Source organism: Scyliorhinus torazame, chromosome 7, assembly GCF_047496885.1.
Source record: "Scyliorhinus torazame isolate Kashiwa2021f chromosome 7, sScyTor2.1, whole genome shotgun sequence".
Taxonomy (NCBI): Eukaryota; Metazoa; Chordata; class Chondrichthyes; order Carcharhiniformes; family Scyliorhinidae; genus Scyliorhinus; species Scyliorhinus torazame.
The window spans coordinates 209,379,884-209,668,241 of NC_092713.1; the positions used below are offsets into that span (position 1 = coordinate 209,379,884).

Sequence of the window (288,358 nt, forward strand, 5' to 3'; positions counted from 1 at the left end):
CACGAGGAGGAGGAATTAACCCTACCTAGGGCATCAGCCCACAGACCTTCCTCGATCTCCGGCAATATTCCTTTTAACGTTTTGTTGATGCATGCAGCTGGTTTTTAGAATGTTCAGTATTTACCATAGAGCAAGGCCTGCCTATAGACTGTTGTGCAACTGCACACACATGCCACTACTTATTGGGAACATCAGTTCCTGGTAAAAAATAATGGCCTTTCAACAATGCCCCCACAGATGCCTTCAGGTAGCACCTCAGTATTGTTGCCGCTATGTAATTACCATTACTTGTGTTTTCTGAACAGTCATGATCATACCTGATGTTTTTTATAAATATTTTTATTCACATTTTTCAATTTTCTACACAAACGGTAAAACAATAACAACCACCCCCCCCCCCCCCCCGAACCCCCTCCCATGAAAGAAATAACCCTCAACAGGGAATCCCACCCTTCTCCCTGCAACTCCTCCCCCCCCCCCCCCCCCCAACCCCCGCCCTCCCCCAGGTACCAAACAGCTAAAGCTTTAAAGTACAGTATAAATGGTTGCCATCTCCGGTATAACTCTTGAATCGACCCCCTCACGGTGTACTTCACTTTCTTGCGATATAAGAACGCCACAAGATCCCCCAGCTATTACATATGTTTTGGTCCTGCCCAAAGCTGGAAAGGTTTTGGAGAATGGTGTTCATTACCATCTCGGGGGTCATACATGTGGCCGTGGAGCCCGGACCCCTAGAAGCCATATTCGGGGTGTCGGGCTGGCGGATCTGCAAGCCTGTGCGGGGACGGATGGTTTCGCCTTCGCCACACTGATTGCTCACAGCTGGGTCTTGTTGGGGTGGAGGTCAGCCTCTCCACCCTGTGACTCGGCGTGGCGGTGGGGGGGGGGGGGGGGGGGGAGGTGCCTGCTGGAGCTTTTCATCCTACAAAAGGTGAAATTTGCTTTAAGAAGGGCGAGTGATGGGTTCTACAATTGTTGGAGTTTGTTTATCATGCACTTTTGGGAGTTGGTTACCGTTGACTGTTGAGAGGGGCGGGGGGGTTCGGTGAATTGGAGGGTTTTGTGAGGTTGTTGTGGATTGTAAAACTGTTGAAAATTTGTTGAATAAAAATACTTTAAAAAAAGGATCCCCCAGCCATACTGAGGCACTGGGTAGAGAAGCTGACCGCCACCCCAGCAGCACCGGCCTTCGAGCAATCAGCAAGGTGAAGGCCAGGAGATCAGCCCCTGCCCTAGCAATCATAGCTGATATTAACAGTGGACAAGCCAAATCCCAGTGTGAAACCTGGTGAGATAGATCCTGGACGGGATTCTCCCAATCCTGCGCTGGGCCGGAGAATCCCTGTGAACGGGCCACGCCGCTCCAACGCCGGCACGTGATTCTCCGCAGTGCGGAGAATCGGCGCCGTTGGCGCCGGCGTGGTTCGTGCGGCGCCAGTCGCGGGCCGCCGATTCTCAGGCCCGAATGGGCCGAGCGGCTGTAGGAAGAGAGCCGGGTCCCACCGACGGCGTTCTAACCGGCTGTGGGCTGGCGGGACCTCGGCATGTAAGGGTTGGGTGGCGGCCTGTGGGGGGGGGGGGGGGGGGGGGGTTCGACCCTGGAGGGGGGCTTCCGATGTGGCCTGGCCCGCGATCGGGTCCCACCGATCGGCGGGCCGGCCTCTGTGGCTGGGGGCCTCCTTTCCTTTGCGCTGGCTCCTGTAGCCCTGCGCCGGGGGCCAACGCGCTGAAGGAGGCCACTGCGCATGCGTGCATTGGTGCCGGCGCCACTGCGCATGTCTCGTTGGCGCAGGCGCAACTGCACATGCACGGATCTCGCGGCGCACAGTTCACGCCAGGATCTGCAGCTGGAGCGGCGCGAACCGCTCTAGTACGTGCTGGCCCCCTGTAGGGGCCAGAATTAGACGTGGGAGCTGTCCGCTCACGCCGTCGTAAAGCTCAACGGCGTTTACAACGACGTGGACACTCTGCCGCAGGATTGCAGAATCCCGCCCCCTGGCTTTTATTTTTTTTTAAGAAACTGTGGAGGTAAGCTACTGAACAAGTTCACAGGCATCTGCTTATGAACGTAACACAAAAAATAAAACAGTTTACAAACAAGCAAAATAAATGACATTACATGTGACAAAAAGTTTGCAAAGGTCTCAGTGCAAATGCAAGAAAAGCATTGACATATTCCCTATTCTTTCACCTCAGCTATATATTTATAGACATAAACAAATTTGAGAAATATAAAAAATTACCAGATCTCTCTTAAACTCTGATATTCAGGATAAGTATGTGGTACGTGTGAACAAACAGGCAAATTGTGCTCAGACAAACCACACTCCAAAATAAGAGACCAAAGCAGGTTCTATGGATTTCTCAACAACCCATTCAGACACTTGTCACACCGTGAGCCAACCAGACTCATTAAACCTCTGTCTTTCTCACGAGGATTTCCAATCTCCATATTCGAGGAACTCTCCTTGGAAATTTCTCCAAACATCAACTTCAACAAGAATCCACCTCCAGGGTTTCAATCTCGCCTTCTGAGATTCCTTTCCCTTGGGTGTTCAAGTTCACTCACGCTTCACCTTCCAAACATATTTTCAGATCTTCGGCTACGCCAAGCAGAATACTGCTGCTCCAGAAGGCAACTGTGAAGTCATCAATCTGCAGCTGCCCTCTCAGATCTTCTGGGCTTCCCTCGAGCCCACTGTGCGTCATGCTTGCTCCCCACAGCTCTTTCTTTCACTTGGGACCCTTTCTCTATTCCTGTCATTTACCTCTGTCCCTGCATGAAGCTTACTTCTAAGGATCTCTTTCTGTCCCAATCCATGGCTTTGAACCTTCTTCTTAATTTGGAACCTTTTCCCTGTCCCTCTTCCTGTGTGCTGCTCCTTGGGATATCTCCCGAATGGCAGTCCAGTTCCAAGTGATTTGCACTGCTGCCTCACAGCGATAGAGATCCGGGTTCAATTCTGGCCTTGGGTGACTGTCTGTGTGGAGCTTGCAATTTCTCCCCGTGGCTGCATGGGTTTCCTCACACAGTCCAAAGATGTGCAGGTTAGTTGGACTGACCTCGCTAAATTGTCCCTTAATGTCCCAAGATATGCAGGTTAGGTGGGGTTATGGGGATAGAGTAGGGGAGTGGGCCGAGGTAAGGTGCTTTTTCAGAGGGTCAGTGCAGACTCCTTGTGTAGGGATTCTATTTTTCTAAAACTTCTAAGTCACCTAACTTGCACAATTTTGCATTGTTTTATTTATTTTCCTTCTGCATGGCCTGAAGAAGTGAAAACAAACAAACTTTACATGTGAAGCCACTTCCCAGCCACGTATGTGCAGGGGACCTAACGATGATAAAAGACGCCAAACGCACATGTGTGGCCACTTCATGGTTGGTCTATGTGCAGAAGACCCATTGGGAACTGGTCGTTCCGGCTGAATTAGATAAGTATCACCAAAAATATCAATTAAAAACACATTTGTTATATGTGAAGTGAAGAAAGTTCAATTTCTTTGAACTCCCACATGTGCCAGAGTGAACAATATCTTTTCATTCCAGTTCCTGGATTTCTGGAAAAGCATTGAGCTTTCCTTCTCCAGTATGATACAAATAAAGTTTTACTGCAGCCTAGGTGTTAAAGCCCTTGATAGCTGTGGATGAGCATTTTGACCCCAATTTTGGTGGAAATACTGATCCATCTAAACTAAAAGGAAAAGTGCCTCTGCTAAATCAAAGTAACGCCTATGAACATTCCAGTTGTTTATCTGCTAATATTGTTTACTCCATCTGAATTAAAGCTTCAGGTCGAACATGGACAAATAAACCTCCTGTCACCCTGCACATACCACCCTCCCTCAACTGATTAATCTTTCAGGGAAGTGGTCGAAAGATTAGAGCCAGACCTTGCAGCAGTGGAGTTAGGAAATGCTTCCACACATGAAGGGTGGTAGAAGTGTGGAACTCGCTTTCCTAAAAGCCAGTTGAAGCTGGATCAGTTGTTAATTTTCTCTCTGAGATTGATAGATTTTGATTAATCAAAGGCATTAAAGCATATGGGAAAAATTGGGTATATGGAGTTCCATCACAGATAAGCCATTGAATGATGGAAAAGAGTCAAGGGCTAAATTGTCTAGCTTGTTTCTATGTTTCCATGTTCTAATATTTCTTCAGGTTGAACACTACTTGGAGTAATATTGTAATCAAAGGTAAGGGAAGAGAAGTTTATTTCCTACTCGTAGTGAGGAAGTGCAGCAGGCAAAGAGCACCTCTACTCCCAGCCAGGACCACCCGAAGATGCCAGCTCTTTTCTGGGCCGATATTTCTCTCAGGGATTTAACAAACCCCGCTGTTGGGCCTCTGCCCGTCAGCGGGAGAGCTCGTATTCCACAAGCCCCACAGGGAAATCAATTGGGTCGTCCCCGTGGATCTTGTGAAGATTTAAACGTGTGTCCCTCCCCCCCAAAGGTCCGCAAGCCCTTCTGCCATAGAGGGTGGAGGAGGCTGTCTTCTTCGCTTTGCCGACGGTTGTGCCTCTGGCTGTTGTGGGGCTGGATTGGGGGGCTTGTATCGTCAGTTTTGCACTGATCGTCTGGGGGGGGCACCGTCAGTGACTGTTCCCGAGTGAGGCTGTCTTCCGAAACCGTGGATGTCTGAGCCTCCATGTCGGATCCTAAGTCCTCCACCCCGTGCATCTCAGTGTCAGGGCACCGAGGGGGTCCTGCAGGCAGGACCAAAAAGCGGCTCATCCGGTGGGATCGATTCTGATGTCAGCTCCCTATTCCAGAGGCGGTCCACATGCTTTTGTACTATTCGCTCCTGTGTTTTTACCATGTAAGATACCAATCCCGTTCATTCCACCATGGTCCCTGGCATCCACTTCCGGAGTTCCAGAAGTATACCATGTACAGCAGTTGAAAACCTCAGTCCTGCGGCCATCTGCTTCAGTACTGCCTCTGGGGATCTTGTCTCCATTCCACTTTCCCGCTAATCTCGGGGAATGTTAGGTTAAGGCAGGTTCTGAGCCTCCGGCCCATCAACAGTTCCGCCAGTGCCTCTCCGGTCATAACATGTGGCGTGGTGCGGTAGCTGAACAAAATGCGCCAACATTGGCTCCACATATCCCATGGCCTGTTTCCTCATGCCCTTCGTGAACATCTGCACCGCTTGTTCAGCCAGACCGTTTGAGGAAGAATGGTATGGGGCGGTCTGGATGTGCTTCCCCATTTGACTTTGTGAAGTTCATGAACTCCTCGCTTGTAAACGGGGTACCATTGTCTGTGACCAACACTTCTGGGATGCCATGAGTACCAAATCAGAGGCGTAGCTTCTCGATAGTAACCTTCAAAGTAGTGGACGACAATCAATGGCATCTAACCATTTGGAATGGGTGTTCACAATCAATAAGAGCATCGAGCCTTGAAAGGGTCCGGCGAAGTCCGCATGCAGGCAGGCCCAAGGTCGGCCTTGCCATTCCCAAACGTGGAAGGGCGCCACTGGTGGGAGGTTCTGATGTTCCTGGCATGTGGTGCATTGCTGGGGCAACCGCTTGATGTCACCATTCAAGCCTGGCACCACATGTAGCTCCTGGCAAGCATTTTCCTCTTCAACACCCCCAGGTGTCCATTGTGTAGGTCTTGAAGTATAAACTTTCTTCCCGGACTTGGCATCAGAGCACAAGTTCCCCACAGGAGGATGCTGTCCTCCACGTTGAGCTCTTGCCCCTTAACCTCGAAATCTAGGGGTTCCGTAAGCAGTTTCCCTTGCCGACCACATGCAAGACAACATGGCATGTTGGATGGGGAGTTGGAGGCCGGGTTATGGGAGGAGGCCCTGAGAAGAGTCAATGCAACCTCGCCGTGTGCCAGGCTCAGCCTGATACAGTTTAAGGTGGTCTATCGGGCACACATGTGGCCCGGATGAGCAGGTTCTTTGAGGGGGTGGAAGATAGGTGTGGGCGGTGTGCAGGGGGTCCTGCTAACCATGTCCATATGTTTTGGGCGTGGCCGAGTATGAGGGTTTCTGGCAGGGGTTTTGTGACGTCATGTCAGAGGTCTTAAAAGTGAGGGTGGTTCCGATGTCCAGAGATGGCGATCTTCAGTGTGTCGGAAGACCCGGGAGCCCAGGGGGTGAGAGAGGCCGACGTCCTGGCCTTTGCCTCCCTGGAGGCCGGGAGAAGGATTTTACAAGGGTGGAAGGACTTGGAGTCCCGAAGTCAGAGGTGTGGGTTAGCGACATGGCGGGGTTTTGTTGTAGGGGTTTGCTCGGAGGTGGCAGCCATTCATCGACTTCTTCAAGGAAAATTAAGCCGTCAGATGGGTGGGGGGGCGGGAAAACGGAAGGTATGGGAGAGATGAGTAAGGATAGGAGAACCAACAGAGGGGTGGTTGGGGAAAATGGCAGTGTTTGTGCAAGCCATGCTGGCTGGGATTTGTGCCCGGGGGTTTATTGGTTATATTGGGTGGGATTCTCCCCTACCCGGCGGGGCGGGGGGGTCCGGGCGTAATGGAGTGGCGGGAACCACTCTGGCGTCGGGCCGCCCCAAAGGTGCAGATTTCTCCGCACCTTTAGGGGCCAAGCCCTCACCTTGAGGGACTAGGCCCGCACCGGAGTGGTTGGCACGCTGCCGGCCGGTGGGAAAGGCCTTTAGCGCAACGCCAGCCGGGGCCGAAAGGACTTCGCCGGCTGGCGGAAGTCCGCACATGGGCGGGAGCGTCAGCGGCTGCTGACGTCATCCCCGCGCATGCGCAGGGGGGGGGGTGTCTCTTATGCGTCAGCCATGGCGAAGGCTGTGGCCGAGGCGGAGGGAAAAGAGTGCCCCCACGGCACAGGCCCGCCCGCGGATCGGTGGGCCCCGATCGCGGGCCAGGCCACTGTGGGGGCACCCCCCGGGGCCAGATCGCCCCGCGCCCCCGCCAGGACCCTGGAGCCCGCCCGCACCGCCAGGTCCCGCCGGTAAGAGAGGTGGTTTGATTCTCGCTGGCGGGACAGGCATTCCAGCAGCGGTACTTCGGCCCATCGCGGCCGGAGAATCGCCGGGGGGGGGCCCGCGACCGGCGCGGCGCGATTCCCGTCCCCGCCGAAGATCCGGTGCTGGAGAATTCGGCAACCGGCGGGGGCGGGATTCACGCAAGCCCCCGCCAAATCTCCAACCTGGCCAGTGAATCCCGTCCATTATTGTGTTTTTGTTTCTGTTGAAATTGGGGCGCGATTCTCTCCCCCCCACGCCGGGTGGGAGAATCGGTGGGGCGCCATGCAAATCCCGCCACGCCGCCCCGACCCCCGCACGCAATTCGCCCACCCCCCCGAAACCAGCGGCGCGCGATTTGAGCCGGGCCGCTCGGAGAACCGCCGCAAACGGCGAGCGGCGATTCTCGAGCCCGGATGTCCCGAGCGGCCACTACGACACGACAGGTTCCCACCGGCGCCGTCCACCCCTGGTCGCTGCCGGTGTAAACTCTGCCGGACTGCTGGGGGGCCGGCCTGTTGGAAGGGGCTCCTTCACCGGGGGGGGCCTGCGCTGGGGTCATGCCCGCGATCGGGGCCCACCGATCGCCGGGCCGGCCTCTTCCCCCCCCCCGGGCCTACCTCCTTCCGCGGACGGCCCCAGAACACCGGCGCCATGTTGGTGAGGGGCCGTCGCGCGTAAGAAGTTCCCCATGCATGCGCAGGAATGAGCTGCCCCAACTGCGCATGCGCGGGTTGGAACGGCGCCCATTTGGCGCTGCGTAAGGACGCTGGAGTGACGTGAACCGCTCCAGCGCCGTGCTGGCCCCCTGTGGGCGCCAGAATAGGTTGTGCCCGGGCCCTATTCGCGCCGTCCTGAAACGCGACGGTGTTCACGACGTGCAAACACTTAGTCTCCATTTTGGAGAATCGCCCCCCTGATGTTTAAAATTGTTAAAATTATAAATGCCTCAATAAAATATTTTCTAAAAAAAAAGGAGTTTGGTTCAGAGTGATGTACCCTATATTGTTTCTTATGTTTGAATAATGCTCTTCGTCTTCCAGTTGAAGCAAATGCTTTATTGACTAAGTTCGTTCTCTCTCCAGAGCTTAAACTAGACATTACATGAACATGATTGATTAAGGAGTACTTACGATTATCTACACCTATGCTAAGTTGTGCGTCTGTGTCTGGTCACTAGCTACTGTGAAGAGGCTGATCCTGGCTTCCGGCTGTCTATTTATACATCTCTAGTGCTCCCTCTAGTGATTACTTAGTTGTAGTGTATTTACATTAACCCCTTGTGTACATACAGATATGCAGATTACTACATACCCGACAAGGCTCCGTGCCACATATGAGTCTATGGACTATTTCTTTAAAGCACCTGAAGAAGCAGACACCTTCATTAAAAAGCATGGACTTGGATCTTGTTGAATGTGTCGTATGAGATCTTTGATTTCTGTGGGACGGGAAGGGTGTTGGGCTATCCTGCATATAGTTGTTGATAAAATTTGTTTCTCCATTTGTGGGGTTGATGCACGGGGTATGGTTATTGGGGAGGGGGGGTTGCTGACAGCTAGGAGAGGTGTTGGGTTGATATAGGGCTCCTGTTGGAAAATTAATTGGGTAGGGGACTGTACTAGGAGGAATGTTTTATCCTCGAAGTGGGCAACGTCATTGGGCGGGATTCTCCGCTCCCGTGCCGAAGTGGCTGCGCCGTCGCGAACGCCGTCGAGGTTCACGACGGCGCGAAACGGGTCGGATCCCGACTGATTCAGGTCCTGACAATGGGCCAGGATCGGGGCCGCGTCATCTACACGCGCCAGGCCTTGTCGCCCACGTAAAGGCGGCGCCGCATAGATGACGCAGCCGGCGCCGCATAACGGGCGTCATCCGCGCATGCGTGGTTGCCGGCCTCTCTAAGTCCGCCCCGCAAGAAGATGTCTGACGGATCTTGCGGGGCCGCGGAAGGAAGGAGGTCCTCCTTCAGAGAGGACGGCCCGACGATCGGTGGCCACCGATCGCGGGCCACCCCACATTTGAGGTACCCCTCCGGTGCAGGATCCCCCCCTCGCCCCCCCCCCGCAGGCCGCCCCCCCCCAGCGTTCACGCACCGCTCACGACGGCAGCGACCAGGTGTGGACGGCGCCGGGGGGAATCCGCCGTTTTGGCCTGGCCGCTCGGTCCATCCGGGCCTGAGAATAGCGGGGGTGCCGGAGAATCGCCATTTTCGGTGTCTCCGGCGATTCTCTGGCGATTCTCCGGCCTGCGAAACTCGACCGGGTTGTTCCCGCCGCTTGGGAGAATCGCGGGAGGGCGTCGGACCGGCGTCCCGAGAAATTTTGGCGGCCCAGGCGATTCCCCCAACTGGCGCGGGAGTGGAGAATCGCGCCCATTGTCTTTTTCTTTATCCTGGAGGGGAGCGGGGGGAAGAGACTGCCCCACTAGCAATAAACAAGGCTCGCAAAAGCAGGGTGGCGCTGCAGCCATCGACCCAGTTTGGCCAAGTTTGACAAGCTTAGCGTCTGGGTTGGGGCTTAGGGGAGGGGGCTTGAATTTTGGATTTGGTTTCAGTTTGTGTATCTGGTTGGGGTGTTGGGTGGATGTGGGGAGAGAGGTTAGTTTGCTGATGGAGACGCTAGGACTTCCTTTGTTTTACTTTGACGATGGGTCTGGCGGCCATCCTGGGAGGGCTTTGGCCTGTACTTTTTGAACATTTACTCGGCAATCCCTGACGGTGAAAATAGCTGATTCTGGAATAATGGGGGTTGGGCGACCTCAAATTTGGTTGGTCACTTGGATCGTAAGGGGGTTATGTAGCTCAGTGGAGAGGTTGAGAGTTTTTGCTCGCCTGAGGAATCTAAATGCTGGTGTGGTGTTTTTTCAGGAGACTCACTTGCGAGTAAGAGATCAGACCAGGCTGTGGAGGGGGTGGGTGGGAAGGGCCCGAGATGTGGCAACTTTGGTTAATAAGTGGGCCCCTTTATCAGTTACTGGGATTGTGGCAGGTCCTTTTTTTTTAAGGATTGTGACGGTACGTGATGGTCAATGATCTCTGGTGGTGTTGGTAAATGTCTATGCTCCCAACTGCGACGATTTGCCACCTATCAAGAATCTGTTGGCTTCCATTTCCGATCTAGATATGCACCAGCTGGTTTTGGGAGGGTACTTCCTGGTGGGGCAACCCCTGCCAGGGGACAGTCAGCGACTGCAGCTGCAGCCATTGGCTATTACAGGTGCCAGGGTGGGGGGTTCTCGCATAAAAGATAGCAGCCCTCCCACCCAAGTACAACAGGCTGCCCATATTGTCGACTAGAAATCCCAGCCAGCGCAGGAACAGGATATTAATAGGTCTCTTAATTACACTGATCTAAATTGGCGCCCCGCGACTTGCCAGCGGGCAGCTGATCCTAACCTGACCTGGCCTCTTTGAAAATAGCTTTGGGTCAGGATCGTGGTGGGAAACCAGTATGATGGCCAGCGTGCCAAATTGCAGGCCCATCTATCCCCAATCCATTGTCTTTTACTCAATTGCCGACCTTCATTGAAATTCAATCCCATGTTTCCATATCGAGGAATGGCTCCAAAAGAAATGACACTACCAGACACTTGAGTTAACCAAGCAGAATAGGAGAAAAACAAAAAAAGCAAAATAAAATATTCACAAGCAATACTAAAATACTGCTACGTTAAATGCACTTTCATAAACAGCAAATCCAAACAACTCATGACACCTATTTTATACAGGCAGCTAAATAGACAATTGCAATCCTGACGTGAAAAATGGAAAATTGTATGGACATTTAAAAGATGTAATCATGCTGGGTCTAATTTCAATATAATTAAATTCAAGCTGGCAGATGCATCTGACAGCAGCTTAAAACCCAACTAAAAAATTGGATGGGGCTCTAAATGGTGTCATGGATCTTTGTCCATTTCGCTGATTAGTTCCACTCACTTTATGCCCGTTAATCGGGCATAACTGACTGACAAATTGAACCCAATACATTCATCTTTATATGATTAACTAGAACTCTCGTCACGATTTACTTAATAATCCAGGCCTTCAATATAATATAAGATAGGAGTGAACTGGGAGTCTTAATCATGCTGATTTCAGCTAAATTATACTTATCCGTACTAGGTCAGTCTAATTCTGATTTACTTTCATTTTTTTTCACTGCTGTATACGTTTGTGGAAAGATATACACTGAATCACATGCGATTCACGTTCTGCTAATTTTGACAATATACCTAAACCAGCACTCTTGTCATAAGAGGAAAGGTTAAACAGACTGGACTTGTTTCCATGGGACTTTAGAAGGGTGAGTGGTGATGTGATTCTAGTGCATAAGATCCTGAATGGTCTTCACAAGGTGGACGTGGAATGGATGTTTCCCCTTGTAGGTGAGTTCATAACCAGGGGGCATTGTTTTAAAATTAGGGGTCATCCCTTTAGGATGGAGATGAGGAGCATTCTTTTCTCTCCGCAGGGTGTACAACTTTGGAATTATCCACCTCGGAAGGCAGTGGAAGTGAAGCCACTGAGTATTTTTTAAGACGGAGGTAGATAGATTCTTGTTAGGCCAGAGAATCAAAAGTTATTGAGGTTAGATAAGAATGTAGAGCTTGAAACACAAACAGATTAGCCATGATCTTATCAAATGGTGGAGCAGGATTAAGGGGTTGAATGGCCTGCTCCTATTTCGTATGTTTGAATGATAATTCTGTTGAGCCTTTAGATAAGGTGATCTCTATCTCTTTATAAAATTAACTGGGCACAAATAATGTCCATTTCTATAGTGCGTATACTGTAGTAAATATCCTCAGACATTTCGCAATAATTTAACCAGACAGAATTTGGCACTAAGCTAAAGAACAAGGCATTTGGACAGCACCGCAGTTGACCAAAGAGGTAGATTTTAATGAGAGCTTTAAAGGAGAAGAGGGAGGTCAAAAGGCAGAAGTTTAAGGAGAGAATTTTACTCCAAGGTTAGGACTGAAGACAACTGAAGGTTCGGCTGTCAGTTGTGGAGTAAAGGAAGTGGGGAATGGATAAGTGATCAATGTTGGAGAAATGCAGAATTCTAGCAGGAGTATTAGGTTGGCAGAGGTTGCAGAGCTAGGGAGGATTTCAACACAAGAGAATTTTAAAAATGAGTCATTTGGGGATCGCAAGCCAATTCAGGTTTGGGAGCACAAGAGTATTGGTTGAAAAAGACTTGATTCAATTTAGGATAGGGGCAACAACATTTTGGATTGGCTTAAGTGTTTGAAGGATGGGAAAGGATAATTTATGTACTGTTGTGTAAAAAAGTTGTAGTGTTTGGTTTTCTTGTGTTTTCCACTGTACATTCTATTTTGCAAAGCTGTAATTTTAGGATTTTAAATTTAGCAGTGAAGAAATATTTCTGCACACAAATATTATGCATAAAATGCATTTATGTTTCCAGTGAAATCGAGAAAATCTCTATTCATATTTCAATATTTGCAGACTGTTGCAAATTCACATTGTTTTTGAATTTTCAAACTTAAAATGTGAATTTGAACTATTATCCCAAGCTGCAGATGCTTCTTAATTTTTTAGCAGTTTGAATTCAATGGGTCCTGAGACTGGAGAAATGATCTAAGCTGCTATTGGCAGATAAATCTTAAATAGCAGCATATGTTCCACGAGGAGAAGAAAATTCAAGCAGCTAAAACCATTGGAGCAAGAACTAAAAGGCGGCTATATCATGGAATGATGTTTTGGAGCAGCATCAAATTTCAGCCATCAGTGAAAAGAAGATTACAATAACTTCTATTTATGTAGCAATCTTAAAATGGTGAAAATCCAAAGGAACTTTACAAGAATATTATCAAATAAAATTTTACACCAAGTCACATCAGGAGATATTAGGACAGCAGTCCAGAACCGTGATTTTAAGGAGTGGTTTTAAGGATGGAGAGATGTAGGACCTCAATCCCGATGCCAGCGGGGGGCCGGAGCATCAGAAACAAATCAGTGTCTTCACGATGCTGAAATCTCCGTCTCATTCGTAACTCCATTACCAGCAGCGAGAGGTGGAAAATCGCTCAGTGTTAATAGTTTCACTGGAGGACCAAAATCAGCACTGTGCTCCTGTGAATGTATGCATAATTTAGGTAAAGGAGTCTTTATGATGATCTAAAGCAGGGTTTTGATTTGATTTGATTTATTGTCACATGTACTGAAGTACAGTGAAAAATATTTTTCTGTCCGAGGGAACGTACACCGTACATACATAGTAGACAAAGAGAATAATCAACAGAGAACATTGACAAATGGTACATCGACAAACAGTGATCGGTTACAGTGCGGAACAAGGGGCCAAACAAAGCAAATACATGAGCAAGAGCAGCACAGGGCGTCGTGAATAGTGTTCTTACAGGAACAGATCAGTCCTAGGGGGAGTTGTTGAGGAGTCTTGTAGCTGTGGGGAAGAAGCTGTACCTATGTCTGGATGTGCGGGTCTTCAGACTTCTGTACCTTTTGCCGAATTGAAGGGTCTGGAAGAAGGCAATGCCTGGGTGGGAGGGTCTCTGATAATGCTGTCTGCCTTCCTGAAGCAGTGGGAGGTGTGGACAGAATCAATGTGGGGGTGCAAGCTTGTGTGATGCGTTGGGCTGAGTTCACCACACTCTGCAGTTTCTTGCGATCTTGGACCGAGCAGTTGTCAGGCTCTGATGCAGCCGGATAGGATGCTCTCTATCGCACATCTGTAGAAGTTTGTGAGAGTTGATGCAGGCATGCCAAATTTCTTTAGCTTCCGTAGGAAGTAGAGGCGCTGTTGGGCTTTCTTAACTGTTGCATCAAGGTGAGTGAACCAGGACAGACTGTTGGTGATGGTGACCCCCAGGAACCTAAAGCTATCAACCATCTCCACTTCGGAGCCATTGATGCAGATGGGAGAGTGTGTCGTGCTACGCTTTCTGAAGCCGATGATCAGTTCCTTGGTCATTCAGACATTTAGAGAGAGGTACACCATGCAACCAAGTTATTTATCTCCCTCCTGTAGTCTGATTCATCATTGTTTAAGATACGGCCCACCACAGTCGTATCATCCACTAACTTATAGATTGAGTTGGAGTTAAATTTTGCCACATAGTCATGTGTGTATAGGGAGTACAGTAGATGACTGAGCACACATCCTTGCGGGGCCCCGGTGTTGAGGATTAATGTGGAGAAGGTGCTGTTTCCTATCCTGACAGATTGCGGTCTGTTGGTGAGGAAGTCAAGGATCCAGCTGCACAGGGAGGGGTCAAGTCCAAGATTGCATAGTTTGGTTATGAGCCTTGTCGGGATTATGGTGTTGAAGGCGGAGCTGTAGTCGATGAACAGCAATTTTACATAGGTGTCCTTGTTGTCGAGGTGTTCAAGTGTTGATTATAGAGTCAGGGAGATAGCATCTGCTGTGGACCGGTTGTGGTGATAGGCAAACTGCAGTGGATCGAGACCGTCTGGGAGGCTGGCAGTGATTTCATGATAACAGACGTCAGGGCCACCAGTCGGTAGTTGTTGAGGCAGGCTACCTTGTTCTTCTTTGGTACTGGTATCATGGTGGTCTTCTTGAAGGACGTGAGGACCCCAGAGCGGAGGAGTAAGGTGTTGAAGATATCTGGAAGATATCTGCGAATACACTCGGGTTTTCAAACTGCGAGTTGTGACTGCAGGTGAATCACGGACGGGTGTCGGGTGGATCATCGAGCGATCAGTCGCAGCGTTCCATTCATGGGAGAAGTGCGACTCACTTTTAGATTGAGAATGCCGGCCCAAGGGCAGCACGGTGGCACAGTGGTTAGCACTGCAGTCTCACGGCATCAAGGTCCCAGGTTCAATCCCTGGTCTGGGTCACTGTCCGCGTGGCGTTTGCACATTCTCCCCGTGTTTGCATGGGTTTCACCCCCACAACAGAAAGATGTACATGGAAGGTGGATTGGACACACTAGATTGTCCCTTCATTGGAAAAATGAATTGGGTACTCTAAATTTATTTTTAAAAAGTAAAAAATGAAAAAAAAGAGAATGCCGGCTGGAACTGGTCTTTAAATGGAACAATGACATCTTCCGGCTAGAAGCGGTGGCAGAAAACAAGTCACGCACTTGGCTCCCTGTAGGTCCGCGTTTTTGGCGCAAAATCACGGAGGAGAGATTCCTCCATTTTCTAGCTGCGAGCAAGCAAGGCAACAAGACCATGAAGAAGGATTGGTTTGTTATAAGGAAGAGAGGGCCAGAGGCACAAACAGGCCAGGTTCTCACAATTGAATCTGCTGGAGAGAGCTGCGCAGGAGAGTCCATGGCAGGGCAAAGCAGTACTAGTGTTATCTCTGTACAGAGCTCCAGTGCCTCTGGTGAACAGCCAACAAAAAAAACTGCAATCGGGAACAAAGCAATGTAAAAATGATTTCTTGTTAATTGAGCCAAAGCATCGCCGATTTGTTATATGCAGAGAAGTACCAGCGAATGAGAGTTTAAAATCCTCAAAAATTCAAAGAAATTGGAAAACTAAGCATGGTGAGTAAGAGGACAAAACTCTTGATGTTTTTCAAAGGATGCAGCAAGAACTTAAATCATCAGCTGAAGTCCTTTGCAGAAATGTAACATTGAATGACAAAGCACAATGAGCCGCTTACATGGTAGCTTCCACTGTAGCTAAAGAGAAAATGCCCCACACTGTAGCAGAGAGATTAATTCTCCCTGCTGCAATAGACCTCGGGCGGGATTCTCCTGCCCCGCGCTGGGTTGAAGAATCGCCGGGGGCGCGCGAACCACGCGACGCCGCTCCGATGCCAGTCCTCCGATTCTCTGGTCGGCAGAGAATCCCGGTCGGCGCTGGTCGGGGGCCGCTCAATGCGGTCCCCCCAGCGATTCTCTGGGGGGGCATTCATGGTGGCCAGTCCCGCGATTGGGGCCTACCGATCGGCGGGCAGGCTAATCCCGGGTGGGGGCCTATGTTCCTCCGCGCCGGGCCCCAGTAGGGCTCCACTATGTTGCCAGGGGCCCGACGCGGAGAAGGCAACCCACGCGCATGCGTGGATTCGCGCCGCCTGTGGTGCGCATGCGCGGACCCGCGCCTTCCATGCTGCCACCCGTATCGGCAGCTGGAACTACGTAAAGTGCTCCAGTGTCATGCTGGCCCCCTGCGTGGCGCAGGATCGCTGCTCCTAGTGGCCAGATGATGTCGTCGTAAAACGCTTTGGCGTTTATGACGGCGTCAAAACTCTGCCGCTAGAACAGAGGAATCCCGCCTATGGCTTGTACAGTCCTGGATGAGAGATCAGCTGAAAAGCGTCCCATTTACGGATAACAGTGACTTGCCAAATTTGTGATATTGCTGAGAATTTAGAAGCTAGTTTGAAGCCAGCTTGTTTGAAGTCAGCAGATGAGTTCTCTTTACAACTAGATAAAAATACAGACATTTCAGATTGTGCAAACTTGCTAGTTTATGATAGGTATGTTTGGCACAGTGAATTTGTTGAGGATTTGCTGTGCTGCCTGACATTATCAACCAGCACAACTGATGCATAGATTTTTGAAGCATTGAATAGTTACGTGGTTGTAAAGTGCGGGTAGACTGAGGAATCGCAGAGGAATCACAAGCGATGGAGCAGCCAACGTGACTGGGAAAAGGAGTGGAGTTATCATAAGGATTAAGGAGACAGCCGTTCAGGACATTGTTTGGAATTATTGTTTTATTCACCGTGAGGCATTGGCATCAAAAAGAATTCCATCTGATCTTGAAGTAGTGTTCAATATTTTCCGAGTTATCTTTCAAGTAAGGGGTGTTAAGAGATCCAATGTTTATTTCAGATGTTAAGTTGAGTTCATGAAATAAATAGTGTTTTGTGTTTAAAAACCCACGTGTCCATAATTGTAATCCCACACCTAGGGAAAAAGCCGTGTGCTAGGAAAAGCAACAAATCCATTAACGGGAGAGGTTGGTTGAACTCCATGATACCTTTTGGGGTTCTGAAAAGGCCTCGCCCATAACAATTGGGGGTTCATTCGGGATAAAAGTCTATCTATTGGATTGGCTTTTGTGAACTTAAAGACAGTGAAGGATTGTTGCTTTTCCGGTGTGGTATTTTAGTTTAAGTGGGGAGAGTGTTGTGAACAATGGCTCCTTCAGAGGCTCAGAAGTTTTTGGGGGTGGAGAATGTCACACGCAGTACCTTACGGACAGAAACGAAAAGCAGCCTGTTAGATTTGGCAAGAACATTGCAGTTAACATTACTTGACAAAATGCGAAAAGATGAGGTAATTATGGCGGTGGTTAAGCATTTAAAGTTGCCTGAGATACCGTTTGACTAATTGGAAATGGCAAAAATTCAGTTGCAAATTAAACAAATGGAACATAAGAAAGAATTAAAGTGGCTGGAATATGAGAGTGAGAGAGAGGAAAAAGAAAAAGAAAGAGAGAAAGAGGAAAAAGAAAAGGAGAGAGAAGAAAGGAGAAAAGAAAGAATAGACCTAGCAGAACAAAAAGAAAAAGAAAGGGAGATACAGATCAGGGAAAAAAGATAAAGAGAGGGAGTTTGAACTTCAGAAAATGGCCAAGAAACATGACAATCAGTTAAAATTGGCAGACGTAAAGGGAAAGGTACAGTTGGATGATAGTGATGAGAATAGTGAGAAAGAGCGTCATAGTCGAAGGCTTGGTGAGAATCTATTTAAATATGTCCAAGCATTGCCAAGGTTTGACGAGAAGGAAGTGGAAGCCTTTTTCATTTCATTTGAGAAGGTAGCTAAACAAATGAAATGGCCACAGGACAAGTGGGTGTTACTGATTCAAACTGGTAGGAAGTGTTTGCATCGCTACCGGAGGAGGTATCTGGAACGTATGAGGAGGTGAAGAAATCCATCTTAAGTGCATATCAGCTAGTGCCTGAAGCTTACAGACAAAGGTTTAGAAATTTAAGTACGAAGTCTTACAACACCAGGTTAAAGTCCAACAGGTTTGTTTCGATGTCACTAGCTTTCGGAGCGCTGCTCTTTCCTCAGGTGAATGCAGAGGTCTGTACCAGAAACACATATATAGACAAATTCAAAGATGCCAAACAATGCTAGGAATGCGAGCATTAACAGGTGATTAAATTTTTACAGATCCAGAGATGGGGTAATCCCAGGTTAAAGAGGTGTGAATTGTATCAAGCCAGGACAGTTGGTAGGATTTTGCAGACCAGATGGCGGGGGATGAATGTAATGCGACATGAATCCCAGGTCCCGGTTGAGGCCGCACTCATGTGTGCGGAAGTCCAACGCCGGCATCTCCACATCATGGCTACCATCGACACCGCAAACTGCCGGCTCAAAGTGGAGAGGATCTCCAGGAAGATCGCGCATATAGACACTGACATTAAGTTTCTACAAAGATGCAAAATCCAACGCCGGCATCTCCACATCATAGAAATTTAAGGAAAGCATTTGGTCAAACATAGATGGAGTTTGAAAGGCTCAAACAGAGTAATTTTGATAGGTGGATAAGGGCTTTGAAAATAGACCAAACGTATGAAGCTCTCAGAGAAATTATACTTTTGGAGGAGTTTAAAAATTCAATTCCTGATGTAGTGAGAACTCATGTGGAAGAACAGAGGGTTAAAACTGCGAGATTAGCAGTGGAAAGGGCAAATGATTATGAATTAGTTCATAAATCAAAGATTGGTTTCCGATAACAGTTTCAGCCGGTGAGGGATAGAAACTGGGGACATGAGAAATACTCAAGTGGTAAAGGTAAAGGTTATTTGATGGGAGACAATAAAGAGAGTGTACCTCAGATTAAAAAAGAAATCCAGGAGGGCGGTAAAGAAATGAAAAGTTTCAGATGTTTTCACTGTAATAAACTCGGCCATGTAAAGTCACAGTGTTGGTGGTTGAAGAAAAGCACTGGGAAGGCTGATGTGCTAAAACAGGATAAGACAGTGGGGTTTGTTAGAGTGGTAAAGGAAGGCTCAAGGGAAGCGAAGGAGGTGCAAATGATTGTACAGCCTGTTCAAGAAGTAATTGTTAAGAAGGTGCCAGATGTCTTTAAAGAATTTACTTGTGTGGGTAAAGTTTACTCGTGTGTATCAGGAGGAGCAGGTAAAGAAGTCACAATTTTAAGAGATACAGGGGCTAGTCAATCTTTAATGGTAAGAGATGAGGAATTATGTAGTTTGGGAAGAATGTTGCCAGAAAAGGTGGTGATATGTGGAATTCAGGGTGAGAGGAGTAGCATTCCATTATATAAGATAAGGTTGGAAAGTCCAGTGAAGAGTGGTGAAGTGGTAGTAGGAGTAATAGATAAACTATCTTGTCCAGGAATACAGTTTATCTTGTAGTTGGATTGCAGGTGGGAGTGATGCCTACTGTGGTTGATAAGCCAGTGGAAAATCAGTCAACTGAAGTGTTGAAGGACGAATATCCTGGGATTTGTCCGGATTGTGTAGTGATAAGGTCGCAAAGTCACAGGTTAAGACAAGAGGAGAAATCAAAGAGTGAAGATGAAGTTGAAGTGCAATTATCAGAAACTATTTTTGATCAGATGGTTGAAAAAGAACAAGAACAGGTGGAGGATGAGGCGGATATTTTTCGTTCAGGAAAATTGGCGGAGTTACAGCAGAAAGATGTAGAAATAAAATGGATATATCAGAAAGCATATACGGAAGAGAAATCTGAGAGTATACCAGAGTTTTATTATCGTAAAAATGATGTCTTGATGAGAAAATGGAGACCTGTACATATGCAGGTGGATGAAAAGTGGGTAGAAGTTCATCAAGTAGTATTGCTGGTAGGGTATAGAAAGGAGGTGTTGCATGTTTCACATGAGGTACCAGTGGGAGGTCATTTGTGAATAAGGAAAACTCAAGCTAAAATCCAGAAACATTTTTATTGGCCTGGTCTACATAAAGATGTAGTTACATTTTGTCAATCATGTCACACATGTCAAGTGATAGGGAAACCTCAAGCAGTGATAAAACCAGTGCCCTTAATACCCATTCCAGCATTTGAGGAACTTTTTACGAGGGTCATAATTGATTGTGTAGGACCGCTTCCTAAAACAAAAAGTGGGAATCAATATCTTTTGACTATAATGGATGTGCCTACTAGGTTTCCAGAGGCCATTCCAGTATGTAATACTACAACTAAAAGGATTGTGGAGGAGTTACTTAAATTCTTTCCTCGATATGGACTACCCACAGAAATTCAATTGGATCAAGGAACGAATTTTACTTCAAAGTTATTCAAAGAAGTTATGGATAGCTTAGGAATAAAACAATTTAGATCAACTGCGTACCATCCAGAATCGCAGGAAGTGTTAGAAAGGTGGCATCAGACATTAAAGACAATGTTGAGGGCGTATTGTCAAGATTATCCAGAGGATTTGGATAAAGGAATCCCATTCGTATTGTTTGCAAGTAGGGATGCACCTAATGAGTCTACCAAATTTAGTCCTTTTGAACGTAAAAATTTCAATGGACAGCGGACTTTCAACAGGCATTTGACTGCCTGAAAGCTGTGATCACCAATGCTCCTGTATTGGAGAATTGCAAGGGACTCTGTGGTCACATTGAACTAGATTATCTGATTCTGAAGAGAAATGCCGAGGAGTAGAGGAATGGATGGATCGTGCATCGTGCAGAGACTTTGTTCAAAGAGACTGTCAATTGAGAAGGATTTCGGTTGGAGGAAGAAGAACAAAGAAAAGTGTTTTTTTAAAACGAAAAGGTATATTTACTGTGTACATTTCTGAGTGGATGGTGCAAAAGTGAAAATGAAACCATCTTGAAGTTGATGGTTTATTTATTTTTCTTGGGGGGAGGGGTCATGCAAGAATGCCTTCAAGAAATGGATGTGTAAGTAATGTACCTTTAAGAAAACAGTGATGTCAGAGAGTGGGTGGCGCTCAGCTCAGTTCAGCCATTTTGCAGTTTGGTTTTGCAATTTAAAAAGTGCCTGGCTGGTTTTGCTGAGAGCAGTTTAAAAGTGCCTGGCTGTTTTGCTGTGGGCAGTTTAAAAGTAGAAAGCCAGTTTGAGACAGCAGCTTGAGAAGTTCTGGTTTGCTGTGAGTGCTTGAAGGGAGAAAGCCAGGTTTGAGAAAGCAGCTTGGGGTGTGTCTGTGTGTTTCCAGAGAGTTTGCAGGAAGAAAGCAAGGTGCTGGAGCTGAAGTCACCCAAGCTAATATATCTCTGCCATTCTACAGAAAATATATATATCCTTTAACCTGATGTGATACTGTTTAAAGATGTGAAGTCTCTTGGAAGTTTGAAGGAACATTTTAAGGAGTTATTTACTGTTGCATTATTTTCCGAGTTATCTTTGAAGTAAGGGGTGTTAAGAGATCCAATGTTTATTTAAGATGTTAAGTTGAGTTCATGGAATAAACAGTGTTTTGTGTTTAAAAACGCACGTGTCCATAATTGTAATCCCACACCTAGGGAAAAAGCCATGTGCTAGGAAAAGCAACAAATCCATTAAAGGGAGAGGTTGGTTGAACTCCATGATACCTTTTGGGGTTCTGAAAAGGCCTCGCCTCTAACAAAAGGAATTGTGGAAGTTTTTAATTTCATTAAATGCAGCGCACTCAATACCAGGCTTTTAGAGGCTCTGTGTTCCGATATGGGGGTCACGCACACACATTTATTGTTGCACACAGAGGTACGTTAGCTGTCAAGGGGTCAGGTGCTTGTTCGAGTTTATGAACTGAATTATGAAATCCACGCTTTCCTTCTTGAGAAATCATTCCCTCTGGCTGATTCGTTTGGTGATGAAACTTGGATGCTAACTATGCCTTCCCTTGCAGACGTCTTTTCTTTTTAAAAAAAATATGATTATTCAAATTTTTCCAACAAAATTTTTATAACAAACAAACCCCCCCCCCCATAACAAAAAGAAGAAAGAACACAAACATCACAATCAAAAATAATAAACTACTGATACACTGGGTTTCTCCCACATATATTAACCCCCCCATATAACATTCAAAAGTACCCTTGGGGACCCCCCCTCACCCACTCAGATACCCACCGAACAGAGACCCCCCCCCCCTCCCCTCCCCCGGGTTGCTGCTGCTGACCTCCTCCTAGCGCTCCGCAAGATAGTCTAGGAACGGTTGCCACCGCCTGAAGAACCCCTGCACAGACCCTCTCAAGGCAAATTTTATCCTCTCCAACTTAATGAACCCTGCCATGTCATTTATCCAGGCTTCCACACTGGGGGGCTTTGCGTCCTTCCATAATAGCAAGATCCTCCGCCGCGCTACCAGGGACGCGAGGGCCAGGATACCGGCCTCTTCCGCCTCCTGCACTCCCGGCTCGTCCGTTACCCCAAATAGTGCCAACCCCCAACTCGGCTTGACCTGGACTTTCACCACCTTGGACATAGTCCTCGCGAAACCCCTCCAAAACCCCTCCAGTGCCGGGCACGACCAGAACATGTGGACGTGATTCGCCGGGCTTCCCGAGCACCTCCCACATCTGTCCTCCACCCCAAAGAACCTACTCAACCTCGCCCCTGTCATATGCGCTCTGTGAGTAACCTTGAATTGTATTAGGCTGAGCCTGGCGCAAGAGGAAGAGGAGTTAACCCTACTCAGGGCATCAGCCCACAGACCCTCATCAATCTCCTCCCCAAGCTCCTCCTCCCACTTGCCCTTTAGCTCCTCTACCGAAACCTCCTCCTCTACTTTCATCTCTTGATAGATCGCCGAAACCTTGCCTTCTCCGACCCATACACCCAAAATCACCCTGTCCTGAATCCTCTGTGCCGGGAGCAACAGGAATTCCCTCACCTGCCGCCTCACAAATGCCCTCACTTGCATATACCTGAACGCATTTCCCGGGGGTAACCCAAACTTCTCCTCCAGCGCCCCTAGGCTCGCAAACGTCCCATTTATAAACAGGTCCCCCATTCTTCTGATCCCTGCCCGATGCCAGCTCCGAAACCCCCCATCCATCGTTCCCGGGACGAACCAATGGTTCTCCTGAATCGGGGACCAAACCGAGGCTCCCATCTCGCCCCTATGCCGTCCCCAATGCCCCCAGATCTTCAACGTTGCCGCCACCACCGGACGCGTGGTGTACCTTGTCAGCGAGAGCGGCAGCGGAGCCGTCACCAGCGCCCTCAGGCTCGTGCCCCTGCAGGACGCCATCTCCAACCTCTTCCATGCCGCCCCCTCTCCCTCTATTACCCACTTACGGATCATCGCCACGTTGGCTGCCCAGTAGTAGCCACCCAGATTCGGCAGCGCCAGCCCTCCCCTGTCCCTGCTATGCTTCAGAAACACCCTCTTTACCCTCGGGGTCTTATTTGCGAACACGAAATCCATGATGCTCCTACCTACCCGTTTAAAAAAGGCCTTGGTAATCATAATGGGAAGGTACTGGAACACAAAGAGAAACCTCGGGAGGGCCATCATTTTAACCGATTGTACCCTGCCCGCAAGCGAGAGTGACAGCACATCCCATCTTTTCAAATCCTCCTCCATCTGCTCCACCAACCGCGTCAAATTGAGCTTGTGCAGGGCCCCCCAGCTCCCAGCAACCTGGATCCCCAAGTACCGAAAGTTCCTTTCCGCCCTCTTCAATGGTAGGTCATCTATCCCCCTTCCCTGGTCCCCTGGATGCACCACAAAGAGCTCACTTTTCCCTACGTTGAGCTTATAGCCCGAGAAGTCCCCAAACTCTTTTAGGATCCGCATGACCTCCACCATCCCCTCCACTGGATCTGCCACTTACAGCAACAGGTCGTCCGCATACAGCGACACCCGATGTTCCTCTCCCCCTTGGACCAACCCCCTCCATTTCCTGGACTCCCTTAGTGCCATGGCCAAAGGCTCGATTGCCAATGCAAACAACAAGGGGGACAGGGGGCACCCCTGCCTCGTCCCTTGGTACAGCCGAAAGGACTCCGACCTCCGCCGATTCGTAGCCACACTCGCCACCGGGGCTCTATATAGGAGCCTGACCCAACTGATAAAACCCTCCCCGAACCCAAACCTCCGCAACACTTCCCAAAGATACTCCCACTCCACCCGGTCGAAGGCCTTCTCCGCGTCCATAGCTGCCACTACCTCCGCCTCTCCCTCCACCGATGGCATCATAATCATGTTGAGGAGCGTCCGCACATTAGTGTTTAGCTGCCTGATCTTTACAAATCCCGTCTGGTCCTCATGAATCACCCCAGGGGCACAGTCCTCAATTTTTGTAGCCAGCACTTTTGCCAGCAACTTAGCATCCACATTGAGAAGCGAGATCGGTCTATACGACCCACATTGCAGTGGGTTCTTCTCCCGCTTCAGAATCAGCGAGATCAGTCCCCCGGACATTGTCGGGGGCAGGGTCCCCCCCTCCCTTGCCTCATTGAAAGTCCTCACTAACAACGGGCCTAGTAGGTCCACATATTTCCTGTAAAACTCGACCGGAAACCCATCGGGCCCCGGGGCCTTCCCCACCTGCATGTTCCCCAATCCTTTAACCAGCTCCTCCAACCCAATTGGCGCCCCCAAACCAACCACCTCCTGCTCCTTCACCCTAACCTCAGTTGATCCAAAAATCGTCGCATCCCCTCTTCCCCCGCTGGGGGCTCAGATCTGTACAGCTCCTCATAGAAGTCCTTAAATATCTCATTTACTCTCTCCGCACTCCGCACCGTATTCCCCCCGCTATCCTTAACTCCACCTATCTCCCTCGCTGCCACCCTCTTACCGAGCTGGAGTGCCAGCATCCGGCTCGCCTTCTCCCCATACTCGTACGTCGCCCCCTCCACTGTGCCTCTGCTTTCCCTGTGGTCAACAGGTTAAACTCGTCTGGAGACTTCGCCGCTCCCTAAGTAGCCCCTCTTCGGTGGCCTCTGCATATCTCCTGTCCACCCTTCAGATCTCCCCCACCAACCTCTCCCTGCCCTCTCTCTTCTCCCTGTGGGCCCTAATGGAGATTAACTCTCCCCTGACCACCGCCTTCAGCGCCTCCCAGACTACCCCCACCTGCACCTCTCTGTTATCATTGGCCTCCAAGTATCTCTCAATGCACCCCCGCACCCTCCCGCACACCTCCTCATCCGCCAGTAATCCCACATCCAGACGCCACAGCGGGCGCTGGTCCCTCTCCTCTCCACCCAGCTCCACCCAGTGCGGGGCGTGGTCTGAGATGGCTATGGCCGAATACTCTGTTCCTTCCACTTTCGGGATTAGCGCCCTACTCAAAACAAAAAAATCTATCCGGGAGTAGGCTCTAGGTACATGGGAAAAGAATGCGAATTCCCTGGCCAGGGGCCTAGCAAACCTCCATGGATCCATTCCCCCCATCTGGTCCATAAACCCCCTAAGCACCTTGGCCACAGCCGGCCTTGTCTCCGTCTTGGATCTGGAGCGATCTAATGCTGGATCCAGCACCGTGTTGAAATCCCCATCCATTATCAAGCTTCCTGCCTCCAGGTCTGGAATCCAATCCAGCATGCGCTTCATAAATCCGCATTATCCCAGTTCGGGGCATATACGTTTACCAGTACCACCCACACCCCCTGCAACCTACCGCTCACCATCACATATCTACTTCCATTATCCACTACAATATTCTTGGCCTCAAACGACACCCGCTTCCCCACCAGTATTGCAACCCCTCTGTTCTTCGCATCCAGCCCCGAATGGAACACTTGTCCTACCCATCCCTTTCTCAACCTGACCTGGTCTGCCACCTTCAAATGTGTCTCCTGAAGCATGACCACGTCTGCCTTCAGTCCCCTTAAGTGCGCGAACACTCGAGCCCTCTTAACCAGCCCATTCAGGCCCCTCACATTCCAAGTTATCAGCCGGACTGGGGGGCTTCCCCCCCCCCCCACCTCTCCCCCCCCCCCCCCCCCCCTCTCCCCCCCCCCCCCCCCCCCCCCCGCCGACTAGCTATCTTCTTTTCTAGGCCAGTCACGTGCCTGCGCCTCCCGCACCCTCCAGTCCGGCACCACTAAGAGGCAATTTAGCAAGGCCAGTCTACTTAAACTGTACATCTTTAGACTGTGGGAGGAAACCGACCCCAGGTTACTGTCTGTGTGGAGTTTGTGTGGGTTTCACCCTCACAAACCAAAGATGTGCAGGGTAGGTGGATTAGCCACTCTAAATTTGTCCCTTAATTGGGAAAAAGAAAATTGCGTACTCTAAATTTTTCACCGCAACCCTTAACTTGGGATTATTCCAAGGCTCGAGCAGCGACCTGTGTGGCATCTTGCAGGCCACAGCCCACAGGTGCATCAGACAGGACACGGATGCCCTGTTTGCACGGGCGGAAAACTATATAAACCATGACATGGACCAAGCCCAACAAGATGCCCGGGCATCAGAATTCTCCGCCGTTGCTGGGATGCCCCAGGTCCAGGGGTGGATAGACTGCATGCATGTCGCCTTGCTTTCACCAGACCGTCTGTCAGTGTCCGACATTAACAGGAAGGGGTTCCACTCCCTGACCGTCCAGCTCGTGTGTGACCATCACATGCAGATCATGCACGTGTGTGCACACTTCCCAGGGAGTGCGCACGACAGTTACATCCTGGGGCAGTCACCTCGCCCCGACCTCTTTGAGGATCACCCCAGGATGGCCAGTTGGCTCTTGGGGGATAAGGCGTACCTGCTGAGGACCTGGCTAATGAAACCAGTACAGAGGCCTGAGAGTGAAGCAGAGACCCGATACAATGAGGCCCCTGTGGCCACCCGGGCTGTCATTGAATGCTGCGTCGGACTCCTCAAGGTGCGGTTCCAATGCCTTGACTGCTCCCTGCAGTACACCGATTCCCTGCAGTACACTGGCAAGAGGGTCGCCTGCTTTGAGGTGGTCTGCTGTGGCCTTCACAATTTGGCACAGCAGTGGGGCGACGTGCTGGAGGTGGGGGATAAGGAACTTGTGGCCACCGAGGAGGAGGAGGAGGATGACAATGAGGAGGCACTGGACCAGTGCCGCCCTGTCCCGTGTGCTGACTGCGAGATGCGGCCTCATCAGAGGGGTGTAAATCAGGGAGCTGGTGGCCATCATCCCCACTCTATGGGACGAGTCCGGGTAGGCACCCCATCCTGCTTGGTGACCAAAGGGATGGAGGGGCAGCTGGTTCGAGCCCTGGCTGCCCCTGCATCATCTGGCTCTGCCAGCTCTGTCTGGTCCCCGATGTCTGCACCATGGTGTTGACGCCCTTGGCGATGCTCCTCAATGACTGGGCCATGATCTTCAGTGCCTCAGCATGGTCCACCTGCGGCTGGGAGAAGCTCCTCAGCGCCTCAGCCATTCTCATCGGAGACCGGAGCATGTCCCGCAGCACTTCATCAAGATCAGCCTGGTACTAGGTCGCGTCCCCCAACGAGTCGGACATTCTGCCGAGGCCCTCAGCCATGGCCGGCACCTCACCTTGGACACCTTCACTAATGCTGCTGATGTTGCGCACCAGGCTCTCTCTGTGGTCGCCACCCTAGCAGTGTTGGCCTTGGTGCCATGCATTGCCGGCGACATCTCTTGCACCTGTACCCTCTGGGACTCCTCCAATCGGCTCTGGACCTGCTCACTCTGAATGTCCCAGCCGTTCCCTAATGTCTCCATCAGCTCCGGGATAGCCTGATCCATAGGCTCAGCATCTGGCTGGGATCCAGCTTGGTCCTGAGATGCAGCAGGCGTCCGACTGTTGTCTCGCCTGGGCATCACTACCTCCACCTGTTGTACATCAGCAACTGTGTGGTGCTCACCAGATTGTGTCCCAGAAGCTTGGCCACTAACGTTGCCCACCGAGGTGTGTGTCTCTGCGCTGGTGGATGGTGGGGATGAGACTGTTACGCGTCGATTGTGGCATCCTCAGAACTCTCACCCGAGGTGGTCTCATGGGAGGCAGGGCCAGTGACGTCAGCTGGAGGACCTGTGGGAGAATGGACATGTGATCAGTGGTATTGATGGGTCAGTGGCAATAACTCATGTTTTGAGCGGCACGTTGGCGCAATGAGTGGTTAGCATTGCTGCCTACGGCGCTGAGGCCGCGGGTTCGACCCCGGCCCCGGGTCACTGTCTGTGTGGAGTTTGCACATTCTCCCCTTGTCCGCGAGTGTGTCACCCCCATAACCCAAAGATGTGCAGGCTCGGTGGATTGGCCACGCTAAATTGCCCCTTAATTGGAAAATAGATTTGGGGACTCCAAATTTATTTTAAAAAGCAACTCATGTTTGACAGATCCTCTCCTCCGAGTGGGACCAGTGGATCCTCAACTCTGTGGCGTGTGCCAACCTCCGCATTGGTGACCTATCCTCAGCCTCTCCCATCACCTCCAGGGTCCGTCCCTCAAAAGTCGTGAGGATTCTTATTTCCAGCACCCCTCCACCAGTCTGGGTCCTCTCCTGGCAATTGTGAAAGGGCTTCTCCTGCAGAGACTCAGAGAGGGCATCATTAGCCGCATGTGCGGTTCACAGTGGTGGGGGCTGGTGAAGGAAGGGTTGGAGGGAGTTGAAGGGAGAGAGTGGTTGAAGGAAGGGTTGGGGGCCACATGGAGAGTTGGGGGGAGGCTTGTGGGGGGGGGGGTGGAAAGGTCTTGGGGAGAAGTGGGAGTGGAGGGTTGTGTCAACTCACCCACGCTCGAGCAGTACAGTGGCGCGGTGGTTAGCACTGCTGCCTCACGGCGCTGGGCACCCGCAGTCCTGTGAATCGGCTGGCGAGCCTTCATTTGCGGCGTGAAGCCCGTGGGGCCTCGTTAAGTCGACCAATTATACTTTTGATTTACCAGGCCGAGCACCGGGAAGCTCTCGGCAGTTCTTGCTCGTTTCCACACCCAGAAACCTTTCCGGAGAATCGCGCCCGTTGACTCTCTCTGTGTCACTCACCAGCAATTCAGCCAGTGACAGAATTTACAACTTCAATCACATTTTGCTTTTTAAGTCCATTTTTAAAACCTTATTTAACAGTTTAGTATGTCTGTATCTAATTCAGAATTTCCTTCCATCATCATGACAACTTCCAAAAGTTTCAGAAGTAAATAAGGGAATGTTTTTAAAAAATAAATTTAGAGTACCCAATTCATTTTTTCCAATTAAGGGTCAATTTAGCTTGGCCAATCCACCTACTTTGCACATCTTTTGGATTGTGGGGGCGAAACCCACGCAAACACGGGGACAATGTGCAAACTCCGTAATGACAGTCACCCAGAGCCGGGATCCAACCTGGGACCTCAGCGCTGTGAGACTACAGGGCTAACCCACTGCGCCACCGTGCTGCCCCAATAAGGGAATGTTAATCAATTAATTTTTTACCCAAAAGGGGAGACAATAGGAAAACATGAAAGATGCTTATATTTTGGAAAAGTTGAGTTCAAAGAGGTGCTAAGGACAATGGAATCAAAGATGAAAGGGAAAAATGGGGCGGGATTCTCCAATCCAGGGGGAAATTGTTGACGTCGTTGTAAACAGCGGAGCGTTTCACGACGACGTCATCTGGGCCCTAGGATCAGCGATCCTGCGCTGCATAGGGAGCCAGCACAGCACTGGAGAACCTCACACTGCTCCAGCTGCCAATACGGGCGTCAGCATGGGTGGCGCGGGTCCGTGCATGCGCGCCATGGCCAGCGCGAGTTTGCGCATGCGCGTGGGTTGCCTACCAGGATAAACCCTCCCACTGATCGGTAGGCCCCAATCGCGGGCCAGGCCACAGTAGAGGCCCCCTCCCCCGGGAGTCAGAACCCCCCTCTCCCCCACCAGGCCGCCCCCCCCCCCCCCCGCAGCCAGAACACCAAGGTCCTGCCGGGTAAGACCACACCAGAACGATGGCGATGGGTCTCAGCCGAACCCGGCGGGCACTCAGCCCATCGTGCGGGGAGAATCGCCGGGAGGGCCGCTCAAAGGCGGCGTGCCGACCGCACCAGTGCCATTGGCCGACGCTGAAATTGCGTCCGCCGCCAGAGCGGAGAATCCATTTCCGCGCACGGAATACGCCGTGCCGTGTATTCCCTACCTGCGGCCATTGCTGGAGACCCGCCACGCTATTCTCCACCCCTATCGGCCGAAGTCCTGACGGCGTGGATCTAATGTGGTTCTGCCGTTCAGGGTACACGCGTGGCGGCTGCGGACACATTCACGGCCGCGATGGTCAGGGGCGGGCCAATCGGAGGGCAGATGGAACCTCATACGGGACCGGGCAATTTTTGGATGGGCGGTCAGGGTCGGGCACCCGGCCGATTTGGGAGGTCCAGCTCCGCGGTCTGAGTCTGCCATGGAGCACGGTGTGGCCACTGGAGGCTGCCGGCATGCGCATGTGCGGTCTCTGACCCAGAGGTGCGGGGCCCCGTGTCTGCAGCTAAAGCTGCGAGCTCCCCGACGGGTCCCTGCTTGACCCCTGCAGGGCTGTGAAAAGCCACAGTTTTTATGATGGCGTGTGGACATAGTCCCAAAAATGGAGGATCCAGCCCATTGAGTCGAATTGTGTTGGCTCTATGGGGGAGATATCTTCGGGCAGCTCTGTCTGAGGGAGGCTGCAAAATCTTCAGCATCCATCCAGAAACCAGGAATTCTCCGATCATTGCGATTCACTTTTCCCCAACCGTGCATCCCCGCCCGCCTTTCCCGTTGATAATCAGATGCTAGATAGAATTACACCGCGCACCATCAAGAAACACAGAGCTGGGGAACCGGAGAATCCCGCCCTTTATTTCAGAAAGTTGTCCTGTTTGTGAATTTTCCTGGAGTTCCACTACAGAGTGGATGATGGTGAGAAGTCGTGTGGTATACCTTTACTAAAGTGACAGCAGTTTTTACTTTGGGTAATATTACTGGATTTTTATAGCTAAAAAACCTATCGGGAGTGTGACCAAGAAGGTGTTTACTTTGCGTTCTGACTATGTGGGTTTTTTTGCGGGATGGTTTGTACCATAGAAAGCATCCTATTTGGCTGCATCACAGCCTGGTATGGCAACTGCTCGGCCCAAGACCGCAAGAGACTTCAGAGAGTGGTGAACACAGCCCAATCAATCTCACGAACCTGCCTCCCATGCATTGACTCCATCTACACCTCTCGCTGCCTGGGGAAAGCGGGCAGCATAATCAAAGATCCCTCCCACCCGGCCTACTCACTTTTCCAACTTCTCCCATCGGGCAGGAGATACAAAAGTCTGAGAACACGCAGGAACAGACTCAAAAACAGCTTCTTCCCCGCTGTTACCAGACTCCTAAATGACCCACTTATGGACTGATCTGATTAATACTACAGTCCTGTATACTTCACCCGATGCCAATGTCTATGTATTTACGTTGTGGTCCTTGTGTTGCCCTACTACGTATTTTCTTTTCATGTACTAAATGATCTGTTTGAGCTTCGCGCAGAAAAATACTTTTCACTGTACCTCAGTACACGTGACAATAAACAATAAACAAACAAGTCTTTTTTTTAAACTACGTAACTTCAATCTTAAGTTTGCTGCTCTTCATTTTAAATAATCTTCCAATTTGTAAAAGCCCCAAATTTTTACTGGAATTCAATGCTCCTGGGATCAGCTGGGTTTTTTAACCTTGTTTTCGGTATACAAAAAAAGAGTTATGGTCAGTAAGACAGGTTTCCCTCTGCAAATAATATCTGCTGTGGCTGTAACAAACTTGGGGACTCTTTGTGGGATTTAAAATTCCTTGATCGAATTGGAGTTTTGTGAATCTGAAAGATAAAGGTACGGGGAGAATACTTAACTCAGAGAGTTTTGTGTTGGAGGATTTTTAAAGTGGTTGGACTGCAAAATGCTTTGCCAATTGCTAAGACTTTTCCAGGAGTGGAAGCTGTGACCGTGGAGTATTTGGAATCTTTGACTAAGGCTTAACTGTGACAGGTAGCGCAGATCAAGTAAAAGTAGGAGTTCCGGAAGGCTGATGTGGTTAAAAGTATTTACCCAACTTTTAAAGTTGGTAGAGACCCCTGAAACTAATGTGCGACAGGTAGAGATATTTGCAAATGAAAAAGAAATGGAACTGAAAAGACTTGAATTGAAAGAAAAAGAAATGAGAAAACAAGTGAAAGAAAGGGATAGATTAAAAGAAATAGAAATAAGAAACCTTATATAGGAAAAGAGTAGGAAAAGGAGAAGAAAAAGTTGACAGAGTTAGAAATGCGAAGGCTTGAACTTAAACTTCAAAGAGAGAAGTTCGCACTGAAGAAAGGAATAGGGTAAGAGATAGAGAGCTTCAGAGAAAGAAAGAAGCCGAACAGTGGGCCTTAACTTCCAACTAGTGTCAAAAAGCGATCGCCCGCTGGGATTATAAGACTTTAAAGCACTTACCTGCTCTTGAAAACTGCTGAAATCGCCAATGGCTGAAGCTGCATGGGGCCAGTAAATGCATCCCCACAGGCCCCTGCGTGGTCCAGCTGCATTGGACTCAGAGGTCACACCCCCTTTTTACTGCACTAGCTGTTGAAAATCAGCTACATTTAAAGGGCCAGTGAAATTGGCAGACCAGGGAGAAGGTAAATGGAAGGGATTTGGAGGGCTAGCGGTTCAAGGCCACGAGGCTGGTCAGGCCAGAGGTAGGGGTAGTGGTCAGAGGGTCAGAGGCCAGGGGCTTGGGAGTTCGAACATCGGTGGGGGGGGGGGGGGGGGGGGGCGGGGGGGTTGGTATGGGACATCGTGGGCCGATTGGAAGATAATTCAGCCAGTTTGGGGGTACGGTCAAGTCGGACCGGGAAGTGGAGAGTCCCGTGTGAATGGGTGTTCTGGGGGAATCCCATGTGAGGTCAGAGGTGGGGAGTGCTGTTGGGGGTGTGGTTAGTTTCGAAGGTGGAAAATTCTCCCGTGGAGTCTGGGGAGGGGTGGTGGTGGTGTGGGGGGAGTCCTGTATGAGGATTGGTCTGAGTCTTTAAAATAGTTACGCAGCAGTTAGAAGAGATTTTATTTCTTGCAACCTTTACTGAGTAACGATTCATGTAACCCTGACGGTACCATTTAAAGTTAGCAATTTAAATCGCTGTTTTGGATGTAATAACCTCCACAAGACCCACGGGAATGGCCTGGTTGATCACCCCATGGGACTGGTGGAATACGAGTTCCCCCGCTGAAGGGCGGAGGCCTAACGGCAGGGCTCGTTAAAATGGACCAATAAAAGCCGGCCAAGATGGGAACCAGCATCTTCAGATGTTCCCAGCTGGGACTGGATGCACTGCCCCTCGCCTTGTGGCCTTGCATTTATTTATCAATAAACCATTGAGTTTAAATCCTTCTCTAGACTCTTGTGATTATAGTACCAGTGCAGCACAATTGACCAGAGTAAGTTAGTAATTCTGGACAATTGCTGTGCAAGTGTTCACCTGGGAAGTTCAAAGAGGGATTCCCCCGCACACGTTTGGAGTACACCCCCCGCAAATCTGACTCCAGGGTGTCAGGATGATAAGGCCCAGTATGAACAAGTTAAAGCAAAACTTAAAATATACACAAAGAAAGGAGAAATGGTCTTTCAGATGGTGACTTTCAATCCTTTGAGGAATTTGACTTCACGAAGAATCTTCGGTTAGTGTCTACATTTATGGGGGATGGAGTTGAAAGATATTTCACCTTATTTGAAAAAATAGCTTTGAAATTGAATTTGCCAAGAGATGCTTGGGCTACACATCTTCTGTGGTCGTAACGCCAAACACATTGCGAGATTTCAATGTGAACGTGCAGAGGCAATGTCAAGGTGTCAGAGAGAACATCCAGAACTCTCACCTGCTGATCTTCCCGATCCTCTAAGCACCACCTGTTCCACATGTAAAAGAGTCTACAGATAATGCATTGGACTTACCAGCCACCTCCGAACCCATGAAATCATAGAACGGCACGGTGGTGCAGCGGTTAGCACTGCTGCCTCATGGCGCAAAGGACCCAGGTTCCATCCCGGGTCACTGTCCGTGTGGAGTTTGTACATTCTCCCCGTGCTTGCATGGGTCTCAGCCCCATAACCCAAAGATGTGCAGGGTAGATGGATTGGTCATCCTAAATTGCCCCTTAATTGGAAAAACTAGAAAAAATGGACCAATGATACCAGAGTAATGCAAGTCATCCTCGATCTTGAGGAACTGCTAGGAAGAATGAACTGCAGCTGTTCAAAGCGGTGACTCACCAGTACCTTCTCAGGGGCAATTAGAGATGGCCAACAAATATTAGCCTTGCCAGAAACACTCGCATTCCAAGAACAAATTTAAAAATGAATTGAACCTGTGGTCTTTGGGCCTAATAATATTTCATATTTTAATGATTGAGTGTACCTAATGTTACTTAAAATTTAATATTTATACTTTTTTGCTCATGATCAGCAGTATCATCTTAAGCAAGGTATTTGCCTCATGCGCAAGAGAATTTTAAAAAATCACCCTGTCATGGCATCCACACTTTAGCTGATATATCAACACTACTTCACCAGTCCTTGGTGATGTACTTTGTCAATACACAGGCAAACTGATAATAACAACTGAATAAGGAACTTTCATAGTACTACAGTGGTGCATCCACTGTGGTGGTAAAAATGGGCAAAATGTTGGAGTAGAAATATGAAGATAATCAGAGTTAAAGCTTCCATGCCATTTCTCAATTCTGAATTTAACACACCGATCATAACTCACTGAAACGTTATCAGTTAGCACCCACTTGTGGACATAAAGTGTAAACACACTCTGTAATTCTGCAGAAATGCATTTATCAATTGACAGGTTCAACTGCTCGAAGCAGGCATGTGAACAAGGAGCAGGAGTAGGCCCTTCAGCCTTTTGAACCTGCTCCGCCATTTAATAAACTCATGTCTGATCTGATGGTAACGTCAGATCTGCATCCCATCAACTCCCAATAACCTATCACCTCCTTGTTTACTAAGAATCTATCCACCTCTGCCTTACAAATATTCAGACTCTGCTTCCAGCACCTTTTATGGAAGAGAGAGCTAAAGACTCCTGACCCTGAGAGAAAAAAATTTCACCTCATCTTCGCTTTAAATGGGCGACCCCTTATTTTCAAATAGTGACACTTAGTTCTAGATTCTCACACAAGAGGAAACATCCTCTCCACATCCACCCTGTCAAGACCCCTCAGGATCTTCTTCCATGTTATAGGCCAATTAGCCTAACCTCGGTTGTTGGCAAGATTCTAGAATCCATTGTTAAGGATGAGATTTCTAAATTCTTGGACGTGCAGGGTCAGATTAGGACAAGTCAGCATGGATTTAGTAAGGGGAGGTCGTGCCTGACAAACCTGTTAGAGTTCTTTGAAGAGATAGCAAATAGGTTAGACCAAGGAGAGCCAATGGATGTTATCTATCTTGACTTCCAAAAGGCCTTTGATAAGGTGCCTCACGGGAGACTGCTGAGTAAAATAAGGGCCCATGGTATTCGAGGCAAGGTACTAACATGGATTGACGACTGGCTGTCAGGCAGAAGGCAGAGAGTTGGGATAAAAGGTTCTTTTTCGGAATGGCAACCGGTGACGAGTGGTGTCCCGCAGGGTTCAGTGTTGGGGCCACAGCTGTTCTCCTTATATATTAACGATCTAGATGACGGGACTGGGGGCATTCTGGCTAAGTTTGCCGATGATACAAAGATAGGTGGAGGGGCAGGTAGTATGGAGGAGGTGGGGAGGCTGCAGAAAGATTTAGACAGTTTAGGAGAGTGGTCCAAGAAATGGCTGATGAAATTCAACGTGGGCAAGTGCGAGGTCTTGCACTTTGGAAAAAAGAATAGAGGCATTGGACAATTTTCTAAACGGTGACAAAATTCATAATGCTGAAGTGCAAAGGGACTTGGGAGTCCTAGTCCAGGATTCTCTAAAGGTAAACTTGCAGGTTGAGTCCGTAATTAAGAAAGCAAATGCAATGTTGTCATTCATCTCAAGAGGCTTGGAATATAAAAGCAGGGATGTACTTCTGAAGCTTTATAAAGCATTAGTTAGGCCCCATTTAGAATACTGTGAGCAATTTTGGGCCCCACACCTCAGGAAGGACATACTGGCACTGGAGCGGGTCCAGCGGAGATTCACACGGATGATCCCAGGAATGGTAGGCCTAACATACGATGAACGTCTGAGGATCCTGGGATTATATTCATTGGAGTTTAGGAGGTTGAGGGGAGATCTAATAGAAACTTACAAGATAATGAATGGCTTAGATAGGGTGGATGTAGGGAAGTTGTTTCCATTAGCAGGGGAGACTAGGACCCGGGGGCACAGCCTTAGAATAAAAGGGAGTCACTTTAGAACAGAGATGAGGAGAAATTTATTCAGCCAGAGAGTGGAGGGTCTGTGGAATTCATTGCCACAGAGGGCGGTGGAGGCCGGGACGTTGAGTGTCTTTAAGACAGAAGTTGATAAATTCTTGATTTCTCGAGGAATTAAGGGCTATGGAGAGAGAGCGGGTAAATGGAGTTGAAATCAGCCATGATTGAATGGCGGAGTGGACTCGATGGGCCGAATGGCCTTACTTCCGCTCCTATGTCTTATGGTCTTATGTTTCAATCAGGTTACCTCTTTCTGTTTTAAACTCCAGCGATTCAAGCCTAGCCTGTCCACATTTCTTGTAAGGCAACCCAGCCATTCCAGGTGTTAATCTGGTAAACCTTCTCTCAGAGCCTAATGGGAAAGACAGTAGAACAGCAATGGCAGGAGTTTCTGGGAGTAATTGAGGACACAGTACAGAGGTTCATCCCAAAGAAAAGAAAGGTTATCAGAGGGGGGATTAGGCAGCCATGGCTGACAAAGGAAGTTAGGGAATGCATCAAAGCAAAAGAGAAAGCCTATAATGTGGCAAAGAGTAGTGGGAAGTCAGAAGATTGGGAAGGCTACAAAAACAAACAGAGGATAACAAAGAGAGAGTCTAAGGAAAGAGAGGATCAAATATGAAGGTAGGCTAGCCAGTAACATTAGGAATGATAGTAAAAGTTTCTTTAAATACATTAAAAACAAACGGGAGGCAAAAGTTGACATTGGGCCGCTCCAAAATGACGCTGGTAATTTTGTGATGGGAGACAAGGAAATAGCTGAGGAACTAAATAAGTACATTGCGTCAGTCTTCACAGTAGAAGACATGAGTAATATCCCAACAATTCCGGAGAGTCAGGGGGCAGAGTTGAATATGGTAGCCATCACAAAGGAGAAAGTGCTAGAGAAACTAAGAGGTCTAAAAATTGATAAATCTCCGGGCCCAGATGGACTACATCCTAGAGTTCTAAAGGAGATAGCTGAAGAAATAGTGGAGGCATTAGTTGTGATCTTTCAAAAGTCACTGGAGTCCGGGAAAGTCCCAGAGGATTGGAAAATCGCTGTTGTAACCCCCCTGTTCAAGAAGGGAACAAGGAAAAAGATGGAAAATTATAAGCCAATTAGCCTAACCTCGGTTGTTGGCAAGATTCTAGAATCCATTGTTAAGGATGAGATTTCTAAATTCTTGTAAGTGCAGGGTCAGATTAGGACAAGTCAGCATGGATTTAGTAAGGGGAGGTCGTGCCTGACAAACCTGTTAGAGTTCTTTGAAGAGATAACAAATAGGTTAGACCAAGGAGAACCAATGGATGTTATCTATCTTGACTTCCAAAAGGCCTTTGATAAGGTGCCTCACGGGAGACTGCTGAGTAAAATAAGGGCCCATGGTATTCGAGGCAAGGTACTAACATGGATTGACGATTGGCTGTCAGGCAGAAGGCAGAGAGTTGGGATAAAAGGTTCTTTTTCGGAATGGCAACCGGTGACGAGTGGTGTCCCGCAGGGTTCAGTGTTGGGGCCACAGCTGTTCTCTTTATATATTAACGATCTAGATGACGGGACTGGGGGCATTCTGGCTAAGTTTGCCGATGATACAAAGATAGGTGGAGGGGCAGGTAGTATGGAGGGGGTGGGGAGGCTGCAGAAAGATTTAGACAGTTTAGGAGAGTGGTCCAAGAAATGGCTGATGAAATTCAACGTGGGCAAGTGCGAGGTCTTGCACTTTGGAAAAAAGAATAGAGGCATGGACTATTTTCTAAACGGTGACAAAATTCATAATGCTGAAGTGCAAAGGGACTTGGGAGTCCTAGTCCAGGATTCTCTAAAGGTAAACTTGCAGGTTGAGTCCGTAATTAAGAAAGCAAATGCAATGTTGTCATTCATCTCAAGAGGCTTGGAATATAAAAGCAGGGATGTACTTCTGAAGCTTTATAAAGCATTAGTTAGGCCCCATTTAGAATACTGTGAGCAATTTTGGGCCCCACACCTCAGGAAGGACATACTGACATTGGAGCGGGTCCAGCGGAGATTCACACGGATGATCCCAGGAATGGTAGGCCTAACATACGAGGAACGTCTGAGGATCCTGGGATTATATTCATTGGAGTTTAGGAGGTTGAGGGGAGATCTAATAGAAACTTACAAGATAATGAATGGCTTAGATAGGGTGGATGTAGGGAAGTTGTTTCCATTAGCAGGGGAGACTAGGACCCGGGGGCACAGCCTTAGAATAAAAGGGAGTCACTTTAGAACAGAGATGAGGAGAAATTTCTTCAGCCAGAGAGTGGTGGGTCTGTGGAATTCATTGCCACAGAGGGCGGTGGAGGCCGGGACGTTGAGTGTCGTTAAGACAGAAGTTGATAAATTCTTGATTTCTCGAGGAATTAAGGGCTATGGAGAGAGAGCGGGTAAATGGAGTTGAAATCAGCCATGATTGAATGGTGGAGTGGACTCGATGGGCCGAATGGCCTTACTTCCGCTGCTATGTCTTATGGTCTTATGAACCACTACCAGCATATTTACATCCTTCTTTAAATATAATGAGCAATACTGTGCTAAAATGTGGTCTTAACTAGTTCCTTGTATTACTGAAGCATAACCTCCCTACTGTTTCTTTGGATTCTGGAATGGTTCATACAGACTGGAAGGTAGGGAATGTAACTCTACTATTCAAAAAGTGAGGTAGAGAGAAAACAGGGAACTATCGACCAGTGGGCCTAATGCCGGTAGTAGGAAATTGCTGGAGTCAATTATCAAGGATTTCATAGCACAGCATTTGGAAAGCAGTGGTGTAAACAGACAAAGTCAGCATGGATTTATGAAAGGAAAATCATGCTTGACATATCTATGAGAGTTTTTTGAAGACTGGGTAGCACAATGGCGCAGTGGTTAGCACTGCTGCCTCACAGCACCGAGGACCTGGGTTCGATCCTGGCTCTGGGTCACTGTCCGTGTGGAGTGAGCACATTCTCCCCATGTCTGCGTGGCTCTCACCCCCACAACCTAAGATGTGCAGGGTACGTGGATTGGCCACACTAAATTGCCCCTTACACCAAAAGCAGCTGACACAGTGCTATGCTAATATATTTATTTTATTTATTTCTAATCTTTATTGTCACAAGTAGGTTTACATTAACTCTGCAATGAAGTTACTGTGAAAATCCCCTAGTCGCCATATTCCGGCCCCTGTTCGGGTACACAGAGGGAGAATTCAGAATGTCCAAATTACCTAACAGCACCTCTTTCGGGACTTGTGGGAGGAAAGCGGAGCACCCGGAGAAAGCCCACGCAGACACGGGGAGAACGTGCGGACTCCACACAGACAGTGACCCAAGCCGGGAATCGAACCTTGGACCCTGGAGCTGTGAAGGAACAGTGCTACCAACTGTGCTACCGTACCTAATATGACATAGTCCTATTGCCTGATAGGACAGCCACGTCACTAGTTTGAACCACACAGGTCCACTCGATTACTTTGTACATCACTCAACAAAGATCAAGTATATTGCTGCAGGAGGGGCCCAGTAGAGGCATAAGTTAAAGTGCCTGGCACTTAACTGCAGATCAGGAGGAATTGAAGACATCCAAATCTAAATAAAGGGAACTATGAGGTTATGGGGTGTGATCTGGCAAGGATAAATTGGGGAACCTTCCTAAAGGGGTTGACAGTGGCTGGGCAGTGGTTCAGATTTAAGGAAGGTGGGACTGTCGCGAGCTTCCCAACACTCAGCCCAGCGAGGCCGGCAACGCTATTCAAAGTTAATTGGTCCACTTAACGAGGCCCCATGGGCTTCTCGATGCAAATTAAGGCTCGCCAGTCGATTTGCCAGTAGCACACTGGCCAACGCCCGTTAACAAGGTCAAGCAGCACTTAAGTAGCACTTGCTCAGCCAACCCCAGTCAGCTTGCAGCCATGGCATCGGGGAGACCGGATCCAAGGTTCGGGGATGCAGACCTGAGGAGGCTCCTAGACGCAGTGGTGGCCAGGAAACATATCCTGTTCCTCCGAGGGTCCTGGAGGGTCAGCCACAGGGCAGCCAGTGCTGCATGGCATGAAGTGGCGGTGGTTGTAAGCTTCGGGAGTGTGACCAGGAGGACTGGCCTCCAGTGCTTAAAAAAGGACAAAGACTGACACCGGGCAGCATGAGTGAGTAGAGACCCATACACGCCGCACCCCCCTCCCCCCGCCCCCCCCCCAACAAGACCTTACCGCCGCACACCAGCATCCACACCCAACTCCCCATGCGACCCCCAACCCTCCCTTCACTCCCCCTCCCTTCAACCCTCCCCAAACCCTCCTTCACAATGCCCCTCTACCACTGTGAACCACACATGTGCCGAATGATACCCTCTCTGTGTCTCCTCAGGAAAAGCTCTCCCACAATCACCGGGAGAGGGCCCAGACTGGCGGAGGGGTGCCGGACTTCCTCAACTCCTTCAAGGAGTGGGCCCAGGAGGTGACTGGGGTGGCCGAGGACAGGGGGTCCTCCACGCGGAGTTTGACAGATGCCGCAGAGGTGAGGAACCACCGGGCTCCACCCGGAGGATCTGTCAAATGTGAGTTGTTGTTGCCTTATTGACTGACCCATCCCTCCCACTAACCACATGTCCATTCTCCTGCAGGTCCTCCAACCGACGCACTGGCCCAGCTGGGTGGGATCCTCTCCAGCCTCCCAGGAGACCACCTTGGAGGGGAGCTCCGAGCAAGACATGATCGAGGCGTCACAGCTGTCACTCACACCCTCCACCAGCGCAGATACATGCACCTCGGTGGGAAACGTTAGTGGTCAGACTTCTGGACACAATCTGGTGTGCGCACAATCTGGTGAGCGCACAGCTGCTGATGCACATCTGGTGGAGGCAGTAACCCCCAGGCGAGATAGCAGTCAGAGGTCTGCTGGATCCCAGGACCCAGCTGGGTCCCAGCCTGATGCTGAGACTGTGGAAGAGGTATTCCTGGAGCTAATGGAGATGTCGGGGTGCAGTCAGGTCATTCAGAGGGAGATGTCAGCAACACTCCAGATGTGACCCAGTGTCGCTGCGGGACAAGTCCCGCTCTCAGATGGGAATGGCTGAGGCACGGCAGAGCATGGCCCAATCACTGAGGAGCATCGCTGAGGGCGTCGACACGATGGTGCAGGAATCGGAGAGCCGCCAGGGCTCATGCAGGGGCAGCCAGGGCTCAAACCAGCTGCCCCTCTATCCCAAGGTGAACCCAAGGGCCCTATTGGCACTGAGCTGGAGGAGGGGGTGCTGGGTTGCAACACAGAGCCATCCCATGGAGTTGCGACGGTGGCCAACAGCTCCTAAGTTCAACCCCTCTGACGAGGCCTTGATCCAGAGTCATCGCCCGGAACAGGGCAGCATGGCTGTGCATGTGCCACCAACAAGTACGCCAAGGCACTCCAGCCACAGAACACCCAGAGGACACCTGCCTGGGGTATGCACCCAGGCCATGGGACATGGTAAGCAGCAGGCTGCCTCCACCTCTGATGTGCATCTTGGGGACACAACTAGTTGTAGTGGTAGAGCGAGGAAGGCAAAGCACATCGTGGATCACTGAGGGCACCGGGGGAGGGAAGAGGTGGGTAGTTTGGGGGGGGGGGGGGGGTGTTGGGGCCGGCAGCACCCTCGGAAAAGTGGGGAATTTAAAACACATTAAATATCCTTGGCCACAACCAGTGTGACGCATCTGTCACTTTCTTCCACAATGCGGCCCGACCTCCGAACTCTTAGTCCATCTCTCCAGGCCTCTCCCCCGCCCTGTAACACTTGCCCACTCTCCGGCCATGGTCATGTCCCATCGCCTGGGTGTTTGGATTTTGGCTGCTACATCTGTTGTGCTACCTCCCGCAGTGTTCAAGCACTGTGTCCATGCATCAAGGTGTGATTGGGATGCTAGTCAATGACTCCCACATGTCACATGGCCCGCACATCCACGGGAATTCATTTGGGCTGTGTGAAGTGCTCACTTAACCACAATTGCCAATTCCCTATTAGCAATAGCCTTCATCCGCATGGCCTCGGTAGTCGGTGGGGGCTATTGGTGGTCGTTGGGGAAGATGGGCAGGGGCTAGGGTTGCCCCTGGAACTGGTACACACGATCCAGGGTTTGGCATGCTGATGCCGTGTGCCCCCCAGCGCCTACCCCAGCACCTCCCCCTCCTTCCCATGGGGCCACACCCCTCTGGAGAGTGCACCCCCCACCCAGACAAGGATCCCCCATCGCCATCGAGCAAAGAACAAAGAACAAAGAAATGTACAGCACAGGAACAGGCCCTTCGGCCCTCCACGCCCGTGCCGACCATACTGCCCGACTAAACTACAATCTTCTACACTTCCTGGGTCCGTATCCTTCTATTCCCATCCTATTCATATATTTGTCAAGATGCCCCTTAAATGTCCCTATCGTCCCTGCTTCCACTACCTCCTCCGGTAGTGAGTTCCAGGCACCCACTACCCTCTGCGTAAAAAACTTGCCTCGTACATCTACTCTAAACCTTGCCCCTCTCACCTTAAACCTATGCCCCCTAGTAATTGACCCCTCTACCCTGGGGAAAAGCCTCTGACTATCCACTCTGTCTATGCCCCTCATAATTTTGTATACCTCTATCAGGTCGCCCCTCAACCTCCTTCGTTCCAGTGAGAACAAACCGAGTTTATTCAATCGCTCCTCATAGCTTATGCCCTCCATACCAGGCAACATTCTGGTAAATTTCTTCTGCACCCTCTCTAAAGCCTCCACATCCTTCTGGTAGTGTGGCGACCAGAATTGAACACTATACTCCAAGTGTGGCCTAACTAAGGTTCTATACAGCTGCAACATGACTTGCCAATTCTTATACTCAATGCCCCGGCCAATGAAGGCAAGCATGCCGTATGCCTTCTTGACTACCTTCTCCACCTGTGTTGCCCCTTTCAATGACCTGTGGACCTGTACTCCTAGATCTCTTTGACTTTCAATACTCTTGAGGGTTCTACCATTCACTGTATATTCCCTACCTGCATTAGCCCTTCCAAAATGCATTACCTCACATTTGTCCGGATTAAACTCCATCTGCCATCTCTCCGCCCAAGTCTCCAGACAATCTAAATCCTGCTGTATCCTCAGACAGTCCTCATCGCTATCCGCAATTCCACCAACCTTTGTGTCGTCTGCAAACTTACTAATCAGACCAGTTACATTTTCCTCCAAATCATTTATATATACTACAAACAGCAAAGGTCCCAGCACTGATCCCTGTGGAACACCACTGGTCACAGCCCTCCACTTGCCACTCACCTTCTCGGTTCCCCACAGAAGCCCTTCCGCCAGATTCACGTTTTTCAAAAGGAGTACTAATTGGCGCCAGCATGACCACTTGTTGGGGAGGCTGATGAAGGACGGAACGCAATTGGATATGGGGTCGCTCCCGTTAATTGTATGGACATAGGGCTTAAGTGATGATAATTGGTTTGTCGCCAGGCTACGGCGAGATCACGAATTTGCCTACGGGAGTGGGCCTGCAAACTGTTTGGCGCCTGGTGCAGTTCTCGTTTTCGCCCTCTCCCGGTATACACTGGCCTCATTTCGCTCAAGATAGAGCAAAGAGGCCAGAGAATCGTGCCCTACGACTCTATGACATGCTTTCAGTTTGTCTTCACAAAAGAGGGCACAAATAGCCTCACATAAATGTTAGGGAACCAAGGGTCTGGGGAGAGGGCAGAAATTAAGGAAATCAGTTTTAGTAAGAAAATGGTGCTGGGTAAATTAATAGGGTTAAAGGCTGACAAATGACCAGGGCCTGGTAATCCACATCCCAGAGTATTACAGGAAGTTACCCTGGAAATATTGAATGCATTGGTGGTCAGCTTTCAGAATTCCATAGACTCTGGAGCAGTTCCTACAGATTGGAGGGTGGCAATGTAACTCCACTATTTAAAAAGGGAGGGAGAGAAAAAAAGGGAGCATTACAGACCAGTTAGCCTGACATTAGTAGTGGGAAGATGCTAGAGTCTATTATAAAAGAGGTGATAACAAAACATGTGAAAAGAATGAATGGGGTTGGACAAAATTAGCACAGGTTTATGAAAGGCAAATCATGCTTAACAAATCTACGAGAGTTTTTTGAGGATGTAACTAGTAGAATAGATAAGGGAGAACCAGTGGATCTGGTGTATTTGGACTTTCCTAAGCCTTTTTATACGTTCTCTCAGAAGAGGGTAGTGGGGAAAATTAAAGCACATTGGAAAAGGGATATACACATGGATCAAGAATTGGCTTACAAAAGGGAAACAGAGAGTGGGAATGAATGGGTCTTTTTCCAAGTGACAGCCAGAGACCGCAGAGATCACAGCTTGGGCCCCAACTGTTGAAATAAAAATGAAATGAAAATCGCTTATTGCCACAAGTAGGCATCACATGAAGTTACTGTGAAAAGCCCCTGTCATGTTGGGTGTTCCGCTATACAAACGAACCAACACGGTTGTAGATGGTACAACTCTGTTTTATTATTCTTGATAACAACAACTGTTAACTTCTGGCTGTGGTTCGTACTTTACCGTTAACCTGTGGACCCAGCCCTAGCACTATCTTAGAGAGGCACTCAGCACATGGTGTATGTCTGAGTGGCACACTGTGAACTCTGTCCTCTAAGCTATCTCCTGCTGGAATGAGCGGGAACTGTGGTGTTCCCTGTTTTATAGTGCGTGTGCTCTCACTGGTGATTGGCTGTGATGTTGCGTGTGTGTTGATTGGTCCGTTGATCTGTCCATCAGTGTGTGTATGTGTTTGCACCATGATATGTTTATATGAATATCATGACAGCCCCTAGTCACCACATTCCACTGCCTGTTCGGGAGACTGGTACAGGAATTGAACCGTGCTGCTGGCCTGCCTTGGTCTGCTTTCAAAGCCAGCGATTTAGCCACATGAAAGCAACCGACTGTTGGTCAGTGAGGAGAGTGAATCTCCTGCCGGCCAGGTAATGCCTCCAATGTCGCACAGCTTCTACTATGGCCTGGGCCTCCTTTTCGACTGAGAAGTGGCGGATTTCGGAAGCATGGAGGGTACGTGAGAAGAAGGCCACGGGCCTGCCCGCTTGGTTGAGGGTGGCCACCAGAGCTACGTCAGACGCGTCACTCTCGACCTGGAAGGGGAGGGACTCGTTGATGGCGTGCATCGTGGCCTTTGCAATGTCTGCTTTGATGCGGCTGAAGGCCTGGCAGGCCTCTATCGACAGGGGAAAAGGCTGTGGATTGGATCAGGGGACGGGCATTGTCCACATAGTTGGGGACCCACTGGGCGTAGTAACTGAAAAACCCTAGGCAGCGCTTCAGGGCCTTGGAGCAGTGAGGGAGGGGGAACTCCATAAGGGGGAGCATGCGTTCAGGGTCGGAGCCTATAACTCCATTTCGCACTACATGGCCGAGGATGGCTAGGCGGTCGGTGCTAAACACGCATTTATCCGTGTTGTAGGTAAGGTTAAGGATCTTTGCGGTCTGGAGGAATTTTCGGAGGTTGGTGTCGTGGTCCTGCTGGTCGTGGCCACAGATGGTGACATTATCGAGATACGGGAATGTTGCCCGTAAACCGTACCGGTCAACCATTCGGTCCATCTTGCGCTGGAAGACCGAGACCCCGTTGGTGACACCGAAGGGAACCCTTAAGAAGTGATAGAGCCGCCCATCTGCCTCGAAGGCAGTGTATTTGCAGTCACTAGTGCGGATGGGGAGCTGGTGGTAGGCGGACTTAAGGTCCACCGTGGAGAAGACCTTGTAATGCCGATCCTGTTTACCCGGTCGGATATGCGGGGGAGAGGGTACGCGTCCAGCTGCGTAAACCTGTTGATGGTCTGACTGTAGTCGATGACCATCCTCTGCTTCTCCCCGGTCTGTACCACCACTACTTGAGCTCTCCAGGGACTGTTGCTAGCTTCAATGACTCCTTCCCTCAGTAGCCTTTGGACCTCTGACCTAATAAAGATCCGGGCCTGGGCACTCAACCGTCTGCTCCTGGTGGCGACGGGTTTGCAATCTGGGGTGAGGTTCGCAAACAGGGAAGGCGGGTCGACCTTAAGGGTCACGAGACAGCGAGGGGGGGTATAGGGCCACCGAATTTGAAGGCTAGACTTTGCAGATTACAATGGAAGTCTAAACCTAGGCGTGTGGCCGCGCAGAGGTGGGGAAGGACGTAGAGACGGTAATTTTTGAATTACCGAGGGTTGCTACACAATTGTGAGGTTTGCTACACAAAACCCTTTATCTCTACTGAGCGGGAACCGGTGGCCAGGGAGATTTTTTGATTAACGGGGTGGACGAGGAGAGAACAGCGCCTTACCGTGTCAGGGTGTATGAAGCTCTCCGTGCTCCCAGAGTCGATTAGGCAGGACGTCTCGTGCCCGTTGATAAATACAGTCGTTGTAGCAGTTGAGAGTGTTCGAGGCTGGGACTGATCCAGAGTCACCGAGGCTAATCGCAGCAGTTGAGTGTTCTCTTCGGGCAGTGTGTGGTCAGCCGAGCTGGGGTCCTGGGGGTTCATCCAAGATGGTGGCTCCTGTTGGTCACACATGTCTGGGGGTACACAAAATGGCGGCGCCCATCCCTCTAACGTGGCGTCCGCGGGACAAGATGGTGGCACCTGGGGACCGCACGTGGCCCTGGAGTAGGAAGATGGCGGCGCCCGCTGGCCGCACAGGGACCGTGGAGAGGTTTGTGGTGGCAGTCCGCATTCGCCGCCGGAGACCGCGGCAACCGCATGGGCCTGGCATACCACCACGAAATGGCCCTTTTTACTGCATCCCTTGCAGGTGGATGTGCGGGCCGGGCAGCGCTGGCGGGGGTGCTTGGCCTGCCCTCAAAAGTAGCTGCGGGGCCTCCCGGGGTTGCCAGGCCACCTTGCTGCACAAGCTTGTGGGGAGATGGGGGATGTCTCGGGGTCGGCTGCGGAGGGGTTCCACGCTGCCTAGGGAGCTGCCGCGCGGTCGGGAACGTAAGCATGGGTGTTTCTGGAGGCCACATCCAGGGAGCCGGCAAGGGCCCGTGCCTCCTTGAGACCTAGAGTGCCTTTTTCTAGCAATCGCTGGCGGATTTGGGAGGTAAGCATACCTGCCACAAAAGCGTCCCGGGCCAAGGGTTCAGTGTGTTCGCTCGCCGAAACTTGCGGGCAGCTGCAGTTTCTCGCCAACACCAGGAGTGCACGGTAGAATTCTTCCAGCGATTCCCCAGGGATTTGTTGCCTCGTTGCTAGCACATGTCGGGTGTAGACCTGGTTTACCGGGCAAATATAATGTCCTTTCAGCAGCTCTATTGCTACATCGAAGTCTTCCGCTTCCTCGATGAGGGTGTAAATCTCCGGGCTCACCCTTGAGTGCAGGACTTACATTTTCTGTTCTCCTGTGGGTGTGTTTTTGGATGTCCCGAGATATCCTTTAAAGCACGCCAGCCAGTGCTTGAAGATTGCCGCTGAGTTCGCCGCGTGGGGGCTGAGTTGCAGACACTCCGGCTTGGTTCGGAGCTCCATCCTTTTTAAAACTAGCTTATTAAATTGATGCACGATCAATGACCACTAAAGCGAGGTTGTAGTCCAACTAATAAGCTAGATGTTTCCCCCAGCAGCTCAGGTACAGAATGAAGGCTGCTGGGGCGGCATGGGCTCTTATACCCTGCCTAGCAGGGCGGAGCTACCATACATCGTGACCAATAGGAAGCATACAATTTCTACCAATGGTGTTCCAGCATTACCAGGTACCGTAATACCTCTACTATCACAGTAACGTCCAAGGTGGATAAAGGATAACTGATAGATGTGGTGTACTTGTATTCTAAAAAGCGTTTGACAAGGTATTACATCAAAGATTACTACACAAGATAAGAGCACATGGTGCAGAGGACAGCATATAGCATAAATAGAAGGGTTGGTTAGCTAACAGGAAGGAGAGTACAGATAAACGGGTATGTTTTGGATTGGTAAACTGTAACTCCCTCACAACCCAAAGATGTGCAGGTTAGGTGTATTGGCCACACTAAATTGCTCGTTAAATGGAAAAAAATAATTGGGTACTCTAAACTGTAACTCGTGGCGAGCCATGGAAAGCGCAACTGCCAAGCAATGACGAGTTGCCTCTGCTGCCGGAAACCCCGACGCAGGGGTTGGGGAGAGGGGTTGGCGGCAGAGGTTATATCAATGATTTGGATGAAGGGGCCGAATGTATGGCAACTAAATTTTCCGATGTTACCAAGATAGGTAGAATAATAAGTTGTCAAGTGGAGATGGGAGAGTCTACAAAGGGATATAGACAGGTTAAGTGAGTGGGCAAAAATGTTTTACCAACTCGGGGATATAGTTTAAGAATAAGAGATAACCCTTTTAAGTCAGAAATGAGGAGTAAATCTTTCTCTCGGAATGTAATTAGAGTGTGGAATTCTCTTCCCCAGAAAGTAGTGGAGACTGGATCTTTAAATTTACTCAAGGCTTGGTGAGATAGGTTTTTGTTAGATAAGAGAGTTAAGGGTATGGAGTGCAGACAGGAAAGTGGAGCTGAGACCACAATCAAATCAGCCATGATCTTTTTGGATGGTGGAGCAGGCTTGAAGGGCCAGATAGCCAACACCCTAAGATCCTATTAAGTATGCATGTACCCAATAGGGTGCAGAACAAACTGTTACTGGTGTTGTAGGGTCTTGACCTGTGCATAATGGGTCTTGATCAGGGGGTCTCACTTACCAGCTCATGAGTCCCCCTCTCCGCACCACCTCTCCCCCATCACATCTTTTCAGGAAGTCCAATGGGAGGTCTTCCCCAGGATAATGAACCCTGGGGTAAGATATCCAATCAAGGGCAGCAGTTCCTCATTGCTCGGAGGCACCATTGGGGTGGCAGTGGCTGCTATTGCTGAGGGATCGAGACCACAGGTGAGTGGTGATGAGAGGGGGATTGCAGGATGGGGGCTCGTGGAGTATGGGAGGGGGCAGCAAAGGGCAGGGGGTGGCTCTCAGCAGATACTCAGGCACTGAGTGCCTTTGAATGAGCGCCACCCCCCCCCCGGGCTCCTTAGCACCCCACCCCCACCCAGCAAATTGCCCTCCCACCCACCTCTACACTCCGTCTCCACAAAACACAGAAACCTGAAAATTAAGAATTGAAATAAATTAGTATTTGCAAAAAAGTAATATTGGATAAATCAGTGGGACTGAAAGTTGATAAATCCGAAGGACTTGATGATCTACATCCCAGAGTGTTGAGGTAGCTGAGATAGTGGATGAATTAGTGGCCAGCTTTCAAAATGCTATCGATTCTGGAATGGTGCCTTTACATTGGAAGGCTGCGGATGTAACTGCACTCTTTAAAAAGGAGAGAGAGAGAAAATAGGGATCTATAGGCATGTCAGTCTGACATCGGTAATATATGAGAAACAATTATAAAGGATGTGATAACTGGACACTTTGAAAATAATTATCTGATGGGACAGAGTCAATATGGATTTATGAACGGGAAATCATACTTGACAAACCTTTTAGAGTTTTTTGAGGATGTTACCAGCAGAATAGATAAGATGGAACTAGTGGAAGTGGACAGAGGAACTTAAGAACATAGGAATTAGGAGCAGAAGTCGGCAATTCAGCCCCTTAAACCTGCTCTGCCATTCAATCAGATCGTGGCTGATCTCTTCCTGGTCTCAAAGCCACCTCCCACTTGTTCCCCTATCCGTTTAAACTTTTTTAAATCAAAAATATAACTATCGCCTTCTTGAACCCATTTAATGACTCAGATTCCACCGCACTATGGGGCAGCAAGTTCCACAGATTCACCACCCTCTGCGAGAAGTAGTTCCTCCTCATCTCAGTTCTAAATCTACCATCTCTCAACCTGTATATATGACCACACGTTCTAGACTGCCTTACAAGAGGGAACATTTGGTCTATGTTTACTTTATCATTCCCGTTTAGTATCTTATATACCTTGATCGGATCCCCTCTCATACTTCTAAACTCCAGTGAGTGTAAGCCCAAACTGTTTAATCTCTCCTCATATTGTGGTGATGTGCATCAATGTAAATGCATGTAGGCTAGCTAGACACTAGAGGGAGCACCAAAGACATCACACACACACATTCAACCAATAGATCAGTTAGATAGGACAGGACCAATGGACACTCACGATACACACGGAGGTGACACGACCACAGGGGGGCATTACACCAACCCATATATAAAGGACACCACACACATGATTTGCCTCTTTCCAGTGGAGACAGTCAGTGAGAACAGACACAGGGTTGATTCAATATTACACCCACCATTTCAGCAGCTGGTTAGTCAAATCTGGGTAGCTACAGTAGGATTAGCAGTAGTGTCGAACCCGAGTAATAGAAGTGTAAATAGTTTAATAAACGTGTTGAAGTTATCTCCACGTCTGAACCTTCCTTTGTCAAGTGCACCAAAGAACAAAGAACAAAGAACAAAGAAATGTACAGCACAGGAACAGGCCCTTCGGCCCTCCAAGCCCGTGCCGACCATGCTGCCCGACTAAACTACAGTCTTCTACACTTCCTGGGTCCGTATCCCTCTATTCCCATCCTATTCATGTATTTGTCAAGATGCCCCTTAAATGTCACTATCGTCCCTGCTTCCACCACCTCCTCCGGTAGCGGTTTCCAGGCATCCACTACCCTCTGAGTAAAAAACTTGCCTCGTACATCTACTCTAAACCTTGCCCCTCTCACCTTAAACCTATGCCCCCTAGTAATTGACCCCTCTACCCTGGGGAAAAGCCTCTGACTATCCACTCTGTCTATGCCCCTCATAATTTTGTATACCTCTATCAGGTCTCCCCTCAACCTCCTTCGTTCCAGTGAGAACAAACCGAGTTTATTCAACCGCTCCTCATAGCTAATGCCCTCCATACCAGGCAACATTCTGGTAAATCTCTTCTGCACCCTCTCTAAAGCTTCCACATCCTTCTGGTAGTGTGGCGACCAGAATTGAACACTATACTCCAAGTGTGGCCTAACTAAGGTTCTATACAGCTGCAACATGACTTGCCAATTCTTATACTCAATGCCCCGGCCAATGAAGGCAAGCATGCCGTATGCCTTCTTGACTACCTTCTCCACCTGTGTTGCCCCTTTCAATGACCTGTGGACCTGTACTCCTAGATCTCTTTGACTTTCAATACTCTTGAGGGTTCTACCATTCACTGTATATTCCCTACCTGCATTAGCCCTTCCAAAATGCATTACCTCACATTTGTCCGGATTAAACTCCATCTGCCATCTCTCCGCCCAAGTCTCCAGACAATCTAAATCCTGCTGTATCCTCAGACAGTCCTCATCGCTATCCGCAATTCCACCAACCTTTGTGTCGTCTGCAAACTTACTAATCAGACCAGTTACATTTTCCTCCAAATCATTTATATATACTACAAAGAGCAAAGGTCCCAGCACTGGTCCCTGTGGAACACCACTGGTCACAGCCCTCCAATGAGAAAAGCATCCTTCCATTGCTACTCTCTGCCTTCTATGGCCTAGCCAGTTCTGTATCCACCTTGCCAGCTCACCCCTGATCCCGTGTGACTTCACCTTTTGTACTAGTCTACCATGAGGGACCTTGTCAAAGGCCTTACTGAAGTCCATATAGACAACATCCACTGCCCTACCTGCATCAATCATCTTAGTGACCTCCTCGAAAAACTCTATCAAGTTAGTGAGACACGACCTCCCCTTCATAAAACCGTGCTGCCTCTCACTAATACGTCCATTTGCTTCCAAATGGGAGTAGATCCTTACTTGAAGAATTCTCTCCAGTAATTTCCCTACCACTGAAGTAAGGCTCACCGGCCTGTAGTTCCTGGGATTATCCTTGCTACCCTTCTTAAACAGAGGAACAACATTGGCTATTCTCCACTCCTCCGGGACATCCCCTGAAGACAGTGAGGATCCAAAGATTTCTGTCAAGGCCTCAGCAATTTCCTCTCCAGCCTCCTTCAGTATTCTGGGGTAGATCCCATCAGGCCCTGGGGACTTATCTACCTTAATATTTTTTAAGACACGCAACACCTCGTCTTTTTGGATCTCAATGCGACCCAGGCTATCTACACACCCTTCTCCAGACTCAACATCTACCAATTTCTTCTCTTTGGTGAATACTGATGCAAAGTATTCATTTAGTACCTCGCCCATTTCCTCTCGCTCCACACATAGATTCCCTTGCCTATCCTTCAGTGGGCCAACCCTTTCCCTGGCTACCCTCTTGCTTTTTCTGTATGTGTAAAAAGCCTTGGGATTTTCCTTAATCCTATTTGCCAATGACTTTTCGTGACCCCTTCTAGCCCTCCTGACTCCTTGCTTAAGTTCCTTCCTACTTTCCTTATATTCCACGCAGGCTTCGTCTGTTCCCAGCCTTTTAGCCCTGACAAATGCCTCCTTTTTCTTTTTGACGAGGCCTACAATATCTCTCGTCATCCGAAAATTGCCGTATTTATCCTTCTTCCTCACAGGAACATGCCGGTCCTGAATTCCTTTCAACTGCCACTTGAAAGCCTCCCACATGTCAGATGTTGATTTGCCCTCAAACATCCGCCCCCAATCTATGTTCTTCAGTTCCCGCCTAATATTGTTATCATTAGCCTTCCCCCAATTTAGCACATTCATCCTAGGACCACTCTTATCCTTGTCCACCAGTACTTTAAAACTTACTGAATTGTGGTCACTGTTACCGAAATGCTCCCCTACTGAAACATCTACCACCTGGCCGGGCTCATTCCCCAATACCAGGTCCAGTACCTCCCCTTCCCTAGTTGGACTGTCTACATATTGTTTTAAGAAGCCCTCCTGGATTCTCCTTACAAACTCCGCCCCATCTAAGCCCCTGGCACTAAGTGAGTCCCAGTCAATATTGGGGAAGTTGAAGTCTCCCATCACCACAACCCTGTTGTTTTTACTCTTTTCCAAAATCTGTCTACCTATCTGCTCCTCTATCCCCCGCTGGCTGTTGGGAGGCCTGTAGTAAACCCCCAACATTGTGACTGCACCCTTCTTATTCCTGATCTCTACCCATATAGCCTCACTGCCCTCTGAGGTGTCCTCTCGCAGTACAGCTGTGATATTCTCCCGAACCAGTAGCGCAACTCCGCCTCCCCTTTTACACCCCCTCTATCCCGCCTGAAACATCTAAATCCTGGAACGTTTAGCTGCCAATCCTGCCCTTCCCTCAACCAGGTCTCTGTAATGGCAACAACATCATAGTTCCAAGTACTAATCCAAGCTCTAAGTTCATCTGCCTTACCCGTAATACTTCTTGCATTAAAACATATGCACTTCAGGCCACCAGACCCGCTGTGTTCAGCAACTTCTCCCTGTCTGCTCTGCCTCAGAGCCACACTGTCCCTATTCCCTAGTTCTCCCTCAATGCTCTCACCTTCTGACCTATTGCTCCCGTGCCCACCCCCCTGCCATACTAGTTTAAACCCTCCCGTGTGACACTAGCAAACCTCGCGGCCAGGATATTTATGCCTCTCCGGTTTAGATGCAACCCGTCCTTCTTATACAGGTCACACCTGCCCCGAAAGAGTTCCCAGTGGTCCAGATAATGGAAACTCTCCCTCCTACACCAGCTGTTTAGCCACGTGTTTAGCTGCTCTATCTTCCTATTTCTAGCCTCACTGGCACGTGGCACAGGGAGTAATCCCGAGATTACAACCCTCGAGGTCCTGTCTTTTAACTTTCTGCCTAGCTGCCTGAACTCTTGCTGCAGGGCCTCATGCCCCTTCCTGCCTATGTCGTTAGTACCAATATGTACAACGACCTCTGCCTGTTTGCCCTCCCCCTTCAGGATGCCCTCTACCCGTTCGGAGACATCCTGGACCCTGGCACCAGGGAGGCAACATACCATCCTGGAGTCTCTTTCACGTCCACAGAAGCGCCTAGCTCTGCCCCTGACTATAGAGTCCCCTATTACTATTACTCTTCTGCGCTTTGACCCTCCCTTCTGAACATCAGAGCCAGCCGTGGTGCCACTGCTCTGGCTACTGCTGTTTTCCCCTGATAGGCTATTCCCCCCGACAGTATCCAAAGGGGTATATCTGTTCGAGAGGGGGACAACCACAGGGGATTCCTGCACTGACTGCCTGCCCTTTCTGGTGGTCACCCATTTCTCTGCCTGCACCTTGGGTGTGACCACATTTACATAACTGCGATCTATGATGCTTTCCGCCACCTGCATGCTCCTAAGTGCATCCAATTGCTGCTCTAACCGAACCATGCGGTCTGTGAGGAGCTCCAGTTGGGTGCACTTTCTGCAGATGAAGCCACCCGGGACGCTGGAAGCCTCCCGGACTTGCCACATCTCACAGTCAGAGCACAGCACCCATCTAACTGACATTGCATCAATTAATTAAAATTAAAATTAAAATTTTTTTTTTTTTGAATATTTTTTTAAAATTTCAAAGTTACTGTTAACTATCTGTTTCCTAGCACTAGATTTCTAATAGAAATGCGCAAGCTAAATATAGTACTCTCCGATTTCTGGCTGAGATATCCCTCTAAATTATAATTAAGTAATTATGTTTAATTAGTTACCAATGCTCAATTTTTTTAAATTTAGTGTAGAATCCCAACCAGCCACGCAGGCCACAGCTTTTCTGTGATGTCACTTCAGTTTCCCCCCGACACACACACAATTTGAAAAAGGTACAAAAGTAAAAATGAGTAAAAATCACTTACTTACCTTCTTAGTGTTAATAATAAAATATGGTACTTACCTCACACCAAAGGGTTTTATTATTAGGTTAGAGGAGGAGGGCGGGTGGGAGACACTACACGTGTAGTGTCTCGGGTTTCCTCTCCACCAGAATTTATTGGTGAGGGTCTTCCCAGAAGTCCGCGGGTCGAACTTCCTGTTCCCACCTTAAATACTAAAATATAAAAAAAAACAGAAAAGAGGGACCGAAAACGGGACCAGGTAAGTGTTTTTAAAGGACAATCTCCCAGCAATCACTTCCGCACTGCCCCCGCTGAAATTGACTCACCAGCTCTTCTCCCGCCGAAATCGACTGGCCTGCCCCTGCAAAGACAAGTGTTTTTAAAGGACAGACTTACCTCCCAGCAATCACTTCCGCACTGCCCCCGCTGAAATTGACTCACCAGCTCTTCTCCCGCCGAAATCGACTGGCCTGCCCCTGCAAAGACAAGTGTTTTTAAAGGACAGACTTACCTCCCAGCAATCACTTCCGCACTGCCCCCGCTGAAATTGACTCACCAGCTCTTCTCCCGCCGAAATCGACTGGCCTGCCCCTGCAAAGACAAGTGTTTTTAAAGGACAGACTTACCTCCCAGCAATCACTTCCGAACTGCCCTCTGCTGAAATTGACTCACCAGCTCTTCTCCCGCCGAAATCGACTGGCCTGCCCCTGCAAAGACAAGTGTTTTTAAAGGACAGACTTACCTCCCAGCAATCACTTCCGCACTGCCCCCGCTGAAATTGACTCACCAGCTCTTCTCCCACCACAAGGAAGCCGCTTATGTTACACCTACAACATAACAAATCACATATGTCAACCTTTTCGTCCCTGGAATCAATCTGGTGAACCTCCTCTGAACTGCCTCCATTGCCACCACATCCTTCCTCAAATAAGGAGGCCAAAACTGGACACAATACTCCAGATGTGATCTCACCAACACTTCTGGCAATTGCAACAACGCTTCTTTACTTTTAGTCTCTAGGCCATGAGCAATAAATGCTAAAATTCCATTTGCCTTTTTTATTAAAATACTGTACCTGCATACCGACTTTCTGCAGTTGATGAACAAAGACACCCAGATTCTTCTGCCCAGGCACATATTGAATATCCTTTCCATTAGATAATAATTTGCCTTTCTATTTTTTGGCCAAAATGGATAACCTCACACTTATCCACATTAAACTCCATCAGCCAAATTTTGGACCATTCTCCTAGCCTATCTATACCTGTCTGTAAAATCTTTATCTCCTCTTCACCGCCTGCTTTAGTATCATCCGCAAATTTTGATATGTTACACTCTGTCCCTGCTGGCAGATCATTTAAATAGACTGTGGACAGTTGAGGTCCGAGGATTGACCCCCGCGGTACCCTATTAGTTATAGTTTGCCAGCCAGAGAAGGACACATTTATCCCAATCCTCTACTTTCTGTCTGTCAGCCAATCCTCAAACCAATCTAGTGCTCTAACCCAACTACCTGTGATTTCACCTTCTGGATCAATCTTTTGTGCAGCACCTTGTCAAACACCATCTGGATGTCTAGCTATACCACATCCACAGGTTCCCCATTATTCAACTTGCTGGTTACATCCTCAAAGAACTCAAGCAGGTTTGTCAAGCATTACTTACTGTGGTGAATGTATTCACCATAATGCATGACACTGTAACCATTGTATCCACCTAATGTAACCTATGACCGGGAAGTGGTGATAGGAGTTGCTTCCAGGTACTGTACTGTAGCCCCGGTGGGCTCCTCCTCTGGCTCCGTCCTCACCGGAGCTATATATAACCCGGCCACCTGCGGGTGGCACTCATCTGCACAACCGACTCTGGCTAGGCAAGTTTACGACTAATAAAGCTTTATGTTCACTCGCTCTCTCGGCCTCTTGGTGAATTAAAGGTATATCAATTTATTAGTCATCTACAGCACCTTGGAAGCCGCTCTAAAGCCAGACAGGCTCGAACTCGACGCCCATGCGTCCGATGCCAAGGAAATATTTGAACATTGGCTTCGATGCTTCGAGGCCGACATCGACTCCTCCACAACGGCTCCCTCCGGAGACCCTCAAACTGCGACTCCTCCACGTTCGGGTGAACCATCGAATCTCGGTAATGTATGAGAAAGCGTCCACGTACGAGGAAGTGGTCGCAACCCTCAAGGTGCACTTCGTGAAGCCCGTAAACAAGGTGTTCGCTAGACACCTCCTCACTACTCACCGTCAAAGTACCGGAGAATTGCTGGACGAGTATCTGGAAATCCTAACTCTACTCGCGAGGAACTGCAGGTAGAGAGATGTGACGGTGGAGGAGCATATGAACTCACAGATCTGGGACACGTACGTGGTGGAGGTCCGCTCGAACTATATCAGGCAGGGTCTGCTGGAAAACGGGACCTCCGACCTGCGGGACACGGTAAAGCTAGCTACCTCGCTAGAGATGGCCTACCAGCACCTCAGCGTGTTCCCCGCGGGCCTGGCAAACCCCTCGTGGACACTAACGTCGCGGCCCTCGTCGGACCTGCCTACGTCGCAGGTCTGTGCCGCGCGTCTGCCAGCCCAGCACGGAGAACCGCAATGTTATTTCTGCGACCAGAGCCAACACCCCGGGCAGCGTTGCCCAGCCAGCTCAGCGATGTGCAGCGACTGCGGGAAAAAGAGGCACTACGCGAGAGTCTGGCTGGGCCGACCGAAGGCCCAGAAATCAAAAACGCACCAGGCCCGACGTATGGACCCGCAGCCCCACAGACCCCACAATGTGGCTGCGTGCCTGCCCGGAACGCCCCCACCAGATGCGTCATCAGCATCGTGCGAATCATGGGGGCCGCCATCTTGGCCGCCGGACCCAACACCGACCGACACGTGCGACCGATGGGGGCGGCCATCTTGGTCGCCATCTTTGATCCCGTCCGACACGTGCGACACATGGAGGCCACCATTTTGTGACTCCACCGACCACGCTGGCTACCCGCAGTTGGGCACGGTACCCCTCCACCAGTTTCAGCCAAAACCGTTGAATGGTTGTCCGGGTCAACGGGCACGAGACCTCCTGCCTCTTCGACTTCGGGAGCATGGAAGCTTTGTCCCCCCCCGACAAGTAAGGCGCTGCTCCCTCCACACCAACCCACCTCACAAACAATCGCCCTTGCCTCCGGGTCCCATTCGGTCCAGATCCAGGGGTACTGTATCGCCCATCTCGCAATGCAGGGCGCGGAGCATACCCGCTTTAAGTTCTACGTCCTCCCCCACCTATGCGCCCCCCTACTGCTCAGATTGGATTTTCAGTGTAATCACCGAAGCCTGACCCTACAGTTCGGGGGACCCTTGCCCCCCTCACAGTTTGCAGCCTTGTGACCCTCAAGGTCTCCCCCCCCTTCACGCTTTGCGAATCTCACTCCTGACTGTAAGCCCATTGCCACCAGGAGCAGGCGGTACAGCTCGCTAGACATGGTATTTATGAAGTCGGAGGTCCAGCGACTGTTGAGTGAAGGGATCATAGAGGCCAACAACAGCCCCTGGAGAGCGCAAGTGGTGGTCGTCAGGACCGGAGAAAAGAACCGGATGGTTGTGGACTACAGCCAGACAATTAACCGGTTCACGCAACTGGATGCATACCCCCTCCCCCGCATAGCGGAGATGGTCAACCAGATCGCGCAGTACCGTGTGTTCTTCACGGTCGATCTGAAGTTGGCCTACCACCAGCTCCCAATCCGCCCGGAGGAGCGCCACTTCATTGCCTTTGAAGCAGCCGGCTGACTCTTCCACTTCCTCAGAGTTCCCTTCGGCGTCACTAATGGGGTCTCGGTCTTTCAGAGAACGATGGACCAAATGGTGGACCAGTACGGTTTGCGGGCGACATACCCGTACCTGGACAACGTGACCATCTGCGTCCATGATCAGCAGGACCATTATGCCAACCTTCAGAGGTTCCTCCAGGCCGCCCAATCCCTCAATCTTACATACAACAAAGAAAAGTGTGTCTTCCGTACGACCTAACTGGCCATCCTCGGCTACGTCGTGGAGAACGGAGTCCTAGGGCCCGACCCCGACTGTATGCACCCCCTCACAGAACTCCCCCCTCCTCACAGCCTCAAGGCACTAAAACGATGCCTGGGGCTGTTCTCATACTACGCCCAGTGGCTCCCCAACTACGCGGACAAAACCCGCCCACTTATTCAAACCACCAGTTTCCCCCTGACGGATGAGGCCCGCTCGGCCTTCAGCCGCATCAATGCCGACATCACCAAGGCCGCAATGCACGCGGTGGACGAGTCCGTCCCCTTCCAAGTTGATGCACGATTAATTGAACAAAGACTAGAATTGGATACAACTGAAACTTTATTGCTCTAAGATGTGTGGCCTCCCACAGCAGCTGGCAAAATGCATGCTGAATGGAGGACACGCATATTTATACTCCGCCTACTGGGCGGAGCCAGCAGGCAGGGACTGCCGGCGAACCTGTAGTACAGGTCCTTCCTTACATCACTTAATACAGGTGCAACAGTGGTTTACCACATTCACCCCCTGTTAAATGTGAGTCCGGTGGGGGTGGTGGAGAACTATATACAGCAATGAATTTATATTTACAGTATTTGATCAGAAACAAAATGTCTTTTGAAGTCCGGTAGACCAGTTAGAGGTTTAACCAATCCGGTGCCTTGATGTTCCGCTGGGAGCGACGTCGCGGTGGTGGCGATGTCGATGCTGGCCTGATGTTCGGTGACTCAGGGAGCGTGCCAAAATCCTCTTCATCCTCGGGCGTGGCAGGGGAAGGGCGGGTGGGCCTGGTGGGGTTAATGCTGGGAGTGCTGGGGGAGGGGAGGGTGGCACCGGGCCGGAGCGGTTTGTGTGTGTAGAACCTGCTGGTGCCAGGACCCTGAGGGAGACAGTATCGTGGTGGCCGTCGGGGTACGCCACGTAGGCATACTGGGGGTTTGCATGGAGCAATTGCACCCTCTCCACCAACGGGTCCGCCTTGTGGAGTCAGACGTGGCTCTGGAGCAGGACTGTTCCTGGAGCGATGAGCTAAGTCGGGAGCGACACCCCGGATGTGGACTTCCTGGGGAAGGCCGAGACCCCGTTAGTGACGCCGAAGGGAACCCTGAGGAAGTGATAGAGACGACCGTCTGCCTTGAAAACCGTGTATGGACGGTCCGATTTACGAATTTGGAGCTGGTGGTAGGCGGATTTGAGGTCTACCATTGAGAAGACCCGGTACTGTGCAATCTGATTGACCAAATCAGATATGCGTGGGAGGGGCTATGCGTCGAGCTGCGTGTACCGATTGATGGTCTGGCTGTAGTCCACGACCATTCTGTGTTTCTCCCCAGTTTTAACGACTACCACTTGGGCTCTCCAGGGGCTGTTGCTGGCCTCGATGATGCCTTCCTGAAGCAATCGCTGGACCTCGGACCTGATGAAGGTCCTGACCTGGGTGCTGTACCGTCTGCTCCCGGTGGCGACGGGTTTGCAATCTGGGGTTAGATTGGCGAAGAAGGAAGGAGGATCAACCTTTATGGTCGCGAGGCTGCACACAGTGAGGGTGGTCGGGGCCCGCTGAATTTCAGGGTTAGGCTCTGGAGGTTGCACTGGAAGTCCAGGCCTAGTAGTAGGGCAGCGCAGAGGTTAGGGAGGATGTAGAGGCGTAAGCCGCTGAATTCTATGCCCTGGACCGTGAGTGTAACAGCATAGTACCCCCGGATCGCGACGGATTGGGATCCAGAGGCCAGGGAGAATCTTTGGTTTGCGGGATGTACCGCGAGGGAGCAACGCCTTACCGTATCCGGGTGTATGAAGCTTTCGGTGCTCCCAGTGTCCAGCAGGCTGAGACATGATCAATTTGACTGGAGACGAAGTTGAATCCAAACTGAGGCTTTATTAGTATCAGATGTGTGGCCTCTCACAGCAGCTGGCGAAATGGCTGTGAGCTGGAGGCCACGCATATTTATACCCCGCCTCCTGGGCAGAGCTAGCATGCAGGGGCCACAGGTGAGCCTGTAGTGCAGGTTCTACCATACAACCTCTAATATCAGAACACAGTGGTTTACCACATTCACCCCCCGTTAAAATTGAGTCCGGCGGGGATGGTGGATAACTATATATACAATTAGAAATTTTAATATTTACAGAGCAGCACAAAAAAATGTCTCTGGTCATCCGGCGGGCCGGTCAGAGGTTCAGCCGGTCCGGTGCCTTGATGGTTCTTTGAGATCGGCGAAGTGGTGACGGCGATGTGGGCGCTGTCGTGGTCGAAGTTGACTCCGGGAGCGTGCCAAAATCCTCTTCATCAACAGGCGTGGGCAGGGGGAGGATGGACGGTCCTAGGGGGGCTGATGGGAGCGGCGGGGGAGGGGAGGGTGGCGCCGGGGGCGACAGGGGTGGTGTGGGGGTGGAACCTGCTGCTGCCAGGTCCCTGAGGGAGATGGTATCCTGGCGGCCGTCGTGGAACGCCACGTAGGCGTACTGTGGGTTTGCGTGGAGTAGGTGCACCCACTCCACCAACGGATCCGCTTTGTGGAGCCGCACATGTTTATGGAGAAGCACGGTTCCCGGAGCTGTAAGCCAAGTTGGGAGTGATACCCTGGATGTGGACTTCCTGGGGAAGGCAAAAAGACGCTCATGTGGTGTACTGTTAGTGGCAGTGCAGAGTAATGAGCGAATGGAATGTAGTGCATCAGGGAGGACCTCTTGCCAGTGGGAGGCCGGGAGATTCCTGGACCGCAGGGCCAGCTGGACGGCCCTTCATACCGTCCCATTCTCCCTTTCTACCTGTCCCCGGGGGTTGTAGCTCGTCGTTCTGCTGGAGGCGATACCCCTGCTGAGCAGGAACTGACATAGCTCATCACTCATGAATGAGGATCCCCTGTCACTGTGGATGTGGGGAAGCTGAACAGAGTTAAGATAGAATTAAGGGCTTTAATGACGGTGACAGACATCATGTCGGGGCATGGGATGGCGAAGGGAAACCGGGGTATTCATCGATCACACTGAGGAAATATGTGTGTCGACCGGAGAAGGGGAGGGGGCCTTTGAAATCCACGCGGAGGCATTCAAAGGGGCGGGAGGCCTTCACCAGGTGCGCGCTGTCCGGCCGGTAGAAGTGCGGCTTGCACTCCGCACAGACCTGGCAGTCCTTGGTGATCGTCCTTACTTCCTCGACTGAGTAGGTCAAATTTTGTGCCTTAATAAAATGGTACAACTGACTGACCCCTGGGTGACAAAGGCTGTCGTGCAGGGTCTGGAGTTGGTCTACCTGTGCGCTGGCACATGTACCTCGGGATAGGGTGTCTGGGGGCTCGTTGAGTTTGCCAGGGCGAGGGCAGCTTGGTGGCGCAGTGGGTTAGCCCTGTTGCCTCACGGCACTGAGGTCCCAGGTTCGATCCCCGCTCTGGGTCACTGTCTGTGTGGAGTTTGCACATTCTCCCCGTGTTTGCGTGGGTTTCGCCCCCACAACCCAAAAGATGTGCAGGCTAGGTGGATTGGCCACGCTAAATTGCTCCTTAATTGGAAAAAAGAATTGGATACTCTAAAATTTAAAAAATAAAAATAAAAAATTTTAAACTCTTGCGGAGTTTGCCAGGGCAATAGTTAATCTCGTAATTATAGGTGGAGAGCTCGATACTCCACCTCAAGATTTTATAATTTTTGATCTTGCCCCGCTGTGTGTTGTTGAACATGAAGGCTACTGACCGTTGGTCAGTGAGGAGAGTGAATCTCCTGCCGGCCAGGTAATGCCTCCAATGTCGCACAGCCTCAACGAGAGCCTGGGCCTCTTTTTCGACGGTTGAGTGCCGAATTTCGGAGGCATGGAGGGTGCGGGAAAAGAATGCCACAGGCCTGCCTGCCTGATTGAGGGTGGTGGCATCCGATGCGTCGCTTTCTACTTGGAATGGAAGTGTTTCGTCTACAGCATGCATTACAGCTTTGGCAATATCAGCTCTGATCCGGGCGAAGACATGTTGGGCCTCGGCCGTCAGGGGGAAGTGAGTGGACTGTATGAATGGGCGGGCCTTGTCCGCATAGTTTGGGACCCACTGCGCGTAATATGAAAAGAACCCCAGGCAACGTTTGAGGGCCTTAGGGCAGTGGGGGAGGGGGAGCTCCATGAGGGGGCGCATGCGGTCGGGATCGGGCCCCAGAACTCCGTTCTGGACCACATAGCCGAGGATGGCACTTCTTGTTGGAAGTGAGGTTTAGGAGAGTAGCGGTGTGGGGAGATTTGGCGAGGTTGGCGTCGTGGTCCTGCTGATCATGGCCGCAGATGGTGACGTGTCTAGGTACGGAAAGGTGGCCTGCAACCTGTACCAGTCGACCATTCGGTCCATCTCCCTTTGGAAGACCGAGACCCCGTTTGTGACGCTGAATGGGACCCTAAGGAAGTGGTATTGGCGGCTGTCTGCCTCGAAGGTGGTGTATGGATGGTCCAATTTACGGATGGGGAGCTGGTGGTAGGCGGATTTCAGGTCCACCGTTGAGAAGACCCGGTACTGTGCAATCTGGTTAACCATGTCAGATATGCTTGGGAGGGGGTACGCATCAAGCTGCGTGTACCTGTTGATGGTCTGGCTGTAGTCCACGACCATTCGGTTTTTCTCCCCAGATTTAACCACTACCACTTGAGCTCTCCAGCGGCTGTTGCTGGCCTCAATGATGTCTTCCCGGAGCAACCGCTGGACCTCGGACCTGATAAAGGCCTTATCCTGGGTGCTGTACCGTCTGCTCCTGGTGGCGACGGGTTTGCAATCTGGAGTTAGATTGGCAAAGAGGGAAGGAGGGTCGACCTTTAGGGTCGCGAGGCCGCACACAGTGAGTGGTGGTAAGGGTCCGCCGAATTTAAGGGTCAGGCTCTGGAGGTTGCACTGGAAGTGCAGTGCAGAGGTTAGGGAGGACGTAGAGGCGAAAGCCGCTGAACTCTACGCCTTGGACTGTGAGCGTGACCGTGCAGTACCCCCGGACGGCTACGGGATGGGATTCGGAGGCCAGGAAGATTTTTTGATTGGTAGGGTGTACCTTAAGGGAGCAGCGCCTTACCGTATTTGGGTGTACAAAGTTCTCGGTGCTCCCGGAGTCCAGTAGGCAGGAGGTCACATGGCCGTTGATTTTCACGCTGGTGGATGCGTTGGTCAGGTTATGTGGTCGAGACTGGTCAATTGCCATGGAGGCGAGCCGTGGTTGATCGTCGGGTAGTGAGGCGGCCATTGAGTTGAGGTCCTGGAACGCCGTTGGTGTCCATGTGCTGCGAGATGGACAAGAAGGCGGCGCCCGGAGATCCTGGGGGTTACAAAATGGCGGTGCCCATGGAACGCACGTTGCGGGGGTGGAACAAGATGGCGGCGCCCATGAAACGCACGTGTTGTGCGGAGGCGAAGATGGCGGCGCCCATTGGTCGCACATGGCCTGGGGAGAAGAGGAGGGCGGCGGCGCCCATTGTCCGTGATCGGCGGAGGGCGACTGCGGCCGCTGAGCGGGCCTGGCACACCGCAGCGAAGTGGCCCTTCATCCCACAGGCCTTACAAAGGGCAGCGCGGGCCGGGCAGCGTTGGCGGGGGTGTTTTTGCTGGCCGCAAAAGTAGCATCGGGGCCCCCCGGGGATCGCTGGCTGGCATGTAGCGCAGGCGTATTGGGTGGGTAGCACCCCCGCTGGGGCGGCTGCATGTGAGGCCCATGAAGCATAGGAGGAGTGGGCTGCGCGGTTGGGGGCGTAGGACTGGACATTGCGCAGGGCGACCGTCATGGACAGCACTAGTGTTTTAGTCTCTGCGAGGTCGCGCGTGGCCCCTTCTAGGAGCCGCTGCCTGATATCAGACCCAATCCCAGTCACAAAAGCGTCCCGCATTAGGCGATCTGAGTGCTCCTTAGCTGTAATGTCCTGGCAGTCACAGTCCCGAACTAGTGGGATCAGGGCCCTCCAGAAGTCCTCGATTGACTCACCAGGTAGTTGAGTACGCGTTGCGAGCGCGTGCCTGGCGAAGAGCGTGTTCGTCTTCTGTCCATTATTTTCTTTGAGTCGAGTCATGGCATCAGCGTAATTGGGCGCATTCTGGATCAGCGGGAAGACTTTGGAGCTGAGTCTGGATTACAATATCTGGATCTTCTGAACCTCTGGAACAGGGGTCGGCGCCGCGTTGATATACGCTTCAAAACAAGCTAGCCAGTGCTAGAAGTCCTTTCTGGCATTGCTTGAGTGTGGATCCAGCTGCAGGCGATCTGGTTTAATACGGAGGTCCATCTTCTGAATCTGATACTAATAAACTGAGGCACGATCAATTTGACTGGAGACGAAGTTGAATCCAAATTGAGGCTTTATTAGTCTCAGATGTGTGGCCTCCCACAGCAGCTGGCGAAATGGCTGCGAGCTGGAGGCCACGCATCACGATCAACTTAACAAAGGCTAGAGTTGGATACAACTGAGGCTTTATTGCTTTAAGATATGTGGCCTCCCACAGCAGCTGGCGAAATGCATGCTGAATGGAGGACATACATATTTATACTCCGCCCACTGGGCTGAGCCAGCAGGAAGGGACTACCGGCGAACCTGTAATACAGGTCCTACCTTATGTCACCTAATAAAGGTGTAACAGTGGTTTACCACACAGGTAGAGAGCGATTCGTTAGACGTCACCCTGGCCGCCACCCTCAACCAGGCGGGCAGGCCAGTAGCATTCTTCTCTAGGACCCTCCACGCTTCTGAAATCCGCCACTCATCGGTCAAGAAGGAAGCACAAGCCATAGTGGAAGCCGTGCGGCACTGGAGGCACTACCTAGCCAGTAGGAGGTTCACCCTCGTCACAGACCAGCGGTCGGTCGCCTTCATGTTCGACAACGCACAACGGGGCAAAAAAAAAAAGACAAAATCCTGAGGTGGAGGATCGAACTCTCCACCTACAATTACGATATCACGTATCATCCTGGGAAGCTCAACGAGCCCCGAGATGCCCTGTCCCGCGGCACATGCGCCAGCGCGCAAGATGACTCACTTCGGGCTATCCACAATGACCTCTGTCACCCGGGGGTCACCCGGCTTACCCACTTCATTAAGGCCCGCAATCTGCCCTTCTCCACCGAGGAGGTCAAGGCAATGACCAGGGACTGCCAAGTCTGCGCGGAGTGCAAACTGCACTTCTGCCGGCCAGACAGGGCCGGCCTGGTAAAGGCCTCCCGGCCCTTTGAACGCCTAAGTATCGACTTCAAAGGGCCCCTCCCCTCCACCAACCATAATATATATTTTCTCACCATCATCGACGAATACTCCCGCTTCCCCTTTGCTGTCCCATGCCCCGACATGACCTCGGTCACTGTAATAAAGGCACTGCACAGCATCTTCACACAGTTCGGTTTCGCTGCCTACATCCATAACGACCGGGGTACATCATTCATGAGCGATGAGCTACGCTAGTACCTGCTCAGCAAAGGCATCGCATCGAGCAGGACTACAAGCTATAACCTGCAGGGAAACGGGCAGGTAGGGAGGGAGAACGCGACGGTATGGAAGGCAGTCCTTCTGACGCTCAGGTTGGGAAGTCTCCCAATCCCCCGCTGGCAGGAGGTCCTCCCTGACGCCCTCCACTCTATCACATCACTCCTCTGCACAGCCACGAACAAGACCCCTCACAATCGTTTGTTTATCTTCCCCAGGAAGTCCATCTCCGGGGTCTCGCTTCCATCTTGGCTGTCAACTCCGGGACCTGTCCTTCTCCGGAGGCATATGTTGAGCCATAAGACCGACCCGCTGGTCGAGAGGGTCCAGCTGCTCCACGCCATCCTCTAGTACGCCTACATCGCGCACCAGGATGGAAGGCAAGATACGGTCTCCCTACGAGACCTGGCACCAGCTGTTCCCCTGCCAACCCGCCCCCCCCCCCCGCTATCCACCCCCATCCCCAGCACCACCCCTGTACTGTCCCGTGCCGACACTGCCGCCACCCACCACCCCCCTGCCTACCCCCACACCCCAACCGTCTCTGACTCACTGGACTGAGGCTCAGGCTCCGGACGCAACGCCCCTGGAGTCACCACCTGCAACAACCGTGCCCGCCGCACCACCAGAGCTGAGGAGGTCGAAGAGAACGATCCAGCCTCCAGATAGACTGAATATGTAATGACCTCCACGTCACCCCCGCTGGACTTGATTTTTTAACAGGGGGTGAATGTGGTGAATGTATTCATCATAATGCATGACACTGTAACCATTATATCCACCTAATGTAACCTATGACCTGGAAGTGGTGATACGAGCTGCTTCCAGGTACTGTAACCCCGGTGGGCTCCGCCTCTGGCCCCGCCCTCACCTGGGCCATATATAACCCAGGTGGCCGTCATCTGCACGACCGACACTGGCTAGGCAAGTTCACGACTAATAAAGTTCACTCGCTCTCTCTGCCTCTTGGTGAATTGAAGGTATATCACTTACCCTTCATAAAGACATGCAGGCAATGGTGAATTGAGCTTTGTCTTTCCAAATGTTCAGTCATCTCCTCCTTAATGATTGACTCTAGAAACTTCCCCACCACAGGTTGAGCTAACAATCCATAGTTTCATACATTTTGCCTCTCCCCATTTTTGAATAGGGGTGTCACATTAGCGTGTTTCCAATCCACCCGGACCCTTCCAGAATCCAGGGAAATCTGAAATATAATAACCAATGCAACCACTATCTCTGTTGCCACCTCCCTTAATACCCTAGGGTGCAAGCTTTCAGGTCCCAGAGACGTATCTGCCTTTAAACCCATTAGTTTATTCAATACCGTCTCCCTAGTGATGGTTATTCCACCAAGTTCCTCTGCATTAACTGTAGTTTTTGGAAATTTTTTATTATCTTCTACCATGAAGACAGAGGCAAAATATTGATTCAGTGCCTCCGCCATCTCTGTTTTCCCGATTATTACCTCACCAATAACGTCCTCTAAAGGGCCAACATTTACTTTAGCTAGTCTCTTCCTCTTTATATACTTATGGAAGCTTTTGGTATCAGTGTTTATGTTTTCTGCTAGTTTTGTTTTGTAGTTCATCTTAGCTCTTTTTATTTTATTTTTAGTAGCCTTTTGCTGAACCTTAAAGTTCTCCCAATCCTCCAGCTTAGCACTAGCTTTTTAAGTATGTTATGCTCTAGTTTTTGCCTTTATGTCTTCCTTGACATCCTTGTTTAGCCATGGAACATTCTTCTCCCTTTTACAATTCCTCTGCTTCTCAGGAATATACTTTAATTGGACGTATTTAATATCTCTCTGAACATCCGCCATTGTTCTTCAACTGTCCTACCCTCAATTATTTGTACCAGTCTACTTAGGCCAACTCTTTCCTCAGGCCTGTATAATTACCACTGCCCAATGCTAAACTCAAGTATGGTACTCTGTTTTCTCTTGCTCAATCTGATTTTGATATTCTAGCATGTTGTGACCACTCCTTCCAAGAGGATCCTTAACGACAAGACTAATTATCAACTCTTCTTTGTTCCATAATACTAAATCTAAAATAGCCTGCTCCCTGGTTGGCTCCATAACATATTGCTCTGAGAAACAATCCCTCATACACTCTATAAAATCTTCCTCAAGGTTACCCGTGGCAACTTGATTACTCCAGTCAATGTACATATTAAAATTACCCATAATTACCATTGTGCCCTTCTTACAAACCCTCATTATTTCTTGTTTTTTTACTATGCACCATTTTGGAAGTATTGCTCGGGGATCTGTAAATTACTCCTACCAAGGAGTTTTTCCCCTTGTTTTTAATTTCCAGCCAGATTGATTCAACATTTTGGCCCTAATGCCAATATAATTTCTTAATACAGCCTTGATGTCATCTTTAATCAAGAAAACAACTTCACCTCCTGTTCCATCCTGTCTATCCTTGTGGAATACTGAGTACCCTTGGACATTCAACTCCCAGTCCCAGTCCTCCTGCAACCATGATTCAGTAATTCCCATAAAATCATATCCCTTTGTCTCTATTTGTGACGTCAGCTCATTGACCTTATTCAGAACACTGCATGCATTAAGGTACAAGGTTTTAAAATATGTCTTACTGATTTGTCTTCCCCATGCAGGATTTTCTTGTGCACTATGCTTTTCACGCATTCTGACTTTCTTTATTAATCTCTGATACCATTCAGCCTCATCCCCAAATTTCACAGTGGTGCATTTGGATTTCCAGAAGGCTTTCAATAAGGTCCCACACAGGAGGTTAGTAAACAAAATTAGAGCACATGGGATGGGGGTAATATACAAGCAGGGATTGAAGATTGATTAATGGACAGGAGCAGAGAGTAGGAATAAATAGGTAATTCTCAAGTTGGCAGGCTGTAACTAGTGGGGCATCACACAGATTAGTACTTGAGCCCCAGATGTTAACAATCTATACCAATGATTTGGATGTGCGGAACAAATACCAAATGTAATATTTCCAACTTTGCGAATGGCAAAAAACTAGATGAGAATGTGTGTTGTGAGGATGATGCAAAGAAGCTTCAAGGAATTTGGACAGGCTTAATGAACGGGCAAGAACATAGTAGATGGAATATAATGTGGACAGGTATGAGATAGAAGGAATGGAGGTGCAGAGTATTTCTTCAACGGTGAGAGTTTGGGAAGTTTGCTGTCCAAAAAAACCTGGGTGTCCTTATTCATAAAAGTAAAATAAGAAAAGTCGCCATAGCCCCAGATGACAATAGGCTGCTTTCCCCTTTGAATGAGAGAGTTGACTGATGATAATTTAACCTGAGGATCACCAGACCTCAAGCAAGGGGCAAGGTTGAGAAGGCAGGCCTTCATGAATAACCTTAGCCGGTATGGGAATTGAACTTGCGCTGTTGGCCTTGCTCTGCATCACAAACTAACTGTCCAGCTAACTGAACTAAACCGCATCCCCAGCCCTCCCCATCTTTGTTCATAAGTCACTGAAAGCTAACATACAGGTGCAGCAATCAATTAGGAAGGCAAATGGCACATTGGCCTCTTCTGCCAGAGGATTTGAGCGGATGAATAAAGATATCTTGTGTGATGGTGGATTTAAAAAATATATATTTTATATAATTTTAGGAATATGGTGGTGTTCTCTCAATATATGTGTCGAAGATTAATTAAATTGGGGACAGTTAATCTAAACAGCTTGTCTGTGAGAGCTGCGAGGTATAAAGGTAAGGTGCTAGGAGCACGGATTTGTAATGAGTGAGGTATAATGGTGAGGTTGGATTTACATGTAAATAGGCGGAGAGGAAAAAGCTACAAATGGACTTTGGCCTGCTCACCAGATGCACCAACTCTGCCAGGCTTGGGGGGCCCTATACAAACACGAGGACAAAGCCAGCCGCCTGTTGGTGCACCAGCTGAGAAAGCAGCCAGCCACCAGAGAGACTGTGCAAATTAGGAACAACAGTGGCACACTAGAAACAGACCCAGATAGGGTTAACAAAACCTTTGAGGACTTTTACCGGGGAGTGTACACCTCAGAGCCCCCATCAGGGGATTTTGACAATAACTTCATTGCAGTCTTAATGTATGCCTACTTGTGATACGAATAAAGCTTATTCTTATTATTATGTGCTCAGGTTTATTCTTCAGGTTAATAAATCTTTTAATTTTTAAAATCCTAAAGGTGTCACTGGATTTCTATGCTTCTGGTAGCTTTTTCTCCTCATTTTAATAATATAAAAAAGGTTATGATCAGTAAGATAGGTTTCCTTCTGGGATATGGCTTATTCAGCATCTGCCATGGCCATTACACTTGGTCAATTGTATGGAACCTTAGTTGGACCGCATTCGGAGTATTGTGTACTCTTTTGGTCCCCTTACCAAAGGAAGGATAATATTTTCCACAGAGGGACTCCAGCAGCGGATCACCAGACTAATTCCTTGGACGGCCTGATTCACCTATGAAGTGGGATTGAGGTGGCTGGGCACATATCCTCTAGGGTTTCGAAGAATGAGAAGCTGATCGCATTGAAACTTATAAAATTCTTAATCGGCGAGACACAGAAAAGATGTTTCCCCTGGCTGGGGTATCTATAACCAGGAGTCACAGTCTCAGAATAAGGGGCAAACCATTTTGGAAGAAGAGCAATTTCTTCACTAAACTGATAACGAGTCTTACAAATTCTCTCCCCAGAGTACTGCGGAACCTCAGTCATTGATGTTCAATACGAAGTCTTACAACACCAGGTTAAAGTCCAACAGGTTTGTTTTGATGTCACTAGCTTTCGAAGCGCTGCTCCTTCCTCACCTGAGGAAGGAACAGCGCTCCGAAAGCTGGTGACATCAAAACAAACCTATTGATGTTCAAGGCAGGCATCAATAGATTTATAGTTAATAATTATATCAAAGGATGTGGGGATAGCGTGGGAAAATTGTGTTGAGGTAGATGATCAGCCTTGAATGTTGAATGGAGGAGAAGACTTGAGAGGCTGAGTGGCCTACTCCTATATTCCTATGTTCATTCACCAAATCAACTGCCCCTCCGCCACCAAACTCACCATGGGATAGGGCATTACTTCCCCTTGCCTTTGGTTGCATCCCCACAAATTCTATTCCCTCGCCGTCAATTCCAGCCTCACTCTGGAAACTGTCTGTAACTTTGGTGCCATATTTGACCATGAAATGAGGTTCCAACCACAAATCAGGGCCAATAGGCATGTTGCCTAGTTCTACTTCCATTCTAGCTCTTCACTCCATCACTGGCTCAGCTCACCAGTTGCTGGAATCTTCATTTATATCTTTTGTTCTCTCTAGATTAGGCTAGTTAAATGCACTCCTGGCTGTTGGGTAGTTTTAAGGGATTTATATTTGTATTGGTAAGCATTAGAAATAAGGAATAGTTTTAAGTGTGTTCAATTTAAAGTTTCTGTGCCTGAAGGGTAAAACCTATAGTTAGATTCATGCTAGTCAAAGGTGTTTGTATATGTGGGGATTGGTTAAGTTTCAACTGTGCTTCTATTGTCCTTAGGGAGGGATAAGTGTGAAGAATAAATAGGCCAGCAGAAGTATGCGGGTGTTGCTTAGCAACTGGGGCCTTGTAAGGTAGAGAAGCTTTTACGTTTTTTTTAGCTGATTTGATACAGTTGGACATAGGCAATGAGAGTGAGAAGGCACCTCTCACAGCTCTGCTAGAGGCAGTTTGTTTTGAAGGCTAGAGAGGAAACATCTCGAGGCAGCACGGTGGCACAGTGGTTAGCAGTTTTGCCTCATGACGCTGAGGACCCAGGTTTGATCCTGGCCCCGGGTCACACCGTGTGAATTTGCACATTCTCCCTGTGTCTGTGTGGGAGAATGACAACCCAAAATGATGGACAGAGTGGGTGAATTGGCCACGCTAAATTGCCCCTTAATTGGAAAGAGATTTGGTACTCTAAATTTATTACAAAAAAAGAGGGAACATCTCTCTCAGCTTTGCTGGAAAACATCCATACCATGGAGTAATGATTAAGCAAATAAGTGCAGAGATCTGAAGAGCAGCTACTTAAGAAAATTAGAGAAACAAAGAGAAGTTTTCAAGACATCTGAGGTTAAGGTACAAGATGAGAGAGCTGTTCGGTACAGACAGACCAAGTTGAGAAGGAGACTGAGACGTCAGAAAGATAACTGAAATGACTTTTAGGTTTCTGAGATTTTACTACAGCCTGTGGAAAATGAATTTAAATAACTATGGAAATTGGTGGCTGGATCTTGGTGTTTGTGTAAAAGCAGTTAAGACAAATGAAACTTAAAAGGAGGTCATGTAAAATCCTGGAATGGATTCACTGTTAAAAGTGCCCGCTGAAGCTTGGGTTAAAAGAGTCATTTGTAAAACCTGTACTGGATTTTGAAATGCAACCCACTCAAGGAAAGCATTATCAGAAGAAAAGATTTTAATGGTGTTTCTGGAAGTAGAGTTTGGAAACTCACATATGATCACCATCTGGGATGTATCTGAGGATACATCCACAAACATTTACTTGGGGTTTGGAGTGGAAAGTGCATTTTCTCACAGTCATCTTGTGTGCTTAAAAGGGACTTTGTGTTAATGAGACCATTGTAGATTAAGTTGTACATTGTAATCCATCTTAATCCTAAAACCTGAGGGTAATTGTTAAATTAAGGGGGGAGGGGAGGGGAAAGAAAGGGGTATTGTGTCATAATCCAATTTTTTTCATGTTTAATCATTTTTTCTTGTTCAAACTAATTAACGGTCTTGTGACTCTGTTCCTCCACATTGAATTTAAAAAGACTAAAAGTTACGTTCTTTTGAGCCAGGGTTCCATTCTGGGAACTTCCCATTCAGTTATAACACCAACTGAATCGTAGTGTGGCTGACCTCCCACATCCCAATGCCTTTAAACCTGATATCATCCAAAACTCTCATTAAATTCCACTCACCCATCTCTATAATTTTTGCTGACCTGAATTTGTACCTGTTTAAATAATGCCTCGATTTAAACATTCTTGTCTGATTTTTAAAATCACTCCATGGTCTTGCCTCCCCCGATGTCTGGAATCGCCTCTTGCCCTACAACTCTTGAAGACATCTGCACTCCTCCAATTGTGGCCTCTTGTGCTTCTCTGATTTAAAGCGCACCACCATTGGGTGACCATGCCTTCAGCTGACTGGGCTGTAAGCTCTTGTAGGCTGTCCCTGAATCTGCCAGCCTCTAAAACTCTTTATCCTCTGTTAAAATTATGATTAAAACCTATCCCTTTGACTAAGTTGCCCTGATACACCTTTTGTGACTTGGTGCCAACTAATTTTGCTTTCTCATGGTGCTGAGGATCCAGGTTCAATACCGGCCCTGGGTCACTGTCTGTGTGAAGTATGCAGGTTCTCCCTGTGTCTGCGTGGGTCTCACCCCCATCACCCAGGATTGGCCACGCTAAATTACCCCTTAATTGGAAAAATAAAATTTTAAATAAAAAAATAATAATTTTGCTTTAGCTCCTGCAAAGTGCCTTGGGTTATTTTACAACATTAAGGATTCAATGGCAATGCAAGTGGTTACATACTAAAATAAAAACAGAACCTGCTGAAAAGCGCAGCTGATATGGCAGCATCTGTAGACAGAGAAACAGAATGAATGTTGCGAGTCCAATATAATTCTTCTTCAGAATTGTTCCAAGTTCATTATAATCTGAAATGTCTAGCAATTTAAGCTTCAATCGACATTTAGCTCCCCTCAGACGGCAAACAGATTACTATCCTACAACCCTGTGAAAAATACACATGGGGATGTATTGGGTAGGAATAAGATTCAACTCCATTGTTGTGTCCTCCTACACATTTCCAATTTTGTTACATTTGTTGAAAATAATTTTAATTTTCAACGAATTTTTCAATGATATTCCCACATATTAGAATATGCTCTAAGTGTAAAATGTTTGGAGTCAAAGGAGTTATAGAATGAATTTTGCCTGTGGATCCGCAAATTAAAGATTAATCCTGTTGATTGAGTAATGTGGTAAAAAAAAATCAGAGTTTATACAGATTAAAGCAATCTTAATTTGAATATATAGAATAGGAAAGCACTATACTGATATGAAACATTTAAAAACAAAGACATTGGACTATTTTTAGGTAAATCATAAAGGCATGTCTTAAAAAATCCTGATGGCTGTAAATTAGAACAAACTATTGCAAGCAAGGGGATGGAGTGGCATAGTGGTATTGTCACTGGACTAAAAATGCAGAAACTCAGGGTAATGCTCTGCAAACCCGGGTTCGAATCACATCATGACAAATGGTGAAATTTTAATGAAATAAAAATCTGGAATTAAAAATCTAACGACCATGAAGCCACTGTTGATTGACCTATCTGGTCCTTTAGGGAAGGAAATTTGTCATCCTCTGTGCTACATGTGAGTGCAGATCCCGAGCAATGTGGTTGACTCTTAAATTGCCCCCAGGATAATATATGCTGGGGCACATCCTATGAATGATTGTTTAAAAAATCTTGATGTGATTGAGGAATTGGCACGTTACTCAGAAAAGGACGATATTTGGATATAGTGTTTGGCATGTGAATAATACTAATATTAAATACCCTGTCACTATGATGTGACATGTGCATTAGTGATTCATCAGTAATTTTGTCAGTTGACCGAACATGGACTGTTTAAAATAAAATAAAAGATACTGACTAAAGGTGGCTGCCACAGGTCACCGAACTCTGGTATTGCAAGTTGATCAGCTTCTGGAAGGTTTCACAGTGAATTACAATTCAGCCATACCATGACATCCTTTCTGGAATGTCATGTCCTGAGGATGTCAAGAATCATTTTAAATGGATTTACTGAAATATACTGTGTTAAGTAAAGGGTTTAGAGACATTTATGTTAAGTATCCAATAATTGACACTGTTATGTAAAGCGGTTCAGGTGGTTTTTGTGTCAGGTGATGTGAAGATAGAGTTTTGTGCAGTCTATTGAAGTGAAATAAAGGTGTTTGTGAAAAGGAGAAGAACCTTTGACTCTTTATACAACAGCAGCAAAACGTCTAACAAATGGTAACAGAGGACGGTTGCTGTGCAAATGTGAAGGGTTGAAAGATATAACTTTTCCAGACCAAACCAAGGAGTGAGTGAGAAGAAAACAAAAAGGTATATGGCTGAACCTACGATAAAAATGGCTGGATATGACTACTCCCCCTTATTTTCTGAAAGGGGATCGTACGATCAATGGAGAAGTGCAGTAGTTATGTGGACATGGTATGGCATTGGCTTTTTCTGTACCTTATGACAGTAAAATCCGAAGCAAAGTGTTTTCGAGCTGGAATTGGAAGAGTTAGATTCAGAAGAAGGTCTGGAGACTCTATTACGTTATCTGGATAAGATTTATAAAAAGGATGACTTGTTAAGTGCATATGAAGCATGGTCGGATTTTGATAAGTTCCAGAAAATAGAGGAATTCTCCATGGAAGACTATATATTGGAATTTGGCAGATTATATAAAAGGCTGCAGAAATACAACCTGGAATTTCCACAGTCTGTGTTGGCATTTAAATGACTTGACTGTGGTAGAGTGAGCAACATGGATAGGCTCCTAGTTTTGACAGGAGTACAGTTTGTGGATAAGGATACCTTATTTGATCAGATGACAGAAGCTTCAAAAAGGTTTCTGGGGAAACATTCGATTCCGATGGCTCTGATGACCCAAATAGGTCAGTCTGCAATAAAGCAGAATATGGAAGACACACTACTAACAGGATGGCAAAATCGCACGGCAACAAACAGGTTCCAAGACTATAGAAGGAGATCGGGACCCGGAAATTATGAAGACAGAAACCCAGTTAGAACCTACAATCGGAAGATGAACGCCAGAAATGCACGGGATATGATAAATCGATGTTTTCGATGTGTCTCTCAATACCATTAAGCTTTCAACTGTCCAACACATTACAATAGAGTGTTTGAAGCGACACATGACATGGAAGGTTTCGAAAAGGAAAAAGATAGTGACCAGAAAGGAGGCATTGTCCTATTAACAAGCACTTTTACGACGGTAATGAGGGTGTTGGTTGCAGAATTCTTCAATTGTGCTGTATTGGACAGTGGCTGCACATCTACTATGTGTGGAATTGACTGGTTAAAATGTTATCTGGACTCCTTGAATACTGAAAATCGTAACAAGGTTAAGAAATTTGAAAGTTCCACAAGTTTCAGGTTTGGGGATGATAATACTCTGAAGTCGCTGAAAAAAGAGTGGTGATCCCTTGCAATATTGCCGGAGTGAATCATTTAGCACGGATGTTGTATCAAGTGAGATACCTTTGCTTCTGAGCAGACCGTCGATTTTAAAACACACATGAAACTGGATATGGAACAGGATAAGGTAACAGCTTTTGGAAAGACGGTGGACTTACAATTTACAGTCGGGACACTATTGTATTCCATTACTGACAAATAATATTTCAAGTACAGTTGTTAAGGATATGTTAATGGCAGTTGAAAATGGGATAAAAAGCTTGTTGTATTAAAACTGCATAGGCAATTTGTGCATCCGTTTCCTCAGAGGCTGAAAAATTTATTAAAGGATGCAGGGGTAAGGGATGAAGATTATACAAAACTAATAGAACAGGTTAGTGATTGCTGTGAAGTTTGTAGGAAGTACAGTAGGATGCCAGCATGACCGATTGTAACCCTACCTTTGGCCAGGGATTTTAACAACATTGTGGCTATGGACCTTAAGATCTGGGATAAAGCCAATAAGATATTTATTTTGCATTTTGTACATTTAGCAACCAGATTTGGTCAATCAACGATTGTACGAAGTAAAGAAAAGAGAGTATCCTGGATCAAATCGTGGAAAAATGGATAGGGACAGGATTGGGCCCACCGGCAAAATGCCTTATGGACAATGGGGGAGAATTTGCTAAAGATGAGTTTTGGGATATATGTGAAACCGTGAATATCACAGTTATGAATACGGCTGCGGAAAGCCCATTTAGTAATGGTGTGTGTGTGAAAGAAACCATGCAGTAATAGATGAAATGCTCTGCAAGATTTTGGCAGATAGACCAAACTGCAAGCTAAATTCAGCTTTAGCATGGGCGGTACATGCAAATAATTCATTGCAGATGGTTGGGGGCTACAGTCTCTCTCAATTAGTGTTTGGTAGAAATCCTAAAATTCCATCCATTTTAGATGACCAGCCTCCAGCTTGGGAAGTGACTACAATTAGCTCTGCATTTGCTGAGCATTTAAATGCATTACATAGTGACGAATGTGATATAAAATAGTTATTTTAGAGATATTAGTTACTGTAATGTAGAGATAGGCCAGTCTCATTCTGGTGAGTTCGCAGACAAAGGATTTCAGACCGCATGGCAAAGCAAGAAGGAGATGTGTCCAGCAAAGGAGGAGAAAAGGATGCTGGGTAATAAGGGGGCCAGAGGGAGGGATGAGAAGTGAGCCAATCAGGATGTCTGGCCAGGTCAGGAGGGGTATAGGATGACCTATGGGAATCGTGTATGTGAAACTTGATACCATTTGAATGTATTTGCAGAAATCCCTTTGTCTCCTTGTTCATTCACTTTCCCGGGGTGTAGGAGACTAGTCCTGTGTCCTGTGCCTCTGTGAAATGAATCAGGCTTGCAAGTCAAATAAAATAACTAATGCTGTACCTGCAAATCCATCTCGACTTTTATTGAGGCCAGACTGTCGGGTAAAGAAATTTATATTTGTCAATAGCAGTGGAAACGCTTTGTTGGAAGCAGAAGTCTCTGAAAGAGTTCGCAGAGCTTTAAGACACAATGTATGGCCATCAGATACCATTTTTCAGCAAGGAGACATAGTATACTATAAGAGAGACAATTTTAATGAATGGAACGGCCCAGGGAAGTTCATAGGCATAGATGGCAAAACAAATATTTTGCAACATGGCAATCAAACTGTTAGGGTACATTCATCAAGGATAATGGGTTACTGATTACAAATTTTCAAATTTAGACAGAGCAGACAAACATGACGAGGAACCAGACTCATCTGGTATGCACGTGTTACAGAACTATGAGAACCAGTTAACTAATATAGACAGGGTTTCTGTAGAGGAACACAACACTTCTGATGAATTAGAACAGGCCATTGTTCTGAAGGGACAACTGCCAAAAGTTGGTACAAAAGTGACATACTTGCTTGAAGGGTCTAGTCAATTGAAGGATGCAACTGTTATTAGTAGAACAGGGAAGGCCACTGGAAAGTATAAACATTGGTTGAATGTACAGTATTCAGGGGAGGGAGTCAAGACAATGGATTGGGAACACAAACTTCAAAAACGGAGGGCACAGAACTGCAGTGCTGGTGCAGATAGTACATCGGATAGTGAACAGGCCACAGGAAAAGTTCAAGAACTATTCAAAGGACATCCCACAGCAGAAGGGAAAGATCAAGCAGTAGGAGTACAGAACGAGATACCAGGCGGGAGAGGGGATGTAGTTTATCAAGATCTTGGAACATGAGTAAGACTACAAATACTAATAGGAGGAGAAGCCAACATGCACGTGAGATTTTGGTGGCTTTCAATAAATTAGATGAAAAAGTTATCAAAGATGCCAAGCATGCAAGAAACAATACTTTTCACAGTATACTAATACATGTGACAATAATAAATCAAATCAAATCAAATCAAACAGCAAGGACTGCATAGTTTGGGGTATACACGGAAGTACTGGATAGGGGACAAAGAGCTCTATCCCACAGATGGATTTGCATGGAAAAGATTCTTCCGGGTGGAACTTATAAGGCAAAGGCCAGGCTTGTGGCAAGGGGATTTGAAGAAAACTTAGAAGATCAGGATTTAAGGGTAGATTCACCAACGGCAGGAAAGGTTACTTTAAAGATTTTCTTGGCTCTATTAGCCGCAAAGGCATGGAAATGCAAATCTTTAGATACAAAAGCTGCCTTTTTGCAGGGGCATCAGCTCCAGAGAGACATTTTTCTCCCTCCTCCTAAAGAGGCAGCTAACACAGAAGGAGTACTCTGGAAGTTGAACAAATGTTTATATGGATTGAATGATGCGTCTAGAGTCTGGTACTTTTCGGTAAGGTCAGTTTTGTTAAAGTTCGGCTGTTGCCAGTTGAAAGCAGATCCAGCAATGTTCGACTGCCACTATAAAGGAAATCTTTCTGACATCTTTATGATGCATGTCGATGATTTTTTGTGAGGTGGGACTAGTGATTTTGAAGCTATTGTAATCTCTGGTTTGAGGAAAGAATTCAGGGTTGGAAGTCAGGCTTCCGGTGCATTTAAATATATTCAACTGGAAATTGGACAGAGTAAGTTAGGGGCAACTTTACGTCAGCAATCTTATTTGGAAAGCATCAGCCCAATAGCAATTAGTTGTGGCCGGGTTTCAGAAAAAGACGTAATGGTTTCAAAGATGGAAAAAGAGCAACTTTAATTGGGCAACTGAATTGGTTAGGTAGACAGACTAGGCTGGACGTGAGTTTTGATGTCTTAGAGTTGAGTACAAAAATGAATTATCCCAAAGTGGAAGACATAATAAGAGCAAATAAAGCGTTGGTCAAACTATAAATGCAGGACTGTGTTTTGAGGTTCCCGGTTTTAAGTGACCTTAGGCACTTGAAACTCATAGTTTATAGTGATGCGTCCTGTGCAAATTTATGTGATGGGGTTTCAAGCGCAGGAGGTTTTATAATTTTCCTTTTGGGGAATAATGGTAAATGTTGCCCTCTTGTGTGGGAAACAAAGAAAATAAGGAAAGTGATCAAAAGCACTTTGGCTTCTGAGACGTTAAGCCTTGTAGAGGCAGTGGATATGGCCTTTTATATATCGCAGATATTGACAGAAATTTTGGGATTAGGGGATTTGGGTAATATACCTATTGAATGTCACATTGACAATAAACCCTGTGGGAAGATGTGCACTCTACAAAAAGTGTCAATGAATAAAGGTTAAGGATGGACATCGCAAGTTGAAGCAGATGTTGGACAGAGAGGAAATAGCAAAAATTAAATGGGTCGACAGTAGCTATCGATTGTCAGACTGTTTTACAAAAAGAGGGGCTAGTTCACAAAAACTTTTGGATATTGTTAATGAAGGGCGCGTGTTTCTGTGACTGTTTTTCTTTCTTCCCAAAAAAATGGGGAAAAAAAGAGAAGGGGGGAAATTGCGTGTGTGTTTTTGAGTTTTTTGTAATTTTGTTTTCACCAAGGAAGGGGAGACTTAAGTAATGGGTTAAGAGACGTTCCAATTAGTTGTCTCATTTATGTTAAGTATCCAATAATTGACACTGATATGTAAAGAGGCTTCAGGTGGTCTTTGTGTCAGGTGATGTGAAGATAGAATTTTGTGCAGTCTGTTGAAGTGAAATAAAGGTGTTTGTGAAAAGGAGAAGAACCTTTGATTCTTTATACAACAGCAGCTAAACGTCTAACATACTGGACAGAGTATAAGGCTGCCTCTTCAGCAAAGACAGAATGTCTGCTAAAACAATTTTATGGAGATCTATCTGTCTCATCAAGATGGATAACGAGTGATTCAAGGGGGAACATTATGGAATCTATTCACTTGATGCTGGATGGAAATTGGATCATTGGGGATGGGTGGAGATGCAGGTCAACATTCTAGATAACCTTTGAAATGGAGCAGTCAAATACACTCCCTTTCCTTAATGTACTGGTTAGTATATCTGCCAGGGTTCACTACCACTGTCTACCGTAAGCCTACTTTCACTGGTCAATATATGTGTTGGGATTCTATATGCCTTTTACAATTGGCATTATCACTAACCTCATAAATAGGGCCTGAACCATTTGCTCACCATTCAAGCTTGATGCCGAAACGGGGGCATCAAAGGCATCCTGTGAGACAATGACAACCCTGATCCGATCAATTGGTGCTATATAATGTGCAAACATGCCGAACGTTGTCACTTTCGGCCCTGAAAAGCACCTCAAAGAAATGTACAGCACAGGAACAGGCCCTTCGGCCCTCCAAGCCCGTGCCGACCATACTGCCCGACTAAACTACAATCTTCTACACTTCCTGGGTCCGTATCCTTCTATTCCCATCCTATTCATATATTTGTCAAGATGCCCCTTAAATGTCCCTATCGTCCCTGCTTCCACTACCTCCTCCGGTAGCGAGTTCCAGGTATCCACTACCCTCTGCGTAAAAAACTTACCTCGTACATCTACTTTAAACCTTGCCCCTCTCACCTTAAACCTATGCCCCCTAGTAATTGACCCCTCTACCCTGGGGAAAAGCCTCTGACTATCCACTCTGTCTATGCCCCTCATAATTTTGTATACCTCTATCAGGTCGCCCCTCAACCTCCTTCGTTCCAGTGAGAACAAACCGAGTTTATTCAACCGCTCCTCATAGCTTATGCCCTCCATACCAGGCAACATTCTGGTAAATCTCTTCTGCACCCTCTCTAAAGCCTCCACATCCTTCTGGTAGTGTGGCGACCAGAATTGAACACTATACTCCAAGTGTGGCCTAACTAAGGTTCTATACAGCTGCAACATGACTTGCCAATTCTTATACTCAATGCCCCGGCCAATAAAGGCAAGCATGCCGTATGCCTTCTTGACTACCTTCTCCACCTGTGTTGCCCCTTTCAATGACCTGTGGACCTGTACTCCTAGATCTCTTTGACTTTCAATACTCTTGAGGGTTCTACCATTCACTGTATATTCCCTACCTGCATTAGACCTTCCAAAATGCATTACCTCACATTTGTCCGGATTAAACTCCATCTGCCATCTCTCCTCCCAAGTCTCCAGACAATCTAAATCCTGCTGTATCCTCAGACAGTCCTCATCGCTATCCGCAATTCCACCAACCTTTGTGTCGTCTGCAAACTTACTAATCAGACCAGTTACATTTTCCTCCAAATCATTTATATATACTACAAAGAGCAAAGGTCCCAGCACTGATCCCTGTGGAACACCACTGGTCACAGCCCTCCAATTAGAAAAGCATCCCTCCATTGCTACCCTCTGCCTTCTATGGCCTAGCCAGTTCTGTATCCACCTTGCCAGTTCACCCCTGATCCCGTGTGACTTCACCTTTTGTACTAGTCTACCATGAGGGACCTTGTCAAAGGCCTTACTGAAGTCCATATAGACAACATCTACTGCCCTACCTGCATCAATCATCTTAGTGACCTCCTCGAAAAACTCTATCAAGTTAGTGAGACACGACCTCCCTTTCACAAAACCGTGCTGCCTCTCACTAATACGTCCATTTGCTTCCAAATGGGAGTAGATCCTGTCTCTAAGAATTCTCTCCAGTAATTTCCCTACCACTGACGTAAGGCTCACCGGCCTGTAGTTCCCGGGATTATCCTTGCTACCCTTCTTAAACAGAGGAACAACATTGGCTATTCTCCAGTCCTCCGGGACATCCCCTGAAGACAGCGAGGATCCAAAGATCTCTGTCAAGGCCTCAGCAATTTCCTCTCCAGCCTCCTTCAGTATTCTGGGGTAGATCCCATCAGGCCCTGGGGACTTATCTACCTTAATATTTTTTAAGACACCCAACACCTCGTCTTTTTGGATCACAATGTGACCCAGGCTATCTACACCCCCTTCTCCAGACTCAACATCTACCAGTTCCTTCTCTTTGGTGAATACTGATGCAAAGAGAACATCGGAAGGGGAAGATATCTTAAATATATGAGCAACAGGTGAAACTAGCTATTTCAGCACCTACTAGGACGTAGCAACACAAGTGATATTCACCACTAAAGGATGCTGCCAGCAAGTCAAAAAGAAGTTCTGCCTGTCACAAAGCTGAGAATGTGGTATGTGAATTTCAGTGCTAGTATGATTTTAGGTATGTAAGTTGTATGTCCCAAAGACTGGTGGGTCGCATCAAACAGCATGTTCCTTTCACTGTTCGCAACGGACAAAGTACAGACTCTACCCAACCAGCCAGTGCTTGCAAACCCAAAACACAGTGTCCAACATTAGATGTGATTCTTTATTGGATGACATTTGGTGAATAATTCTCAGAATGCTAGGAATTACGCTGACAACAAATTTTAGATTGTCAGTTGGGCTCACAGTGTGGTGCATTTGCCTGTACTGGAAGCTACATATATTAATCCACAGGGCCCTGTTATTAACAGACAGAAAGACCATGTACACACATTGCAACTGTTTCAGCTGAACAAACTAAGTGACAGCCATTCACTGGTTCATCCCTCAGGGCAATGCCTTGACCAATCAGAGTCAAACTGCCTGGTTTAAATTTCAAACAATGCTCAGCAGTTAACTGTCAGTCACCATCAACCAGTGCATTCTTCATGGCAACACCTCTACCAATCAGAAGCCACTTATCAACCAATTAACATTCTCTTCTTACATAATATAAATTGTTGTTTCCTTTACATATGGTATTCTTGCAATTGTCCTGATGAGTGCAAGATGAAAAGCTTTGTCAAAAATGCCACTTCTTTCAGCAATATGATATTAATAATCTTTATTGTCACAAGTAGGTTTACATTAACACTGCAATGAAGTTACTGTGAAGTTTAGTCCTACCAAACGATTTAAGACATTTTCTTCACCTTTCTAGATGGTGTTCGAGTACATTGTTTGCTTGAGGTTCTTGAGACATTTTATGTTAAAGGTGCTATATAAATAGAATTTGTTGTTGTTATTAATGACCAATGCTAATAACCAATGCGAATACAAGCAGTAGGCTGCACTGCTCGAATTATTCAATATATTGGGACGATCAAACCCATTGACTTTGATTCCCTCCCCCACAAATTTTGTTCCCTCGTCACCCGCTTCATCCCTCTCCCTGGTTATTATCTGAGACAGCCTGAGTAATCTTGGTGTAATATGTGATTCCAAAATGAACTTCCAACCACATATCAGTGCCATCACCAAGCCTGTTTTACTCCACTTTTGTAAGTTTGCCCAACTACACCCTGTGTCGGTTTGATGTTGTTGAAACTCTTATCTATAGTTTTTTTTAACGTCTAGATTTGACATTTCAGCACTGTCCTAAGCTTCCATCGTCTATCCTTCACTGACATAAGAGCATTCTAAAACTGCTGCTCATGTCCTAACTCACGCTAAATGCCATTCACCCATCATTCTTGTGTTCACTGCCCTACATTGGCACATTAACCATAGAATTCCTACAGTGCAGAAGGAGGCCATTCGGCCCACCGAGTCTGCACTGACCCTCTGAAAAAGCACCCTACCTAGGCCCACACCCCCGTTTTATCCCTGTAACCGCATAACCTCACCTAACCTACACGGTCTTGGATGTTAAGGGCCAATCCACCTAGCCTGTACATCTTTGGACTGTGCGAGGAAACCAGAGCACCTGGAAGAAACCCACGCAAACATTGGGAGAAAGTGCAAACTCCAGTCACCCAAGGTCAGAATTAAACCCCGGTCCCTGGCACTGTGAGGCAACAGTGCTAGCCACTGTGCCACCGAAGCATTGCCTTGAAAATTTGTTTCCTTGCTTTCAATCTTTCTCTGGCTTTGCCTACCCCTATCTCTGCAATTTCCTGCAGCCCCAAGTCTATGAAATCCCTGTGTTCCTCTGCCTCTAGTCTCCAGAAAATCCCCAATTTTTATTGCTACTCCTGTGGCAAGCATGTTTTTAGCTAACAAAGCACCAAGCTCTGAAATTCGCTACCTGAACCTTTCTGTCTCAAGCCTCTCTTTGTTCCTTCAGGGCACTGCTAAAACTTAACTTTCAACAAGCTTTTAGTAATCTGCCTTTTTTTAAAAACTTGTTGAGGGGGTTGTTGGCGGGGCTAGTATTTATTGCTCATGTCTAATTGCTCAAGCAACCTTCTTAAGCCAGTCTTGTCTTGTGTAGTTAGATTATTACGCAATACAAATCATGGGGATGTAGTCTCACTGTGTGGTTCAGGCAAATTTTGTTTGTTGAGATTATGAAACATTTTTGGATGTTTTACTCCATTAAACAAATTATATAAATGCAAGTTGTATAAAACAAAAAGCTCAACTTTGTCCTTGGAGAAGAATTTGGTCCAGCCTCATTGCGTTCAATTAGCCCATGGAATGAAAACCAACCCGAGAGGATAAAAGTCAACATTTACAGCAAGATGCCGACTCTTAATTTGAGTGTGAACTGTAAAAAAAAAGAGAGCTGGACTATTCCTTGGTTAGGTAGAGATAAGAACAGGGGTAGGCTATTCAGCCCCTTGAGCTTGCCCCACCATTTAATGAGCACAGTAAGAAGTCTTACAACACCAGGTTAAAATCCAACAGGTTTGTTTCAAATCACTAGCTTTCGGAGCACTGCTCCTTCCACAGGTGAATGTTCACCTGAGGAAGGAGCAATGCTCCAAAAGCTAGTGATTTGAAACAAACCTGTTGGATTTCAACCTGGTGTTGTAAGTCTTCTTACTGTGCTCACTCCAGTCCAACACCGGCATCTCCACATCATGGCTACCATTTAATGAGATCATGGCTGATCTGTGGCCTAACTCCATATGGCCCATATCCCTTAATAAAAATCTATCAATCTCAGATTTAAAATTAACAACTATTCTAGCTTCAACAGCTGTTGTGGGAGAGTTCCAAACCTCTACCACCATTTGAGTGAGGAAGTGATTCCTAACAAGTCTCTTGAACGGTCTCACCCTAACCTTTAGACTATGCCTCCCTAGTTTTCGAATCTCCAACCAGTGGAAAAAGTTTATCTAAATTGTCTTTCCCTCTTAATATCGTAGTTTGATCAGATCACCCCATAACCTTATAAATTCTAACAGACAGGCCTAATTTGACTAACTTCTTGTAGCGTAACCCCTGTAATCCAAATATAATTTTGTAAACCTTTGTTGGAATCCATCCAAAGCCAAAATATCCTTCCTACAGTATGGCGCCCAGAACTGCTCGCAGTACTCCAGGTGGGGTCTAACCGTGGTTTTGTATAGCTGCAGCATAATTTCTGTGTCTTTATACTCCAATCCTCTAGATAGAACGGCTAACTTTCATTCGCCTTTTTGATTATTTTCTGCACTTGTTCGTGGCATTTTAAGCAGCGATACACCTGAACCCCCAAGTCTCTTTGGACATCCACTGCAACGAGGAGACATGGGGGTTAATAGCATATACAATGTAGGTGGACGGTTAAGTGCTGTGAAGAGCATTTGCTGGACCTTTAAACAGCAGAGAGGAATTTTCCAGATGCTTTCCTGTCATGTGTCGACCTCGGGCTATTTTTATTTGGTCTCTGGGCCGCAGACACGAGGGCCACATACCCTCCTTCTGCACGGTTAATGTGTGTGAAAATCGCATGGCTGCTCCAGGAGGTGGCAATGGGGGCAGGACGTTGACAGCAGCTGTCAAAGACATCTGTGCGTTGGGTGAACACAGTAAGAGGCCTGACAACGCCTGGTTCAAGTCCACCAACAGGTTTGTTTCGAATCACTAGCTTTCGGAGCGCAGCTCCTTCCTCGGGTGAATCCCGAGTGTTGTCCGACACTGGTGTTGTCAGACTTCTTACTGTGCCCATCCCAGTCCAACGCCGGCATCTCCACATTCGGGGAAGACGTTCTCACCTGGTCGGCGCCGGGGCGGGCACGGCCGGTTCCCATGACAACCCCCACCTGACGTCGCGGGTGCGAACCTTCTGGAAGCGGAGGGCGAGATCTGACGCCTCCCGACTGTGTCCGCGCGAGATCTCGCAGCTCTCTGCCGTCCGAGTGGGGGACGGGTGTTGGGACTTGGAGCAATGGCGGCGGAGCGACAGCTTATTCAGCTGACTGGAAACATCAAACGGCCCGGCGCCGCGAACAGCTCGGCCGTGAAGGAGGCTGGTAAGCGCGGCCCAAGCGCATCCAGGGTAGAACGCAGCGCACGGCGGGGTCTCCGATCAGTGATGGGGACGGTCGCGCATTCAGTTTATTGAGACGGAGGTGGGTAACGGCGAGGGCTAATTCCCCACCCCGGCTCCAAGCTCTTGCATTCGGCCCTCACTCGCAGTGATCGAGATCTGCGAAGTGGCGCATCAATACCGGACCGCCTGCTGGAGATCTCCCCATCCTCCTTGCCTTGCAAAGTTTTATTTTCCGGGGGTGAGGGGGATGCTGAATGAAGAAGCTCAAGGTCTCGGTGCTCCACGTTCGGGAGCAGCTTCTATTTAAAAAACATCTGCAACATCTGTGCACATTTCAGATCTGAAACACCAAACCGGCCGGTGCCCGGGACAGCTCCGTTTCAGATCGATGGTCTTTGGGGGGGGGGGGGGGGGCGAGTAATATTTTATAATCAGCACAAAATCAGTGAATTAGAAAGAAATAAAAACTCTGTAAAACACTCATGCAGGATCTGAATATTTCCAGCATTTACAAAAGCTACAGATGCTGAGAGTCTCAGTTTAAAAAAAATGCTGCAAATGCTCATGAGGCCAGGCAGCGTCTGGGGAGAAATGTCAGGTTGATGACCCTTCATCAGAACTGAAAAAAAAACTCATGTAATGGATTTTGAGCAAGTGCAAGGGGAGAAGAACACACGGGAAGGTCTGTTTTATGTTAGGGTGGACGGCAGGAGAAATTCAAACGTTGTGAGCAGCAAATGCAATACAGTAAGTGAAAACAAAGTAAATTTTGAATTTATTTGGAAGGAGTGTTTGGCCCTGTGGGTAGTGAGAAGCGAGGAGATACAATGGCAGATGTTGCACATGCATCGAAAGGTGTTGAAGGAATGGGTGGGCGTGACAGAGCAATAGACGAGGGTTTGCAGAGAGAATAGTTCCTTTGGTGTTGAGAGGGGCGAGCAGGGGAAGATGTGTTTGGTGGTAGCATCACAGTGGATGTCAGAAGTGGTGGAAGATGATTCATTGAATACAGAAGCTGGTGGGGTAAGGACTATGCGATCTATCATGATTCTGGGAAGAAAGTTAAGTGGTGAAGTCCGAAGTGTGTGCCAGCATTTTCTGTTTTCAGATCTCCAGTCGCTGCAATATGTTCTTTTTGTATTAGGGAAGAGTGTATTAGGGAAGAAAGGTGAGAGGGGAAAAGGAAAGAACAAAATGTAAGGTTTATGATATCATAGAATTTATAATGCAGAAGGAGGCCTTTCGGCCCATCGAGTCTGCATGGGCCTTTGAAAGAGTACCATGCTTAAGCTTCCAACCTATCCCTGTAATCCAGTAACTCCACCAACCCCAGGATTGTGCCTTTGTTACTTTTAGACCCGATTATTCCAATTGTCATGTGAGAGCACCTTTAAGAAATGTACCTTTAAGAAATGGGTGTTTATCAGTGATGTTGGAGTGTGAATGGAGCTGGGCTGTCTGTCAGCTTTTAATTTTGTTTTAGGCTGTTTGCTTCAGGGTGTGTTTTAGTTTCAGTTTCAGAGCTGGATAGCTGCAGTCACAGCCAGAAGGGGTATTAGTCTCTGTAATCTAAAAACTGTAAATCGATCCGTTGGTGATTTAAAACTAATAACTGCTCTCCTTAGTGACTTTAACCTGATGTGCTTCTGTTTAAAGTTTTTTTTAAAGTCTTATGGATGTTAAAAGGTCAGCTTAAGGATTACTTGGTGTTGTATTCTTTTGGGGGTTGTATTTTAATTAATGGTTGGTAAGATGTTCACTATGTTTTAAAATGTTTAACTTGAGTTCATAGAATAAACGTTTTGCTTTAAAAAAATAGCTTTCCAGTTCTGCTATACCACACCTGTAGAGTGAGCCGTGTGCTCCCCATACCAGAATCTATTAAAAGTTGTGGATCCGGTGAACTCCATGATACACTTTGGGGTTCTCTAAACCCTGGCCCATGACAAATTGGGCACTCGTCTGGGATTGGCTTAATGAACTTAAAGACAGTGAGGGGTGAGCATATTGAGGGTGTTTTTCAGGTGTGGTAGTTCAGTTTAAGTAGGGAGTGTGTTGTGGACAATGGCTCTTTCAGAGGCTCTGAAGTTTTTGGGGGTGCAGGCGGTCACACGCAGTACCTTACGGACAGACTAAAAGCAGACTGTTAGATTTGGCAAAAACATTGCAGTTAACATTACCTGACTAAATGCGAAAAGATGAGGTAATTATGGTGGTGGCTAAGCAGTTAAAGTTGCCCGAGATACAGTTTGACTCATTGGAAATGGCAAATATTCAGTTACATATTAAACAAATGGGACATAAGAAAGAATTAAAGCAGCTTGAATATGAAAGAGAGGAAAAAGAAAGAGAGAGGGGGGCAAAAAGAAAAGGAGAGAGAAGAAAGGAGAAAAGAAAGAATAGCCCCAGCCGAACAAAAAGAAAGAGAAAGGGAGATACAGATCAAGGAAAAAGATAGAGAGAGATTTTGAACTTCTGAAAATAGCCATGAAACAGGACAATCAGTTAAAATTGGCAGACGTAAAGGGAAATGTACAGTTGGATGATAGTGATGAGGATAGTGAGAAAGAGCGTCACAGTCAAAGGCGTGGTGGGAATATGTCCAAGCATTGCCAAGGTTTGATGAGAAGGGGGTAGAAGACTTTTCCATTTCATTTGAGAAAGTGGCTAAACAAATGAAATGGTCACAGGACATGTGGGTATTACTGATGAGGAATTGAACAAATGAATGTGATGTTAAATAGTTCAAATATTAGTTACAATAATGTAGAAGTGAGCAGTCTGATAGTAGTGAGTTCACAAACAAAGGACAAAGAGATTCAGAAAGCATGGCAAGGAGGGGGGAAAGGATGCTGGGTAACAAGAGGCCCAGGATTAAGGAATGCGAAGTGAGCCAATCAGGATATATGGCCAGGTCAGGAGGTGTATAGGATGACCTATGAGAATCTTATATGTGAAACTTGATGCCATATGAATGAGGTTTGCAAAGATTTCTTTGTCTCCGATCTCACTCGGTTCTGGAGCTCCAGGAGACCGCTTGTGTGTTCTGAATCTCTGTGGAGCGGGTCAGCCTTGCAAGTTGGTTAAAAGTAAATAAGACTATACCTACAAATCCATCTCGAGTTTTATTGAGGCCGGACTGACGGGTAAAGAACTCAATATTGTCATTTGGTGCCGAAACCCGGGATTTCTCCAGACGGTCACCGGCCAGCTGCGAAATCAGAATTAGACTGATGTTGGACAAGGAAAGTGGAAATGGGCCCACAATGTGTGTAGCTGGAAAATGACCACATTGATTTTCCCCTTTTCTCGTGATCTGATTGGTCTGGCCACTTGCGGTTGGTATGGAAAGATCGTCTCGACGAAATCAAAGGTCAGTCTGGGGAAGAAAATTTAAAAATTCAGTCGATGGAGGTATGACTTGAGGGTTTAAAATAACCAAAACTGATGGGACGTTGGTACGACGGTTCAGTTCCACGTATGTTTTGTGCAATGAGGGTTAGAAAAAACTGATGGGATATCATAATATTGATAGTTCGGTTACGGGTTGATTGTGGAATTGATGGGACGTCGGATGAACGGTTCAGTTCCACGTGTGTTTTGGAAACTATAGTTGATTAAGCTTAAATTGTATCCTTGGACTGTAATGGCGAACAACGCAGTCTTGAGGACTAGTTCAAGATTATGGGGAATTGCTTGGATAAGACGAGTGATCCAAACAGTTCATTGCAAATATTATGTGATATTTATCCAGATAAAGCAAGGGATTTTAGGAAAATGTCAGAACCTTTAAGGAAGAAATTGGGTGACGAATGGCCACTAGGGAAAAACTAAAGATCTGGACATCATTAAGAAAATTCTGGGTGAAATCTGGAAAAAGAGCCAAAGTATGAAAGCCAAAGAGTTAATTGGATTATGGAGACCATATTGTCAAGAGGAGAGGGATAAGATCATGTTATCAAGTAGGCAAGAAAATACCCTTAAAATGGGGATTCCAATTAGGGAAGGGGGGGACCAGAAAACTCTGGAGATCTTGAAAAAAGTGTGTGCATTCAAAAAACGTGCAAGTAAAGAGAGGGAGACACCTAGCGGGGCAGACTCACGTAAAAAAAATGGGCTACGTAGTTCAATGGCTGGCCTTGCATTGACAGAGGCAGATGATGACCTAGAGAATTGGACCATGTCGGGTAGAGTCCCGACTGCACCAGTAGCATTGTCTGCACTAATTCCAGAACCACCAGAGTATAATAATTTATATCCAGTCACCTCCCCAGATTCAAATCATGCCAGCCTCTCCAGTCCCTACGGTTGATAGTATGAGTCCTATTTCTGCACCTTCACCATCTGTTAGAGAAGGGGTGCCCTGTTCCACAAGCCCAGTTAGCTCTAGGATCCGATCTCAGACAATGAGAGAGGGGCCTGATCCTATCCAGAAACAATTACGCCTACCACCTAGGTCCCTTAAGACCGATATGGTAGGGCAGAAAAGTATGAGAACAAAGAAAGAGGACAGGAATAGATCTGAGGAGCCGGAGCTCCCCCAATCGAAAGAGAAGGACGTCAAAGTCTTTGAAGAGCCAGAGGAATCCGCTAAAGCGCCCCCTAGTGAGACTCGTGAGACAGTTGCCGATTAGGAAAATACCCAACCCAGATGCTGCAACAGCAGCAGCCCAGCCCACGGTAGTTGTTTATCTCCCATGGAGACCCAGTGAGATGATGGGTATTCTGGCTGCAATCCCAGGAAGAAATCTCCTGCTGCTTTTGTGGACTATTTGAGAACTGCCATCTCAGTTTATCAAGCTGATTCAAGGGACCTCTGGCCCTAGTCCAGCAGGTTTTAACCTCGGCAGAGCACCGCAATCACCTCAACCACTTGAATTATGCTAGCCACGCCGCACTTCAGCAAGCCCATGCCTTGGACGACGATAGACGGGCACAAATCCTGAATGCGTTGAATGGCACATTTCAAAAGCCCATGAACATCTCTGCTATCTTAGATCTCAAACCTAAAAAGACTGAGGAGCCAGAGGAATTTCTGGAACGTTTTAATGAAATATACCGTGGGCAGTCAGGCGACTTGCCGTACCAAAATGGTCAGAATTCCCCATAATATTGTGTTATGTTAGTGCATTGCCTACCGTCTTCTGTGGCTACTGCCATGAAATGTAATAACATGAATTGGACAGAGAACGACCTTTCCCAGATGGCCTGGGCAGTCAGATTTTATTGGAATTAGGGTGAAGGCCAGGAAGGAGGCTCAGGTACAAAGACTAAGACTTGAGTATGTAATGAAAAAGGATGATCTGAGACCCCCAACCAGCGGCAGATACAGTGGCGTACCAGGTGGAACCCCAATATTGTGACCTTGGGTGGGGTGGATCAACAAGGGGGAGGATATCAAAGCCACTCAAATGGACCCTCAGCCCCTCTTTATGGCCCACCGTATGCACCAACAGCTTTACAACTGCCGCCCCTTCTGAGGGGCCATTGGTCTACTGGGAAAAGAGGACGGGGCAGATATAGAGGGAACAATACATGTTTTAATTGTGGCCGTACAGATCACTGGCATCAGGAATGCCCCTTTAAAAGACGGGCAGCAGAAGGAGACTACTCGACCCAAAGGAGTGGGTATCCACCAAGGGGAGGACAGACCAGGTACACCGACTTCTCCCAGGCAAATACTTGCCCAACACAAGATTGACTAGCTAATTTCGTCATAAGGACTCTCCAATCGGACAGGAAACCTATTATCTCTCTACAGATCGATCAACATTACCCATTTGTAATCAACACTGGAGCAGCCATGTCTTCGGTGCAATCAGAACTTTGACTACCACTATCTGACCACACCCAGCATTTGTCGGGGTTCCAAGGACAGGTGTGTGAGTATCCTATTATTGAACCTGTGACAGTCACTTACGAGAATAAGTCTGCGGATCATCAGTTTGTGGTGACTACTGGATTGGACTGTAACTTGTTGGCCCGAGATTTACTGTGTATCTTACAGCTACAGCTAGAGCGCGGATACGAAGGGGTAACGGTTCAATCATGGAGGATGAGTCAACAGTGCTAAATTTCTATCACACCCCAGTGGTGGACGTTAGACATTGGACATTCACTGCACCACGTTACCCTGGCCTATGACAGAACAGGGAGTTGGAGGACAAATACCGGCCATTAATTGGGACCGAATGGCCAGTCATGATTACAGCCACAGTCACGGGAAAAGAAGGTACAGCTGATTTTGTAACAATACCACCACATTTATGGCCACAGTCAGCTTCTGTAGGGCCTCATATTACACGTCAGATCCACGACCAGTACCATGCCAAGGATCTGGGGCCTATGGTAAGGAGGGCAGTGGATCATTCAGATCCGACACAGTACGCACTTCAAGTCATGCCAGACGGCACTTCCATAAAATATTTTGAGGTCCCTGAAACGATTAACACTCGACTTCAACATCACCTGGGACGTGACGTTTTGGAATATGTCAACCCACAGGTCTGGGCAGAATACCCATCACAAGTGGGACAGGCAAATGTTACACCAATTAAGGTAACGATTAAGGACCATGTAACACTGCCTTCCATTCAGCAATACCCCCTGAAACCCCAAGCTGCCCCGTCTATAGACAAATTAATCTGAGAACTGTTGCAACAGGGTATTCTGGTCCCTTGCCAAGCAGAATGTAACACCCCCATACTTGCGGTGCTCAAACCAGGCAAACCAGACCAGTACCGATCAGTACAGGATTTACGTTCAATCAATGCCATCGCACAGCCGTTACATGCTCTCGTCCCTAATCCCGCCCACATACTGGCTCAAATTCCAGCTCGAGCCCAGGTCTTCGCCATAGTTGACCTCCAGCACGCTTTCTTTGCCTTTCCACTCGCATCTGAAAGCCAATATTTGTTTGCCTTCACTTACAATGGACAGCAGTATACCTGGACCCGACTGCCTCAGGGGTTCGTCAACTCACCTACGCTCTTCTCCAGATGTCTGCAGATCCAACTCCAGGCCTTGACATCGGAGCATGGTTCCACTCTAGTGCAGTATGTAGATGATCTATTGGTAGCGAGTCCCGACGAGCCCAGTAACAGGTATGATGTGATAGTTAGTAAACCACCTATCCTCGTCGGGTTACGTTGTTTCACAATCAAAGGTCCTGGTGGCTCAGACAAAGGTCATGTTCTTAGGAGTTTTACTGACAGCCACAGAAAGAAGTCTCGAACCCAGTAGGATTGAACCCATATGCCAATTCCCCGGCCCTACCACAGCCAAGGAGTTGCGTCATTGGCTGGGTAATATGCATTATTCCGTTGCCTGAAGCAGGCCTTGTTACAAGCACCAGCCCTCAGTAGGCCCCTGTATGACCGACCGTTCCAGATATACTGTTCTGGAAGGGTGTTCAACAGCGGTACTCACCCAGCAACAAGAGGATAAGCACCGACCAGTGGCATATTACTCTTCCAAACTTGATCCAGTGGCGTTGGGCCACCCTGTTTGCACCCAGATCCTGGCAGCGATATACAATAGTTTGCAGGCTGTTGCCAATATAACTCTCCAACAGGACATTCCGGTGTATAGCTCCCACTCGGTCATCGCACTACTGGGGCAACTGCAGACTCAGCATCTTACCGCAACTCTTCAGACTAGGTATGAAATATACTTTTTAAACAATCCACATCTGACATTTAAATACTGTACCACTATCAACCCAGCCTGTTTTCATGGCGGCCCCCTGACCATGAAGAGGCACCTGGCCACGACTGTCTAGCCATGATTCAGGAAACTACCACAATAAGGGAAGATCTGAGCGATGTTCCGTTAGATCAACCTGATATGATTATGTATGTTGATGGCAGTGCATTAATAAGCCCCACTGGCCGGAGTCTGTCCGGTTACACAATCGTGGATCAGGATGGCCTGACCCTAGAAGCGGCCGCTTTTCAGACCCCTTATTCAGCCCAACAAGCCAAACTTTTTGCCCTTACCTGTGCATGTATACTTGGGGCAGATCGCTGGGTAAATATTTATACTGACTCACGATACGCCTTCTGGGTAGTTCATGACTTCGGACAGCTCTGGAAGAATAGGGGATTCCTTATCTCGGCCGGCACGGAAATATCCCACCGGGGTTTAGTTAATGACCTACTGCAGGCCCTCCTTATGCCCGCGCAGATTTCCATCATTAAATGCGCTCTCCATACAAACGGTAAGACCCCAGTTGACGTTGGTAACGAACGAGCAGATTGTGCAGCGCGGACAGCCGCGCAAATTCAGCAAGTGATGGTGCCTAAAATGTTAAGTCAGACTAAACGTTCTGCAATAATTAGGTCCGCCTCTGACAAGCCAATGCCAACCATCCAAGATGTCATAAGGTTACAGGAGGATGCTCCTGAGAGTGATAAACAAATGTTAAAACGGTTAGGTTATACATATGATTCTGTTTCTTCTTTATGGACACGCCAGCACATCAGATTTGTCTGATGTACTGGCTTTATGTGTCATCGAATGTGTATACTTTGCAACTCATTGTGGGGCTCGGGGGACTAGTGATTTGTTGCTGGACACTTGGTGGCACCCTAAAATGCAGGGGCTGGCCCAGAGTATCAGTAATCGGTGTTTGATTTGTCAGCAATATAACACTGGCAAAGGTATCCCTTGTGGCATGGGGCAAACCCCGTTGCCCAGTTGTCCCTTTGAGACGCTCCAAATGGATTACATTGAGTTGGAAAGGTGTCGATGTTAAATATGTTTTCGTCATTGTGGATGTGTTCAGCAGATGGGTCGAGGCGTATCCGACTACCGATAATAAAGCTGCTACTGTGGTTAAAGTTCTGATGCGGGAAATCATTCCCCGGTACGGTTTCCCAGCTCAGTTAAGTTCTGATAACGAGCCTCATTTTATTGGACAGATTAATAGAGAGTTCTGCTCCCAGTCGGGCATACGCCAGCAGTTACACTGTGCGTACAGACCGCAGGCGGCCGGGTTGTTTGAGAGACACAATCAGACCCTTAAAACTAAATTGGCTAAATTAAGAGCAGACACGGGACTGGCATGGTTAAGTTGCGCCCCGTTGCCCTCTTCCAGCTGCGGGTTACACATGCGGGACCGGCCCGGCTCTCTCTTGCCGAGATCCTTTATGGCAGGCCCCTTAGAACACCATGGAACCTGCATGTTTCCAGACTGGTTCAGTTTCACCATATGACTGAAGAAATTACTACCTATGTTCTAGCCCTCACTAAGGTCCTCAAGGAGCTCCATGGCCAGGTCCGCGCGGCTCACCCGTCACCGTCCCCAATACATAGCTCGCTTTCAGTGCAGCCTGGTCGTTACGTCATGGTCAAAAATTGGACTCGGAAGGGTCAGAGCCATGATGGGAGGGGCCCTTCCAAGTTCTCCTTACCACCCCCACTACAGTTAAAGTGGAGGGGCGGAGTGCTCGGGTCCACCTCCACCACTGTATAAAGGTCGGTCACTAACCTGCCTCCCTTCCCCAGCGCTGTTTTAGAGGTGTGGCGCATGATGGGGTGGCTACGCACTGCCTGTGTAATCTTCGGCCTTGCCTCGCTTGGAGTGACATCGGCGACGGAAATGGAAAAGGGAAATATCACCTACATCTGTAACCCCAACCAAAGTACAAGGACATTTCACTTATGCAGAGGTGACGTTCTTCGCTGCCCCCATTTACAAGGACATGGTATCGACTCATGGAAGGTCATCAGGTTAACGGACAATGCGGGACTCATGAAACAATTGCACCGGTCCCGGCGATGGGAAGGGAACATAGCATGGACATTGCCTTGTTTTTGGAGTACATGTAAATTTGATTTTGGATGTGTTAAGATTGGTGCCATAAATGTAAAGTCAGACCGTACGGAGAGGGTAGGAAGAGGTTGTGTGAGAGAGAGAGGGGGACTAGAGAGAAGACGGAGCGTGTGAGAAGCGGAGTACAACTAGAACGTAGGTTATCAGGAGATATGCTTAATTCACTTAGGACCCAGAATGAGGGAAACCCGGGCAGTATGAATCTCTTCTACCAGATCTAACACCGCTTGTATGGCCAGGGACAGGTTGTCTGCTACCCGAACCCCGCATCAGTGTCTAGGTTATTTTCTGTTTCACCGCTTTGGGGCACTCCCCAAACGGTGGTTCATTGTCAGTGTTCCGAGCCACCGCACGAGCAAGTCACTCTTCCTTACAATCCGGGTTCAGCACCACCAGCTATTTGCCTTCCCCTTCCTCGGGATAATTCCCACTCACAGTATGATAAACTGCAACGGTGGAGGGCGTACATACCTAGCCACTTCACTCCCAATAGAGACTCCCGGTCGTACGAGAATTGTTTCAGCAGTGATGGGTATGGCTGTTTGCTGGTAGAGGTGGAAACGAATATAACATGTCTGTTCCCCACCTGTACAGACAGGAGGTGTCATATCACCCAGCGTCCGGCCAATGCATCTGTCAAAGCACCACCTGCGATCCATTGAACTCCGGCCTCCAGCTCCTTTGTGGCTGGGCGAATGTCTCTAATATCACTGTTGGGGCTAGGGCTTTCCGCATTGCTAGGAGGCCCGAATGGGCGTTCCAAAGCTGGATGAACTGGGCTTCTGGGGGATCCCTACTCAACCGATATACTGATTGTGTTGCTAGCCTGTACACGGAGCAAGGATACTACTTTTTTTTCAATGGCACAGCGACCAATGTTTTGTCACCCCATTTCCCTGCCAAATTGCTATTGGGACTCTAGTCCCTACCACAGTCCCCTGCCCCTCTGCGTGGATACTGCACAATCAGTTGGCACGCCGGGCAGTCTCAGCCGATTTCTGCGAGAACTGGAAAGAACCTCCGGTTCTAGCACCCAATTGGGGCCACTCAGCAGGATGGGGAATTCTGAGCGTCTTGACACTGGGAGGTGTGGGGGGTTCCTTGGCGGTCAGCGATAGGAATTATTTTATTTGTGGCCTTACCATCCTGTGAAACGAAACCTTGGGAGCCCTCGGGGAAATAACCAAGGAATTGTCTCAGCTGCGGTTGTTTGTCATGCAGAACCGGTATGCTCTTGACTATCTTCTGGCCCGTGAGGGTGGGGTATGCGCCATAGTGCAGGGCAAGTGTATCATGGGAGTTCAAGACCTAGCCGCTAACATCACTAAATTTATGGATCGCATACGGGATCACCTGGACGGTATGCAGGACCCTGGCTCTTGGGGTAACTGGGGATTTGGAGGTTGGAAGGACTGGTTGATAAATATGGCCATGTATTTAGCAGTAGCACTCGGCTGCATCTTCGTGGGCCTGGCCATCCTCAAATGCGTGATGGGTAAAATGCAGGGTGCACTGGAACAGATAGACGCCCCTAGAATCTTAGCTGTTAGGATCCACGAGGGTGCAGCGGATGACGGGGTGCTGCAACAGAAATTGAAAATGCAGCGACGGATCTTCTTAGAAGAGGGGCCGTAGCTACAGATTGGACCGATAGATCATCATGAAATGATAAAAGGAGGGAATGAGGAATTGAACAAACGAATGTGATAAAAAATAGTTAGTTCAAATATTAGTTACAATAATGTAGATGTGAGCCAGTCTGATAGTAGTGAGTTCACAAACAAATAACAAAGGGATCAGAAAGCATGGCAAGGAGGGGGGTAAGGATGCTGGGTAACAAGAGGCCCAGGGTTAAGGAATGCAAAGTGAACCAATCAGGATATATGGCCAGGTCAGGAGGTGTATAGGATGACCTATGAGAATCTTGTCTGTGAAACTTGATGCCATTTGAATGAGGTCTGCAGCGATTTCTTTGTCGTCGATCTCACTCGGTTCTGGAGCTCCAGGAGACCGCTTGTGTGTTCTGAATCTCTGCGGAGCGAGTCAGCCTTGCAAGTTGGTTAAAAATAAATAATACTATACCTACAAATCCATCTCGAGTTTTATTGAGGCCGGACTGACGGGTAAAGAACTCAATATTGTCACTGATTCCAACAAAACCGATAGGTAAGGCTAATGAAGTGTTTGCATCACTACCGGAGGAGGTGAAAAAATCCATCTAAGGTGCATATGAACTAGTGCCTGAAGCCTACAGACAAAGGTTTAGAAATTTAGGGAAAGAATTTGGTCAAACACACATGGAGTTTGAAGCCTCGAACAGAGTAATTTTGATCGGTGGATAAGGGCTTTGAAAATAGACCAAACGTATGAAGCTCTCCGAGAAATTATACTTTTGGAGGAGTTTAAAAATTCAATTCCTGATGTATTGAGAACTGGTATGGAAGAGCAGAGGGTTAAAACTGCGATGTTAGCAGCAGAAATGGCAGATGATTATGAATTAAATCTGCAATCAAAGCTTGGTTTCCGACATGAGTTTCAGCCTGTGAAGGATAGAAACTGGGGACATGAGAAATACTCAAGTGGTAGCGGTAAAGGTGATCTGATGGGAGATAATAAGGAGAGTGTACCTCAGATTAAAAAATAAATCCAGGAGGGGAAAGATATGACAAATTTCAAATGTTTTCACTGTAATAAACTGGGCCATGTAAACTCAATGTGTTGATGGTTGAAGAAAAGTACTGGGAAGGCTGATGTGGTAAAACAGGATAAGACAGTGGGGTTTGTTAAAGTGGGAAAGGCAAGCCCAAGTGAAGCGAAGGAGGTGCAAGAAATTGTACAGCCTGATCAAGAGGTGATTGATAAGACGGTGTCATGCAAGAGTGCCTTTAAGAAATGGATGTGTAAGCAATGTACATTTAAGAAAACAGTGATGTCAGAGTGGGTGGGGCTGGGCTTTAGGTCAGCCACTTTGCAGGTTTTTAGTTTCAGTTTAAAAAGCAGTTTGAAAAGTGCCTGGCTTGTTTTGCTGAGAGCAGCTAAAAAGTACCTGGCTGGTTTTACAAGGTGCTGGAGCTGAAATCACCCAAGCTAATATATCTCTGCCATTCTACAGAAAAAATATATATCCTTTAATCTGATGTGATACTGTTTAAAGGTGTTAAGTATCTTGGAAGTTTGAGGGGACAGTTTAAGGAATTATTTACTGTTGCAATATTTTCTGAGTTATCTTTGAAGTAAGGGGTGTTAAGAGATCCAATGTTTATTTAAGATGTGAAGTTGAGTTCATGGAATAAACAGTGTTTTGTGTTTGAAAACCCACGTGTCCATAATTGAAATACCACACCTAGGGAAAAAGCCGTGTGCTGGGAAAAGCAACAAATCCTTTAAAGGGAGAGGTTGGTTGAACACCATGATACATTTTGGGGTTCTGAAAACGGCTCACCCATAACAAAGGTGCCAGATGTCTTTAAAGAATTTACTTTTGTGGGTAAAGTTTACTCGTGTATCAGGAGGAGCAGGTAAAAAAAAGTCACAATTTTAAGAGATACGGGAGCTAGTCAATCTTTAATGGTAAGAGATGAGGAGTTATGTAGTTTGGGAAGAATGTTGCCAGAAAAGGTGGTAATATGTGGAATTCTAGGTGAGAGGAGTGGTGTCCCATAATATAAAGTAAAGTTGGAAAGTCCATTGAAGAGTGGTGAAGTGATAGTAGGAGTAAGAGAGAAACTATCTTGTCCAGGAATACAGTTGATCTTGGGTAATGATATCGCTGGATTGCAGATGGGAGTGATGCCTACTGTGGTTGATATGCCAGTGGAAAATCAGACAACTGAAGTGTTGAAGGACGAATATCGTGGGATTTTTCCAAATTGTGTAGTAACAAGGTCGCAAAGTCACAGGTTAAGTCGAGGAGAAATCAAAGAGTGAAGATGACGTTGAAGTGCAATTATCAGAAACTATTTTTGATCAGATGGTTGAAAAAGAACAGGTGGAGGATGAGGCGGATATTTTTAGTTCAGGAAAATTGGCAGAGTTACAACAGAAAGATGTATAAATAAACAGGATCTATCAAAAAGCACACACTGAAGAGGAATCTGAGTGTATACCAGAGTGTTATTACCTTAAAAGTGATGTCTTGATGAGAAAATGGAGACCTTTACATATGCAGGCGGATGAAAAGTGGGCAGAAGTTCATCAATAGTGTTGCCGGTAGGGTATAGAAAGGAGGTGTTGCGAGTTGCACATGAGGTACCAGTGGGAAGTCATTTGGGAATAAGGAAAACTCGAGCTAAAATCCAGAAACATTTTTATTGGCCTGGACTACATAAAGACGTAGTTAAATTTTGTCAATCATGTCACACATGTCAAGTGATAGGGAAATCTCAAGCAGTGATAAAACCAGCGCATTAGTACCCATTCCAGCATTTGAGGAACCTTTTACAAGGGTCCTAATTGATTGGGTAGGGTCGCTTCCTGAAACGAAAAATGGGAATCAATATCTTTTGACTATAATGGCGTGTCTATTAGGTTTCCAGAGGCCATTCCAGTATGTAATATTACAGCTAAAAAGATTGTGGGGGAGTTACTTAAATTGTTTACTAGATATGGACTACCCACAGAAATACAATCGGATCAAGGATCAAATTTTACCTCGAGGTTATTCAAGCAAGTTATGGATAGCTTCGGAATAAAACAATTTAAATCAACTGCGTACCATCCAGAATTGCAGGGAGGGTTAGAAAGGTGGCATCAGACATTAAAGACAATGTTGAGGGCTTATTGTCACGATTATCCATAGGATTATGATAAAGGATTTCCATTCGTACTGTTTGCAGTTAGGGATGCACCTAATGAGTCAACCAAGTTCAGTCTCTTTGAACTAATTTTTGGTCATGAGGTAAGAGGACCACTTAAATTGATTAAGGAAAAATTGGTGAGTGAGAAATCGGAAATTACATTTTGGACTACGTCCTAGGGAACAATTAAATAGAGCAGGTGAATTGGCTGGACAACATTTAAAAGTTGCACAACAATGTGATGAAACGGGTAACAGACAAGAAATCCAAAGTCCGTAGTTTTGCCTGTGGAGATAAAGTTTTAGTATTGTTACCAGTCATAGGTGAACCTTTAAAAGCAAGATTTTATGGACCTTATCAGATTGAAAGGAAATTAAGTGAGGTGAATTATGTGGTAAAAATGCCATATAGAAGGAAGTCTCACCGAGGGTGTCATGTGAATATGCTTAAAATGTACTTTGAAAGGGAAGGAGAGAAAAAGGACGCGGTTTTAATGATTCTAACTCAAAGTGACGAACCAAATCCAGATGACTGTGAATTTGACATATCTCAAATTAAATTGGAAAATGAGGATATTCTTAAAAATTGGGATAAATTGTTGAGTTACCTTCCAGAGGAAAAACGGACTGACCTGAAGGAGTTATTGATATCACATGGGGAAGTTTGTAGAGATAAATTGGGAAGTAGTAAAATAGCTATACATGATGGAAATGTGGGAAATGCTGTTCCAATCAAACAACATCCGTATAGACTTAACCCTTCAAAATTGGCACAGGTTAACAAAGAGCTTGAGAGTATGCTTAAAAATGGCATAATTGAAGTGGGTTGCAGCCAATGGAGCTCACTCCAATGGTTGTGTGTGAACTATAGAAAGGTTAATGCAGTTACAAGAACGGACTCTGATCCTATCCCACGTTAGGAGGATTGCATTGCGAAAGTGGGAGAATCAGCTTTTATTTCCAAACTGGATTTACTTACTGGCAAGTAAGTACCTTTATCCGAAAGGGCGAAAGAGTTTTCAGCTTTTGTGACTCCAGATGGTATATACCAATTCAAAGTTATGCCATTTGGCATGGAAACGCCCCAGCCACATTTCAACGGTTAACTAACAAAGTTGTTTCAGGATTACCCAATTGTGCGTTATACATTGACGATCTGGTAATTTTGAGCCAGACATGGAAAGAACATTTAAAACATCTGATGGTGTTATTCGATCGACTTCAGGAGGCAGGTTTGGTGATAAACCTAGCCAAAAGTGAATTTGCAAAAGCCCAAGTCACTTTCCTTGGCCATACAATCAGACGGGGTCGAATAGTCCCACCGGATGTGAAAACCAAAGTTATTGTGGAGTTTCCGATACCCTTGACACGACGGGAAATAATGCGATTTCTTGATGAGTGGATTTTCCCGGAAATACGTGCCGAATCTCAGCAGTGTGGTTGCTCCACTGACGGACTTGCTCAAGAAGCGTAACAAATTCCAGTGGACAGCAGAGTGTCAGCAGGCATTTGATGGCCTGAAGGCTGTGTTAACCACTGCCCCTGTGTTAGCCATCCCAAATGATACAAAACCGTTCAAATTGGCGATTGATGCGAGTGATGTGGGTATAGGTGCGGTGCTTCTACAAGACGGCGAGGAAGGGCTAGAGCGGCCTATTGGTTATTTTTCAAAGAAATTGAATTCTCTCCAGAAAAAATTATTCACAATTGAGAAGATGTTGAGTTTGGTGCTATCTTTGCAACATTTTCACATTTATGTGACCAACAATCTGTCTGACACCATTATATATACTGATCATAATCCGTTGACGTTTTTGGAGCGATTCAGGAATAACAATGCAAGGCTGTTTCACTGGAGTTTATTGTTACAGCCATTTCATTTAAAAATAGTACATGTGGCAGGACGAAAAAACGTGATAGCCGATGCTTTGTCACGAATGTGATGAACGGAAGCAATTTCAGTTGGAGGAAGAAGAAAAAAAAGAAATGGACTATATTATTATACCTGTTTGCGTGTGTTGTTTGAAATGAAAAAGTATCTTTACTGTTTGCATTTCTTAAAGGATTGTGAAAAGGTGAAAAATGAAACCATCTTGAAGCTGATGGTTTATTCTTTTTTCTTGCGGGGGAGGTGTCATGAGAGAGTATCTTTAAGAAATGGTTGTTTAAGAAATGTACTTTTAAGAAATAGGTGTTTATCAGTGATGTCAGAGTGTGGATGGAGCTGGGCTGTCTGTCAGCTTTTTACTTTCGTTTTAGGCTGTTTGCTGCAGGGTGTGTTTTAGTTTCGTTTTCAGAGCTGTATAGCTATAGTCACAGCCAGAAGGGATATTAATCTCTCTCTCTGTAATCTAAAAACTGTGAATCAAATCTGTGATTTGAAACTAATAACTGCTCTCAATAGTGACTTGAACCTTTTTTAAAGTCTTGTGGATGTTAAAAGGACAGATTAAGGATTACTTAGTGTTGTATTCTTTTGAGGGTTGTATTTGAATTAATGGTTGCGAAGATGTTCACTGTTTTGAAAAGGTTAATTTGAGTTCATAGAATAAACATTGTTTTGTTTAAAAAATACTTTCCCAGTTCTGCTGTACCACACCTGTAGAGTGGGCCGTGTGCTCCCCATACCAGAATCAATTAAAAGTTGTTGGTCAGGTGAACTCCATAATACACTTTGGGGTTCTGTAAACCCTGGCCCATAACACATTACACTCCTTTTTTTGAAAAATTTAGTGTACCCAATTCATTTTTTCCAATTAAGCGGCAATGTTAGTGTGTTCAGTCCACCTAGCCGACATCTTTGTGTGTTGTGGGGGTGAAACCCACGCAAACACGGGGAGAATGTGCAAACTCCACAAGGACAGTGACCCAGAGCCGGGATCGAACCTGGGACCTCGATGCCGTGAGGCTGCAGGGTTAACCCACATCGCCGTTGTGCTGCCCTATTCCAATACACTCCTGACCAGCCTCCAGTAAATGCTTGCCTAGCCAGTGACGCCCACATCTTGCAAATTCATTTGTTTTAATGACCAAATGTTTGGTCAATAGGTGATTTTAAGATATATCTTAAAGAAGAAAAGAGAGGTGAAGAGATTTGAGAGAATTCCAGAGTATTAACACTTGTCAGCTGAAACAATAGCCACCAATGGTGGACTCAAGAGGCCGGAATTGGAGCAGTGAAGATATCTCTGAAGGTTGTAGGGCTGGATGAGATTAGAGCGCTAGAGGAATAAAACTAGGATGAAAATGTTTAAATTGAGGTGTTGCATAATATCAGTGTAGGTCAACAAACCGTGATGATGAATGAATGTGACTTTGTATTTAGGATACGGGCAGCAGAGGTTTGGATAAAGTCACATTTACGGAGGCTAGAATATAGGTGGCTGGCCAGGAGTGTATTGGAATAATCAGGTCTAAAGATAACAGCACGATCCTGGGGCGGGTGACTCCAGTGGTAATATGTGGAAGTAGAAAGAAAAGCCATTGCAAGTGATACTTTAGTGCAGCTCCACCGAACTGGATTATGGTGGAGAGGCATTGGGGGAGGATGGTTTGGTCAATCATACAGGTAGGTTGTAACGGATGAAAAGTGGGTAGTTTGAATTTGTCACAAACTTGTAGGATGTTACTGTGGTAAGGACTGCTTCAATATTTTGGAAGAGGCAGCAACTTGATTGGGGATTTAAACATGGAATTCAGGAAATGATGGGCACAGATTTGGAAGGTGACAACACATTCATGGAGTTTGGAGAGAAATGGGGACTTTGGAGATGACACACGGTAATAGGATCGCGGTTGATTTTCTTGCAGAGAGGGGGTAATGATTGCAAAAATGAAAGTGATGACACTACCCTGTGGAGGGAACTAGTGAGTCAAAAGGTTGAGGTGATGGTGTGGTTGAACAGATTGGTAGCTAAACTCGTTTGAGTTACCAGGTATGTGGGCTATACACCCCAGTGTCATAAAAAGCAAGAGGGTAGCCAGGGAAAGGGTTGGACAATGACGGTTAGGCAAAGGAATCTATGTGTGGAGCCAGAGGAAATGGGCGAGGTACTAAATGAATACTTTACATCAGTATTCACCAAAGAGAAGGAATTGGTAGATGTTGAGTCTGGGGAAGGGTGTGCAGATAGCCTGGGTCACATTGAGATCGAAAAAGACGAGGTGTTGGGCGTCTTAAAAAATATTAAGGTAGATAAGTCCCCAGGACCTGATGGGATCTACCCCAGAATACTGAAGGAGGCTGGAGAGGAAATTGCTGAGGCCTTGACAGAAATCTTTGGATCCTCACTGTCTTCAGGTGATGTCCCGGAGGACTGGAGAATAGCCAATGTTGTTCCTCTCTTTAAGAAGGGTAGCAAGGATAATCCAGGGAACTGCAGGCCGGTGAGCCTTACTTCAGTGGTAGGGAAATTACTGGAGAGAATTCTTCGAGACAGGATCTACTCCCATTTGGAAGCAAATGGGCGTATTAGTGAGAGGCAGCATGGTTTTCTGAAGGGGAGGTTGTGTCTCACTAACTTGATAGAGTTTTTCGAGGAGGTCACAAAGATGATTGATGCAGGTAGGGCAGTGGATGTTGTCTATGTGGACTTCAGTAAGGCCTTTGACAAGGTCCCTCATGGTAGACTAGTACAAAAGGTGAAGTCACACGGGATCAGGGGTGAGCTGGCAAGGTGGAAACAGAACTGGCTAGGCCATAGAAGACAGAGAGTAGCAATGGAAGGATGCTTTTCTAATTGGAGGGCTGTGACCAGTTGTGTTCCACAGGGATCAGTGCTGGGACCTTTGCTGTTTGTAGTATATATAAATGATTTGGAGGAAAATGTAACTGGTCTGATTAGTAAGTTTGCAGACGACACAAAGGTTGGTGGAATTGCGGATAGCGATGAGGACTGTCAGAGGATACATCTGACAGAGGATACATCCCGCGCACCCACCCAGGCGGCGCCTTCCCATCCTCTTGCCAGCTCCCCCTTGCTCTCAGCAGCAGCAACCCAGTTAGTCTCTCCTCCCCCCCCCCCCCCGCTAGATCCCCATCTGGCATGGTTACTCCCCTCATGATGCTTCCGAAAGTCAGCTAACTCTAACTGACCCCGGCTTCCCCCGTTCTCTCCTTGACCCCCCTGTGCGTGGAACTCCCTTCCTGTACCTATCTTCCCACCATCATCTACATAGCGCAGGGAAAAAACCCGCGCTTTCCTATCGTCCCCGCCCCCTATGGCGCAGCTCCCTCATTCCCCATCCCCCCCCTCTGTCCCTTTTTCCACCGGTGCCCACATTTCTCCGTGTCCCCCCATCAAGAGGAGAAAAATCCCCCGTCTATCGTTTCAATACTATAAACCTCCCATTCCCCAATTTACACTTCTGTACAACAACCTCGTGTCCCCCCCCCCCCCCCCCCCCCCAACATCAGTCTCTCAGTTCTAGTCCAGTTTCTCCTCTTGGATGAAGGTCCATGCCTCATCCGCCGTTTTGAAGTAATAGTGCTTGCCCTGGTGCGCGACCCACAATCGCGCCGGCTGCAGCATCCCAAATTTTATTTTCTTCCTGTGGAGCACCGCCTTGGCCCGATTGAAGCTCGCCCTCCTTCTCGCCACCTCCCCGCTCCAGTCCTGATACACTCGTATCACCGCATTCTCCCACCTGCTACTCCGTACCTTCTTGGCCCAGCTCAAGACAGCCTCTCTGTCCGTGAAGCGGTGAAATGTCACCACTATTGCCCTTGGTAGTTCTCCAGCCTTTGGTCTTCTCACAAGGACCCGGTGAGCCCCTTCCACCTCCAGGGGGCCCGAGGGGACCTCCGCTCCTATTAGCGTGTGGAGCATCGTGCTCATATAAGCCCCAACGTCAGCTCCCTCCGTTCCTTCGGGGAGACCTCGAATCCGGAGGTTTTTCCTCCTCGAGCTGTTCTCCAGGGCTTCAAGCCTTTCGATACATCTCTTATGTAGCGCCTCATGCGTCTCCGTTTTTACCACAAGGCCCTGTATCTCATCCTCGTTTTCGGCTGCCTTTGCCTTCACCCCACAGAGCTCTATCGCCTGGGCCTTTTGTGTTTCTTTCAGCCCATCGATTGCCAATAACATCGGTGCCAGCACCTCCTTTAGTTCCTCCACACACCGTCGGAGGAATTCCTGCTGGTCCGTGCCCCATGTCGTCTGGGCTCCATCCGCCGCCATCTTGCTTCTTCTTTCTCTTCTCTGCTGCTGCTCCAGAGGATCCTTCGCAATCTGGCCACTGCCACTGGTCTTTTCCATATACACCCAGGGGGACACCTTCCTTCGTCACCCCACACTGGGTTTGGTCTGAAAAAATTTCCGTTGGGGCTCCCGAAAAGAGCCCAAAAGTCTGTTAGAACGGGAGCTGCCGAAACGTGCAGCTTAGCAGTGCATCGCCGCAACCGGAAGTCAGGAGCAAGGGACTTGAAGAAACCTTTTTCACCTAGAGGATGGCGGAAATCTGGAACTCATTGTCTGAAAAGATGGTAGATGTGGGGACCTTTGAGAAGCATTGCGATGAGTACTTAAAATGCCATAACATATAGGACTACGACCAAGTGCTGGAAAATGGGATTAGACTAGGTAGGTGTTAGATAGATGGGCACAGAAACGATGGGCCAAAGGGCCTCTTTCTGTGCTGTAAAACTCTGACTATGGCTTGTGGTGGTTCTGCTGATGTAATTTATAGTTCCTCGAAACCTATCTTTTACTTCTCCAGTTAATTACCCTTTTGCATTAAGCCATCATTCTTTGTCATTTAAAATCTCCTGCCATCCACCCTACTTTTCTTTCATACCCTGCTCTGTCCCCCCACTATGTTGCTGCTTTCCTCGACTCTGCACTTGTTTATAAATTATTAAATCTGTAACATCTAGATGTAATTGAAGATCATAGCCCTGAAATATTAACACTGTTTTTCTGTCTGCAGATGCTGCGTAACTTTCTTTGCTGTTACAAACCTTTTGCTTGATAGATTAATTAATTCACACACTCCAGGAAAATATAGACCATTTTGTCCATACAATGGGGTTGGGAGGAAACCAGTCTGTAGTTGGGGAAAGATCGGTGGACAGAACCTTTCCAATCAGCTTGAGACACATCGGTGGGTTTCTCCGTCCCACCGTACCAGATTTCTGGTGCAGCACGCCGTCGGGATTCTTTGTTTCGCTTGCTGGTCAATGGGGTTTTCCATTGTGGGGCAGCCCCACGCTGTCGGGAAACGACCGGGCGGCCAGCAAACCTCAAATTCAGCCCATCATGCTTTCAGGCAAGTGATTTAGCATGATGTAATCTTGTGACCAAACTTGAATTTTTACACATGCCTGCGAATCGGGTGATTTACACTAAGTACAGTAATTTGGCAAATCATTGTGAAAACAGTAGTCTCTGAGCAAATGTTTTATTTTTAAAGAAAGGAGGGGTAAGCTAACTACAGATTACTACATAGAGTTGACAAAAATCAACGTCAACGGTAAAGAAATACTGTAGCCACCTGGGTTGGCCACTTCCCGACTTAAAATGGAGAACCGCAAAGACTACTGGGAAATTCAGCCAACACAGGCAAAAACTAGCAAATGCAGAAATCCTGTGTATTAGAACTTGCAAAAGCCCAGACAGCACTGAAACTCACAGCCATCTGCATACTAATGAGCGATCCCCGGGAACAATCTAAACATTTAAGGTGAATAAGGCCAAGCCAGACTCCTCGGCGCCAGCAGGAGCCAAGACAAAGGAAGGCCAACGGACACTCTGGGACCGCCCAGCGATCTGGGAACAACTGCAGTATTGGAGAAATCGATCCATGTGATCGGAACGTAGTCCAATCACTTGGAACCAGATACGGGGCCCGCCCTGAACGGCACGAAGCCCCTGGGGACTATAAAGTAAAGCCCCCAAGTTCAATTCGTCCTTCTTGGCAGGGTCACTCAGCAACTCGAATCAACCCTTGAGAGTGAACTGCCTAAGCTGCTGCATCAACCAAGTAAGTCTCCAGTCAACGCACGCTATGAGATAGGCGCTCCTAGCTTCCAGTCCATACCAGCTTTTGAATCCTGCAGACTCAGAATCGAACAAAAGGCCATTTGTTCCCCTGACCTTGTGACCCAATTCCGAAGCTAAGTATAGGCCTTTTAGTGATAGAGAATAGCCCAGAAAGTAGAGTTTATGCATGAGTAGTGATTTACTGTGTATAATAAGTGTGTTTTGATTTGAATCTTACTAATTGGTGTGTTGAGTTATTGTTCAGTACTTGAACCTCGTGGCAGTATCATAAAGGTACCTGACGACTCTAGAGCAAAGGTTATAGAAACAGAACAAATTCAGTAAAGACCCAACGGGCAACGAATTAAGAGCCAACCAAAGATAGCAACATATTACTGGCGACTCTGCCGGGACCCGACTTAGAAGCGGCCTAACCACACCGGGAGAACCCAAAATTTTAATTAGAATCCAATTGGGAACAGAAAAACCACAAGTGTTCAAGCAGTTCTGATCAATCCTCATAATTCGGAAGCGTGTTAATGCATGCAAAACTAACAGGGCTATAAGGTAAAACTGAAAGATTTTTGTTGCGAAAAGACTGTCGAGAGTTTGTATTCCGGAAAATAACGAAAGCCGTACCCGTAAATCCAGCACCGCCTTAGTACCCCTCGATCCAAATTTTAAGAGAGTATTTAGAGAGGAAAGATGGCAATGCAACGCCTCATGAACCCTGAAGAATTTGTGGTCCCAGCAACCAGCAGCAGAGTAGGTCAGTGTCCCGTTTGGGACGAGGAGATCAAGAAATATTTCAAAGGGAAGGGATGGCCCCATTGGAGTGAATTCTGTGATAATAAGGAAACAGGACCCGGTAGTATAGGACATACTTGGTGGGAGAACCTGTCAGACATCCACAAGAAAAGCTTGGGAAAAGCTCGCAAGCCAATGGCAATCGTGTCCTGTTTGGCACAATTGCAAGGCACAGAGGAGGTCGTTCGGATGCTCCGCAAAGAGATAGAGGAGACACATCGAATGAGCAAGGTCGATGTTAGCGCGATCGAGAAAGAGAATATAGAATTAAGAAGGAAGTTGGCAGCAAAGGACGGAGAGGTGGATGATGCCAAGAGGGCACACCAGTCTTGCCCAGCGCGTCTGAGCAGCTTCCAAACCCAGTACGAAAAGGCCTATCAGGACACGCAACGTGCAGTCCTGGGAAGAGAAGAGAAGAGACAGAGAAACAGATAGAGGCATTGCAAAGGCAGTGCAGCGATTTAAAGCCAGCGTTAAGAGCACTCCATGTTTCCACCATGGAGCACAGACAAATCTCATTAGATAATGCGAAATGCAGGAAGCAGATTGTGGAACGGCAGTCTTTGCTTTCGGTGCAAAATGGGTTTCAGAGCACCTTTGGATCCCAATTAGATGAGGAAGATGGCCCTGAATGGCAAGAATTAAATTAAACCGCGCACGGTCTGTTCAGGGAACGTGTGCGCAAGGAAAGCCCCAAAAGAGAAAAGCACCCCAACCCCCCACAGAGCAGATAGATTAGGTTCCCATGAATCCAGTCACTACCCACCGCACATCGGAAGGAGACGCAGAATTCCTTTACACCACCCCCTTAACCGTGACCCAATTACGGGACGAGTGCGAAAGGATCACACCGTTCCTCCCCACCTCAGACCCCCACCACGTCTTTGCTAGAGTGAAGCAGCAGGTGACCATGTACAGCCTGGATGAGCGTGAGCAAGTGAAGCTCACAGTTTTCAGCCTAGACCCTTCTGTTGTAACAGCCCTTCCCGACCCACAAAATGTAGGAGGAGGCACCCTTGCAGAGATGCACACGGCGATCCGAGATGCGATCGGCTATAACAGAGGTGACCCAGTAGAAGGCCTGAATAAGTGCAGGCAGAAGAAGACAGAATACCCCACAGCGTTTGCTGGATGCCTGTGGATTCATTTTACAGCCGTTTTCGGCAATTTAGACCGTGCCCATTTGTCCCAAGACGGTATGGCCAAATGGACCTGCACCCTTATCTCCCATGCCACAGAGGGAGGACAAAAGGCCTGTACCAACTATGCCCCCTCAGAAGAAGTGCACAACGAAAAGTGGTTTTTAAAATGACTGTCCCGCACCTGGGAGCAATCTGTCCAAAACAAACCCGTAATTAAGAATCCCGAAGAACAGCAGGCAAAGGCAGATATCCACGCAGTTAAGACGCACCAGAACCCCGCACGGGTGAACGAAGGCAGGAACAGCCCCCCCCCCCCCCCCCCACAGAAACCACAGGAGTGTGGACAATTAGGTCACTTTGCACGAGAGTGCAGTACCCCACGAAAGCCACAAGAGAGCCGAGCAGGCAGGCACTCTGAATAAGAATAGGACAGAGCCCATACATAGTGTGAGCACCCGTTCAGACCAGACAGACATGAACAGAACTGACTGACGGTGTTCGGGCTTCCCCAGTTGGGTCTGCAACATCCTTTGGGATAGGTCCGACTGACCAGTAGTTGCAGCAAAAGTACGGGGGCAGCCCATCAAATTTCTCTGGAACACAGGAGGGTCCCGCACCACAATTAATTCCTCCACCATGTTCCAAAAAGACACGTGGCCCACTACAGCCACAATCACCCTCAGCGGCTTCACAGGCCACTCACAACAGGGACACATCACAGCCCCTGTACCCATTCAAATTGGCAATATTATGACAAGACACCCCTTTTTTTAGTCGATCTACCCCACACAGTAGAACACATTTTGGGCATTGATTTTATGAACTCCCACCACCTTTCATTTGATCCAGTAAACCAATGTGTCTGGAAAATGGCAAAATCCACACGAGCCCCCGCAACGCTCACAGTAGGTGAGTATGCAAACAAGATTAGCGCAGTCGGCGATTTCTGGTTTGACCCGACCACGATTAGCACAGACAAGCAGGTTAGGGCAGTTCTGCAGAAGCACAGGACAGCATTCGCGACCCACAAACACGACTGTGGCCGGATGACTGGTTCCGTTCAAATCACAGGACCTGACCCAAAAGCAATACGGATTTCCCCAAGAGGCAGAGGGGGAAATCTCAAAGGTTATCGATAGCTTATTGGAGCAGGGCGTACTTAGATCAGTAGCCTCTACTAATAATGCCCCGATTTGGCCAGTGAGAAAGCCCGATGGATCATCGCGACTGACCATCGATCACCGGGAACTCAACAAAGTCACCCCCGCAGCAGACCCCACGGTACCCACAAGTCCCGAGACCATGCTCAAACAGGGACTCAACTCACAATATTTTACTGTTTTGGACATCAGTAACGGATTCTGGTCCATTCCATTGGCAAAAGCGTGCCAATACAAATTTGCCTTCACTTTTAAAGGTCAGCAGTACACGTGGACATGCCTTCCACAAGGATTCCACAACTCCCCCTCCATTTTCCACCAACAGCTGGCAAATGGATTATCAAAGTTTTCTCGCCCCGAATGTCTGGTCCAGTATGTGGACGACCTATTACTGCAGACAGACACCAAGGCAGAGCACATCGATCTTCTGTCCGAACTCTTGGAACTCCTACAGCAAATTGGATGCAAAGCAAACCCCAAAAAGGCCCAAATTTTGGAAAACAAAGTGACGTATTTGGGTACGATTATCACGCATGGTAAACGCGAGATCGAGCATAAAAGAATTGACTTGGTTGTCAAATTGCCCCTTCCCCAGAATGTTTCAGCCCTCCGGTCGTTTTTAGGACTGGTTGGCTACTGCCGAAACCATATTGACGGTTTTGCCACCAAAGCAGCACCCCTCTGGGAACTCCTAAAGAAAGGAGCCCCTTGGGAATGGCTTCCGCAGCATACGGATGCTGTGGATGCTTTGAAAAGAGCCCTCATTGCAGCCCCCGCACTACAGGTTCCAGACCCGCTTTCCCTCTATGCTATAGAGATAGCTAGCACAGACCGTACCCTTTCAGCCATGCTCCTCCGGCAACGGCACAAACAAGTAAGACCCGTGGCTTACGCCTTCAGAGTTTTAGAGCCGGTGGAGCAGGGATTTTCAGCCGGTGAAAGGCACCTGCTCGCAGTTTTCTGGGCGGTTCAGTATTTTTCATACATCACCGGACTAAACCCCATCACAATCCTCACGGAACACACCCCCACCCTACTTTTACTAGACAGACGACTTAAGGACGGTACAGTGAGCCAGATCACAGCAGCCAGATGGACCCTTCTTTTGCAGGGACGGGACATCACTGTTAAAAGGACCAAGACCTACACTTTTCTAGCCGACAACCTTCAGTACCCAGGCACCCCCCAGGAATGTGAAATCATCTCACCGCACCACAACACAGGCCCCTTTATCGCAAAAACACCCCCCAGAAAGATAGGTAGTTCACACCAGAGCCCCCAGCACACAGACACGTGCGCACCTTTAAGGATATATGTGGATGGTTCATTCACAGTATTAGACGGGAAACGCATTACAGGATGCGGCAATTATGTCGAGGACGCGCAGGGACGCGTCCTAGAAGGAATCTCCTTAAAACTACCCGGACACTTAGGCACGCAGGTGGCGGAGCAAGCAGTCATTGCGTACATTGTGGATTATCCAGATTCCTTCCCCAGCCCAGCAGACATGTACTCGGACAGCCTCTATGTCTGCAACAGCCTTACAGAATTCCTACCCCTGTGGAAAACAAGAGGATTTGTTTCCGCAGACGGAAACCCCCCCCCTTCAGCCCCATTGCTTCGCCACATTTTAGAGAAAGCACAGGACAGGACATTTGGAATTGTTAAAGTTCGAAGTCACCACCGTTCCTCCCCACCTGGAAATATAAAAGCCACGCACTGGCTAAAGCAGGTTCCAGGCATGGATATTTTTGGACACCCCCCCCGAAAGCGTCCCAGTGAATGCAGTTCATGTCTCACAGACTAATATCGAGGATTTAGTGCAGGCCCAGAAGCAAGATAGCAATCTCAGGGAGATTTTGAAAGGAAAATTTCCAGCACCTTACGTTAGATTTTAAAATGCACTAACCACACATGACGGTGTGGTCCTAAAAGACACCCTTTATGTGGTTCCTGAACAGGACAGGAATCAGCTTATTTGTTTGTTCCATGACAGTCATGGGCATCAGGGAATTGATCCCACTACAGCCCACCTCAGGCAGCTCTGTTGGTGGCCAAGTTTAAAAGAAAACGTAACGCACTACGTTGAGAATTGCCTTATCTGTGCCCAAAACAATCTGGACAGATACGCAAAGAAAGCTCAACTTAGCCAGACCCGCCCCGTTAATGCCCCCTGGACTAACCTCCAGATTGATTTTATAGGACCATTGCCCCCTTGCAGGAATGGTTACAAGTACGTACTAATCGTCATAGGCACTTTTACAAAATGGGTAGAGGCATTCCCATCCAGAACTAACACGGCAAAGACCACAGCCAAAATCTGAACCTACCACATCTTTACGAGTTGGGGACTGCCCCGCAGCATTGAATCCGACCAAGGTTCCCATTTTACGGGACGTGTCATGAAGAACGTCCTCACGATATTTGGCATTACCCAAATGTTCCACATCGCATGCCACCCCCAGTCAAGTGGTATCGTGGAACGAATGGATCGGACCCTCAAAGCAACCCACAGAAACATGGTCCAACGAAACAACACCACTTGGGATTCAGTCCTCCCTTTTGCGCTGATGTTTTTGAGAAATACTGTTTCGACATCCACAGGATACACTCCACACACTCCTGACCGGACGCCCCATGAAAGGCACAGAATGTTTATTAGGACTTGACTTGACCAGCCCCGAAGTGACGGCCCTCACACACGAGAACACAGTAAAACAGTTAGTTGAAAATGTAAAAACGGCTCAGCTAGCAGCCGCAGTAAGATTAGGCGCTAGAACGAAACAGAGCAAGCCCTGTTTTGACAAGACAGTGCATGCGACTGAGTTTGAGGTAGGACAGCAGGTCATGCTCACCATTTACAACCCCAGCACATTCCTGTCACTGAAGTATTCGGGTCCGTACTCTATTGCGGACAAAGCAAGCCCCTCCGTGTATAAAATTAAGTACCCCAACGTAAAGACTGCGTGGTTCCATATTAACCAGCTTAAGGCATATGGCCCACAGTCTAACCACGCACACCACGTCATGCTCGACGCAGCAGACCACTCCCCGCCTGCACCCAACGTATCTCTACCCTCCCCCAACATGTCCACCCCACCCACAGACTTGCCATTGACTCCACCCCCGAACTCTAGACTCCGCCCCGGAATGCCCACAGACAGCAGCAGCAGCGACTGTGACACAGACAATAGCCACAGCACGCTTCCCTACTATCCCCATGCAACAGGGCCCACACCCAGCGAATCTGAACACGAGTGATCTCTTCCTGATCACATTCCTCAACAAACCCCACCAAAGACCACCGCCCTACGATGACGACTCCGTCCCCACAGAATTAGATACAACTTTTTGGCACCGCAACAATTCATACAGGCTCGTCCAAAACGACGAGATGGACCCCAAGTCACACCATGCAGCTTTATCAACCCTCATCCATTCCAGAGTATGGCAGTCGGGAGAAGAGGACGACTTTGAGTCTGACTCCCAAAACGAGAACCCCTTTGCGACCCTGTTCGCAACTGATAACTGAGCTGTCCAGATGATGTTTTAAAAAGGAACCGCTTGGGAGAAACGGTGTCCTTTCTGATGGAACCTGCAGCTTGTTGTTCAATGTTTGTTAGTGTTATTGTTCAGTGTTGTTTGTACACTAGGAAGTTCCATGGCCAAACGCCATTTTTTTATTTAAAAAAAAAATGTTTTATTCTCCTTTTTCACATTTTCTCCCACATTTACACCCATCAACAATAATCAGCAAGATATGTCAGTCCCCATAATAACAACGATCCCATCTACCCACCAACCCCCGAACCTCAACCCGCAAGTTTATATAAACAAATGACAAAAAGGAATCGGGGATTACCCGTAGTCACCCTTAATCTTACACAGCTCCCCCACCCCACCACCCCACCCTAGGTCTCCAGCCCCCCAACCAACGCCATCCAGCCTCTTAAGAGAGTACCGTACATGATACCCCAAAGTTGTACCCCCCCCAGCCCCAAGTCTCCAGCCCCTCCCATCCAATGCCTCTTGTAAAACTCCTCCTCCCAACCTCGGTTCCCTCCCCCAACCTCGGTTCCCTCCCCCCAACTTTCCACCCCGGCTAGACCACTCGGACCCTGTTCTGTCAGGCTCCGATGGCCTCAGCCCCTCCCCCCCACCTCACTCCCGTTCACTGGCCGGCTTAAACCGGCCAGCGTGGAGGCCCCCGCCCGGATCCCTTTCCCCCTTGCCCGGCCCTAGGAAAGCCCAAAGATCCCCTTTTAGCACACAAACTCCGCATATCCACCTACACCCCAAAGAGCCCTCCTTTCGAGTGAAAGTCCCGTCCCTTCCCTTGTCCAAATATATGCAACATTGGCTCCTTTAGCCTCTACACCCGCGTGCAGTGATACAAAAAAAAGGAAGAAAATACAGTCATGAGGTTACATCGGCAATGACCATTCCTCAATTGTCAGTTCTGCCACAGTCCTTCTGCCTTCGCAAACTCCTCCGCTGCTTCCGCCGTTTCAAAATAAATGTCCCTGAGCTTGTAAGTCACCCTCAGCTTCGCTGGATATACAATGCCGCACTGCACCTTGCCAATGTACAGTGCCCTCTTCACCCGGTTGAAAGCAGCCCGCCTCCTCGTCAGCTCCACCGTAAAGTCCTGGTATACACGTATACCAGCTCCAGTCCACTGCACCACCCGCTTCTGCTTGGCCCAGCTCAGGACCTTCTCCTTCACACTGTACCTACGGAAGCACAGAGTCACTGCCCTTGGCGGCTCACTCGCCTTTGGTACAGGCCACCACGACCGATGAGCCCGATCCAGTTCATATCGGGAGGGGTCCTCCCCCTCCCCCAGTAGTTTTCCCAGCACCGCGGCAAAATACTCAGTCGGCTTCGGTCCTTCAACTCCTTCGGGCACCCCCACGACCCTCAAATTCTGTCGCCTGGATCTGTTTTCCAGATCTTCCATTTTTCCTCGCAGATTCTTGTTCGTGTCCATCACCTTCTGCATCTCCTTCCCCATCTAGGCAAGTTGATCACCGTGCTGCAATACCATCTCCTCCACTTCCTTCAGCGCCTCCCCTTGCTCTCGCACCTCCGCCACTGCGCTCGCCACCGCCGTCTTCACCGGGGAAACCGCCTCCTCCCCCAGCACATTCAAAACCTCCCTCATCTCATTCCTCACCATCTCCATACATTTCTCAATCTGCGCCAACTGCTTTTGGAATTCCGCAGCCATCACCTTAGTTAGTTCTTCAGCCCTAAGCACTGCGGCCTCCCCTGGTGCTCCAGCTTCCATTTCCTTTGTTGACCCCGCGGTGACCTTTCCCCTCTCCAACGGACTTTCAGCCGCTTTTTTCCCGGCCGTTTTTTTTGGTGATTTTCGACATCCTTCTTCTCCTTGCGCTATCTCCTGACTTTTACTGCCGTCGCTGGCCCTAGGACCGGGCGTTACTCCGCGAAAATGCCGTTCCCGAACGGGAGCCCTCCAATGTGCGGCTGCCTCCCGCCCGCCGTCACCGGAAGTCTCTTCGCCACACGCCATATTTGTCGGCAGAAACCTGTGAAAACTTGCCAGCACGCTTACCGGCAGAAACCGCTGAGAGCTTGCCAGCCCCCGTTCATAACTGCTCTTCTGGTTCGACGGTAGAACCTTTACAGCAAACCCCCCCGATGACTACATTTTTTGCCCGTTCTTGCCGGTTGCTCAGGCAGTGGAGAAACGGCATTGGTCTCCGCCCTGCCTGAGGACCTCCCCTCTGGTCAGCTACACTCGGGTAGAGCACATAATGCATTGATCACCGCCCTACCCGGGGATCCCATCCAAATCTTACCCGTCGCGGCCCGTACGCACCTCAGTGGTCAGTGTAGAGGTCATGTAAGAGTGCTCGCTGGGTCAGGAAGTGAAGACAACGGAGTTATGTGATCCTTCATGCTTCGCGTTAGGGATCACAAGGAGGGTGTGTAGCCACCTGGGATGGCCACTTGCCGACTTAAAATGGAGAACCGCAAAGACTACCGGGAAATTCAGCCAACACAGGCAAAAACCAGCAAGTGCAGAAATCCTGTGTATTAGAACTTGCAAAAGCCCAGACAGCACTGAAACTCACATCCATCTGCATACAAATGAGCGATCCCCGGGAACAATCGAAACATTTTAGGTGAATAAGGCCAAGCCAGACTCCTCGGCGCCAGCAGGAGCCAAGACAAAGGTAGGCCAACGGACACTCAGGGACCGCCCAGCGATCAGGGAACAACTCCAGTATTGGAGAAATCGATCCAAGTGATCGGAACGTAGTCCAATCACTTGGAACCAGATACGGGGTCTGCCCCGAACGGCGCGAAGCCCCTGGGGACTATAAAGTAAAGCCCCCAAGTTCAATTCGTCCTTCTTGGCAGGGTCACTCAGCAACTCGAATCAACCCTTGAGAGTGAACTGCCTAAGCTGCTGCATCAACCAAGTAAGTCTCCAGTCAACGCACGCTATGAGATAGGCGCTCCTAGCTTCCAGTCCATACCAGCTTTTGAATCCTGCAGACTCAGAATCGAACGAAAGGCCATTTGTTCCCCTGACCTGGTGGGCCAGTTCCGAAGCTAAGTATAGGCCTTTTGGTGATAGAGAATAGTCCAGAAAGTAGAGTTTATGCATGAGTAGTGATTTACTGTGTATAATAAATGTGTTTTGATTTGAATCTTACTAATTGGTGTGTTGAGTTATTGATCAGTACTTGAACTTGAACCTCGTGGCGGTATAAAGATACCTGACGACTCTAGAGCAAAGGTTATAGAAACAGAGCAAATTCAGTAAAGACCCAACGGGCAACGAATTAAGAGCCAACCAAAGTTAGCAACAATACTTTCGGCTGCACTTTAAAATTTGTGAACTGTGGGCATCTGGTATTGCGCAGGAGTAAGTCCACTGCTTTTTCTGTTGAAAACTTGTCCACTCTGCATGTTGCCATGTATTTGATGAATCAAAAAATAATATGGATTCTTTGAGGGCATTGTAGATAAATGCATTATCCACTTCAGTAAGGGACCAGAGAATACTATAAACCTGTAGAACTGATGCCGAGGCTATCACCTTGTGAAAATGAACATGGATCTAAAGAACTTTTGGCTTTTAGTCCCGAGTTACTTGAAAAGATAGCAGCAGGGGGCTTAGTAGTAAAAGTACATTGTAATAAAAGTTTTACGATTTCTGAAGTTAGGTTTGGAAGTATTTTTGTTCATGCTCCAGTTTATTGGCATTGACTAACATTTAACCAGCATCGCATGAACACTTTGGTTCTTTGCCCGAGTGACCACCCCTCTACAATTGCTAAAAGTCATTATTATGGAGGTACCGAGCGGCACTGTAGCACACGGGTTAGCACTTGCTTCACAGCGCCAGGGATCCGGGTTCGTTTCCCGGTTTGGGTCACTGTGCGAAGTCTGCACATTCTCCCCGTGACTGCGTGGGTTTCCTCTTGGTGCTCCGGTTTCCTCCCACAAGTCCCGAAAGACGAACTTGTTTGGTGAATTGGACATTTCTGAATTCTCCCTCGATGTACCCGAACAGGTGCCAGAATATGGCGACTAGGGGATTTACACAGTAACTTCACTGCAGTTAATGTAAGCCTACTTGTGACACTGATAAAGATTAAGATTGAAGTAGATAGGACATTTAGAAAATCACAGTACAACCAAGTGGAACCAACATGGTTTTGTGATGAGGAAATCATTTTGGACAAATGTATTTGTTTTTTTGAGGGTATAACAAGCAGCAGTCCATTGATCAGTTGTCACATAAAACACTGCTGCACAAGAAGAGAGCTCATGGTGTTGGGGATGAAAAATTAGTATGTAGAGGATTAGCTAACTAACAGGAAACAGAGTTAGTGAGGATAAATGGATTATTTTCAGGCTGGCAAACACGGGATCAGTGCTTTATTATTTACAATCTATATTCATGACTTGGATTGGATGATTTGACTGTATTTTTGCCAAATTGCTGATAATGCAAAGATAGGTTGGAAAGCAAGCTGTGAGGTGTCTGCAAAAGTGTGAGTGGGCAAAACATTGGCCGATGGAGTGTAATGTAGGAAAATGTGTGATTGTGCACTTTACCAGGAAGAATAAACGAGCAAAATATTAAATAGGAAGAGACTGCAGATTTGGGGGAAACGGTGGAGTAGTGGCAATGTGACTGGATGCGTAATCCAAAGACCCAGGCTAATGCTCTGGGGGCCTTCTATTTTGTTCTATCTGCACCACCCTTAAACAATATAAAATCCATCCCGTTTCTCTCTTTCTTAGTTCTGAAGAAGAGTTGTCTGGACTTGAAGCGTTACCTCGGTTTTGCTCCACAGATGCTGACAGATCTGAGTTTTTTCAACATTTTCTGTGCTCCGGAGACTAGCGTTCAAATCCCAGCACTGTTGGGACTTTGAATTTGGTTAATAAATCTGGAATATAAAGTGAATCTCAGTAATGGTGACTGTTAAACTATCATTGACTGTCATAAAAACCCACCTGGTTCACTAATGTCCTTTAATGAAGGAAATCTGCCATCCTTACAAAGCCTGGCAACCACAACAATGTGGTTGAGTCTTAAATGCTCTCTGCAACGACCTAGCAAGCCACTCTGGGCAATTAGGGATGGGCAGTAAATGCTGGCCTTGCCAGTCAGTGATCCCCACATCCTATCAACGAATCAAGAAAAAAAAAAGAATACTGTAATACAGTGCGATTTGGGTGTCCTTGTATAGGAATCGCAAAACGTTAGCATGCAGATATAGCAAGGAATTAAGAAACAAATGGAACATTGGGCTTTATTGCAAGAGGGTTGGCGTATATGAGTAGGGAAGTCTTGCTACAAATGTTACAGGGCTTTGGTGAAACCGCACCTAGAGTATTGTGGGCAGTTTTGGTCTCACTTCAGGAGAGATATATTTGTATTGGAAGCAGTTCAGAGAAGAATCACTTGACTGATTACTGGGGTGAAAAGGTTGCATTATGAGGTTACAGTTAAGTAGACTGGGTCTATATTCATAGGAGTTTTGAAGAATGAGAGGTAATCATATTGAAAAATGCAAGATTCTGAGGGGGAAACACAAGTTGGATGCTATGGGGATATTTGCCCTCCGAGAAGGGCAGAAGGTAGTTGAGCAGAAATCCTGACTGTAATGCACAGTCGTTCGTCTAATTCATGAATTGAACAGAAAATTCCAGTATTAAATTGTAGAAGTCTTTCTTCCCGTCGGCTATGTCACCAAAGGCAAGATGTCTGGAGATTTGTAACTGAGATTTTAAAAGATATTAATCTTGCACATTTATTGCCTGGGGATTTCGATGTTGCAATGTCAACACCTATAATTTCCTGCAAAGCCACTAGTTACTCCTGTGCATAGCTCCACTAAGTTGTAACACCCTTCTTAACACCCAACAGCTGGATAGAAGCTCCCAATTCCCTCCTGTAAACACTGACCGTGGTCCTCCTGAAATTATCTCATTCCTCAGCTGTTATTTTGCAGCTCAGTATTGTTTCACTTGTGGTTCATTTCTGATCCACTTTCATTTGTTCTGAAAACGATCAATTCACTCCCGGCTTTTTCTGGCAGAAACTTTAAGCCTGATTTCACCTGCCTGAAACCTGCTTTTCTTAACTCTTGCCACACACTACATTTTTTAAAAATAAACAATTTTAATGAGGTATTTTTGACATTACAAACAGCAACTGTATAAAAAACGATGTACAACGAGCAACAAACATAGTGCAATCACCGACTCCCATCCCGCCAAGACCCGCCTATTTGACCTCCTATTCTACGCTACCCTAACCCCCCCCCCGCTGATGATTAGTTCTCCGGTTCTCCATGAAGAAGTCGATGAATGGTTGCCACCTCTGGACGAACCCTAGCAGTGACCCTCTCAAGGCGAACTTAATCTTCTCTAGGCCAAGAAAGCTCGCCATGTCAATTAACCAGGTCTCCGACTTCGGGGGCTTTGAGTCCCTCCAAGCTAACAGCATCCGCCTCCGGGCTACCAGGGAAGCAAAGGCCAGAACATCCGCCTCTTTCTCCTCCTGGATGCCTGGGTCTTCCGACACCCTGAAAATCGCCACCTCTGGACTTATTGCTACCCTTGTTTTCAAAACTCTGGACATGACGTCCGCAAACCCCAGCCAATATCCCCTAAGTTTTGGACACGCCCAGAACATGTGGACATGGTTCGCTGGTCCTCCTGCACATTTTACACACCTGTCCTCCACCCCAAAGAATCTGCTCATCCGGGCCACTGTCATGTGGGCCCGGTGGACCACCTTAAATTCGATCAAGCTGAACCTTGCGCATGTTGCGGTCGAGTTGACTCTGCTCAACGCGTCCGCCCATAAGCCATCCTCCATCTCACCCCCAAGCTCCTCCTCCCACTTACACTTCAGCTCCTCGGTCTGCGTCTCCTCCGCCACCATAGGTTCTTTATAGATGTCCGAGACGCTCCTCTCTCCCACCAATCCCCTAGACACTATCCTATCCTGGATCCCCCTTAGTGGCAGGACTGGGAAGGATGATACCTGCCTGCGCAGAAAGTCCGTTCCCTCTTACCAGCCCAAACCTCTCCTCCAGCGCCCTCAAGCTAGGGAAGCTCCCCTCTAAGAATAGGTCCCCCATCCTCTCAATTCCCACCCGTCGCCATACTCGAAACCCCCCAACCAAGCACCCCAGGGCAAACCGGTGGTTGTCACATATTGGGGACCAGACCAATGTTTCCACTGCTCCAACGTACCTCCACCACTGACCCCAGATCCTCAAGGCCTGCCACCACCACGGGGCTGTTGGAGTACCTCGCCGGTGGGAACGGCAGAGGTGGCGTTACCAACGCCCCCAAGCTGGTGCCCCTGCATGAAGCTGCCTCCATCTGCTCCCAAACCGACCCCGCCCCCACCACCATTTCCTTATCATGGTTATGTTAACCGCCCAGTAATAATTACTGAAATTTGGCAGGGCAAGCCCCCCTCCCCCAGATTCCTCTCGAGCATCACGGGGACATACCCGCCCACAGAAAGCGACAGGATGATTTTGTTAACCCTCTTAAAGAAAGGACCGCGGGATGAAAATAGGGAGACATTGAAATACAAGTAAATATCTCAGTAAGACCGTCATTTTGACAGACTGCACCCTCCCAGCCAGCGACAGTGGCAGCGCATCCCATCTCTGAAACACACCCCTCATCTGCTCAACCAACCGGGACAAGTTCAACTTGTATAACCGCCCCCAGTTGTATCCCTAGGTACCTGAAAGTGTCCCCCATTAACCTAAAACGGCAGCTCCCCCAGCCGACCCTCCTGACCACTCGTCTGGACTACAAACATCTCACTCTTTGTCATATTCAGTTTATATCCCGAAAACCGGCGAAATTCCCCCCAAATCGCCATAATTTCACCCATCCCTGCCCCTGGATCTGATACATATAAGAGCAGGTTGTCCGCGCACAGCGAGACTCTTATGTCCGTCCGTCCCCGTCCCCCGAACCAGCCCCTTTAAGCTCTCAGAGCAATTGCTAGCGGCTCTATAGCTCTATTGCAAACAGCAATGGGGATAGGGGGCATCCCTGTCTCGTCCCCCAGTACAGTCTAAAATAATCTGTGGTCGTCCTATTCGCCCTTACACTAGCTTCCGGGGCCTGGTACAACAGCCTAACCCAGTCGATAATGCCCCTACCAAACCCAAATCATTCCAGCACCTCCCATAAATAGTCCCACTCCACCCGGTCGAACGCCTTCTCCGCATCCATTGCCACAACTACCTCAGCCTCCTTACTCTCCGGGGGCATCATAATTACATTGAGCAGCCTTCTTACATTGGCCTCCAACTGCCTGCCCTTGACAAGCCCGGTTTGATCCTGCAGAATCACATGCGGCACACAACCTTCAATCCTGGAGGCCAAAACTTGGGCCAGCAACTTGGCATTCACATTAAGCAGTGAGATCGGCCTATATGACCCGCATAGCTCCGGGTTCTTGGCCCGCTTCAATTTTAACGAAATAGTGGCCTGTGACATCGTCGGGGGCAGCACCCCTCTATCCCTTGCCTCATTGAAAACATTGACCAGCAACGGCCCAAAAATCCCCGCGGGTTTCTTGTAAAATTTCACCGGATACCCGTCCGGCCCCGGGGCTTTACCCGACTGCATTGCCTTCAAGCCCTCAACTATTTATTCGGCCCTAATCGGGGGCCCCCAGCCCATTTACCAGCTCCCTGCCCACCCTTGGGAAGGTCAGTCCGTCCAAAAAGCGTCTCATCCCCCGTTGGGGGTTCCGAGCAATAGAGCCGACTATAAAAGTCCCTGAACGCCCTGTTTAGCCCTGCCGAGTCCCCTACTAAGTTCCCATCCCCATCAACCACCCTCTCTATTTCCCTTGCCGCCTCCCTCTTCCTAAGCTGCTGTGCCAGCATTCTGCTGGCCTTCTCCCGGTGTTCGTAGAATGCACCCCTTGCCTTTCTAAGCTGCTGCACTGCCTTACCTGTGGACAACACCCCGAAATCTGCCTGCAGCCACCGACGTTCCCTTAAAAGCTCCACCCCCGGGGTCACCGCATACCTCCTATCTATCTGTAGAATCTCCTTAACCAGTTGGTCTGCCTCTGCCCTGTCCGTCCTGTCCCTATGAGCCTGGATCAAAATCAGCTCCCCTCTCAGCACTGCCTCCCAGACCACCGCTGCTGAGACTTCCCCAGTGTCATTAACCTGCAGGTAGTTCTGCATGCACTTCCTCAGCCTCTCACACACCACCTCGTCTGCCAGCAAGCCCACGTCCAACCCCCATTGCAGGCGCTGGAAGCTCTCCTCACCAACCTGCAGTTCCACCCAGTGTGGGGCATGATCCAAAATAGTGATGGCCGAGTACCCCACGTCCACCACCCTGCCAACAAATCCCTGCTCAAAATGAAAAAGTCAATCCGGGAATAAACCTTATGAACATGCGAATAAAAAGAAAACTACTTCCCCGTCGGCTGCTTAAACCTCCATGGAACGACCCCCCCCCCCCCCATCTGTTCCATGAAGCCTATCAGTTCCCTCGCCATTGCTGGCACCCTCCCTGTTTTCGAACACAACCGGTCCAGGCCGGGATCGATAACTGTATTAAAATCCCCCCCACCCCCCCCATAACCAACTTGTGCGAGTCCAGGACAGGTATCTTCCCCAGCACCCTCTTTATGAATTCTACATCGTCCCAGTTTGGTGCGTGCACGTTAACCAAGACTACCTTCCTCCCCTTCAGCTTACCTCTCACCAGACATAATGCCCCCCCACCCCCGTCCGAGACTATACTGCCCACCTGAAATTGCACCCGCTTATTGATTAAAATCGCCACCTCTCTAGTCTTGGTGTTCAGCCCCGAATGAAAGACTGACCCAACCCTTCTTTAGCCTGACTTGATCCGCCACTTTCAACTGAAGGTTGGTGTCTCCTGCAGCATTACCACATCTGCCTTCAGAGCCCTCAGATGCGCGCACACACGTGCCCTCTTAACCGGCCCATTCAACCCTCTGACATCCCAAGTGATCAGCCTAGTTGGGGGGCACCGTGCCCCCCCCCCCCATCTCTGCCGATCAGCCGTCCCATCACCTTTCCAGGGCCCGCCTCCAGGCCATGTGCCGCGCCTCCATCGGCCCTCCTTCTGGCAGCACCCACCTCCGACCGCCTCTCTGTCCCAAATCCTATGTCCCTCCCTCGTCAGCAGAGTAACTCCTTCCCCCCCCCCCAGCAACACCACTCTGTAACCTAACCCCCGCCACATATTGATCATATACACGCACCCCACTGTACTTCCGTAGACTAGCTCACCCAGCTAGCCTGGTAGCCCTCGCCTCCGGCGCCAAGAGCTCTCCCACCTATTGTTCCCTCACTCCCTTCCCCGCTCCCCCGCCCATCAAAACCACTTCCCTCATCAAACCGATCCCAAATAATCACCCAATTTCCATAGGAGACAACCCAGAACGAAAAACACCACCAAGAACCCCCCCCCCCCATAGTGCAAATTAAAGTAATAAAAAGTAAAAAGCCCCACCAGCCACCCCTACCAAAACAACGAAAAACCTATAGAAACCGAATAACTTTTTACTTCCCCCATCTTCGCCCAAACTCAATTGCAGAAGAAAAACGACAATCAAAACATATAAACATCACTCAGAAAAGTTACAACTTAAAACAAAAAGTTCTCAGTTCAGCACCAGCCCTTTCTTCTTGGCAAAGTCTTTGGGCGACTCAAAATAATGGTGCTGGTCCTCGTGCGTAACCCAAAGACGCGCCGGGTATAGCAGCCCAAATTTCACCTTCTTCTTAAACAGGATCGCCTTAACTTGATTGAAGCCTGCCCTCCTTCTGGCCACTTCCACGTTCAGATCCTGATAGACACGCAAAATGCTGTTGTCCCATTTGCAGCTCCACATACGCTTGGCCCACTGGAGAACACACTCTTTATCCAAAAACCTGTGGAACTGGACCACCATCGCCCTTGGGGGATCCCCCGGCCGCGGATTCCTCGCCATGGCCCTGTACGCCCTGTCCACCTCCAACGGTCGGAGAAAAGCCCCCTCCCTAGAAGCTTCTGAAACATACTCGCCACAAACGCACCACCCTCAGCCCCTTCTGGGAGACCGACAATTCTTAAGTTCTGCCGGCGAGCTCTATTCACCAGGTCTTCCACCTTCTCCAGCAGCCTTTTTTGCTGATCCTTCAGCATCCCCACCTCCAGCTCAACCACCGTTTGGTGCTCCTCCTGGTCCGCTAATGCTTTCTCCAGCTTCTGATTCATCCGATCCTTGGCATCCAGCCGATCGATTCCTTTATCGGGTCAAGACAGTCTCGTTTCCGTCTAGCAAAGCCCTCTTTGGATGATCTGCATCAGCTCCTCCGTTGATGGTTGAGCCGTCGCAGCAGGGGTCCGAACATCAGCCATATTGTCTTCAGCCGCAACCTCCACCCAGCCCTTGCTTATCTTCTTCTTCCTTTTTGATCCCTTGAGGTTCTCCGTTCCATACACCAATGTGTGGATCCAGTACCAAATTATCTGCGCCTTCAAAGCCAGTACTCGAAACCGCAAAAAAGTCGGGGAAAAGGGTCCAAAAGTCCGGCCAAAGCGAGAGCTACCAAATGTGCGACATACTCCCTCATAGCCGTCACCGGAAGTTCCCGCCCACTACATTTTAATCTTTCCATCCAAAGACTGACTTCTGTGCAAAGCATATTTATGGAAATGATGGACCACTTTTATTTCACCTTTAGTGTATTTTGAAATCTGAGATGCAGTCCTGAATTTGATTCAGCCTTCTTCCATGATATTTTACACTTAGTAAATGTACGTCATTGTAAGATTTGGTTGGATTTTCTGTGGTTTGACTTTTTGATATTCTTTGGAATTTTCTTGCAATTTTATTGATTATTCTAAGCAATGATACAAAACAATGTTGTTAGTCTGAAGATTACAAACTTGACCTGTACTGCTTGCTTGACAGGAAACTAATGGCTCAAGTAATGGGGATTTAGCCTCCAAATACTACAAGCATTTCAGGCCATTTAATGGCCAGCTTAATGATCTATAAGTATTTTTAAAAATTACACAATAGGGACAGGTTGGAGTAATTTTGGACTATACCAAACTATTTCTTTAGTCTCTTCATTTTGAAAATGGAAATGGGTCAGACTGCCACGAAGGTTCAGTTGTGTCCCATTGTTGTCATCCCACTGATGTAAAGAAAATATGTTGGAGATATTACCTCAATATATGGAGTCCTACAGATGGCAGTGTTAAATTTTATTTTTAAATCGAAAAAATATAAAGCTGAGAGGGTATGTAGTGCTTTATTATAGAATATAGGTAACTATAAAAAGTTCATTGTTTCTGAGGATGTCTATTCTACACACTAGGCAAAATAGTGAAATCTAATGGACTTGTTTAAAGGAGGCAATTACTGCAAGATGTCAGGATCTCTACTCTTTCGCTTTAGTTCTTTGGTTTGCTTTTACAGTACAAAAGATCATCAGAGGAAATAGTGAGCTCTTCACGGACACTTACTGCAAATTGTGTCACGCTCTGCTGGATTCAGACGACCAGAGACTATCGCATTACCAGGTAATAAAGTGGCAGACCCTATGTCAACATGAGTCTGGTGTGATTAGTGCATGCTGAGCATGAATGCCAGGTGCAAGATTTAAAAATCATAGCAGAAAGACCCTTATTGGTTATTGAGTAATTGTACTGTCTGCTCCACTAGAGACATTCAGGACTGAAAATCTCAGGTTAATTTGTGCTGACTATTGCATTCCTTCTCCCTTTTCATTACTTTAACCAGTTACTAGAAGAACTAGCCAAGTTGATGCAAGCTTCCTTGAGAATAAAAATGTTGCATGTGAGATGGTGATGATTGAGAGAAATGCTGGAACTTGCTGGGTAGAGATTATGGGCTGCTAAATTGAAATTTAATACTGATTTGTTAATGTATTATGACGGTTATAGCAAAATTTTGAAATATCCCAAAAGAAACAAAGTTTTGAAAGATAAAATTAATAAACATGAAGGCATGTGATCCCTTTGTCTGAATTAGTGTAAAAGAGTATAAAATTATTTGTAGCCATTTAATTGTGGTGTGCATCTTTGCCATGAAGGTTATGTCTCACAGCTTCTGCCCTGAAAGTAGCATTTTTAATCTGGGCAGTAACCCATAAGGTTTTTTATGCAAACCTTTTCACCATTTCGCTGTTGTATAATGTGTTAATAGTTCAGAGTTGTGGGTAATCTTTGATCTCAGGCTGTCAAATCACTGAAGTTCTGCTATGATCCCCAGAGCAAGAGACATGCTAAAACCGTATTCCGCTATGAGGAGCTCCATCAAGATGGTAAACCAGTCGCCAAAAGAAGAAAAAAGCATTCCATTGTAAGTTTCTTTTAATCATAGAATGTAAAGAGCACAGAAGGAGGCATGTGTTGGCCCTTGCATCGTCTCTTTTGTCTTGACAAAGTGTAATACCTAGAGTTGAATGTAATACTCCCATGGGGCCTAATCAGGAATCAAGAATTCCTACAGTGCAAAAGGAAGTCATTCGGCCCATCTAATCTGCACTGGCCCTTTGAAAGAGCACCTCATTAAGCCCATGCCTCTACACGATCTCCGTAACCCAGTAACCCCACTTAACCTTTTGGACACAAAGGGGAAATTTAACATGGCCAATTCACCTTACCTGCACTTTTGTTGACTTTGAGAGGAAACCGGAGCATCCGGAGAAATCCCACGCAGACACGGGGAGAAAGTGCAAACTCCACACAAACAGAGGCCGGAATTGAACCTGGAGCTGGGAGCCAGCAGTGCCAACCACTGTGCCACCGTGCCGACAATAAAAGGCTATTCAAGTAATGTTTGTTTATTTTGACAAACGTATGAACATTTCATAAAATTCCTACAGTGCAGAAGGAACCCATTTGGCTAATCACATCTGCACTGACCCTCCAAAAGAGCATCCTAACCTCGGCCCACTCTCCCACCATATCCCCATAATCCCAACTAACCTTTGGACACTTAAATTATAAAGATTTAGCATAATTTCCTAGCTCTTGTATTTAATGCCTCTATAAAGCTATCGATCCCATATGCCCTTTAACAGTTGTTACATCTTGTTCTGCCACCTTCAAAGATTTGTGTATGTGCACCCCAAATTTGGCAGTTTCTGGCCATACATTAAAATTCTTACCAAAATGAATCACTTCACACTTCTATAGATTAAATTTCATTTATGAGCATATGACATCGGAGCAGTTGTAGGCCATATGACCCCTAGGCCTTATGACCCCTTGAACCTGCTCTGTTGTTTAAAAAGATCATGGCTGATCTGATTGTGGCCTCCGGTCCACTATCCTATCTGCCCATCACCAACACCCCCCCTCTTGATTCGCCCTGTAGATTAGAAATCTGCCTGGTTAATTCTGTCTAATATATTCACTGATCTCTGGGATAGAATTTCCCAATAGTAATGACCCTCACCCTCAGAGAGATATTTCTCGTCATTGACTTAAATGAGAGACCCTCTATCTGGAACTCTTTCCCCCCCCCCCCCCTCTTGTTTTAAATGCCTCATCCCCAGTGATCTTCTGAACATCCTTCAATATAAGTATATCCCTCCTGAAATAAGGGGACCAAAACTGTATGCAGTATTCCAAATGCGGTCTCGCCAACCTTTTATATAGTTGTAGCAAGACTTCCCTACTTTTATACTCCAACCTCCTTGTAATAAAGACATCATTCCATTTGCGTTTCTGGTTACTTGCTGGTTTTGTGTCCTAACACTTGTGATTCATGTATGAGAGCCACCAGATTCCTTTGTAACACAGCATTCTGCAGTCTCGCAATTTAAAAGCCAATTTGCTTTTCTGTTTTTCCTACTGTAATAATTCCCACAGGAACCTGTCAAACCAAAAGAACCAGATTTACCCAATGAGCCCCAAATTAAACAATTACTGAACAAGCATTCGCCTTTTGTAACGTTTCACAAGAAATTAAACCTAAATTAACAAGTAATTAATGTTTGGTACGAACTATAAATTACACGTGAACTAGCTGATACAACAGAGATTAATCTCTGATTTTTCTAGGCAGTCCACTCCAGCTGCAGTTTCAGTTCTTTGAATCTCTCATTATCATTGTGAAGAATTCCCGTTCCTTTCCTTCAAGGGCTTAGCTTATTCTTCACAGTTTCCATGTAGCTCTGATTTTGCACGTGCAGTTGTCTACACAATGGACTTGTTTGTGTGTCAGTGGTAGAGGGAGTGATGTTTTAAGCTGGTGGATGGTGTGCTGGCGTTATTGCTGTTTTGATTAGTTTTTGTCCAGGTGACGTAGCTTTGAACATCTGCAGGCCCGAAAAGTACTATTATCCAAACTCCTTTGCTCCTTTGTGGTTGGAATAACTTTGAGCTGTTGGGCAGCACGGTAGCATTGTGGATAGCACAATTGCTTCACAGCTCCAGGGACCCAGATTCGATTCCGGCTTGGGTCACTGTCTGTGCGGAGTCTGCACATCCTCCCCATGTGTGCGTGGGTTTCCTCCGGGTGCCCTGGTTTCCTCCCATAGTCCAAAGATGTGAGGGTTAGGTGGATTGGCCATGATAAATTGCCCTTCGTGTCCAAAATTGCCCTCAGTGTTGGGTGGGGTTACTGGGTTATGGGGCTAGGGTGGACGTGTTAACCTTGGGTAGGGTGCTCTTTCCAAGGGCCGGTGCAGACTCGATGGGCCGATGGCCTCCTGCATTGTAAATTCTATAATTCTATGATAAACAGGAATAAGCTCTTCTGCTTGTTGTCTCTCTGATTGGATTGGATTAGATTTGTTTATTGTCACGTGTACCGAGGTACAGTGAAAAATATTTTTCTGCGAGCAGCTCAACAGATCGTTAAGTACATGAGAAGAAAAGGGAATTTTAAAAAATACATAATAGGGCAACACAACATATACAATGTAACTACATAAGCACTGGCATCGGATGAAGCATACAGAGTGTAGTGTTAATGAGGTCAGTCCATAAGAGGGTCATTTCGGAGTCTGGTGACAGTGGGGAAGAAGCTGTTTTTGAGTCTGTTCGTGCGTGTTCTCAGACTTCTGCATCTCCTGCCCGATGGAAGAAGTTGGAAGAGTGAGTAAGCCGGGTGGGAGGGATCTTTGATTACACTGCCCGCTTTCCCTAGGCAGCGGGAGATGTAGATGGAGTCAATGGATGGGAGGCAGGTTTGTGTGATGGACTGGGCGGTGTTCACGACTTTCTGAAGTTTCTTGCGGTCCTGGGCCGAGCAGTTGCCATACCAGGCTGTGATGCAGCCTGATAGGATGCTTTCTGTGGTGCACCTGTAAAAGTTGGTAAGAGTCAATGTGGACATGCCGAATTTCCTTAGTTTCCTGAGGAAGTATAGGCGCTGTTGTGCTTTCTTGTGGTAGCGTCGACGTGGATGGACCAGGACAGATTTTTGGAGATGTGCACCCCTAGGAATTTGAAACTGCTAACCATCTCCACCTCGGCACCGTTGATGCTGACAGGGGTGTGTACAGTACTTTGCTTCCTGAAGTCAATTACCAGCTCTTTAGTTTTGCTGGCATTGAGGGAGAGATTGTTTTTTTTTATTAAATATTTTATTGAAAATTTTTGGTCAACCAACACAGTACATTGTGCATCCTTTACACAATATTATAACAACACAAATAACAATGACCTATTTTAGAAACAAAAAATGAATAAATAGTAAATAACAAAAATGAAAACTAGCCCTAATTGGCAACTGCCTTGTCACAAGTAACACTCTCCAAAAATATAATTTAACAGTCCAATATATAATTATCTGTAGCAACGACCTATGCATACTATACAGTATATATTAACAACCCTGAGAGTCCTTCTGGTTCCTTCCCCCCCCCCCCCCGCCCCCCCAACGATCCTGGCCTGCTGCTGCTGCCTTCTTTTTCCCATTCCGTCTATCTTTCTGCGAGGTATTCGACGAACGGTTGCCACCGCCTGGTGAACCCTTGAGCCGACCCCCTTAGGACGAACTTAATCCGCTCTAGCTTTATAAACCCCGCCATGTCATTTATCCAGGTCTCCACCCCCGGGGGCTTGGCTTCTTTCCACATTAGCAATATCCTGCGCCGGGCTACTAGGGACGCAAAGGCCAAAACATCGGCCTCTCTCGCCTCCTGCACTCCCGGCTCTTGTGCAACCCCAAATATAGCCAACCCCCAGCTTGGTTCGACCCGGACTCCTACTACGTTTGAAAGCACCTTTGTCACCCCCATCCAAAACCCCTGTAGTGCCGAGCATGACCAAAACATATGGGTATGATTCGCTGGGCTTCTCGAGCACCTCGCACACCTATCCTCCACCCCAAAAAATTTACTGAGCCGTGCTCCAGTCATATGTGCCCTGTGTAATACCTTAAACTGAATCAGGCTTAGCCTGGCACACGAGGACGACGAGTTTACCCTGCTTAGGGCATCTGCCCACAGCCCCTCCTCGATCTCCTCCCCCAGCTCTTCTTCCCATTTCCCTTTTAGTTCATCTACCATAGTCTCCCCTTCGTCCCTCATTTCCCTATATATATCTGACACCTTACCATCCCCCACCCATGTCTTTGAGATCACTCTGTCCTGCACCTCTTGTGTCGGGAGCTGCGGGAATTCCCTCACCTGTTGCCTCGCAAAAGCCCTCAGTTGCATATACCTGAATGCATTCCCTTGGGGCAACCCATATTTCTCGGTCAGCGCTCCCAGACTCGCGAACTTCCCATCCACAAACAGATCTTTCAGTTGCGTTATTCCTGCTCTTTGCCACATTCCATATCCCCCATCCATTCCCCCCGGGGCAAACCTATGATTGTTTCTTATCGGGGACCCCCCCAAGGCTCCAGTCTTTCCCCTATGCCGTCTCCACTGTCCCCAAATCTTCAGTGTAGCCACCACCACCGGGCTTGTGGTGTAGTTCTTCGGTGAGAACGGCAATGGGGCTGTCACCATAGCCTGTAGGCTAGTCCCCCTACAGGACGCCCTCTCTAATCTCTTCCACGCCGCTCCCTCCTCCTCTCCCATCCACTTACTCACCATTGAAATATTAGCGGCCCAATAATACTCACTTAGGCTCGGTAGTGCCAGCCCCCCCCTATCCCTGCTACGCTGTAAGAATCCCTTCCTCACTCTCGGGGTCTTCCCGGCCCACACAAAACCCATGATGCTCTTTTCAATCCTTTTAAAAAAAGCCTTCGTGATCACCACCGGGAGGCACTGAAACACAAAGAGGAATCTCGGGAGGACCACCATCTTAACCGCCTGCACCCTCCCTGCCAGTGACAGGGATACCATATCCCATCTCTTGAAATCCTCCTCCATCTGTTCCACCAACCGCGTTAAATTTAACCTATGCAATGTGCCCCAATTCTTAGCTATCTGGATCCCCAGGTAACGAAAGTCCCTTGTTACCTTCCTCAACGGTAGGTCCTCTATTTCTCTACTCTGCTCCCCTGGATGCACCACAAACAACTCACTTTTCCCCATGTTCAATTTATACCCTGAAAAATCCCCAAACTCCCCAAGTATCCGCATTATTTCTGGCATCCCCTCCGCCGGGTCCGCCACGTATAGTAGCAAATCGTCCGCATACAAAGATACCCGGTGTTCTCCTCCTCCCCTAAGTACTCCCCTCCACTTCTTGGAACCCCTCAACGCTATCGCCAGGGGCTCAATCGCCAGTGCAAACAATAATGGGGACAGAGGGCATCCCTGCCTTGTCCCTCTATGGAGCCGAAAATATGCAGATCCCCGTCCATTCGTGACCACGCTCGCCACTGGGGCCCTATACAACAGCTGCACCCATCTAACATAACCCTCTCCAAAACCAAATCTCCTCAACACCTCCCACAAATAATCCCACTCCACTCTATCAAATGCTTTCTCGGCATCCATCGCCACTACTATCTCCGTTTCTCCCTCTGGTGGGGCCATCATCATTACCCCAAACAACCTCCGTATATTCGTGTTCAGCTGTCTCCCCTTCACAAACCTAGTTTGGTCCTCGTGGACCACCCCCGGGACACATTCCTCTATTCTCATTGCCATTACCTTGGCCAGGACATGGCATCTACATTTAGGAGGGAAATAGGTCTATAGGACCCGCATTGTAGCGGGTCCTTTTCCTTCTTTAAGAGAAGCGATATCGTTGCTTCAGACATAGTCGGGGGCAGTTGTCCCCTTTCCTTTGCCTCATTAAAGGTCCTCGTCAGTACCGGGGCGAGCAATTCCACATATTTTCTATAGAATTCGACTGGGAATCCATCCGGTCCCGGGGCCTTTCCCGCCTGCATGCTCCTAATTCCTTTCACCACTTCTTCTACCTCGATCTGTGCTCCCAGTCCCACCCTTTCCTGCTCTTCCACCTTGGGAAATTCCAGCCGATCCAAGAAGCCCATCATTCTCTCCCTCCCATCCGGGGGTTGAGCTTCATATAATTTTTTATAAAATGTCTTGAACACTCCATTCACTCTCTCCGCTCCCCGCTCCATCTCTCCTTCCTCATCCCTCACTCCCCCTATTTCCCTCGCTGCTCCCCTTTTCCTCAATTGGTGTGCCAGCAACCTGCTCGCCTTCTCCCCATATTCGTACTGTACACCCTGTGCCTTCCTCCATTGTGCCTCTGCAGTGCCTGTAGTCAGCAAGTCAAATTCTACATGTAGCCTTTGCCTTTCCCTGTACAGTCCCTCCTCCGGTGCTTCCGCATATTGTCTGTCCACCCTCAAAAGTTCTTGCAGCAACCGCTCCCGTTCCTTACTCTCCTGCTTCCCTTTATGTGCCCTTATTGATATCAGCTCCCCTCTAACCACCGCCTTCAACGCCTCCCAGACCACTCCCACCTGGACCTCCCCATTATCATTGAGTTCCAAGTACTTTTCAATGCACCCCCTCACCCTTAGACACACCCCCTCATCTGCCATTAGTCCCATGTCCATTCTCCAGGGTGGGCGCCCTCCTGTTTCCTCCCCTATCTCCAAGTCCACCCAGTGTGGAGCGTGATCTGAAATGGCTATAGCCGTATACTCCGTTCCCCTCACCTTCGGGATCAATGCCCTACCCAGCACAAAAAAGTCTTATTCGCGAGTAGGCTTTATGGACATAGGAGAAAAACGAGAACTCCTTACTCCTAGGTCTGCTAAATCTCCACGGGTCTACACCTCCCATCTGCTCCATAAAATCTTTAAGTACCTTGGCTGCTGCCGGCCTCCTTCCAGTCCTGGACTTCGACCTATCCAGCCCTGGTTCCAACACCGTATTAAAATCTCCCCCCATTATCAGCTTTCCCATCTCTAGGTCCGGAATGCGTCCTAGCATCCGCCTCATAAAATTGGCATCATCCCAGTTCGGGGCATATACGTTTACCAAAACCACCGTCTCCCCCTGTAGTTTGCCACTCACCATCACGTATCTGCCCCCCGTTATCCGCCACTATAGTCTTTGCCTCGAACATTACCCGCTTCCCCACTAATATAGCCACCCCCCTGTTTTTCGCATCTAGCCCCGAATGGAACACCTGCCCCACCCATCCTTTGCGTAGCCTAACCTGGTCTATCAGTTCCAGGTGCGTTTCCTGTAACATAACCACATCTGCCTTAAGTTTCTTAAGGTGTGCGAGTACCCGTGCCCTCTTTATCGGCCCGTTCAGCCCTCTCACGTTCCACGTGATCAGCCGAGTTAGGGGGCTTCCTACCCCCCCCCCCCCCCCCCCTTGTCGATTAGCCATCACCTTTTTCCAGCTCCTCACCCGGTTCCCACGCAGCTGTATCTCCCCCAGGCGGTGCCCCCCCGCCCATCCTCTCCCATACCAGCTCCCCCCTCTCCCCAGCAGCAGCAACCCAGTAATTCCCCTCTCCCACCACCCCCCCCCCCCCCCGCTAGATCCCCCGCTAGCGTAATTACTCCCCCCATGTTGCTCCCAGAAGTCAGCAAACTCTGGCTGACCTCGGCTTCCCCCCGTGACCGTGCGACGCCCCCTCCTTCCTGCTTATCTATTCCCGCCATGATTATCATAGCGCGGGAACCAAGCCCGCGCTTCTCCCTTGGCCCCGCCCCCAATGGCCAACGCCCCATCTCCTCCACCTCCCCTCCTCCCCCCATCACCACCTGTGGGAGAGAGAAAAGTTACCACATCGCAGGATTAGTACATAAAACCCCTCTTTGCCCCCCACATTCGCCCCACCACTTTGTTCGAACGTTCTTTTTAATAACCCGCTCATTCCAGTTTTTCTTCCACAATAAAAGTCCACGCTTCATCCGCCGTCTCAAAGTAGTGGTGCCTCCCTCGATATGTGACCCACAGTCTTGCCGGTTGCAGCATTCCAAATTTTATCTTCTTTTTATGAAGCACCGCCTTGGCCCGATTAAAGCTCGCCCTCCTTCTCGTCACCTCCGCACTCCAGTCTTGATAAACGCGGATCACCGCGTTCTCCCATTTACTGCTCCGAGTTTTCTTCGCCCATCTAAGGACCATTTCTCTATCCTTAAAACGGAGGAATCTCACCACTATGGCTCTGGGAATTTCTCCTGCTCTCGGTCCTCGCGCCATCACTCGGTATGCTCCCTCCACCTCCAACGGACCCGCCGGGGCCTCCGCTCCCATTAACGAGTGCAACATCGTGCTCACATATGCCCCGACGTCCGCTCCCTCCACACCTTCAGGAAGACCAAGAATCCTCATGTTGTTCCTCCTTGCGTTGTTTTCCAGTGCCTCCAACCTTTCCACACATCGTTTCTGATGTGCCTCCTGCGTCTCCGTCTTCACCACCAGGCCCTGTATGTCGTCCTCATTCTCGGTTGCCTTTGCCTTCACGACCCGAAGCTCCCGCTCCTGGGTCTTTTGTTCCTCCTTTAGCCCTTCGATCGCCTGTAGTATCGGGGCCAACAGCTCTTTCTTCATTTCCTTTTTGATCTCTTCCACACAGCATTTCAAGAACTCTTGTTGTTCAGGGCCCCATGTTAAACTGCCACCTTCCGACGCCATCTTGGTTTTTGCTTGCCTTCCTTGCCGCTGTTCTAAAGGATCCACTGCAATCTGGCCACTTTCTCCTCCTTTTTCCATCCGTATCCAGGGGGGAATTCCCTTCTGGTTTACCGCACAGTGTTTTTAGCCGTCAAAATTGCCGTTGGGGCTCCTATCAAGAGCCCAAAAGTCCGTTTCACAGGGAGCTGCCGAAACGTGCGACTCAGCTGGTCATCGCCGCACCCGGAAGTCCGAGGGAGAGATTGTTGTCGCTACACCACTCCACTAGGTTCTCTATCTCCCTCCTGTATTCGGACTCCTCGTTATTCGAGATCCGGCCCACTATGGTCGTATCGTCAGCAAACTTGTAGATGGAGTTTGCACCAAGTTTTGCCATGCAGTCGTGTGTGTACAGGGAGTAGAGTAGGGGGCTAAGTACGCAGCCTTGCAGGGCGCCGGTGTTGAGGACTATTGTGGAGGAGGTGTTGTTCATTCTTACTGATTGTGGTCTGTTGGTCAGAAAATCGAGGATCCAGTTGCAGAGTGGTGAGCCAAGTCCTAGGTTTTGGAGCTTTGATATGAGCTTGGCTGGGATTATGGTGTTGAAGGCGGAGCTGTAGTCAATAAATAGGAGTCTAATGTAGGAGTCCTTGTTTTCGAGATGCTCTAGGGATGAGTGTAGGGCCAGGGAAATGGTGCCTGATGTGGACCGGTTGCAGCAGTATGCGAATTGCAATGGATCAAGGCGTTCTGGGAGTATGGAGGTGATGCGCTTCATGATCAACCTCTCAAAGCACTTCATTACAACTGAAGTCAGGGCCACTGGTCGGTAGTCATTGAGGCACGTTGCCTGGTTCTTCTTTGGTACCGCCATTCAATAGCTCATCTGCATCTCAACTTAATCCACCTGCGTTGGCTTCATTTTTAAATTATATTTATTGATTGAGCTTCTCTAAGTATCTCAAAAAGAAGTAAAAGCAATTGTGGATTCCTGAGATGAGAGCATTTAATGTAACGTATTCAAACTTGTTGACAATACAAAGCTCGGTGGGCAAGTACACTGAGGAGGATGCAAAGAAGCTTCAAAGGTACATAGACCAAGTGAATGGACAACAAGGTGTCAGTGCAATGTGGGAGAGTGTTGAGTTATCCACTTTGTGGGGGAAAAATAGAAAAGCAGAATATGTTTAAATGGTTGAGATGGGGAAATATTGGCATTCAAAGGGACCTGGTAATCCTATGAACCACAAAAAAATAATATGTAGATACAGCAAGCAATTAAGAGCACAAATATAAAAGGGCAGCCCGATGGCCTAGTGGTTAGCACTGCTGCCTCACGGTGCTGAGGTCCCAGGTTCGATCCCGGCTCTGGGTCACTGTCCGTGTGGATTTTGCACATTCTCCCCGTGCCTGCATGGGTTTCACCCCCACAACCCAAAAATGTGCACAGTAGGTGGATTGGTCACACTAAATTGCCCCATAATTGGAAAAAATAATTGGGTAATCTGAATTTTTTTTAAAAAAGAGCACAAATATAATTTTGGCCTTTATTCCTAAATTTACTGACGTAAAAATAAAGAAGCTTATTGTAAGCATATAGGATCTTGATGAGGTCATAGGTGTGATGCTGTACACAATTGGTTGTCTTGCCCAAGCAAGGATATTCTTGCCCTCCAGGGACTGCAATGAAGGTGCGCTAGACAGAATCCTGGTGTGAGTTTGAGTTGACTAGGACGATGTTCCCTAGAATTTAGAAGAATGGAAGGTCATCTTGTTTAAGCATGTAAAATTCTTAAGGTGCTTTGATAGGATAGATCCTGAAAGGGTATTTCCATTTGTCTAGAACTGGGGCTCGCAGTTTCAGAAAAAGATGAGAAATTTGTTCACTCTCAAAGGGTTGTAAATCTTTGGAACTTTCTGCCTCAAGGTTCTGAATGCTTTGCTGTGGGCTAAATATTTAAGACAAAAGTTGATATATTTTTGGGTACTAAGAGATATGGGGATTGTGCGCAAAGGTGAAGTTGAGGTAGAAGATCGGTCGTGATGTTTGAATAACGGAATAAGCTCAAGGAAGAACAGTTGCTTCAAAGCTCCAAGGTTCCAGGTTCGATTCCTGGCTTGGGTCACTGTCTATGCGGAGTCTGCACGTTCTCCTCATGTCTGCGTGGGCTTCCTCCGGGTGCTCCGGTTTCCTCCCAAAGATGTGCAGGTTAGGTGGATTGGCTATGCTAAATTGCCCTTAGTGTAAAAAAAAAACGATTAAGTGGGGTTACAAGGATAGGGTGGAGGTGAGGGGATAGTGTGAAGGTATAGGTGTAGGTAGCTCTTTCCGATGGCTGGCGCAGACCCGAATGGCCTCCTTCTGCACTATAAATTCTATGATTCTATGACACACTTCTTACCGGTAGCTTCTGAACTCTCCATTTGCGTTGGTTGTGGTAGTGTGGATCTATGAAACTGCCTACCTTCGCAAGGCATGGCTGAGTCTGGGCATTCAATCACTCTGCAATGGAAAAAACAGCAGGAGAAGTCCTAAACGTGCTATCCCACCGCTCAGGAATCCAACTGTCCGACTGAGCTTGCTGACCCCCTTTGTTCTCCAACTCTTCCCTTTCCAGTTTTCTGTCTGTCTCTCAGTATTTTAACCGGCGCCGGTTGGTATTTCTTCCTGGTCTGTAGTTGCTGGGTTAATCCAACAATGAAAATCCTCTGGTACCATTTTTGCATCAAAGGAGGATTGGAAGATTGTGGCCAGAGCTTCTGCAATGTCCATTTTTCAACCCCTGGGCATTTCAGGATGCATGACTTTGCGATCGGATGGTTGTTCTACTTGGAGCACTACCAGTCTTTCAAGTACCTCTGTCTTATTTTTCGATGCAATTCCTCTACTGCCTCATTTACTATGACATTGGCGTCATTCTCTTCAATGAAGACAGATTTAAAATATTAATTTAATACCTCATTTATGCCCTTTGCCTCACCAGGATGATCTCCTTTTGACCCTTAGTACATCCCCCTATAACTACTCTTATTATATGTTTATAAAAGTTCCCATTTATGTTACTCACCAATCTATCTCATACATTTTCTTTGCCCCTCTTATTTCCGTTCTTGGTATTTTTTATAATGATCTTCTCCATGGAATTATGATTCAGATATTTATCAAAAACCTCCTTACTCTATATAACATAATATAACAGTCGCTTATTGTCACAAGTAGGCTTCAATGAAATTACTGTGTAAAGACCCTAGACGCCACATTCCGGTGCCTGTTCAGGGAGGCCGGTACGGGAATTGAACCCACGCTGCTGGCCTTGTTCTGCATTTCAAGCCAACTGTTTAGCCCACTGTGCTAAACCAGCCCACATATCCTTAATTATACAAGAAGCTCAAGCTTTGGATTCACCTTCCTTTGCTCCTCCCTGAAATGTGTCTTGTTTATACCTGAATTAGGTTCTCTTTGAAGGACTCCACAACTGTCCATTAAAACTTAAGAATAAAGAGAGAAAACTAAACCCATTTCATATATATATATTTATGCAAACATGTATTCCTATCCACAAACTATTATATATATTCTCACAAAACATAAGCCATCTTTATACCCATCATAAGTAGATGCAAACTGATGGACTAATTGAGACTCAGTAGGCGGGATTCTCCACTCCCATGCCGAACTGGCCTCGCCGTCGTGAACGCCGTCGAGGTTCACGACGGCGCGGAACGGCCCCGGTCCCGACCGATTCAGGCCCTGACAATGGGCCAGTATCGGGGCCGCGTCATCTACCCGCGCCAGGCCTTGTCGCCCGCGTAAAAGCGGTGCCGCATAGATGACGCGGCCAGCGCCGCATAACGGACGTCATCCGCGCACGCGTGGTTGCCTTCCTCTCTAAGTCCGCCCCGCAAGAAGATGGGGGACGGATCTTGCGGGACCACGGAAGGAAGGTGGTCCTCCTTCAGAGAGGACGTCCCGACGATCGGTGGGCACCGATCGCGGGCCCCTCCACATTCCAGGTGAAGCCCGGTGCAGGATCCCCCCTCGCCCCCCCACAGGCCGCCCCCCCCCCCCAGCGTTCACGCACCGCCCACGACTGCAGCGACCAGGTGTGGACGCCGCCCGGGGGAACCCGCCGTTTTGGCCTGGCCGCTCGGCCCATCCGGGCCTCAGAATAGTGGGGGTGCCGGAGAATCGCCATTTTCGGTGTCTGGCGATTCTCCGGCCTGCGGCCCGCGAAACTCAACCGGGCTGTTCCCGCCGCTTGGGAGAATCGCGGGAGGGCGTTGGACCGGCGTCCCCGGAAATGTTAGCGGCCCAGGCGATTCTCCCAACCGGCGTGGGAGTGGAGAATCGCGCCCAGTATCTTTTATGCATAAAAATATTTCTTTATATAGCTCATCTTCTACTTGCCTGCAAATTCACAGTTTTTTTTTTTAAATATTAAATTTCAAGTACCCAATTCATTTTTTCCAATTAAGGGGCAATTTAGCATTGCCAATCCACCTAGCCTGCACATCTTTGGGTTGTGGGGGCGAAACCCACGCAAACACGGGGAGAATGTGCAAACTCCACACGGACAGTGACCCAGAGCCGGGATCGAACCTGGGACCTCGACGCCGTGAGGCAGCAGGGCTAACCCACTGCGCCAACGTGCTGCCCAAATTCACAGTTTGTAAAATTTCTGTTGGCAGTCTGTTTAGAAAACCAAAGAGTTTTTATTAAACTGAAACAGTTATTTTCTATAAAATAAAGCAGATTCATGGTAGGTAACAGTTGATGAGCTGTAAATAAGTCATTGAGTAGGTGTTAGTTACTGAGACGAGAAGTTGACTGACAATTTGTAATTGGTGTGTTTGCTTAAAATAGTGTCTTGGCACGTGTGCCACAGCAGTTACAGGTAATCAATCTCAGCTGATCCATCATTTTGCTTTAAAGTCCATCTATCTACAATGTATATATATAACTGTCTCCTGTTTTGTGTGTATGTGCTTAAATGAAAAATAAATAAGTCTGTATGTATTTGCTTGTTTCACAGATTAACCCAATTCAGATCAAGCTTTGAGATGTGCTTTATTTAACGTAATTAGTCATTTTTGAACTTTTCAACAGGACAGTCGCAATGGAGAAGTGGATCAAAATAAGTCTTGTCATGTGTGTCATATGGCCTTTACATCAGTAGCTGATGCCCACTTGCATTACCAAGGGAAAAACCATGCAAAAGCTCTGAAATGTAAGCTGAAACACGAAAACACTACTCCAGCATCCTCTGGTAAGTAATCTTAGTTATTGTCAATGCTAGATAGTTGAAATTGTGTGTATGATTTCTAAACATTTGATTAAATTAGCTGGTATCCAGCAATCTGTCCTATTGCATTCATGAGAGTGGCCAAATGACTGCTGGAATTTTCTACAAATGTAGTGGTCGGTGGTAAGAAAATATGTATAAATGCTTCTGGATTACTTCGATCATGTTCATCTTGAACCTGAAAATATGAAATTGCAGCACCCTTCCAAATTAGGAACTGCACTCTGCCTTACTCTTATGAATGTAAATGGTCCCAAGGGACATTTCTTTTTTGCTTTAAAGTTTTGTCAAACTGGACATGTTATGACTGGATGAAAAAATATAAATTGACAGAGAACAACAGAGAGAGGGTACAAGAAGAGTCTGGCAGTTAATCTAAATGACATGTAGGCATGCTACTTGGGGACCAAAAATGTGATCATGGGGTCAGAGGGCATGTCAGAGGTAATAAATTAATATCTCGCCGCTGCTTTACGAAGAAGATGCTTTCAAAATTCTGAAAGCCTAGCTGTCCTTAATGTTGATAAGTCACCAGGACCAGATGAGGCACAAAGGAGAATGCTGATGGAAGTATGGGGTGGAAATTGCAGAGGTACTGACTATGTTTTTTCTGTACTTCTTAGATACAGGGTGGTGCCAGAGGATTGGGGAATTGCAAATCTTCCACTCTTGTTTGAAAAGAGGTGCAAGGACAAACTTACAGGCTAGTCAGTTTAACCTTGGCGGGGGAAAAGCTTTCAGAAACTATAATCCTGGACAAAATTAACAGTTAGTTGCATGAATTAAGGAAAGTCAGCACAGATTTAGGAAGGGCAAATCATGATTAACTAAGATGATCGAATATTTTTGGTAAGATAACTGAGAGGGTTGATGACAGCAGTGCAATTGATGTGGTATGCATGGATTACAAAAGATGTTTAATGAAGTGTCACATAAAAAGTTTCCCGATAAAACTGAAGCCCATGGTTTAAACAGGACAGAAGAAGCATGGATGTGACCGGAAAGAATGGTTATGTTGTTGACTGGAGGGAGATGTACAGCAAAGTTCCCTGGTGGTCAGTACAAGGACCACTGCTTTCCTTAATTTTTTTAATGACCTAGACTTGGGTGTGTAGGGCACAATTTCAGAATGACAGGTGACACAAAACTTGGAGGTATTGTGAACTGTGAGGACGATAATACAATTGACTTTGAGAAAATAAAAAAACTGATGGAATGCGGGGGCACGTGACAGATGAGACTTGAAAATGAAAATCGCTTATTGTCACAAGTAGGCTTCAAATGAAGTTACTGTGAAAAGCCCCTAGTCGCCACATTCCGGCGCCTGTTCGGGGAGGCTAATACGGGAAATTATAGAGAAGTGTGAAGTGTCTTAATATAGAGAAGTGTGAAGTGATATCATTTGATAGAAGACCAAGAAGAGGCAATATGAATTAAAGTGCACATCCTAAAATGGTTGCAGGATCAGCAAAACCTGGCAGGATATCTGCACAAAGTATTGATGGTGGCAGGACAGGTTGAGAAAACGGTTAATAAGGCATTTGGATTCCTGGGGTAAACATGGGCATAGAATAGGAAAGCAAGGAAGGTAACATGAGCTTTTATACATTACTGGTTAAACCTTGGGTATTGTCTCCAATTCTGACCACCACACATTAGGAACGATGTAAAGGTTTTAGAGAGGGTACAGAAAGAATTTAAGAGAATAGCTCTCGGGATGAGGAATTGCAGTTATGTGGATAGATTGGAGAAGTTGCGGTTCAAAAAAAGAAGAGAAATTTGAAAAAGGTGTTCAAAATCATGAGGGGTTGAGACAGAACACAAAGAAAATATATCCATTGAGAATCAGTGGATGCTAATTTAAGGTGATTTATCAAAAGAAATAATGGAAACATAAGGGAAATTGTTTTAAGCGGCGAGTGGATAGGAATTCATTGCCTGACAGTGTGGTGAAGGCAGATTCAATCATGCCTTTCAATGAAAATTGGATAAGAACCTTAAGAGATAAAAAAGGACTAGGAAAGTGGGACTAGGTGAGTTCTAGGTGAGAGCCGATACAGTCACGACGGTCTGAATGGTCATCTTCTATGCGGCTGGAATGAATTAAAGTAGTAAAGGTATCAAGTAACATGGAGAGGTTTACTCCACTACGAAATTCCAAGGATAAAAGTATATCTTGTGGGCTTTGTGTTCTAGAAAACAGATTATCTGCAACAAGATGGTACGTTCTAGCGATTAGTTTGGTGCAGCTGAGCAAAACACTTTTAAGTATTTGTGGGAAAGCCAATCAAATTGACGGTGTTCTGAAACAAAAATAGGAAGTAAATATTGGGACCCATAGGTTTTTGAACAAATAATGCTCGCGGATGAGATTGAACAAATTAGAATATAACATCAAGTGGATAAACTAGAATGACTAAGTTTCAAGTACACAAAGAAAAATAAAATTGGTCTGAAGTCTGGTCATCAGGGATATTATAGATTAAGAACTGGGAGCTGGGTTATCAAAATCAGTCGCATAACACAAACTAAAATAGCACTGGTGTGTCCCACCAAAGCTCAATGGACTTTCAGCATAGCTGCCGAATCTCTTGCATCGAACCCCACCATGGTGGCGCCAGAAAATTTCAGCCTTATATTATGGAATCCCTACAGTGCAGAAGGAGGCCATTCAGCCCATCAAGTCTACGCCGACCTCTGAAAGAGTACCCTACCTAGGCCAAATCCCCCGCTCTATCCCGGTAAACCCACCTAACCTTTGTGCACTTGGTGGCAATTAAGCATGGCCAATCCACCTAACCTGCACATCTTTGGACTGTGGGAGGAAACCGGAGCACCTGGAAGAAACCACGCAGACATGGCGAGAATGTGCAAACTCCACACAGTCACCCGAGGTTGGAATCAAACTGCTGTGAGGCAGCAGTGCTAACCACTGTGCCACCCTAGTCTTGCATTTATTCAGCACTTTAGTTTTAAATAGCTCCTCAAATTTCATATATGATTTTTAAGAATAATGTGGGGAAATTGTGGCAGCTATGTTTACTGCAGCAACATCCACTCACAGAATTATCAGGTTTCTGTTTTTAGTTAAGCTGGTTGAAAAATAAATGTTTACCAGGATGCCTGGCGAAACACCCTGGGCGCGATTCTCCCCAAAGGGAACAAAGTCGCCTAGCGAGGGCGTTTCGCTGCGTGCTTCCCAGCGCTCGCAGTGCCAAGAAACACATGGCTGTTGGCTATTCAATGCAACTCATGTTGTATAAGGGGCCTGACTGGGGAACGCACGGTGGAGGACACACACAGCTCCATTTTGTGCAGTGGGAAACTCTGCTCACCAGAACTCCCCAGTGTAATGAGAGATCGAGACACCATTTATACATGGCGTCCCGATCTTGGAGGCCCCTGGAACGATCCTCAAACTCCCCCGCCCCAAAACGCGCAATGGGAGGATAATCCCCTGGGAAGCTGTTCCGTCTGGTCCCCGTTTGTGAGGATCAGCACTGAACGTCGCTCGCCTGAGGTCTCTTGAGGCGATGGAGCCGAATCCCAAAGCCTCGGGTACCTCGGGAATATGCACATTAATGTAGATTTGCCAAAACGTGATCCTCGCACAATGGGCAGGATTTACATCGCAACGTCTCGTGAGATCGTATTGAGGTCTCTCGGCTTTCGCTGGCCACAGCGAGCTGCTTTTCCAGCGCAGCGTGGCCATTGGATCGTGCTCCCTATTTTTCAGACAGTGCTTATGGGTGATTAATGTCCTATTGAACCATCAATAAAATTGCTTTACCACAGCTGAATGCTGCCATCTCTGACAACTCAACACTTCCTCAGTATTGTTCTGGAACGGGCAGCACAGTGGCTCAGTGGTTAGCATTGCTGCCTCACGGCACGGAGGGCCAGGGTTCGATATAAGTTCCGGGTCACTGTCCATGTGGAGTTTGCAAATTCTCCCCATCTCTGCATGGGTCTCACCCCCACAACCCAAGTGTGTGAAGGGGAAATAGATTAGCCACACTAAATTGTCCCTTACTTGGAAAAAATAACAATTGAGTACTCTTAAGTTTTATTTTTAGCAAGTATTGTTCTGGAATATCAGTATCCAGTCGTGGGGTAGGGTTTGAATCTACAATTTGTTGTACTGATGTGAAAATGCTGCAAACTAAGCCATGCTGAGAGATTGCCCTGGACTTGGGGAGCTGGAGATCTTCGACATAATTGAGATATATTTTCCTAAATAAGCTGTTGGCAAATAATTTGTTTTCTCAAATTATTGTTTGCTGCTCTCAAACTGACTCAATTTGTTTCATGGATGGTAGAAGATTGCCACTTTTTTAGGTCTTGTAGACTGGCAGTAATTCCATAAACTGTGGGTCAAGTGGAGAATGGGAGCAGGTAGGAATATGAATGAGGAAGAGCAGGACTGAGAAAATGAAACCGTGCAGTCATTCAGCAGACAACAGAACAATATATATGTACCTTTAGTAGTTTCCCTTTTACACATGATAGAAGGAAATTGTGAGCTTACTGCTGCTGGGATAAAGACCAGAAGGGAATTTGCACACCTTACTAAAGGTAGCTACGTTTGTACGTGCAGCCTATCTTTGTTCTGGAACTTGCCTTTGTACTTCAGGAAATCTTCTGCAAATCAGTAATGACATTTCCAGTCACAGGAATGATTATGTACTCGTATCGTTTCTTACATTTTGGACGTCATGTCATGTGAGCTGAGGATTTTATTTATTTATTTTAAATTTGGAGTACCCAATTTTTTTTTCCACATAAGGGGCAATTTAGCGTGGTCAATCCACCTACCCTGCACATCTTTGGGTTGTGCGGGTGAGACCCACGCAGACACTGGGAGAATGTGCTAACTCCACATGGACAGTGACCCAGGCCGGAATTGAATCCGGGTCCTCAGCGCCATGAGGCAGCAGTGCTAACCACTGAACCACCTTGAAATATTCTCTTTATTGCAGCTGCTCCTGAGGCAAAGAACCCAACTGACCGTGACGACCACAGTAAGTTGTGTGAAGTTTCTGTTGGAAGACCTGCATTTTCCAAACAACGCTTTATGCGTAAAAAACAGAAGAAAAAGATGGAAGCAAAGTTGGTGGAACAAATTGGTTATAACCGTGAGTATACAACTTGTTGAAACTAATGCACTGTATACTACATGATTAAATATGTGAATGTACTGCAGGTCTCCTAGCATTTGCTACAATAATGTTTACATTGCTATTAGGAACCCTATGTTAGGATTTGGGAAAAAGTTAGCATCCAAAACAGCAGTCCTTTTTTTTCTTTCAGATTCTGACAAAACTGCTGTGGATTTCTGCCATTTTCTGTTTTTATTTCAGATTATCAGCATTTGTCAGTTATTTTTATTTCTGGATTGAATGTTGTAATTCTATACCCCAAGAGATCATCATAGAATTTATAGTGTAGAAGGAGGCCATTCAGTCCATCGAGTCTGCACCGGCCCTTGGAAAGAGCACCCCACCCAAGCCCACAGCTCCACCCTATCCCCATAACCCAGTAACCCCACCCAACCTTTTTGAACACAATTTAGGATGGCCAATCCACCTAACCTGCACATCTTTGGTCTGTGGGAGGAAACCGGAGCACCCGGAGGAAAGCCACGCAGACACGGGGAGAACGTGCAGACTCTGCACTGACAGTGACCCAAGCTGGGAATCGAACCTGGGACCCTGGATTGGATTAGATTGGATTTGTTTATCGTCACAAGTACCGAGGTACAGAGAAAAGTATTTTTCTGCGAGCAGCTCAACCGATCATTAAGTACATGGGACGAAAAGGGAATAGAAGAAAATACATAATAGGGCAACACAACATATACAATGTAACTACATAAGCACTGGCATCGGATGAAGCATACAGGGTGTAGTGATAATGAGGTCAGTCCATAAGAGGGTCATTTAGGAGTCTGGTGACAGTGGGGAAGAAGCTGTTTCTGTGTCTGTTCGTGCTGGAGCTGTAGAGCAACTGCACTAACCACTATGCTACTGTGCTGCCCTCCACTATGCTACATGCTGCCCTGCTCACTGCAGACAACCTGCACACTAAAACCAGCTGAGTAAACTGTAAAACTTCTCAGGAAACTTATATTATTTTTATAAAATATATATGCCTTCAACGTTCAGATTTGAATTGCGGTATCCAACTTAGGAAAGCATAACTACCATTGTTGAAGCATAATTACCATTTTTATGCACACAATATAATGCGAAACCAGAAAAATGCTCTTGGATTTGAGAAAACATATGGAATGTAGTAATTTGTAGATTTTTATCTGTGGGATATATTAGAAAATAAATGCATTATCAAGCTGCAATTAAAAGAATAAAGTTCCTGACTCACCTTTAGTGAAAAAATTAGATGGATTCTAATGCAACTAATTAATACATTGGTTAGATGTTCTTTGCTTTATATTGGTATTGTTTGCAAAGGGAAAATCACTCTTTACTTCACTTCAAAGCTGATGGATCCTGAACTATTGTGTATTTACATATTATCCAAAGAATTTTTTAAAAATTAAAATCCGCAGTTCAACTTTTTTTCATGAAATGCAGTTAAAATTAACTATTTTACGTTGCTCATACATCTGGTCAATTATTTTTATTTATTTTTAAAAAACATTTCATTATGGCATTTTATACCAATAAACGATACAAATACAAATGTAAGCATAGTTCATTGTGAAATACATCCCTCCATCTCTCACTGTTCCCGCCTACTCTAAACACAAAATAGCCTTTCTCCCCCCTAACCCCCCCCAACCCTCCCCTATTGAATCTGCTGACAGTTTAGTTTTCTCCGAAGAAGTCGATAAACCGCTTGCCACCTCCGAACGAACCCTGATGTTGAACCTCTCAGGGCGAACTTAATTTTCTCAAGTCTGAGAAACCCAGCCATATCGCTAACCCAAACCCCTGATTTCGGGGGCTTCGAGTCCCTCCATGCTAACAATATCCGTCTCTGGGCTACCAAGGAGGCAAGGCCAAATCGTCAGCCTTTCTCGACCCCTGTACGCCCAGATCTTTTGACACTCCAAAAATCGTCACCACTGGACTCGGCGCTATCCTTGTTTTTAAGCATCGTGGACATGACATTCGCAAATCCCTGCCAGTATCCCCTAAGCTTCAGGCATGCCCAAAATAGATGGACATGGTTTGCTGGCCCTCCCACACACCCCTCACACCTGTCCTCCATCCCAAAAAACGTGCTCATACGGGCCACAGTCATGTGTGCCCGGTGAACCACCTTGAATTGTATCAGGTTGAGCCTGGCACATGATGACGATGTGTTGACTCTGCTCAGAACATCCTCCCCACAGACCCTCCTCTACCTCCCCTCCCAGCTCATCTTTCCATTTACGCTTTAGCTCACCTATCTGAGTTTCCTCCCACTCCATAAGTTCTTTATAGATATTCAAAACCTTCACCTCCACCATCCCTGTTCTAGAAACTACCTTGTCCTGTATCCCCTGTGGCGGTAGAAGCGGAAAGGTCGAAACCTGCCTTCGCACAAAATCCCTAATCTGCAGATATCGAAACCCATTCCCTCCTGGCAATTCAAACTCCTTCTCCAAATCCTCTAAACCTGGAAAGCTCCCATCAATAAATAGATCCCCAAGCCTCTCAATCCCTGCTCTCTGCCACTTCCAAAACCCCCCATCCAGCCTCCCCGGGACAAACTGGTGATTGTCGCAAATTGGAGCCCACACCGACACACCCTCCACTCCCATTTGCTTCCGCCCCTGACTCTCAGGGCCACCACTACCACCGGGCTTGTGGAGTACTGGGTCGGGTCGGCAAGAACGGCAGAGGAGACGTTACCAATGCCCCCAAACTTGTGCCCTTACATGATACCGCCTCTACTCGCTCCCACACCAACCCCTCCCCCACTACCCACTTCCTAATCAAGGTTATATTTGCCACCTAGTAGTAATTACGAACGTTAGGCAGCGCCAGCCCCCCCCCCCCCCCCCCCACCTCCCCAAAAGGCTCTGCTCCAGCAGGTCTTTCTTTAATCGCGGGGTTTTATCCACCCACACAAACCAGAGATCATCCTATTCACCCGCTTAAAAAAGGCCTTTGGTATAAAAATGGGAGGCACTGGAAAACGAACAGAAACCTCGGGACAACTGTCATTTTCAAGATCTGTACCCTCCCCGCCAGTGACAACGGGAGCATGTCCCACCTCCAGAAGTCCTCCTTCCTTTGTTCAATTAGCCGAGTCAAATTTAATTTGTGTAACTGCTCCCATTCCCATGCCACCTGAATTCCCAAGTGACGAAAACTCCCCACCACTTTAAGCGGCAGCTCCCCCAGTCTCCTCTCCTGCCCCCTGGCTCAATTTGTTTTATGGATGGTAGAAGATTGCCACTTTTTTAGGTCTTGTAGACTGGCAGTAATTCCATAAACTGTGGGTCAAGTGGAGAATGGGAGCAGGTAGGAATATGAATGAGGAAGAGCAGGACTGAGAAAATGAAACTGTGCAGTCATTCAGCTGACAACAGAACAATATATATGTACCTTTAGTAGTTTCCCTTTTACACATGATAGAAGGAAATTGTGAGCTTTCTGCTGTTGGGATAAAGACCAGAAGGGAATTTGCACATCTTAGTAACGGTAGCTAACTTTGTACGTGTAGCCTATCTTTAAATTCATGCCTGGTCTGGAACTTGCCTTTGTACTTCAAGAAATCTTCTGCAAATCAGTAATGACATTTCCAGTCACAGGAATGATTATGTACTTGTATCTTTTCTTACATTTTGGACGTCATGGTCATGTGAGCTGAGGATTTTATTTATTTATTTTAAATTTGGAGTACCCAATTCTTTTTTTCCCACTTACGGGGCAATTTAGCGTGGTCAATCCACCTACCCTGTACATCTTTGGGTTGTGCGGGTGAGACCCACGCAGACACTGGGAGAATATGCTAACTCCACATGGACAGTGACCCAGGCCGGAATCGAATCCGGGTCCTCAGCGCCATGAGGCAGCAATGCTAACCACTGAACCACCTTTACATGTTTTTTTTATTGCAGCTGCCCCTGAGGCAAAGAACCCAACTGACCGTATCGACCACAGTAAGTTGTGTGAAGTTTCTGTTGGAAGATCTGAAATTTCCAAACAACGCCGTATGCGTAAAAAACAGAAGAAAAAGGTGGAAGCAAAGTTGGTGGAACAACTGGAACAAATTGGTTATAACTGTGAGTATACAACTTGTTGAAACTAATGCACTGTATGCTACATGTGAAAACAGGGATTAAATATTGTGAATGCACTGCAGGTCTCCTAGCATTTGCTACAATAATGTTTACATTGCTATTAGGAACCCTATGTTAGGATTTGGGAAAATGTTAGCATCCAAAACAGCAGTCCTTTTTTTTCTTTCAGATTCTGACAAAACTGCTGTGGATTTCTGCCATTTTCTGTTTTTATTTCAGATTATCAGCATTTGTCGGTCATTTTTATTTCTGGATTGAATGTTGTAATTCTATACCCCAAGAGATCATCATAGAATTTATAGTGTAGAAGGAGGCCATTCAGTCCATCGGGTCTGCACCGGCCCTTGGAAAGAGCACCCCACCCAAGCCCACAGCTCCACCCTATCCCCATAACCCAGTAACCCCACCCAACCTTTTTGAACACAATTTAGGATGGCCAATCCACTTAACTGGCACATCTTTGGTCTGTGGGAGGAAACCGGAGCACCCGGAGGAAAGCCACGCAGACACGGGGAGAACGTGCAGACTCTGCACTGACAGTGACCCAAGCCGCAAATCGAACCTGGGACCCTGGATTGGATTGGATTTGTTTATTGTCACAAGTACCGAGGTACAGAGAAAAGTATTTTTCTGCAAGCAGCTCAACAGATCATTAAGTACACGGGAAGAAAAGGGAATAGAAGAAAATACATAATAGGGCAACACAACATATACAATGTAACTACATAAGCATTGGCATCGGATGAAGCATACAGGGTGTAGTGATAATGAGGTCCGTCCATAAGAGGGTCATTTAGGAGTCTGGTGACAGTGGGGAAGAAGCTGTTTTTGAGTGTGTTCGTGCTGGAACTGTCGAGCAACTGCACTAACCACTATGCTATTGTGCTGCCCTCCACTATGTTACCATGTTGCCCTGCTCACTGCAGACAACCTGCTCACTAAAACCAGCTGAGTAAACTGTAAAACTTCTCAGGAAACTTATATTATTTTTATAAAATGTATATGCCTTCAACATTCAGATTTGAATTGCGGTATCCAACTTAGGGATGCATAGCTACCATTGTTGAAGCATAATTACCATTTTTATGCACACAATATAATGTGAAACAAGAAAAATGCTCTTGGATTTGAGAAAACATATGGAATGTAGTAATTTGTAGTTTTTTTTCTGTGGGTTATATTAGAAAATAAATGCATTATTAAGCTGCAATTTTCACCTTATGGATTCTAATGCAACTAATTAATGCATTGGTTAGAGGTTATTTGCTTTATATTGGTATTGTTTGTAAAGAGAAAATCGCTCTTTACTTCACTTCAAAGCTGATGGATCCTGAACTATTGTGTACTTACATATTAGCCAAAGAATTTTTTAAAAATCAAAATCTGCGGTTCAACTTTTTTTCGTGAAATGCGGTTAAAATAAACTATTTACGTTGCTCATACATCTGGTTAATTATTTTTATTTATTTTTTGAAAACATTTCATTATGGCATTTTATAACAATAAACGATACAAATACAAATGTAAGCATAGTTCATTGCGTAACACATCCCCCTATCTCCCACTGTTCCCGCCTACTCTAAACACAAAATAGCCTTTCTCCCCCCCTAACGCCCCCCAATCCTCCCCTATTGAATCTGCTGGCAGTTTAGTTTTCTCCGAAGAAGTCGATAAACCGCTTGCCACCTCCGAACGAACCCTGACGTTGATCCTCTCAGGGCGAACTTAATTTTCTCAAGTCTGAGAAACCCAGCCATATCGCTCACCCAAGCCCCTGATTTCGGGGGCTTCGAGTCCCTCCATGCTAACAATATCGGTCTCTGGGCTACCAAGGAGGCAAGGCCAAAGAGTCAGCCTCTCTCGACCCCTGGAGTCCCAGATCTTCTGACACTCCAAAAACCGTCACCACTGGAGTCGGCGCTATCCTTGTTTTTAAGCATCGTGGACATGACATCCGCAAATCCCTTCCAGTATCCCCTAAGCTTCAGGCATGCCCAAAATAGATGGACATGGTTTGCTGCCCCTCCTGCACACCTCACACACCTGTCCTCCATCCCAAAAAACGTGCTCATCCGGGCCACCGTCATCTGTGCCCGGTGAACCACCTTGAATTTTATCAGGCTGAGCCTGGCACATGATGACGATGTGTTGACTCTGCTCAGAACATCCTCCCCATAACCCTCCTCTACCCCCTCCCAGCTCATCTTTCCACTTACGCTTTAGCTCACCTATCTGAGTTTCCTCCCACTTCATAAGTTCTTTATAGATATTCAAAACCTTCCCATCCCCGTTCTAGAAACTACCTTGTCCTGTATCCCCTGTGGCGGTAGAAGCGGAAAGGTCGAAACCTGCCTTCGCGCAAAATCCCTAATCTGCAGATATCGAAACCCATTCCCTCCTGGCAATTCAAACTCCTTCTCCAAATCCTCTAAACCTGGGAAGCTCCCATCAATAAATAGATCCCCAAGCCTCTCAATCCCTGCTCTCTGCCACTTCCAAAACCCCCCATCCAGCCTCCTCGGGACAAACTGGTGGTTGCCACAAATTGGAGCCCACACCGACACACCCTCCACTCCCATTTGCTTCCGCCCCTGCCCCCTGACTCTCAGGGCCGCCACTACCAACTGGCTTGTGGAGTGTCGGGTCGGCAAGAACAGCAGAGGAGCCGTTACCAATGCCCCCAAACCTGTGCCCTTACATGATACTGCCTCTACTCGCTCCCACACCAACCCCTCCCCCACTACCCACTTCCTAATCATGGTTATATTTGCCACCTAGTAGTAATTACGAACGTTAGGCAGCGCCAGCCCACCCCCCACCCCCCTCGGCTCTGCTCCAGCAGCACTTTCTTTACTTGCGGTGTTTTATCCACCCACACAAACCCAGATATCACCCTATTCACCCGCTTAAAAAAGGCCTTTGGTATAAAAATAGGGAGGCACTGGAAAACAAACAGAAAACTCGGGAGGACCGTCATTTTTAAGATCTGTACCCTCCCCGCCAGTGACAACGGGAGCATGTCCCACCTCCGGAAGTCCTCCTTCGTTTGTTCAACTAGCCGAGTCAAATTTAATTTCTGTAACTGCTCCCATTCCCGTGCCACCTGAATTCCCAAGTGACAAAAACTCCCTCCCACCACTTTAAACAACAGCTCCCCCAGTCTCCTCTCCTGCCCCCTCGTCTGGGTCACAAAAACCTCACTTGTCCCCGAGAACTGGCTAAATTCTCCTAATGATCCATATAATCTTCCCCATCACCCCCTAATGGGTCAGAAATATATAACAGTAGGTCGTCTGCATATAATGAGACCCTGTGCTCCACCCCCTCCCCCAGACTAGCTTCTTCCAGTCCTTCGATGCTCTCAGCGCCATCGCCAGTGGCTCTATAGCCAAGGCAAAAACAGAGAGCCTTGCCTTGTCCCCCGGTGCAGTTTAAAGTAGTCTGAACTCAGCAGGTTCGTCCGCACACTCTCCATCGGTGACTGGTTCAACAACCAAACCAGTCAATAAAGCCCTGCCCAAACCCGAACTGTCCCAGGATCTCCCACAAATAATTCCATTCCACCTGGTCGAAGGCCTTTCCGTATCCATAGCGACCACTACCTCCGCCTCCCTACCATCGGAGGGCATGATCACATTTAGGAGCCTTCTAACGTTGTCCGTCAGCTGCCTGCCTTTAACAAACCCATCTGTTCTTCCCCTATCAGCCCCGGAACACAGTCCTCTATCCTTGAGGCCAAAGTTTTGGCCAGCAATTTGGATCAACATTCAGTAGGTAGATTGGTTTGTATGACCCACATTGCACTGGGTCCTTCTCCCGCCTCAGGATCAATGAGATCAAAGCCTGTGACATTGTTGGGGGAAGGACACCTCTCTCCGTAGCCTCATTAAATGCCCTCACCAGCAGCAGGCCCAACATCCCAGAAAATGTTTTGTAAAATTCCACAAGGTAGCCATCTACACTTGCCGGACTGCATGGCCTCCGATCTCTCTGCTACTACAATCCCAATCGGGGCTCCCAATCCCTCCACTAACCCTACCTCCACCTTCGGAAACTCCAACCCTTCCAAAAACTGCCTCATCCCCAGCTCCGACCCATACAGCCAACTATAAAACTCATTTAAACACCCCATTCACCGCTGCTGGGTCCAAGACCGTGGTCCCCCCTCTGTCCTTCATTCTTCCTATCTTCCTGGCGTCCTCCCTCTTCCTTAGCTGGTGTGCTAGCATCCTACTGGCGTTCTCCCCATACTCGTATACCGCCTGCCTTGCCTTCCTCAACTACCCCACCGCCTTCCCTGTGGATAACAGACCAAATTCCATCTAGCAGCTTCTGCCGCTCCTTCAACAACCCCGCCTCCAGAGCTTCAGAATACCTTCTATCCACCTGGAGTATTTCCCTAACCAGCCTAACCAGCTCTACACGCTCCACCTTCTCCCTATAAGCCTGTATCAAAATTAGCTCCCCCCAAACCACTGCCTTAAGCGCCTCCCATACCGTTGCTGCCATAGCTTCCCCCGTATCATTTATCTCCAAATAATTCTGGATGGCCAACCTCACCCGCCCGCACACCCCCTCATCTGCGAGCAGTCCAACATCCAATCACCATTGCGGGTGCTGACCCCCCTCCTTGCTCACCCGTAAATCCACTCCATGTGTGGCATGGTCCGACACAACAATTGGCGAATACTCTGTATCCGCCAACCCTGCCAGTAAAGCCCTGTTCAAAATGAAAAAATCAATCTGGGAGTATACTTTGTGCACGTGGGGGAAAAAAAGAAAACTCCTTCGCTCTTGGCCGTCTGAAGCTCCACGGGTTTACCTGACCCATCTGATCCATAAACCCACCCCTTCCTCAGCCTAGTCTGATCCACTACCCTCAGATGTGTCTCTTGTAATATTGCCACATCCGCCTTTAATCTCAAATGCGCGAATACACAAGCCCTCTTGACCGGCGCATTCAGCCCTCTCACGTTCCATGTGATCAGCTGGTCTGGGGAGCCCCCCCCCGCCGATCAACCATCACCCTTCTTAGGCCAGCCTGCAGCTCGTGTCCCGCGCCTCCTCAGGCCCGCCCTCGGGCGCCCACCGTCCTCGACCTCCAATTTGTCTCCAAGCACCAGTCCCTTCCCTGTCAGCAGAACAAGTCCCACTACCCCCACCCCACTAACAAAACAACAGTCCCAACTCCGAACTAGTCACCTGCTAAGCCTCCTACCCCCTATTGTTCTCTTCTCCCCCCTCCACTTGAACATGCATATGCAAGACATCACAATCCCCAACAAACACGGAGAAGAAAATTCCACCCACCAAACCACACGAGAACAACGTTTTTTTTAAAAATAATTTTTATTAAAGGTTTTCATAAAATATCAATAACAAAATGAGAAAGAAAAAAGAACCCAACAGGGTTAAATACAAAACACAATCTAAAAAAGCAACCCCCCAAACCACTCTTCACCACCCCCCCCCGGTACATAAATAATAAATTAACATTAACACCCCGACTTAACACAACAGGTGTATACACCCCCTCAGACCCTCCAGTGCAAATAACATCAACAAAAATAAAGTTAACACCCCCCCCCCCCCCCCCCCCCCCCCCCGAGCTGCTGCTGCCATTGACCAATGTCTATCGTTCTGCCAGAAAGTCGAAGAATGGTTGCCACCGCCTAAAGAACCCTTGTACCGTCCCTCTCAAGGCGAATTTCACCCTCTCCAATTTAATGAACCCTGCCATATCGCTGATCCAGGATTCCACGCTTGGGGGCCTCGCATCTTTCCACTGAAGGAGAATCCTTCGCCGGGCTACCAGGGACGCAAAGGCCAGAATACCGGCCTCTTTCGCCTCCTGCACTCCCGGCTCCTCTGCCACCCCAAATATTGCGAGCCCCCAGCCCGGTCTGACCCTGGATCCTACCACCCTCGACACCGTCCTCGCTACGCCCTTCCAAAATTCCTCCAGCGCTGGGCATGCCCAGAACATATGGGTGCGATTTGCTGGGCTCCCTGAGCACCTAACATACCTGTCCCCACCCCCAAAGAACCAGCTCATCCTTGTCCCGGTCATGTGTGCCCTGTGCAGCACCTTAAACTGTATGAGGCTGAGCCTCGCGCACGAAGAGGAAGAATTCACCCTCCCTAGGGCATCTGCCCACGTCCCCTCTTCGATCTCCCCTCCCAACTCCTCCTCCCACTTACCTTTCAACTCCACCACCGAGGCCTCCTCCTCCTCCTGCATCACCTGGTAAGTTTCCGAGATCTTTCCCACTCCCACCCACCCCCCTGAGAGCACCCTGTCCTGTACTGTGTGTGGCAGCAGTCACGGGAATTCCACCACCTGCCGTCTGGCAAACGCCCCTACCTGTAAGTACCTGAAGGTGTTTCCCCAGGGTAGCCCGTACTTCTCCTCCAGCTCACCCAAGCTCGCGAACTTCCCGTCCACAAACAGGTCCCCCAACTTTCGTATCCCTGCCCTGTGCCACCCCGAAAACCCTCCACCTCTTCTTCCTGGGGCAAACCGGTGGTTCCCCCATAATGGGGTCCACGCCGAGGCCCCAACTTCCCCCCTATGCCGCCTCCACTGCCCCCAAATTTTGAGGGCCGCCACCACCACCGGGCTCGTGGTATACCTCCTTGGAGGGAGTTGCCAGCGCCCCCAGACTCGTACCCACACAGGACGCTGTCTCCAGCCTCTTCCATGCAGCCCCCTCCCCCTCCATCACCCACTTGCGCACCATTGTCGCATTGGCGGCCCAGTAGTTCCCACAGAGGTTGGGCAGCGCCAGCCCCCCCCCCATCTCTACTCCGCTCCAGGAACACCCTTCTCACCCTCGGAGTCCCTCGCGCCCACACAAACCCCATTATACTCCTGCTAACCCGCCTAAAAAAAGCCTTTGGGATAAACACGGGGAGGCACTGGAACAGGAACAAAAACCGTGGGAATTTGATTGACTGCACCCTACCCGTCAAGGACAGCGGCAACGTGTCCCAACTCTTGAACTCCTCCTCCATTTGCTCCACCAGCCTTGTAAAGTTCAGCCTATGCAGGGCCCCCCAGCTCCTGGCCACCTGGACCCCCAAATATTTGAAGCTCCTCTCCGCCCTTTTTAGTGGGAGCTCGCCAATCCCACTCTCCTGGTCCCCTAGCTGAACTACGAACAGCTCTTCCCCATATTGAGCTTGTACCCCAAAAAGTCCCCGAATTCCCTAAGGATCCTCATTACCTCTGGCATTCCTCCCACCGGGTCCACCACATACAGCAGCAGGTCGTCCGCATAAAGCGACACCCTATGCTCCTCCTCACCCCGCACCAACCCCCTCCAGTTCCTCGACTCTCTCAGTGCCATAGCCAGGGGTTCAATCGCCAGTGCGAAGAGCAGGAGGGACAGGGGACACCCCCGTCTCGTCCCTCTGTGCAACCAAAAGTACTCGGACCTCCTCCTATTTGAGGCCACACTCGCCATCGGGACCTCACAGGGGCTGGTTTAGCACAGGGCTAAATCGCTGGCTTTGAAAGCAGACCAAGGCAGGCCAGCAGCATGGTTCAATTCCCGTACCAGCCTTCCCGAACAGGCGCCGGGATGTGGCGACTAGGGGCTTTTCACAGTAACTTCATTTGAAGCCTACTTGTGACAATAAGCGATTTTCATTTTTCCATACAACATCCTAACCCACCTACAAACCCCTCCCCAAACCCGAACCTCTTCAGCACCTCCCATAGGTACCCCCACTCTACCCTATCGAAGGCTTTCTCCGCGTCCATCGCCACCACTATCTCCGCCTCCCCCTCCCTCGCCGGCATCATGATAACGTTCAAAAGCCTCCGCACATTCGCGTTCAACTGTCTCCCCTTCACAAACCCCGTCTTGTCTTCATGGATGATCTGCAGCACACAATCCTCAATCCTCGTGGCTAAGACCTTCGCCAGCACCTTGGCATCTACATTTAGCAAGGAAATCGGTCTGTAAGACCCACATTGCAGGGGATCCTTGTCCCGCTTCAGGATCAAGGAGATCAGTGCCCGGGACATCGTCGGGGGTAAAGCCCCCCCCCCCCCTCCCTTGCCTCATTAAAGGTCCTAACTAACAGCGGGCCCAACAGGTCCATATATTTTTAATAGAACTCGACCGGGAAACTGTCCGGCCCCGGTGCCTTCCCCGTCTGTATGCTTCCTATCCCTTTGATCAGCTCCTCCAGCCCAATGGCGGCCCCCAGTCCCGTCACCAGTCCCTCTTCCACCTTTGAAAACCTCAATTGGCCCAGGAAACGGCCCATCCCTCCCTCCTCCCCTGGGGGCTCGGATCGGTACAATTCCTCGTAGAAGTCCCTGAAGACCCCATTGATGCCAACCCCACTCCGCACCACGCTCCCTCCCCTGTCCTTAACTCCCCCTATCTCCCTAGCTGCATCCCGCTTTCGAAGCTGATGCGCCAGCATCCGGCTTGCCTTTTCCCCATACTCGTAGACCGCCCCCTGGGCCTTCCTCCACTGCACCTCCGCCTTCCTGGTGGTCACCAGGTCGAATTCAGTCTGGAGGCTGCGCCTCTTCCTCAACAATCCTTCCTCAGGCTTTTCCGCATATTTCCTGTCTACCCTCACCACCTCCCCCACCAGCTTTCCCTCTCCCCCCGCTCCCTCCGCTTCTTGTGGGCCCTAATGGAGATCAGCTCTCCCCTCACCACCGCCTTCAGTGCCTCCCATACCATCCCCACTCGGACCTCCCCGTTGTCGTTGGTCTCCAAGTACCTCTCTATACTTCCTCGGACCCGCTCGCTCACCACCTCGTCCGCCAACAGCCCCACCTCCAAGTGCCACAGCGGGCGCTGGTCCCTCTCCTCCCCCATTTCCAAGTCCACCCAATGCGGGGCGTGGTCCGAAATGGCTATTGCCGAATACTCGGTATCCTCTACTCTCGCTATCAGCGCCCTACTCAAAATGAAAAACTCGATTCGAGAATAAGCCTTATGGACATGTGAGAAGAATGAAAATTCCCTAGCCTCCGGCCTTGCAAATCTCCAAGGGTCCACCCCTTCCATTTGGTCCATAAATCCCCTCAACACTCTAGCCGCCGCCGGCTTCCTACCCGTCCTAGACCTGGAGCGATCCAGTGCCGGATCCAACACCGTGTTAAAGTCTTCCCCCCATTATCAGGCCCCCCACTTCCAAGTCTGGGATCCGACCCAACATACGCCGCATAAAACCCGCATCGTCCCAGTCCGGAGCATACACATTGACCAGTACCACCCTCTCTCCCTGCAACTTACCACTTACTATTATGTACCTACCGCCATTATCTGCCACAATGCTCGACGCCTCGAATGACACCTTCTTTCCCACCAAGATCGTCACACCTCGATTTTTGGCATCTAGCCCCGAGTGAAACACCTGACCTACCCACCCTTTCCTCAGTCTTATCTGATCTGCCACCTTCAGGTGTGTCTCCTGGAGCATAACCACATCCGCCTTGAGCCCCTTCAGGTGCGCGAACACGCGGGCCCGCTTAACCGGCCCATTCAGTCCCCTTACATTCCAGGTTATCAGCCGGATCAGGGGGCTACCCGCCCCCCCCTCCCCCGCCGACTAGCCATGACCCCTCCTCAGCCAGCCACGCGCCCGCACCCCACACCCGGCCCGTTCCCCACAGCGGCATACCCCCGTCTCGACCCCTCCATTCGCTCCAGCTCCTCCTTGAGCTTAGCAGCAGCAACTCGATCCCCCCCCCCCCCCACCCCGCCGGCTAGGACCCATCCTAGCTGGTTTACTCCCCCCATTGCATTTCCGCAAGTCAGCTGACTCCTGCTGACCCCGGCCACTCCCACCTCCCCTTCGACTCCTCCCATTGTGTGGCACACCCTCCTCTCCCACTCCCCATCCACAGGCTCTCCCCTTCCCCCCTCCGTTCTAAGCGCGGGAAACATTCCTCGCTTCCCCGCCCCCCCCCCCCCCCCAGTCTTCGGCGCGGGAAAAGCCCACACTCTCCACCTACCAGGCCCCGCCACCAACCAAAACAGTGCCCAACCCGCCCCATCCACCCTCCCCAACCCGAAAGAGAAAAACACAGAGAAAAAGAAACCCAAAACAATGCAAAGGCCCCCCCCCCCCCCAAAACAGGCATAACATATCCACCGCAGTCCCCAATCGCCCATCCCGACCCTCAGTCTGTGTCTAGCTTCTCGGCCTGAATAAAGGCCACGCCTCCTCCGGAGACTCAAAATAATGGTGCCGGTCCTTGTAGGTAACCCACAGTTGCGCCGGCTGCAACATGCCAAACTTCACCCCCTTCCTGTGCAGCACCGCCTTCGCTCGATTGTACCCAGCCCTCCTCTTCGCCACCTCCGCACTCCAGTCCTGGTATATCTGAACCTCTGCGTTCTCCCACCTGCTGCTCCTCTCCTTCTTGGCCCACATGAGCACACACTCCCGATCGACAAACCGATGGAACCGCACCAGCACCGCCCGCGGAGGCTCGTTAGCCTTGGGCCTCCTCGCCAACACTCTATGGGCCCCTTCCAGCTCCAGGGGCCCCTGGAAGGACCCGCTCCCATCAGCGAGTTCAACATGGTGACCACATAGGCCCCCACGTCCAGCCCCTCCGGGAGGCCCAAAATCCGCAGATTCTTCCGCTTCGATCGATTTTCCATCTCCTCGAACCGCTCCTGCCATTTCTTGTGGAGCGCCTCGTGCGCCTCCACCTTTACCGCCAGGCCTAAGATCTCGTCCTCATTGTCAGAGATCTTTTGTCGAGCCTCTCAGATCGCCACTCCTTGGGCCGTCTGTGTCTCCAGCACCTTATCAATAGAAGCCTTCATCGGCTCTAGCAGGTCCGTTTTAATCTCTCTGAGGTAGCGCTGGATACCCTCCTGTTGCTCCTCCGCCCACTGCCTCCACGCTGCCAGGTCTCCGCCCGCCGCCATTTTGTCCTTCTTCCCTCCCTTCTTCTGGTCCACCACCACCTTTTTTGTCGCCCCGCTCCTAGTTAAAGCCATATACTGACGAGGAGCTATTATTAACTCCTTCCCACACCGGGAAACGTCGAAAATGTCCCCTCGGGGGGCCCTGAAAAGAGCCCAAAAGTCCGTTTTTGCGGGAGCCGCCGAATGTGCGACTTAGCTCCGCATAGCCGCAACCGGAAGTCTCGAGCGGGAATCCTTTTGGCGGTGTTCGCTTCACCAATCTGCCCCAAAACATCTGTGGAAACTCCTGAAAAAGGTCTTGAGCATCCGTTCCAGACGGGAGCTGCCGAATGCGTGACCTACTCCTCCATGGCCGCCACCGGAAGCCTCGTCCCCGCTTCTTCAATGGCCTTGGTAGATCTTTTCACAGTTGTTCACTCTGCTGCTAGAATTCACCTTTAATAAAGGCCCTCAAGTCAGCTTGCAGCTTTAAGCTTGACCTTCCCCCGCCTGCATGCTGGAAGAGGCCTCTCTCTCCCCTGCAGTTACAGCCAAATCTTTTCCTGTTTCTGATGGGTCTGGTAACCAAGAGACATTCCATTCCTGGGGGACACTGTCAGGGGAATGTTGCAGTCTTCTTCCCACACCGCGAAATGTCAAACAAATGCCGTGGGGGCCCTGTAAAGAGCTCAAAAGTCCATTCCAAGCGGGAGCTACCGAACATGTGACCTAGTTCTGCATAGCCGCACCCAGAAGTCCACGAGAACAAAGTTAACCTGCATACAAAACTGAGCAACTGCCCAAAAATTGATACAAAAAACACTCCAACACAGCCCAAAAAGAAACTAAATTTAGCAGCACAGGCAGAATTACTCGCCCCCAAGTTCAATGTCCTCAATCACCTGCCAGTCTCCTGTCCTTCACAAAGTTCATCGCCTCATCCGGCGATCCAAAATAAAGTTCTTGACCCTCGTAAGTGACCCACAAACGAGCTGGGTACAACATGCCAAACTTCACCCCCTTCTCGAAGAGGGCCGATTTAACTTTGTTAAAGCTCGCTCTTTTGCCAGTTCCGCACCCAAGTCCTGGTAAACGTGCAGCTCGTTATCTTTCCATTTATAGCTCCTCATCTGCCTGGCCCACCTTGAGATCTATTCCTTATCCAGGAACCGGCGCATTCGTACCACCACCACCCTCGGTGGCACATTCATCCACGGCTTCCTCGCAAGCGCCCTATGCGGCCTGTCCACTTCCAAGGGTCGTGCAAACACACCTTTGCCCAGCAGCTTCTCAAACATACGCGCCATGTATTGCCCTGCATCCGATCCCTTGATGCCCTCTGGGAGGCCAACTGTCCTCAAATTCTGTCTGCGTGACCTGTTCTCCAAATCCTCCACCTTCTCCTGTAGCCTTTTCTGATGGTCCCTCATCAGATCCATCTCCACTGTCATCGCGGTTAGCTGGTCCTCGTGCTCAGTCACCTTCTCTTCCAGCTTCTGGATCGCCAGTCCCTGGGCTTCCAATCTTTGTTCCACCCGATCAATCCAAGTCTTAATCGGGTCTAGATACTCCTGTCTTTGCTTGGCGAAACTCTCCTGAAGGAATTTCACCAGCTGCTCCTGAGCCTCCGCCATGTTTTCCTCTGCTGCAGACTCCACTCTCGTCTTTGCCCAATAATCTCTTCTTTGCAGACCACTTTTGGTCCACGACTCCATAAACTGGTGGGGGAATTCCTCTTCTTTGCTTCACCAGTCTCCAATTTTACCGATCAAATCCCCAATAGTCAGGGGAAAATATCCCAAAACAGGGGCTGTTTAGCCAGATCGCTGGCTTTGAAAGCAGACCAAGGTAGGCCAGCAGCACGGTTCAATTCCCGTACCAGCCTCCCTGAACAGGCGCCGGAATGTGGCGACTAAGGGCTTTTCACAGTAACTTCATTTGAAGCCTACTTGTGACAATAAGCGAATTTCATTCATTTAAATTTCATTTCAAAAGTCCACCACGAGCGTGAGCTACCAAATAAGTGACCTCTCACTCCATGGCCGCCACCAGAAGTCGCATCTGGTCAATTATGACCTTGTAACTGCTGGATGATTGAAAACCAGTATCATCCAATTTGCTATGTTAGCCATGTGTTCATTGCAGTCTGGCCCTTTGGAAATGTTTTCTGCTATTATTGAAACAAATTGTTGCATCTAAGGAGTATTTTTCCATTTAAAAATAGGCAAACTTCTAATGACTCTACTGTTAGTGTGCCATCATGCCATTGCCATTGGTACATGGCTGAAATAACTTACAAATCCAGAAAAAAAATTGTACTTGTACCATGGCTTGTACTTGAATGTGCAACCTGCACTCACTGTTCTAAGCATCAACTCTGATGTTCTTGCTGGGGTCTGGTTCACAGATAACCAGTCGCACTTTTCCCAGTTGATTATTTGTGGAACTAGACAGTGAATGTTGATGTGCTGTTTTCCTTGAACGACAAAATAACTCGGGCCATTTTGCATTTACACTCGGAATTTGTGCAATGGTTGTAGCTTATTTTTGATGTTTGTGCATGTATTCGCACTACTCCCAAAGGCAAAGCTGATATCAACTAATATTGACGGAACCTGGAATATTCATGGACTATCTTGTCTAGCCACTGGCCTGATCCTGGGGCTGTTTAGCACAGGGCTAAATCGCTGGCTTTGAAAGCAGACCAAGGCATGCCAGCAGCACGGTTCAATTCCCGTACCAGCGTCCCCGAACAGGCGCCGGAATGTGGTGACTATGGGCTTTTCACAGTAACTTCATTTGAAGCCTACTTGTGACAATAAGCGATTTCCATTTCCATTCCATTGATCCGGCTGAACCACGGGACAATACAGTATATTTTAGTTTAAAGCTGTGTATAGTCGTACATGTATCAATTTATTGTTCTGTTGCCTGTGGTGAGATACTGGCTAGTTTTGTATTAAGTTGCATGGGCATTGTCGCAAACCTCGAGGTGCACTGACCAAACTGTTTTATCCCCTACTGCAAAGCTCAATTTTTCCTGACAGAAAATGTCTCCTTTTACAAGCATTTACATTTCACATGCCCAAATTGCTGTTAGGGATGGAATAAATTCAAGGGTTAAATGCCCTCTTATCATTCTTGCATTGTTTTAGGAAACTCCCAGATCCACTCTAGAAATTAATTACCTTTATAATTCAAGCTGCCCTTGTAGTTTCTGTGAAAACTGAATTCTCTCACTACAATCACATTGCTTCTCTGACCTGTATTCATCCATTTTCCAGCCCCACTACGTTATCGCTATCAGGAGGTTTATAGACCATTTCCACCAGAGTCTTTACAGGCTTCCACTGCCTGATTGCCTTTGCTGATATCCTATTTTTTTACTGCTGTAACTGAGGTTTTTCAGTTTAGCTAATTTCCCTCCTTTCCCCATTTTCCTGTCCCTATAAGACCCTGTGCGGGATTTACCGACCAGCCCATCGCATATTTTCGGTGGCGGAGGAGGCCCGCAAGCGGAATTTTCTCATTCTGCCATTGTCAATGGGATTTCCAGTTGACTGCACCCCTCGTCACCGGGAAATCCGTAAGTCGTTATTGGGACCGGAATATGCCGCCGCCATGAACAGCCAGTAAATTCCGCCCCCTATAGCCTGGAGTATGTACTCCCGATCATGTTTGCTACTTACCAAATTTGAGCATTACTGTTTTCAGTGTGTGGTGCCATAATGGTTTATGTTACTGGATTATTAATTTGAAAGCCCAAGCAGTGATCTGAGGGCAGGAGTTTTAATCCCACCATGGCAGTGGGAAATTTAAATTCAATCAATTAAATAAATATGATTTTAATTTTTAATGCTTGTAATAGTGAGCATACAACCATCATGTTTATTCTTATTATGTTGTCTTAAAAACCCATCTGGGTGCTCACTACCATCATTTAGGGAAGGAAATCAGTAAAATTTCTGTTCTTGCTCAGTCTGGCCTCCATGTGACTCCAGGCCGACAACTATGTAGTTGACTCGGAAATGGTCTAGCAAGCCACTCACAAAATTGTATCTCCAACACAATTGGGGTGGACAGTAAGTGCTGGTATTGCCAGCAACAGCCACATCCTGTGAATGAACAAAACAATGCCAGTGCTCATTCTGAAATTTTATGAAAATAAAGGCAGTTGATTTAGCTTTTTATTTTGGACCGCTCAATCACTGGCAAATTTGCTTTATCTATTCTGTGCAATCCTTTCATACTTTAAATGGCTCTATCAAAATGGCCTCTAATATCCTCTGTTCTGATGCAAATAGTCCCAATTTTAAAAGTCTTCTTTCACATTTATATTTCCTCACAGCAGGCGACACCTTTTGGAATCTGTGCCACACCTTTGCATCCTTTAGTGTGAAACCCAAACTGCACACACTTCTCTAATTGTGGTTTAGAAATGTTTTATGTTAACATCATTAACAGAAGGCTATTAGATGACATGTAAGTTTAATTCCCTCTCTGACTGGTTTACCTAGAAATCCTTTCCTTCCACCCCATGTTTTCCTAACCATACGAATATGCATGCATTTTTCAGGCCACAGTTTGTTTTACCGCCCACATCCAAAACCCAACAGCCTGTCCTTTCATCCCTTTCATCTTCATAGATGAAGACTGATCTGTGTGAAATGAGTACAGTTGGCCATATCTTTAGACTGTCTCGAGCCCCTAAATTCTGTGTTAAAAAATAAAGTAATTTTATCATGCTATAAAGTGTGGGTAAAAATCATTCCTGTTGAGTGATGAAATTAGAAAGCAGAAAGGGAAAGCGAATAACTAAGCAAATAGTATGTGTTCCTGAAATTTCAACTTTGATAAATGTACTCTTATAGGCGGGTAATTTCATTATTTAACGGTTGTTTATTATGGAAGGTAACTAAATTATAATCTTTCACAGCTGCTGGCGGCTACCCCTGTAAAACCTGTCACGTTGTTCTGAAATCAGTAGGACATTTTCATGCACACATCCTTGGAGTCAAACACCAGAACCGGTAAGTACACCTACCTGTTTTTTTAACAATCTACAAGGGCAGAAAAATAACATAGATACTTAGCTTGACTTGAGTCAGGGATGAGTCCATTGGATCTGCTACCATTATCTTTATTTTGGGTTGCAGATAGCCATTTTGATACATGAACATGGTTACTCTGTGATCTGGCATGTGCTGGATTGTTGTTGGAACGTGTGTATTTAAATCCAAATGATACATCTTTACTTTTGCATTTGAGGTCCACCTTGGTGAAATGGCAATGAGGTGACAAACTGAACTGCTCATTTTGTTCAGTTGTATCCATAGTGCACAAAATGGAGTTACAAGGCTTTTGGGAAGTCCCTTTTAGTTGGAATTCCTCAATGACCTATATATAAGCGGCACGGTAGCACAGTTGCTTCACAGCTCCAGGGTCCCAGGTTCAATTTCCAGCTTGGATCACTGTGAGGAATCTGCATGTTCTCCCTGTGTCTGCGTGGGTTTCCTCCAGGTGCTCCGGTTTCCTCCCACAGTCCAAAGATGTGCAGGTTAGTTGGATTTGCCATGCTAAAATTGTCCTTAGTATCCAAAAAAGATTAGGTGGGGTTACTGGGTCACGGGGATAGGGTGGAGGTGTGGGCTTGAGTGGGGTGTTCTTTCCAGGGACAGGTGCAGAGTCGATGGGCCGAGTGGCCTCCTTCTGCAGTGTAAATTTTGTGATCCAAGATATTGTTGAAGTGGTGAAAGAGCCGTGTTTTTATGAAAATGATCCAATTTGTAGGCTTAGGCCAGAAGATTATACTTCGGGGATACTTCATTAGTCCAGACTCAATAAGTATACCATGTTAAATCGATCGACTGACCATTCACACCATTGTGTGGGAGGCCCAAACTGTAGGGGCTGGTTTAACACACTGGGCTAAATCGCTGGCTTTGAAAGCAGACCAAGGCAGGCCAGCAGCACGGTTCGATTCCCGTACCAGCCTCCCCGAACAGGCGCCGGAATGTGGCGACTAGGGGCGTTTCACGGTAACTTCATTGAAGCCTACTCGTGACAATAAGCGATTTTCATTCACTATGCTGCTGATTTAGCCCCTCATTTGGTGCTAACTGGTTCTTTACAGTAATCTAAACTAATAATAGAAAATTTATTGCTATTCGGATATGCTTGTGACTGGACCCAAGGCAGCTTCGAGAAGGTCAACCACTTTTCCTTCATTGGCTGATCCTTTCTTGGGAAACTATTGCTATAAATCTCCCATTAAAGGCAAAATTTCAGTAACTTTAACTGCTGGATGAATAAAAATGTTTTGTTCACAGGGCTACTTTAGGTGTGTAAGTCCTTTCATCAGAGTTTCAGAATGAAATTAGTTGATCAAGAGTGGCCTGCACAGAGTGCATTGCAAGCAGTGTAACAGTTGGAAATTTGGTGATTAAATATATTGACTAATTAAGTAAATAAAGCACAGTTACATATGGATGGTATTGAAGGTGGTGTGCACAACTGCAGTAAGTAGAACTTTGTGAAGAGCATTGTGATCATAGACCACCATATCTGCAGTAAGTGTCTACACCTCGAGGAACTTCAGCTCAAATTTGTTGAGCTGGAGACCGAGGTGCAGATCTTCTCGAGCATCTGTTAGGGGGGTGAGTTTCTTGGACACCTTTACCAAGAGACAATCACACCACTTAAGTTTGGATGTGGTGTAGGCCTGATCAGTGACCATGAGCAGGAGCTTGTGACTACAATTCAGGCAGGTAAGATGTCCCCAAATGCAATGCTAGAGGAGCCTCACTAGGCCTTTGCCCTAACCCACAGATACTATGTTCTTATTGTCTGTGGGTGAGGGCAAGGTCTGCAGGGTAGATGAGCAAAGTGATTGTGGCATCATGGTACAAAAGGCCATTCAAGTGGGAACTGTGAAAATAAATCTTTTGGTAGGGGACAGTATCGTCAAGGGAATAGATTCTGGGCGCGATTCTTCGGTCTCGCCTGCTCGGCGACTGGAAATCCCCACCTGAAGTCCAGTTCTCTCCAATCATGACTGAGAGTTTCAAATGTGTGTGTCAAGTGCTACGGTTGAATACATTTCCTGACAGCTGGAGAAGAATTTGAGATGGGAGGGAACGAATCCAGCTGTTATGGTCTGCAAAGGAACCAATGACATAGAATGAGGATTGAGGTCTGGTGAAGGAATTTGGGGGGGTGGGGGGGTAGGAGAAAGAGGAAAGGCTGGAAAAAGCCATAAAAAGGGGAAGATCACAAAACAAACAGTGGAAATGGGGAAAATGCCAATAAAAAGATTTTTTTCAAAAGTTATAACTCCATGATAAATTAAATTGAGGTTAAAATGAAACAGAAAATTGAGGTATTTGATAAATGTCAGGTCCATATTACAATAGGAGAAAAAGTCCAGGCGGAAACAGAAAAGGAATAAGAGAAGCAAAAAGAATATCAAAGTAAAATTAACAGCGAACATAAAATTAAACTGCAGTCTTAAATAAAGAGTAAAGAGTAACTGAGCCAATTGAAAACCAAAAAGGAAATCAGTTTGTTGACACCGAGGCAGAGTACCAAATGAATACTTTGTATCTGTCTTCAACAAAAGGGATACTGTAAATGTTCCAAGGAAGAGTGGGGAGAGAAATTGGATAGACCAAAAACAGATCAAAAGGAATTTCAGAAACATGTGACTGCAAGAGCACCGAAGGGAAAATGCTGGAAAATCTCAGCAGGTCTGGCAGCATCTGTAGGGAGAGTAAAGAGCTAACGTTTCGAAGACATGACTCTTTGTCAAAGCAACTGGACTCAAAGTCATCGGACCCGAAATGTGAGCTCTTTTCTCTTCCTACAGATGCTGCCAGACCTGCTGAGATTTTCCAACATTTTCTCTTTCGTTTCAGATTCCAGCATCCGCAGTAATTTGCTTTTATACTGTGTAAGAGCAAGTTGGGAAGGTGATTAGGAAAGCTTATGGGGGACATTTGTTTGTATCCGCCAACAAGGAAGTCATGTCAAACCATTTCTGGTTAGGCCATAACGAGTGTTGTGTACAATTCTGGGCATTACACTTTAAGATGGATGTCAAGGCCTTGCAGGGGGTACAGAGGTGATTTACCAGAATGAGAGCAGGGTTGAGGAAGTTCAGTTATGTATACAGACTAGAAATGTTCTCCTTGGGAATCAAAGTTATGGAGAAACCTAGGGGGAAAATGCACCTTAATTTAAAACGTATTCAAAATTATGACAGGTTTTGCTGGAGCAAGGAGTGAGAGCTATTTCTTCTGGCCAGTGAATCTGTAAACAGTGGTCACAGATTTCAAAAAAATTTACAAAAGAATTAGACAGGCAATGTGGTCAAATTTCTTTATGGGTTCTTTAATATCTGTAATCCCATGCAGTATTAAAAAAAAATTAAATTTAGAGTACCCAATTAATTTTTTCCAATTAAGGGGCAATTTAGCGTGGCCAATCCATCTACCCTGCACATCTTTGAGTTGTGGGGGCGAAACCCACACAAACACACTGGAAGAATGTGCAAACTCCACACGGACAGTGACCCAGAGCAGGGATCGGACCTGGTACCTCGGCGCCATGAGGCAGCTGTGGTAACCACTGCGCCACCGTGCTGCCCTTCATGCTGTATAAATTATTGTTCTCTTTGAGATTTGGTATTCTTGCGAATCTGCCCTGATTGCAGGACAAAAAGCTTCAACAACGTGACTTTATTTTTCAACAATTGTCTGTACTACCAAGTGACTATTAAGGTCTGGAATGCACTAGCTGCAAGAGTGGTGGAATCAGATTCCATTAGAATGTTTAAAAGGAAATTCAACATGTAATTGAAGAGATCTAAATTGAAGTGTTATGAGAAAGTAGGAAGTGAACAGGATTTCAAGCAACTGTCAGACTACTGAAGCATTATACTGTAAACTTGAACGGTTGCGAGCCCCACCTGGCCAGCAAGAAAAGCCGAAAAGAGGGACTTTTTTCTATGTAATAGGCAAATAGGAAAAACATTAAATAGATCCTTCTATTCTTTCTCACTTGTTCTACATCATAAAGGAGATCAAAGAAATACATCAGCTGGTGATAGGACTTCAAAGTGCTCCCTCTGCCTTTAAGCCAGCTTAGAGAAAACGAGCAAAATCACCCTCGTCAACAAATGCTAGCACCATAGTCAACATTTAACCCCTGGTCTAAATCCTCATTTGGCATGAAAGGAGAATTTGTACCTGGTGAACGCAATGCTGCCTGGTCCCTTGCTGAGCTGAAAGGGGCTTATTTGGATAACTCATTGGTATTTTATGAGATTTTAAAGATCACTTTGTCTACATATCAAAAACCCTTTATTAGTAAAGCATAGAACTGTGGATGCTGGAAATCTGATAATGAGACAGAAAATGCTGTAAATAATGAACAGGTCTGTCAGCATATGATGCACTGTTACCTTTCATCCTTTTGCCTCTTCTTGCCACACTCACATCACTGAACAGCTTGGTGGCCTTGATTTTTGTCTTTAGATTGATACATTTTTTACACAGAACATTTTAGTTGAAAGCCTCATCTGAAACCCCAGTTACATGGTTCACCAGAACACTGGCCCCAGTTCACGTTAAGTGGAGCGAGTTTCTTCTCAATGCTGATTCCAGTGCTCAATGAATCAAACCCTCCACCTGCCACAATTTTCTTTGAATGATGCATTCGACCCTGATCTGTTTGACTCTATACCAATTTGTGTGCAGCCCAGATAGCAATCCAGTTCCGCACTTTAATTCTCAAATTCAAGCAACAGCCTGACATAGTCATACTCACTGAATCATACCTTACAGATAATGTCCCCAAACCATTCCTGGATATATTCTGACCACCGACAGGCAAACTCCGCAGAGGTGGGGGCACATGAGTGTACAGTTGTGAGGGAGTTGCCCTGGGAATCCTCAACATCGACTCTGATCAAAATGAAGTCTCATGGCACCAGGCAAACGTGGGCAAGGAAACCGTTTGCTAATTATCACGTATCGTCGACACCCCCCCGCCCCCCCCCCCCCCCCCCCCAACCACTTGGAGAAAGCACTGAGGGTGGCAATGCCGCAAAATGTACTCTGGGTGGGGTCTTCAATATCCAACACCAAAAGTGGCTTTGTAGTACCACCACAAACCAAGCTGGCCAGGTCCTAAAGGACACAGTTGCTAGACTGGGACTGTGATAGGTGGTAGAAACAACAAGAGTGGAAACCATTCTTGACCTGATCCTCACGCTCACCCCACAACCCAAAGATGTGCAGAGTAGGTGGATTGGCCATGATAAATTGTCCCTTAATTCGAAAAAAGGGAATTGGGCACTTTGTAAAAAAAAAAAAAAATGTTTTAATGTTAACTGATGGAAAGAGTCATCAACGGCATTATCAAGTGGCACTTTCTCAGGGGGAACTTTAACACTGTCATTGACCTGGGAATGGACCAGTCGAGATCGGGGAGGGTGTCGGCGGTGGTGAAGGAGCTGAAGGGGTTTATTGAGCGCATGGTGGGAGTGTGGAAGTTTGGGAGGCTGAGGGTGAAGGAGCTTTCATACTACGTCCTTGTGCGTACAGTCTACTTGCGGATTGATTTTTTGTGGTGGGTAAGTCTCTACTGGCGGAGGTCTTGGACCACGCATCGCATTGGGTGGACTTACGAGTGGGGTGGGGGGGGGGGCTCAGCACCCACAGTGGATGTTGGATGTGGGACTGCTAGCGGAGAAGGAGGTGTGTGAGCGGGTGACGGCCGGCATCCAATGCTACGTGGAGGTAAATTATACAGGTAAGGTCTCGACTGCCATGCTTTGGGAGGCACTTGATGCAATGGCCAGGGGAGAACTTATATCAATCCAGGCCTACAGGGAGAAGGAGGAGCGGGCAGAGATGCCAAGGTTGGTGGACGAAATTATGCGGGTGGACAGAAGGTATGCGGAGGCCCCGGAGGCGGGATTGTTGAAGGAGAGGCAGAAGCTCCAGGTGGAGTTTGTGTTGGTGTCCACAGGGAAGGCAGTACGGGGAGAAGGCTAGCAGGATGCTGGCCCACCAGCTCAAGAAGCAGGAGGCGGCGAGGGCGGAATGGTATTTGATCCGAGTGGGGTGAATGGGGTGTTTAAGGAGTTCTATAGGAGACTTTATGAATCGGAACCCCTGGCTGAGGGGGAGGGAATATGGGATTTTTTGGACGGGCTGGAATTCCCCAGGGTGGAGGAGGGGTTGGGAGTGCCCGTTGAATTGGTGGAGGTGCTGGAGGGTATGGGGGAAATGCAGGCAGGGTAGGCCCCGGTCCGTACAGTTTCCCAGTAGAGTTTTACAAAAGGTTTTTGGATGACCTGGGGCTGCTGCTGGTGAGGGCATTTAATGAGGCACGGGAGAAGGGTGAGCTTGCCCCCATGTTGGGGCAGACCTCAATATCTCTGATCCTGAAGAAAGACAAGGACCCAGAGCAGTGTGGGTCCTACTGTCCAAATTCACTGTTGAATGTGGGTGCCAAGTTGCTGGCTAAGGTTCTGGCCTCGATTGAGGATTGTGTACGTTAGGTGATGGGAGGGGGGGAACCAGACGGGATTCGTAAAAGAGAGGCACATGTCGGCCAATATCAGGCGCCTGCTAAATGTCATAATGATGCCACGGAGGGATGAAATGTGGAGGTGGCGGTCGCGATGAATGCGGAAAAGGCCGTTGATTGGATAGTGTGGGAGGTACTGGGGCGGTTCGGGTTTGGGCGGGGGTTTGTTGTACCGGGTGCCGGTGGCGAGTGTGAGAACGAATCGGGTGAGTTTGGTGAATTTTAGGTTGTACGGGGGGGACAAGGCAGGAATGCCCACTCTCCCCGTTGCTTTTCATCTTGGCGATAGAGCCACTGGCGATGGCGCTTAGAGCGTCGAATGGCTGGAAAGGAATTGTGCGTGGGTGGGCGGCAGCATAGGTTGTCCCTATATGTGGACGACCCGTTGTTGCTTTTTATCGGACCCACTGGAGAGCATACCATGGACATTCTGGTGAAATTCGGTTTTTGGGGTACAAATTAAACATGAGAAAGGGTGTGGTCTTCCCGATTCAGGTGAGGGGACAGGAGAGGAGGCAGGGCAAGCTGCCATTTAAGGTACTGGGGACTAGTTTTAGGTATCTAGGTATCCAGGTGGTGTGGGGGGTGGGAGCAATTGCACAAATTGAATATGGCTTGTTTGGTGGAGTAAATGAAAGGCAAATTTAAAAGGTGGGATGTGCTTCCGTTGTCATTGGCGGGAAGGGTGCAGTCCGTAAAGATGATTGCGCTCCTGAGGTTTTTGTTTTCATTCCAGAACCTCCCGATTTCTATCTCCAAGGCCTTTTTCAAGAAGTTTAACTCGTTGATATTGAAATTTGTGTGGACGGGGTAGGCCCCTCAGGTAAAGAAGGCGTCGTTGGAGCGGGTACGAGAGTGGGGCGGGTTGGCCTTGCCATGCCAGATTTAAGGAATTTTTATTGGGCGACAAATCTAGCCATGGTAAAGAAGGGGGTAGTGGGGGAGGGGCCGGTTTGGGAGTGGGTGGAGGCAGCCTCATGTAAGGGTACTAGTTTGGGAGCGTTGTTGATGGCGCCTCTGCCGTTCCCGCTGGCCAGGTACTCCACAGGTCCGGTAGTAGTGGCTGTCCTGAAGGCATGGGGACAGTGGCGACAGCATTTGAGACGTATGGGGACCTAGGTTTGGGCCCTGATCTGTGGGACTCACAGGTTCGCTCCTGGGAAATTCGACGGGAGGTTTCAGGGTTGGCGCCGGGCGGGAATTAAGTGGTTTGGAGATTTGTTCGTGGAGGGCAGCTTCCCGAGCTTGGAAGGACTGGTGGAGGAGTGCGAGTTGCCCAGCGGAAACGGGTTCCGATACTTACAGGTGCGGAACTATATGAGAAAGTAGGTGCCGCCTTTTCTTATTTGTTTTCTTTTTTTATAAATTTAGAGTACCCAATTCACTTTTTTTTTCAATTAAGGAGCAATTTAGCCTGGCCAATCCATCTACCACTGCACATCTTTGGGCTGTGAGGGCAAAACCAATGTAAACACAGGAAGAATTTGCAAACTCCATACAGGCAGTAGTGGTCCTTTCCTGGTCTGCCGCCCCCTGGGTTGCAGGACAAGCTGCTGTCGAGAACAGGGGTTGAAGAGGGCAGGGTGTCAGAGATATATGAGGAATTGATGGATTGGGAGGAGGTAGGTGTATTTAAGCGAAAGTCAGAGGAGGAGCTGGGAGGTGAGCTGGAGGCTGGGCTATGGGAGGAAGCTTTTAGGAGGGTGAATGGGTCACCCTCGTGCGCCAGGTTGAGTCTCATCCATTTTATGGTAATCCATAGGGCGCATATGACAGTGGATGGAATAATTAGTTTCTTTGAGGGGGTGGAGGATAGATGTGGGCGATGTGAGTGACAAATGTTGAATTCTTTACCCGTCAGTCTGGACTCAGTAAAACTCAAGATGGATTTGTAGCAATGGTATTATTTATTTTTAACCAACTTGCAAGTCTGACTCGCTTCACAAAAACCCAGAACACAAGCTGCCTATTGGGGTCTTCCGAACCGAGTGCTATTGGAGACAAAGGAATCTCTACAAGTACATTCAAATGGCATCAAGTTTCAGATACACGATTCCCATAGGTCATCCTATACCCCTCCTGACCTGGCCATGCATCCTAATTGGCTCACTTCTCATCCCTTAACCCTGGGCCTCTTGTTACCCAGCATCCTTTTCCCATCCTCTTCCAGACACCCCTCCCCCTTTCCTTGCCATGCTTTCTGAAATCCTTTGTGCTTTGTCTTTTGTGAACTCACTAGAATTAAACTGGCCTACATCTACATTACTGTAACTAATATTTAAACTAACTATTTTATAGCACATTCGTCATGAGGGGGGGGCCGCGAATCATGTTGCATGTTTTGGGCCTGCTCGAGGTTGCAGGGATTTTGGCGGGGGTTCACTGGCGTGATGTTGGAGATACTGGGGGTGAAGGTGGTCCCGAGTCCAGAATTGGCAGTGTTTGGAGTGCCGGAAAACTCAGGAGTCCAGGGGCTGAGAGAGGTAGATGTTCTGGCCTTTGCTTCGCTGGTAGCCTGGAGACGGATCCTGATGGGGTGGAGGGACTAGGAGCTCTGAAGCTGGGAGTATGGGTGTGAGACCTCATGGATTTCCTTAGGCTGGATAAAATTAAATTTGTTTCAGGGGGTCGATGGGCGGGTTCGCCTGGAGATGGAAACCGTTCATTGACTTGTTCCAGGACAGTTAAGTCAGCAAGGGGAGGGTGGGTATGGTTACCAAGAAAAAGTGGAAGCAGAAGGGTGGGGGTAGGGAGAGCGGATTGGGGTTGTTGGCTATTTACTGAGTTATGCTGTGTTCTCCTGTTTCTTATCTTGGTTATTTTTTAAATCTTTGTAGTGGTTTTATTTGATGTTAATTCATAAATGCCTTAATAAAAATATTTTTTTTAAAGTGGCACTTTCTCAGCAATAACCTGCTCACAGACACTTGCTTTGGCTTCCGCCAGGGTTATTAGGCTCGTGACCTCAGCACAACGGTGGTTGCAATGGTTGAAATATGGACAAAAGAGTTGAACACGGGTGATAGTGACTGAGAATGGCATCAAGGAGCCCTAGCAACACTGGACTCTGCTGGTTGGAATCATACCATTTTCTAATAAATGTTTCTTACTGGGTTTTTGAACAAAGTATATTTACCATTATGTACACAGAATAAGATATATATACAGAAGAGAGGGGCACACACAAACATACCAAAAAAAAAGTAGGAATAAAAAAGAAATAGAAAATAAAGTAAAATAACTGGCAAGGTATTATGCACCAGCTCAACAGAAGCAGCTCTGTACAATTGGCAATATTATTTACAACACATAAGTAGGCATCTGTTTGTGGGGGGGGGCGGGGGGGGTGGAGACTGGGGAGGTAGGTATACATTTGGGTGCCGGAGAAACAATTACAGAAGGCAGTACTCAAATGGGTCTGGTGTTGATGTTGTCACTTGCTTCTCCCGGACAGATTTTGCTGCCGTTGTCGTCTCGCGCTGACCTCTGCTTCAGCCGTTGGTACCATCTTTCGCCTGGATTCTCCTTGCTCTCTGTTCCTGAAGATGCCAAGTTTGTTATCGTTTCTTGTGCCCTCCTTCCGGCTGTCATTTCCCTACCTACCCCCGCCCCCCCCCCCCCCCCCCCCCCCCCCCCCCCCCCCCTGTTCTCATCTCTTGTTCCCTGTGGTTTGCCTTTCTTTCCTCTTAGGTTTAGTCACCCCCCGCCCCCCTCCCCGGCCCCGCTCTGTCTCTCCCTCTCATGTCTTGGCTATTTTCCCCTGATTCTTGGCTACCTGGCTATTCTTCTGCTTGTTCGTTGGCCACAAACAGGATGGAACAATTGGATGAATGGATCCCACGTTCTGTGGAAGCTGTCATCTGACCCTCGGATGGCGAATTTGATTTTCTCCATTTGGAGAGATTCTGAGAGGTCAGACAGCCAGTCTGCAGCTTTGGGTGGTGCTGCTGACCGCCAGCCGAACAGGATTCTACGGTGGGCGATCAGGGAGGCAAGGGCGTCTACCCTCCTCCCCAGGAATACATCTGGCTGGTCTGATACCCCAAAGACGGCCACTTTCAGGCACGGCTCCACCCTCATCCCCACCACTTTTGGACATTGCCTCGAAGAAAGCTGTCCAGTACCCCGCAAGTCTGGGGCAAGGCCGAAACATGTGGGCATGGTTGGCCGGGCCTCCTTGGCACTGTTCACATCGATCCTCCACCTCCGGGAAGAACCTACTCATCCGGGTTCTTGTTAAGTGCGCTCTATGTACCACTTTTAGTTGCGTCAAGCTGAGCCTTGCGCACGTCGAGATGGCGTTGGTTGACCCTATGCAGTGCTTCGCGCCAGAGTCCCCACCCTATTTCAATCCCCAGGTCCTCCTCCCATTTCTTTCTTGTTGCATCCAGTACGATGTCGGCCCTTTCTACCAGTCGGTCATACATGTCGATACAGTTCCCTTTATCTAGTATGCTTGCATCCAGTAACTCTTCCAGTAATGTCTGTTGTGGGTATGTCCTTGTCTCCTTTCGTAAGAAGTTTTTGAATTGCAGGTGCCTTAGCTCGTTCCCCCGGTCGAGTCCCTGCGCTTCGGGGTTTCCCTTTGTCCAGGGGGCACCCAACATGGCCGCCCACTGTGTGTCCACCACGCGGGTAGTCCTTTGCACTCTGGAGTCTCCGTTCGTCCAGAGACCGTTCTGGGTGGATGCTTGTAGCGATTCCTTGTTTCGAGCCTTTGGTTATGGCACTTTGTAGCCCTATTGCTGTTCCCTTTTTAGCCTTGTTTCGCTGGGTACAGCATACCAAAACGCACGTCGTTCTTGTGAGGAGCTGCTTTCGCTCTACTGAATTCGGCCCGTCTCCTGGCTAGGTCTGCCCCAATATCCTTGTAAACTCTAATGAAGTGGCCTTCCCATTTGCAGGTTCCGTTTTGCCTGGCCCAGCGCAGGATTGTTTCCCTGTCTTGGTACCGGTGCAGTTTAGCTATAACTGTCCTTAGGTGGTGGTTGGAATCACACCTGGCACAAGGGAAGATGGTTGTGGTGGTTGGAGGTCAATCATCTCAGCTCCAGGACATCGCTGCAGGAGTTCCTCGGGGTAGTATCATAGGCCCAACAATATTCAGATGCTTCATCAATGATTTTCCTTCCATAGTAAGGTCAGAAGTGGGGATATTCGCTGATGACTACACAATGTTTAGTACCATTCGCGATGAGTCATACACTGATTCAATATGTGTCTAAATGCAGCAAAACCTGGACAGCATCCAGGCTTGGGCTGACAAATGATAAGTAACATTCTTGCCGTGCAAGTGTCAGGCAATAGTCATCTCCAACAGGAGAGGATCTAATCATTGCTCCTTGACTTTCAATGACATTGCCTTTGCTGAGTCCTGCACAATCAACATCCCGGGGATTACCATTGGCTAGAAACTTATCTGGACTAGCCTTATAAACACTGTGGCTACAAGAGCAGGTCAGTCACCCAAGGTTCAGTTAAGTTGGTAGATCTTTAGAGAAAAGATGAGAAAGTTCGATACAAATAAACAGTTGCAAATATTTGCCACATAACTAGTTTGGTAGCCTTTTAATTGCAGCCTAGGTAAGATGACAAACATCGCTTGTAAATCATTGCACTGATGTCCCATAATCTGATGGTTGTTCTTACACTAACCCATTTAAGCGAGCTAGAATTGACAGCTTTATACAGTCTCTGCAACGTGAAGTTTAGCTGGTTGACCTTGAGGAGGCAGTGAATTGTGATTGAGGTGAAAACATTTTAATACATGGGACTGAGCCTGAGTGTCATCTCTTCCACATATTCAGAAAGTATTAATACAGATACTGTGTATATGATTGCAGCATAAATTCTGTTCAAGAAATCTCTGATTGTGTCTCATTGCTGTATTTGATTATTGAATGGCCACTCTGAATTGGTGTGACTGGTAACTAGCGTATCACACAAAAAATACTAATTCTATCTAAAGCTTTATACAGCTGTTACAAACTGCTATCCCATCTGTTTAAAAAATACTTTATTTTGATTTATGATACAATTGGGAAATGTTTCAGTGAAGCATCTTGTAAAGGTGTATGTGGCAAATGTCTGGAAAGGCAATATCTGGCACTTACTGTAACATTGTGTACGGTACCATTGTGGATAGCACAATTGCTTCACAGCTCCAGGGTCCTAGGTTCGATTCCGGCTTGGGTCACTGTCTGTGTGGAGTCTTCACATCCTCCCCGTGTGTGCGTGGGTTTCCTCCGGGTGCTCCGGTTTCCTCCCACAGTCCAAAGATGTGCAGGTTAGGTGGATTGGCCATGATAAATTGTCCTTCGTGTTGGGTGAGGTATACAGGGTTATAGGGTGGAGGTGTTGACCTTGGGTAGGGTGCTCTTTCCAAGAGCCGGTGCAGACTCGATGGGCCGAATGGCCTCCTTCTGCACTGTAAATTCTATGATAATCTATGATTTAACATGGATAATAGTGACATTTATTGCTAGCTCCTTACACTTTGAATAGGCCAATTTGTTGTTCACAGCAATTAAGGGTGCAGTTCAAAACCTTTTACCTTGTTTGTTGATAAATTGGGTTTACTTTGATGTTCCTCCAAGATTCCCCCCAGCTCAACAATCCTTTAAATTGCAGGCGGCCCCTCAGTCAAACTTGAGTGCTGCATAAATAGGACAGTTTCCCACCTATTGTTCTCTTCCCCCTTCCACCCCCCCCCCCTTGCTCGGGGACACATATTCAAGAAAAAACATTCTCCACCAAGTTAACCGAAAGAAACAAAAAGCTGTCATGTGAGAGGACCTTTAAGAAATGGGTGTATATATAAATATCTGTAGAGAGTACTTTTAAGAAATGGGTGTTTATTACTGCAGTGATGTCAGAGAGTGGGTGGAGCTGGGCTGTCTGTCAGCTTTTTACTTTTGCTTTAGGCTGTTTGCTGCAGGGTGTGTTTTTGTTTCATTTGCAGTGTTGGAGCTGAAGCCAGACAGAGCAGGTGTACAGTTGAACTGTCTGCCATGATTGATCAGAAGGTGCCAGATCTCTTGAAAGAATTTACTTGTGTGGGTAAAGTTTACTCATGTGTATCAGGAGGAGCAGGTAAAGAAATCACAATTTTAAGAGATACAGGAGCTAGTCAATCTTTAATGGTAAGAGATGAGGATTATGTAGTCTGGAAGAATATTGCCAGAAAAGGTGGTAATATGTGGAATTCAGGGTGAGAGGAGTAGTGTTCCATTATATAAGGTAAGGTTGGAAAGTCCAGTGAAGAGTGGTGAAGTGGTAGTAGGAGTAAAAGAGAAACCATTTTGTCCAGGAATACAGTTTATCTTGGGTAATGATATAGCTGGATCACAGGTCGGAGTGATGCCGACTGTGGTGGATAAGCCAGTGGAAAACTAGACAACTGAAGTGTTGAAGAATGAATATCCTGGGATTTTTCCGGATTGTGTAGTAACAAGGTCGCAAAGTCACAGGTTAAGACAAGAGGAGAAATCAAAGAGTGAAGTTGTCATTGAAGTGCAATTATCAGAAACGATTTTTGATCAGACAGTTGAAAAAGAACAAGAACAGGTGGAGGATGAGGCAAATAGTTTTAGTTCAGGAAAATTAGCAGAGTTGCAACAGAAAGATCTATCAGAAAGCATACACGGAAGAAGAATCTGCGTGCATACCAGAATGTTATAGCCGCAAAAGTAATGTCTTGATGAGAAAATGGAGACATTTACATATGCAGGCGGATGAAAAGTGGGCAGAAGTTCATCAAGTAGTATTGCCAGTAGGGTATAGAAAGGAGGTGTTGTGAGTTGCACATGAGGTACCAGTGGGAGGTCATTTGGGAATAAGGAAAACCCGAGCTAAAATCCAGAAACATTTTTATTGGCCTGGACTACATAAAGATGTAGTTAAAATTTTGTCAATCATGTCACACTACTGGATTACGTGTCAAATTTTAGGGAACGATTAAATAGAGCAGGTGAATTGGCTAGACACCATTTAAGAGTTGCACAAAATGTGATGAAACGGGTAGCGGACAAGAAATCCAAAATTTGTAGTTTTGCCAGTGGAGATCAAGTTTTAGTATTGTTACCAGTGGTAGGTGAACCTTTAAAAGGTAGGTTTTGTGGACCTTATCAGATTGAAAGGAAATTAAGTGAGGTGAATTATGTGGTAAAAACACCAGATGGAAGGAAGACTCACCGAGTGTGTCATGTGAATGTGCTTAAAAGATACTTTGAAAGGAGAGAAAAAGGAGGAGGTTTTAGTGATTCTAACTCAGTGACGAACCAAATCCAGATAACTGAATTTAACATACCTCAAATTAAATTGGAAAACGAGGATGTTCTTAAAAATTGGGATAAATTGTTGAGTTACCTTCCAGAGGATAAACGGACTGACCTGAAAGAGTTATTGATATCACGTGGGCAAGTTTGTAGAGATTAATTGGGAAGTACTAAATTGGATATACATGATGTAGATGTGGGAAATGCTGTTCCAATCAAACAACATCCATACAGACTTAACCCTTTAAAATTGGCACGGTCAAAGAGATTGAGAGAATATGTTTAAAAATGGCATAATTGAAATGGGTTGCAGCCAATGGAGCTCACCCGTAGTGATGGTACCTAAACCAGACAGTACCCAACGGTTTTGTGTGGACTATGGAAAGGTTAATGCAGTTACAAGAACGGATCCTTATCCTATCCCACATTTGGAGAATTGCATTGAGAAAGTGGAACAAGCAGCTTTTATTTCCAAACTGGATTTACCTAAAGGTTACTGGCAGGTACCTTTATCCGAAAGGGTGAAGGAGATTTCAGCTTTTGTGACTCCAGATGGTATATACCAATTCAAAGTTATGCCATTTGGTATGAAAAACGCCCCAGCCATATTTCAGTGGTTAACTAACAAAGTTGTTTCAGGATTACCCAATTGTGCGGTATACATCGATGATCTGGTAATTTTCAGCTATACATGGAAAGAACATTTAAAACATCAAATGGAGTTATTCGATCAACTTCAGGAGGCGGGTTTGGTGATAAACCTAGCCAAAAGTGAATTTGGAAAAGCCCAAGTCACTTTCCTTGGCAATACAATCGGACGGGGTAGAATGGTCCCACGGAATGTGAAAACCAAAGTTATTGGGGAGTTTCCGATACCCTCAAGACAAAGGGAAATATTGCGATTTCTTGGCATGAGTGGATTTGATCGAACATTTGTGAAAAGTTTCTGTAGCATGGTTGCTCCACTGATGGACTTGCTGAACACACGTCGAAAATGTCAGTGGACAGCGGACTTTCAACAGGCATTTGACTGCCTGAAAGCTGTGATAACCAATGCTCCTGTGTTGGAGAATTACAAGGGACTCTGATCATATTGAACTAAAGTATCTGACTCTAAAGAGAAATGCCGAAGCGCCGAGAAATGGACGGATCGTGCAGAGACCTTCTTGTTCAAAGAGACTATCAATCGAGAAGGATTTCAGTTGGAGGAAGAAAATCTAAAAGAAATGCACTATATTATTATACCTGTTTGCGTGTGTTTTTTTTTTAAATCTAAAAAGTATATTTACTGTGTGCATTTCTTAAAGGATAGTGAAAAGATGAAAATGAAACCATCTTGAAGTTGATGGTTTATTTATTTTTTCTTGGGGGGAGGTGTCATGTGAGAGTACTTTTAAGAAATGGATGTGTATATAAATATCTGTAGTGAGAGTACATTTAAGAAATGGGTTTTTCTTCCTGCAGTGATGTCAGAGTGGGTGGAGCTGGGCTGTCTGTCAGCTTTTTACTTTCGTTTTAGGCTGTTTGCTGCAGGGTGTGTTTTTGTTTCATTTTCAGTGTTGGAGCTGAAGCCAGACAGCGCAGGTGTACTGTTAAACTCTCTGCCATGAAAAGACTATCTCTTGATCATTTTGTGAATTCAGAATTATAAATGTTCTCAGTAGTGAATGTAAACCTAATGTGCTTCTGTTCAAAGGTGTTTCTTAAGTTTTCTGGATGTTAAAAGGACAGCTTACGGATTACTTAGTGTTGTATTCTTTGGGGGTTGTATTTGAATCAATGGTTGCTAAGTTGTTCACTGAATGTTTTAAAAAGGTTAACTTGAGTTAATAGAATAAACATTGTTTTGCTTTTAAAAATACTTTTTCCATTTCTGCTGTACCACACCTGTAGAGTGGGCCATGTGCTCCCCATACCATAATCTATTAAAAGTTGTGGGTCAGGTGAACTCCATGATACACTCCATGAAACCCTGGCCCATAGCAAAGCAAAGAAAAACCCCACATCGAAAATTTACACCTCCATCCCCCACCAGTACAAATGCAACTTTAACTTACAAAAATAGGCGGCAGCTCCCGGATCGATACAGAAGGCATTACAAATATATTGCAAAAGCAAAAAAATTTTAATGTGAACACTGCAGCAAAGTTCAAACACCTGAGTCCCCTGCCAGCCCTTTCCTTCTGGCGAAGTCCATTGCTTCCTCGGGCGACTCAAAATAGAAGTGTTGCGCCTCATAGGTGACATAAAGACGGGCCAGATACAGCAGTCCAAACTTCACCTTCTTGAAAAGGGTCGTCTTAACTTGGTTGAATCCCGCTCCTCTCCTTGCTACGTCCACGCTCAGATCTTGGTAAATGCGCAGGATGCTGTTTTCCCACTTACAGCTCCATGTCTGCCTGGCCCAACGTAAAATACGCTCCTTGTTCAGGTACCTGTGTAATCTCACCACCATCGCCCTCGGGGGCGGGGAGGGGAGGTCACCTACACGCGGCTTCTTCGCTAGTGCTCTGTGCACCCTGTATACCTCCAAGGGTCGGGTGAACGTCCCACCCCCCATTAGCTTCTCGAGCATATCCGCTGTAAATGCCCCTGCATCCGCTCCTTCGTCCCCTCCAAGAGACTAACGATGCTCAAGTTCTGCCGGCGGGACCTATTCTCTAGATCCTCCACCTTCTCCTGGAGCCTTTTCTGCTGGTCTCTCAGCATCCCCACCTCCACCCCCATTACTGTTTGGTGTTCCTCATGCTCAGTCAGTGCCTTCTCAATTTTCTGGATCGCCCGATCTTGAGCATCCAATCTCTGTTCCAGCCGAGCAATTGATTCCCTAATCGGGTCCAAGCATTCCTGTTTCTGCTTGGCGAAGACCTCTTGGATAAACTTCATCAACTGCTCCGTCGACCGCTGGGTCGTCGAGCCAGGACTCCGGTCGTCCGCCATGCTTTCTCCCGCTGCAGCTTCAGCCCAGGCCTTCTCTGTTCACCTATCTATTCCTTTGCGAGCTCTCCTGGTCCGCCTATCCACGCACTAGTGTGGGACTCCTCCTTACAGTCGCGTCCACTGTCCATTGTCCAAGTAAAATCCACACAAAAAATCAGGGTAAGGTCCAACCCGAGTGGGAGCCACCAAATGTACGACCTACTCCTTCATGGCCGCCACTGGAAGTCCCCCGCTCAATATTTATGATTGTCGATATGGTGTTGAAAAAAGAGCCTCAGAAACCCACAAGCTTGGGGCAGGGCCAGAACATGTCTGTGTGATTCGCAGGCCCTCTCAACAGTGCTTGCACCTCGCCGAGGCCCAGATTTGATCCTGGCTCTGGGTCACTATCCGTGTGGAGTTTGCTCATTCTCCCCGTGTTTGTGTGGGTTTCGCCCCCACAACCCGACGATGTGCAGAGTAGGTGGATTGGCCACGCTAAATTGCCCCTTAATTGGAAAAATTGAATTGGGTACTCTAACTATTTCAACAACAAAAAAACAGTGCTTGCACCTATCTTCAAACCCCTCAATGAAACAACTCATTCTGGCCTTGGTGAGGTGCACTCTAAATGCTACATTTAGCTGGATCAAACTCGGCCTCGCACAGGATGACAAAGTGTTCACCCTGCAGAGGGATTCACTCCACACCTCCCATTTGGCGTTCACAACCTCCAACAAAACCAACTCTTCCCCCAAAATCTGTCGATAGATGCTGGACGTACAACCCTCTTTCGACCTCAAACAGGAAAGAATCCGATCCAATAAGGTTGAAGGCGGCGCCACGGGAAATGTCAGGAACGTGCGTCAAACAACATTTTGAGCGTGGAGGTACCAAACATATCCAAGCTCAAGAGCCTGACTTTCTCTTTCAGCTCCTCCAGGCTGGCAAACCACCCATCCAAACATACATCCCTCACTCCAGCCCCTTCCACCCCCCAAATCGGGCTTCCGACTTCTTTGGTTCCAACAATTGGTTCATACAAATAGGAACCCACCTTGACGCTGGCCCCAGCTTGAAATGGTGCTGGAGTAGCCTCCATATTTTTAAAGTGGAGACAACCACCGGGTTTAAAGAGTATGTTGCCAGAGGCAAAGACGCCGTCACCAGCGCACGCAAACTGGACCCTCTGCACGACCCAGACTCCATCTGCACGCAGATAGACCGCAGGCCTTCACACCATCCCATCACCTCCACATTGGCAGCCAGTAGTAAAACATCAAATTTGGTAGCGCAAGCCTACTGACTATCCCTAGGTAGGACCCCCTCTGAATCTTTGGGTTTTCACCAGGCATATGAAATCCCATATAAACCACTCAATTCTCTGAAAAAAAGACTTGGATAGGAATACCGGAAGACACTGAAATGATGTTTATCTTGACGGATTGAACCCAGCCTGCCAAGGGCCGTGGAAGGCTGTCCCACCTTTGCAGGTCCGCCTTGACCCTTCCCACTAGGTTGGCGTAATTCAATTTAAGGAGCTGCACCTAATCCCGAACCACCTGGGCCCCAAACACTGAAAGCTAGTCCCGGTCAGGCAGAAAGCAAACCTCCCCTCCCAGAAGGGTTGACTGCAAAATACTTAATATACCCATTATATACCCCATAACTGGACCCAGGTCCCTCACGTATAGCAGAAGGTCATCCGCATAGAAGTGGCACTGTGTTCCATCCTGCCTGTAACAATTCCTCTTCACTTATTTGAGGCCCTCTTGGTAATCACCAATAGCTCAATCGCTAGCGCAAACAAGAGGGAAGACGTAGGGCACCCCTGTCTCATCCCTCTATGTAGCAGAAATGGCCCCAAACCCACGATTTTGGTACCCATGTGAGCCGAAGGAGCCGCGTACAACAACTGCACCCACGACATAAACCAAGGCCCAACCCAAACTTCTCCAAGACCGCAAGGAGGTGCCTCCATTCAACCCTGTCAAACGCTTTTTCTGCATCCAGCACAATGGTTATCTCCGGTTCCGACCCAGCCGCTGAGTGAGAACCACATTGAGCAGTCACCTCACATTGGTTGACAACTTTCAGCCATTCACAAATCCCATCTGGTCCTCCCCAACTACCTCCAAGACAGGTCTGACCGCAACGCCAAGATCTTGGCCAAAAGCTTTGCGCCACATTCAGCAGTGAAATAGGGTGATGAGACCCACACTCTGGAGCCTTATCCTTTTTCAGGAGAAGGGAGATGAATGCATGCCCGAAAGTCTCAGGAAGAGATGCCCGCTCCCGGGAATCATTATATGTCCCTGTCAATAGCAGAACCAACTGATCAGTAAACTTCTCATAATATTCTACCGTAACCCATCCGGCACCTTCCCCGTCTGAATCTTTCCTTGGGCTGCTCGGACCTCCTCCTATCCTAACAGTGCCTCCAGTTCTTCCCACAATCCCGCCCCCACCTTGAGGAAACTCCAGGCCCTCTTTAAAAACTCTGGTACTCCCCGCTTGTCCCCTGGTGGCTCCAACCTATAAAGACTCTCTCAAAAGGCTCGAAATGCCCCATTCACCTTGTCTGAGAGACCAGCCTACCCTCTGAATCCCTAACGTGAATGATCTCCCGAGCAGCCTCCTTTCACCTTAGCTGGTGAGCCAACAGACGACTGGCCTTCTCCACGTACTCATACACCAGCCCTTCAACCGCCTCACAGCAGGACAAACTGCATTTGGAGCTTTTTCCTGCGTACCAATAGTTACAGAGTTGGGTCGCTCACATACCCTTGGTCCACTCCCAGGATCTCATCCACTATCCTTTATTGCACCATTTTAGTCCCCCCCCCCCCCCATCCATATGCACCTTGTATGATATGATCTCCCCTTTAATCACCACATTCAATGCGTCCCACAGAGTAGAGGGCAAGACCATTCCATTCCCAGTAAACTCTACACATTCCTTTATGGCTCGAGATACCTTCCCGCAGAACCCTACATCCCTTAAAAAATGGAGACAGGACAGGGAAATGCTGACATTAAGGGACTTTTACCTAGGGCACAGACTAGCGTCACTGAACGAACTGACAGAAGAATGGGAATTGCCGACAGGACAGGAAATGAGGCACCTACAAATAAAGCACTTCTCCGCAAAGAGACAGCAGGGTACCCTTGGCCTCTGGAGACCACACTATTAGAGGACCTGATGAACACGGACAGAAGTGTGGTGGGGACTCTGGAGCGAAGCACTGAGCAGGGCCAACTCCACCTCCTGCACATCCACTTCCTGCGCAAGGCTCAGCGTCATGCAATTCAAAGTGTTGCACAGAGCACACCTGACCAGAACCTGAATGATCAGGTTCTTCCCGGAGGTGGAGGACAAATGTGAATGGTGCCAGGGGGACCCGGCCAACCACACCCACATGTTCTGGGCATGTACTGTCATGTGAAAGTACCTTTAAGAAATGGGTGTTTATCAGTGATGTCAGAGTGTGGGTGGAGCTGGGCTGTCTGTCGGCTTTTTACTTTTGTTTTAGGCTGTTTGCTGCAGGATGTGTTTTAATTTTGTTTTCAGTGTTGGAGCTGAGGTCAGACAGAGGAGGTGTACTGTCGATCTGTCTGCCATGAAAAGACTATCTCTTGATCATTTGGTGAATTCAGAATTATAAATGTTCTCAGTAGTGACTTTAACCTGATGTGCTTCTGTTAAAGGTTCTGTTTTTTGTAAGTCTGGAAGTTAAAAGGACAGCGAAGCATTACTTAGTGTTGTACTCTTTGGGGGTTGTATTTGAATTAATGGTTGCTAAGATGTTCAGTTTGTTTTAAAAAGGTTAACTTGAGTTCAGAGAATAAACATTGTTTTGCTTTAAAAAATCTTTTCCATTTCTGCTGTACCACACCTGTAGAGTGGGCCGTGTGCTCCCTATACCACAATCTATAAAAAGTGGTGGGTCAGGTGAACTCCATGATACACTTTGGGGTTCTCTAAACCTTGGCCCATAACAGTACCAACTTGCTGGGTTCTGGACAGCCTTTTCCGAGGCAATGTCCAAGGTTTTGGGGGTGAGGGTGAAGCAATCATGGGGTATCCGAGCAGCCAGAGTTACACATGGGAAAGGGGGCCGGCACCCAAGTTTCCGCTTCCCTAATCGCACGCCGGAGAATCCTGCTCGGCTGGCGATCAGCAACACCACCCACAGCTGCAGACTGGCTAGCTGAACTCTCAGAATTTCTCCACCTGGAGAAGATAATGTACGCCATCTGAGGGTTGGAGGAGGGCTTCCTTACTGCATGGGGGCAATTTGTTGGCCTGTTCCAAAACCTGTTCAATGTCAGCAACAGCCAGTAGAGCAGGAAACAGGAGATATAAAAAGGAAAAAGAAAGAAGGACAAGGAGGAACGTCAGAGATGTCAATCCAGGGGAGAGGTGAAGGGGGGAAGGAGGCCAAAAGCCTGAGAGGGACAAAGTGTGACAACGCTAGAGGAGGGGGGTTGGCAGTGAGTGAATTGGTCGATGGGTTGGGTGGTAGGTGTGACGGCAGATAGTCGGGTGATGGTAGCTAGTTAAGTTGGGTTGGCGTTAGGTGGATTAGTGTGAGTGATTAAGAGATCAGCTGTTTTTAACCAGGAGTTAGGCTAGGATTTTTCTGTCTAATATTTCTTGGGTAACTATACAGGTCAGTACATAGGAGCCGGAAATCTTTTTTTTAAAAATAATTTTTATTAAGGTTTTCATACAATATCACTAACAAAATGAAAAAGGAACCCAACAGGGTTAAGTACAAAACACGGTCTAGAAAGGTAGCCCCCCCTCCACCCTGTACATAAATAATAAATTAACATTAACACCCTGACATAACACAACAGGTGTATACACCCCCCTTAACCCTCCAGTGTAAACAACAAAAATAAAGTAAACCCCCCCCCCCCCCCCTGAGTTGCTGCTGCCATTGACCAATGTCTACCGTTCTGCCAGGAAGTCTAAGAATGGTTGCCACTGTCTAAAGAACCCTTGTACCGACCCTTTCAAGGCGAATTTCACCCTCTCCAATTTAATGAACCCCGCCATATCACTGATCCAGGATTCCACGCTTGGGCACCTCGCATCCTTCCACTGAAGAAGAATCCTTTGCCGGGCTACCAGGGATGCAAAGGCCAGAACACCGGCCTTTTTCGCCTCCTGTACTCCCGGCTCCTCTGCCACCCCAAATAGTGCGAGCCCCCAGCCCGGTTTGACCCTGGATCCTACCACCCTCAACACCGTCCTCGCTACGCCCTTCCAAAATTCCTCCAGCGCTGGGCATGCCCAGAACATATGGGTGTGATTTGCTGGGCTCCCTGAGCACCTAACACACCTGTCCTCACCCCCAAAAAACCAGCTCATCCTTGTCCCGGTCTATGTGTCCTGTGCAGCACCTTAAACTGTATGAGGCTGAGCCTCGCGCACGATGAGGAAGAGTTCACCCTCCCTAGGGCATCTGCCCACGTCCCTTCCTCAATCTCCTCTCCCAACTCCTCCTCCCACTTACCTTTTACCTCCACCACCGAGGCCTCCTCCTCCTCCTGCATCACCTGGTAAGTTTCCGAGATCTTCCCCACTCCCACCCACCCCCCCGAGAGCACAGTGTCCTGTACTGTGTGTGGCAGTAGCCACGGGAATTCCACCACCTGCCGCCTGGCAAACGCCCTTACCTGTAAGTACCTGAAGGTGTTCCCGGGGGGAGTCCGTACTTCTCCTCCAGCTCACCCAGGCTCGCGAACTTCCCGTCCACAAACAGGTCCCCCAACTTTCATATCCCTGCCCTGTACCACCCCGAACACCCTCCACCTGTTCTTCCTGGGGCGAACCGGTGGTTCCCCCATAATGGGGTCCACACCGAGGCCCCAACTTCCCCCCGATGCTGCCTCCACTGCCCCCAAATTTTGAGGGCAGCCACCACCACCGGGCTCGTGGTATACCTCCTTGGAGGGAGCGGCAGCGGCGCCGTTGCCAGCGCCCCCAGACTCGTACCCATACAAGACACCGTCTCCAGCCTCTTCCATGCAGCCCCCTCCATCACCCACTTGCGCACCATCATCGCATTGGCAGCCCAGTAGTACCCACAGAGCTTGGGCAGCGCCAGACCCCCTTATCTCTACTCCGCTCCAGGAACACCCTTCTCACCCTCGGAGTCCCTCGCGCCCACACAAACCCCATTATACTCCTGTTAACCCGCCTAAAAAAGCCTTCGGGATAAACACGGGGAGGCACTGGAACAGGAACAAAAACCTGGGAGCACCATCATTTTGATTGACTGCACCCTACCCGCCAAGGACAGCGGCAACACGTCCCACCTCTTGAATTCCTCCTCCATTTGCTCCACCAACCTTGTAAAATTAAGCCTATGCAGGGCCCCCCAGCTCCTGGCCACCTGGACCCCCAAATACCTGAAGCTCCTCTCTGCCCTTTTTAATGGGAGCTCGCCAATCCCTCTCTCCTGGTCCCCTGAGTGAACCACGAACAGCTCACTCTTCCCTATGTTGAGCTTGTACCACGAAAAGTCCCCGAATTCCCTCAGAATCCTCATTACAGCAGAGGCTGTTTAGCACAGGGCTAAATCGCTGGCTTTGAAAGCAAACCAAGGCAGGCCAGCAGCATGGTTCAATTCCCGTAACAGCCTCCCCAAACAGGCGCCGGATTGTGGCGACTAGGGGCTTTTCACAGTAACTTAATTGAAGCCTACTTGTGACAAAAAGCGATTTTTTTTTTTTAACCTCCGGCATTCCCCCCACTGGGTCCGCCACATATAGCAACAGGTCGTCCACATAGAGCGACACCCTATGCTCCTCCCCACCCCGCACCAACCCCCTCCAGTTCCTTGACTCCCTCAGTGCCATAGCCTGGGGTTCAATCGCCAGTGCGAAGAGCAGGTCTACCCGTCCTAGACCTGGAGCGATCCAGTGCCGGATCCAGCACTGTGTTAAAGTCTCCCCCCATTATCAGGTCTCCCACTTCCAAGTCTGGGATCCGACCCAACATACGCTGCATAAAACCCGCATCGTCCCAATTCGGGGCATACACATTGACCAGTACCACCCTCTCTCCCTGCAACTTACCATTTACCATGATGTACCTACCGCCATTATCTGCCACAATGCTCGGCGCCTCGAATGACACCTTCTTTCCCACCAAGATCGCCACCCCTCGATTTTTGGCATCCAGCCCCAAATGAAACACCTGACCTACCCACCCTTTCCTCTATCTTATCTGGTCTGCCACCTTCAGGTGTGTCTCCTGGAGCATAACCACATCCGCCTTCAGCCCCTTCAGGTGCGCGAACACGCGGGCCCGCTTAACTGGCCCATTCAGTCCCCTTACATTCCAGGTTATCAGCCGGATAACCCGCCCCCCCTCCCCCGCCGACTAGCCATAACCCCTCGGCCAGCCACGCGCCCGCACCCACACCCGGCCCGTTCCCCACGGTGGCATACCCCTGTCTCGACCCCCCCCCCCCCCACTCGCTCCAGCTCCCCCTTGACCATAGCAGCAGCAACTCGATTCCCACCCCACCCCGGCTAGGACCCATCCTAGCTGACTTACTCCCCCCATTGCACTTCCGCAAGTCAGCTGACTCCTGCTGACCCCGGCCACTCCCGCCTCTCCTTCGACTCCTCCCATTGTGTGACACACCCTCCTCTCCCGTTCCCCAACCATAGGCTCTCCCCCCTCCCTCTTCCATTCTAAGCGCGGGAATCAACCCTCGCTTCCCCGCCCCGGCCCCGCCCTCTCCAGTCTACAGTGCGGGAAAAAGCCCGCACTTTCCACCTACCCGGCCCCGCCACCTCTGACGCAGCTCCTTTTACAGACCCAGGCATAGTCCCCTCGGGCCTCCCCCACCCCCACGGGGCCCCATCTCACCACCGGCCACCACCCCTGTTCCGTTTACCTACCCCCCCAAGAGCCCCCCTGACCAACCCAACCAAACAGTGCCCATCCCGCCCCAACCACCCTCACCGACCCAAAAGAGAAAAACACAGAGAAAAAAAAACCCGGAGCAAAGCAAAGGCATCCCCTTCAAAACAAAGCAAAACAAAAATATATCAACCGCAGTCCCCAAACGCCCATCCCGACCCTCAATCTGTGTCCAACTTCTCGGCCTGAACAAAGGCCCACGCCTCCTCCGGAGACTCAAAGTAATGGTGCCGGTCCTTGTAGGTGACCCACAGTCGCGCCGGCTGCAACATGCCAAACTTCACCCCCTTCCTGTGCAGCACCGCCTTCGCTCGATTGTACCCGGCCCTCCTCTTCGCCACCTCCACACTCCAGGCCTGGTATATTCGAAGCTCCGCGTTCTCCCACCTGCTGCTCCTCTCCTTCTTGGCCCACCTGAGCACACACTCCCGATCAGCGAACCGATGGAACCTCACCAGCACCGCCCGCGGAAGCTCGTTAGCCTTGGGCCTCCTCGCCAGCACTCTATGGGCCCCTTCCAGCTCCAGGGGCCCCTGGAAGGACCCCGCTCCCATCAGCGAGTCTAACATGGTGACCATTGTAGCCACTTAAATTGGCCAACTCCCGATTTAAAATGGCGAACGGCAAAGGCTGATGGGAAAGTCAGCCAACACAGGCAGAAACCAGCAGGTGCAGGTTTGCCGTGTATTTAACTCTGCAAAAGCCCAGACAGCATCGATACCAGCGACCATAAGCATGATAATGTAGCAGGCGTCTACATACTAATGAGCAATCTCCGGGAACAATAGCAACATTTGGGACACTCAATACTAAGCCAGACTTCCCGGCGCCAGCAGGAGCCAACACAAAGGAGGTTAACGAACACCTCAAGACCACCCATCGATCAGGGAGAAATCGAACCAAGCGATTGGGATAAAGTCCAATCACTTGGGACCAGGTACAGGGTCCGGCCTGAAAGGCGGGAAGCCCCTGGGGACTATAAGAGTTGAGCCCCAAGTTCAAATCGCTCTCTTCGTCCTGCCCGGGTCACCCAGCTACGCGGACCAACTTTGACCGTGACCGGTGCAGTGACCACCGAAAGAAGTAAGTCTTAATTCAACCCTCGCTACGAGATAAGCGCTCCTAGCTACCAATCCGTACCAACTTCGAATCCCGCAGATGCAGAACCCGAACAAAAGGTAATTTGTTCCCCTGACCTGGTGGGCTAGTCCGAAGTTAAGTATAGGCCTGTTAGTTGTAGAAGTAGCTTAGACATAGAATTTGTGCATGAGTAGCGATTACTGTGTATAATAAATGTGCTCTGATTTGAATCTTACTAATCGGTGTATTGAGTTATTGATCATTACTTGGACTTGAACCTCATGGCGGTATCATAAAGATACCTGGCGACTCGAGAGCAAAGGTAATAAAACAGAGCAATTGAACCAACCAGAAAGTTAGCAACATTATTTGGCGACTCCTCCAGGACCCGATCTAGAAGTGGCATAACCACTCCGGCAGAACCCAGAATTTGAATTAGAGATCCAATTGGAAACAGAAAACCACAAGTGTTCAAGCAGTTCTGATCAATCCTCATAATTCGGAAGTGTATGTATGCATGCGTAACTAACAGGGCGATAAGCTAAAAGTGATAGATTTCTTTTGTTGCGACAAAACTGTCGGGAGTTTGTATATCGGCAAGTAGCGAAAGCCGTACCCGTATTTACAGCACCGCCTTAATACCCCTATCCCAAATTTGAAGAGCAGCATTCAGATAGGAAAGATGGCAATGACTTCCGGTTGCGGCTATGCACTGCTAAGCCGCACGTTTCGGCACCTCCCGTTTCAACGGACTTTTGGGCTCTTATCGGGAGCCCCAACGGAAATTTTCTGTGGCCAAACCCAGTGTGAGGTGACAAAGGAAGGAGTCCCCCCGGGTGTGGATGGAAAGGAGCGACAGTCGTGGCCAGATTGCGGAGGATCCTTTGGAGCAGCGGCAGAGAAGAGAAGGGAGAAGCAAAATGGCGGCCGAGGGTGCCCAGATGGTATGGGGCCCGGAACAGCAGGAGTTCCTCCGACAATGTGTGGAGGAGCTCAAGAAAGAGGTGCTGGCGCCGATGTTACTGGCAATCGAGGGACTAAAGGAAACACAAAAGGTCCAGGCGATGGAGCTCCGTGGAGTGAAGGCAAAGGCAGCCAAGAACGAAGATGAGATACAGGGCCTGGTGGTAAAAACGGAGACGCACGAGGCACTACATAAGAGGTGCATAGAAAGACTGGAAGCCCTGGAGAACAGCTCGAGGAGGAAGAACCTACGGATTTTAGGTCTCCCCGAAGGAACAGAGGGAGCTGATGCTGGGGCGTATGTGAGTACGATGCTCCATACTCTAATGGGAGCTGAGGCCCCAACGGGCCCCCTGGAATTGGAGGGAGCGTACTAGGTCCTCGTGAGAAGACCAAAGGCAGGGGAAACACCAAGAGCAATAGTGGTGAAGTTCCATCGCTACAGGGACAGGGAGATGGTCCTGAGCTGGGCTAAGAAGACATGGAGTAGCAAGTGGGAGAACGCGGTGATACGCGTGTATCAAGACTGGGGTGCGGAGGTGGCGAGAAGGAGGGCGAGTTTCAACCGGGCCAAGGCGGTGCTCCATAGGAAGAAAGTCAAATTTGGGATGCTGCAGCCGGCGAGACTGTGGGTCACACATCAGGGCAAACACCACTACTTCGAGACGGTGGAGGAGGCATGGGCATTCATTCAGGAAGGGAAATTGGACTAGACTTGAGAAATTGATGTCCGGAGAGAGGTAGTGAGGTGGTGGCACAGAAATGTAAAGTGGGGAGAGGGGAGGGCTAATGTATAGTAATGTTGGACGGGGAATTTTTCTCCCCCCGATGGGGGGGACACGAAGAAATGTGGGCGCCGGTGGAAAAGGGGACAGGGAAGGGGAATGAGGGAACTGTGCCATTAGGGGCGGGGCCGAGAGGAAAGCACGGGTATTTTCCCACGCTATGGAAATTATGGCGGGAAAAGGGGCGCAGGAAGGAAGGGAGCCGCACACGCAGGGAGGTCAAAGAATGAACGGGGGAAGCCGAGGTCAGCCAGAGTTAGCTGACTTCCGGAAGCAATATGGGGGGAGTAATCAAGCTAGAGGGGGATCTAGCGGGGGGGATTAACTGGGTTGCTGCTGCTGAGGGTAAGGGGGAGCTGGTACGAGACGGGGTGGTCGGGATGGGAGGACGCCGTCTGGGGGACAGACGGGTGCGTGAGACCTGGGTGAGGAGATGGCTTAAAAAAGGGGATGGCTAGTCGACGAGGGGGGGGGTAAATGGCCCCCCAACCCGGCTGATCACGTGGAATGTGAGAGGTTTAAATGGGCCAATTAAGAGGGCAAGGGTGTTTGCGCACTTAACTACGTCCGCCTTCAGTCTCTTTATGCTCCAGGAGACGCACCTGAAGTTGGCGGATCAGGTTAGACTAAGGAAAGGATGGGTGGGACAGGTATTCCACTCCGGGTTGGATGCGAAAAACAGAGGGGTGGCAATACTGGTGGGGAAACGTGTATCGTTTGAAGCTAAGACCATAGTGGTGGATAGTGGGGCCAGGTATGTGATGGTGAGTGGCAGATTGCAGGGTGAGGCTGTTGTACTGGTGAACGTATATGCCCCGAACTGGGATGACGCGGGATTCATGAAGCGAATGCTGGGACGTATCCCGGACCTGGAAGTGGGAAACATGTTAATGGGGGGGGGGACTTCAACACAGTGCTGGACCCAGGGCTGGACCGGTCCAGATCCAGGACCGGGAGAAGGCCGGCAGCGGCCAAGGTGCTTAAGGGATTTATGGAGCAAATGGGGGGAGTAGATCCGTGGCGATTCGCCAGACCGATGGGGAAAGAGTTTTCCTTTTTCTCCCACGTCCATAAGGTATACTCCCGGATAGACTTTTTTGTTTTGGGAAGGGCACTGATCCCGAAGGTGGCAGGAACGGGGTACTCGGCCATAGCCGTTTCAGATCACGCCCCGCATTGGGTGGATCTGGAACTAGGAGAGAAAAGGGAGCAGCGCCCACTCTGGCGATTAGACATGGGACTACTGGTGGACGAGGGGGGACTACTGGTGGACGAGGGGGTATGTGGAAGGGTGAGGGGATGTATTGAAAGATACCTGGAGGTCAATGACGATGGGGAGGTCCAGGTGGGGGTAGTATGGGAAGCGCTGAAGGCGGTGGTTAGAGGAGAGCTGATTTCCATCAGAGCCCACAAGGGGAAACAAGAGGGTAAAGAAAGAGAGAGGTTAGTGAGGGAAATTTTGAGGGTGGATAAGAAGTATGCGGAGGCCCCAGACGAAGGGCTATACAGGGAAAGACGACGATTACAGACGGAGTTTGACCTGCTGACCACGGGAAAGGTAGAGACACAGTGGAGGAAGGCACAGGGGATACAATATGAATATGGGGAAAAGGCGAGCCGGCTGCTGGCCCAACAACTTCGGAAGAGGGGGGCGGCGAGAGAGATCGGAGGAGTTAGGGACGAAACGGGAAAGATGGAGCAGAGAGCAGGGAAAGTGAACGAGGTGTTCAAGACATTTTATGAGAGGCTGTATAAGTCTCAACCCCCGGAGGGGAAAGAGGGAATGAAACACTTTTTGGATCAGCTAGAGTTCCCGAGGGTGGAGGGGCAGGAGGTGGCAGGTCTGGGGGCGCAGATTGAGGTGGATGAGGTGATCAAAGGAATTGGGAACATGCAAGCAGGGAAGGCCCCGGGACCAGATGGGTTCCCGGTGGAATTTTATAGGAAGTATATGGACCTGCTGGCCCCGCTTTTGGCGAGAACCTTTAGTGAGGCTAAGGAAAGGGGGCTATTACCCCCGATGTCGGAGGCGACGATATCGCTAATTCTGAAACGAGACAAAGACCCGCTGCAGTGCGGGTCATACAGGCCCATCTCCCTCCTAAACGTAGACTCCAAACTGCTGGCCAAAGTGATGGTGACAAGGATAGAGGATTGTGTCCTAGGGGTGGTAATGACGACCAGACAGGGTTTGTTAAGGGGAGACAATTGAATGCCAATGTACGAAGGTTGCTGGGGGTGATGATGATGCCCCCACCGGAGGGGGAGGCAGAGATAGTGGTGGCGATGGATGCAGAGAAGGCATTCGATAGGGTGGAGTGGGACTATTTGTGGGAGGTGCTGAAGAGATTTGGGTTCGGGGAGGGGTTCATTAGATGGGTTAGACTCTTGTACGGGGCCCCAGTGGCAAGCATCGTTACAAACAGGCAAAGATCGGGATACTTTCGATTACATAGGGGTACAAGACAAGGGTGCCCCCTGTCCCCGTTACTGTTCGCATTGGCAATTGAACCATTGGCCATAGCGCTGAGGGACTCTAAGAAGTGGAGGGGGGTGCTTAGAGGGGGAGAGGAACATCGAGTGTCACTATATGCAGACGATTTACTGCTATATGTGGCGGACCCGGTAGAGGGGATGCCAGAGGTAATGCAGATACTCAGGGAGTTTGGAGAGTTCTCGGGATACAAATTAAATATGGGAAAGAGTGAACTTTTTGTGATGCACCCCGGGGAACAGGGCAGGGGGATAGATGCTCTGCCGCTGAGGAGAGTGGCATGGAATTTTTGATACCTGGGGATTCAGGTGGCCAGGAACTGGGGAACCCTACATAAACTTAACCTGACGTGACTGGTAGAGCAGATGGAGGAGGACTTTACGAAGTGGGATATGGTGCCCCTGTCATTGGCGGGCAGAGTACAGGCAGTTAAAATGGTGGTCCTCCCGAGGTTTCTTTTCGTGTTTCAGTGCCTCCCCATCCTGATTACAAAGGCCTTTTTCAAAAAAAATAGACAGGAGTATTATGAGCTTTGTGTGGGCGGGAAAGACCCCGAGGGTAAAGAGGGGGTTCCTGCAGCGCAGTAGGGACAGAGGGGGACTGGCACTGCCGAGTCTGAGTGACTACTATTGGGCCGCCAATGTGTCGATGGTCTGTAAGTGGATGAGGGAAGAAGAAGGTGCGGCGTGGAAAAAGCTGGAGATGGCGTCCTGTAAGGGAACGAGTCTAAAAGCGCTGGTGACGGCGCCGCTACCGTTCTCCCCGAAAAGGTACACCACAAACCCAGTGGTGGTGGCGACCTTGAAGATTTGGGGGCAGTGGAGACGACACAGGGGAGTGACGGGTGCCTCGGTGTGGTCCCCGAGAAGGAATAACCACAGGTTCGTCCCGGGGAGGATAGATGGGGGATTTCAATGTTGGCAGCGAGCAGGAATTAGGAAGCTGAAGGACCTGTTTGTAGACAGGACGTTTACGAGTCTGGGAGCATTGGAAGAAAAGTATAAGTAGCCACCAGGGAATGCCTTCCGATACATGCAAGTGAGGGCATTTACGAGGCAACAGGTGAGGGAATTTCCGCAGCTCCCGTGCAAGGGATCCAGGATAGAGTGATTTCGGGGGCATGGGCTGGAGAAGACAAAGTGTCCGAAATATACAAGGAGATGAGAGACGAGGGGGAGGCGATGGTAGAGGAGCTGAAGGGAAAATGGGAAGAGGAGCTGGGGGAAGAGATCGAGGAGGGGCTGTGGGCAGATGCCCTAAGTAGGGTAAATTCCTCGTCCTCGTGTGCCAGGCTTAGCCTGATTCAATTTAAGGTTCTACACAGAGCGCATATGACGGGAGCAAGACTGAGCAGGTTTTTTGAGGTGGAGGATAGATGTGGAAGGTGCTCAGGAAGCTCGGCGAACCACACTCACATGTTCTGGTCATGTCCGACACTGCATGAGTTCTGGGAGGGTGTGGCAAGAGTGATCTCAAAGGTGGTGGGGGTCCGGGTCAAACCAGGCTGGGGGTTAGCTATATTTGGGGTTGCAGAAGAACCGGGAATGCAGGAGGTGAAAGAGGCCGACGTCTTGGCCTTTGCGTCCCTAGTAGCCCGGCGAAGGATTCTACTTATGTGGAAAGAAGCGAAGCCCCCGGGTGTGGATGCCTGGATAAACGACATGGCAGGGTTCATAAGACTGGAACGAAAAAATATGCGTTAAGAGGATCGGCTCAGGGGTTCACCAGGCGGTGGCAACCGTTCCTTGACTATCTCGCGGAACGATAATGGAAAAACAGAAAGGACAGCAGCAGCAACCCAGGGGGGAGGGGAGGGGAGGGGGGGGGGGGAGAAGGGGGGGGGGGGAGTATTAGTCTGTGTTTTTTTTACCAGTTGTTGATATTTGCTTTTTGTTTATCTCTTTTTTCATTTGTTGTTAGTTTAATATATTATTTAAATAACGTTTAATGTATATTCCTTTATTAAGTTGTAAAAACGGAAAATTTGTTTGAAAAATTTCAATAAAATATATTCCAAAAAAAAGGAAAGATGGAAATGCAGGCAATGCAACGCCTCATGAACCCAGAGGAATTTGCGGTCGCAGCGACCAGCAGCAGTAGAGTGGGACAATGTCCCATTTGGGAGGAAGAAATTAGGAAGTACCTCAAAGGGAAGGGATGGCCCCTTTGGAGTGAATTCTGTGACAACGAGGAATCAGGCCCCGGGAGTACAGGACATACTTGGTGGGAGGCCCTGAGCGAGATCCACAAGAAGAGCTTGGGGAAAGCTTGCAAGCCGATGGCAATCGCGTCCTGCTTGGCACAATTGCTAGGCACAGAGGAGGTCGTTAGGACGCTCCGGAAAGAGGTAGAAGGCATACATCGAATGAGTAAGGTCGATGTAAGCGAGGTAGAAAGAGAGAACTTAGAGTTGAGAAGGAAGTCGGCAGCAAAAGACGGAGAGGTGGATGACGCCAAAAGGGCTCACCAGTCTTGTCTGGCGCACTTAAGCAGTTTCCAGTCTCAATATGAAAAGGCCTATCAGGACACGCAACGTGCAGTCCTGGTACGTGAAGAAACCAAAAAGCAGGTAGAAGCATTGCAGAGGCAGTGTAGTGACCTGAAGGCAACGTTAAGAGCACTCCATGCTGCCACCACAGAGCAAAGACAAAGCTCACTAGACCACACAAAGTGCCGGAAGCAGATTGCAGAACTGCAATCTCTGCTTTCAGTCCAAAAGGGATTCCAGGAAACCTTTGGAGCAAAATTAGATGAGGAAGACGGCCCTGATTGGGAAGAATTAAACGAGGCAGCGCAGAGATATGTTCAGGGAACATGTGCGCAGGGAAAGCCACAAAAGTGGAAAGCGCCCCAACCCCCCCACAGAGCAGATAGTTCAGGCTCCAATGAACCCAGTCACCACCCACCGCACAGCCACATCGGACGATGCGGAATTTCTATACTCCACCCCCTGAACAGTGACCCAATTGCGGGATGCGTGCGCTAAGATCACACCGTTCCTCCCCACCTCAGACCCCCACCATTTCTTTGCCAGAGTGAAGCAGCAGGCGGCCATGTACGGCCTGGACGAGCGAGAGCATGTAAACAGTTTTACGTTTAGACCCTTCAGTCGCAGCAGCCCTTCCCGACCCACAGAATGTAGGAGGAGGCACCCTTGCAGAAATGCATACCGCGATCCTGGATGCGATCGGGTATAACCGGGGTGACCCCGTAGATGGCCTCAATAAATGCAGGCAAAAGGAAACCGAGCACCCCAGAACGTTTGCTGGATGCCTGTGGATCCACTTTGCAGCAGTCTTTGGAGACGTAGACCGTGCCCATTTGTCTCCTGACAACATGGCCAAATGGACCCACACCCTTATCTTCCATGCCACAGAAACAGGACAGAAAGCTTGCGTGAATTATGACCCCTCAGAGGAGGCTCATAATGAAAAATGGGTAGTGAAAAGATTGTCCTGCGCCTGGGAGCAATCTGTACAAAACAAACCCGCAGTTAAAATTCCCGAAGAAAAGCAGGCCGACACAGATATACAGGCAATTACAACACACCAGAACCCAGCATGGGTAAATGAAGGAAAGAACAGCCCTCCACCCAAGTCACAGGAGTGTTACAACTGTGGACAGTTGGGACACTTTGCAAGAGAGTGCAATGCCCCACGAAAGCCACAGAGAGCCCAGCAGATGGGCACTCTGAGTAAGAAGAAGACAGAGCCCATTCATACTGTTAGCGCCCGTTCAGATCAGACGGACCTGACCGGAATGGACTGACGGTGTTCGGGCTCCCCCAGTTGGGTCTGTGACACCCTTTGGGATAGGTCCGGATGACCGGTAGTTGCAGCGAAAATTCGGGGACAGCCCGTCGAGTTTCTCTGGGACACAGGAGGGTCCCGCACCACAATAAATTCCATGTTCTAAAAAGACACGTGGCCCACTATAGCCACCATCACCCTCAGCGGCTTTACAGGCCGCTCACAGCAGGGACACATCACAGCCCCTGTACCCATTCAAATCGGTAACATCACCACCAAGCACCCACGTGGTTTTAGTTGACCTGCCCCACACAGCAGAACACATTCTGGGAATCGATTTTATGACTTCACACAACTTATCATTTGATCCAGTCAACCAGTGTGTGGAAAATGGCAAAGTCTGCAAGAGCCCCCGCAACGCTCACAATAGGAGAATACGCCAACAAAATTAGCGCAGTAGGCGAATTTTGGTTCAACCCGACCACGCTTAGCATGGACAAGCAGGTTAGGGCAGTTCTGCAAAAGAACAGGGCAGCATTCGCGACCCACAAACACGACTGTGGCCGCATGACTGGCTCCGTACAGATCACAGGACCTGACCCTAGACCCCAGAAACAGATTTCCCCAAGAGGCAAAGGGAGAAATCTCAAAGGTAATAGATTTGGCCAGTGAGAAAGCCCGATAGATCATGGCGACTGACCATCGATTACCGGGAGCTCAACAAAATCACCCCCGCAGCAGCCCCCACAGTAGCCACAAGTCCCGAGACCATGCTCAAGCAGGGACTCAATTCCCGATACTTTACGGATTTGGATGTCAGTAATGGATTCTGGTCCATTCCATTGGCAAAGGCGTGCCAGTACAAATTTGCCTTCACTTTTAAAAATCAGCAGTACACGTGGACATGCCTGCCACAAGGATTCCACAACTCCCCCTCCATTTTCCACCGACAGCTGGCAAATGGTTTAGCCAAATTCTTTCGCCCCGAGTGTCTCGCCCAGCACGTCAATGACCTACTACTGCAGACAGACACCAAGGAAGAGCACATTGAGCTTCTGTCCGCACTCCTGGAACTCTTACATTCAATTGGTTGTAAAGTTAACCCCAAAAAGGCCCAGATTTTGGAAGATAAGGTGATATATTTGGGAACAATTATCACACACGGTAAACGCGAGATAGAGCATAAAAGGATTGACTCGATTGCTAAATTGCCCCTTCCCCAGAACGTTTCAGCCCTCCTGTCGTTTTTAGGACTGGTTGGCTACTGCCGAAATCACATTGATGGTTTCGCCAGCAAGGCAGCACCCCTCTCAGACCTCCTAAAGAAAGGAGCCCCCTGGGAATGGCTTCCGCAGCATACGGATGCTGTGGATGCTTTGAAACAAGCACTCATAGCAGCCCCCGCACTACAAGTTCCAGACCCGCTTTCCCCTTACGCTATAGAGGTAGCAACCACAGACCGCACCCTTTCGGCCGTGCTCCTCCAGGAACGGCACGAACAGTTAAGGCCCGTAGCTTACGCCTCCAGAATTTTAGATGCTGTGGAGCAGGGATTTTCAGCCTGTGAGAGGCACCTGCTCGCAGTATTTTGGGCAGTTCAGTATTTTTCGTACATTACCGGAACTGAACCCTATCACAATCCTCACAGAACACACCCCACCCAACTTTTACTGGACTGACGACTCAAGGACGGTACAGTCAGTCAGATAAGAGCAGCTAGATGGACCCTTCTCTTGCAGGGACGGGACATCACTGTTAAAAGGACAAAGACCCACACTTTTTTAGCCGACAACCTACAGTACCCCGGAACCCCCATGAATGTGAAATTATCTCTCCGCACCTCAACACAGGCCCCTTTATTGCTAAAACCCCCCCCCCGGAAAGATAGGTAGTTCAACCCAGAGCCCCCAGCACACAGACACGTGCGAACCCATAAAGATATATGTGGATGGATCTTCCACAATATTAGAAGGGAAGCGCATAACAGGATGCGGTATTTATGTCGAGGACGCGCAGGGACGCGCCCGAGAAGAGATAGCAATAAAACTTCCAGGACACTTAGGCGCGCAGGCAGCAGAACTTGCGGCCATCGCGTATATAGTGGAACACCCAGATTCCTTCCCCAGCCCAGCAGACATATACTCGGACAGCCTCTATGTCTGCAACAGCCTTACGGAATTCCTACCCCTGTGGAAAGCAAGAGGATTTGTTTCCGCAGACGGAAAAACCCCTCCCCTCAGCCCCATTGCTCCGTCACATTTTAGAGAGAGTACAGAACAGGACTTTTGGGATAGTCAAAGTTCGTAGTCACCATCGTTCCTCCCCCCCTGGAAATGTGAAAGCCGACGCACTGGCTAAAGCAGGTTCCAGGCATGGATATTTTTGGACACCCCCCCCGAAAGGGCACCAGTAAATGCAGTTCAGGTCTCGCAGACTAAGATCGAGGATCTAGTGCAGGCCCAGAAGCAGGACAGCAATCTCAGGGAGATTTTAAAAGGAAACTATCCAGCACCCAACGAGAGGTTTAGAAATGCTCTGACCACACATGACGGTGTGGTGTTAAAAGACACCCTTTATGTGGTTCCTGAACAGGAGAGGAATCAACTGATTTGTTTATTCCATGACGGTCATGGACATCAGGGAATCGATCCCACTACAGCCCACCTCAGGCAGCTCTGCTGGTGGCCGAATTTAAAGGACGATGTTAATCACTACATCGAGAATTGTCTTATCTGTACCCAGAAAATCCGGACAGATATGCCAAAAAGGCTCAACTCAGTCACACCCAACCCGTTAATGACCCCTGGACTAATCTCCAATTTAATTTTATAGGACCATTGCCCCCTTGCAGGAATGGTTATAAATATGTACTCGTGGTGATAGACACGTTTACGAAATGGGTGGAAGCATTCCCAGCCAGAACACTGCAAAGACCACAGCCAAGATTTTGACCCACCACATCTTTACAAGATGTGGACTCCCCCGCAGCATTGAATCCGACCGAGGTTCCCATTTTACGGGAGGTGTCATGAAGAACGTCCTCACGATATTTGGCATTACCCAACAATTCCACGTAGCATACCACCCACAGTCGAGTGGTATCGTGGAGCGCATGAATCGGACCCTAAAATCCACCCTCAGAAAAATGGTCCAGCAAAACAACACCACTTGGGACTCAGTCCTCCCTTTTGCGCTGATGTTTTTGCAAAATACAGTTTCCACATCTACAGGTTACACGCTGCACACTCTCATGACCGGACGCCCCATGAGAGGCACAGAATTTTTGTTAGGTTTAGACTTGACCAGCCCCGAAGTGACGGCCCTCACACACGAAAAGCTGTGGAACAATTAGTGGAAAATGTTAAAACGGCTCAGCTAGCAGCCGCAGTGAAATTGGGCACAAGGAAGAAACAGAGCAAGGCTTATTTCGAGAAGACAGTGCATGCGACTGAGTTCAGTGTAGGACAGCAAGTCATGCTCTCCGTATACGACCCCAGCACATTCCTGTCACCAAAGTACTCGGGTCCATACTCCATTGCGGACAAAGTAAGCCCTTCCGTCTACAAGATAAAGTACCCCAATGGAAAGACTGCGTGGTTCCATATCAACCAGCTGAAGGCATATGGAACACAGTCTAACCACGCACACCACGTCATGCTCGACGCAGCACACTACACCCTGCCCACAGCCAACGTAACCCTACCATCCCCTGCCACGTCCAGCCCAGCCACAGACTCGACCTCGACTCCACCCCCGAAATATACACTCCGCCCCGGAACACCCACAGACTGCAGCAGCTGAGACAGCGACTGTGACTCGGACGATAGCCACAGCACGCCTCCCTACTATCCCCATGCAACAGGACCCACACCCAGTGAATCTGACCACGATTCGAGTGGTCCCTTCATGATCACTTTCCTAAACAAACCCCACCACCGACCATCGACCTACCATGAGGACCCCGATTCCGTCCCCACACAACTAGACACCACCTACTGGCACAGAGATAATTCGTTCAGACTCATCCGGAATGACGAGAGCGACCCGAAATCATACCAACCAGCCCTAATACATTTAAGAGTTTGGCATCCGGGAGAAGATGACGACATTGAGTCTGACTCCCTAAACGAGAACCCCTTTGCGACCCTGTTCGCAGCCGATAACTGAGGTGTCCAGATGATGTTTTAAAAGGAACCGCTTGGGAGAAAACGGTGTCCTTTCTGATGGAACCTGCAACATGTTTTACGTTGTTTGTACTGTTTGTTACATGTTGTATGTTAGACCCGAAAAAGAAATTTCACTGCCCCACGCCTTTTCGGCCGAAACCTCTGAGGACTTGCCCACAGAGACTTGCTATTGGCCAGACGTTAGTTCAGAGGAACTAGTTTGTCTGCAGAGACTTGTTAAGGTTTCAGACGCCAGTTCAGCGGAACTTGTCTGTCGACAGATACCAGACCCCCATTCATAACTGCCCTTCTGGTTCGAAGGTAGAACCAATACGGCATCCCCCCACGATGACTACATTTCTTGCCCGTTCTTGTCGGTTGCTCAGGCAGTGGAGAAACGGCTTGGGACCCGCCCTGCCTGGGAACCCCCCTGGTCAGCTATGCTCAGGTAGAGGAGAGACACGGCATTGGTAGCCGTCCTACCCGGGGACTCCATCCAACTCTTACCCGTCGCGGCCCATACGCACCTCATTTTGGAAATTTTTAGTTCAAAAAGTTTTGTTTTGTTTCAGGTAACCCCTAGGTTGCCAACCATATGCTATTTACATCCTGAAACATTTGGATGGTAAACCGCACAGTCTGCGAGACGGCTTGCACTGGTTCATTATTTGTAAGTGTGTCTTGTCCTAAAATTCGGATTTTGAAAAAAATAAGAGGGGGTCACACATAGTGACCAATTATAAAAGGAGTAATTGGCACTAAAGGACAGACAGACTATCATACGAGATGTTAAACCAAGATAGTAACAGACATTATTCTTGATTCCACAGAACTCCAGAAGCTCCAGGACCGGAGAAGAGAAGTGAAAGAAGAAGAACCATGAGGACATCCTCCGCGTGGCTCATCGTTATGGACATTTGGTTGCACGCATACGCGAACCCCATGACCTCAAGCCCCCCAGCCGTTAATGATTCACTTCCCCACAGCACCCAGAGCCCAGTCACCAGCGACACCACACCATCTTGGTGTGCCAGGTTTATAACCTGGTACTCCCTGTCCTACTTGATAGAATCCCTATTGGTATTGGCGATACTCTGCTGCATCGTGCAGACTATGCGTCTGAGAAAATGGCTCTCACCCCGGTATATAGGATCAGATCCCCTATTTTCGGATACGACCAGACCTCCGACCCCGCAATCTATAATAAAGAGCACTCGTTTGCGTTTTGGTTGTAAATAAAGAAATGTTCATGAGCAATTGTACAATCCTGAGCTTGACTGCTAAGCCAGGAAAATGTGTACAAACTGCTATGATTTTTGTTTGTATGGTTGAGGAAGTTAGAGTGATGAAATGTTTAAGTGAGTATAGTGTATTAAGGATAGTTCGAGGTTGGTGACTTCCGGGTGCGGCTATGCAGAGCTAGGTCGCATATTCGGCAGCTCCTGCTTGGAACGGACTTTTGGGCTCTTTTACAGGGCCCCCACGGCATTTGTTTGACATTTCCCGGTGTGGGAAGAAGGCTGCAATATTCCCCCGACAGTGTCCCCCAGGAAGGGTATGTCTCTTGGTTGCCAGACACACGCAGAAACAGTAAAAGATTTGGCTGCAACTGCAGGATAAACAGGGCCTCTTCCAGCATGCAGGCGGGGGAAGGGCAAGCTTAAAGCTGCAAGCTGACCTGAGGGTCTGTATCAAAAGTGAATTCTAGCAGCAGAGGGAACAACTGTGAAAAGACCTCATCAAGGCCACTGAAGGGACTTCCGGTTGCGGTGATGCCTAGCTAGCCGCACGCTTCGGCGGCTCCAGCTCCGACGGACCTTCGGGCTCTTTTAAGAGCCCCAACGGGGAATTTTTCGACGACGCAACCCGGTGTGGGGCGTGTGAGAAGGGAGTCCCCCCCAAACGAAGGAGGAAAAAACCGGCGGCGGCGGCTGCAGCGCGAGGAATCGTCGACCAAAGGGTCAGAAAGAGAGAAGTACAAGATGGCGGCGGAGAAAGCGCAGGCGACATGGGGGCCTGAGCATGAAATTGTGAGACGGTGCGTGGAGCTGCTGAAGAGGGAGGTGCTGACCCCGTTGCTACAGGCAATTGAGGGGCTTAAGGAGACATTAAAGACCCAGGAGACAGAGCTCCGTGTGGTGGAGCAGAAGGTGACAGATATTGAGGACGAGATCCTGGGCCTGGCGGTTAAGACACAGACGCACGAGGCACTTCATAAAAAGTGCACTGAAAGGATCGAAGCCCTAGAAAATGGAGCGCGAAGGAAGAACCTTCGGATACTGGGTCTCCCTGAGGGTGTGGAAGGAGTGGACTGTGGAGCGTACGCAAGTACAATGCTGAGCTCACTGATGGGTGCTGAGGCCCCTACGGGCCCCTTGGAGGTGGAGTGGGCAAATCGGATTCCGGCGAGAAGACCAAAAGCGGGAGAACCACCCAGGGCGATAATCGTGCGATTTTACCGCCTTAAGGATAGAGAAGAGGTCCTGAGATGGGCTAAAAAGGTGCGGAGTAGCAGATGGGAGAATGCAGTGGTACGGGTATACCAGGATTGGAGTGCGGAGGTGGCGAGAAGGAGGGCGAGCTTCAACCGAGCCAAAGAGGTGTTGCATAAAAGGAAGGTGAAGTTCGGGATGCTGCAGCCGGCAAGACTATGGGTCACGTATCAGGAGAGACACCATTATTTCGAGACGGCGGAGGAAGCATGGACCTTTATCAAAGAAGAGAAATTGGATCGGAACTGAGGGACTGATGCTGCAGGAAATGTTATTGTTAATGTTACGGTGGAAGTTAATTGAGAAGTAAACAGGGAAGGGGGGAGACATTGGGGAAATGTGGGCGCCGGTGAGGGGGGAAAGACGGGACATAGTTGGAGAATGGGGAAGTGGAGGGGGAGGGGAAAGGGAGCTGCGCCATAAGAGGCGGGTCAGGTAAAGGGATGTTCCCGCACCAGAAAGAATAAGGCGGGAAGACAGGCGCAAGGCGGAGGGGAGTTCCCCACATGGGGGGGGTCGAGGAGTGAGCAGGAGTAGCCGGGGTCAGTTGAAGTCAGCTGACTTACGGAAGTAATATGGGGGGAGCAATCATGCTAGAAAGAGATCTAGCGGGGAGGGGGGGAGGGAGGGGGAGGGGGGGGGGGGGGGGGGGGACAACTGGGTTGCTGCTGCGGAAATCCAAAAGGAAATGGCTAAAGAGTGGGTGGGCGGGGATGGTGTGCGACGCTGGGGGAGCGAGCGGGAGTGCGGAGGCGGGATATGGGACTGGCCTAGAGAAGGTAATGGCTAGTCGACACGGGAGGGGGGCAGGTAGCCCCCTAGTGAGGCTGATCACGTGGAACGTGAGAGGCCTGAACGGACCGATAAAAAGGGCCCGAGTGCTCGCGCATTTGAAAGGACTAAGGGCAGACGTGGTTATGCTCCAAGAGACGCACCTAAAGGTGGCGGACCAAGTTAGGCTAAGGAAAGGATGGGTGGGACAGGTGTTCCACTCAGGACTGGACGCAAAGAATAGAGGGGTGGCCATTTTGGTGGGGAAACGGGTCGCATTTGATGCAAAGAACATCGTAGCAGATAGCGGAGGTAGATATGTAATGGTGAGTGGCAGGCTGGAGGGAATGGAGGTCGTGTTGGTTAATGTGTATGCCCCAAACTGGGACGATGCGGGATTTATGAGACGGATGCTGGGGCGTATACCGGACCTGGAGGTAGGAAACTTGATTTTAGGAGGGGACTTTAATACGGTGCTGGACCCGGGGCTAGATAGATCCAGCTCAAGGACCGGAAGAAGGCCGGCAGCGGCCAAGGTACTTAAGGGGTTTATGGACCAAATGGGGGGAGTGGATCCATGGCGATTTCTTAGACCTAGGGCTAGGGAGTTTTCCTTCTTCTCCCATGTCCATAAAGTGTACTCCCGGATAGATTTTTTTGTTTTGGGAAGGTCGTTGATCTCTAGGGTGGAAGAAGCTGAGTACTCAGCCATAGCGGTTTCGGATCATGCCCCACATTGGGTGGACCTGGAATTAGGAGAGGAAAGGGAGCAGAGAACACTCTGGCGATTAGATGTGGGACTGATGGCGGATGAGGGAGTGTGTGCAAGAGTGCGGGGGTGTATTGAGAGATATCTGGAGGTCAAAGACGACGGCGAGGTCCCTGTGGGAGTGGTATGGGAAGCACTAAAAGCGGTGGTCAGAGGAGATCTGATCTCCATTGGGGCCCACAAAAGGAAAACAGAGGCCAAGGAAAGGGAAAGATTACTGGGGGAGATTTTAAGGGTGGATAGGGAATTTGCAGAGACCCCGGAGGAGGAATTGTACAGGGAGAGGAGACGACTCCAGACGGAATTTGACCTTCTGACCACCAGAAAGGCGGAGGTACTGTGGAGGAAGGCACAGGGGAGGAGGTATGAATATCGGGAAAAGGCGAGTCGCCTGTTGGCTCATCAATTGCGAAAGAGGGCAGCAGCGAGGGAGATAGGAGGAATTAGAGACGAAAGGGGAGACACGGTGCGAAGGGCAGGAAAGATAAATGAGGTGTTCAAGACCTTCTATGAGGAACTGTATAGGTCTCAACCCCCAGAGGGAGAGGAGGGGATGCGGCAGTTCCTGGACCAATTGAGGTTCCCGAAAGTGGAGGAGCGGGTGGTGGTAGGCCTGGGGGCACCGATTGGGGTGGACGAGGTTATTAAGGGACTGGGAAGCATGCAAGCAGGGAAGGCCCCAGGACCAGACGGGTTCCCGGTGGAGTATTACAGAAAATATGTGGACTTGTTGGCCCCGTTGATGGTGAGGACGTTCAATGAGGCCAGGAAAGGGGGGACTCTACCCCCGACGATGTCGGAGGCGACGATATCGTTAATTTTGAAGAGGGATAAAGATCCGTTGCAGTGCGGGTCCTATAGACCCATTTCATTGTTGAACGTGGACGCCAAATTGTTGGCAAAGGTACTGGCATCGAGGATAGAGGACTGTGTCCCGGGGGTGGTGCACGAAGACCAGACAGGGTTCGTAAAAGGGAGACAACTGAATGTTAACGTGCGACGACTATTAGGGGTGATAATGATGCCCCCAGTGGAGGGGGAGGCAGAGATAGTGGCGGCAATGGACGCAGAGAAGGCATTTGATAGGGTGGAGTGGGAGTATTTATGGGAAGTGTTAAGGAGGTTTGGGTTTGGGAACGGGTTTATTAGCTGGGTTAGACTTCTTTATGGGGCTCCAACGGCAAGCGTAGTTACAGGTCGACATAGATCGGAGTATTTCCGACTATATAGGGGAACAAGACAGGGATGCCCGCTGTCTCCATTGTTGTTCGCGTTGGCAATTGAACCTCTGGCCATGGCGTTGAGAGACTCCAGGAAATGGAGAGGGGTGATTAGAGGGGGAGAAGAACACCGAGTCTCGTTATATGCGGATGACCTATTGTTATACGTGTCGGACCCAGCGGGGGGAATGATAGAGGTTATGCGAATTTTGAGGGGGTTCGGGGATTTCTCGGGGTATAGGCTAAACATGGGGAAGAGTGAATTATTTGTGATACATCCAGGGGACCAGAGTAGAGAGATAGAAGGCTTGCCTCTAAGGAAAGTGGAAAGAAACTTCCGATACCTGGGGATTCAGATCGCTAGGAGCTGGGGAACCTTGCACAGACTTAATCTGACACGGTTGGTAGAACAAATGGAGGAGGACTTCAAGAGGTGGGACATGCAGCCTCTATCGCTGGCGGGCAGGGTGCAAGCAATTAAGATGATGGTCCTCCCGAGGTTCTTATTTGTATTTCAATGTCTCCCTATACTAATCACTAAGACCTTTTTTAATAAAATAGACAGGAGCATCACGAGCTTCGTGTGGGCAGGGAAGGTTCCGAGAGTAAGGAGGGGGTTCCTTCAGCGTAGTAGGGACAGAGGAGGATTGGCACTACCGAACTTGGGCGATTACTATTGGGCCGCCAATGTGGCAATGTTACGTAAATGGATGATGGAGGGTGAGGGAGCGGCGTGGGAAAGACTGGAGAGAAAGTCCTGTAAAGGGACGAGTTTAGAGGCGCTGGTGACGGCGCCGCTACCGATCTCACCTAAAAAGTTTACCACGAACCCGGTGGTGGCGGCAACATTGAATATCTGGGGACAGTGGAGGCGACAGAGAGGGGTGCGGGGAGCCCTGGTGGGGTCCCCAATCAGGAACAACCATAGGTTCGCCCCAGGAAGAATGGATGGAGGATTTCAGAGCTGGTTCCAGTTGGGAATTAGGAGGGTGGGAGATTTATTTATAGATGGGACTTTTGCGAGCTTGGGAGCATTGGAGGAAAAGTATAAGTTGCCCCGGGGAAATTTCTTGAGATATATGCAGGTGAGGGCATTTACTAGACAACAGGTGAGGGAATTTCCGTTGTTCCCGACACAGGGGATACAGGACAGGGTGCTTTCAGGGGTGTGGGTCGGAGAGGGCAAGGTGTCAGAGATTTACCGAGAGATGAGGGAAGAGGGGGAGGAGTCGGTGGGCGAACTAAAAGGAAAGTGGGAAGAAGAACTAGGGGAGGAGATAGAGGAGGGTATGTGGGCTGATGCCCTAAGCAGGGTAAATTCCTCTTCCTCATGCGCCAGGCTTAGCCTGATTCAATTTAAGGTGCTGCATAGAGCACACATAACGGGAGCAAGATTGAGCAGGTTCTTTGGAGTGGAGGACAAATGTGGGAGGTGTGGCGGGAGCCCGGCAAACCACGCACATATGTTTTGGACATGCCCGGCACTGGAAGGGTATTGGAAGGGAGTGACGGGAGTGATTTCGCGGGTGGTGAAGGCCCGGGTCAAACCAGGCTGGGGGTTAGCTCTATTTGGAGTTGCGGAAGAGCCGGGAGTGCAGGAGGCGAAAGAGGCCGACGTTGTGGCCTTTGCGTCCCTAGTAGCCCGGCGCAGGATCCTACTCATGTGGAAGGAGGCGAAACCCCCCGGACTGGAGGCCTGGGTAAATGATATGGCGGGGTTCATTAAACTGGAGCAGATAAAGTTTGCCCTGAGAGGATCGGCTCAAGGGTTCACCAGGCGGTGGCAGCCATTTCTCGACTACCTAGGGGAACGTTAGAGGGAAGACAGATGACCAGCAGCAGCAACCCAGGGGGAGGGGGGGGGGGGGAGGGTTTTTTTTTTTAGTTTAGGTCAAAGATAAAGGGGTTTTGTTACTTGTGTATTGTTTAAAATTTCTGTATTATTGTTGCGTTTGCTTTGTAAGAGGGGAAAAATTGTTGTTTGGGAAAAAAATTTCAATAAAACATTTATAAAAAAAAAGAAAAAAGGATAGTTCGAGGTTCCCATTTTCTTGTTTTGTAATGCATGTCACTGTTTGACATAGCGCCCCTTAGAATTGTCAGTTAAAATTTTTTTGCATAGTTATGGTCAGGGTAGAGGCCATGAAAGAAGTGCTCGCCAGGTCAGGGAATGGAAAGCAACGTAGTTATGTGATCCTTCACGCTTCGCGTTAGGGTCACAAGGAGGGTGTGTAGCCACCTAAATTGGCCAACTCCCGATTTAAAATGGCGAACGGCAAAGGCTGATGTGAAAGTCAACACAGGCAGAAACCAGCAGGTGCAGGTTTGCTGTGTATTTAACTCTGCAAAAGCCCAGACAGCATCGATACCAGCGACCATCAGCATGATAATGTAGCAGCCAGCTACATACTAATGAGCAATCCCCGGGAACAATAGCAACATTTGGGACACTCAATACTAAGCCAGACTTCCCGGCGCCAGCAGGAGCCAACACAAAGGAGGTTAATGAACACTTCAAGACCGCCCATCGATCAGGGAACCGCTCCAGTATTGGAGAAATTGAACCAAGCGATTGGGACAAAGTCCAATCACTTGGGACCAGGTACAGGGTCCGCCCCGAAAGGCGGGAAGCCCCTGGGGACTATAAGAGTTAAGCCCGAAGTTCAAATCGCTCTCTTCGTCCTGCCCGGGTCACCCAGCAATGCGGACAAACCTTGACCGTGACCGGTGCAGTGACCACCGAAAGAAGTAAGTCTTCATTCAATGCTCGCTACGAGATAGGCACTCCTGGCTACCAATCCGTACCAACTTCGAATCCCGCAGACTCAGAACCCGAACGAAAGGCCATTTGTTCCCCTGACCTGGGGGGCCAGTCCGAAGTTAAGTATAGGCCTGTTAGTTGTAGAAGTAGCTTAGACGTAGAATTTGTGCATGAGCAGCGATTACTGTGTATAATAAATGAGCTTTGATTTGAATCTTACTAATCGGTGTATTTGGTTATTGATCATTACTTGGACTTGAACCTCGTGGCGGTATCATAAAGATACCTGGCGACTCGAGAGCAAAGGTAATAAAACAGAGCAATTGAACCAACCGGAAAGTTAGCAACACCACATAGGCCCCCACGTCTAGCCCCTCCGGGAGGCCCAGAATCCGCAGATTCTTCCGCCTCGACCGATTCTCCATCTTCTCAAACCGCTCCTGCCATTTCTTGTGGAGCGCCTCGTGCGCCTCCATTTTACCGCCCGGCCTAAGATCTTGTCCTCGTTGTCGGAGATCTTTTTTCGAGCCTCGCGGATCGCCACCCACTGGGCCGTCTGTGTCTCCAGCAGCTTATCAATGGAATCCTTCATCGGCTCTAGCAGGTCCGCTTTAATCTCTCTGAAGCAGCGCTGGATAACCTCCTGTTGCTCCTGTGCCCACTGCATCCACGCCGCCATTTTGTTCTTCTTCCCTCGCACCTTCTTCGGGTCCACCACCATCTTCTTAGTCGCCCCGCTCCTAGTAGAAGCCATATACTATCAGGGAGCTGTTATAGTCTCCTTCCCACACCAGGAAACGTCGAAAAAGTGCTGTTGGGGGCCTTGAAAAGAGCCCAAAAGTCCGTTTTTGCGGGAGCCGCCGAATGTGCAACTTAGCTCCGCATAGCCGCAACCAGAAGTCCTGGAAATCTTTTATGAGGGTCCCGGGAAGCAAGGGAGGTTGGAAGTTCAAACTTCCCAGCCAAGGACTTCTCTGGGGTTCCTACACACATCTTGGGTCATAAGTAATGATCCAGAGACTGGATGATATGGACCCTTTGGCTTTCCAGAGTAAATTGAGTGATCGAGGCACTTTTCAGGCCAGAAAGTGACAGCATTTGGCCCATTTGTGACTTTGCGCAATACATGATTCAGGTTTAATTTGATAGGGGAATAGATGAGTATTGCTGTGACTGCAGGCATGATTCCAGGGTGGTTTGTTGCCTCCCTGGATTTAAGGTCAAGGTTGTCATTGAGCAGCTGCAGAGCATCCTGAGGAGGGTTGTTGCTAACTTTTCGGTTGGTTCAATTGCTCTGTTTTATTACCTTTGCTCTCGAGTCGCCAGGTATCTTTATGAGGTTCCAGCGTCCACGAGGTTCAAGTCCAAGTAATGATCAATAACTCAAGACACCGACTAGTAAGATTCAAATCAAAGCACATTTATTATACACAGTAATCGCTACTCATGCACAAATTCTACGTCTAAGCTACTTCTACAACTAACAGGCCTATACTTAACTTCGGACTGGCCCACCAGGTCAGGGGAACCAATGGACTTTCGTTCGGGTTGTGAGTCTGCGGGATTTGAAGTTGGTACGGATTGGTAGCTAGGAGCGCATATCTCGTAGCGAGCGTTGAATTAAGACTTACGGTCTTTCGGCGGTCACTGCACCGGTCATGGTCAAGGTTGGTTCGCGTTGCTGGGTGACCCGGGCAGGAAGAAGAGAGCGAGTTGAACTTGGGGGCTTAACTTTATAGTCCCCATGGGCTTCCCGCCTTTCGGGCGGATCCCGTACCTGGTCCCAAGTGATTGGACTTTGTCCCAATCGCTTGGTTCGATTTCTCCAATACTGGAGCGGTTCCCTGATCGATGGGCGGTCTTGAGGTGTCCGTTAACCTCTTTTGTGTTGGCTCATGCTGGCGCCGAGGAGTCTGGCTTTGCTTTGTTTATCCCAAATGTTTCAATTGCACCCGGGGATTGCGCATTAGTATGTAGATGGCTGCTACATTATTATGCTGATGGACGCTGGTATCGATGCCATCTGGGCTTTTGCAGAGTTTTAATACACAGTAAACCTGCACCTGCTGGTTTCTGCCTGTGTTGGCTGACTTTCCCTTCAGCCTTTGCTGTTCGCCATTTTAAATCAGGAGTTGGCCAACTTAGGTGGCTACAGGGTGAACAGCCAGCAGTCATGGTACATATTCTACAAACAACAGGCAGAAAGGGGCACATGATCCTGCAATCAGAATTTAGGGAGAATGGGGAACCTACAAGTAGTAATCTCCACGTTACTCCCTGTACCATGCATAAGTGAGTATTGCTAGTACTACTGGGAAGGGCTTAAACTTACTTGGCAGACGTGTGGGAACCAGAAGATAATATTAGAGGAATACACAATATACTAGGAGATGACACTAGAATAAAGAATAGTAACCAGAGTGTATGAAAGTTCAGTGTAACTTCCCTGCTTTTCAGGGGAGTATGAAGCCCAAGCTCCCATATACTTTGCCAACCACGCTCTCAATATGTCCTGCCACTTTCAAAGGTCTAGGCACATGTATCCCAGGCACATCCGGCCCTGTATAAGAGGTGCACCCTCCCGTTTAGTCCCATTTACTGTCAGTTCTTGACTTTAGAATTTTATTTAATTTATTTTTTTAATTAAGGTGCCAATCCCTGCACATCTTTGTGGGGTGAGACCAACGCAGACACGGGGAGAATGTGCAAACTCCACACAGAAATGGGTAGAATGTACAAACTCAACACAGACAATGACCCGGGGCTGGGATCAAATCTGGGTCCTCGGCACCGTGAGGCGGCAGTGCTAACCACTGCGCCATCGTGCCGTCCCTGACTTTAGAATTTTAGAAAGGACAAACTTACACAGACACAGTGAGCTGGATTCTCCGATTTTGAGACTAAGTGCTGCGCCGGCGTGGAAACAGTGATGTTTTACGACAGCAAAAATGGCGCAATAGGTGCACTGATTCAGCAACTCTAAATGGGCTAGCATCATCGCCACGTGGAACACAACTGGTACCATGTGAAACGGCGCCGGATTCACCGGGTCCGTGATTGGCACACATGAGGCCGCAGCCTCACTTAATGATCCTTCCTCCCACAGACACCGTCCCAGCCAACATAATGGCTGGAAGGAGAGCAGTGCCACGGTTCAGGGGCGCTGAGCTGGAGACCCCCCTGGAGGAGAGAAGGATGACCCTGTACCCCGGCCCGGGAGGAAAGCCACCAGGCTCCGCCGTTCGCAGTGCCTGGGTGAAATTGGCAGACGCGGTCAGTGCCGTTGGCAACATCGTCTGGACTGGCCAGCAGTGCCGGAAGAGACTGCACAACCTCCTCATGGCGGCCAGGGTGAGTAGGAAGCGCTGTGCCCCTGGCACTAACACCGCCCCCCCCCCCCACACACCAGTAACTCTACCCCCCCCACCCCAGGAGAAGGCCGCACACAACCGCCAGGAGTGAGAGATGACCGGAGGGGGATCACCAGACCTGCTTCCCCTCACCATGCCCGATCAGAGGGCACTGAACGTGGTCGGTGGTCTGGAGGAAAGGGAGGTCACCGAGGTAGATGTCAGTGGTGGGCAAGCAAGTGAGACCCTGCTTAGCTGCGCATCCCCATGACACATGTGTGGACACCTACCCCACACACCCCCGTAGCCCACACCCCACTGACCCCTTTTGCACCTTCCAAACCATAGTGTGTGTCTGTAGCCCGTATACGGTGGACAAATGGCCACAAGTTGTTCAATACGGTCATAGTTTATTACACGCACACACAGTGAACGCACACATACAAATTGCACTCTAAACTAACACAAGAATTACCCTACCTTCACGTCCAGGTGACTGGCAAGTACAGAGCAGATATGGCTTTATCTGGAATCCGTCGTATGGCAGTGTTGGATGTCTGTTGCTGGTCGTCGGTGTCCCCGGCTCTGGTCCCTCTGGATGGCGTGGATGTTCCTCTCCTTGGCTGGTGAAGGTATCACCGCTGTTGAGAGAGCGAATGGCGGAGCAGACCCGAGGGTCTGAATTGCCCCCCCCCCCCGCGTTCAACCTCTATGTCCTGAGACACCATCTGGGCTGTAGCCTTTGTACATTTGCACGCTGCAGCCCATCCATGTCCATGTGATGCCCAATGTCTTTGCGGGCGGCCATCTCAGAAGTCCATGCCCCCCTCCTGATCCTTAAGGCGGAGCATGGTGGATCAGGCACTCAGACCAATACATGCCTTTATCCCCAGTCACCTGTCCGTCAGGTAGGACCCTAACTCTACATGCAAAGCTCCCTAATACAGAATACACGAATAACAAAGACAAATGTAAATATACATTCCATAACGGACCTATTACGATCAGAGAAATGGAAGTGTCCGTACTGTAAAATACAATTGGTAGTCTAATGCAGAGGTTGGACAATATCGAAAATCTGATACAGAAGTGAGGAATACTGTCCGGTACAAACTGCAAAACATACAAACGGTTGTGGAGATCAATATAAACAGGCTGGCCTTAAGAATTACAGTTCTACAAAGGTTATATTCAAGACAACCTGGATTCTCAGTGCAAAACAAATATCAGTCCCCAGTGATCATTGGTTTGGCTGGATTAAAGGGGCCCGTGCAGTAAACATGGGTCCCATGTCCTGGCGCTCCATGATCTCTGCTGTCCAGCTACTGAATTGGACCGTGAGGATGATGAGGTAGATCAAGGTAAACAGGATCAGCATGACAGCCAGGTGGGAGAGGAGTCGAACAATGGGGTGTCTCCGAAGGTCAGAGCCCCAATCCCAGGAATCATCCCACCAAGTTCTGGCTGTGCCTTCTGCATCTGCCGGGTGACATCCTGGGGTTGCTGTCTCCGGGTGTCCTGGGGGACCAAGCATAGTTTCCGTTATTATCACACGCCGAATGTCTGCGTTCATTCTATCATACTGTCACCATCCGTGCCCCACCCATTTCCGCATTTCATCTAAACATGTTCGAACCCAACACGGCCGTCTCGTGACTGAGGCTTGGAGTGGTCAGAAGCTGTATTCGACCACCCCCTTCTTAACATACTAGATGTGGTCTGGCTTAACCAGCCGAACACCAGGGCGGCCAGCTGTATACAGTTTCACCCCAGGAGCACAGAGGTCTGATCTGGGGGGGTGGGGGAGATTGTAGGGCAGCCCGACTCCCTCACAGCAGCAATCGCCATAGGATTGCTAAATGTAAATAGCATGTGGGATCAGTCCAAAGGGACCTCTGGAGAAGAGTGAAAAAGAGGATGAGTTGTGAGCTGAGTCACTGAATACATTTTCTGTCCCACAACCAAACGGTGGGATGTGGGGCAGTGCATCTGGTCTGAGACCTGCCCAAGTGTTTGATACTGTAAGTAGCCAATCCAGATAGTAATCCAGATAGATTTCCTTGCCTAAAGGACATTAGCGATCCAGGTGTGATTTTAATCATTAATTTAAAAAATAATCTTTATTATTGTCACAAGCAGGCTTTCATTAACAGTGCAATGAATTTACTGTGAAAATCCCCTAGTCGCCATATTCCGGCGCCTATTCGGGTACATGGAGGGAGAATTCAGAATGTCCAAATTATCTAATAGCACATCTTTTCGGACTTGTGGGAGGGAACCGGGGCACTCCGAGGAAACCCACACACACACTGGGAGAACGTGCGGACTCCGCACAGACAGTGATGATATAGAGATTCCACGAGAAGCAGTATAGATGGGGGGGCAGGTATTCAGTCTGATAGAGCCCCTTTCTGCTAGGTACACTGGGGTTTCTGTCACAAGGAAATATTATTGATTCCCCCAATTAGGGGGGTCATCGCACATGGCTTCCACCTTTCCACTTTGGCTTTGACAAAGGGTGTGTATCCCTTTGTGTTGATCCGTTAGATTGTTAAGGTTCCAATCATTAAGTCTTAAAGGGAGGTTGCGGGCTCCTTTGTCCTAGCAAACAAATCGGCTCCAGTTAGTCAAGTGTTCCTTATGAAATAAAGATGGCCATTGTATAGTTCCCTTTGAATTTAGTCTCTGTAGCCCACAGGTGGTCATTAGGGTCTCTTCAGAGGTAATGAGATGTCAGTTTCTGTGAAACTGCTATGTTAGCTTCTTTTGACTGAAGGTCACAGACGGACATATCCTTAGCCATTTGAAAATGTCTATTGTCCTTTAAAATGGTAGAAATTAGCTTGGAGGGCATCCATGTATCCATATTTTATATAAACATAGAGTATGATTGTGGTAGTCACCACTGTTGTATTGTATATACTGCATACGAGGGTATTACGGTAAGGCCCCTGTACTACAGGTACGGGGGTAGATCCCTGCCAGCTGGCTCCGCCGAGTAGGCGGAGTATAAATGTGTGGGCTCGCCGAGCTGCAGTCATTTCGGCAGCAGCTGCGGGAGGCCCAACATCTCTGTGTAATAAAGCCTCGATTACTCTACTCTCGTCTCGTCGTAATTGATAGTGCATCAATTTAGTATGCAGAGATTTTACAACAATGGATCTCCGCATCAAGCCTGATCGCCTGCAGCTGCACCCTCAAGCAGACAACGCCAAGTCGGCCTTCGCACATTGGCTAGCTCGCTTTGAAGCATACATTGGATCTGCGACAGAACCACCCTCAGAGGTACAGAAGATCCAGATCCTTTACACGCGGCTGAGCTCCGATATCTTTCCCCTCATCCGGGACGCACCGACCTACGCTGAGGCCATGGCGCTACTGAAGGAGAACTACACTCAGCAGACTAACAAAATCTACGCCAGGCACCTCCTGTCCATGCGGCATCAACTCCCCGGTGAGTCTGTGGAAGATTTCAGGCGTGCCCTGCACGTCCTGGTGAGAGACTGCGATTGCCAGGCAGTTTCGGCCGCTGAACATTCTGACCTGCTACTTAGAGACGCATTTGTCACGGGCATAAGGTCGGCCTATATCCGCCCACGCCTCTTAGAAGAGGCTACCCTCGACCTTGCGGCGACCAAGAAACTAGCGCTCTTGCTCACAGTCGCCTCACGCAATATACAGGCGTATGCCCCCGACCGCACGGCCCACCCCTCCTAGGCGTCGTGGACCCCGCGAGCGAACACCCCACCATGGACCCCATCAGCGACCTCTCCAAGCCAACCCCAGGCCTGCGCCGTGCAGCAGCCAACTAACCCCGGGAGACCCAAGTGCTACTTCTGTGGATAGTCAAAACACTCCCGACAGCGCTGCCCGGCCTGCGGGAAGAAAGGACATTTCGCTGCTGTGTGCCAGGCCTGCTCGGTCACCGCTATTGTCCCGGCACCCCCTAAGTGCGACCCACAGGCGCCGCCATCTTCCTCGCCTCAGACCACGTGCGGCCTGTGGGCGCTGCCATCTTGCTCCCCTCACAACACGTGCGGCCCATGGGCGCCGCCGTCTTGCTCGCCATCTTGCTCGCCTCAGAACTCGTGTGGCCCATGGGCGCCATCATCTTCCCTGCCTCAGGACCCCTGCTCGTCGGGCACCTCATTGGGCCGCTCATCGCCTGCAAACGCCGCCGACCAGCCACGTCTGGCCACCATCACGATCGACCAGTCCCGACCGCACAACCTCGCGACCGCGTCGACGACAGTGAAGGTCGACGGGCACAAGATATCCTACCTTCTGGACTCCGGGAGCACTGAGGATAGTCTTGGAGATTCCGTTTGAGCCCGACTTCGGTAGGCAATCGACCCACGTTACGGCCAGTATCCCAAGTTCATCGAAACAGAATATAAAGGTCCCTATTCTTGAGGATTATTCACAGATCAAACATAAACTACAGGTGTGAACTCCGTGTTGGACAAATCACCAGATTTCAAAAGTGTGCACTAACTGCATGCGTACCTAACAAGGGAGGACAGGGTCAACCAGGCAGATGAGTGCAGCTTGTGAGGCATTAGGACCGGAACACAGCTGCAAGCCGTACACGCTGTCCAATCGGCCCTCTAACCCCAACGACAAAATGTCAGCTCGGACAACAGGTAGAGATGTAGAGGCATGGAAGATGGGAGCAGAGAGGTGTCCCATATGGGAGAGGTTAGTACGGGGATATATCAAAGGGAGAGGTTGGCATATGTGGTCAGACCTTATCAGGCACCGAGACAGACCTCGGGGCATCCGCCGAACTATAGGTAGCCACTGGCCACACTAACGGCATCATTGAGGTGAAGAGCCATCCCCGCAACCCCACCCGGCAACTGCACGGCCGATGCCCTAGCCAGGGCCAGTGCCCGTAACGAACATCTCTGGCAGCCACCCGGAGGTAAGTCGATGAATGCGATTGACATCTCCCAGACTAATGTAGTCGACCTAGCTCAGTTCCAACGCACAGACGATTTTCTAGGACAGATGATGACTGGCGATTCACGGCCCCCTACAAAACATGACAGGACGAGGGTGTATCCCCAGGAAGGGGCTACCTCCTAGGTCTGGATAGACTGGTGGGTTAGAACCAGCAAGAACAGGTTGGTGATATGTTGGGTGTCCAAGGACTGTTGACAGGGCAAGGGTGTGTGGTTGGTGAGGGACCGCCCCATATTCTGTAGAAGGTGGCTAACCATACACAACAGATTCAACTGCGGGAGTGATGCAGTTCCTACCCAGGACCGAAACCAGCTCATATACCAATCCCATGAGGGACACCAGGGCATGGAGACCAATACGGACCACCATTATGTTGGTGCCCTGAACTAAAGGAGGACGTCACTCACTACATTGAGGACTGCTTCATTTGCGACCAGAATATTCCCGACTTTGACGCCAGGAGGGCACATATAGGACCCGCCTGTGCAGGGTCCCTGGACGAATCCCCATGTGGATTACATCGGCCTACCCCCACCATGCAGGAATGGATTTACGGATGTCCTGGTTATCATTGACACCTTCACGAAGCAGTTCCCACCCGCAACGCAACCGGCCCACAGCCACTCAAATTCCCCAGTCCCCCAATTGGACATGGGGCCACGCCGGACGGTTGGTTAGCCGAACGATTCGAGGACAAGGACACGGTAATACTGAATGCAATGAACTCAAGCAACTGACAGACGCGGGTATGGCGACCAGGGGAGGTAGATGATTCCATGGATGAACCTCCCCCCAGGGGTATTACAAGAACAAATGCGGAGCACAGTGTTCTGAGGTGCGTGGAGCACAAACATTCTGAGGTGTCCAGATGATGACAATCGGACACCTCACAATAAGCATGGCACACGATTTCTGATGGTACCTGCCCCATCATATGTGCTCCACGCACATACATTTTCTTTGTGTGTCGTTTCACCCTCGTCTCCCCATCCCTTCTTCTCCTCCCTGCATGCTATTTGCAATTCGAACTGTCCCTCGCCTCTCACTGATCGGACTCTGAGAGCACCTTCATCATCAGCACTCACGCTGGGCCGTCTTTCCACTCCAGGGATAACAGACCACCAACCCATTCTACATTGTGTCCCTGCCACACAACTCCACAATTGACCCCCAATAATCAGAGCAATTGTTATATTCACTCCCTGACCATCTTCTCTTCCCCCCGCGATCAGACTCCAATCTTCACTGTCGCGGTGCATGGGGATCAGTCCACCTTCTACAGAATATGGGGTGGTCCCTCACCAACCACACACCCTTGTCCTGTCATCTGTCCTTGGACACCCAACATATCACCAACCTGTTCTTGCTGGTTCTAACCCACCAGTCTATCCAGACCTAGGAGGTAGCCCCTTCCTAAGGATACACCCTCATCCTGTCATCAGTCATTGGACACCCAGCATATCGCTATATCTGTTGTTGCTGGTTCTGACCCACCAATCTATCCAGACCGAGGGAGTAGCCCCGTCCCAGGAATAGACACTTGTCCTGTTCTTTAACACACTTGGGTGATGGAGTAACGGCATTTCCCCCGCCCTACCCGGGGACCCCACATATTCTTTGCTCCGGCCCCCACTATCTGGATATAGGGAAACACCTCCATAGGGACCCCCTGCCTAAAGGTCCCCCCACAGAACCCCTTCCTCACACAGGCCACCCTGCCCCTCCATAAAAGAGACCCTGAAGCTCGGGATTAATTCGACAAGGGCAGAGGTATTACAGCTGGAAAACTTACCTTGCAGCCCCAAGTGTCCACTCCTCCAAGGAGAGCAGCTGGGATCTGCATCTGGTTCCCACAGATCCATTAGCTGAAAGCCATTCATAGCTTTCTAGTAGTGATCTGTAAATGACAACTTTTACTAAACATCTGCAGCTTTCATTCATTCATCTCTCTTCATGGTTCAGTGGTCTAAGTGATGAAATTCCAATGTTTGTAAACATTGACCACATCAAAGAGAGGTAAGTGCATTCCAATGATTCAAGAGTGTGATTTCAATGCACTTCTCTCCCTGGAGCTGCAAGGTAAGTGTCACAGCTGCTATTCTTTCCACTGCCCCTGTCAGGGCTGCTTTCCAGCTGTGAGGCAGGGGTTTCTTTTCTGGGGGTGGGATCTGTGTGGGCGAGATCTGCGGGAGGGGGGGGGGGGGAAGGTCCCTTTAAGCACGGGATCCCTGTGGGAGGTCTCCATATCACATTGGTCCTTGGGGGATCTCCCTATCACAGGGGTCCCTGTGGGGGTCCCTTTGGTCAGGGGTCCATGTAGGGGGGTCTCCCTATCACTGGGGTCCCTATTGGGTGTCCCCCTATTGCAGGGGTCTCTCAGGGGGGTGTCGGGTCCCCCCCCTATATTTGGGGTTAGGGGGTGAACCCAGACAGTCTGGGGGTGGGGCGCTGCTGTGCAGTGCGGGGGGGAGGGGGGGTAAGGGCCAATTTGTGGTGTGGGGGGGGGGGGGGTGGCTGCGGGACATCGGGCCTATATCTTGGGGCGGTATGATATGATTCCCTGGGAATTCTTCCTATTCCATGCCATGCATATATTTGCCTGGCAAGGAATACAGAATTACATTCCGCTTTAGACCCCAAGGGGATCGAAGAGCAATTCAGCTCCGGCAGGAGAACTATAGTCTCCCAAACAGAGAATCCAGCCCAATATGTGTCATGGGTTTGTTGCATATTATTTAATTTTGTCACCTTGAGAGCTCAACCCTTGCCACCAAGTATGTGTTCAACAGCTGAAGAAGAGTAGAAGGAGGAGGAGAAGAAGGTTATTGGTGGGAGAAGAGGAAGTGGACGGAGGGAGTATACAGTCAACAGATACCCCTTCTGGCAATACTAATTGTGGTTGACTCATTCAATTATAGTACCGGTGAACATGCTCCCAATTCCCCATTCAACTCCTTGCCTTCTCTCTATTAACCAAACATCACAGCATCCTCTTAGCCCCGATGCCCAAGTAAAAGCCAAGCATTCCAAACCATGTTTACAAGACCAAACCATCCAATATTCCACAGGAAAGGCAGCTAATTCTGTATGTTTCATTAGTGCCTTCCATGAGCATTTGCCTGTCCCGGTACTCCTACACAATGTTACCTCAGTGGCTGTAAAGTGGCTGGAGGGAAGGCTGCTTAGTTTCAGTGGGGACGACGGTAGAGGGCTTTATATGACAGTATCAAGCAGCTCTGATCCTAGAAAGCTGGCTTTAAACTGCACTATTTTGACATGGGTGTCAATAGACTAGGTTGGCAAGTTGACAGCAACAGCAAAGCTGAGTGCAGTGGTGGGAGGATGAATGCTGTTATATTGGGCGAGGGCAGAAAGTTCATGCTCTACCATACCAGCGCCACCCCCATGGGACAGCCTTCAGCAATTTGCTGGTTTGCTGTGAAACTCTGCAAGCCACTTTGCGCCTTGGCAATCTGCAGTTTTGATAGCAGCAACTTTGCCTTGCATAGTGGTAAGCTTTGCTTGTATGACAGCAGTAAGAGTTTCTGCGGCAGTACCCCGCTATTGGGTGGCTCCTGCTTGTGCCGTAATAGAAGCTAAACATCAATCATTAGACACTGCATTACGGATGGGTCCACAGGTGTTCTCATGGAGCTGGCTACCACTTCCACGCTTGAATGGATGTACTCCAAGCTTCGTGAAAAGCCTTGTACCAAATTGGTGCAGGATTCCCTTGACATTCCCCTTGACATTGACAACAGACTGTTTAGCAGGTCTGCCAATGCACGAAGCATTTCATTGTGCATTCCGATCAACTGTAGGTTACCTCATTGAAGTCCTCATTTGAGTCTTCTGCAGAACTCCTGAGTAATCTTGCTCTCTGGAAAGTTGTAGTACCCATGTTCTCTGCCCATGCTGCACGCCCCATGTGTAGATCCTGCCTGAAAGCCATCCACAAGAGTATGTACAATCTCAGTATCTGAACTGGTAGCTGTGAGGGTGATATCAAGCAATGATGTTCCTTCATCACTTCTTCCTGCTCTTCCACCTCTTTCTCTTCCTGACCAGGTTGCAGTTCTTGGGTTTCTGAAAATAAAAGGCACAAATGAAAGTTGTGGTGAGGGGAAGAGTGGCGAAAGGTACATGTTTACACCATCTGTAACTTAGAAATCAGAAGGGATTGTGGGATGAGGGGCAAGTGTGTTGTGAGAAGGAGGATTATGACTAAACGTATGATCACCTCCCACTACTGGTCACAGCAATTTTGACCACTCCGATACTGGTGATCAAGGAGATCAGAACATGCAAGCACACATGCTCCTAGCCAGTTTGTTGCCACTGCCTCCAGCTCTGGTTATGTCCCACTTCGTCATGCAAGAGAGAGGGAATTGAATCAGTGGGTGATAGGTTTGTCATGACTGAATAACTGTCAGTAAATGCAACCTGCAAGATGTAAATGTAAATGAAAACAGAAAGTGCTGGAAAAACTCAGCAGGTTTGGCAGCATCAGTTGAGAGAGGGACAAAATTAACATTTTGAGTTCAATATGATTCTTCTTCAGAAGCCATCTATATCTTCAGATGGAAATGTGAGTCTGCTGCAGTAATAAATGGACGAGGCTAAGGTAAACCTATATTAGTCATGAGGTGTGATTGATAGATATTATTATTAGTGTGTGAGTGATGGGGATGTGGTGAATTTCATTTCATAGCATTTACAGTGCAGAAGGAGGCCATTCGGCCCATCGAGTCTGCACCGGCTCTTGGAAAGAGCGCCCTACCCAAGGTCAACATCGCCACCCTATCCCAGTAACCCTGCCCAACACTAAGGGCAATTTTGGACACTAAGGGCAATTTATCATGGCCATTCCACCTAACCTGGACATCTTTGGACTGTGGGAGGAAACCGGAGCAACCGGAGGAAACCCACGCACACACGGGGAGGATGTGCAGACTCTGCACAGACAGTGACCCAAGCCGGAATCGAACCTGGGACCCTGGAGCTGTGAAGCAATTGTGCTATCCACAATGCTACCACGCTGCCTTGTGTTTGAGCAATCTCCTTAGCTAATGGTATGATACATCACTTGATAATGCACTCACTGACTTTGAACACTTGTGTGAAATCATTGGAGATGGAGTACTGGCATTGACCGCAACAATTATCTGATCTCACTGCCTGTCTGGATGGCCTCCTGGCCCTCTGAGGATAGAGGACCTCTCTCCTCCAGTACACCTGATCGACAAAGCAGTACGGCATCTGAGAACCTTGGCGTATGCTCTCTGCCCAGCTTGCTTCAACCAGAATCCATCTTCCCTTCAAGAGGAGGAGGCTGGCTTTAAGTAGTACAGGCTACCTGAGGTTGTTGCGAGCCTCACAGGGAAGGTCTACTGACCCAATAGCTAGTGTCCCTGCCTCTGAGCCCTGGGTTCATGTCCCACTCCAGGGCCATACAAGGTGCGTTTTGAACGAGGACAGACTGGTTGAATATCAACTTGTAAATCCTTGCAACGTACGGCAATGGCAGGTGGTAAGAGCAGGGTAGATTCCTGGTCAGCCATTCACTATTCATAGTTCGACTACAACATCCATGTAAAAGTGCATCTTGCCACAGCATCCCAGAGTTCTTAGGGGGGCTAATTGGCTGGACAGCTAATGTGGATCAGATTAGTACCAACAGCACAGAGTTTGATTCTTTTTCCGGCTAGGCTGGATTGAAGACCTGTCTCCTTGCCCTTCATGAATGAGCTGGAGGCTGTGGCACAAGTGGGTGGACCTGCCTTCGGGCAGAGAACTGAAGAAGATTTACAGGAAATTGGGCCCCCTGCTGAGCAATACAGCCACTCAGCAGCACATGATTGTGCACAACAATCATTTAAATAAGTAGGCATAACACAATGTATTGGAAGCAATGTATGCGGGTTAATCGTGCATCACAAAGCCCATGCCTGTTTTTAGCTACTATCCAATTTTATCCCTTGAGTGAACGATCTGAATCTGAAAAGAACTTCCCAAGTTAAGTGAACAAATTAATCCATTGACAACAATATTTGTGCTCCCCACAAAACCCAAAATTGCTCTAAGAAAATCTACTTTTCTTTTTGTGCCTCCAAATATCTGTCAGTCTACTTCAAAATGGTTAACGCTGGAGTCATAAGAAAATCATGGCTGCAGCTGTGCTATCTTGAAGAAGGGTTATTTTCTGTACCGATAAACCTCTGGTCACGGTGCAGCTGGCAAACACACTCAACGAGAGAATTACCAATAAATCTTTAAATATGCAACATTTGAGAATTAACTTGACCACCAATGTTAGTCATCTTTTTGCACTTATTAATTATTAAACCAAAGCTACTTTGGATATCTGTTCAAAACATTCTGCTGGTAACTCCAGCTAAATAAGTATGTGAGCGATTTATTAACAGTGATAGGTCACAGATTGGCTCTAAAAGAAACAAGATTTTTTAAAAATACTGTTGCATAATGCATTCTCTATAAACCAGAACTTAAATGAAAGTTGCTATTCTTTCATGAAGCATACTTCCTCCTACAATGTACAGGCAACTTCACCTAAGATTAACATCGCTGTTTGGGAGGAATTTTCCAACCCTTCCCACTGGCAGGATCGACCAGTCCTGCCGAAGTCAATGGGCATTTGAATGGGTTGCCTCATCCTTCTGCACTGTAAATTCTATGATCCTCTGTGCGAGGAACCCTCCCCTGGTGGGGTCGGAAAATTCCAGCCTTTGACTTATTCTGCCTTTTAAAAATGTAGCTCTTCAGCTCAGTATCTTCAAAAACAATTCAAATCGGGTTATGTGCAGCACACCATGTATGTAAAGCGCTGACAGGAATATTGATGAAATTGACTTCAGATGCTGAGTCGAGTTTTATTGTGAATGATTAGCCATGCTAAAATACCTGGGTTGACATTTTTCTTGAGGTGCTACACCAGAACATCGTACTTGAACACTTGCATAGAAACACAGGGCAGAATTTTAGGTGTATCGGACAGGTGTGCGCTCAACACAAAAGCATGTGAAATAGCACGTGATAAGAAAAATCACAAAACAAACACATGTAGAAATTCCTGAACAAGGAACATCCAAGACATTGCGCCCCTGTGCTCAGTTCTTTCCCAGTCTATTCTTCTGTACAAAGTCATTTACCTCCTCCAGCATCTAAAATAATTTCTCTGTCCTTGAAAGTGACCCAAAGTTTTCCAGGTACAACATGCCAAATCAAATTGACTTTTGAATAGTGCCGTTTTGACCTTATTAAATTCTACTCGACATTTAGCCAGGTCGGCCTTAATGTCCTGGTATATATGAATGGAGTGTCCCACCAGTCACAGGTCCATGTGGTCTTCGTCCATTTTAAGGTACATTCCTTGTCTTGGAACTTAGGGAGTCTGATGATTACAGCCCGTGGTGATTTCCCGGGTCGTGGCTTCTGGCGAACCAACCTGTGGACCTGGTCCGCCTTGGGGATTTAGTGAAGAACCCCTCCCCGACCAGCTTCCCAAGTATTTTCGAGATGTACTGGATTGGGTTCTTACCTTCTGGTAGCGTTGCGATCCGAAGGGTCTGGTGCCAAGACCATTTCACATCAACCCACGGAGGGAGGGGTGGGGGGCACCAACAACTTCAATAGCCGTTTCCATTGCTGACAACAGGTTCTCCTTCCTTCACTGCTTTTCTGTGTTTTTGGGGTTCTACTGCGATGAACTCCACCAGCCTCTCCATCGAGGACTGGTATGGCATCGACGTCTCTGCAGGGTCTGCCATGTTCGACTTTGTCCTGCCATGTGGGTCCATTGACACCAACGTGGGGGTTTCGATCTTTATTTTTATTCTGTTTGCGTCTCATCTGGTAGCCCATCGACATTCCCAACGGGCAGAGCTATCCTTTCCCAAAGCCAGAACCCCACCCTTTCCCTGAGGCCAGAACCCCCTCTCCTTCCTTTCCCAAGGCCAGAACAACCCTTCTCCTTTCCTGAGGCACGACTACTCCATTACCCAAGGTCTGAATTGCACAGCTCCATTTGCGAGGCTCAAACCACACCAACTCCTTTCCTGTGGCCCCACCTCCGCCGGTAGGCCATGCACAGCCTTTCTTCGCCACCCAGCTTCTGGTCAATTAGTCTTCTGCCTGCTGCTGCCTCACCTTGGCCTCAGGCTATTCTGCCCAGCAACCGCGAGACGGAATAAATCAAATGGGCCAATCCCTTTCTCTGATTGGCCCAATTGATTTCTCTAATTCTTTTTCAGTTTTGAGTGTTCGAACCAGCAGACCCCCTGGAGACCCTTCATGGACCCCTGGGGGGGTCCCAGTTTGGGAACCCCTGTAGTATGACATCAAGGAGCCATAGCATTAATGACTCTTCACATACTGAAACAGTCCATGTAAATATGCAGTAAGACCTGGAGAACATTTAGGCTGATAAATGTCAAGTAGCATTCACACCTTACAGGTGTCAGACATTGACCATCGCCAACAAGAGAGAATCTAGCCATCTCCCTTTGACATTCAATGGCTGAATTCTCCCAACATCAACATTCCAGCGTTACCATTGACAACAAATTTAACTGGATCATCCATCTAAATACTGTGGCTGCAAGAGCAGGTCAGAGGCTGGGAATTGTGCGGTGAGTAACTACCTGACTCCTCACAGATTGTCCATCATCTGCAGGGCACAAATCAGTAGCGTGATTGAGTACTCCCCACCTGTCCAGATGCAGTTTCAACATCATTCAAAAGCTTGACACCATTCAGGACAAAGCAGCCTGCTGGATTGGTACCGCATCCACCACCTTAAATATTGACTCCCTCCACTACCCACACAGTGTGGCAGCAGTGAATACCATATGCAAGATGCACTGCCTCTACTCACCAAGTCTCCTTTGACACAATTCCAAACCTAGGACATCTTCCATCTAAAAGACAAAGGCATCAGACACATTGGAACACCACGACCTGCAAGTTCCTCTCCAAGCCACACGCCATCCCGACTTGGAATGATATCACTGGTCCTTCACTGTCACTGGGTCAAAATCCTGGAACTTTCTTTTCCGCCAACACTAGGCGTATGTATAGCAGATGATCTGCAGCACTTCAAGGCGGCTCACCACCACCTTCACTAGAGCAATCAAATAGGTAATAAATATCGGCCTTGCTAACGATGTCCATATCCCCAAAACAAAGAAAAAAGCTGTGTATAGAACCAAGGTATAGTTGAGTTACAGGTGAGATACATATTTAACCTCTTGCTGTACTTGCTTGCCATTTTCAGTCATTTGCTTTTGGTCAGCAGCACGGTAGCACAGTGGTTAGCATAGTTGCTTCACAGCTCCAGGGTCCCAGGTTCGATTCCCGGCTTGGGTCACTGTCTGTGCGGAGTCTGCACGTTCTCCCCGTGTTTGCGTGAGTTTCCTCTGGGTGCTCCAGTTTCCTCCCACAGTCCAAAGATGTGCAGGTTCGGTGGATTGGCCACGCTAAATTGCCATTAGTGTCCAAAAAGGTGGGATGGAGTTATTGTGATACGGGGATAGGGTGGGCTTGGGTAGGTTGTTCTTTCCAAGGGCCAGTGCAGACTCGATGGGCTGAATGGCTTCCTTCTGCGCTGTAAATTCTATGATAGGTAACACAGAACAGAGTTGGAGTGCTTTCCTACAGTGAGGGAGAGAAAATCAGGTTGGGCTGTCAGCAAAATGTATGGCACCTTTTATGTAGAAAATGTCTGATTGCAGTATACACAGAAGAAAAATAAATAAAAGGGACAGATGCCAAGCCTAAGGTGGGAGATATCGTTGACATGACGAAAAGCTTGTTTGTAGAGATAGATTTTGGCAAGTATTGAAGGTGTAGAGAAATGCTGGAATTGTAGGGAGGATAGAGAGTTACGGTGTATCAATAGGGTAGTAAAGGCAGAGCTACAGCCTCAAAATGCCAAAATCAGAGGGCGAGAGATTGTTGCAAAAAATGCTGATTAAAAATGGCGGAGGAATTTGAAGAAGATAGTGAGGATTTTATTTTAAACAGGTGTGTTTGAAGATGGAGGACAACAGTTAGCTCCTTATTTGTGTTTGAGCACGATTGGATCCCAATGGAAACAACGAGCATCCGTTGGCCTTCTGCAACAGCAGTGGGCTCAGCTTTGGGATTACCTTCTCCAAACACCATAAAAAGACATAAAAATATATGGGGCAGGATTCTCCGTCGGCCGACGCTGAAATCGGGAAATGGGATTGGGCGGAGAATCGGTTCCTACTCCGAAATCGCGACGGGCGCATTTTGACGTCAAATCAAAATTCTCCGTCATCTCGACAGTAGCATCAATACGTTATAGAACGCACGTCAGTAAATGCCATTTCCATATCATAAGCAGGCCCGACCCAGGTTCTCCGAGGCCTCGCTGATTCTCCGCCTCCGATGGGCAAAATTCACAACGGCACGTTTCGCTTGTGCTTTTAACATTCATGAAACCTGTGTCATGGCTGACGAGGGAGAGAGAGGAGGTAGGACACCGAAAGGCCTGACCGTAGGCTGCCGGGCCGGACACTGATCAGGGTGGCTGGGGTGGGGGGTGCTCTCCACGGGGTGGGAGGTGACAGGGGAACGGGCCATGTGGCCAGGGTGACCCCCCATGGGACTGGGACAGTGTCCAGGCACGGACCGACATTGACGTGGCCTGCAAGGCAACCATCTTGCTGCACACCCCTCTGACCGCCCACCTTGACCTCTGGTTCTACAGAATGGCACCGGCCATATAGGCCCCCCAGCCTCCCTACCCCCGCACCCCACCCTCTGCAGTACCCCCCACCAACCAACCGCCCGCCACTCGCCGGCGGGGCATCAGGCAGCCCACACAAGGCAACTCCCACAATAGCCCCTCTGGGGGTGCCGGGTGGGGGCCGCGGAGCGTGCCATGCGCAAGGGCAGCGCATGCCAATCGTACCCTTGGCAGCACGGATGGGCGGCAGGGCCAGAGGCCCCCTGGGTGCCGGGCACTGAGGGGCAAGGGGTGCGGAGATGGGGTGGGGAGGGACATGCGGGGGCAGAGCTGGGACCACCAGATAGCCCATTGGACTGGGTTGGGCACAGGGGTACTCACCATGCTGACATGTTAGTCTATCACCCCCTGCAGACAATGGATTTGGAATTCAACCAGAATGGTTAGTTACCGCAGCCCTGGGGGATGCCCTGCGGCTGTACGAGCTGGCGCTGCTCGAGGAGGAGGAAGCTGCAGCTGTGGAGCTTGCAGCAGGCGAACCTTCCCCAGAGGAACAGGAGGCAGCCACCCAGGATGGAGCGCCAGCTGCCCAACAGGCCGAGGAGGAGGAGTTGCATAGGATGCACTGCATGAGGCCTCGTGTGTACTGGCACCACCTATCGTTCGAGGACCTGCCGGACCGGGCATGCCATTGAGGACTCTGGTTGAGTAAGGGGACAGTGTGACATATGTGCCAGATCATGGCGCACCGACACTGGGGGGAAATTGGGGAAGACACGCGCTTCCAGTGACTGTCAAGGTGACGATTGCCCTGAACATTTACGCCATGGGGTCCTTCCAGGAGCCGAGTGGGGATCTGTCCAGGATCACATAGAGCTCGGTGCACAGGCGCATCTGCGCCATCACGGCGGGCCTACATGCCCAGTCAGCACAATATATCCATTTCAATGTGGACCGAGCCCACCAGGATGCCCGGGCAGCGGGGTTTTCCGCCATGAATGGGATACCCCGGGTCCAGGGAGTGATCGATGGGATGCAGGTCCCCCTGTAAGCACCTTCAGATGAAAGGCCGCTCTATACAAACCGAAAAGGATTCCACTTGATCAACGTGCAGCTGATATGTGACCATCAGCTGCGCATCATACATGTCTGCCCCCGATACTCGGGCAGTGTGCACGACGCCTTCATCCTGGCACACTCGATGATTCCTGGCATGTTCGAGACTGCCTGGCTGGGTGTTGGCTCCTCAGCGACAAGCGTTAACTGCTGCGGTTGTGGCTGATGACGCCCATCCGGAGGCCACAGACTGATGGCGAGACCTGCTACAACGACGCCCAAGAAGCGACCAGGGGCGTGATCGAATGGTGCTTCAGTCTCTTGAAGATGCGGTTCAGGTGGCTGGACGGCTCTGGAGGGGCCCTCCAGTATGACAAAGAGAGGGCCGCCTGTATTGTGGAAGCCTGCTGCGTTCTCCACAACATCGCGCAGCAGAGGGGAGACGTGCTGGAGGAGGAGGATGAACACCAGTCCTCGTCCGACGAGGCGGATGCAGAGGCGTGCACGGATGGGCAGGACATGGGGTCCAGGCAGGCCGGGAGGCTGCACGATGTGTGCATTAAGGCCAATGCGCACGGGACGCTTTGATCGCTTCCGGGTTCACCGACTAAGGCGGGGGGAGGGGAAACTGGCCAGGAGCACGGACACCGTGTCCCACCCCCATACCCCCCCCAGCCACTCCCCTGCCTGCAACTCCCTCCGTGATATACACCTGCCATACTACAGGGTGCAGGCCTGGGTTGACAGTAACAGCGGGTCTAGTCCATGGGATGGAGGATGATGACAACTTGCTCTGCGATGAGCTCTGGTGCTCCGCATCATTTGACAATGTCTGCTTCCTGCCCATGGGAGCATTTTCCACCGTCCACCTGGGTGATCCCTGCATGCGAGCTGCCCATTACATCACACGGACCCATCGGTTCCCTGACGTGACAGTGGTGGGGACAGCCAAGTGGGAAGGGGGAGGGGGGGAAGCTCAGGCCACCCACATTACCTGCCCATTCCCCACCCCCTCGCACCCCCTCTCTGGCCAGCCCAGACCAGCCCACCCCTCATACCCTTCTGGCAGAGCACCGAGGCAGGTTACAACAGTGTTAACAAGTGTTTAATGTGCACAAATATTTACAGACACATTCTATAGCCCCTATAACTAAACTGTGCCCTGCAGCCATGCTGACTTAACTGGTGTCTAACTTTCTGGCCTTATGGGCTCTGATGCTATGTCTACGTGGATCAGGAGTGGAGGTGGCCTGCTGTGATTCCTGCCCTGTTACGTGGGTCCCCGTTGACAGACGTCTTCTGGGGCGACCGGGCCTGGATAGGCCCTGCTGCTGCTCAGGTCTCCCAGCTGGCGTAGTGCTGCCCTGTTCTGCCCGCTGCCCACCAGATGCGCCGGGGACAGGGTGGGGGGGGGGGGGTCCTGAGTTGCTGCTGTGTTCAGCACCTCCCCTGTGGGAGTCAAATTTGAACTGAGGGGAAGGATGGAGGGGTTCTACAATTCATGGGTGTTATTCATTATGCACTTTTGAGAATTGGATTATGTCGAACATTAGGGGGGGAGGGGGCTGGGAGGGTTCGGGGGAGGGGGGACATGTGGTAATGGTGACTATGGGTGATTCCTGCTTCCTTTTTGTCATTTGTTTATGTTAATATGTGTGTTAATGTTTGGGGGTTTGGTGGGAGAATGGGATCGTTGTTATTGATATGGGGATTGACATTACATTCGTTACTGATTATTGTTTATTGTTGGGTGTAAATTTGGGAGAAAATATGAAAAAGGAGAATAAAAATATTGTTTTTTAAAATCCATCAATCATAGTCTATTAGGTCTAACAGAGACCAGGCCCTTGCTGAGCCCCAAGCAGGTGACGAGCCTCTGGTTTCAGCCACAAGAGGCCTTTTGGAGATTCCGGGATTTACAGGGGAACATCAGGCCTTGGTGCCAGATGCCATGCACAGGCTGGAAACAATAAATCCCTCCAGCGCAGAAGGAGGCCATTTGGCCCATCAAGTCTGCACCAACCCTTGGAAAGACAATCTTACCGAGACCCACGCCCCCACCCCATCCCTGTAACCCAGTAACCCACCTAACCTTTTGAACACTAAGGGGCAATTTAGCATGGCCAATCCACCTAACCTAATACATCTTGGACTGTGGGAGGAAACCGGAGCACCCGGAGGAAACACACGCAGACACAGGGAGAATGTACAAACCCCACACAGACAGTCACCCGAGGTTGGAATTGAGCCCAGGCCCCTGAAGGCTAGTCATAGTCTGATGTCATGCTTCTAGCATGTGAACACTTGGCTGCCTCCATGGAAAAGATGGCAGCTGCCTTGGAGACCCAGATATAACAGAACACACCATGACTGCCGGATATGCACTTGGACTTGCACTCCATCGCTCTAGCCATGGGTGCAATGCAGCAGTGGCTAAGCAAGAGGGAGGTAAATCACCTCCATTTCCCTCCAGGTGCTCCTTCTCTTAAAAGAGTTCTGGAGGCAGCATTACGCACCAATGGGGAGGAGCAGCGCCGGCAAGGGATCCAGGGAGTTCATCCCAGGACACTCTCAGGATGCCCTGCCACTCAACCACCCCACTGCTCATGATCCCACACCTCTAGCAGGTCAAGCCAAGGAGGGTGCAACTACACTTATGTGGGAGACTCAGCAGGCAGGAGCCGTCTAGGCCTCGGACCACAAGAGCGCAAGAGTCAACAGGGCATAGCACTCAGCAGGCTGCCTCCATCTCAGCTGTGGATGTCAGGGTGCACCTAGATATAACAATAGGAAGAGATTGATAATGAAATTTTGAAGGCACATATCCATCATGGGTGTCCAAACACTGTATATATGATTCACATGTATAATTATATGTTTAATTGCACTATGTTCAGGTTTGTAGTATTCTTTATGCTGCTAGTTCCTGCAATGGCCGTGGGGATTTAACATTTTGTTCCCAATCGGATTCTGAAGATGTGATTCTAACGATACGTAATTTATTGTCTCACTTTATCAGTAGTGGCCTCACTGAGTATTCCTACATAAGCATGTTTCAGCTTTGGCCATCATTCATGAATCTGTGGCCCATGCATGAATCAGGCAACCCAGCAGGTATTGCTCACCAATTAGGACACAAGCAGAACATGCAATGACTTGGCTGCAAATGCTGTTTTGCAGCCAGGTCATTGCATGTCCTGCTTGTGTCCTAATGTGAGTAGTCAGGAGAACGCAAAGAGACTCAAGGGAGTTAGACAGGGTAAGTGAGTGGCCAGGAACATGGCAGATGGAGAATGAGGGTAAAAAGAGTCAGACTCTTCACTCTGGTCTGAGGAATAGCAAACAACAGTCTTTATAGATGATTAGATAATGAGATGTGGACAACCAATCAGACCTTTCTGTCCTTGTTCACAAGTAAGTGTAAGCTCACATGCAGATGGAGCTGACAAGTAAGGAGGCAAGTTGGCCTTGATTACAAGAGGTAAATGAGTGTGGGATGAAAGAAGACTGGCAGTGTTTGACTACAGTTGAAACTAGGTGCACCACCTTTCACCTCTCCCTGTCACCCACCAACTTTTCCCATTGTCTTTGACCCACCAAATGTAACCATTCCTCTCCCCTCTGTCACCCTTGAACCTCTCCCCATTACCCTTGAATGGACCTCTTACTATCACCCTCCACAGGCATTCACTCCCCTCTGGGCTCACACCCATTACTATCCCCTAGCCCACCCTGGCCAGCTTGCCTCTGGTTATCCGAGTCACCTGTTTTGTCCATTTTTGTGACAGTCCCAATGAGACTATCCACTACTCAGCCATTACTCTGGACCTGCCAGCCTAATGCATCCCACTACCCCTTCACTGACTCTTCTGTCTAGTACCCTCAATTCAACCCCCAGGACCCTACCGTCGGCGATACTTCAGATCCATCTCTCCTACCATCCCCATCCACAAACTCTCTCTTTCACCCAACCACAGGACCCCCCAAACCCTAAAAGTATGATCTTTCCGTCTTTTACATATCCACATTTCATTCGCAATTTTCCTCCCTGCCCCGTGTAGTCGGATTTCCTTCCCCAGGTACCCTCCCAGCACTCCTCACCGACTCTGCCTCCTATGTCTAACTTCCTTAACCCATTCCCAGTAAATTGCATCCTCCCTACCTTGATCACCCTCTGCGCACCTTGAACAACCGACACTCAAACCCAACCCCCCCCCCACCCCTCCCCTCCCTCATAGAAACATGCTCCTGAAAGAAAGCCAGATCTAGCAGCTACTCACTCCAATGTAAAGGAAGAAGTCTACCTTGCCTGGTGCATGCTGCATACATATGGTCTGGTTTATGAAAGCCTGTTTTTTTGCTCATTACTAATGAGATTGCGATTGAACATAATACGGGTGTGCTGGTGTTTTAATAAGTATGCATGACATGCTAATGAATGCAAAAGAGCTTCTCGACCATCGGCATCAGGCACGTTGGCACGCCTGGGACATTCTTTTATCTTTATACCAAAAGCTGAACCCATCATCGGGAATTTGAATTTTGGCCCGGGCCCAGAGATTTCCACCCAATGTTTCAGTTCAGTGATCTGCACCAGTTCTGATGATTCACTGACATCTGTTTCCCTCTGCATAGATGCCATCAAGTATGTTGAGCATTTCCAACACTTCCTGTTTCTATTGGAGCGGAGAAAACCCCTTTGCCCCTCCAAAAAGCAATCTGACTTCTTGTGAGCCTGTCATTCCCCTTCAGAAAGAAACTAGCAGCTGCTGCCTGAGATTTGGTTTGGCACAACATGAAACACAAATTTTTTAAAAAGTTCAGGCATGTAGAAAATATAAACAACTTGCTGGAGCAAAGAAAAATCTATGTCAAAGCAATGAATTGATCATTTCAAAATTGTGTAATTAATCCAAATGACCACGAAAGAGTGCCAAGCAGCAGAGCTAACTCATAAAACTGTTTTTGCCTTTTCACTTAAGAGCTAGAGAGCGAGAAAGACTTGGCCAAAGTCATGTCTGACAGTGTCCAAAGCAGCCACTCTGGCATGTAGCCCATCCAAATTGCCAGGCTGCTTGGCCAGGTGAATGATGAAGGAGCTGCGCTCCAAAAGCTAGTGATTCAAAACAAACCTGTTGGACTTAAACTTGGTGTTGTAAGACCTCTTCTGTATTGGTGGCCATGAAACTATCATTGATTGTCTTAAAAACTCATTCTGTTCACCAATATCCTTGAAGGAAGGAAATCTGCCATCCTTACTTGGCCCAGCCTACATGTGGCTCCAGATCCACAGTAACAGGCTTGACTCTGAACTGCCCGCTGAAATGGCCCAGAAGGCCATTCAGTTCAAGAGCACTTAGGGTTGAGCAACAAATTCTGGCTTCGCCAGTGACGTCCACATCCTGTGAAAGAATTTTTAAAACAATTTGATAACCTCAGCAGCTAACATCATCCTGGGAGAAATTGCTGGATCAATTCCAAAGAGCCATCAAGGACCTGAAAAACAACAAGATACCTGGGATTGACGAGATACTGAAACATGGCAAGAACACAATCACTACAGAGCTCATGGGCCCATTCAACAAGATCTCGGATCCAGAAGGCATCTCAGATGACTAGAGACAAGAGGTGATCATCACGTTGTCAAAGAAAGAGAACCTCAGTGACTGCAGCATCTGGAGGGGAATGAAATCTCTTGTCACAACCTGGAAAGGTCTTCAGCATGGTGCTCCTCACCAGATTGAAAGCAGAAGTGACAGTACACTTTGTGAAAGGCAGATAGGTTTCTGGAGTGATAGGTCATGATGCGAGCAGATCTTCATGCTGAGAAACATCATAAAGCACAGCCTAAAGTATCAGAAGCCATTATTATCAACTTCCTTGACTTCAATCAGCCTTTTAGTGGCATCCATCAGCAATCATTTGGTACTTCGTAAGACAGTACAAAATATTGCGTGGTATATTAACATCGTCAAAACCTTATACTGTGATTCGACTGCTGCTTGACGACCAGCATAGCACCATGGAACCCTTCAACATCACTGGAGTATGTCAAGGCTGCATACCATTCCTCTTCCTCCTGGTTATCGATTTCAACATGAGAAAGATGATGGTGGATGCAGGCTTTGGCATCCTGTGGCAACTCCACCAATTGATGGACCTGGAGTTCGCAGATGAAATTGCCTTGCTGGCAGAAGAATTGGACACGTTCCAAGGCATGACCACCAGTTTTGAGAGCAGCGGTGCCAGAGTAGGTCTGCACATCAGCTGTGAGAAGACCAAGACAATGTACAGAATATGGGCTGAATGTAGCCTGAATTGAGTTGGGGAATAACGTCATCAGCATTGTCAAGTCACTGCTATGCAATCTAAAAATCAGCTTCAAAGTGGTACTACAAATATCCTGAAGTACATTGCTTGCTAGCTTTCTCAGCTGGAGGAAGACCAGAAAATAAAAAAGAATGACAGTGACATGTCTTCAAATAAAGCATTCAAAACATTGTGAAGTCTTTCAAGAAGGAGAGCCTACTGTTATTTTTGCAATAAATTTAGCACACATATGTGAAGCAATTATTTTTGTCACACAATAATGGTCCCAATATTATTTATGCTGTGTTTGGTAGAAACATCGAATAAAACACTTGAGATATTTCAAAGAGGAAGCTTCAACATCAAAACTCATTTAAAAGGTTATCTACTAATTAGGAGTCCCTTTAAAAGAGGTACATGTCCTGTCATCAATACCCAATGTAAAAATAGCTAACTTAAATTATGATGTATCTTTGCAGAGGGTCCTCCTTTGGATGGCTCGGTGGTGGAGGAAGTGTATGTTTGCATGGGGTGCCAATCAAGAGGGCTGCTTTGTTCTGGAAGGTGTCAAGATCCTTGGGTGTTGTTGGAGCAATACTCATCCAGACAAGAGGAGAGTATTCCATTACACTATTTCCTGTTGCCTTGTAGATGGTGGTCAGACTTTGTTGGAGCAATACTCATCCAGACAAGAGGAGAGTATTCCATTACACTATTGCCTGTTGCCTTGTAGATGGTGGTCAGATTTGTTGGGGCAATACTCATCCAGACAAGGGGAGATTATTCCATTACACTATTGCCTGGTGCCTTGTAGATGGTGGTCAGGTATTGGGGAGTTAGCAGTTGTGTTGGAGCTGCAGTTTTTATATGGCTAGACCAGTTCAGTTTCTGGTCAATGGGAACCCCCAGCATGTTGATAGTGGGGGATTCAGTGATAGTATTGAATATCAAGGGGTGATGTTTAGATTATCTCTTGTTGGAGATGGTCATTCCCTAACACTTGTGTGGTGAGAATGTTACTTGCCCCTTGTCAGCCCAAGTCTGGATATTGTCCAGATCTTGCCCTATTTGGAGATGGTATCATAGGAGTCACTAATAGTGCTGGATATTGCGCAATCATCATCAAACATTCCACTTCTGACCGTCTCATGAGAGAAAGGTCATTGATGAAGCAGCTGAAGATGGTTGGGCCTAGAACACGACCCTGAAGAACACCTGCAGTAATGTTCTGGAACTGAGGTGCTTGACTTCCAAAAACCACAACCACCTTCCTTGGTGTTAAGTATGTGGAGAGTTTTCCCCCTGATTCCTACTGACGCCAGTTTTTCGAGGGTTCTTTTTATGCCATACTCAGTCAAATGTTGCCTTGATATCAAGGTCAATCACTTTCACCTCACTGGCGTTCTGGTACCTGGAGTGTGAAGTCTGGAGTTCAGCTATATGTCCATGTTTAAACTGAGGTCAGAAGTTGAGTGACCCTAACAGAGGGTCAGTGAGTCAGTGATGCATGATCAATGACCACTAAAGCGAGGTTGTAGTCCAACTGAAGGCTTTAATAAGCTAGATGTTTCCATACAGTTTGACCAATGGGAAACATACAATATCTACCAATGGTTTTCCAGCATTACCAGGTACCGTAATACCTCTACACAGACTACCACATTCACCCCCTGTTAAAAAAGAGTCCGGCGGGGGTGGTGGCCTGACATTACAGCATTGTAACGTGGTAGAAATTATAGTTATGGAGGTACCGTAATGCCTCCATACAGCATTTAGTAACTATTTACAATTCTATTTACTATTTACAATTTATGATTCACAATTAAGTATACATTTTAAAATGAAGCAATCAGTCGATCAGGGGCCCTGGTCGTCCTCTGTGATTGTCGAAGCTTCGGTGGTGACTCTGGTGGAGGCCGTCTGTGACTCCGGGAGTGTGGCCTCGATCTCTGTGACAGCTTCAACACCCCTAGACGGCGCTGGTGGGGAATACGGTTGACCTGGGGAGTGTCTGTGGGGTGTGCCGGTGGTGGGGGGCCCTAGACGGGGCCGACGGAAGGACCGACCCTCCTGTAAGGTACACAGGTGGGAGGGAGGGTGGGACTGGTGGCTGGGGTGTGCGTGGGGCTCCGGCGGGCGCCAGGTCTCGTAGGGAGACCGTATCTTGTCGGCTGTTGGGGTACGCCACGTAGGTGTGCTGGGGGTTAGCGTGGAGAAGATGGACCCTCTCGACCAACGGGTCCGACTTGTACGCCCACACCTGTTTTCGGAGCAGGATGGGTCCGGGAGCTGCCAGCCAGGTCGGGAGCGAGGTCCCAGAGGAGGACTTCCTGGGGAAGACAAGGAGACGTTCGTGACGTGTTTGGTTGGTTGTGGTACAAAGCAGTGACCGGATGGAGTGGAGGGCATCCGGGAGGACTTCCTGCCAGCAGGAGACTGGGAGATTCCTGTACCGTAGGGCCAGTAGGACGGTCTTCCAGACTGTTCCATTCTCCCTCTCTACCTGTCCGTTCCCCCGGGGGTTGTAACTGGTCGTCGTGCTCGAGGCAATGCCCTTGCTGAGCAGGAATTGACGCAGTTCGTCGCTCATAAAGGAGGACCCCCTATCACTATGTATGTAAGCGGGGAAACCGAACAGTACAAAGATGCGATGGAGGGCCTTGATGACGGTGGTTGCGGTCATGTCGGGGCAGGGGATGGCGAATGGGAACCGGGAGTACTCATCAATCATGTTTAGGAAGTACGTGTTGCGGACTTCCAGTTGCGGCGATGCGGAGCTAAGCCGCACATTCTGGCGGCTCCCGCTAGAACGGACGTTTGGGCTCTCCGGAGGAGCCCCAACGGAAATTTTTTGACGGATTCCCGTGTGGGAAGGTGAGAGCAAGGTCCCCCTTCCGTCGTGTATGATGGGGACCAGAAGTGGAGCGGGGGAAAAAGTGGCTTTGGAGCAGCGGCAGAAACGAGGGGGAAAAAACAAGATGGCGGAGGGCGGAGATCGAGCAGCATGGGGGCCGGACCAGCAGGAGTTTCTCAGGCGCTGCATGGAGGAGCTTAAAAAGGAGGTGCTGGCGCCAATGCTGACGGCGATCGAGGGGCTGAAGGAGACCCAGAAGGCCCAGGAGGTAGAGCTCCGAGATACGAGCTGGTTCCAGGTACTGTACGGTAACCCCGGTGGGCTCAGCCTCTGGATCCGCCCTTACCGGGGCCATATATAGACTGGCCACCTGTGGGTGGCACTCATCTGTACAACCGACTCTGGCTAGGCAAGTTCACGATAAATAAAGCCTAATGTTCACTCGCTCTCGCTGCCTCTCAGTGAATTGAAGGTATATCACTCATCCACTGGCTTTGAAATTTTCTGATATGAAAGGTGCTATATGAATATATCTTTCTGAGTTTTTATTTCCAATTTTGTAACCCATATTGACCAACAACTATGCAACACGAGTGTTTTTGTGTTAAAACAGAGATCTGCAGCAGGACCCCTTGATTTTGAAGAGTAAAATTGAATTCAGACAGCAAGTAATCTTAAAGAATGTATTAAAATTTAATACAGATGGACAAAAAACACAAGTTTAGCTAACGGTTGAGGAGAGAAGGTCGGAAGATTCAATTTAAGTAATACATATTTTATAATGCAGTTAACTGACATACTCCACGATATGCCATTTGAATATGAATGAATTTAAAGTGGAGGAGTTCAGGAATGATTTCAGTGTTCAATTGCATTCACAAATCTTCCGATTATGAAGCAGTCTGTGCCGCCATGCAGTAACTCCATGCAGCTTCGAATGATGAATGGCAAGTAACAAGTTCCAGGCTCTGACCATCTTCAACAAAAGAAAATGTAACCATCTCCCCATGACATTCAATTACATTACCATACCTGAATCCACCACAGTGGGCTGAATAGCTGGCTTGCAATGCAGAACAATGCCAGCAGCACGAATTCAATTCCCGTACCGGCCTCCCCGAACAGGCGCCGGAATGTGGCCTAGGGGCTTTTCACAATAACTTCATTGAAGCTTCCCCGGGTGGAACAAACCATTACAAGGGGACATAAATTTAAGGTGAAAGGTGGAAGATATAGGAGGGATATCAGAGGTAGGTTCTTTACCCAGAGAGTAGTGGGGGCATGGAATGCACTGCCTGTGGAAGTAGTTGAGTCGGAAACATTAGGGACCTTCAAGCAGCTATTGGATAGGTACATGGATTACGGTAAAATGATATAGTGTAGATTTATTTGTTCTTAAGGGCAGCACGGTAGCATTGTGGATAGCACAATTGCTTCACAGCTCCAGGGTCCCAGGTTCGATTCCGGCTTGGGTCACTGTCTGTGCGGAGTCTGCACGTCCTCCCCGTGTCTGCGTGGGTTTCCTCCAGGTGCTCCGGTTTCCTCCCACAGTCCAAAGATGTGCAGGTTAGGTGAATTGGCCAATGATAAATTGCCCTTAATGTCCAAAATTGCCCTTGGTGTTGGGTGGAGGTGTTGAGTTTGGGTAGGGTGCTCTTTCCAAGAGCCGGTGCAGACTCAAAGGGCCGAATGGCCTCCTTCTGCACTGTAAATTCAATGATAATCTATGATTAATCTAGGACAAAGGTTCGGCACAACATCGTGGGGCGAAGGGCCTGTTCTGTGCTGTATTTTCTATGTTCTATGTTCTATGAAGCCTACTTGTGACAATAAGCGATTATTATTATTATCAACATGGGAATCACCATTGAGCAGAAACATAACTAGGCCAGCCGTATAAATGCCATGGCTACACAAACAGATCAGAGGCTGGAAATTCTGTGACAAGTAATTTATCTCCTGAGACCCCAAAGCCTGTCTACCAACTATAAGGCTCATGTCAGGAGTATGAGGGAATATTCCCAACCTGCCTGGATGAGTGCAATTCTAACAGTCAAGAAACTTGACACCATCCAGCCTGCTTGATTATCACTCCATCCACCACCTTAAACATTCACTTCCTCCACTATCAGCCCATTGAGGTAGCTGAGATAGTGGATGAATTAGTGGCCAGCTTTCAAAATGCTATCGATTCTGGAATGGTGCCTTTACATTGGAAGGCTGCGGATGTAACTGCACTATTAAAAAAGGAGAGAGAGAGAAAATAGGGATCTATAGGCATGTCAGTCTGACATCGGTAATATATGAGAAACAATTATAAAGGATGTGATAACTGGACACTTTGAAAATAATTATCTGATGGGACAGAGTCAACATGGATTTATGAACGGGAAATCATACTTGACAAACCTTTTGGAGTTTTTTGAGGATGTTACCAGCAGAATAGATAAGATGGAACTAGTGGAAGTGGACAGAGGAACTTAAGAACATAGGAATTAGGAGCAGAAGTCGGCAATTCAGCCCCTTAAACCTGCTCTGCCATTCAATCAGATCGTGGCTGATCTCTTCCTGGTCTCAAATCCACCTCCCACTTGTTCCCCTATCCGTTTAAACTTTTTTAAATCAAAAATATAACTATCACCTTCTTGAACCCATTTAATGACTCAGATTCCACCGCACTATGGGGCAGCAAGTTCCACAAATTCACCACCCTTTGCAAAAAGTAGTTCCTCCTCACCTCAGTTCTAAATCTACTGCCTCTCAACCTGTATCTGTGACCTCACGTTCTAGACTGCCTTACAAGAGGGAACATTTGGTCTATGTTTACTTTATCATTCCCTTTTAGTATCTTATATTGGATTGGATTGAATTTGTTTATTGTCACGTGTACCGAGGTACAGTGAAAAGTATTTTTCTGCGAGCAGCTCAACAGATCATTAAGTACATGAGATGAAAAGGGAATAAAAAATACATAATAGGGCAACACAACATATACAATGTAACTACATAAGTACTGGCATCAGATGAAGCATACAGGGTGTAGTGTTAATGAGGTCAGTCCATAAGAGGGTCATTTAGGAGTCTGGTGACAGTGGAGAAGAAGCTGTTTTTGAGTCTGGCCGTGCGTGTTCTCAGACTTCTGTATCTCCTGCCCGATGGAAGAAGTTGGAAGAGTGAGTAAGCTGGGTGGGTGGGATCTTTGATTATACTGCCCGCTTTCCCCAGGCAAGATGGAGTCAATGGATGGGAGGCAGGTTCATGTGATGGACTGGGCGGTGTTCACGACTCTCTGAAGTTTATTGCGGTCCTGGGCCGAGCAGTTGCCATACCAGGCTGTGATGCAGCCTTATAGGATGCTTTCTATGGTGCATCTGTAAAAGTTGGTAAGAGTCAATGTGGACATGCCGAATTTCCTTAGTTTCCTGAGGAAGTATAGGCGCTGTTGTGCTTTCTTGGTGGTAGCGTCGACGTGGGTGGACCAGGACAGATTTTTGGAGATGTGCACCCCTAGGAATTTGAAACTGCTAACCATCTCCACCTCGGCCCCGTTGATGCTGACAGGGGTGTGTACAGTACTTTGCTTCCTGAAGTCAATTACCAGCTCTTTAGTTTTGCTGGCATTGAGGGAGAGATTGTTGTCGCTACACCACTCCACTAGGTTCTCTATCTCCCTCCTGTATTCGGACTCATCGTTATTCGAGATCCGGCCCACTATGGTCGTATCGTCAGCAAACTTGTAGATGGAATTGGAACCACGTTTTGCCACACAGTTGTGTGCGTACAGGGAGTAGACCTTGATCAGATCCCCTCTCATACTTCTAAACTCCAGCGAGTATAAGCCCAAACTGTTTAATCTCTCCTCATATGTCAACCTTTTCATCCCTGGAATCGATCTGGTGAACCTCCTCTGAACTGCCTCCATTGCCACCACATCCTTCCTCAAATAAGGAGGCCAAAACTGACACAATACTGCAGATGTGATCTCACCAACACCCCTGGCAATTGCAACAACGCTTCTTTACTTTTATACTCTCGGCCTTGAGCAATAAATGCTAAAATTCCATTTGCCTTTTTTATTAAATGCTGTACCTGCATACCGACTTTCCGCGATTAAAATAAAGCCTTATGTTCACTCGCTCTCTCTGCCTCTTGGTGAATTGAAGGTATATCAATTCATTAAACATCGACAGCTGCATGGAAGCCGCTCTAAAGCCAGACAGGCTCGAACTCGACGCCCCTGCGTCCGTAGCCAAGGAAATATTTGAACATTGGCTTCGAGGCCTACATCGACTCCTCCACAACGACTCCCTCAGAGACTCTCAAACTGAGACTCCTCCATGCTCGGGTGAGCCATCGAATCTCGGTAACTATTGAGAAAGCGACCACGTACGAGGAGACGGTCGCAACCCTCAAGGCGCATTTCGTGAAGCCCATAAACGAGGTCTCCGCTAGACACCTCCTCACTACTCGCTGTCAACGTGCTGGAGAATTGCTGGACGGGTATCTGGAAAACCTGACTCTACTCACGAGGAACTACAGCTATCGAGATATGACGGCGGAGGAGCATATGAACTCACAGATTCGGGACACTTACGTGGCGGGTTCCGCTCAAACTATATCAGGCAGCATCTGTTGGAAAACAGGACCTCCGACCTGCGGGACACGGTAAAGCTAGCTACCTCACTAGAGGTGGCCTATCAGAACCTCAGCGTGTTCGCCGCAGGCCCGTCGAACCCCTCGTGGACACTAACATCGCGGCCCCCGTCTGACCTGCCTACGTCGCTGGCCTGCACCACGCATCTGCCAGCCCAGCCCGGAGAACCGCAATGTTTACTTCTGCGGCCAGAGCCAACACCCCGGGCAGCGTTGCCCAGCCCGCTCAGCGATGTGCAGTGACTGCGGGAAAAAGAGGCACTACGCGAGAGTCTGGCTGGGCCGACCTAAGGCCCAGAAATCGAAAACGGACCAGGCCCGACCTATGGACTCACAGCCCCACAGACCCTGCAATGTGGCTGCGTGCCTGCCCGGAACACCCCCTCCGGATGCGTCATCTGCATCGTGCGAATCATGGGGGCCGCCATCTTGGCCGCCGGCCCTGGCACCAACCGACACGTGCGACCGATGGGGGCAGCCGTCTTTGTCGCCATCTTTGATCCCATCCGACACGTGCGACACATGGGGGCCGCCATCTTGTGACTCCACCGACCACGCAGGCTACCCACAGCTGGGCGCGGTGACCCTCCACCAGTCGCAGCCGAAACTGCTGAAGAACTCTGTGGTGGTATGTATTAGGGGTAATACAGTACACCATGAATGCCGAGGAGCTATTGGAGGACAGATGCTGGGTCCTGATTGGATCTGCCGCCTACTGGGCTCCACCCAGATAGGCGGGGTATAAGAACCTGGATTAATCCCCGCAGCTGCATTCTGTGACTGAGCTGCTGGGGAACAAGTCTGAACAAGTCTGCTGTAGCGCACAAAGACTCCATGAGACGAATAGAGTGAAGTCGATGAGGCTTTATTAAGCGTGTCTGTTCCCCCGCAGCTCGATAGTAAACTGGCCTGCGGGGGAAGACTCTGGCTTCTTATACTCCGCCTTCAGGGCGGAGCTTGAGGTCAACGGCCAACCAGGACCCGGGATCTGTCAGCCAATGACATTAGGGCTTCCAGTCCCACATGACCCCCAATATATACTACCACATTCACCCCTTGTCAAAAATGAACCCGGCGGGGTGATGCTTCGTATGGTGGTAAGGGTTTACAGGGCTGGTCCTGGGAGGATAAAACATTCACATGGCAATACAGTATTGGACAATTTCGTCCTGTTGCAACTATTTACAGAGGGTATAGGAAGAAAAGCAAAATGTTCTTGTGAACAGTCCATATTTGTTTTACATCGACGCCACGAGTCGGTCGGGCGGTCTGGTCGTCCGTGTCGATCGCCTCGGCCCCGGCGGTGGTGGTGGTGCTTGTACCAGTGTTGTCGCCTCCAGGAGCCGTACGGTTTCAGCTGTCGGTGCAAAGGGTAGCGCACAAAGACCCCATGAGACGAATAGAGTGAAGTCGATGAGGCTTTATTAAGCGTGTCTGTTCCCCCGCAGCTTGATAGTAAACTGGCCTGCGGGGGAAGACTCCGGCTTCTTATACTCCGCCTTCAGGGCGGAGCTTGAGGTCAACGGCCAACCAGGACCCGGGATCTGTCAGCCAATGACATTAGGGCTTCCAGTCCCACCTGACCCCCAATACATACTACCACATCTGCTCAATAAAGCCTCGATTGAAGTTCTTTACGTCTCGCCTCGCGTGTGATCGATGGTGCTACAATTTATTGAGCAGACTTAAAAAGGAATATGGAGCTCCGGATCGCCCCGGAGTGCCTGCAAATCGGCCCCCAAGCAGCTAACGCAACATTGGCGTTTAAGCACTGGCTGGCGTGCTTTGAGGGATACCTCCGAACGGCCCCCGGCAGACCAACAGAAGACCAGAAGTTGCAGGTCCTGCATTCCAGGGTGAGTCCCGAAATCTACTCACTCATCGAGGACGCGGAAGAATTCCCAGCGGCGATCAACTTGCTGAAGGAGATCTACATTAGGCCCGTCAACCAGGTCTACGCACGCTACCAGCTCGCGACGAGACGACAAATCCCCGGGGAATCGCTAGACGATTTCTTCAATGCTCTAACGATCCTGGGACAAAACTGCAACTGCCCAGCGGTTACGGCGAACGAACATACGGACCTCCTGATCAGAGACGCTTACGTAGCAGGTTTGGCATCGTCGCAAATTCGCCAGAGACTTTTAGAGGTGGCCTCCCAAAACGCCCGCGCCTATGCCCCCGACCGCGCTGCAGCCCCTTGGGCTCCGTGGACCCCTGCCGCGACCGATCCCCCGGCACCCCCCACCCCTCCGCAAGCGTGCGCAGCCAGAATCCCAGACCACCCGGTGAGGGCCCCGCTGCTATTTTTGCGGGCAGCCAAAACACCCCCACCAGCGCTGCCCGGCCCGCTCGGCCACCTGCAAAAGCTGCGGTAAAAAGGGGCACTACGCAGCGGTGTGCCAGTCCTGTGGGGTCGCCGCTATTTCCGGGGAAGAAACGGGACCATGGACTCAACCCCCCCAGCGACCCACGGGCGGCCAACGGGCGCCGCCATTTTGGGCCCCGGTCACCACGAGGGTGGGATGGATGCCGCCATCTTACTACCCACGGGCCACGAGCGATCCATGGGAGCGGCCATTTTGTCCACACCCCGGCCACGTGCGACCCATGGGAGCAGCCATTTTGTCCACCCCCGACCGCCTGCGATCCATGGACGCCGCCATCTTGGCTGACAGGCAAGGACCCCAGCGTGGACGGCTCCACACTGCCTGAAGACAACGATCTGATGCACCAACCACGTTTGGCATCGGTGACCCTCGACCAGTCGCTGCCCCGGACGCTCCAGACGACAACGACAAAGGTGCTGGTGAACGGGCACGAGACGCCATGTTTGATCGACTCGGGGAGCACGGAGAGTTTTATTCACATGGACACGGTAAGACGATGTTCCCTTGTAATTTGGCCAAGCACCCAAAACATTTTCCTGGCGGCGGGGTCCCACTCCGTTGAAATCAAAGGGTTCTGCATCGCAAACCTAACGGTGCAGGGGAGAGAGTTCAAAAATTACCAGCTGTATGTCCTTCCCCACCTCTGCGCTCCCACCCTCCTGGGGTTGGACTTCCAATGCAACCTCCAGAGCTTAAAATTCAAATTTGGCGGCCCTATACCCCCACTGACTATCTGCGGCCTCACGACACTCAAGGTCGAACCGCCCTCCTTGTTTGCGAACCTCACCTCGGATTGCAAACCCATCGCCACTAGGAGCAGACGGTACAGCACCCAGGACCGAGCATTCATCCGGTCCGAAGTCCAGCGGCTGCTGAAGGAAGGCATAATCCAGGCCAGCAATAGTCCCTGGAGAGCCCAGGCGGTAGTAGTGAAGACAGGGGAGAAGCAATGGATGGTCATAGACTACAGCCAGACCATCAACAGGTACATGCAGCTAGATGCGTACCCTCTTCCCCGCATATCCGACATGGTCAATCGGATTGCACAGTACAAGGTCTTCTCCAACGTGGACCTTAAGTCCGCCTACCACCAGCTCCCCATTCGCCCCGGTGACCGCAAGTACACTGCCTTCGAAGCAGACGGGCGGCTATACCACTTCTTAAGGGTTCCATTCGGCGTCACGAACGGAGTCTATGTCTTCCAATGGGAGATGGACCGAATGGTCGACCAGCACGTTTTACGGGCCACGTTCCCGTACCTCGACAACGTCACCATCTGCAGCCACGACCAGCAGGACCACGACGCCAACCTCCGCAAATTCCTCCAGACCGCTAACGCCCTCAACCTCACCTACAACAAGGAAAAATGCGTGTTTAGCACCGACCGTCTAGCCATCCTTGGCTACGTAGTGCGTAATGGAGTGATAGGCCCCGACCCCGAACGCATGCGCCCCCTCATGGAGTTCCCTCTCCCCCACTGTGCCAAAGCCCTGAAACGCTGCCTGGGCTTCTTTTCTTATTACGCCCAGTGGGTCCCCCAGTACACAGACATGGCCCGCCCACTAATCCAGTCCACTACTTTTCCCCTGTCGACAGAAGCCCGCCAGGCCTTCAGCCGCATCAAAGCGGATATCGCAAAGGCCACGATGCACGCCATCGACGAGTCCCTCCCCTTCCAAGTCGAGAGCGACGCGTCCGACGTAGCTCTGGCGGCCACGCTCAACCAAGCGGGCAGACCAGTGGCCTTTTTCTCCCGGACCCTCCACGCCTCAGAAATCCGCCACTCCTCAGTAGAAAAGGAGGCCCAAGCCATAGTGGAAGCTGCGCGACATTGGAGGCATTACCTGGCTCTCCTCTCCTCACTGACCAACGGTCGGTAGCCTTCATGTTCGATAATGCACAGCGGGGCAAGATAAAAAACGACAAGATCCTGCGGTGGAGGATCGAACTCTCCACCTACAATTATGAGATCTTGTATCGTCCCGGAAAGCTGAACGAGCCGTCCGATGCCCTATCTCGCGGCACATGTGCCAACGCACAAGTGGACCGTCTCCAAGCCCTCCACGAGGACCTCTGCCACCCGGGGGTCACTCGTTTCTACCATTTCATAAAGGCCCGCAACCTCCCGTACTCCTTCGAGGAGGTCTGAACAGTCACCAGGAACTGCCAAATCTGCGCAGAATGCAAACCGCATTTTTTCAGGCCAGATAGAGCACACCTGATAAAGGCTTCCCGTCCCTTTGAACGCCTCAGTTTCTTCTGGATTCTTCGTGGCCCTCACAAAACTGGCGACGAGGGTTAAAGTGAATAGCTGTCTACACTGCTGACGCCACCTCCCTGGATTTTTGTTGGATACAGGTTGGAAGTTTTTTTCTATTATACCATGCCTCTGTACGGACGTTTGGATGTTTTTGATGCTGCGCTGGAAAGCTGGAACCAGTACGCACAACGGATGCGTTACTATTTCCGGGCAAACAATATCACCGAAAGTGAGCGCCAGGTGGTCATATTGCTCACCGCCTGCGGCCCGCATACGTTTGGGGTGATTAGGAGCCTTACGTACCCAGCTACGCCGGACACCAAAACGTTTGATGAACTTGTGAATTTAGTTGGGCAACATTTTAACCCAACCCGGTCCACGATTGTCCAGCGTTACCGGTTTAATACTGTTGAGAGGACCCCAGGAGAATCCCTTGCCGACTTTCTATCCAGGCTACGCACGATTGCGGAGTACTGTGACTATGGTGAGACCTTGTCAGAAATGTTACGCGACCGTTTGGTTTGCGATATTAACAATGCGGCATCCCAGAGAAAGTTGTTAGCTGAGCCAACGTTGACTTTTCAACAGGCCATTCAAATAGTATTGTCGCGAGAGAGTGCAGAACGAGGAGTGCAGGAGCTACAGGGAATGGAGGTGCATGCCTTGGGGCGCAACCCCTTCCGTCCGAAAACGTCCCCCCGCACTCCTGCGGTACCTTGGGTGAGGCGACGTCCGGATCGACGCCAGTGGCCGTCGGGCATTCCTCCCCGAAGGGAGCCTTCTCCAGAACCAATGGATGAGGAGCCATGTCCGTGTCAGACTTGTAGGCGCCGACCCCGTCGCGGACGCCGGTACTGGGGGTACCAGAGGCGCCGTCGTTCCGACCGAAACTGGGACCTGCCCAGGGGCCGTACCTTCCATGTGGATGAACCTGCGGCAATTACTCCTGAGGACGTGGAGACGGAGGACGACTGCCTGCAGCTGCATTGTGTGGCAGCTCCCCGTGTGGCCCCCATTAAGGTGACAGTACGGATCAATGGTCACCCGCTTGAGATGGAGTTGGACACTGGCGCAGCGGTCTCCGTGATCGCCCAGAGGACATTCGACCGCATCAAGCAGGGTATACAGACCCTTACATTAACTGACTCACAGGCCAGGTTGGCCACCTACATGAGGGAACCACTGGACATTGCAGGAACTACAATGACCCCTGTTGTTTATGGACGGCAGGAGGGGCGTTTCCCACTTATCGTGGTGCACGGCCATGGGCCCAGCCTGTCGGGTCGGGACTGGTTGTGCCATTTGCGGTTGCAATGGCAGCACATCCTCCAAACAGTTTCTGGAGGGTTGACTGAGGTGCTAGGACGATACCCAGATGTATTCCAGCCCGGTTTGGGGAAAATAAAAGGGGCCGTAGCCCTTATCCAAGTCGAACCAGGAGCCACGGCGCGCTATTTCCGGGCGCACCTGGTGCCTTACGCCTTGCTCGAGAAGGTAGAAGGGGAGCTCACTCGTTTGGAGAGTTTGGGTATTATCAGGCCCGTCCGTTTCGCTGACTGGGCAGCACCAATTGTACCTGTAATGAAGCCAGATGCCACAGTTCGCTTGTGTGGCGACTATAAACTTACAGTGAATACGGCTTCCCGACTCGACCGATATCCAATGCCTCGCATAGAGGATCTCTACGCGAAGCTTGCAGGCGGACTCTCGTTCACAAAATTTAGTATGAGTCACGCCGACCTACAGTTGGAGCTGGACCCTGCCTCCCGACCATATGTAACGATTAATACACACCGGGGCCTGTATGAATATACACGGTTGCCCTTTGGAGTATCCTCTGCCTGTGCTATTTTTCAACGTGTTATGGAGAGGTTTACCGCGTGTCGCTGTCTACTTAGATGACATTTTGATTACAGGGACGTCGGAGCAGGAACACTTGGAAAATCTGGAGGCTGTCCTTAGACGCTTTTCAGAGGCTGGAGTCCGTTTACGTCGCACAAAGTGCGTATTTCAGGCAAAGGAAGTAGTCTACCTAGGTTATTGGGTGGACTGCGAAGGTTTGCACCCCGCCGCAGAGAAGGTGCGCACGATTCAACAGGCCCCCGCCCTGATTGACACTTCACATCTTTGTTCTTTTCTCGGTCTCGTAAACTATTACGGGAAGTTCCTCCCCAATCTGGCAACTACGCTGGCCCCGTTGCACCTTCTGCTAAAGAAAAATCACACCTGGGTTTGGGGTCAGCCGCAAGAAACCGCTTTCCGGCGGGTAAAGCAATAATTGTCGTTGTCTGGGTTACTAACCCACTGTGATCCTAGAAAGCCTTTGCTCGTCACATGTGATGCATCCCCGTATGGTATTGGGGCCGGCCTAACCCACACGATGGAGAACGAGGCCGAGCGGCCGATAGCTTTATCGACCGGCCCCATGTCGACCCCCACGACCGGTGAGGTGGTTGCAACCCTAAATTGTATGGACACCTTGCCTGTCACGGCATCACAGATCCGTGAGTGGACCCTGACGGAGCCAGTCCTGTCAAAGGTTCGGCAAATAGTCCTGTGTGGTGGGCAGCATAGACAGCTCCCAGGCGAGTTGCGGGCATTTTCCTCCAAGCTGTCAGAATTCAGCGTGGAAGACGGCATCCTCTTGTGGGGGACGCGTGTGATTGTCCCAGAAAAAGGACAGGAGCTGATACTAAGAGACTTGCACAATGGGCATCCAGGTGTGACCAAAATGAAAATATTGGCCCGGAGTTATGTCTGGTGGCCAGGCCTCGACACCAACATTGAGAAGGTGGCCCAAAACTGCTCCATTTGCCAGGAGCATCAGAAGCTTCCGCCGGCCGCGCCTCTACATCACTGGGAATGGCCAGGGCGGCCTTGGGCGCGCTTGCATGTGGATTTCGCAGGCCCTTTTCAAGGATCCATGTTCCTTCTATGAATCAACGCCCAGTATAAATGGCTAGAGGTGCATAAGATGCTGGGCATAACGTCCTGTGCAACCATTGAGAAGATGCGTTTGTCTTTTAGTACGCATGGCCTCCCCGAGGTGCTGTTCACGGATAACGGCACTCCATTCACGAGTGAGGAGTTTGCGAGGTTCATGAAGATGAACGGCATACGCCATATCCGCACTGCCCCTTGCCACCCGGCTTCAAATGGGTTGGCAGAGCGCGCAGTGCGGACATTCAAATGAAGCCTAAAGAAGCAGTCTTCCGGATCAATGGACATGAGACTGGCTCGCTTTTTGTTTTCGTATAGGACCACCCCCCATGCGGTGACTGGGGTAGCTCCCTCAGAACTCCTAATGGGCCGGAGACTTCGCACCCGCGGTTTTCCCGGACATTGGCGCAAAAGTACGCCGCACACAAGAACGGCAGGGACAGGGTTTTTCTCGGCATCGGTTGATCCGGTAGTTTATGCCCGGTGATCCAGTGTTCGTTCGGAATTTTGCTGGTGGTGCCCAGTGGGTTCCTGGCGTAATCTTTCGCCAAACGGGCCCTATATCTTACCAGGTGCAAGCCCAGGGTCGTTTCCAGCGCAAACATGTAGACCATGTTCGGTCCAGAAGACTATCCCTTCCAAAGATTCCCGCCCCCGGAGCTCATTGCTACAGCCACAGAGACCAGAGACAATGGAAGGTAGTCCTCACAATCTTCCACTGGTGCCTCACTCGAAGCCTGCGCAGGTCATTACGGGACCGAATGGAGAGAGAGACGCCGAGATGACAGAGGCAGCAGACTCTGACTCCGAGATGGAGACACAGGACGCATCAGAGGGGGAATCCTCGGGCCCACGGGGCATGGATGTACAACAGTTATGAAGTTCATCACGGAAGCGCTGGTCTCCGTCTCGTTACACGCTGCCTGATCCAGCGCCGCGTGCAAATGGTGTCCGGCCTGCGGCAAAACGAGTCCGACGCACTTCTTCGCCAGGGTCTTCGGTGGATTCCTTGGACTTTGGGGGAGAGGGATGTTATAACCTGCCTGCTTACCATTGGCTGGGGACTAATGACAATCCCACAATCCTGTGGGAGTATGAGCTTCCCCAATGAGGGGGCCGGAGAAACCATTAGTAAACTCCATGTATAAATAAAGCTGGCCAGTTTGGAACCAGAGGAAGGAGTGTACAGCAAGGGAAGTTACTGCTACTGTTATATATATATATGTTATTGTAAATAAATGTTATTACTTTGTATCCTTAAAACTCGTGCTGGATTCTTCGTGGCCCTTACAAAAGAAGTTTGCTGTCCAAAAGAACTTGGGTGTCCTTATTCATAAAAGTAAAATAAGTAAAGTCGCCATAGCCCCAGATGACAATAGGCTGCTTTCCCCTTTGGATGAGAGAGCTGACTGGTGATAATTTAACCTGAGGATCACCAAACCTCAAGCAAGGTTGAGAAGGCAGGCCTTCATGAATAACCTTAGCCGGTATGGGAATTGAACTTGCGCTGTTGGCCTTGCTCTGCATCACAAACTAACTGTCCAGCCAACTGAACTAAACCGCATCCCCAGCCCTCCCCATCTTTGTTCATAAGTCACTGAAAGCTAACACACAGGTGCAGCAATCAATTAGGAAGGCAAATGGCACATTGGCCTCTTCTGCCAGAGGATTTGAGCAGATGAATAAAGATATCTTGTGTGATGGTGGATTTAAAAAATATATATTTCATATAATTTTAGGAATATGGTGGTGTTCTCTCAATATATGTGTCGAAGATTAATTAAATTGGGGACAGTTAATCTAAACAGCTTGTCTGTGAGAGCTGCGAGGTATAAAGGTAAGGTGCTAGGAGCACGGATTTGTAATGAGTGAGGTATAATGGTGAGGTTGGATTTACATGTAAATAGGCGGAGAGGAAAAAGCTACAAATGGACTTTGGCCTGCTCACCAGATGCACCAACTCTGCCAGGCTTGGGGGGCCCTATACAAACACGAGGACAAAGCCAGCCGCCTGTTGGTGCACCAGCTGAGAAAGCAGGCAGCCACCAGAGAGACTGTGCAAATTAGGAACAACAATGGCACACTAGAAACAGATCCAGATAAGGTTAACAAAACCTTTGAGGACTTTTACCGGGGAGTGTACACCTCAGAGCCCCCATCAGGGGACTCTGGATGAAACAGTTCTTCGACGGACTGGACATGCCAGTCGTGGGGGAGGGCAGAAAACGGGGCCTGGGAGCACCGCTAGAACTGGGAGAGATCACGAAGGTGCCGGGACCAGACGGATTCCCAGTGGACTTCTACAAAACATTCGCAACAGCACTGGCCCCGCACTTGCGGGAGTTGTTCACAGACTTGCTGACAAGGGGCACACTGCCACCTACGCTAGTACAAACCTCAATCTCACTAATACCTAAGAAAGACAAAAACTCAACTGAATGCGATTCATACAGACCCATTTCCCTACTGAACGTAGACACCAAATTATTGGCCAAGATCTTAGCCAAAAGGCTAGAAGACTGCGTACCAGAGGTGGTCGCAGAGGATCAAACGGGCTTTGCCAAAGGTAGACAGCTCACCTCGAACATCAGGCATCTGCTGAACGTATCAAAACTCCATCCGGTGACAGAGCACCTGAAATGATTGTCTCCCTGGACGCAGGAAAGGCCTTCGACAGAGTCAAGTGGAAGTACCGCATAGAGATGCTGGAGCGGTTCAGGCTTGGAAAAGGATTCACCTCATGGGTGAAGCTCCTGTACAATGCTCCAATGGCAAGGGTATGGACATGCAACACCAGATCCCAGTACTTCCAGCTGCACAGGAGCACCAGGCAGGGATGCCCTCTGTCCCCGCTGATGTTCGCCCTAGCAATCGAACCATTAGCGATCGCGCTCAGAACCGCAAAGAACTGGAGGGAAATTCAAAGAGGAGGCAGTCTCACTCTATGCAGCAGCCTGCTCCTCTACATCTCGGACCCACGAAGCAGCGTGGAAGGAATCATCGCACTCCTGAAAGGGTTTGGTGCCTTCTCGGGCTACAAACACAACATGGGCAAAAGTGGGATTTTCCCGGTGAACCCGCAACGGGGAGGGGCAGCACTGGTGGGACTGCAGTTTAAACAAGCCCAACACAAATTTCGCTATGTCGGGATCCAAATCGCTCATGATTGGACAGGGATCCACAAATGGAACCTGGCCAGTCTGACAGAGGAAGTCAAAAAGGACCTGCTGCGATGGAGGTCAACTCCCACTCTCCCTGGCGGGGAGAGTACTGACGATCAAAATGAACGTACTAACTAAGGTACCTCTTACTACTAAGATCCATCCTGATCTACATCCCCAAGACCTTTTTCAACTCCGTGGACAAATTAATCATGGCGTTTGTATGGGTGGGGGAAAGAATGCTAGGATCACAAAGAAGGTCCTACAGAAGACAAAATCCAGGGGAGAGCTAGCCCTCCCAAACCTACAATTCTACCACTAGGCAGCGACAACGGAAAGAGTGATGGGATGGATAAAGGAGCCAGAAGCCGTTTGGGTGGGTGCGAAGGAGGCCTCCTGAAAGGGGATCTCCCTCCGGGCCCTCGCCACGGCAGCACTCCCATCCCCACCCAAGAAACACTCCGGCAGCCCATTGGGGTAGCCACCCTCCAGACATGGAACCAGCTACGGCAGCAATTCGGACTGACCGAAATGTCCGACGAAGCTCCCATCTGCAATAACCACTAGTTCACACCAGCACTCACCAACGTCACCTTCAAAAGGTGGTGACAGGACTGGGGGACATTGACAGTCAGGGACTTATACACTGACAGTAGGGTCATAACACTGGACGAACTGACACAGAGATTCCAACTAGCTAAAGGCACCGACCTCAGATTATCTGCAAGTTAAAAACTTCCTATGGAAGGAGACAAGGGCATACCCGCGACCACCACGACAGACACTATTAGAAGAGCTACTGGACGCAGACATCCTAGGCAGTGGGAACTGTAGTGACATGTACGAACAACTGCTAGAGAGAGTTGACACAGAACTGGACAAGACAAGGAGGAAATGGGAGGAAGACTTGGGGTTCAAAATAGGGTGGGGCTTCTGGAGTGAAGCACTGCACAGGGTCAATTCTACCTCCACATGAGCGAGGCTCAACCTAATGCAGCTAAAAGTGGTACATAGAGCCCACTTGACCAGAACCCGAATGAGCAGGTTCTGCCCGGATGTGGAGGATAGTTGTGAACGGTGCCAAGGAGGCCCGGCCAACCACGCCCACATGTTCTCGTCTTGCCCCAGACTTGCTGGGTACAATGTCCAAGGTGGTGGGGATGAGGGTGGAACATTGCCCGAAAGTGGCGGTTTTCAGGGTATCAGACCAGCCAGATCTCTTCATGGGGAGGAGTGCGGACGCTCTTGCCTTTGCCTCCCTGATCGCCCGAAGTAGAATCCTGCTTGTTTGGCGATCAGCAGCACCAACTAAAGTTGGAGACTGGCTGTCCGCCGATCGGAATTTCTATAAATGGAGAAAATGAAATTCGCTATCTGTGAGTCGGAAGATGGCTTCTACAAAACATGGGAGCCATTAACCACTGTACCGGGACCTGTTTGTGGCCAACACACGAATAAACAAGTATCCAGTAGCCAGGGAGAAATAGCCAGGACAAGACAGAAAGAGGAAAGCGAGGGAGGACCCAGGGGAGGGAGCGAGGTGAGGTAGCAAAGAATAGGGAGGGGCAGCAGTGAAGAAGGGGGGTGAGAAGGGAGGGATGGGGAAGGGGGAGAACAAAATAACGGGAGCCAGAAGGGGGAAGAAATAAGAGAACATAAACGGGGGGGGGGGGGGGGCCTTTAGGTTAGATGGACAGCATGGTTGGCACAGGCTTGGGGGGCTGAAGGGCCTGTTCCTGTGCAGTACTTTCTTTCCACTTTATATGAGTTGAGAGGTGGTAGATTTAAAACTGAGATGAGGAGGAATGACTTTTCGCAGAGGGTGGTGAATTTGTGGAACTCGCTTACCCATCGTGTAGTGGAGTCTGAATCATTAAATGGTTTCAAGAAGGAGATGGATGTATTTCTTATTAAAAAACATGGGTTGAAGCAATAAGGGGAACAGGCTGGGAGTTGGATTTGAGACCATGGAGAGGTAGGCCATGATCTGTTTGAATGGCAGAGAAGGCTCGATGGGCTGAATTGTCCACCTCTGCTCTTATTCCTATGTAAGATTTTTATGTTTTGGAAAGGTTGAGTTCAAAGAGGTTTGAGGGCAAAGGACCTTTAAGGAAGGATGTTCAGTTGAGCTGAGGTGGCCTGAGACCAACTCTATGCCGGAAAAAGGTGTGAAAGTTGTAACAGCCATCCACTCAAGCCAGAAAAGTATTTGTTTTCAGAAAGCAGCTTGTTTCTAAAATTTCTTGGATTTTCACAACTGAGTGGAGGTGTTTGAGGAGTCACGGGGTACATCTTTATTGCGAAAGCAGTTTTTGCCTTGGGTAATATTACTGGATTTTTATAGTTAAAAATATATAATGGAGCTGTTGCCAAGAAGGTAGTACTTGTGTCTTCTGACCAAATGGGTCTTTCAGGTAGATATTTTGTAAGATTTTTTAACTGTGTAACTTATCAGGGCAGCATAGTAGCACAGTGGTTAGCACTGTTGCTTCACAGCACCAGGGGCCCGGGTTCGATTCCCGACTTGGGTCACTGTGAGTGCGGAGTTTGCATGTTCCTCCCGTGTCTGCGTGGGATTCCTCCGGGTGCTCCGGTTTCCTCCCACAAGTCCCAAAAGATATGCTTGTTAGGTGAATTGGACATTCTGAATTTTCCCTCACTGTACCCGAACAGGCGCCAGATGTGGCAACTCGGGGATTTTGACAGTAACTTCATTGCAGTCTTAATGTGTGCCTACTTGTGATACGAATAAGATTATTCTTATTATTATGTGCTCAGGTTTATTCTTCAGAATAATAAATCTTTTAATTTTTAAAATCCTAAAGCTGTCACTGTATTTCTATGCTTCTGGGATCAGTAGCTTTTCCTCCTCATTTTAATAACATAAAGAAGGTTATGATCAGTAAGACAGGTTTCCTTCTGGGATATGGCTTATTCAGCATCTGCCATGGTCATTACACTTGGTCAATTGTATGGAACCTTAGTTGGACCGCATTCGGAGTATTGTGTACTCTTTTGGTCCCCTTTCCAAAGGAAGGATAATATTTTCCACAGAGGGACTCCAGCAGCGGATCACCAGACTAATTCCTTGGATGGCCTGATTCGCCTATGAGGTGAGGTTGAGGTGGCTGGGCACATATCCTCTAGGGTTTAGAAAAATGAGAAGCTGATCGCATTGAAACTTTAAAAATTCTTAATCAGTGAGACACAGAAAAGGTGTTTCCTCTGGCTGGGGTGTCTATAACCAGAAGTCACAGTCTCAGAATAAGGGGCAAACCATTTTGGAAGAGGAGCAATTTCTTCACTTAACTGATAGCGAGTCTTACGAATTCTCTCCCCAGAGTACTGTGGAACCTCAGTCATTGATGTTCAAGGCAGGCATCAATAGATTGAAAGATAATAATTATATCAAGGGATGTGGGGATAGCGTGGGAAAATTATGTTGAGGTAGACGATCAGCCTTGATTTTGAATGGAGGAGAAGGCTTGAGAGGCTGAGTGGCCTACTCCTATATGCCTATGTTCATTCACCAAATCAAATGCCCGTCCGCCACCAAACTCACCATGGGATAGGGCATTACTTCCCCTTGCCTTTGGTTGCATCCCCACAAATTCTATTCCCTCGCCATCAATTCCAGCCTCTCTCTGGAAGCTGTCTGTAACTTTGGTGCCATATTTGACCATGAAATGTTCCAACCGCAAATCAGGGCCAATAGGCATGTTGCCTAGTTCTGCTTCCATTCTAGCCCTTGACTCCATCACTGTCTTAGCTCACCAGCTGCTGGAATCTTCATCCATATCTTTTGTTCTCTCTAGATTAGGCTAGTTAAATGCACTCCTGGCTGCTGGCTAGTTTTAAGGGATGTGTATTTGTATTGGTAAGCATTAGAAATAAGAAATAGTTTTAAGTGTGTTTAATTTAAAGTTTCTGTGCCTGAAGGGTAAAACCTATAGTTAGATCCATGCTAGTCAAAGGTGTTTGTATATGTGGGGATTGGTTAAGTTTCAACTGTGCTTTAATTGTCCTTAGTGAGGGATACGTGTGAAGAATAAATAGGTCAGCAGAAGTATGCGGGTGTTGCTTAGCAACTGGGGCCTTGTAAGATAGAGAAGCTTTTACGTTTTTTTTTTTAGCTGATTTGATACGGTTGGACATAGGCAATGAGAGTGAGAAGGCACCCCTCACAGCTCTGCTAGAGGCAGTTTGTTTAGAAGGCTAGAGAGGAAACATCTCGAGGCAGCACGGTGGCACAGTGGTTAGCAGTGTTGCCTCACGGCGCTGAGGACCCATGTTTGATCCTGGCCCCGGGTCACTCCGCGTGGAATTTGCACATTCTCCCTGTGTCTGTGTGGAAGAATGACAACTCAAAATGATGTACCGAATAGGTGAATTCACCATGCTAAATTGCCCCTTAATTGGAAAGAGATTTGGTACTCTAAATTTATTACAAAAAAAGAGGGAACATCTCTCTCAGCTTTGCTGGAAAAAATCCATACCGTGGAGTAATGATTAAGCAAACAAGTGCAGAGATCTGAAGAGCAGCTACTTAAGAAAAGTAGAGAAACAAAGAGAAGTTTTCAAGACATCTGAGGTTAAGGTACAAGATCAGAGAGCTGTTCGGTACAGACAGATCAAGTTGAGAAGGAGACTGAGATGCCAGAAAGATAACTGAAGTGATTTTCAGGTTTCTGAGATTTTACTACAGCCTGTGGAAAGTGAATTTAAATAACTATGGAAATTGGTGGCTGGATCTTGGTGTTTGTGTAAAAGCAGTTAAGACAAATGAAACTTAAAAGGAGGTAATGTAAAATCCTGGAATGGATTCACTGTTAAAAGTGCAGCCGATGCTTGGGTTAAAAGAGTCATTTGTAAAACCTGTACTGGATTAGTGAGAATGCAACTCACTCAAGGAAAGCATTATCAGAAGAAAAGATTTTAAAGGTGTTTCTGGAAATAAGTAGAGTTTGGAAACTCACATATGATCACCATCTGGGATGTTTCTGAGGATACATCCTGATGCTCTTATTAGCCTTAGTTTTATTAGCTCTAATTCTTGTCACCTTTGCTCACGAGTCACCAGGTATCTTTCTGATAGCGCCACGTGGTTCAAGCTCGAGTAATGATTAATAATACAGTACACCGCTTAGTAAATGTTAAATCAACGATCATTTATTATATACAGCAATAAATACTTCCTCAATAATACTACCTCTACACTATTACCTACCACTAAAAGCCAATACTTAACTTTGGTGATGGCCCACCGGGTCAGGGAAACAAATGGCTTATCGAATTGGGTCTGGCCTGCGGGATTCAAAAAGGCTGGTACGGGACGATAGTCTGGAACATCTCTCTGGTAGCGATCGCTGGAGTAACACTTACTTGTTCCTTCGTCAAAGGGTCTCGAAGGTTGCGAGTAGGAGAAGAAGGGTCGATCTGAACTTGGCCCCTATCTTTATAGTTCCCAGGGCCTTCCCGCCTCTTGGGGCGGACCTTGACCCTGGTCCCAAGTGATTGGACTTGGTCCCAATCACTGGGTTCGATATGCTCCAATAATGGGGCGATTCCTTGATCGGGGGGTGGTCGTTCACCTTTCTTTGTCTCAGCCACTGCTGGCGCCAAGTGGTCTGGATCGGCTTTCAATTGCTAATTTGTAGCAATTTTTCCCGGGGATAGCCGATTAAACTGCAGATGGCTGGGTTGATGTGCTGCTAATGGTTGCAGGTATCGGTCTGGGCCAACTTACCCAGAGCCGAATACACTGTTCTGTCTGCAGCTGTCCATTTGTGCCCTGTTGGTTGATTTTCCCATCAGCCTTTTCAGTTCGCCATTTTACATCGGGGTTTGGCCAAATTAATCTGGAATCAGCCATTTTAGGTGGCTACAGTCCACAAACATTTACTTGGGGGTCAGAGTGGAAAGTGTATTTGCTCACAGTCATCTTGTGTGCTTAAAAGGGACTTTGTGTTAATGAGACCATTGTAGATTGAGTTGTACTTTGTAATCCATCTTTATCCTAAAACCTGAGGGTAATTGTTAAATTAAGAGGGGGGGAGGGGGGGGAAGAAAGGGGATTTGTGTCATAATCCAATTTTTTTCATGTTTAATCATTTTTTCTTGTTAAAACTAATTAACGGTCTTGTGACTCTGTTCCTCCACATTGAATTTAAAAAGACTAAAAGTTACGTTCTTTTGAGCCAGGGTTCCATTCTGGGACCTTCCCATTCAGTTATAACACCAACTGAATCATAGTGTGGCTGACCTCCCACATCCCAATGCCTTTAAACCTGATATCATCCAAAACTCTCACTAAATTCCACTCACCCATCTCTATACTTTTTGCTGACCTGAATTTGTACCTGTTTAAATAATGCCTCGATTTAAACATTCTTGTCTGATTTTTAAAATCACTCCATGGTCTTACCTCCCCCGACGTCTGGAATCGCCTCTTGCCCTACAACTCTCGAAGACATCTGCACTCCTCCAATTCTGGCCTCTTGTGCTTCTCTGATTTAAATTGCACCACCATTGGGTGACCATGCCTTCAGCTGACTGGGCTGTAAGCTCTGGTAGCCTGTCCCTGAATTTGCCAGCCTCTAAAACTCTTTATCCTCTGTTAAAATTATGTTTAAAAGCTAATTTAAAATTAAAAAAAAAAAATTTTGCTTTAGCTCCTGCAAAGTGCCTTGGGTTATTTTACAACATTAAGGATTCAATGGCAATGCAAGTGGTTATATACTAAAATAAAAACAGATCCTGCTGAAAAGCGCAGCTGAAAAGGCAGCATCTGTAGACAGAGAAACAGAATTAATGTTTCGAGTCCAATATAATTCTTCTTCAGAATTGTTCCAAGTACATTATAATCTGAAATGTTTAGCAATTTGAGCTTCAATCGACATTTAGCACCCCTCAGATGGCAAACAGATTATTACTATCCTACAACCCTGTGAAAAATACACATGGGGATGTATTGGGTAGGAATAAGATCCAACTCCATTGTTGTGTCCTCCTACACATTTCCAATTTTGTTACATTTGTTGAAAATAATTTTAATTTTCAACTAATCTTTCAATGATATTCCCACATATTACAATATGCGCGAAGTGTAAAATGTTTGGAGTCAAAGGAGTTATACAATAAATTTCGCCTGTGGATCCGCAAATTAAAGATTAATTGTGTTGATTGAGTAATGTGGTTAAAAAAAAATCAGAGTTTATACAGATTAAAGCAATCTTAATTTGAATATATAGAACAGGAAAGCACTATACTGATATGAAACATTTAAAAACAAAGACATTGGACTATTTTTAGGTAAATCATAAAGGCATGTCTAAAAAATCCTGATGGCTGTAAATTAGAACAAACTATTGCAAGCAAGGGGAGGGAGTGGCATAGTGGTATTGTCACTGGACTAAAAATGCAGAAACTCAGGGTAATGCTCTGCGAACCCGGGTTCGAATCACATCATGACAAATGGTGACATTTTAATTCAATAAAAATCTGGAATTAAAAATCTAACGACCATGAAGCCATTGTTGATTGACCTATCTGGTCCTTTAGGGAAGGAAATTTGTCATCCTCTGTGCTACATGTGAGTGCAGATCCCGAGCAATGTGGTTGACTCTTAAATTGCCTGCAGGATAATATATGCTGGCGCACATCCTATGAACAATTGTTTAAAAAATCTTGATGTGATTGAGGAATTGGCACGTTACTCAGAAAAGGACGATATTTGGATATAGTGTTTGGCATGTGAATAATACTAATATTAAATACCCTGGCACTATGATGTGACTTGTGCATTAGTGATTCATCAATAATTTTGTCAGTTGACCGAACATGGACTGTTCAAAATAAAATAAAAGATACCGACTAAAGATGGCTGCCACAGGTCACCGAACTTTGGTATTGCAAGTTGATCAGCTTCTGGAAGGTTTCCCAGTGAATTACAATTCAGCCATACCATGACATCCTTTCTGGCATGTCATGTCCTGAGGATGTCAAGAATCACTTTAAATGGATTTGCTGAAATATACTGTATTAAGTAATGGGATAAGAGACATTCCAATTAGTTGTCTCATTTACGTTAAGTATCCAATAATTGACACTGATATGTAAAGCGGTTCGGGTGGTCTTTGTGTCAGGTGATGTGAAGATAGAGTTTTGTGCAGAGTCTAGTGAAGTGAAATAAAGGTGTTTGTGAAAAGAAGAAGAACCTTTGATTCTTTATACAACAGCAGCTAAACGTCTAACAAATGGTAGCAGAGGACGGTTGCTGTGTAAATGTGAAGGGTTGAAAGATATAACTTTTCCAGACCAAACCAAGGAGTGAGTGAGAAGAAAGAAAAAATATATATGGCTGAACCTACGATAAAGATGGCTGGATATGACTACTCCCCCTTATTTTCTGAAAGGGGATCGTACGATCAATGGAGAAGTGCAGTAGTTATGTGGACTAACTGCCTTGGGAAACAGAAAACATGGTATAGCATTGGCTCTTTCTCTACCTTATGACAGTAAAATCAAAAGCAAAGAGTTTTCTGAGCTGGAATTGGAAGAGTTAGATTCAGAAGAAGGTCTGGAGACTCTATTACATTATCTGGATAGGATTTATAAAAAGGATGACTTGTTAAGTGCGTATGAAGCATGGTCGGATTTTGATAAGTTCCAGAAAATAGAGGAATTCTCCATGGAAGACTATATAATGGAATTTGGCAGACTATATAAGAGGCTGCAGAAACACAACCTGGAATTTCCACAGTCTGTTGGCATTTAAATGACTTGACTGTGCTAGAGTGAGCAATATTGATAGGCTCCTGGTTTTGACAGGAATTCAGTTTGTGGATAAGGATGACAGAAGCTTCAACAAAGTTTCTGGGGAAACATTCGATTCCGATGGCTCTGATGACCCAAATAGGTCAGTCTGCAATAAAGCAGAATATGGAAGACACACTAGTAACAGGATGGCGAAATCGCACGGCTTCAAACAGGTTCCAAGACTACGGAAGGAGATCGGGACCCGGAAATTATGAAGACAGAAACCCAGTTAGAACCTACAATAGGAAGATGAACCCCAGAAATGCACGGGGTATGATAAATCGATGTTTTCGATGTGTCTCTCAATACCATTATGCTTTCAACTGTCCAACATATTATAATAGAGTGTTTGAAGCGACACATGACACGGAAGGTTTAGAAGAGGAAAAAGATAGTGACCAGAAAGGAGGCATTGTCCTATTAACAAGCACTTTTACGCCGGTAATGAGGGTGTCGGTTGCAGAATCCTTCAATTGTGCTGTATTGGACAGTGGCTTCACATCTACTGTGTGTGGACTTGACTGGTTAAAATGTTACCTGGACTCCTTGAATGCTCAAAATCGTAACAAGGTTAAGGAATTTGAAAGTTCCACAAGTTTCAGGTTTAGGGATGATAATCAGGGGCTGTTTAGCACAGGGCTAAATCGCTGGCTTTGAAAGCAGACCATGGCAGGCCAGCAGCACGGTTCGATTCCCATAACAGCCTCCCCGAACAGGCGCCGGAATGTGGCGACTAGGGGCTTTTCACAGTAACTTCATTTGAAGCCTATTTGTGACAATAAGCGATTTTCATTTCATTTCATAATACTCTGAAGTCGCTGAAAAAAGAGTGGTGATCGCTTGCAAGATTGCCGGAGTGAATCATTTAGCACGGATGTTGTATCAAGTGAGATACCTTTGCTTCTGAGCAGACCGTCGATGAAGAAAGCACACAATTGAAACTGGATATGGAACAGGATAAGGCAACAGTTTTTGGACAGACGGTGGACTTACAATTTGCACAGTCGGGACACTATTGTATTCCATTACTGACAAATAATATTTCAAGTACAGTTGTTAAGGATGTGTTAGTGGCAGTTGAAAATGGGACTTTAGCTGACAGAAAGCTTGTTGTATTAAAACTGCATAGGCAATTTGCGCATCCGTCTCCTCAGAGGCTGAAAAATTTATTAAAGGATGCAGGGGTAAGGGATGAAGACTATACAAAACTGATAGAACAGGTTAGTGACTGCTGTGAAGTTTGTAGGAAGTACAGTAGGATGCCAGCACGACCGATAGTAACCCTATCTTTGGCCAGGGATTTTAACAACATTGTGGCTGTGGACCTTAAGATCTGGGATAAAGACAATAATATATTTATTTTGCATTTTGTAGATTTAGCAACCAGATTTAGTCAATCAACGATTGTACGAAGTAAAGAAAAGAGAGTATCCTGGATAAAATCGTGGAAAAATGGAAAGGGACAGGAATGGGCCCACCGGCAAAATTCCTTACAGACAATGGGGGAGAATTTGCTAATGATGAGTTTTGAGATATGTGTGAAAACATGAATATCACAGTTATGAATACGGCTGCGGAAAGCCCATTTAGTCATGGTGTGTGTGTGAAAAAACCCATGCAATAATAGATTAAATGCTCTGGAAAATTTTGGCAAATAGACCAAACTGCAAGCTAAATTCAGCTTTAGCATGGGCGGTACATGCAAAGAATTCATTGCAGATGGTTGGGGGCTACAGTCCCTACCAATTAGTGTTTGGTAGAAATCCTAAAATTCCATCCATTTTAGATGACCAACCTCCAGCTTGGGAAGTGACTACAATTAGCTCTGCATTTGCTGAGCATTTAAATGCATTACATAGCAGTGGAAACGCTTTTTTGGAAGCAGAAGTCTCTGAAAGAGTTTGCAGAGCTTTAAGACACAATGTATGCCCATCAGATGCCATTTTTCAGCAAGGAGACATAGTATACTATAAGAGAGACAATTTTAATGAATGGAAAGGCCCAGGGAAGATCATAGGCATAGATGGCAAAACAATTATTTTGCAACATGGCAATCAAACTGTTAGGGTACATTCATCAAGGATAATGGGTACAGATTGCAAATTTTCAAATTTAGACAGAGTAGACAGACATGACGAGGAACCAGAGTCATCTGGTATGCACGTGTTCCAGAACTATGAGAACCAGTTAACTAATATAGACAGGGTTTCTGTAGAGGAACACAACACTTCTGATGAATTAGAACAGGCCATTTTTCCGAAGGGACAACTGCCAAAAGTTGGTACAAAAGTGACATATTTGACGGAAGGGTCTAGTCAATGGAAAGATGCAACTGTTATTAGTAGAGCAGGGAAGGCCACTGGAAAGTATAAACATTGGTTGAATGTACAGCATTCAGGGGAGGGAGTCAAGACAATGGATTGGGAACACAAAGTTCAAAAATGGAGGGCACCGAAACGCAGTGCTAGTTCAGATAGTACATCGGATAGTGAACAGGTCCGCAGGAAAAGGTCAAGAACTATTGAAAGGACATCCCATAGCAGAAGGGAAAGATCAAGCAGTAGCAGTACAGAATGAGATACCAGGCGGGAGAGGGGATGTAGTTTATCAAGATCTTGGAACATGAGTAAGACTACAAAACTAATAGGAGTAGAAGTCCACATGCACGTGAGATTTTGGAGGCTTCCAATAAATTAGATGAAAAGGTTATCAAAGATGCCAAGCATGCAAGAAACAATACTTTTCACTATATACTAATACATGTGACAATAATAAATCAAATCAAATCAAACAGCAAGAACTGCATAGTTTAGGGTATACACGGAAGTACTGGATAGGGGACAAAGAGCTCTATCCCACAGATGGGTTTGCATGGAAAAGATTCTTCTGGGTGGAACTTTTCAGGCAAAGGCCAGGCTTGTGGCAAGGGGATTTGAAGAAAACTTAGAAGATCAGGATTTAAGGGTAGATTCACCTACTGCAGGAAAGGTTATTTTAAAGATCTTCTTGGTTCTATTAGCCACTAAAGGCATGGGAATGCAAATCTTTAGATATAAAAGCTGCTTTTTTGCAGGGGCATCAGCTCCAGAGAGACATTTTTCTCCCTCTTCCTAAAGAGGCAGCTAACACAGAAGGAGTACTCTGGTAGTTGAACAAATGTTTATATGGATTGAATGATGCATCTAGAGTCTGGTACTTTTCGGTAAGGTCAGTTTTGTTAAAGTTTGGCTGTTGCCAGTTGAAAGCAGATTCAGCAATGTTTTACTGCCACTATAAAGGAAATCTTTCTGGCATCTTTATGATGCATGTCGATGATTTTTTGTGAGGTGGGACTAGTGATTTTGAAGCTATTGTAATCTCTGGTTTGAGGAAAGAATTCAGGGTTGGAAGTCAGGCTTCTGGTGCATTTAAATATATTGAACTGGAAATCGGACAGAGTAAGTTAGGGGCAACTTTACGTCAACATCTTATTTGGAAAGCATCAGCCCAATAGCAATTAATCGTGGCCGGGTTTTCATAAAAAGACGCAGTGGTTTCAAAGATGGAAAAAGAGCAACTGCGAAGTTCAATTGGGCAACTGAATTGGTTAGGTGGACAGACTAGACCGGACGTGAGTTTTGATGTCTTAGAGTTGAGTACAAAAATTAATGATCCCAAAGTGGAAGACATAATAAGAGCAAATAAAGCGTTGGTCCAACTATAAATGCAGGAGTGTGTTTTGAGGTTCCCGGTTTTAGGTGACCTGAGGCACTTGAAACTCATAGTTTATAGTGATGCATCCTGTGCAAATTTATGTGATGGGTTTCAAGCGCAGAAGGTTTTATAATTTTCCCTTTGGGGAACAATGGTAAATGTTGCCGTCTTGTGTGGGAGACAAAGAAAATAAGGAGAGTGATCAAAAGCACTTTGGCTTCTGAGACGTTAAGCCTTATAGAGGCAGTGGATATGGCCTTTTATATATCTCAGATATTGACAGAAATTTTGGGATTAGGGGATTTGAGTAATATACCTATTGAATGTCACATTGACAATAAATCCCTGTGTGAAAATGTGCGCTCTACAAAAAGTGTCAATGAAAAAAGATTAAGGATGGATATCGCAAGTTGAAGCAGATGTTGGACAGAGGGGAAATAGCAAAAATTAAATGGGTCGACAGTAGCTCTCAATTGTCAGACTGTTTTACAAAAAGAGGGGCTAGTTCACAGAAACTTTTGGATATTGTTAATGAAGGACTCCTGTTTCTGTGACTGTTTTTTTTCTTCCAAAATAAAAGTTTAAAAAAAGAGAAGGGGGGCGTGTGTGTTTTTGAGTTTTTTGTAATTTTGTTTTCACCAAGGAAGGGGAGACTGTTAAGTAATGGGTTAAGAGACATTCCAATTAGTTGTCTCATTTATGTTCAGTATCCAATAATTGACACTGATATGTAAAGAGGCTTCAGGTGGTCTTTGTGTCAGGTGATGTGAAGATAGAATTGTGTGCAGTCTATTGAAGTGAAATAAAGGTGTTTGTGAAAAGGAGAAGAATCTTTGACTCTTTATACAATAGCAGCTAAACGTCTAACATACTGGACAGAGTATAAGGCTGCCTCTTCAGCAAAGACAGAATGTCTACTAAAACAATTTTATGGAGATCTGTCTAATCTCATCAAGATGGATAATGAGTGATTCAAGGTGGGACATTGTGGAATCTATTCACTTGATGCTGGATGGGAATTGGATCATTGGGGATGGGTGGTGATGCAGGTCATCATTCAAGATAACCTTTGAAATGGAGCAATCAAATACACTCCGTTTCCTTAATGTACTGGTCAGTATATCTGCCACGATTCTCTACCACTGTCTACCGCAAGCCTACTTTCACTGGTCAATATATGTGTTAAGATTCTATATGCCCTTCACAATTGGCATTATCACTAACCTCATGAATAGGGCCTGAACCACTTGCTCACCATTCAAGCTTGATGCTGAAACACGGGCATCAAAGGCACCCTGTGAGACAATGGCAACCATGATCGGTGCTATATAATGTGCAAACAGGCCTAACGTTGTCACTTTCGGCCCTGAAAAGCACCTCAGAGAACACTGGAAGGGGAAGGTATCTCAAATATATGAGAAACAGGTGAAACTAGCTATTTCAGCAACTACTAGGACGTAGCAACACAAGTGATATTCACCACTAAAGGATGCTGCCAGCAAGTCAAAAAGAGGTTCTGCCTGTCAGAAAGCTCAGAATATGGGGCGTCATTCTCCGACCCCCCAGCGGGTCGGAGAATGGCCGTTGGCCGCCGTGAATCCCGCCCCTGCCGGTTGCCGAAGTCTCCGAAGGGAGAAAAGTCGGCGGGGCGTTAATGGCGCCGCAGACGTCGGAGAATGGCACGGGTGGGCGCAAGGCAGCCGATTTTGGGCCTGCCGATATTCTCACGTCCGGATGGGCCGAAGTTCCGTCGACGTGATGACGGGTCACGTCGACGTAAATCAAACCTCCTTTTAATCGGCGTCAACCTGTGCTCCAGGTTCACGCCGACCAGCGTGGAGGTGAGTGACGGCCTGGGGGGTTGGCCGCTGGACAGGCGATGGCGTGGCCGCAGTCTGAATGTGTGGGGCGAGGTGTGTCTAGGGTTGTGTGTGTGTGTGTGTGCGGCGGGGGGGGGGGGGGGGTGGTTAGAGTGGGCTGGGCTCCGGGGGAGTGCCGGGAGGGGGGTCAGTGCCGGGGAGGAGGATGGGGGGCCCGTGCCGGGGAGGAGTATGGGGTCCGTGCCGGGGAGGAGGATGGGGGGCCCGTGCCGGGGAGGGGGATGGGGGGGGGTCTGTGCCGGGGAGGGGGATGGGGGGGGGGGTCCGTGCCGGGGAGGAGGATGGGGGGCCCGTGCCGGGGAGGGGGTGGGGGGAGGCGGGCCAGGGAGGAGGATGGGGTCCATGCCGGGGAGGGGGATGGGGGGCCCGTGCCGGGGAGGAGGATGGGGGGGTCCGTGCCGGGGAGGGGGATGGGGGGCCCGTGCCGGGGAGAGGATGGGGGGCCCGTGGCGGGGAGGGGGATGCAGAGGCAAGTGAGTTGGTCCACCTGGCCAGGTGCCAGCCTCCAACAGTTGGACCCATGCGGTCCATGCCACCTGGCTGGGGGGAGGAGGGTATATGGGCAATGATGACATGTCGTTGTTCCCCTCCCCCCCACCAGGCCGTCATGTTTTCCGATCATCCAGCGATGTTGGCCGCCGTGGCGGCAGCCGCTAATGTCTATGTTGCCCTGGATGAGGAGGAGGAGGAGCGTGCCAGAGAGGCGGCGCAGGCTGCCGCAGAGGGACAGGCGGCAGCCACCCAGGCTGGTGGGACACCTGACCGACAGGACGAGGAGGGGGAGGAGGACGTCGCGGCCCCATGGCAACGGAGGCACCCAAGGGCGCCCCGTGTGTACCGGCCCCGCCAGTCATACCAGGATCTCACGGACCGGGAATGCAGGAGGAAACTCTGGATGAGGCGGGAAACCGTGGCACACATCTGCCACCTGCTGGCACACCTGTCACCGCGTGGCACTGGCGGGGGACACCCTCTCCCCGTGTCCGTCAAGGTTACGGTGGCCCTGAACTTTTATGCAACGGGGTCATTTCAGGCACCGAGTGGGGACCTGTCCGGCATATCGCAGACATCGGTGCATCGGTGCATCCGGGCAGTGACAGATGCCCTATATGCCATGGCGCACCGCTACATCTGCTTCCCTGTGGACCGGGCCAGCCAAGATGCCCGGGCTGTGGGCCTCTCTGCCGTGGCCGGGTTCCCCATGGTCCAGGGCGCGATTGATGGGATGCACGTCGCCGTGCGGCTACCTGCAGATAACAGGGCCGTGTTCACCAATAGGAAGGGGACCTATTCGATGAACATACAGGTGGTCTGCGACCACCGCATGATGATACTACACGTCTGCGCCCGTTACCCAGGCAGTGTACACGACTAATACGTGTTGTCGCGGTCATCCATCCCCGGCATGAACGAGGGACGCCATCCCCGGCTGAGGGGCTGGTTGCTGGGCGACAGGGGCTACCCATTGCGATCGTGGCTGATGACGCCTATACGGAGGCCATGCAATGAGGCAGAGAACCGCTACAATGATGCCCATGTAGCGACAAGGGGAGTGATAGAGAGGTGCTTTGGCGTGCTGAAGATGCGTTTCAGGTGCCTGGACCTCTCTGGGGGCGCCCTCCAGTATCGGTCAGATAGGGTCGGCCGCATCATTGTGGTGTGCTGCGTCCTGCACAACATAGCCCAGCAGAGGGGCGATGTGCCGCAGGCAGAGGAGGGCGGAGTGGAGGAGCAGCAGGAAGAGGCGCAGTCCTCCCCAGATGAGGGGGATGGGGGCAATGGTCAGGGCAGACGGGCTAGACACAGGCGGGTGGCTGTCCACCGTTACCGGCTGGCCCAGCGGGCACGGGACAGGCTGATAGCCGCCCGCTTCACTGACTAGATGGGCATGGGAATCGGGTAGTACGGCCACAGACCGCACACCATGGCAACAGCCGACCACCCACACCCCCCGCCCATCCACCCACCCAGCACCCTCACCCCCCTCCCCAACCCCACCCACCCCACCCGCATGCACACCACCCCCCCCCATTGCCGATCCACCTGCGGCACAACGGCCGGGCTCACACAGTTGCGGGTGGATGCGTGTCTATTGCAGGCCATGGAGGATGATGACATCCCGCCCTGCGATGAGCTCCTGGCTCCACATCGTTGGACTATGTCTGACCCATGGCCACAGTACCACCAGCCACCCGGACCATCCCTGCATGCGGCTGTGACACTGCAGCGCACGGTCCCGTCCTCTGCCCGGGGGGATGTTGATGGCGGCCCAGGGGGAAGGGGCAGACTCACCTGGGGCTGAGGTAAGACCAACCCTCACACACACACACTTGCGCTCAATGTACATTACACCCCCGCACGCTTTGCGCTGGGCCAGCCGGTAACGGTGGACAGCCACCCGCCTGTGTCTAGCCCGTCTGCCCTGACCATTGCCCCCATCCCCCTCATCTGGGGAGGACTGCGCCTCTTCTGTAGGTGTAACATTGACTTTGATAACCAAAGGAGTTCATGCACGTGCCCTAGCCCCTAAAACTCATCTGTGCCCTGCACCCGTGCCAACTTACTCAGTGTCTATTTGTTTGGCCTTACGGGCCCTTTGACTACATCTACGTGGTTCCCCAGACGGTACAGCAGAACTGGAGGTGGACTCCTGTGATTCCTGCCCTCTGACACGGGATCCGCTTGGCGGCCGTTTCCTGGGGCGTCCTGGCCTAGATGGGCCAGGCTGCGGCCTGGGCGACTGGGATGGCCTGTCCTGCCCGTTGCCCACCCGATGCACCTGGGACGGAAGGGGGGGGAGTCCGAGGTGTCGCGGTGTTCCGGGACCTCTCCTACAGGGGGACCCGGGATGGACCACACCACCTCCTCCTCCCTCGGGGTGCTCTACATGGGTGGGGGATGCGAACGGACTGGCCATCCGACGCCCACCCGACATCTGGCGCTGCCAGTCCTGGAGGCCCGTGCTGGTATCGACAGGTGTCTGCAGGTTTGCAGCCATGGAGCCCAGGGGATTGGCAAACCCCCTGGGTTTGTGACTGTGCGACGCCAGCTCGCACATGGCCAATGGCGCCTATGCCCTCAGCGATGGCCTGCAGAGACTGGGCTATGGCCTGCTGAGACTGGGCCATGGCCTGCAGAGACTGGGCCATGGCCTGCTGAGACTGGGCCATGGCTTGCAGAGACTGGGCCATTGCGTTGAGCGCCTCTGCCATCTGGCGCTGGCACTGGCTCATGGCCTCCTGTGAGAGGGCAGCCATGTCCTGGGCCACAGACGCCGCCTGCACGGAAAGCCCCAGGCCTCGCAAACCGTTCCCCATGTCTGACACTGTCGCACCCATTGCCTCCACCGCGGACGCCACCCGTGCGGTGTCGGCCTGGGTGGCACGTATGACCGGCACCACTCCCAGCTCCTGGACGCGGGTGGACTCCTCCACCTGCGACTGCAGCCGCCGCAAGCCGGCCGTCACCCTCTTCGCTCGTCTCCGGGTCGGTGGTTGCATCGGATCTATGGGTGGGTGTGGTTCTGGGAGGTAAGTCTCTCCTTTAAAAACACTTGTCTTTGCAGGAGCAGGCCAGTCAATTTCAGCGGGAGCGGTGCGCTAGTAATTTCTGGGAGACCTTCACAGGAGTAGGCTAGTCAATTTCAGCAGCAAACACTTACCTGGTCCCGTTTTCGGTCCCTCTTTGCTGTTTTTAAAAAAAAAATTTAGTGTTTAAGGCGGGAACAGGAAGTTCGACCCGCGGACTTCTGGGAAGACCCTCACCAATAAATTCTGGTGGAGAGGCAACCTGAGACACTACACGTGTAGTGTCTCCCACCCGCCCTCCTCCTCTAACCTAATAATAAAACCCATTGGTGTGAGGTAAGTACCATATTTTATTATTATTTTTTTTTTTTTAATTTAATTTAGTTGTTAGCCAGATCTTGGTAGAAAGTTAGAGGGATGGCAGGGAAGGGAGTGCAATGTTCCTCCTGCAGGATGTTTGAGGTGAGGGATGCCGTCAGTGTCCCTGCTGATTTTACCTGCAGGAAGTGCTGCCATCTCCAGCTCCTCCAAGACCGAGTTAGGGAACTGGAGCTGGAGTTGGAAGAACTTCGGATCATTCGGGAGGCAGAGGGGGTCATAGATAGCAGCTTCAGGGAATTAGTTACACCAAAGATTGGAGATAGATGGGTAACTGTAAGAGGGACTGGGAAAAAGCAGTCAGTGCAGGGATCCCCTGCGGTCGTTCCCCTGAGAAACAAGTATACCGCTTTGGATACTTGTGGGGGGGGGGGACTTACCAGGGGTAAGCCATGGGGTACGGGCCTCTGGCACGGAGTCTGTCCCTGTTGCTCAGAAGGGAAGGGGGGAGAGGAGCAGAGCATTAGTAATTGGGGACTCGATAGTCAGGGGCACAGATAGGAGATTTTGTGGGAGCGTGAGAGACTCACGTTTGGTATATTGCCTCCCAGGTGCAAGGGTACGTGATGTCTCGGATCGTGTTTTCCGGGTCCTTAGGGGGGAGGGGGAGCAGCCCCAAGTCGTGGTCCACATTGGCACTAACGACATAGGTAGGAAAGGGGACAAGAATGTCAGGCAGGCTTTCAGGGAGCTAGGATGGAAGCTCAGAACTAGAACAAACAGAGTTGTTATCTCTGGGTTGTTGCCCGTGCCACGTGATAGTGAGATGAGGAATAGGGAGAGAGAGCAATTAAACACGTGGCTACAGGGATGGTGCAGGCGGGAGGGATTCAGATTTCTGGATAACTGGGGCTCTTTCTGGGGAAGGTGGGACCTCTACAGACAGGATGGTCTACATCTGAACCTGAGGGGCACAAATATCCTGGGGGGAGATTTGTCAGTGCTCTTTGGGGGGGTTTAAACTAATGCAGCAGGGGCATGGGAACCTGGATTGTAGTTTTAGGGTAAGGGAGAATGAGAGTATAGAGGTCAGGAGCACAGATTTGACGTCGCAGGAGGAGGCCAGTGTTCAGGTAGGTGGTTTGAAGTGTGTCTACTTCAATGCCAGGAGTATACGAAATAAGGTAGGGGAACTGGCAGCATGGGTTGGTACCTGGGACTTCGATGTTGTGGCCATTTCGGAGACATGGATAGAGCAGGGACAGGAATGGATGTTGCAGGTTCCGGGGTTTAGGTGTTTTAGTAAGCTCAGAGAAGGAGGCAAAAGAGGGGGAGGTGTGGCGCTGCTAGTCAAGAGCAGTATTACGGTGGCGGAGAGGATGCTAGATGGGGACTCATCTTCCAAGGTAGTATGGGCTGAGGTTAGAAACATGAAAGGAGAGGTCACACTGTTGGGAGTCTTCTATAGGCCTCCAAATAGTTCTAGGGATGTAGAGGAAAGGATGGTGAGGATGATCCTGGATAAGAGCATAAGTAACAGGGTAGTTATTATGGGAGACTTTAACTTTCCAAATATTGACTGGAAAAGATATAGTTCGAGTACATTAGATGGGTCGTTTTTTGTACAGTGTGTGCAGGAGGGTTTCCTGACACAATATGTTGACAGGCCAACAAGAGGCGAGGCCACGTTGGATTTGGTTTTGGGTAATGAACCAGGCCAGGTGTTGGATTTGGAGGTAGGAGAGCACTTTGGGGACAGTGACCACAATTCGGTGACGTTTACGTTAATGATGGAAAGGGATAAGTATACACTGCAGGCCAAGAGTTATAGCTGGGGGAAGGGCAATTATGATGCCATTAGACGTGACTTGGGGGGGATAAGGTGGAGAAGTAGGCTGCAAGTGTTGGGCACAAGTGGAGCTTGTTCAAGGATCAGCTACTGCGTGTTCTTGATAAGTATGTACCGGTCAGGCAGGGAGGAAGGCGTCGAGCGAGGGAACCGTGGTTTACCAAAGAAGTGGAATCTCTTGTTAAGAGGAAGAAGGAGGCCTATGTGAGGATGAGGTGTGAAGTTTCAGTTGGGGCGATGGATAGTTACAAGGTAGCGAGGAAGGAGCTAAGACGAGCAAGGAGGGGACATGAGAAGTATTTGGCAGGTAGGATCAAGGAAAACCCAAAAGCTTTCGATAGGTATGTCAGGAATAAGCGAATGACTAGGGTAAGAGTAGGACCAGTCAAGGACAGGGATGGGATGTTGTGTGTGGAGTCTGAAGAGCTAGGCGAGATACTAAATGAATATTTTTCGTCAGTATTCACTCAGGAAAAAGATAATGTTGTGGAGGAGAATGCTGAGACCCAGGCTAATAGAATAGATGGCATTGAGGTACGTAGGGAAGAGGTGTTGGCAATTCTGGACAGGCTGAAAATAGATAAGTCTCCGGGTCCTGATGGGATTTATCCTAGGATTCTCTGGGAGGCCAGGGAAGAGATTGCTGGACCTTTGGCTTTGATTTTTATGTCATCATTGGCTACAGGAATAGTGTCAGAGGACTGGAGGATAGCAAATGTGGTCCCTTTGTTCAAAAAGGGGAGCAGAGACAACCCCGGCAACTATAGACCGGTGAGCCTCACGTCTGTAGTGGGTAAAGTCTTGGAGGGGATTATAAGAGACAAGATTTATAATCATCTAGATAGGAATAATATGATCAGGGATAGTCAGCATGGCTTTGTGAAGGGTAGGTCATGCCTCACAAACCTTATCGAGTTCTTTGAGAAGATGACTGAACAGGTAGATGAGGGTAGAGCAGTTGATGTGGTGTATATGGATTTCAGCAAAGCGTTTGATAAGGTTCCCCACGGTAGGCTATTGCAGAAAATATGGAGGCTGGGGATTGAGGGTGATTTAGAGATGTGGATCAGAAATTGGCTAGCTGAAAGAAGACAGAGGGTGGTGGTTGATGGGAAATGTTCAGAATGGAGTTCAGTTACAAGTGGAGTACCACAAGGATCTGTTCTGGGGCCGTTGCTGTTTGTCATTTTTATCAATGACCTAGAGGAAGGCGCAGAAGGGTGGGTGAGTAAATTTGCAGACAATACTAAAGTCGGTGGTGTTGTCGATAGTGTGGAAGGATGTAGCAGGTTACAGAGGGATATAGATAAGCTGCAGAGCTGGGCTGAGAGGTGGCAAATGGAGTTTAATGTAGAGAAGTGTGAGGTGATTCACTTTGGAAGGAATAACAGGAATGCGGAATATTTGGCTAATGGTAAAGTTCTTGAAAGTGTGGATGAGCAGAGGGATCTAGGTGTCCATGTACATAGATCCCTGAAAGTTGCCACCCAGGCTGATAGGGTTGTGAAGAAGGCCTATGGAGTGTTGGCCTTTATTGGTAGAGGGATTGAGTTCCGGAGTCAGGAGGTCATGTTGCAGCTGTACAGAACTCTGGTACGGCCACATTTGGGGTATTGCGTACAGTTCTGGTCACCGCATTATAGGAAGGACGTGGAGGCTTTGGAGCGGGTGCAGAGGAGATTTACCAGGATGTTGCCTGGTATGGAGGGAAAATCTTATGAGGAAAGGCTGATGGACTTGAGGTTGTTTTCGTTGGAGAGAAGAAGGTTAAGAGGAGACTTAATAGAGGCATACCAAATGATCAGGGGGTTGGATAGGGTGGACAGTGAGAGCCTTCTCCCACGGATGCTAATGGCTGGCACGAGGGGACATAGCTTTAAACTGAGGGGTAATAGATATAGGACAGAGGTCAGAGGTAGGTTCTTTACGCAAAGAGTAGTGAGGCCGTGGAATGCCCTACCTGCTACAGTAGTGAACTCGCCAACATTGAGGGCATTTAAAAGTTTATTGGATAAACATATGGATGATAATGGCATAGTGTAGGTTAGATGGCTTTTGGTTTGGTGCAACATCGTGGGCCGAAGGGCCTATACTGCGCTGTATCGTTCTTTGTTCTATGTTCTAACTCCAGGAACCCGGGATCCATCTGGGCGGCAGATGTTCGCTTGGGCTGGGCTGCCCTCCGACCGCCCGGCCCCTCTGCTGCTCCTACCTCCACCTGCTGTACCAGGACGGCTGTGTTGTGCGCACCAGTGAGTGTACCAGACGCCTCATCACTAAAGTGCCCAACCGAGGTGAGTGTTTCTGCGATGGTGGAGGGTGTGGTGACAGCAGTGGCGTTGTGTCGTGCTCTTCGTCCCACTCTGAGTCCATGGCACTTTGGGGTGGGAGTTCGTCCCCACCCATCCACTCTGTGTCACTGTCCGGTATTTTGTCTTCCTGGGTAGTGCTGTCCCGGGTAGGGGTGTCCCGGGTAGGGGTGTCCCGGGTAGGGGTGTCCTGGGTAGGGGTGTCCTGGGTAGTGGTGTCCTGGCTCTGCTGTGACGGGGGCCTGTGGCTGCCCCTCTCGTCGCTGGGTGGCACACGCCTGTGTCGTCGCACCCGCACGTGACGGGGGCGTCGTCTCCCTGTTGCTCCAGGTCTCTCCATCTCCCGTGGTCTCCAAGGGACATCCTGCGGGCGTCGCATGCCGGAGGGTCCGGGTCTCTCCGTCTCCCGTGGTGTGCGAGGGGCATCCTGCGGGCGTCGCATGCCGGAGGGTCTGGGTCTCTCCGTCTCCCGTGGTGTGCGAGGGGCATCCTGCGGGCGTCGCATGTCGTAGGGTCCGGGTCTCTCCATCTCCCGTGGCCTCCGAGGGGCATCCTGCGGGCGGTTTGCATCTGCGGGGATGGGTGCCTCGACGTTTGCTCCTGCGATACACAATGAAGCATGCATGGTTATATATGCAGGCAGTGATCAGGTGATATGGGGGAGGGGGATATAGGGGAGGGGGGATATGGGGATGGGCTGTCGGTGGCTCACTTGCTAGTACGCCCCCGACCTCTGCATCAGCAACCTCCCGGTCCTCAGGTCCGCCAGCCAGTTCCAGTGGCCTCTCATCAGCGGGGCCTCCTCCAGTCCTCACATGCTCCCTGGTGTTGTGTGCGCGTTTCTCCTGTGGCGCGGGGGGGGGGGGCAGGGGTAAAAGGCAACAGTGTTAGACAGGTATATGAATGCACGCCATCGGTTGCGCGTGTATTGCAGAGGTTAAGGTTAGGGCTGGATTCACTTGGGGATATGGGGGAGGGAGGATATGGGGGATGGGGATATGGGGGAGGGGGTATATGGGGGAGGGGGGATATGGGGAAGGGGGATATGGGGGAGGGGGGATATGGGGAGGGGGGATATGGGGGAGGGGGGATATGGGGAGGGGGGTATGGGGAGGGGGATATGGGGGAGGGGGGAATATGGGGGAGGGGGGAATATGGGGGAGGGGGGAATATGGGGGAGGGGGGAATATGGGGGAGGGGGATATGGGGAGGGGGATATGGGGGATGGGGGATATGGATATCGGGCGGGGGGGGGGGAGGCTCACCCTGCCTGCTCTGACGAGGCGTTCACCTTCTTGTGGCACTGGGTGCCTGTCCGTGGTGTCAGGGCCGCAGCGGTGACGGCCTCTGCCACCTCCCTCCACAGACGCCGGCTGTGGCGTGGGGCAACTCTGCGGCCGTGCCCGGGATACAGGGCCTCCCTCCTCCGCTCCACTGCGTCCAGGAGCGCCTCCACATCCCGTGACTGGAACCTCGGGGCTGAGCGGCGGCCGGCCATCCGGTCGGGTGTTCCCGTCGGCTGTTCCCGTCGGGTGGGGGGGAGCATCGCGTCCTTATGAGCCGTCACGCCGTGTGGCGTGTATGACGCAGCACGGCGTGAACCACGCGAGCAAGCCGGATCCCGTCACGTCGCTGCTAGCCTATTTCGGGACGGAGACTTCGCGACGATTTTTGCGGCGTGACGCAGGCCGGATTTGCGCCGTTTTTTGCGCCGATCGGCGGACTTTGTGCCGATAACGGAGAATTTCGCCCCATGGTATGTGAATTTCAGTGCTCGTATGATTTTACATATGTAAGTTGTATGTCCCAAAGACTGGTGGGTCGCATCAAACAGCATGTTCCTTTCACTGTTCGCAACGGGCAAAGTACAGACTCTACCCAACCAGCCAGTGCTTGCAAACCCAAAACACAGTGTCCAACTTTAGATGTGATTCTTTATTGGATGAGATTTGGTCAATAATTCTCAGTATGTTAGGAATTATGCTGACAACAAATTTTAGATTGTCAGTTGGGCTCACAGTGTGGTGCATTTGCCTGTACTGGAAGCTACATATATTAATCCACAGGGCCCTGTTCTTAACAGACAGAAAGACCATGTGCACACATTGCAACTGTTTCAGCTGAACAAACTAAGTGACAGCCATTCGCTGGTTCATCCCTCAGGGCAATGACTTGACCAATCGGAGTCAAACTGCCTGGTTTAAATTTCAAACAATGCTCAGCAGTTAACTGTCAGTCACCATCAACCAGTGCATTCTTCATGGCAACACCTCTACCAATCAGAAGCCACTTACCAACCAATTAACATTCTCTTCTTTTATAATATAAATTGTTTCCTTTACATATGGTATTCTTGCAATTGTCCTGATGAGTGCAAGATGAAAAGCTTTGTCAAAAATGTCACTTCTTTCAGCAATATAATATTAATAATCTTTATTGTCAGAAGTAGGCTTACATTAATACTGCAATGAAGTTACTGTGAAGTGTAGTCCTACCAAACATTTAAGAAATTTTCTTCATCTTTCTAGATGGTGTCGAAGTACATTGTATGCTTGAGGTTCTTGAGACATATTATGTTAAAGGTGCTACATAAATAGAATTTGTTGTTGTTATTAACGACCAATGCTAATAACCAATGTGAATACAAGCAGTAGGCTGCACTGCTCGAATTATTCAATATATTGGGAAGATCAAACCCATTGACTTTGATTCCCTCCCCCACAAATTTTGTTCCCTCGTCACCCACTTCATCCCTCTCCCTGGTTATTATCTGAGACAGCCTGAGTAATCTTGGTGTAATGTGTGATTCCAAAATGAACTTCCAACCACATATCAGTGCCATCACCAAGCCTGTTTTATTCCACTTTTGTAAGTTTGCCCAAATACACCCTGTTTCGGTTCTGTTGAAACTCTTATCTATAGTTTTTTTAAACGTCTAGATTTGACATTTAGCACTGTCCTAAGCTTCCATATTCTATCCTTCACTGACATAAGAGCATTCTAAAACTGCTGCTCATATCCTAACTCACGCTAAATGCCATTCACCCATCACCCTTGTGGTCACTGCCCTACATTGACACATTAACCATAGAATTCCTACAGTGCAGAAGGAGGCCATTCAGCCCACCAAGTCTGCACTGACCCTCTGAAAAAGCACCCTATCTCGGCCCACATCCCCGCCCTATCCCTGTAACCCCATAACCCCACCTAGCCTACACGGTCGTGAACGCTAAGGGGCAATTTAACATGGCCAATGCACCTCGCCTGCACACCTTTGGACTGTGGGAGGAAACCGGAGCACCTAGAAAAAACCCACGCAAACATGGGGAGAAAGTGCAAACTCCAGTCACCCAAGGCCAGAATTGAACCCGGGACCCTGGAACTGTGAGGCAACAGTGCTAGCCACTGTGCCACCCGAAGCATTGCCTTGAAAATTCCTTTCCTTGCTTTCAATCTTTCTCTGGCTTTGCCTACCCCTATCTCTGCAATTTCCTGCAACCCCAAGTCTATGAAATCCCTGTGTTCCTCTGCCTCTGGTCTCTAGAAAATCCCCAATTTTAATTGCTACTCCTCTGGCTGACAAAGCCCGAAGCTCTGAATTCTCTCCCTAAACCTTTCTGTCTCTCGCCTCCCTTTCTTCCATCAGGGCACTGCGGAAACTTACCTTTCAACAAGCTTTTAGTAATCTGCCTTTTTTTTAAAACTTGTTGAGTGGGTTGTTGGCGAGGCTAGTATTTATTGCTCATGTCCAATTTCTCGAGTAACCTTCTTAAGCCAGTCTTGTCCGTGTAGTTAGATTGTTACGCAATACAAATCATGGGGAATGTAGTCTCACTGTGGTTCAGGCAAATTTTGTTTGTTGATATTATGAAACATTTTTCGATGTTTTACTGCATTAAACAAATTATATAAATGCAAGTTGTATCAAACAAAAAGCACAACTTTGTCCTTGGAGAAGAATTTGGTCCAGCCTCATTGAGTTCAATGGGCCCATGGAATGAAAACCAACCCGAGAGAGGATAAAAGTCAGCATTTGCAGCAAGATGCCGACTCTTAATTTGAGTGTGAACTGTAAAAAAAAAGAGCTGGACCATTTCTTAGTTAGGTAAAGACAGGAACAGGGGTAGGCCATTCAGCCCTTTGAGCTTGCCCCACCATTTAATGAGCACAGTAAGAAGTCTTACACCAGTTTAAAATCCAACAGGTTTGTTTCAAATCACTAGCTTTCGGAGCACTGCTCCTTCCACAGGTAAATGTTCACCTGAGGAAGGAGCAATGCTCCAAAAGCTAGTGATTTAAAACAAACCTGTTGGACTTCAACCTGATGTTGTAAGACTTCTTACTGTGCTCAATCCAGTCCAACACCGGCATCTCCACATCATGGCTGCCATTTAATGAGATCATGGCTGATCTGTGGCCTAACTCCATATGGCCCATATCCTTAATAAAAATCTATCAATCTCAGATTTAAAATTAACAACTATTCTAGCTTCAACAGCTGTTGTGGGAGAGTTCCAAACCTCTACCACCATTTGAGTGAGGAAGTGATCCCTAACATGTCTCTTGAACGGTCTCACCCTAACCTTTAGACTATGCCTCCCTAGTTTTCGAATCTCCAACCAGTGGAAAAAGTTTATCTAAATTGTCTTTCCCTCTTAATATCGTAGTTTGATCAGATCACCCCATAATCTTATAAATTCTAACACAAACAGGCCTAATTTGACTAACTTTGTCTTGTAGCATAACCCCTGTAATCCAAATATCATTTTGGAAACCTTTGTTGGACTCCATCCAAAGCCAAAATATCTTTCCTACAGTATGGCGCCCAGAACTGCTCGCAGTACTCCAAGTGGGGTCTAACCGTGGTTTTGTATAGCTGCAGCATAATTTCTTAGGAGGAACTTCTTCACTAAAAGGGTTGTGAATCTCTGGAATTCTTTGCCCAGTGAAGCAGTTGAGGCTCCTTCTTTAAACATTTTTAAGAAAAAGATAGATACCTTTCTAAAGAATAAAGGGATTTGGGGATATGGTGTACGGGCCGGAGAGTGGAGCTGAGTCCACAAAGATCAGCCATGATCTCATTAAATGGCGGAGCAGGCTCGAGGGGCCAGATGGCCTACTCCTGTTCCTAGTTCTTATGTTCTGTGTCTTTATACTCCAATCCTCTAGATAGAACGGCTAACTTTCCATTAGCCTTTTTGATTATTTTCTGCACTTGTTCATGGCATTTTAAGCATCCATACACCTGAACCCCCAAGTCTCTTTGGACATCCATTGCAACGAGTTGACTTGGGGGTTAATAGCATATACAATGTAGGTGGACGGTTAAGTGCTGTGAAGAGCATCTGCTGGACCTTTAAACAGCAGAGAGGAATTTTCCAGATGCTTTCCTGTCATGTGTCGACCTCGGGCTATTTTTATTTGGTCTCTGGGCCGCAGACACGAGGGCCACATACCCTCCTTCTGCACGGTTAATGTGTGTGAAAATCGCATGGCTGCTCCAGGAGGTGGCAATGG

General features: G+C 48.6%; 1 protein-coding gene across 3 annotated transcripts; it reads left to right on the plus strand.

Annotated features, from left to right (window-relative positions):
- The first annotated feature begins 86,885 nt into the window (after positions 1-86,885).
- On the plus strand, positions 86,886-209,019 carry LOC140426817 (zinc finger matrin-type protein 4-like). 3 transcript variants are annotated; one of them, XM_072512028.1, is made up of 8 exons: positions 86,886-87,071; positions 128,813-128,916; positions 129,629-129,718; positions 143,444-143,603; positions 148,619-148,774; positions 152,713-152,877; positions 168,727-168,820; positions 208,596-209,019. In XM_072512028.1, the coding sequence occupies exons 1-8, from the start codon at positions 86,987-86,989 to the stop codon at positions 209,002-209,004; spliced, it is 1,263 nt and encodes a 420-aa protein (XP_072368129.1). In that variant the 5' UTR covers positions 86,886-86,986; the 3' UTR covers positions 209,005-209,019. The 3 variants fall into 3 exon arrangements, with proteins under 3 accessions (XP_072368129.1, XP_072368130.1, XP_072368131.1); XM_072512029.1 differs by lacking the exon at positions 208,596-209,019 and adding an exon at positions 178,278-185,520 and having other exon boundaries at positions 86,894-87,071; XM_072512030.1 differs by lacking the exon at positions 208,596-209,019 and adding an exon at positions 178,332-185,520 and having other exon boundaries at positions 86,899-87,071.
- The last annotated feature ends 79,339 nt before the right edge of the window (positions 209,020-288,358 follow it).

Coding starts and splice junctions, on each gene's coding strand:
- LOC140426817 (XM_072512028.1), top strand. CDS start 86,987: ATGGCGGCGGAGCGACAGCTTATTCAGCTGACTGGAAACATCAAACGG. Junction 129,719..143,443: donor GAAGAAAAAAGCATTCCATT/GTAAGTTTCTTT, acceptor ACTTTTCAACAG/GACAGTCGCAATGGAGAAGT. Junction 143,604..148,618: donor CACTACTCCAGCATCCTCTG/GTAAGTAATCTT, acceptor TCTTTATTGCAG/CTGCTCCTGAGGCAAAGAAC.